The sequence below is a fragment of the Pangasianodon hypophthalmus genome, chromosome 15 (assembly GCF_027358585.1).
Source record: "Pangasianodon hypophthalmus isolate fPanHyp1 chromosome 15, fPanHyp1.pri, whole genome shotgun sequence".
In the NCBI taxonomy this organism is placed as follows: domain Eukaryota; kingdom Metazoa; phylum Chordata; class Actinopteri; order Siluriformes; family Pangasiidae; genus Pangasianodon; species Pangasianodon hypophthalmus.
The window spans coordinates 24,026,521-24,296,520 of NC_069724.1; the positions used below are offsets into that span (position 1 = coordinate 24,026,521).

General features: G+C 38.7%; 3 protein-coding genes across 5 annotated transcripts; 2 read left to right on the forward strand and 1 right to left on the reverse strand.

The window, feature by feature from the left end:
• Positions 1 to 19,819: 19,819 nt before the first annotated feature.
• On the reverse strand, positions 19,820 to 132,661 carry LOC113535403 (potassium/sodium hyperpolarization-activated cyclic nucleotide-gated channel 1). Of its 3 annotated transcripts, XM_026928670.3 has the most exons (10): positions 132,061 to 132,661; positions 116,895 to 117,318; positions 79,241 to 79,402; positions 55,443 to 55,661; positions 44,467 to 44,613; positions 40,979 to 41,219; positions 33,780 to 33,944; positions 30,949 to 30,996; positions 28,980 to 29,043; positions 21,155 to 21,471 (listed from the first exon to the last, which is right to left on the reverse strand). In XM_026928670.3, exons 1-10 carry the CDS (start codon positions 132,465 to 132,467, stop codon positions 21,285 to 21,287), a joined length of 2,064 nt encoding a protein of 687 aa, XP_026784471.2. In that variant the 5' UTR covers positions 132,468 to 132,661; the 3' UTR covers positions 21,155 to 21,284. The 3 variants fall into 3 exon arrangements, with proteins under 3 accessions (XP_026784470.2, XP_026784471.2, XP_026784472.2); XM_026928671.3 differs by lacking the exon at positions 30,949 to 30,996; XM_026928669.3 differs by lacking the exons at positions 28,980 to 29,043; positions 30,949 to 30,996 and having other exon boundaries at positions 19,820 to 21,471.
• A 34,582-nt stretch (positions 132,662 to 167,243) lies between these two features.
• ccbe1 (collagen and calcium binding EGF domains 1) lies at positions 167,244 to 244,485 on the forward strand. The gene is made up of 11 exons (XM_026929306.3): positions 167,244 to 167,449; positions 167,541 to 167,621; positions 226,292 to 226,344; positions 228,376 to 228,510; positions 229,002 to 229,139; positions 233,377 to 233,483; positions 236,433 to 236,541; positions 237,397 to 237,536; positions 239,402 to 239,437; positions 241,053 to 241,088; positions 244,098 to 244,485. The coding sequence occupies exons 1-11, from the start codon at positions 167,343 to 167,345 to the stop codon at positions 244,323 to 244,325; spliced, it is 1,170 nt and encodes a 389-aa protein (XP_026785107.2). The 5' UTR covers positions 167,244 to 167,342; the 3' UTR covers positions 244,326 to 244,485.
• A 12,360-nt stretch (positions 244,486 to 256,845) lies between these two features.
• Positions 256,846 to 268,705, forward strand: lman1 (lectin, mannose-binding, 1). The gene is made up of 13 exons (XM_034311525.2): positions 256,846 to 257,085; positions 259,377 to 259,531; positions 259,650 to 259,757; positions 260,005 to 260,066; positions 260,299 to 260,398; positions 260,645 to 260,768; positions 261,526 to 261,584; positions 261,857 to 261,989; positions 263,775 to 263,962; positions 264,053 to 264,123; positions 266,660 to 266,816; positions 267,384 to 267,505; positions 267,914 to 268,705. The coding sequence occupies exons 1-13, from the start codon at positions 256,890 to 256,892 to the stop codon at positions 267,948 to 267,950; spliced, it is 1,512 nt and encodes a 503-aa protein (XP_034167416.1). The 5' UTR covers positions 256,846 to 256,889; the 3' UTR covers positions 267,951 to 268,705.
• The last annotated feature ends 1,295 nt before the right edge of the window (positions 268,706 to 270,000 follow it).

A 270,000-nucleotide genomic window follows, 5' to 3' on the forward strand; every position in this document is an offset into this window, starting at 1 on the left:
TACTCCGAGAACAGAGGATGCTAACGGAGGAGTGTGAGCCATGCTAGCAGCCTTCACGAAGCACGAAAGGTTATTGCTAGCTAACTAAATTATCTCAACCTGGAAACGTCACTCGCTAATATCAACAACTGCTGTAATCATGATACTCACCCTGAACATCCTTTCATCACACTTCTTACTGTTTAACATTATAATATATATACCTGAGAGAGTAATTATTTATAATCTCACTATTAGGGCTGTGCAATACGGCGATATAACATCAATATCGTGATAAAAATATATTGTGACATCATTTATTTAAATTTTTAACAACATATGATACTTTTTTGGAATTTCCGGGATATGATATATGGGATATGTAGGACAGTAAAGGATATGTAGAAGCTCGAACACGTAATAAATCCACGTCATGAATAAACTGTCACAATACACTGTAATATCGTGGATTATTGTGATATCTTTTTATAATTTACATTTTTTCTCCATTTCTTTACACTCACTGGAAGCAGCTGATATTAAATGTGATAATGTGATATTTGTACTTAATCTTTAAAATATTAAATTGAATTCAGATTGAATTCCTTCTTTTTTACTCAATATATGAACAAACCATTTTTGTTGGTATACCGATCCTGGGTATTGAATCGTGACACCTCTACATAAAACATATGAATAGAATATAAAATAATATATATATTGTTTGTTTATTTATTTATTTTCTGTCTAATGAAAATGTGCACTCGTCTGCTATGGTTACAGTCAGTGTGCGTCATTATTTTATCATCATTCAAATTCACTCCTTGTGAGAAAAGCGCGATTAAAAAATTACAAATTACACAAAAATATAATTTTCCAGAAACAGAAACGTATTTCCGTCACAGGTAAAAATAGCAAATAAAGTCAATAACGGTTCATTATGAAAAATAAGAGTGCAGTAAATGTTAATTATATGCTACATTAAAGAGACAGAGAGGGCCTGATGAATATCGAGCCGTAATGAGTTCCAGATCTATGGAGTGTTAAAACACAAGGCCACGGCGACAATGAAATCATGTCCCAGTCAGATTTAAATGACAGAGCTAGGCGGTGTAGCGATACCAACACACATACAATTCCTTCCCTTTCCTTCTTTTATTTTGATTTTGAAACATTGTTCTGGAAAGCTAATAATTTTGCTCAATTCAGTTTTTCCTATTTACAGTGCACATGGCATTTTGTGAACTGATTTAATGACTGACGTAAAAACCTGATTTCTTTCTCCAATTTTTCAAGAATCAGATTTTTAAACTGAGAAAATAATTTCACTTTTACTACTTTTTAGATTATTTAATACAAAAACATAGTATTATTTAAGATTATTTAAGTAAGAATAATAATATTTAAGACTAACTTGTCTTAATATTTAAGACGAGTCACTCGCAGTATTATGTAGATGGCTAAGCATACGAGCTTTTCTCGACTGCAAATAATTCAGCAGTAGACCCCATCGAATAGAAATGACTTTAATACAAACACCAAACAAATCAAAACAACTCATCAGCCATAAATTCAGTCCTGAAAACAGCAGAAAGTTGAGAGCTGTCATTTAAAATTCAGTGCTGCATAAATCAACACACTCCGAAGGCATCAAAACAAATGCTACAGATAACACGGCTAACGTTACGCTTGATTTACTTACATCGTTTGACATTCGCAGGGTTGAAACTAGCATATGCTCGTTACGCGTCTTGTTTGAGCTACATGTTCTAGCATTTGAGACAAAATGGCTGCTGATATGGATTTGCTATATTCTCTTAGTTAATGCTGATAATTACAATCTACCAAATTTTGCCATCTTCAGATAGATATAACAGATAAATATTGTGTGTAAAGTGAGAGAATTGCTTTACTTTCACACCTTATCAGCGCACGTACACCTGATCTGTTTCACAGAGAGAGATCAGGAGCTGCTTCAGGGTCTCTGACGTTAATCTGCAAGTGGCACAATGAGCTGGTGCGAGAACGCACACATGATTACAGACACAAACATAAATCAGCACAAAAAAAAAAGAGCTGGAGAAGAAAGCATACTGCATTGTTCCCTGAAAATCCTTTTCTTACGAATACAACAACCGAACAAAAAGCTCTCTGAAGAGCAGACAATGGAACCCACTTTAGACATTTCTGGCCTGCAATTAGATCCCTGTGACCTGCTGATTGTGGTTTGACCTTGGGAAATTTTGGGCGCTGTCACAGACAGAGAAAAGCCATTTATTTCATTCTTTTTCTCTTTCACTTGGGCAAATTGTAGAGACTTAAGGGGTAATCAGAGACAATCTACCTGGCTGTGCGGCCTCAGAAATAAACGTTGCTATGCGAGTTAATATGAACTAAAATAGCAGCTCTAACAGCTGTAAGTGAATGTAAATACTAGCAGAGTATCTCAGGAAGCTGAAAACACAGAGGTCTGGAGCCACTAATGCTATTTATACAACAAAGTGATGCATAAAATGTCTTGACTAATTGCACCATGTTCATTTCATTGTGCAGCTTATATGTGCAGTAGCTGTTTATAAAGCCAATTACAGGCATTAAACACTGTTCTATACACCATCACATCTCCTTCTACCTTGTCTATCGCTAATCTCAAAGTTACGGATTTTCCGACTTCTCTTACTGCCAGGAAGATCACGCCGTGTGTTCGGCTGGATAACCTTGGCAGCCACACGTCCATCCCGAGCCACTAATGCTATTTTGGTCTCATAGCGGAGGAGATAATGCCCTATAATCTAACCGTGGCCAGACCCAGAGTAACGTCTCGACTGACTGACGCTCACGATGGGAATGCACCTCTCTCTCTCTCTCTCTCTCTGTCTGTCTGTCTGGAGGATAAAGGGCGTGTTTATGACGAAACCGAAGATCCCATGGCTAAGTGAAAATGTTAAATGAGTAACCGTATTTCTGCATTGTTTCGATAAATGACTGAAGGTCAGAAGTGATCCTCCTAACAAGTCTGTTTAAAAGACTGACGGTGGTAGTCTGTTTATTTTAATCTGACACTGTGATGTGCTGAAATCTGTCAGGTTTAGTTAAACGATTATCCATAGTATCAATTTATCCTCTTTTTTCCATAACTATTCTCAGATTCACTCTGACACACTGGGAGACTTTCTACATCAACAATGCGTAAACAAATAGACGGAAAATGTCCATCAAATATGAAAATGTCCAACAAACAAACAAACCAACAATGTCCAAACTGACAGTGTCCAACAAACAAACATCAACACTGTCACTGTTTATTGAACATTGATGGACACTGACAATGTCCAAAAAAATAAACTAGATAATGTCTATCAAACAATGTCCAAAGAAACACTGATGCTCAACAGACAGACAGACAGACAGACAATGACCAGATATCAACAATGTCCAAACAATTATTATTTTTTTTTTAATCAACAATGCCCACACAAATAAAACACAAGAAAAAAAGCAATGTCCTTCAGTCCTTGATAATGTCTAGTGGTTTTTTGTCATTCCCCTATATACGCTATATGGCCAAAAGTATGTGCACCCCTGACCATCATACCCATATGTGGTTCTTCCCTAAACTGTTACCGTAAAGTTAGAAGCACACAATTGTATAGAACATCTCTGTGTGCTGTAGCATTACAGTTTCCCTTCACTGGAACTGAGAGGCCCAAACCTGTTCCAGCATGACAATGCCCCTGTGCACAAAGCGAGCTCCATGAAGACATGGTGTGTGAAGGTTGGAGTGGAAGAACTCGAGTGTCCTGCACAGAGCCCTGACCTCAACCCCACTGAACACCTTTGGGATGAACTGGAACACCGACTGAACCCCAGACCTCCTCGACATCCCAACATCAGCGCCTGACCTCACTAATGCTCTTGTAGCTGAATGAACACAAATCCCCACAGCCACGCTCCAACATCTAGTGGAAAGCTTCCCAGAAGAGTGGAGCTTATTATAACAGTAAAGGGGGAATAAATCTGGAATGTGATGTTCAACAAGGACATAAAGCTGTGATGGTCAAGTGTCCACAAACTTTTGGCCATATAGTGTAGCTTGTATACATTGAAAAGAAATGTCATTTCTGATTTCTGACATAACTTTCCAAAGACTACGTAAAGTGCAGATAATGCAACAGTGTGAAGCGAGTGCAGGATAATAAATACACAACAATAAATACACAGAACATGGAACGTAAACTATTGTGTAGTGTAGCAGGAAATTTTATACTGCAGTCAGACAAATGACTAAAAACACAGGTCAGGTTTCACACAACTCACATCACAGTGTAACTCAGTCCTGACATTGCTCTGGCACACACACACACACACACACACACACACACACACACACAGGTATGTAGCGTTACTGGACATGCACCTAGTAAACAGGAATACAAGACGAGCTTCCAGAGAAACACACTTTCAGTGTGCAATCTGGCACTGCAGAAGCTCGGCGTGTTTATTTTCGGGGTCGAGGAGGCGTCCTGAGGGAGCGCCAAGGCAGAAATAGCATTCATTAACCTTTCATTGAGTTGCCATTGCACCCTGGATACTTAATTTCACTAATGGAGCTTCAAAAAGAGCTGAGTAAGCATATGAATATGAAAAACACCAGGAGCTTGAGGTTAAGTCACACATTGTTCCAGTGCCAATTGGTTTTACAGAAAAGGTGAGCTCAGGTTTGCAAAGCAGGACCAATACAATGCTATATGCTTCATTTTCTAAACTATAAAGACCTATTTGGATGGGATAAGATTTCTGGACATACATCTGACCCACAGCTGATCATCTCATTCCATGTAAAGTCACATTCGTCCAAAAGATGAGCAACCTACTGATATTGTATAATGAGGCTCTGCTATTGCTAATAATAATTAGCTTAAAGAATTAATGTGAAAGAAATGCGTGTTTTATTATATTTTATATTTATATTATATTGGTCAGAAGGTGCTGATTAATTTTCTATAACAGCACCTCTGACAGTAGTACAGTTGCAAATGACAGGTTTATATTAATGCACTCATTTTAATACGTTATCGTTTCTATAGCAACAGCTCATTCACAAAGACGTGTACACATCCATCCATCCATCCATCCATCCTCTGTACTGCTTATCCTACACAGGGTCGCAGGAAGCTTGGCAGAGATGCCAGAAGCAGAGCGGAGGCAGGAATCAAACCCCCAACCTCAGAGGTGTAGCGCAAACGTGCCAACCACAACTTGCTATCATATAAGAGGAACAAAAAACTTAATATATGTTGTTATAGGAAAATAATAAATTCAGGATGCAACAGTAACTCAGTTACTTCTCTAATGTCTTATTTCTTACTTTTAGTTGAAATGTGACTAGGACAGTAAACTGTGAGAATATTAACATCATTAAAGCTGAGGTATGATTATTGTATCTGAAATCTGGCCTGCTGTTCGCTCGGTCCAGCTCTCCGCATCGAGTCGTGGTCTGCTGGTTTATATTTAATTACAGCATGAATCTGTGAGGTGCAATTCCATCTGCAGAGGTGACTTTGCTTTTTAATTGAGTTTCCTCGGCGTGCACACCAATCACCGATATTGCCTCCGTTACGAAATAACACAATTAGATAAGTCACCTGATCACCGGAGACACACAAGGTCAGCTGTCAAAACCATGCTTCATCTCTCGCTCACGGACTTCATTTACACAAAACATATCAGCCATCAGCTGAGCTTATCGACGTGTGTGTGTGTGTGTGTGTGTGTGTCATGCATGTATCAACACAGATGTAAACAGCACATTTCAGTGCAGAGGAAGTGGAGGTACTATAAATGATTACTCGACTGGATCAGTGGTGGAAAAATCAGTACTCTGGATGCCACAGTTTATGTGTAGTGTCCTGATTTATCAGTAGGTTCAACAACCTGAAAAAAACCAACACCTTTATTGCCTTTTACAACATCTTCTGGTATGTAGTTATGTTCTAACGTAACATGCTTCATGGTCACACTTCGATGAGACATAAGGCATGAAACAGAATTTCGTTGTCTCAAATATCATGATACAAAATACTGGCTAGAAGAATTTTGCATCTCTGAGGTGTATCGTGATATTTCTGTTTAATATTCATCATATTTATATTCATTCAGCAGAGGTAGTAGCATACACAGCATGAGTGGGAACATAACTGACTCAAAGCATGCTTAATTAATAGTCCAAAAGATGGCGCCGGTGAGGTCGGGTGCCGTCACAACTGCTCTGTTTTGTTTTTTTTTTTTCATATATAAATCCCTTCATATATTTTTTATGTATATATTTTTCTTATATTTAATATTTTTCTTTATATAAATTTTTGTATGCATATATTTTTCTTTATATTTAATATTTTTCTATATTTTCTTTTTATGTTGGAACAATTGCACAAAGCATTTCACTTCAAGTCGTACGGCGTATGGTTATGCACGTGACTAATAAAATTTGAATTTGATTTGATTTGAAAAAGTGAAGCTAATCAGAAGGCTACGCCACCTGTAGGGCAGTTGCCGTAAAACCACTGAATACGAGCACTCCGGTTTCCACTGCGGCTGGCTTTAAAATCAACACCTATGTGCTGTGCTTGATGTAAGTCACACTCGCATCTAAAAACAACTCAGAAGCACGCTGTGTGTTGTGCTGGCAGTGGTGTAGAAATTAATTTCAGCGGAATAAGGAAATATACAATCTAAAATCACGACTGTTTTCCCGATCTGAACAATTTCTCCCTATGCTCGGAAGATCGCCAGATCACCTGACGACGCCACAGCCATCTGTGGCCAGAAGTCAAAGACAGTAAAACTGGCCATGCTGTCTGGGTGGGCGGGACATACTCTCTCCCCTGTCAATCAAAGTGACACCAGCCAATTGTAGGCATCTGTGAGCCTGTGAGGATGCCTCCACCGCCAACAAGTCTAGTCTTCTACTTACTAATTTGTTTGCCTTTAATTTGTTTAAACTATTCTTCAAACAGGAAAGAAGCTGTTGAAGTATAACTACTTTTGACCTTTTTTTAAAAAATTCCTCTTACTTATTTTATTTTCTTGGGCTAATCTTGTAAAAATAAACCACAGTAGAACAACTGTTTCCATTTTAAAACATGTTTAAAATCAGTCTGAATTGTTCATATACATCCAGTTATATAGAACTATCATATATATATATATATATATATATATATATATATATATATATATATATATATATATATATATATATATATATATATATATATATATATATATATATATATATATATATATATAAAAAAATATAAAATGTATGAACTGTTCATATATATCCATTCAGTTTTTCACAGTCATTCTTGAGTATCACAGCACACATCACTTAACAGGAAATGGTTTTTCCTAAATCACTTTTTGCCTTTCAATCAAACATTCATTAACCCTTAGCTAGTTGATTAGAAGAAAATCAACATTATTTCATAATCAACATGTGCTGGTTGAATTTGTGTATACATTATACGTGCCAGCTTCATTTGGCGAGCGTTTAAACCCCGGCGCCATCTGTTCTCCGTCTCGTGTTGATTTGATGATAAACCTGACGACCCGTTACACAAACACACCACTCATTATCACGCACAGAGATGTCAGGAGAGATTTGTCATGCTGTGTTTTATGAAAAATAGCTCAGCGCTGGTGTCATTTTAGCTTTACTGGGACGAATAAGTAAATTCAAACATCTACATAATTTTAGATTAAAGCTAGGATTTTTTATATATATAAAACTGGAATCATGACTGAATAAGGGGAAGAAAAAAAAAAAACACTGGAGTCATGATGACAGTCTTGTAATAATAATTCACAGTTGGGTTTCGAATGGGTGGGAAATTTATACACATAAATCATATGCCAGCTCAGATGTGTCAAACATCATCACACCCTAAAATCAGGCACGAAAGAAGTCCGACTACACGGTGACTGGCAGGAGCTGCAGCCAATCAGGAGAGAGAGAAGAGCATGAGAGAGTGTAAAAACACCAAAAAGCAGTGATCTTTAAAGCACTATAAAAGGAAAAAAAGACATTTGGTGGTTTCTAATTTGGTAGAAAGCAAGTGTTTCGCTGTATATTTTTATTTCAGTCTCGATTATATCGCGTGAGAGGGAGTCATCCAGGATGTCGGCTCACCTGTTCTGTCAATTTACCTTCTAGTGTGGGTTTTAGATGTTGTGCTAACATTACCAGGTTTGAACGACTAGAGTACAAAATACACAGATTAACTGAAACACACAGTAAACCAGCAGAAATGAGCAGGTGTTTGGTTTCTGTAACTCTAGCTAGCTGTGTGAGAATTCAAAGCTGAAACCAATCATCGAGGTACACAAGTCAACTACAAGTACTGAAACATTCTCTGCCCTGCGAACAGCTGCATTCATCTTTGCCTTGTTAAGTAAAAAATTTCAATGCGTGTACAGATTCATCTAAAGTATTTCTTTGTATACATGAACGATTCCAGGACGATGACTGCAGGGAACGTAGAACCAAACGTGTGTGTGTAATGACTTCTCTGAGCCTGCTGGGACACGCCTCAATCCTACAGAAAGCTCATGAGATTATATCGAAGACTGAAATAGTCACCACAAGCGCATCATCATTGAGACCCTGTTGGAACCATAATGGTGGAATCACACACACAGCTTTAAAAATCACAGCACTGTAATGTGATGTCATGTAATGCCATGTGATGCGATGTAATTTAAAGTGATGTAATGTGATGTAAAGTGATGTAATGCCATGTGATGTAATTTAAAGCGATGTAATTTGATGTTATGTAATGTAATGTCATGTGATGTGATGTGATGTGATGTAAACTCTGGCACGGCGGCCGTGAGCAAATAACAGCAAACCACTCGGGTTACTCACTCATCTGATCGCCATTCCACGGGTTTCCTTCCGCAAACAGATGCATTTAAAATACACTACAACAAAACACAACAATAAATCATAAATTACAGCCGTGAGTGAAATCTTTAGTATGTAGGGCTGAGCAATATGACGATATAATACGGATATCGTGATAATTTATATCACAATACACTTATCTGAGATGTTGCAGGTATTACGATCTTTTTATTACATTTTGAAAAAAATAATCACACATTTAAAAAATACATTTTTTAATCAATCATTTTTTTCACTGCCATTAAAATATTTGTTTGTTTGTTTACTGCACATTAAATACATTTTCAGCAATATCAGTTTTACACAGGTTCTTGTTTTAATGCAACACTACTGTTTTGTTTGATAGCAAACCCAGATTACTTTATGCATGTGATGTATCATAGAAAAGTACCGCGGTATTTCTGTGATCATATCGCCCAGCCCTGTTAGCAAGTGTAGTAAAGATAGCAAGCCGTTACATTAGCTCAATGAGTAACACTAATTTATCACTTACCAGGCACAAGTCATTGTGTTTTTATCTTTACTGTCTGAGCTTCAGTTTCTTCTCTTTCCTCTCTTCTCTCTCTTCTCTTCCCTCTCTCTTCTCTTCCCTCTCTCTTCTCTTCCTAACCGGAAGTCACACTCATTCTCTCACCACCTCCTCTTAATCACTGCAGGTAAACAAAGCGACGCGACTAATTGGGCCGCCAATCAGCGACTTCCAAAACCACGTGACTAAATTAGCTGCATCCTATTGGATCTACTGACTTCCCAGCTCTCTACAGCAGAAAGCACAGGAACTGTGTGGTCTTTCATTACAGACCTGCTAATAAACCTGGATAATTATGTTGCACATATCACATAAGATCATGTTCAGGATAATTAGATTGGCCAATTAGCGAAATCACGTGATCAGATTAGCGACATCCTATTGGACAAAAATCAGGAAAATTATGGATTACGTTTGAAATTCCACAATATGAGCACAAAATAATAAAGTATATCACTGGGAGAAGTGTTTCAGCTGAATGTAGTTGTAAAATATTTGGTATAATAAATCGTAAAAGTAACTTTATTTGTACCGAAGGTTTTTTTTTTTTTTTGGTCCAAATTCTGACGTCATATGTTTTTTTAAGTAATACATGTTTAGTCCTATAACATGCTTTTAATCACCAACATCTGACGTGGTTTTGTGAATAATTAAGTAGCCTGTGGGTCTGACAACTCAGTAGTGAACTTACTGTAATAGTGAACTCAGTAGTGAACTCAGTAGTGAACTTACTGTAATAGTGAACTCAGTAGTGAACTCAGTAGTGAACTTACTGTAATAGTGCACTCAGTAGTGAACTCAGTAGTGAACTCAGTAGTGAACTTAATAGTGAACTCAGTAGTGAACTTACTGTAATAGTGAACTCAGTAGTGAACTTACTGTAATAGTGCACTCAGTAGTGCACTCAGTAGTGAACTTAATAGTGAACTTAATAGTGAACTCAGTAGTGAACTCAGTAGTGCACTCAGTAGTGAACTTACTGTAATAGTGCACTCAGTAGTGAACTTAATAGTGAACTTAATAGTGAACTCAGTAGTGCATCAGTAGTGCATCAGTAGTGCATCAGTGGTGAGCAAAACAAAGCTCCAGTTGCGACTCTTCCATCAGGCCTGTGTCGAACCCGACAGCATCTCATTTGTGATGATTAATGTGAATTTTTAAAATATTCAGAAGCTGTAGCCATGTTATCTGCCGGATATCGATTTAGGCGACGGTATCATGTGAGGCGTTTATTTAATAGCCCCGTCTCACTCGTGTGTGCTGAAATATTTATCGCTCGAGTCTACTGTTACACTTGCTGTATAAATCTGATGGGCAGCAGCAATACATCCATAATGAGAAACACAGCAACTGGCTCGTATTTCATTATAGAGCTGCTCATAAACGGGATAATCATGTGGCAATTCTTTCGACTCTTTCAGCTCCCAAATGACTCCTTGACAGTTTTTTTTTTTAAATGCATTACGCAAAATTTCAATGAGCTTGGCTCGATGTTCATACACGTGTTGTATGTTCATACTTTTGTTGTAGGCTACTATAGCCGGTTAGCCTAGCATCTACAACAAACTCGCGTACTAGCCTAACGCTGCAGTGGATAATGGAATTGACTCTTGAGTGTATTTTGACTTTAATGATTCAGTGAGTGAGTCAAGTGAGTCACGTTCAACTCGGCGACTTAATCAATGAATCTCTGCACATTTACTCGTAGGTTCTTAAGTTCCTTTAGTCAAATATAGCGATAACATGATAATATGATCAGTTCAGTCGTGTCCTTTATGAGTTCATCCTCCATTGGGATCATTTCTATATTTCGCTATTCTGGGTTTTATTTGGTGTATTTCATGAAGTGATAAAAAAGAATCACTTCAAAAGAATGATTCATTCACGATTCAGACATCACTACCAAAATCCTTCTAGTAAATTCTGTAAATTCTATGAGGAGACTCATAAAACAGAATTGGATCGATAAGAATGGAAATGGATGTTACAAATGGAGCAGAGTGTCAATTCTGTGCAAGAATTATAAAAACAACATGGCGACTGGCTCTTTTTTTTTTTGAGTATCAGTCCTTATGTAATACAGCCGCCATTTTGAGTGTTATGTTCATATTTCACCCAGGGACCTCTCTCTATACTCTATACTATACTGTCTCTGTCATGACCCGCAATGTTAGCAATATTAGCTTCGTAGCAAACACCATGCACGTCCTGGCTGAATGATTTTGTGTTCGTTTTGTTTTCTGGTCATATTTTATATTATATTATATTATATTATATTATATAATATATTAAACTACATCATGATCTTAAGGTATTTATAATCCATTCCTGCTCTAAAGCGATTCTGTCAGTAAGACATCAAAATGACAACACAGCGCTGGGAATGTAACACCGGCACAACATGTTCGCCAACACTCCCATCTGTCTCATTGTGAAGAGCAAAGGATCTGTCTTAACATATTAATAATTAATGACTGATCTGTATCGAGGGGTTAATGAATGGAGATCCTCGCTGTCCCTGCGCGGCCATTTTTCATATTCTGCTGATGGTCTTTCCTTTTATATATGTGTGTGTGTGTGTGTGTGTGTGTGTGCACTTTGTCTTCATTTCTTTATGGGAACAGAATGTCCATACAGTGCAGAGAACACACAGAAATGCTGACATCGTGATGGCATTCACATGGTACACAAGCTAAATATTTCTTTTTGTATATTAATGTTAATTAATGAATGACACAGAAATACAGAATACTTATTTATGTAAATTTGTGTCTCCTTTCTTTGTGTATTGTGCTATTTAAGCTTGTTTCAGGCCTGAAATATTACAAACACACCAAACAGACATAACTCCATACAAAGCTAGCATTACAGAAGCTAGCATTAGAGAAGCTAGCGTCCAAGTAGTGCTAATCACAAGGAGCTGAGAAACAAAAGAAAAAAGTTATGAGAGGGAAAAATATAGATAGATTTTTTTTTGTTGTTGCTAAAGTTTTGCTAAGTTTTCCCAAACAAGGGTTCGCAAACAATGGGTTTAGCTAATATGGCGAGTGCAAGCTAATTTTAGCTAACATTAGTTAACCTCTAGCACATTAACAGTCATGTACACACGCTTACAGCTAGCTAGGTATCTGGCTAATATTTGGGAAACAATACTGAATATTCCAGATGATAGCTAACATGTTAAGTTTATTAGCAAGCTAAAAATTTTATTATAAGAAAAAAGAAGAAGAAAAAAACAGACACATTGGTAAATGACAATATTTCTTTTATTTTTCTCTCTCCCTCTAGATTTTAAAGGTTTATTATTTACAAACAAACAAAAAACAGAAAAAAGAATTTGTCTGCATAAAGTTGTAAGAAAGTATACATTTTATCATTCATCTTTCCAGATCAAATAACCCAGTTTCTTTCTTTCTTTTTTTTTTTTTTTTTAATTATATATTCTTTTTTTCTAACGCACACAATGAGCACAATGAAAAGATGAGCTGGCTTCGTAGCGTTTTCCCTCGCCTCGTTTTTCATCATGCAGGAAATGAAATGATAATCTCACGTGCATCCAGGAGACTTTGGGTTTTATGCCCTTGTTTATTTGCAGCACGGTCTCTCTTTTGTTCTCTTTAGTTTTCATCTTCACACACACACACACACACACAGACAAAGACAAAGGGATGGAAAGAAACGATAGGAATCTACGTGCTGGTTTCTCGAATGCCTCCATACTGAATGACTGATGTTTATTTGTTTTTAGTGTAGCTGTGCACGTGTGTGTGTTAATAACGTGAGCCGAACGCCGATGTTAAAAGCAGGAAGCATTTTTCTTCTAAAGGCAAAGTCAGTATCAAAAAAATAGCTGCAGCTGACCGTCGCTAACTCTACGCTAGATTAGAGGTGTGCATCAGGACTGGGATCTCACAGAAACTAACACGAAAGTCGGATTTTACTTACAAGCTGGCATGACAAAGAAAGGCCATGTTTATTAACATTAACACATTTGATTAATGTTTATTAACTTCACTAAATGCTATATCCTGGTCAGGGTCTCACTACATTCACGCAACAAACGACAAAGCGACAGATGCCCGTTCATTTTCTACGTACATGTGCGAAACAGAACAACGATTTCAGCGACAGGTAACAAGCAACAGGCAACAGGTGTATGACTCTGTAAAGTGATAAATGCGAGCGATCGGCTCAAATTATCCCTCAGAGCAATCCTACAGCTCATGTGGTCCGACGTTTCTTCAGTTCCCCACTCACAACTTTACTGTTTGATGTTCAGAAATGGATGAAAAACCTATAACCTTATAATGGTTTCCTTTTATCCTGTCGCATACGTACATTTAATGGATATGGAGACGTTAAGAAGAAAAAGAAAGCTCGGAAGGAAGCAGCAAAAATCGTCTGTGCCTCTGGTGAGTGTACCTAGCTAGTACAGTTAGCTTGTTTTGCTAATCGACTCTGAAAATGATACTAGCACTAAGCCGAGCACGTAATATATGTCAATTTTCACACTGTGTTTAACTAGTTAGCTTAAATATACAGTATAGCTACTACCGTTTATCACAGAAAAAAAAAAAAGCTGGACAGGCCACGCCCACAAGCGACAGCAGTAGCAATCAGGACACGCCCACAAGAGACAAACTACGAGTGATACAAGCTACACTGATAGTGAGAACGTCACACTGGGTCACGTGATTTAAATGACTAGTTTGTTTATATTTATGGAAACGAATTTGGTTAAAAATATTGCAGAGAGGTACAAATAAGAACAATAACTGCAAGACTGACATTAAAAACACAACAGTCCCTCGCACACCTCTGCGCTACACTACACCGTATACACTACGGCATAGAGAGACGTGACATCTCACTTTATCATTAAAACATCTCAAATCAAACCAAATGTAATGTATTGCGAGTTTCATACCGAAACGTTCCGTGATCGGAAAGTGCAATTTCGAAGAATTTTACACTTTGGCCAGTTTTGCTCCACACACTCCAATGAGTCCAAACCAAACAGCGCTAGAAATGATTTATAAATAATTTTCTAAATGAATTAAATTCATTTTCACAAGTGATCTGGAACTTTCTACGTACGTTCATTTGCATCCCAGACCTACGCGAAATGTGTTAGTTGATATCTCTTGGACTATACAATCTTTTTTTGTTATTATTAGCTGTTGTGTTTTACGCAGAAAATCAACCTGCATGTTATAATGTTAGAATTAGCTTAATTGTGTCCGTTTAGTGTTTTTACAATAAATGAGCAGATTTTTGAGTTGTTCAGTAACATGCATAAAAAAATTTGATCAAAATCACAGCTGCCAAACAAAAACGGCAAACTGTAATCACCAAACTGTCGCCAAATTAAAGCCCGGATTCTCAGCGTGGCTGGGTTTTGCTAACTGATATGCTAGCATCTTTACCAAAAGATTCACTGTAAAGTTGCACGCTACTGATAAATAAAACGCCACACAGATGCAGGTTATAGGAGTCATATGCCTGCATGCCTGTATTCCTGCATATTAATCTACAGTACTTATTAATTATAACTATTAATACAATTATAGTTAGTAATTATTAAACCACTGCTGTTAGCTGAAATTAGCTTTATCATAGCAGGAGTGGACTGAAAAACCGAGAAGCTAGAGAGGAGCTGAATTACATGATTTTAGCATGAGGCCTTTAGCGTGGCGTGTCAGATTTGCCAGGAAAGTACGCTAAAGATGAACAGATATGCACGGTCCTTTTGCTGCCTTCAAGTCCTTCTCACAAGATCCTACTTTTTTTTTTACGAGTTTGAAGAACAGCATGATGTGAGCACAAAAGTTTCTGGAGGAAAATAAAATGCGTGGCCTGGAGAAATTTTGTTACGTTAAGGCTTCTTCACACTGTATGATTTTTATCAGTTATCCTAAAAATTCCTTAAAAATTGTGAAAGAACAAATTCCTCAGTCGTTAGTTCTAAAATTGGACCTCTATTCGGACAGGATTGGGTTCTCGGGTGTTTTTAAACATCTTCTTCATGATGATAAAACTCTTACATCTGGACAGCAGCTATGTTAAAGCAGGAGGACGAGTTTCTGCATCGCACATGGTCATGTGATCACGCTTATTTATTTAGCAGCAAATAAATAAACATTGGATAATTACAGAACTGACAGCGATATAACCGCTCAATCGTTTGTTTCTAGAAAACTAGAAATTACGGCATAGTGGCGTGTTTGTGCGTAACATCTCGTAATTACGATATTTCCAACAGGACTTGAAGGCAACACACATTTTCTACGCCTGCGTTTTAGAGATTCCCCCTGATTTTGTACATTTGGCCATCTTTCTATGATGTTTTTAGAAGACGTTGAACGGATACACACTCGTCCGTGCGTGCACACAACAGGAACGATCAGACGGGTGAAGTATGGCTATAGTTTAGGCACAAATACTTAAGAACGTGCTTTTGGTGAAGATTCTTCTGATACGCTTCGGTTACACATACACACAATAATCATTTCCAGGCAGACAGAAAAAGAAAATAAAAACTTCTCACAATACATTTAAACGTCAACTGTTTTAAATAGTATCTTCTGTAAGTATTTGTGATGGTGCATGCGGTAACGTGGAGATGCCTGGAGTTGGGGTCACTGCAGTACGCCGAGGTTCTGTGAGTCCTGTAAGTCTGAAGCGTGTTGTAAATGAGGCTTGAAACTCGAGGAAGGCTTATATCTCTGACGCTTTACTGCCGTCTTATTTAACCCTCATGTTCTGTTCACTGTTTAGATTGTATAGTAAACTAGTATCCATTTGTAAGTCCTCAGTAAATCGTATCTTTATCTCAGTGAAGATATGGAGACAAGAAATTTTCTGCAAAACATAATATGAGATTTCATGAGATTTAAGTTCTAGAGAAAAAGATCCTATGGAAAATTTTTCAATTCAATTCTATTCTTTATTAGCTGCAATAAAAATAAAACCCTTAAAATATGAAAATGCAATATCGTGTTAAGATATGCACTGAAACGCTGGAAATTCCCAACTCTGACTAAAACAGCCTGAATGAGATTCACTGAGTTCAGTGACTCAACAAAGGAGCCAATCTCTGTCATGACCAAATGATTCACTGATTCACACACTGACCTGAATGAGAGAGGATCGAGTCTCTGTCATTACCAAATGATTCACTGATTCACACACTGACCTGAATGAGAGAGGATCGAGTCTCTGTCACTGATTCACACACTGACCTCAGTGAGAGAGGATTGAGTCTCTGTCATTACCAAATGATTCACTGATTCACACACTGACCTGAACGAGAGAGGATCGAGTCTCTGTCATTACCAAATGATTCACTGATTCATACACTGACCTGAATGAGAAAGCAGCAAATCTCGGTCATGATTAAATGAGTCAGTGACTCACACACTGACCTGAATGAGAGAGGATCGAGTCTCTGTCACTGATTCACACACTGACCTGAACGAGAGAGGATCGAGTCTCTGTCACTGATTCACACACTGACCTCAGTGAGAGAGGATTGAGTCTCTGTCATTACCAAATGATTCACTGATTCACACACTGACCTGAATGAGAGAGGATCGAGTCTCTGTCATTACCAAATGATTCACTGATTCACACACTGACCTGAACGAGAGAGGATCGAGTCTCTGTCATTACCAAATGATTCACTGATTCACACACTGACCTGAACGAGAGAGGATCGAGTCTCTGTCATTACCAAATGATTCACTGATTCACACACTGACCTGAATGAGAAAGCAGCAAATCTCGGTCATGATTAAATGAGTCAGTGATTCACACACTGACCTGAAATAGAGAGCAGCGAATCTCGGTCTTGATTAAAAGATTCAGTGATTCACACGCTTACCTGAATGAGAGAGAAATGAATCTCAGTCATGATCCAAAGATTTGCTGATTCACATTCTGAGTCGAATGAGAGAAGAGTGAATCTTAGTTATGATCAAAAGATTCACTGATTCACAGAAAAAAGATAAGGTAATAGAGTACCTAATGAGAGAAAGTACTGACGTCAAGGACACGTGAGCTTCCTACGAGGAATCTGATAAAATTTTGCTTATGATGTGAAAAAAAAAACAAACATAACCCTTCAGGTTCATTTCATCGATATGTTGTATGTAGAGTGAACAGAATATAAGGGTTATAATTCAGCACGACAGACCTGATCTACCTGAGCCCCAAGCCTCATGGAGGATGCTCACACACACACACACACACACACACACACGCACACACACGCACACACGAGAGAAACCTTAATGCAACACAGCTTCAGCTTTAGTTTGCTTCTTAGATATGCCTGAACTGAAACAAATATTTTCTTCTCATCTTTGCTACCGTTTACAGACAGACTGCGACACAGAAAACAAATCCTTATTCAATAACAGCAATGAAAAGCCGTGTACAGTGCAAATCAGATTCATTCTGACATTTCATTCTGCGCATCAGTGATGCAGCCGAGATGGACTTATTTGCTCGCATACTCCCTCCCTCTCTCTCTCTCTCTCACTCTCTCTTAAAAAAAGAGTTGTGCAATGATCATGCAAACCACAGTTTGGTTAGCGGTGCTTGTTATGAAGTGTACAGAGATGAATAATTGACCGCTCCTAAGCCCCAGCTATGCGTTGTTCCTGTTGCTATCTGGGTTGAATTTCTGAAAAATGGATTAAACTTTATTTACCTCAAGACAGAAATAAATCAGTTAAAAGCCAACAACAGGGCGTTTAAAAAGAAAATGGAGGCTACGGCTTTTTGCCTGAGCTGAGCTAGATAAATTAGTTTGTTTTACTATAGCTATAAAGTTACTGCACAGCTAATTTGGGAAAATCAGTAAGAACATTAGCATTAAGATTAGATTATAGTTGCTTTTAACAATGCATATGAGTACGCAAAATGGCTGCCACATTCTCAGAAATTAATGCTGCGTGACGCAATACCAGCGTAAATACAAGGGGCAGTATAGCACCATGTGACTCAGTGTCCACAACTGACATTGCATTGTGTCACAAATTGCATCCTGATGCACAATTCTAGACGCTTATGTGAATTTTTATGTCACAGCGCTGTTAAATTCTTGATTCTGATCAGGTCAGAAGGTGTCGATGAATTTATCATTTCTATAATAACGACCCACACAGGGATTTGTACAGAATACGCTCCAGATAAACAGGTTAAATTGCATGTGTAATCATTGATATGAGTTTTTTTTTATGGTTTAAATTTTCGGTAAAGGAGATTTTCATCATTTATGGAAGGAGTCTCCAGTGTCAGTGCTTTGTGACAGTGTAACAGCTTTCCGACATCTTCAGGACAGAGGAGTTTACGCTTTGCGGTTTCTCGGAAACATGACAATCTGCAGGTTTTCTGTCTTTTTAACTATGATGTGTATGATGTGTTATTCTTTAATTAATAAAAATGTAATTGCTGGGATATAAGAGGAATAACACACTTACATAATTAATTTCAGGGTGGTAACGGTAACCGCGCATTGAGACAGGGCTTGGGATCGGTCAGTTACGTAAAAGACGTTGTACTGAAAGATGTGACGTGAAACTGTGAATGTGAATTGCTTACGAAGAAAAACGATAAATTTAAGCAACTGCATAGCGATTATAGAGAGTAATGTTGATTGCTTAAGCATAATACTGACGTAAACATAAAACAGAAATAGACGGAGTCAGTGCACTGTTCAGATTACAGTAATGATAAGGTTCTTATCGTTCATGTTTATTGATGTTCGATAAATACGGGGCCCATTTAGAAATGACGTCCTGAAATAAGTGTGCTTTTAGACTACAAAAAGCTTTTTGTCCCATCATTGATCTCTCCACGCTGCTGTTCTCTGGTCTCTAAAGATCACTATAAATGCTCGCACCGGCTTTTATAGCGATATATAAATCCCGTATCGACTAAGCGATCACGCCATCGTTTGCATTAAGGTTTGCATGTCTCTAATGATAATGATAACTCGTGATTGGTGTCACTTTTGTACATATGCATATATATATATATATATGTGTGTGATATCCAGGCTTCAGACTGGTAAGACATTGCCATGTTCGAGAATGCACCACACGTTATTCTGCAAGGACTAGCTCTACAAAACTATTTACAACACACATATAGTTTTGTCTTTATATCACAGTCTATTGCATAATGGTGATAATCTTTAGTTTATAAATATTATAAATGTACACAGTCCGACATTTCATCATGTCCATCTCAGAAACCAGGGGTAGAAAATAATCCACCTGCAACCCTAATCCCTCTTTACAAATTATAAACAGGAGAAAAGCATAAAATAAATAAAGAAATGAAAAGAAAAAAAATCAGCAACTTTTATTCCCTTTGATCCCGTAACACTGCCTCGGTCTTAACACTACACTTCAGTTACTGGACTGTTGTATTGCAGAGTAGAAACTCAGAGCCGCGTTTACCCGCTCTTTCCTCCTCGTAATCTCCATCTTCCTGACAAATATCCAGATTGATGAATGTGCTTTTTTTTTTTTTTTTTTGAGCGCCAGTATTGGTTTTGCGTGTAGGTTTTCCACAGTGATGCCAAAAAAGCTGCTGAATGCTGAACTTGTATTTGGACATCGCCTCGAAAAAAAAAATTAAGGAATCAATTCCAGAAAAACAAAACAGCTTGCCAGCTATCATGTTTCATTCCAGTTACAAAAACGAAGACAAACAAACAGGGAAAAAAAAAACAAAAAGGAAAAAAATCCAACGTCCATCATATATACATATCAGAAAGGAAGACTTGCATTTATACTAGTGTTTTCCCGCCTTTTTTTCATATAGGCAGTGCCAAATATTCTAGATTTACACGTATATATTTGTATAATATACATTCTTACGTTGAAGGGGAAAGGTTTCTAAAATAGAATATAATACAAGGGTAAGTCTGTACAGGATATCTACGAGGTTGGTTGGAGGAAGAAACAAAAATACTCGTCTCTTTTTTTTCGCATCTCCATAAAAATGAAGCAAAATCATTTTTTAAAAAAAAAATCAATCAATAAATAAATGAGGAAGAACAACAAAAAGAAAAATCATAAATTCGACGCAAACCGCATCTTGTCTTGTTCAGTCTCAGTGCCGCTGCTTAAGACGGCCGACTCTCTCCGGGATCCCATGGGATCTCTGTGCTGGACCGTAGAGGGTGCCGCTCGCACTGGTGGTAGCGCGCCTGATGACATTTGTCGGAAAAGCGCCACCCTCGGAGGGACCGTGGCGCGAATGGTGCCCTGCTGTGGGGCAGAGCCAGGGGCCTGTGGGGAGGGGCTTGCTGCGGGCTGGATAGATGCCAAAGATTCTCCAGAGGATGGATGTTGCCTAATGGCTAGTGAGGTTTCATGAGGCAGCGAGGGCTGAGAGGCCGAAAGATGGCGCACGTCCCTGCTAAGACTGCTATGAACCTCGTTTCTTTGCGGGGACGCCTGCTGCGGCTGCGACGACTGCTGCTGTTGCTGCTGCTGTGTTGTCACGGCTGACAGCTGGGGCACGAGGGACAGCTGTGAAGCCGTGGGCGATCCATACTGGAAGGTTCGCCCTGCCGTGAACGAGCAGGGCGACATGACGCCTCCGGCCATTGGCTGCTGCTGTAGGGGCGTGGCTGGGTTGCCTGGCGACGAGAAGGCCACGCTCCCAGCTAGGCGAGCCGCAGGGAGGATGGACGCCGAGGTGCTGTAGCTCATGGGAGGCATAGGGGTCATGGGTGAGGATTGTGGTTGCTGCTGGAACTGGCTGTTGGCGAAAGGAGGCTGAGCCGGAGAGTTAATGATGGAATTTCCGGACATGGGGGTCGAATTCGCACCTGTGACCGACTGCTTCCTCTCCACCATCATCACCATCTCCCGGTCCTGTCGGATAATCTGCTTCAGAAGCTCGTTCTCCTGTGTATTGAACACGCCAGCATTCAGGTCCTTCTGGAACTTCTGAAGCAGGAGGGAGTTCTTCTTCCCTGGAAAGAACAAAATGTTAGCTAGCTACGATGACCATCATGCAGCATATGAAATATTACAGCATATGAGGTGGAAAACAGTGAAGATGTAATGGAGACACAGGGACAACATGAAGGGAAGACTGATAGCTAGCAAAAACACAGTGCTAAATAAATTTGACGTGCCTAAAAACACTTGATGTAACTAAATCCTATGAAGAACTTTGTTCTAATACATTATCAAGATCACATACACAACACACACCTTAGCATTATCTATTGACTTATCCATGAGAAGACATGGTGCAATGGCAAAGTGTTGCTGTCGGTAGACTTCATTTGGAGTTCCTTGCTTAATTAACCAACTAGACTGACTTTATTTCAATCAGAGATGGAATGATTTTAACATTTAATGTCTAGAGCATTGACTAAACTGTCCATACAGATCCAAGAGCGGCCCTTTTAGGTCCATTAAGACTGAGATCATTTGAAGTCCGTGACATGCGACCATTAACCGAATATTAGATCTCGACTGCAATAAAGACAAACAACACACCAACCGTTTCGATCAGGTCTTTATGTATGTAGTTCAATACCCCGACTCGATGCAGGAATGCTAAATGACTCTTATAATGGTAGGAATGTCTTTTAAACATAACTCTACCAAGTAAAGATAATTACAGAGTCTGTCAGAGGTGGAATTACATTTACACTCTCCTGAGATGCAGAACCTTCTTCAGTGCGAGGAACTGTCAGAAACAAGGCACTCGAGAAATCAATTTCGGTGACAAGCATCGATTAGATACTGTGTGTAAGGAGGTGTGAGGTGTAGACAATACGATTGGTTATGTAGGGTTATTTGACACACAGTGTGTCACAGTGTATGATTTGAGGTTGATGGTGTGGGGGTTTGATTTTATAGCACAAAACTAGCGCTTTGTCTTATAGATTTATTTCTTGGCGAAAGCTTCCAGAAATCATCGATTTTCTCCCCAGGTTTAACTATATCCAGTTCCCACCCACTCTCTGGATCTCCCTGTCACATAACAGCTGCCAACCCCAGCAGGGTGAAGGCCGGGACATCTTTCCAAACTGCTGCTCACGCCAGAGCTGCGTGTTCTTGGATGAAGACACCAACTACCCTATTCTGTATACATGAACTAACTTCGGTGTCCTTGTCATACAGAGAGCAGGGACAATTACACCTGCTTGGACTTTTGGCCACCAATGGCTGTGGTGTCTCCAGGATTCCAACCTGCAATTTATGTCTTTTTCATAACGAACATTCTTCTCATCTAGAGATCAGGGACAATTATTCATGCTTGGACCCCCAACCACAAATGGCTCTGGCATTGTCAGGATTCAAACAAAAGGTGGAAAGCTGGTAGTCCTTGAGAATATAATCAGATTTTTATTGAAATTTTGCTGAAATCTTTACCACTTCATTTTTTCTTATTTTATTTTTTATTGCTGTGGAACTAAAAACATTAGACTGAAGATCAAGCAGAATTCTTGTCATGTCATGGTGGATTATTTCCATCCATCATCACGCAAAAAAATGGTGTGAAAGACCGGCCATGCCACAAATTCCATGCTGTCGTTTGAGCATCACTGCTTCTCAATTCGATTTGCAGAGTTATATTTCTGCAAAAGTAGAAAATTTGCAAGAATTTTTTGGACTTCTCAGATCGAGAAAAATCAGATTATTGTGTCCTGTTCAGACAAAAGCAGCAGTAGTGACTGGGATTTATTTCTTTCGATTTGACCTCTCGTCTTTTTCGGTTTACTGAACAGCCTGCATCCAAGCAGAACTCTTCAATCAGTGGAACTGAAGGCGTAAAAGCCATTAACAATCAATCTCTCAGCTACGGCCTTGAATGTGGAGGTGGCGTCCTTTCTTGCAGCTTTCACCATTCAGCTTGTGCGCCTGCAGGAATCTTCTGATACGTCTTGCTCCTTCACCATTACTGGCTAAATATCTGCAGCTAGAGCTAATCTTCTGTATGGACTTTCAGGCGCAATTCTCCAGGCACAGATAAAACCTGGTTTTGAGATAAATTACACTGTGGGTTGGGATTCTTTCATAAGAGTAACAAAAACAACATTCAGACTCTTGTGCAATCACGCCTGGGTTAATCTGGGTGCCGAAATCTGGACCGCACAAGCGTAGACAGTGAAATATATTCTGTGCAAGGGCTAATGCCTCAGCTGGGGAGCAGAAATGGGGAATGTGATTGGAAAATGAATTTGCCGTGTTCCAGCATGTTATAAGGGCTAAGCAATCAGACTCTGGAGAGACCTTTTTCTTACAGCTTCTCTGTTGAGAATGAGGAAGTATCTTCTGCTGATCAGAGGTAATTTGGATGGTAAATTATAGTTAGATATATAGTACTGCGCAAAAGTCTTTCTTTACACATACAAAAGTTTGTTTGTGACATTTATTTGCTGAGAAAATAAATGTTTGGAAACCTAATGCAGAAGAAATCTAATAAATATCTAAGACAAAAATTTGCACAGTAATAGGGATGTATGTATATTTATACCACACCTCTGTTGAATTCTTGTGTCAGATTTAATTTTCTATAACAGCGGCTCTGACGACAGTGTAGATGTAAATCCCTATTTATGTATCGTTTCTATAGCAACAGCTTATTTACAGGGAATTTTATGGTGGATGCTCACTTAATTTTAGACTTATGATAAAAATGTGCTGTTATTTAACAACTGCAATAACTTCTTATCCTTGATATGGTGAAGTTTTCTTATATAAATATAAAAAACAGAAAACTTCCAGAAAAAATGATAAATTATATCACATATTTTATGTTTTAAATAAATGTATTGGTTTTATTTACTTTTCATTATATATTTAAATGTGCTTTATTTAATCTTATCGGATCTGGATTATATTAATCATTAGCACTTCTCTGACTAACGTTCTGCTGTCAGTTCTGTTTCTGTTTCTTGCTTATTAGTTTCTATTACCCTGTGGTCAATGTGCAGGACCCATCTGAACATGAGACGCGAGTCCCAGTAAGGCTTTCCTGCTTGATAAATTAAAAAAATATAAATTAAAAAAAGGAACAAAGAGCTTATGACAGCAGGAGCCACTGATTAATCCGATACTGCTGTAACTGAGCAAGCAAAGTTCTCCATCTCACTGCAGTACGGATGAATCACTGCAATTTCCAGAAGCACAAACACAAAATCCATTTGGCACCCAAGTGTATATCAAACTAAACTAAATCGAAGCAGTTGCGATATCTAGTATCCTTAGCGTTATCTATTTTGATCGAGCAGATGAAAACGTGTCAATAGGAAGAGAAACATATTTGCACCAGGTTCTGACAGGGACGTTTATCCGGTGTGACAGGAATTAACGCGAGCCGGTTCTCGAGGACGACGGGGCGTCCCCGGGGACAACGGCGCAGGTTTGAGAAGCTAGACATGTCCTTGCATATCCAAACACACACAATGTCACTGTCGGTTCTTTATATTTGCCATCATGGCAGGATAAACACAACCAGCTGAACTTTGTTAGGTTGTGGGGTTGATATTTGCTTTAGAGACAGAAGGACTGGCAATTGATTCCACCGTGAGACCACGTTTATTTATTTATTTATTCTGAACAGGCAATGACCATGATGTGTAAAGGCTTCAGTATACTTAATGCGAGGGTTATGTGAAGAAGAAACTACCTTCACGAGCTTACAAGCTTGCATAATGTCTGCGATTCCGTATTGGATGTTGCGTGCGAGAGCTCCAGTGCTGCAGGTGGCGCTGTTAAAATTTCATGACAATTTCCACGAATATGCGAAGAAGACTGCTGCTCCTAAAAGTCATCCATCTTGAAATGAATCGGCTTGGTCATGTGACGTTTGAAACGAGCCATCACCCACGACATCCGCAGTCATGTCATATTGTTTGTAGGAGAGACACAAATGTCTCCGCATGAAGCATGCTGAGGTTTTCAGGCTACTTCTACACTGTTTTATTCGCAACAGGTTTTACATGTAATCCTACGGGAAGCGGCCACAAGTTGTAAGTAATTTGATTTCTAAAAGTGATATCATATACCTTTTCTTTTGTCGAACAAAAATGTAAACTTTTCAGAAAAGTACCGAGCGACATCAAACACTTTTTACCTCCAACATGGAGGACAGAAAATAAGAAAAGAAGAAGTCTGGTTAGTGAGCAAATATGTGGATATTTACTGCATATTCTATTTGAGATATTTTAATGTTGCAACGTAACTTGACATAACAAAAATGTTAGTTTTAGTGCAATTTGATTACACTGAGAAAGTGATTCGACTCTGAAGCGACTCCACTGCAGGAAGTGAATCAAACATGAAATGTGTTCTGGGTTTTTGTAAATGCGAGCTGCTAAACTGATCCAACGGACAGAGATCCAAAGGACCGATGAAATAAACATTTCATAAAGGGATTTGTGAGGACATTTTCAGCCTTGTGAAAAGTTGCGCAGTGTGAACCTGAAACAAACCAAACATCAAACCAAAAGTATAAATTTCACTCTGATTTGGACTCAGCAGGTGAAAAAGCATCCTTCGCCTCCTCATGGTTTGTTTCATGCTACTCTAATTGGACCATGTCTACCAGCATGATGAGAAATAGGACCGGGGACAGCACTGGACAGAAAATTAGACAAGCTTTCATTGAACATTTAGAACAGAGAAATTGAAGCTAGCTACAGCTGAAATTTGCTGATCTACACACTTCTCCAAAACACAGGCCACTACTTACTACTGCTAAGAGAAACTCCACAGACTTACATGATGTAGGAAAATAATTTTGGAGGAAGCGTGAACTCTGTGAATGAGGAGTTAGACAGAAACATGTTATTGATGTGGAACATGAGCGAGTGTGTAATGTGAGTCAGCCAGCATCCAATTTCCTGTAGTATGTAGCATTTTATCCCGTTTAGCGTCCGCTGACATTTTCAATTACTGCACTTGCTGCGTGTAAGAATTGTGCAGGTTTAAGAGAGCACTTAATGTTTTCATACCATGAATACATCACCGGCCACAGACACTAACTAGAAACATGATTTCTGTTTTGTGTGTGTGTGTGTTTTTGCTCTCTGACTCAGGTGTGTTAAATTAAGAGTTAATGAACAAACAGCATGAAGACTTTCCCCTTATAATCAGTCAGACACTGATACTGGTGTCAGGGTTACCATTTCCTTTTACTCGCAAAAATGCGCCGATGCCAAGAGACGTCGATACGTGACATAAGCCTCGTGTAGGTCGCTGCACTAAAGAAACAGACGACATGAAATGACAGCGACCTGGACATGTTTCATGATGAATGATGGCAATCAACGCAAAGCAGACTGCAAACTGTGTTCTGTGAAAATATCGAGAGGAGGAACTAGTGCATTCTCCTACAAATCGACTGACCTGATAAAACTGCGTCTTTAATAGAGACATGCATTTGGTCTCCTTACAGAAAACTTCATCATATCAATGACGACACACTTCTTTTTTTGTGTTACTATAGAAATGATAACAAATTATAACAAGTGCATGTTATAGAAAATGAATAAACATCTTCTGAGCAAAAAAAAACAAAAAACAAAACACAACAATTACTACCAGTGTTAATTACTCTGCGACTATTACTTCTGGTTTATTCATGTTCACACATTTTTAATAATTGTAACTGTTAAATAAAGTCAGTTTAAACATTATCAGTAACAATTAATCTTTATAGGAGGCTTTAAACAAATCCTGAAATTGTTCATTATTCTCAATCATACTACTTGACTCCAATGCTTCACTGTCTGCTTGTTGTTCTTTCTCTGCTACTCTCTCAGGGCTCATTGGCGATGATTAGTTTCATGCCTCTAGCTCTCGTCTCATTCCCACGACCCACTTGCTGAAGTTTTTGTCTGTCAGCTTTAAATTAAACTTTGTGAGGCGTGTTACAGCATCCCATTAAGCTCGAGCACTTAGCCAGGTGCTTTCTTCTCTACACCTCTACAAACCGAGCAGTAAGCATTAATAATAATAATAATAATAATAAGAAGAAGAAGAAGAAGAAGAAGTCAATGATGCACTGTACGAAACTATGGCGAGTAAAGAATTCCTGACCTTTTTTTTGGCATGTTCATGTTGATGTGTTAGATGTTGCATTGGGAAGCAATGATAAAACCATGATAAACAAGATGCAGCATTATACACACATACACAGAGAAGTAGCATCATGCCGATTGCTGCTAGCAGGAATGATTTATTAATTAAAGCTTTGATAACATTAGGTTAAATTATCAGTCAAAATATTATAGTAAGCATGCATTGACAGTGGATTTGTGTACTGTATATAGGCTGTGTTCCTTCTGAAATAAGGCAATGGTCAAGTCAAAATGGTTGTTTTTTCTGCTTTCTATTCAAGCCATTTGGGATAAAGATATAAAAAATGAATATCTGCTAATCTTTTATTTGTGAGTATTTCTGGGCTTTGGCATTACAACCGTTCTTCTCAGATTTCTCTGATTACCAACCTGGCCGCGTATCCAGGGGACCATGACGAGCACAGATCTGAAGTGAATTAAAAACGTTACTGATATGTGGGTCTGAGTTTGTAACCAGTGTGTGGTTTAGTTAGGTCCCATCTATGTATGTATAACAAAGTGTCAAATCTAACACTTAAACCAAATAACGTTAATGGTAGAGAAAATTCAAACGTGATTAAATACGCTGTTTTTTTTTTGTTTTTTTTTGCTCATCGCTCAGACGCATCCAAACACTTCGGGCAGCAGATCGACAGTGAAAATGTCAGCCATGTGGACGTTAAACAACCAATTTGCAAAAGCGTTATATTGTAAATGTATTATGTTTTTTTCTTACTGTTTATTCAAAAAAAAAAAAAAAAAAATCACCTAAAAAATCCACCATCCAACTGAGTTTTTGTGGTTCCCGTTCCCGACTGCTAACACTGTTACGCCTTCATGTCTTGTCCTTAAACGTGAAATGGTGGAAATGCTCGTTTTTTCAGTTTTATTTTTTGTGTTTGTTCTAGATGATTAAATCATTAATCAAGATTTTTGTTAAAGGCAAATCAAGAACATGGAAAAAATCAATATCGCACAAGTCTACTGCGTGGGTTCCTGCTTGGCTTCCATCCCTGATTTTTCTACAAATCCTACAAATTCAGAATATCAGAATATGCCCCAAAAGTACTCCAAAATAAAAATGGAGTTATTCATTTTTATGTTTAAATGAATTAACTTTTGATTCAGAAAAAAAGAACACTTTTGACTTGACTGTTTCTATACCCTTCCTCTATAAAAACCACCGTTTATGAACCATGACCAAAAGTAAAACGGGCCTAACATAAATCCTTGCCTTCTTCAGTAACATGCATTTACCCCAAACAGAAAAAAACACACTGCCGTCTTGAGTGCGTAACACTCCGGGTTCTAAGCGTCTGTATTGTAGAACTTTCCCATGATGCTTTTAGTTTGTGGAGCTATTTCTTTGAGATGTGGGATTGTATCGAGGAATTTACCTGCTGCCTAATCTTCGGCCAGGACACTCTTGAAAACGAGATGAGCTCATCTCAAGAGGGACTCCTGGTTGAATAATTTTTAGATAAAGATACATACATTGTGATCAATCGTGAAACATGGCATTCTGGTCAATGCATGATTAACTTTTGACTTTTATATCAATTTTCTCTTGCGTAGGATGAAACAAGCATTTGCAGTCCAAAAAAAAGAAGAAAAGAAAAATAAATAAAAGCACAACGAGCACAGATCATGACCCGGTCTGCATTTTTTTTTCCTTTGTATGAGACAAAACCCCTTGATTTATTTTTTTATTTTTTTGGGTTAGACTTATCCCAATCAGAGCATCGTGGTTGTGTTTGCGCTGGGCTGAGCGTGTTGTAACCGGCTAAAGGGAAAGGAACGTACTTCCACACGATGCAGGAATTAAATCAGGAATTCCATCAGCAACATGACACATCACATCATCTCCGGGATTAGTTTTTAGATTTGACTGGCCTGATCACATCAGTGCTTATCTGCTATTGATTGCTTTTGACTCGGACGTCACGATGATGCAAAAGCAAGCCAGTGTGAACATGCCTGAGTTTCCAAACATACAGAAAAAAAAACAGAAAAACTAAAATCACAAGCAGTAGTGGCCGTGCCTTGGGAAAGATTTGATTACAATACCTTCAGAAACAAAAATAATATGCTGGACCAACAGTTATACTCATACTCAAGCGGCCGTATTCAGAGTTGAGTTAGACCTCAGACATAAGTCCAGATTTAAGTGCTATTCATAAGTCACATTAGCATTATTTTTAATTCGACAAATCAGCATAGCGAATTAACAGCATGATACAATAAGCTATATTTCACGCACACATTACAATTTCATTACAACATCATCTCGTGGCTTTGTTATGTCGTGTAACTGTCAGTGTACGATAAAAAAAATAATGTGCAAAACAATAGTCTGTGCTGGATCAAGTGCTATTTTATAAGCTTCTTTTATCTTTTTATAAGAGTGAGGAAGCAATTTTGTTAAATGAAACCAGATGCTGCAGTGATTATTGTGATAATTACAACTAGGACTTATCATGCAGCAAATGTTCTGGCAATAGACTAGACTCCTGTAGGATTTATTTCAATGCTCACCATATTCTCATTCAGATATCATCATAATCATTTTTTTATTTCTTTGTTTTTAAATTGTCTCTTGTTTTTATGTTTATATTGCATCATGTTACAGTTGACAGCAGTGTTACAGTTCTTCAGTCTGCATTTTCAGGGTTTAAAGCCAGGCGCTTTGTGTTTAAAGGCAGTGGTCTAAAAAGGCGGACGCTTCTTCTCAAGAAAACCCTCCGAGGCGTGAAATACACACAGCTAATTTTTATAATTTGACTGTGGAACTCAGAAAATCGACTCACGCTGCCTTCAAGTCCTATCAGAAATATCGTAATAAATGGCACCACAATGGCGTAATTACAACTCAGGAACTCGTATGTTTCTGTGAGCCCTGATTTTCCGAGTTGTGGGCGTGTCAATAAGGAAAAGTCATGACGGCTGCCAGTATAAGTGTGACGTCTACAGCAGACTGTAGGATTTAAGCTGTAATAATGCATGTGGACTACTCAAGTCTTCATTTTCTTTCAGTACAACTAACTAAACTTCTTGTCATTGATGCTATATAAAAATAAATAAAAACAAAAGAAGCTTTCTCTTGGCCAAACTCACTCGAACACACACCACGTCGCCTCTGAACTTCCGAGGAAGACTCGAAGGCAGCGTGAATCATCTGCTGAGCCGATCTGTGAATACGCTTAAACTCTCACATAAATACTCTCATGTATCTTGGACTGACTCTGAATACGGCCCTTGAAGCTGTTTTTGCAGGCATTAATGTAATTATAACGTATATGATAGGTGCATGCTATGTTAGTAATAAATTCACATTCTTCTCATATGCTTAGAGGAAAAACGGTATACTTCGCGTTGACTGGTCACAGTGAACCTGCTGATCATTTGTCATAGCTGCTGCAAAATTAAAAAGTATTCGTAATTATTACATGCGGCATGCAGTTTGTCAACATCTGAGGAAACTTTTGTATATATTACTCATAGATATACGCTTGAAATCTGAAATTTGATCGTGAAATTACAGGTTTTAATTGAAGACATTTGGATATTTATATTTATTGGAAGGTCTAACTGAAATACCCCAGTAATTTACCACATTTTCTGGACCTTAAGTTGTAATTTTGTCATTAATTTAACTGTAATCCTGATTATTAGTGTATTTATGGTAGACATGCTACTCCAGGAGTTAAGGTAGTTTCCTTATGCTTTTATTACTAAATGCTAATACAAATTATACAATAATGCAACAGATATGTGTTTTTTTTCTATAAGAAGACCAAATTCATGTATTAAATTTACACTCCGGAGTGAATGATCGTCCAGAAAATATGATAAACTAGCAATAAAAAACAATAATCTCCTGCAATGTTTAATCATGTAGACTTATTCATACTTACTGTTTTTTTTTTAAATAAATTAAAAGGTCAGAAAGGTCATAGTGACCTAAATCTTTACTATTTAAACCATTAGGTGATGGAGAATATCAAGCCAAAGTCCCTCTAATGTTCACAGTATAACTGCAAGATTTAATGTAATGTAAGCTTAAGATAAAATTACTTTTAGAAATGTGACATTTTCTGTTATATATCAATCTCAAATTACTGATTTTACTAAACATCCAGAATTACTTTTAGTGCAACTGAAATAAAGCGTTGTATCTTCAACACGTTTCAGTATTATAAAGCTAAGTGTTAAGTTATATTTGGGCTTACTGTAACGTAGCATTGCACTGAGTTGAAATTATTTTTAAAAACAAGTACAAGTGAAAAAAGTATCTCTAATTTTACCTCTAACTTGAAGTTGTGACTTTATTTTGTTCCGTATTCTTGGTGTAAATGTCCAGACACGATCGGTATCACATGCTTTAATTTAAAAGCAAAATGTAGCAAATTTCTCACCTTTAAATTTTTTTTCACACGTTTTAAACAAATCTAAATAGCTTTTTGAAATTTCTAGGCATAAAAACTCATGATGTATATTAATAAATACTAGTATAATTAAGTTTCAAAATGAATGAATGAAAATGTATTTAAAAAATGTAGAAAAAAATAGAAAAAGTAGCACATTTCCATTATTGCATAAATAAAAATAAACTAAAATATATATTAAGGTAAAAGGAAAAAGGTTAAAATCAAAGTCTAAAGTGACTATGCAAATCAAATATGGATAAATCCTAATCGATCTGAATCTCTGAATGTTTTATTTTCTTTCTACCGTATTTTCCAGACTATAAAGCTCATTTTCTTGACCTTTAGGTTATAAGTTTGCCATAAAATTAGTATTAGTGTATTTACGGTAGGTGTGCTATTCCAGAATGATGGTAATGTTATGGGAAAGAAAAGTACTGCCAGTTAGCAAAACACTAAAAATCTAACAACTAGCATGATCACAGCATTAAATATTGCTATAATTTTTTAGCAGTAATGAATAAATATATATATATATATATATATATATATATATATATATATATATATATATATATATATATATATATATTTATAATATATACATAACATAACAAAACACTGTATACAGTAAAACCCCTGTATCTGCTGTTTCAGTTACTGCGGTTTCCAGAAATACGGTAAACATTCATAATTTAAATTGCGCACAGTTCTGAGTAATATGCTGAAATCTCGTGGACATAGCTCTAACATTAAACATCCCTTTGTCCAGAGTATCTACGCTGTATACGCTACCCAGCCCTTAGTCAATTAGTATCCGTCTCGGTTATCAGATCAGCTCTCATGGTATTGCAGTGCATGTGCTTGAGTAACCCTTATTTTGCTTAATAATGGCCCCAAAGCACAAGAGTAATGATGCTGGCAAATCGGATGTGCCAAAGAGAAGTTGTAAAGTGCTTCATTTAACTGAAAAAGGTGACAATTCTCGATTTAATAGGGAAAGAAAAACAATTATATGCTGAGGTTGCTAGGATGTACGGTAAGAACGAATCTTCTATCCGTGACATTATGAAAAAATAAATTTTTAAACTATATTATATATAGTGTTTGCTACTATCAGCAGTTTCAGACACCACTGGGGGTTTGATCCCCCGCGGATACGGGGGTCCTACTGTATTTTATTTTTTATCGAAGCAGAGAAAATTTCAGCATGTATCCGAATGATTGTCTGGAAAATACGGTAATGTCTGAAGAACTGGCCCGGAGCTAAAGCTATTTAAGAACTTTAAGGACCTTTTTCTTGTCAGTACTTAAACTCCCTAACACAAGAGGGCGCTGTAGGCAGCTGTGAGTGGACGCTGTGGTTGGAGGGAGAGATTTCGGGGTGGTGCTCATACCCAGGATAGGAACGTGGATCGGAGGCTCATGCAGGTGAGAACCTGCCTCCGTCCGCTCACTGTATTTCCACTCGGGTTTGACATTAGACCAAAATATCAGCAGGACAACCAAACCTTGGCCAGGATGTTCACATGCACCTCCTCCCTCCCTCACACACACACACACACACACACACACACAGGCAGTTACAGCTAATAACACTTTTTTTAACTATACTTTAGCTCATTTAATCTGTCGGATTCACAGATAAGAGGAAATAGACAGGAGGATAGACAGGCATACGCAGGAGGCATGCAGCATGATGGCAGACGAGTGTGATGAGGGAACACTGAACGGACGAAGACGAGGTCGAGGAAAGTGTGTGTGCGGTCTTACCGATGCGGTCAAGGCGGTCGATGGCGACGGTCTCGAAGGCGCGTCGCATCATTGGGTATTCCTCCAGCACTTCATTAAAATGATCGACGGAGAGAGAGAAGAGGCGGCAGTACGTGTCGGCGCGGACGCTAGCCGTGCGACGTCCTTTCGTCAGGAGGCAGATTTCTGCAGGAAACAGGAAGAAACCATCCACCTTTAAGTTTTATATACACAAACTGGTTAAACACAACACAAAGTTTTAATCAGTTATTACGGACGGAGGAGAAACACTTCAGTGTAACGTTAGAGCACAAAATTCACAGCCAAATAACGAGCAGTTATATAAATAAATCGTTAAAAATGTAGGAACAGATTGATGCCATTTTTTCTCAAACTCGTCAGTTTTTCAGTACTCGTCAATACTGATACTGATACTTAATATTAATAACTCAGTGACATCATGGAACATTTCATTTAGCTCTGTTTGTCTTTCCTCGGGTTAAACTGTGGCAATAAAAAGCTCACACAAATACACTTCTGTTTTCACTCCATCTGAATCCCTCGCTGTCGATGACCGATAACTCATCAAGATTAATGTTAAGATTTATCATCAGATTTATGTTAAGATTTATCATCAGATTTATGTTAAGATGTTACAGTCATTAGCGCAACACACAGTGTCACCTGCTATCGGATGTTCGTATCAAACCGATACCCGATACTATTATCAGTATCGATTTATCCCTATAAAAAAGATGTATACTTTCCTGCCATGGCAACAGAGCTGATTAAAAATTACATATCAATAATTCTCGTTTCTCTAACGTAGATCTGGTCAAAAATGTAGTCACAGTTAGTAAACATTAACGGTTTGCTGTTGTGCAAACAAACAAAAATAAGGAAGCGAAATAGATTTTATAGGCTAGAAAGTGTCAAAATATAGTTAATTAATTAGTTAATTAATTAGTTAATTAGATTATAACCTGAAACATACAGTAACTAACCTTGGATGCCTGTAACAATCTGTAACAATACCCCGGTGTTAATTAAAATAAATCAATAAATAAAACACAAATAGTGCAGGACCATGTTCTTAGAGACGTAAACATAGGAACAACTGTACAATATGAGCTTGTTGATAAGAGGACTTTCTCGAATATTAGCTAGTCTGCTTGCTTCATATCATTTAATGATATAAGTCACTGAGTTCCTCAGTCACAACCTGAGAGGCTCATCGTCATCGCAGGAAAGCGCTCTTAACAAAGTGCCCAGGCGTGAACGGTAGACGGATTAGCTGTGAAATAAAGCGTGTGTGTGGAGAGAGATGAAATCTGTAGCGTACATACATCTATAAATAAAGGTTCTTTATCAGAACGGAATATCAGATTGGCTCCTTCACGCCTGCGGCGCCATTTATCATTCTGTCCATAAGTTAATGACTCTGAAAGCTAAAGGCTGCTGCTGCTGTTGAACAGCTGCACGATGCAGCGGCACACGACGCCACGGCTTATTTAAAGCAACCAGACATTTGTGTTCTTATTGCTTCGCTTTTCTGACGTTTAAAAATACCACAGACATGTCGACACGATGGTTTCAAAGTTTCCTGAAGTTTCTATATGTAACATACGTATACTACTGGGTAGAGCCGAGTCAACTGTAACTTCTTTACGCACATATACTGTACACGTGCGTCATTTCTCCATGTCTGTTTGAAAACAAACAAACAAACAAACAAACAAATGAACAGCAGGATTCGTCCATTCTAATTGGAGACATTTGTGAAAAATCGACAGTTAAAAAAAAAAAGAAAGAAAGGAACCAGAAGAATTTTTCTAATATTTCTAGTTTGATTTTTCTACCATTATTTTTCCTTACCTCTGTGAAATCTGTCTAGTTGTGTACATTTATCTCTATGGTTTTCAGAGTTTGTTTGTGAGAAGCATGGGCGTGGCCTGCAGTACACCTGTAACACCTCTTATAACTGCACAGGATCTTGCTCCAGAGCGTTAAGAGCAGCGGAAGGTGGCAGCACTGAGACCGAAAAGACGTACACCATTTTTACACCAAAAGATTTTCATTCGCTTTACCTCATGAACAGGACACACACCTTTTCATTTTGCATCGATGTTCAGTTTAGTTTCTGCTCTTCCCGGAGTCACGCCACGGCTATCAATATCAAAGAGCACATGCAAAACCCTTTCATTTACATACTGTTTTCTATCCTTACTTTGCATCTAACGTAATCCATGCAACTATTCATTGTAAATCGGTCAGGCAACACGCCTATGCAAATTAGCAGAGTCGTAAATCTTGGCTTTAGTGGCATGACTATTTCTTTAGCAAGAGAATATCCATACTATTTTGTTTTTTTTCCCAAAATGGTTTAAAATTCATACTTCTCCAGGTCTAACACTGAGTGAGTTGAAATAGATAAAATAGATGAAATAGATAAAAAATAAAAATAGAGATAAAAATCTCTTTTTTCAAGCGAACCCTGGCCAAGAAGGCAGTGCAGGACACTGCTACCGACATTCTGACACAGAACATAACAAATAACGCTTAAAATAGTGCTTCAATACCATTAAAAACAAGAGAGTGCACACCGAAATGATTCCTTTATAAATAGCTTCAAAACTGATAATAGAAATAAATCCATACACTATATGGCCAAAAGTATGTGGACCCCTGACCATCACACCCATATGTTAGAAGCACAAAATTGTATAGAATTACAATTTCCCTTCACTGGAACTAAGAAGCTCAAACCTGTTCCAGCATGACAATGCCCCTGTGCACAAAGCGAGCTCCATGAAGACATGGTGTGTGAAGGTTGGAGTGGAAGAACTCGAGTGTCCTGCACAGAGCCCTGACCTCAACCCCACTGAACACCTTTGGGATGAACTGGAACACCGACTGAACCCCAGACCTCCTCAACATCCCAACATCAGCGCCTGACCTCACTAATGCTCTTGTAGCTGAATGAACACAAATCCCCACAGCCACGCTCCAACATCTAGTGGAAAGCTTCCCAGAAGAGTGGAGCTTATTATAACAGCAATAAAGGGGGGAATAAATCTGGAATGAGAAGTTCAGCAAGCACACCTGTGTGTCATGGTCAGGGGTGCACATACTTTTGGTCATTTAGTGTACGAAGAAAGTAGAGATCACAATGATGAGTATTGCTTCTAGCGTTGTTTTATGAACCTTAAAGCTGAATGATTTCAATGCTGTTTGTGCACATACAAAATATCACCATAATCTAAAACCGGTTAAAAGCTGGCATTTTGAACATGTTGGGCAAAACGAGTACTATTCCGAAAATAAAAACCCAGTTTTAACTTTTTTTTGGTTATTTGTTCTGTGTGAAGATTAAATTCATTCAATTAAATGTTTTTCCAGACTTTCCAGACTTACACAAGAGCCTAGTTTGAGGAGGTTTATCTTTTTTGGCACTGTTTGAAAAAATCTAAGATTTTAGAAGAAGATGGAGCAACACTACGAATGAATTTTACAACACGAAACAAAGCTCAACTTCTCCAATCAATCATTTTCAATTCTGAGATCATTTTGAGTGCCAAAAAATATGAAATGTTTGTTACTATTTTAAAGTAGTTTAAAAGTTCATTACAAAGTCTAAAAGCATGGCTTTGGGGCAAACGGGACACAACATGACACAGTTATTTTCACACAGCTCTTTTTTTCCTCCTCTGAGTGAACTTTTCGCCCCTGAAGTCTGACTCAGAGGTCAGAGGTCTTATATTACAGACTCAAGGGCGTTTAAACATCAAGTGGAAATGGGCTTGTGCGCTGCTTGGGGATTGGAGCACAGCCATTTTTGTGAGTGCAGGACCGGTCTGGAGATCATACCCAGTCATGCGTGAGAGTACGAGTGTGCACGCCTCGGCTGGAGCTCAGAGTTACGAGAGCGCCGGATAAGATGTTTCATGTTACCTTGAAAAGGCATGTCTGAGGACAACACACTCCTTCCAACATACACACCATGTGACTAGTCTGTGTGTGTGTGTGTGTGTGTGTGTGTGTGTGTTTCTATCCGCACTCTCCAGCTGAGAGCGAGAACACGGTGTACGAGCGTTTTAATATGGACGCAGTGTTTCTCCCGATGACTCCGGCAAATAACCGTTCCCTCTCTAATTGGTTCATTAGCCTTGAATCCCACTTTCGCAGAAATGATAGTGAAGAAATGTGGAGATGGAGTGGAGCGGAGAAGCACCGCTGCGATAAAAAACATTCTGACGAGGTTCCATCTGCGGCTGTAATCGGCTTGTTGTCTACAGCAGACCTTATAACACAGCATATCCAGCAATATCTAACCTGTCTGAGTCATCATGAAGCCAAAACGTACCACAAATTTAATTAAAATATCTTCACTGCCCAGGAGGACTGTCAACACAAGAGCTGACCCTCACTCTCAAGCTTTACGCTGAGGAATAAAACACTCCGTGTCATGCTGTTACAGGAAAATAATCAACTACGGTGTGGTGTGATAAAGTGGTGTCACTGTTACCAAGCCAAAGTTGATTATTTTCCTAAAACAGCACGTCCTGAAGTGTTTTATTTCTCTTACACCACAGCAGTTTACCAATGATTACAATGCTTAATTTATTACGTAATGACAAGTCATATTTTTTATCCGATTATGATTACAAAACAATTTAGTTCCTGCTGTCGTTCCCTCACCAGCCTCTCTTTTTTATCTCTCTCGTGAAGTTTTTTTTGTAACATTTTGAAAATTCACAAAGTGTAAACTCTGTCCTGAAGATGTCTTGAAGCTCTGACACTGGAGACTCCTTCCATAAATTTTACAGAAAACTTAGCCATGTAAATTGCTATTATTATTATTATTTTTAATTTGTCTTTGATTATGCAATGCGTCCTTCCATACACGTCCCTACAAGTGAATTATTTTTATCAAAATAAATTTACTCGAATTTCTCTCATTTTTCCCAAGGGTGCCAATAATTTTGGAACAGACCGTAAGTTTTAAGGGACCCACCTCAATTCTGGCTGTAAACACCAGACATGAAACACCTGAAAACAGCACAAGAGTTTTGAGAGTCACGGAGGAACAAATGATATGTTTTCATACCCAACACTGACTCCGCCTCCATCTGCATCACTCCTCACTTTAAACCTCTGTATGTAATCTTAGATAAAAACTGCGGTTGTCAAATCTTACCATGTTTGTGTGTCAGAATCCACATGTAGAGTGTGTGTGCGTGTGTGTGTGTGTGTGTGTGTGTGTGGTATAACACAAAGGTCAGTAAGTGCATGATGGCCTTCTATAAGAATGAAGAAGAGATTGCCTCCTGACATATCCGTCTGTTTTAACACACACACTCACACACACACACACACACACACACACACAGGGGTAAAAATACCAGGAGCAGATGGACGTTTCGCTGAAGCAGGTGGCCAGCATCGTAACACACTGCGCCGAAGCCGAACACAACCTTCGTGTCACGTAACACGAGCATCAAAAGGCATTCTGTTTTGCTCCATCCGGCCCGGATTACATAAAGGATACGAAACGAAGCGAGGCGGTTTGTGTGTGTGTGTGTGTGTGTGTGTGTGTGTGTGTGTGATATAACAGGTCAATAGCGAGGGCAGGATGTGATTATACCACACTACAATTAAATGAACAACACATTACACACCTGATTATTAATAAAAGCCTCTTGGTTTTGAGTATGAAAATACCGTGAATGAGTCACAGCGTGATGATGTCACAGTTTTCAGAGCTTCATTAGTAACTCAGACAGACTTGCTGATGAGGTGATGAGGTTTCCGACGCTGTGTGACACACTGTTGGACAAACCGAGCTAAAAACAGCTGTAGTTCCAAACTAAACCTCAGTCACTCCACACTGGTGTCAGACTCAGGGGGCGTGGCTTAAAGTCTGATGTCAGAGTTCTACATTAGAAGTGATTTGGACATTCATCTATCCAGATATTTAATAAAAATGAGACTATTTACACTTATACTACATAAGGTATAACATAACCACACCACTGTAGACCCCATGAAGTATGAACTACATTTACACTGGAATTATATTTAAATTTAAAGAGTTAAAGAGTTCACATAAAACATTTAAGTCCATTTCAGTCTAAGTGAAATGTCTCGTCTCTCATAGAAACAGGAAATGAGGAGCAGACAGATGAACGTTATATAACTTTATATAACAACATGAGTAACAAGCTGAATTGCACCTCAATGAGAGACAGAGAGAGAGAGAGAGAGAGAGAGAGAGAGAGAGAGTGTGTGTGTGTGTGTGTGTGTGTGTGTGTCAGTGTTTCCTGATGTATCTAAATTTAACAAATTAGAAAACGTCATTATATGAGAGTAAAAAATAAATGTGGTCATTGGTAAATTGCTGTGGTATAAGAAAAATAAAACGTTAGGGACGTGCTGTTATGGGAAAATAATCAACTTCAGGGTGGTAACAGTGACTCCGCTTCATCACACCACCCTGAAGTTGATTCTTTTTTTATAACAGCACAACATGGAGTGTTTGATCCTCTTATACCCCAGCAATTTTGCCAACAATTACAATTTATTTTTTATTAAAGAATGACGCATCATACTTTTTATCCATTTTATCCAACTTAATTTCTGTTCTCACTTACATTAGAGCAGCTATAAACAGTCGTTCCCTCACCAGCCTCTCTTTTTACTCTCTCTTGAAGTTAATAAGACAAAAAAAAAAAAAAAATGCAGCTTGTCATGTTACTGAGAAACCGCAAAGTGTAAACTTCTCCGTCCTGAAGATGTCAGAAAACGTAAAGTTACAACTTTACCTCCGACTGTTACAAAGCACTGACACTGGAGACTCCTTCCATCAGTGTTAAACAAACGTCTCTTTACAGAAAATTTCACCATATCAGTGATTACACATATTTTTAAATCTGTTTATTATTAGTTTATTAGCGTTATTTTATTATTAATTATTAGCTTCTGCCATACACGTCCTTATGAATGAGCTGTTACTATGGAAACGATAACGTTTTAGAATGAGCGCATTAATATGAACCTGTGATTTGAACAAGAAATGAGTGATGTGATCACATGAGTGATCCCTGAAGGTATTAATGCAGCACTGTAGGAGTTTATTCAGCAAGGTCAGAGGATTATGAAGGACAAAATATCCCTTTCTTAAAAAGAACAAAATTTACAGCAGGCAGGAGTTTTCCACTGACCTCCAAAGTACGATCCGTCTGTCAGCTTCATCTCCTTGTTGTGCTTGGTGATGACACTCGCGACGCCGTGCTGGATGAAGTACATCTTCTTCCCCACGGTGCCCTCGCGGATGATGTAATCGTTGGGCTGGAAGACCTCGAACTTCAGCTTGCTCAGCATTCCGGTGACGAAGTTGGGATCGGCGTTGGCGAACAGAGGCATGGTGGCTACCAGTTTCCTGCAGTTAAAGTTAACGATCTCCTGCAAAAGGCATGAACAGAAAAAAACAAATCAGGGCCCAGCGTTCCAAAAGCACCGCAGCACTAAGCTCAGCGTTAACTGGTAAAGCGAGCATCACACTGAACTCTCTCTCTCTTCCAGTTGATTATTAGCAATATGCTTGGTATAAATGTAGTGCCGTCCGATCACGTCTGATCACAGAGTGTCGTCTGATCACAGAGTGTCGTCTGATCACGTGCTTCAATTAAAGAGACAAGACTCAAAGAATATCTTAGAATTTGTACAGAGGAGTTAACATCATCAATATCACAAATTTAAATAAAAAACTTCAATAGTGACCTAGAAATAGTACGAAATCCTAAACATTAAATACTCAAGACGTCATTTTCAAAACTCTTAATCTTTCTGTTTATTTCAATTATGTGGGAAAAAATTCCCCAGATTTTCATTGTGGTCTCAGACTTTATCACCTAACTGTGAAAATCACAGCCAAAAAATAGCATATCATTATCTGTGAAAGTTTTTTTCTGCTGCTTGCTGTCAAATCTTTGTCTTTTTCTGTCTCTCTGATGTCGAGTCCATCACCACGAGCCCAAAATTTACCCATCACTCCTCTCACAGCAGGGTTCTGTTTCCATGACGTGAAAAGCTTTTTTTTTTTTGTACAACAGGAGTGTTAAGACACAATTTCCTCACCCAATGTGTAACACACACACACACATAGTTCTCTTAGGCAAGAGCGTGACCGCAATCACGAAGGAGGAATAATGAGTTTGACAGCAACATCCAGTCCTGGACCTCCACGAGGGGAAAACGGCTAGAGACTTCGCCTATTTAAAGCAGGTTTGTCACACGGCAGAGCGTTTAAAAATAGAGGAGAAGACAGAGAGAAGAAAAGAGACAGAGAGAGAGAGGGAGGGAGCGAGGGGAAAATGGTGTTGCAGAAATAAAGCAGTAAATATTCTGTTGCCTTGCTGCGTCATCGTGTTCGCTCGTTCTGCCTGCAGTGTTACACTCAACTTTTATGCTGTATAAGGAAAGCTACGACAGTTCCAGTGCTAACGCTAGACTGGTGTAAACAACGCCGTTACACAAATATCTACAGTATACACAAATATTCTTTATTTCAGGTGAAAATCAAGGCTAATGATACACAAATTAACCAGCTCATTTATTCCACTACAGAAATGCCATGTTAGCTAGCGTTCAGTAAAATCAGTAAAAATCATGAACATATTTTATTTATTTATTTATTTAAAATGTCTCTGTTTCCTTTTTACTGCTGTTTTATTCTCCCTCTCTCGAGTGGCTTTATTAGCCCAAAAAAAACAACATAACTTTATATATTACTAACAAAATGTAAAAGAAAGAAAAAGAAAAAAGCGGAAGTTAAAAAACAAACACAATTTTTAAAAATCAATACAACATTGAAACATTTTGTTTAGTTTTTACTTTTTTCTTGAATGATTCTCTCAACACAACGGTTCGATATCTTACACACGCACCACTGCGTGAGATGGTCCAGGCGTTTCTGTTGCCAGGTTTAAGAAATATTTTCTCGCTAATAAATCGTGCGATCCGTCCAATTTTTCACACACTGCTTTAGATGATAGTTCACATTATTCATGCTTTAAAAAAAAGCATTTAAAGATGCAGTAAACCTCTAGCGTTTGCGCTTTATTACTTTTAACGATTAATACACAATACAGCATCATGAAGAAGTAAACTGAGAAGACTTAGGTCTGTATTTCAATTTGTTTATTCTTAGTTTATCCTTTTTCAGTTATGATCTCCAGTCAGTGAAGGACATTTCCTACACTTCATATCCGTAACACTATAATCTCTTCAATAATGTATATAACAAGCATCAACTACACCTTCGTCCAGATATCTTTTATACTACTTATTACATCAAAATTCACTTTTGATGCTTCGTTTAAAAACGACGAAACGTTCGGCGTGATGTCAAACCTGTGACCTCTGTTCCATAAACTGCTGTACATCTGTAAGATTAACGTACAGAATGTACAGGAAGTGCACTTTCCATTTGCTGTCTAATTTCCAAAGCTGAGCTAAGAGCAACACTTTCAGCTGTATTAGGAAGGAAAGAAAAAGCACCGCTACTCCTTTCCCGGCTGATGCGTTTCGGCCTCGTGTGCGTCAGTACATGTTTTTAAAGAACAGAACACACACTCTTCAGAAGGATGTGATTTTTTTTCTTTTTGTATTTTAACTAAATCCTCTCACAGCGTTATCATGACTGCAATCTTCATGCTGTTTATTATTTCTGGGAACGAATGTGAGACGAGTGAGGTTCTGCAAACCTGAGTATCCGTGCCATATATTGTCTTATGATATTATTTATATATTTAATTTAAATGAGCTGTATGCCATGATATTCTCTGCAATGTACATATGAAATGAGGCTTTATGTTTGTAGCTGTCATTCTAACACCTCGTTTAATCCTGTGCTAGGAACTCAATACCTCCCATAACACCATCGGAAGCGTCACTGACACGACACGTCCTTTTAAACATCCTGTCATACTGTTTACCGTCCTGAGTTTTAAACTCAGACTTGGTGTTGTTTTGATTTCAGCAGAAGACAGAAGAAAAGAGCGAGTGATATACTGTATATTACCTTATTTCTGTATCTACAGGTCTTTGTATTGCTGGTAAAAGACAGCATAATCTTTCCATATGCAGGAACGCAGAGTCCGTAAAAATATGTGATGGACACTACAGATTCGCACGGGATTAAAATCCCAGAGGTACTTCGCTCATAATTACATTACCCAGCTCCGCTACGTGTAAAACTAATCCCATCCGAGTAGGGCTAAAGACAACTCCATACATCAGGAATCGCAGGGACGTCTATCTGGATGAAATATTCACTGCACCTTATGCTTCATGAATCGTGGTGGATATTTTGATCAGGAATTTTCTTAAAGGTAAAGGTAGGGAAAATATCTGCTGAGATCTTGATCTCATGTAGGAGTCCTAAAATGTCTTTTTAACGTCTTTTTCAGAATTTTTTTTGCCCCAAATTTGATCCGATTATTCCCAATAATCACATCCACTCGTCCTAAAATATACCTGTGGTCTGTGTGTTAGCTGGTCACTTGCATGAAAAGCATAGCTAGCTGTTACGCTACGTCGATTACGTGATTATGACAACATGAGAGGGCAAAAATATATTTGATTTTTCTCCAGTTTGATCTTCGAACATGCAAGACAGTGTCAGGTAGGTGTTATACGTGCTTTATACCTCTTTCAGAGGGTCGTTGAGCTCGTTCAGGATGTTGTCCTCGTCGAAGATCTTGCCCTGGTAGCGATGCTCGTAGTAGTCGTGGATCTTCTGGCGCATGTCGGCCGGGAGCTTGTGGAACGACATGTACTGCTCCACTTGCTTATACTGAAGAAGGGATAGAGAGATTACATGAGAGAGAGAAAGTAGTCGGTGGGTTAGGAGCAGGTAGCAGGTGTATCGGAAGAATGGCTGCAGGCTCGATGAGAGTGTGTGTGCGTAAGTTCGGCTCTAGTAATGTTGGAGAAGGGAATGTCTCATACACCTGCTCACTGCTCCCGTACACACCTATACACACTTATACACACACCTATACACACTTATACACACCTATACACACCTATACACACCTATACACACTTATACACACCTATACACACTTATACACACCTATACACACCTATACACACTTATACACACCTATACACACTTATACACACCTATACACACCTATACACACTTATACACACTTATACACACACCTATACACACTTATACACACTTATACACACCTATACACACTTATACACACCTATACACACTTATACACACACCTATACACACCTATACACACTTATACACACACCTATACACACTTATACACACCTATACACACTTATACACACTTATACACACCTATACACACTTATACACACCTATACACACTTATACACACTTATACACACCTATACACACTTATACACACCTATACACACTTATACACACACCTATACACACTTATACACACTTATACACACCTATACACACTTATACACACCTATACACACTTATACACACACCTATACACACTTATACACACTTATACACACCTATACACACTTATACACACCTATACACACTTATACACACCTATACACACCTATACACACTTATACACACCTATACACACTTATACACACTTATACACACCTATACACACCTATACACACCTATACACACTTATACACACCTATACACACTTATACACACCTATACACACACCTATACACACTTATACACACTTATACACACCTATACACACTTATACACACACCTATACACACCTATACACACTTATACACACTTATACACACTTATACACACGTATACACACCTATACACACCTATACACACCTATGCACACCTATGCACACCTATACACACTTATACACACTTATACACACCTATACACACCTATACACACCTATACACACTTATACACACCTATACACACCTATACACACTTATACAACACTCACATCGTGTACTGTTCTGCTCATTAACTGGCAGCTTTTTTTTTTTTTTTTTACATCAGGCCGTGATAATGACTCAGATTTTGGATGCATTCTTTCTTTAAAGATCTGAATATTTAGGAATGCTCCGGAAAGACAAAGCTTTGGCGTTAATGCGAGTGCACTTAGTAACCTAACAGTGCTCAATAATTAGTCCTGCGTCTCTTACAATTCCACTGCCACGGGCAATTAGTCAGACGGACGCAGACAGACAGGAAGACAGATTGTCTCCGACACTCAGAGTGAAGCTTAGAAAGACAGAGAGGATGAAGAGGGATTTAAAGTGTCAGCATGAGGACAAACTGATCCTGGATCAGACCTCGCTGTGTGGCTCAACATGCTGATTCAGAAAGTTAATGAATGAGGATTTAATACTGAAATTGTGCATATCGGTATTCTAAAGCAGAAGTTACACAAGAGGTGTGTCTCAGTTACTCATAATTCTGACCTTGAACCTGATTTGATTTTTCTTTGTGTATTATCGAGTGAGTGTCTGACAGCTTGATGTAACCACAATATATCACACTGAAATTTATGTTCTGAGCTGTAAATACACTCACATAAACTATGGAATTTCATTCGAGGACAATATTAAATACATAAATAAAGACTCTATTAATTCCTTCATAATATCGACCCTTTAAATCCTCTTTGCTAATCTCGAGGGGTGATAAAATTCTGAATGAACTGTAAGTGTATTAATAAGAATAGTATTATATTTGTAAGTGAGCTGTAACTGTAGCAGATGAGTGCTCGGTCAGCTTATTCTTCAAACCGCCGGCGCTTTTTCTTTACACATCGACTGAACAAAAACATTATTTTATAAATTCGACAATTCAAGCCAGGGATTTAAAAATGTGATAAAATCACCAACGTCCCACACGCATTACAATTTTATGAGCTTGATTTAGTCTTCATTAAGTCTTCATTAAGTTGTGTGCACAAGGAAGTGTGAGAGCATGATAGATATAAAAAAATAATAAAATGCTAAATAACAGGATGTGCAGGATCCAGTGATATTTTACAAGCTGATGAATAATGAGTGTGGAAGCCATTTTGTTAAATTAAACCAGTGATTAATGCGATAATTACAGCTAGGACTATTCATGCAGCAATGTATTGGCTAAATACTAGACTCCTATTAGGTTTATTTCAACGCTCGCCATCTTCTCCTTCATACATCATCATATAGAATTTCATATATCATCCCGGATTTTTTTTCCAGCGGTTTCAGCAGTCCAGCAGTTCAGAACATTAAGCAAAATCAACAAAAGAACGGCTTTGTCATGACCTTCTCTGTCTCCAGATAACAAATCTCTCTCTATAAATGGCTTGGTAATGTTCGTTTAAAATTTTGAGAGCATTTCAAACCGAAACTCGAGCCTGATTAGTTATAAGACTGAGACTGAAATGCTAGAGACACTTATTCTAGGCTGAAGCTGGACCAGTAGCTCGCTAAATACAGCTTGCTAACAGGGAAACTCTGACAAACCTACAGATTGAGAAAAATACAGAACAGTGTAGGTGATCAGATATCACGGACATCATGTTGTGGAGGAAATGAATAGCAAAAGCAAAAACTGAAAGTAAAACGGCTAAATTTCTAGCAGAGTGCAAAAGTTTGCATACCCCAAGTACCATAATGGATCATTTGTATTTTCTAATAATTTGTCCCAAGACATTTAGTACAAGTTTCACAGATGTTCATCTCTATATTAAGATGTTAATATTTGCTTTTTGATATCCTCGATATTTCTTCTTTCTTCATACGGAAAAACAAATCAGATAACTTTAGGCTGATGAAAGGATTATTACACATTAGTACTTTTTGTTGCTTTAAGTCGCAGCAGCAGTTTCCTGGTCAGGACGGCGAAAGTAAGTTCTGAAAAGAAGGTAACCGAGTGAACGACGCTATATAAAGATATAAAATAATAGGGCTAATTATTTTTATGATGATTATTATAAACATGTGAAATGGCTGAGAGCACCAGAGGAGTAGACTGAGAAGCTCTTATGTCCTTGACTTGCCCGAATTAAATGAAGTGTGTTTCAATAAATAAGATACAAAAATAACCAGGGGCTAAATAAATACTAAATAAATAAATAAAGTGGGATCATAGCCGTGGGAACATACTGGAAAAATCTCAATAATGCAGACTAAAAAAAGAAATCAACATAGAAAAAACAAATGAATAAATGAAGGAGTGATTAAATGAACAAACAGACAAACAAACAGGGGCTAAATAAATGCTTGATGAATTTATTTACTGATTTATTGATGATTAAATCAATAAATAAAAAGTAAATGCACAAAATACATAAATAAATGTATTGATGACTGAATGAATAAATGACTAGATAAATAAATAAATAAACACATAAATAAATGAGATATCACATAAACCATAATGTGGTTCTTTTAGCAGGAATTTTTTTTTAGACAATTTTAAACTTATTAACACACACACACACACACACACACACACCCAAATACACACTTTAACGGATTGTCACGACCCAAAAAAGATGACAACTGTGAACAAACCGAGTCACGCTGACCGTCCCTGTGACACATGAACGTGGGCCTTCATTTCCCCCCTGCTGTTAGATTCATCACAACAGAAGCAGAGAGAGAGAGAGAGAGAGAGAGAGAGAGAGAGAGAGAGGAAAAATAGCTGAAAAACCCCAGCATCATGCTCTGCTCTGTATCGACCCCGCTGCAGCTGTGTGAAGGTGATAAGACTCAGGTTTGTTTAGGGCTAATTGATTTGTGCCGAGCCTGAGATAAAGTTCAACACGGCCGGTGCTGTGACGGAGAACTCGACTCGTGGTTCACGCCGTCTTCACTGACCACCGTAATTTCCGGAATATAAGGCGGAATTCCTGGAATATAAGGCAGGGGATTTCCAGAGTATAAGACAGGGAATCCCTGCAGCAATGTTCAGGACAAGATGCTGCATTCAGCTAAAGTCATAACTCATCATTTCTGAACTCCAGCTAGGAAAAACCAAAGAAAACGCCTCCTCAACTCGGAATTCCTACTCAGGAACTCAGGACAGTTTCCTCAAGCCCGAGTTCAGCAGGTAGCGTCAATTCAACATGGCTGCTCCCAGCATCAGCAGTAAAAAAGAAGCACTTACTGATTATTAATCGAGTTATATTTACAATTCGCTGTTTTGCGGCGTCTTGTTTTTTCCCCACTTTGTAGCTCAAACACACAGAGGTCGAAGATAACGTAATTCTGCATTCCAACTTTATATAATAAACAACAGAGTGGTGTGATGAAGCAGAGCTACGGTTATCACCGTGACGTAATTTGACAATGATTACAATTTTTATTAATTAAATCATGAAACTTCTTACATTTTATTCATTTACATGCACATTTAATGTTGTGGAATGTCCACGAAAAAAGTTAGTTCCTGTACTCACTTACGTTACAGCAGCTATAACCAGCCTGTCTTTTTAAGTTAATAAGACGCAAAAAAAAACAACAACAACAACAAAAAAAAAAAACGCAGTTTGTCACATTACTGAGAAACCACGAAGAGTTTTACCTCTGACTCTAACACTGGAGACTCCTTCCGTTCTCCTGTCTTTAATGGAGTGTTTTATTTATTCCTTACGTAGCCAATGCAAAAATGTGTTATCTATCTATCTGTAACTAACAACAAATAGTCGTTACGCCTTTTTTCTTTTCTCAGATTTGAAGAGGAATCGCTTCAAATCTTCATGAGCTTTTTTTGTCTTCCATTCGAGAGATATCTGCACTAGTTTTCGAGTCAGTGATTATATAAAATAAAACCCACTCCTGCTTCTGAGAAAGGCACAACTGCTTTAAAACAGCCATCAGTGCTGAATGTCTGGAGGCTTTTCTCCAACAACTGCTCTTATCTCTTTTTCTCGGTTGGTGCCAGAGCACAAATGCTGCAGTAATGAGAATTTGTTTACTGTCTTTTCTTCTTCTTCTTTCTCTTTCTGACTGTCCGCTTCCTACTAACCGTTTAGCGAGCAGTGGCAGGGTTATATTAGGAGTCAGAAGCAATCAGCCTGGCCAGTTGCCTTCTCTCCAGAGATCGCTCTCTCTCTCTCTCTCTCTCTCTCCTCTCTCTCTCTCTCTCTCTCTCTCTTTTCTCCTTCATCTATTTTCCTGCTGCCGAAACATAAAACATAACCCTCGTGCTGCGAGGTACTTTGCTTCTACACAGTTTCACAATCCCTCACTCAGGTGGAAACGATGGAAAGCTGCTCGTTCCTGGCAGCAAGAAAAAAAAAGGGAAATATTAGCTCTCCTAATTTGCCATGAACGAACATGAAACCAAGCGGAGAAATAAAAGGTCATGATATCGTGTTTGTCCTTTCGGAAATCAGACGCCAGGTTATGGGTTTGAGGAATTCAATTACACTTTCATCAGGGAGTCAGGAAGGTTCTGTGCATCTTGTTCAGTGTGTTAAAGGAAAACTAAACCCACAAACACATGAAATATCTTTATATTAAAGTGTTTGTGACGGGATTAAGAATGCTGATACTAATTTGTTGGTTGGTGCTGTATTTTTGTTATTTCTGTGAGAAGTTAGCTTTCTTTCACCCAAGCCCCATCTGTTTCTTCTGAGTCGGCTCAGCTAAAAGAGTCGGTTCAAAGAGTCGACTCCTTTGTGAATGACACATCATTAGTGATCAGATCGTCAAGCACCACTAATTAAAGCGATCTGAACTGAATATCTTCTGATTTTATTTTTGTAATTCTGTCTGAGCTAATTTTGTTTCTTGTGAGTCGGCTCTTGGTGTCCACCTAAAAGAGTCGACTCCTTTGTGAACGACACATCACTAGCGATCAGATCGCTAAGCACCATTAACTGAAGTGATGTGAAATGAATGTAGTTTGATTTTATTTTCCTAATTCCGTCCAAGCTCCTTTTGTTTGTCGCGAGTCTTCTCCCGATGTTCACCTCAAAGAGTCGGCTCAAAGAGTCGGCTCAAAGAGTCGAATCTTTTGCAAACGACACATCGCTAGTGTTTAGCTCGCCAAGCACTGGTGATCTGAAGTGAATTTAAACTGATTTTATTTTCCTAATTTTGGCTGAGATTCTTTGTTTCTTTTGAGTCGGCTCCTGACGTTCATCAGTGAGAGTCGGCTCAATGAGATCGACGTGACGTGATGTAATTTGACATGATCGTCCTCAGGCCTCATGTGCCGATCTGATCTTTATCTGATCTCTGATTCATGTTTGATCTGGACATCTAGAGGTTTGAAGTGAATATCTGATTCGATCTGAGCGCTTTGTGCTGATTTGATCTGAATGTTTTATAGATTTCTATAGACCTTGACTAAAATGCACTCAGGCTCCACATGCAGATCTGATCTCCGTCTGATTTTAAGGCCCTTGTTTGGTCTGATCCGGGTTGATCTGAACAGGGATTTGCCATTTTACATGTCACTTGTAGTTTGTCTCTTGTGGGTGTGTAGTGACCAGTACAATTGGTGCTTGTGGGCGTGGCCTGTCCAGGGTGTTTTTTTTGTTGTTTTTTTTTTAGTTCCAGTGAGAAACGATAATAGCTATACACACCTTCTAAAGCTAAATAGTTAAGCACAAATTAAATTACGCACTAATCAGCGTGATAAATCCATCACGTGAGTTACATGTTATGCTCTTCTCAATGTCTCTGTACACATTTAATGACAGGCCGTGTATAACGGGATAAAAATAAAACCATTATAAGGTTATAGGATTTTCTTTCATTTCTGCACAAACAGTAAACTGGAACTAACTGCAGGTAGGAACTAAAGTTGTGAGTGGGGAACTGAAGAAACGTCGCACCAGGAGCAGCACAGATTTGGTCCGAGGAATCATTCGAGCTAAACGTTTGGATTTGTTGCTTTACCACATCATATCCTAATTTGCATGGAATTGAGAAAATTAAAACGCTGCTTGCCGCTGAAATTGCGGCTCCGTGTCGGCCACGTTTGTAGAAAATGAAGGGCTGCTTATTGTTTTGTCACTTGCTATTGTGAAAGTAAGGTAATGATCTCTCTCTCTCTCTCTTTCTCTTTCTCTTTCTCTCATTACATCTAATGTCTCCGTGATCAGACGTCGTCTAATATCCATTCACTCTCTCTGACACGTCAGCGAGCAGGAAACGGTAACGGTGACATTGTGAGCGCTAATGAAAGTGCAGTCTGTGTGTGTGTGTGTGTGTGTGTGTGTACACACTGTTCACTTGTATTGACCACACTCTGTTCCTACAACACCAGGACATTGTATTTAAAGCCCAAGATAAAAGCTAATGCAGGATCCGGTGGACAAGATGTAAATTAATAAAAAGCCTGCCTCGTCATTGTCAAGGTGACCCGAGTGATATGTGTGTGTGTGTGTGTGTGTGTGTGTGTGTGTGTCAGATAAGACGCTGTGCCAAGAACGACAGGTAAATTGATGGCGTTTCGCATGGAGCTTCCCGCCTTAAGGATGAGAGAATCTCATTAGTCTGAGGAACTCGGCGCTCAGCGGGTCTAAAAAGCTTTTCCTAGTGTATAATGTATAAAGCTTTAAATGTATAAATCCTTCATGGCTAATTATTGTCTCGCTGTGTATTAGCAGTGGAGCCTGATCCGAAGGACCATCATCAATGTTAATCGTCATGGATGTTTAGTGGACTTTCGGACAGTAATGTAAAGCTGGGCCTTGTGGACATGCGGAAACAATATAAAATCCTCGGGAAGATCATCTTTTAGCTCAGATACGCTGGTGGGAAAGACTCCGAGGAAAGACTCAGTATGACTACGATTACACTGTACTTACACGTAGCATCGACTGTAAACCAAACTTCCACGGGTTCCGCCATATTGGTGAGGCTGAAGTTATAAAAACCAGAAGAATCGACTGTTCAACACACAGACATGATTTAAACCTGTGATTTAATTTTTGTCCTGATGTAAGACTCTAACAAGGAATCAGCAACAAGTGTTTTCATCACGTAAGTAAGGAATAAACCACTGTGTGTGGTGCTGATAAAGGAAAATAATCAACTATAACAGCACATCCCCAGTGTTTCATTCCTTCTTACACCACAGCATCCTGCCAACAATTTTCTTATCTATTAAAGAATGACATGTGATACTTTTTTATCTATTTATAGTTACATTTAATGTTAATAATGAGTAACTGTTCTCGCTTATACTACAGCAGCAATAGATAATCGTTCCTTCACCAGCCTCTCTTTCTTCTATCTCTTTTCTTAGATTCCTTTTTTTTATTTATTTGTACAAATATAAAGCCAAAGAAATGCAGTAAGTACTCATGAAGTTAATAAGATAAAAAAAAAAAAAAAAAAAAGACGGTAGATCATGTCATGTTACCAAGAAACCGCAAAGCGTGAACTCCTTTGTCCTGAAGATGTCCAAAACTTAAAGTTACAAAGCGCTGACACTGGAGACTCCTTCCATAAATGTTCTATAAACATCTCCTTATAGAAAACATTTTAAAATTATGATTACGTGGACATAATGAACGTCCCCCCATGAATGAGCTGTTACTATAGAAACAATAACGTATTAAAACGCGTGCGTTAATATAAAGCTGTGATTTGCAGCTGCACTACTGTCAGAGCTGCGGTTATAGGAAATTAATCAACACCTTCTGACCAATCAGAATAGAGAATTCAAGAGCGCTGTGGTGAACTTTTGATACTGAACTGTTTTGAACTCTTTTGTTAGGCGGCTGGGCTAAATAGGGAATACGTCCACTTGATATCCTTCCATTTGCGTGTAATGATATTAACCGTGGGACGCGCTGCTTGATGCTGTAATGATCCGTGTACATTAAACCCGAACCCCAACAAACCCCACAGAGAGTCTGACGTGTTAAGCCTCTGCACCTCTGGGACAAATGAGCCTGATCTCCCAGAGCCCGTGAGCGCGGGGGTTTATTAAAAGCCTTCCAAGAAAAAAAAAAAAAAGCGTATATAAAATGACGCAAGAGCACAAGACGACGCTGAGAGAAGAGATAATCTACCAGTCCCTATGCACTTTCTCTTCCTCTCTATTGTTTTCTGCTACGTTGCTGTCAAATCTCCTTTCTCTCGCTTTCTCTAAGGGTTTCTCTTATATGCACAGACGACAGCTCATTTACTGGAGATAAATTCAGTGCACTTAAGTACACAGAGCAATCACGGTAAGAGTATTACAGCCACGATTCGGCTTGGAAATGAACAGCTTAGAGAAGAACGATGAGCACACCATGTGAAGAAAGCCGCGGCGCGGACGAGTCTTTACGGAAAATTAGCCTTACTTTGTAATATTAATTCACAGGCAGAGATGATGGATCTGGACAGAATTTTTTCCTTCGTCAAAGATATGTCAGAAAAAAGGTGTAAGGAAAAAGGTCACATAATATAAACACACACACCAAAAGCAACCAGGTGTGTGTCTTCTCCTTCACCCTGTGTTTAAGCTAGCTACTTACTGTTAGCAGTGTAGCTGGTACGCAACCATCACTGAGCCGAATACAAAGCACTGCGGAAATTCATCTGTCGGTATTTCAGAGGACCGAATCGAGTACTTGAAAAAAAATACTGTAATCAAGCCGCTAAGCGTATGTTCAGCAAGCCTAGTTTGAGTGTTTAGCCTCCCACTGTTTCTTGTCTTTCAGATGTCTGGTTTCTTTACGTGTTTAATGAAGCTATTAAACACTCTGCTTTATCCGTTACCATGACAACAGGTCTCTGATACATTCTATACGTTCTGTCCACTCATCACTGACACGTCCTGTCTTCCAGAGTCTGTCTGTCTGTCTGTATATCTGCCTGTCTGTCTGAACAGTGCTGAGCTGAGGCTACAGAAAACATGTTACTGTACAGATTTCTACAGACACATGACAGACAGACAGACAGAAAAATACAGACAGACAGACAGACAGATAGTTAGTTATTTAGAAAAACAGACAGATAAAAAATACAGACAGACAGTTAGACAGGCAGTGAAGGAGACTTAATAAAGGACACTTATTCAGAAAAAGAGACAAACAGACAGACAGAAAGACAGACAGACAGACAGATAGACAAAAAGGTCAGAGAAACAGACAGATACACAGGAAGAGACAGACAGATAAAAAGAAAAACAGCTAAACAGAAAAATAAAAGTGAGGCAGAGAGACAGACGGAGAGACAGAAAGAAGCACAAAGACAGATAAGGAGACTGAAAAACAGTCAGACAGACAGATAGAGATATAGAGACAGAAAGAGACTGAGACACAGATAGAGAGACAGAAAAAGACACACAGATAACAGAAAAGGAGACAGAGCCATGACATACAGGAAGACAGACAGACAGACAAAAAGGAGACAGACGAGAAGGAAGACAGATAGATGGACAAAGACAGATAGATAAATAGAAAAGACAGACACAAAAAGAGACAGAATGAGAGACAGAAAAGAAACCGACAGACAGACAGACAGACAGAAGTAAGCACGCAGACAGACAGACAGACAGACAGAAGGATAGAGAGATGATGCAGGTTTTGTGGCTCTGTTTCCCTCAGCATATGAAGTTGAAGGTATTTTAAAATAACTATTTTATTATTACTAAGTAATAAAAGATGGGCATGAGGAGAACACCGAGTGGAAGTGAGAAGCAGAGAAAGTTTTCCTACCTTCTCCTGGTACTGTCTGCGTGAGGAGTCGAGCGACTGGATGAGCGCCGTAGCGTGACCCACGAACATGGCGTAACACGTCGCTCCCACGATCATGCTGAGCATCGTGATCCACAGATCGGACATGCTGACCGGCGCTCGGGCTCCGTAACCGATACACAGCATGTGACTCATGGCCTTGAAGAGAGCGTACGAGTACTGCTTCCCCCAGGAGTCGTTCTGAGAGAGAGAGAGAGAGAGAGAGAGAGGGAGAGAGAGAGAGAGACGCAGGAAAAAGGAGATGGGAATGAATGGTAGTTAGAAAAAGGAGTGGAAGGAGATGAGACACAAGCAATTAGATAGGTAGATAGACAGATAGATAGATAATAAATGAGGAAAATCATAGAGACAAGGGATGAAGAGGAACAAAGGATATAGAAAGAGACAGATAAATATGGGGAAATGGCAGGGAGAGAAGACATGGAAGGAAGAATGAAAAGGTGGTAGAAGTATTGTGGAATGGCACAAAGGGACAGAGAGAAGAGAAAAAAGATGAAGAAAATGAAAAATGGGTGTACAGTAAGAGAAAAGATGGTGAATAGAGAGAGAGAGGGGGGGGGGAGACGGGTGGAGAGGAGTTATTGGGCACTAGCTTGCAGTCATAGTGGTGATGAACGACTGATTCTCCATAAAGCATACTGCTGATGTGCCCTTCATGCCTGAAATCCTCTCTATAGCTCTTTCTCTTTATCTCTTTCCTTACTGCTTCCATCTTTCTTTCATCTCTTTCTTTTTCATCTTCCATTTGTCACACTTTTTCTGCTGGTGAAACAGTTCAGCCTTTTATCTTCATCTTACACTCTTTCAATTCAGTTCATCTCCAGATATCTCTATGGATGTGACTATATCAATCTACACAGTTACCAAAGCGGTTAAATCTGTCTAATAAATAAGAATTTAAGACGACTAAATACATTCACACATTGGACAAACACCCGTAATATTCAAATATCCGTATTTGCCCTCAACCACCAGTATTTGCCATCGAACACCAGCATTCACCATCAAATACCAATAATCGCCATCAAACACCAGCATTCACCATCAAACACCAATAATCGCCATCAAACACCAGCATTCACCATCAACCACCAATAATCGCCATCGAACACCAGCATTCACCATCAAATAACAACAATCGCCATCAAACTCCAACATTCACAAACACCAATAATCGCCATCAAACACCAGCATTCACCATCAAACACCAATAATCGCCATCAAACACCAGCATTCACCATCAAACACCAATAATCGCCATCAAACACCAGCATTCACCATCAAATACCAACAATCGCCATCAAACTCCAACATTCACCATCAAATACCAACATTCACCATCAAATACCAACAATCGCCATCAAACTCCAACATTCACCATCAAATACCAACATTCACCATCAAACAGCAACAATCGCCATCAAACTCCAACATTCACCATCAAACTCCAACATTCACCATCAAACACCAACATTCACCATCAAACACCAACAATCGCCATCAAACACCAGAATTCACTATCAAACAACAACACTCAGTGTCAAACACCAATATTGATCATCAAATTCAAACAGTGACCATCAAACAATCAATTTCACCATCAAACACCAACTTTTACCAACAAATACCCACAGTCGCCATCAAACACCATAATTTACGTCAAATACTAAAATTTATCCTTCAAACGAACACAAAAATTTCCATCAAATCCCAACATTCACCATCGAAAACACCAACAATCCCAGATACTGGGTGGGTTTGTTGTGCCTATGAGTTTCTACGAGGTTCTTCTAGAACTGCTCTTTCGGCATATCGGTTCTTATACATGATTAGAATACACCCCTTGGTGTGGGTTGGAGGATGTTGGTGTTTGTTGGCTTTTGAGGGAATCCTTGCTTGTGTTTAAGGTGCTATAAAACCTTGGTTAATGTTAAAGATTTGTTTTTTTGAATTTTGGATTTTGATGGTGGAACTTGGTGTTTGATGGAGAATAGTTGTGTTTGAGTATGTTGGTGTTTAATAATAAATGGTGTTTGTTTGATGGAGAATAGTTGTGTTTGAGTATGTTGGTGTTTAATAATAAATGGTGTTTGATGGAGAATAGTTGTGTTTGAGTATGTTGGTGTTTAATAATAAATGGTGTTTGTTTGATGGAGAATAGTTGTGTTTGAGTATGTTGGTGTTTAATAATAAATGGTGTTTGTTTGATGGAGAATAGTTGTGTTTGAGTATGTTGGTGTTTAATAATAAATGGTGTTTGTTTGATGGAGAATAGTTGTGTTTGAGTATGTTGGTGTTTAATAATAAATGGTGTTTGTTTGATGGAATAGTTGTGTTTGAGTATGTTGGTGTTTAATAATAAATGGTGTTTGTTTGATGGAATAGTTGTGTTTGAGTATGTTGGTGTTTAATAATAAATGGTGTTTGTTTGATGGAGAATAGTTGTGTTTGAGTATGTTGGTGTTTAATAATAAATGGTGTTTGTTTGATGGAGAATAGTTGTGTTTGAGTATGTTGGTGTTTAATAATAAATGGTGTTTGTTTGATGGAGAATAGTTGTGTTTGAGTATGCTGGTGTTTAATAATAAATGGTGTTTGATGGTGAAGGTTGGTGTTTCTTGGTGAAGGTTGGTGTTTTGATGAAGAATGCTGGTGTTTAATAGAAAGTTTTAGGTTCTCATTAGAGTGTTTAATGCCTGTTGATACATTTTGGCATTGCTGTTGGTGTTTGTTAGTGAATACTGGTGTTTGATTGTCATTGCTGGTGTTTAATAGTGAATTCTGCTGCATGTCACTGAATATTGATGCTTGATGGCGAATTCTCTCATATGTAAGTGAATGTTGGTGTTTCTTGGTGTCTGATGGAGAATTCTGGCCTAGACTGGTGTTTGTTGGTGACTATTCATGTTTGTCAGTATATATGGGACATGGTACAGCAGGCTTTAGGCTTTCCTTCCATACATTAGCAGATTTTCACTTTGGGAAAACATCTATAAATCTGCTGAAAATATTTTCCAACCTTCCACTGTGTTTTTTTTTGTACTTTGCGATTACTTAGCATTGCTGATGGGAAGCGAATTCCACCTGGACGACTACTAGTGCACTTCACTCAGGAACACGGCGCTGACAAACTAAAAGAAGCGTCAAATTATTTCTGGATGGCCCCAATTCCCTGCTCTCTCTCTCTCTGTGTGTGTGTGTGTGTGTGTGTGTGTTCTCATCAGACTGTTCTCAGCAGACGGATGTGATAACTCTTCGGTAATGTACCAGCTCTGTAGTTGGTCCCGAGTTGCTGACTGCTCACATTTCATTCTGTTCCCTCTGAGATGCCGAAGTGCTGAGAAGAAAACTCGGCTCCAAAAATCTTAAATCCTCACGGCACGTCTAGCGCAACACTGCGGATACCGTGACCCCTCCCCTGCTTCCGGCGTGTGGGCGTGTCCACCTGTGGCCTTTTTACGCCCGTTTTTACAGCTAAATGTTCTAATCTCCAGGATCTAATCTCCAGGATCTAATCTCCATGTTGATTTTATGAGACAGATTTAAAGAATGATGTGTTAATTGCTCCACAGCAGAAAGATCGCATTTGAATTACATGAACAGCTGGGCACATTATTCTCACTTTGTCCTACCTGTAAATAAAAATCAGTGTGTTATGCATCATCTGGAAATACATTGTGTTTTTGTTTGTTTGTTTGTTATGCCTGAATTGTTCTTTGAACCCAAACACAACCCTGCAATGCCATCTTTTAGCTTCCCCACTTTACCATAATGCTCCACACACACACACACACACACACACACACACACATACACACACACACACACAAATTTTTCCTGTATCTGCAACACTGTTTGTGATTAATAACAGATCGGATTTCAATTATTGCATGTCTGTGCGCGCCGGAGAGCTTCGTCTGAACAAAACACACACCTCAGTAATTAGCGGAGAAAAGCCGCGGCCCGGGCCCAGAGGAAAACACTGCAGGTCTTCCTATCGACAGCCTGGTGTCGAATAGTTTAGTAATAATGTGTTATTGGCCCACAGAGGTAGCAGAAACACTCCTAGCCAGCTGTTCAGGTGTGTGTGATAGTGTGTGTGACACGTCTTGAAGGTGGAAGTCAATTTTAACAGGGATGATGGATTACTACAGCAACAGGAATGACTTATCAGATGAGAATTTCCTTTTCTTTTTGAATTTATTGCTGCTTAGTGACATACAGCCAGATATCTGAGCCAACATGCACTGAAATGTCTGGGGAAAAAAACAAAAACAAGAAACCGCAAGCAGAGCTGAAATACATCCGGGAGCATCCTCGTGATTTTCATGCCATTTTAACTAGAGAAGATAATCTCTAAACTCCTTCCAATTTCATTCAGTTTTAATTCAAAAATGTAATATTTATGCATTTTGGGCCGTATTTAGAGTTGGCGAATTATGTCCAATTGTTACATTAATATTTATGAAGGGAAAGTTTCTTGTATTCAGAGTCGGGTTATGCAGCTGTTTAACTCCGAATTCAGATTATTAAAATCACCTGTGTGTAGGTTCACACCTGAGACTGAGGTTTTTTCAATAATGTGTGTGAGGGAAAAAAAAGTGCACCCAGGATGGGATGCCAGTCCATTGTGTTTGGACGTGCAGAAGGACATTTAGAGGTAAGAAGTAAGGAAGGATGTTTGGAGGAAGGAAGGAAGTTTGAAGGAAGGAAGTTCAGAAGTCTAAAAGTTTGGAAAGAAAGAATGATGTTTAGAAAAAAGAAAGAACAGAAGTGTGGAGGAAGAAATATTGGAAGCTTGGAGGAAGGAAGTTTAGATGTTTAGAAGGATGTTTGAAAGGAAGTGATTTTGAGAGTTTGCAAGGATGGGAGGTTTGGAAGGAAGTTTGGAAGTTTGGAAGGAAGGATGTTTGGATGGATAGAAGGAAACAAGGAAGGAAAGTCCTAAAAGAGCGAACACATCACTACCTCACATGTATCAGTAATATCAGAGTACCAGCTTTGTGTAGCTGTCCATTTCAGTAGGTCTTGATGTTAGAACAGTGTTCAATATTCATACAGAGTTTGTTTACACATTTAGGGCGAGTGCCAGAGAAACTCACTTAAACCACCATTTGATATATTTGGGCAAAAACACAAGTCATGATTTCTGAGGCTCAGAGTTACAGCGCTGCGCTGCAGAAGATAACACTAATTATCTGCTGCAATGCTCCTGTAAATCAAAGTCTTCAATGGTTAATGCATGTTTCTATCTTCCATGACTAATAGAAAAACATAAAATCATACACACACACACACACACACACACACACACACACAAGTTTTTTGTGCTGTAATTAGCCGTAATGTGTTAGCATGTTTCTTCAAATAGCTTTACACACACAAGTGTGTCCTGCTTTATTATCACTAATGCTCCACGTGCACATCATCATCTAACTGACATTCACCTACACAGAGCCTGAATTCTGACTCTCACACACACACACACACACACACACACACACACACACACACACACACACACACACACACACACACCTGCACTCGGACACCACTGAGCTAATCAACACGCTTGTCAAGTGCAGTCCGCTAATCACGGCGAATCACTCGAGCACACACGGCCACCGAAGTCGTACGTCTGATTGCGGAGGAGGAAAAAAAACGCTTGTTATTTTTTAGATTTATTGACGTCTGGCTTGGAGATTAACAGAGAGAGCAGCTGATGCAAGGCCGGGTCCTAAACAAGACCAGGTGATAACGTTCCTCCTACTCCCTTACGCCTGGATTATTAGGTTTAGCTCAGTGCAGGAGGCGCTGATTCGACGTGACTGTACAGCACAGGGATGCGGCTGAGACACAAACCGGTTACAACGATTAGATTTAATGTATAAAGAGTTTTTTCTGGACCTGTAGAGGCGTTGGCGGTGGGAAAAGGGTGAACCGGGGAGAGGTGTTAAAGAATCCCTGATGTAATCTGGTGTTAAGTGCAGTGTGTGGTTTTTACTGAGAAGCTGCAGATGTCAGATTCAGGCTGTTTCTGTAATCCTCAACACGCGACCGAGCTACAGAGAAGCATTCTGCACTCAGGAGTGCCACAAAATCAAACACCTGCCCTCTACAACTTCACATAACAGTTCTAATACATTTTATAAGCCTTATCAACGGGAAGGAATGAAGGAAAGAAGGAAGGAATAAGAAAGATAGACTCTGCCTACAAACAAACATCTACAAAGAAAGAAAGAAAGAAAGAAAGAAAGAAAGAGACTCACTTTGCCTACACCTACAATGAATGAAAGAAAGAAAGAAAGAAAGAAAGAAAGAAGGTGTTTATTAGTAGTTTGGTGTTTATTAGTAAATTGGTGTTTGGTGTTTATTAGTAAATTGGTATTTGTTTTTTTTTTTTTTAGTAAATTGGTGTTTGGTGTTTATTAGTAAATTGGTGTTTGGTGTTTATTAGTAAATTGGTGTTTGGTGTTTATTAGTAATTTGGTGTTTGGTGTTTATTAGTAAATTGGTGTTTATTAGTAAATTGGTGTTTATTAGTAAATTGGTGTTTGGTGTTTATTAGTAATTTGGTGTTTGGTGTTTATTAGTAATTTGGTGTTTGGTGTTTATTAGTAATTTGGTGTATGGAGTGAGAACACACTGAGGCGCTCTAACTGTTTTTGCTTCAGTTCAGGGATTAAAATGGAGTAAGACGATGACAGAACAAAACAAACAAAAAAAACACACACTGAGAACCACGCAGTGTTTTAAGAACAGAACCCGGTATTAACTCGACAGGGTTTTTTCTCCGAGTGTTCAGCCAGTTGGAATCTGCAGTTTTATCATTCACACTCAGTGTGATGTGTTAGTGCCAGTAAAATAACACATTCAGTGTATAATGAGTGTTCACGCTCTCGGTGTGAGAATAGGGGAACAGTGCTGTACTCCAGCCCTGCGTTCATGCTAGCAAGCTACAAGTCGCTCATGTCACCGCTACAGCTGGCACTTGTGGGCGTGGCTTCTCCCCAATGAAATGTGTTTTATAGGTTTATAACATTGTGTGTCCAAAAGCACAATACACCGATATAGTGGGGCACTAGGACCTGGGGAAGGCTGCTGCTCCTCTGAAGAACTGAGTCAATTGGAAAAGGTGTGACATGAAATTAGCTAAAGAAATCCAAGTAAAGAGACCTAGCTACAACATGAATCGGAGGCAAATTATGATCAATACAGCTAGCTATCGACATTTAACAGGTTATTACCTTTAAGTTTTTTAGGCGAGTTAAAGAAAAAGTGGATAAGCTATAGAGTATAACACTAACAATAGCTAGCTGATGTTTCTGTTGCTACTTCTTATCCATTTATAGTTATGCTTAATGCTGTGGAGCGTCTGCAAAACAAGTTAGTTCCTGTTCTCACTTACGTTATAGCAGCTATTAACAGTCGTTCCCTAACCAGCCTCTCTTTATTCTTTTTCTTTTGAAGTTAATAAAACAAAAACAAAAAAAAATGCAGCTTGTCACGTTACTGAGAAACCGCAAAGTGTAAAAAGTCCTAAAGATGTCAAAAAACTTAAAGTTACAGCTTTAACTCTGTTTTGACAGTTACAAAGAAAGAAAGAAAGAAAGAAAGAAAGAAAGAAAAATACTAACTTTGTCTATACCTACAAAGAAAGAAAGAAAAAGCCTTGACGCATGATGATGCTACTTAGCTAGCTAGCTAAAGTATTTTATATCTGCTGAAGTAAATAAGAAAGTTACTCAGTTACTAAAATGTTAAATAAACATCTTTACAGAAATATCAACAATTACACATTTTTTTAATCTGTTTATGTGAAACGTCCGCCATCCAAGTCGCTGCTGTTATAGAAAATGAATCAACACCGTCTGACCAATCAGAACCGCGAATTCAGCACCAACTTTAGTGCAACGCATGATTTCAAAACATTTAAAACCTGAAGCTTTAACAAATTGGACATTCTTTGAGTACATTTTCCATTTCTCACTCTTTCTGTCTTTTTTTTTTTTCAGGTCGGATGATGTCTGAAATAACCGGGGTTGACATCTGAGATAAAGGAAGAGGCAATTAGAAGCCCTTTTAAGAACTGAGTAAATTTACTTTGTCTAGCAGATCGCAATCTAAGATCCCAGTTTCAGCCGTTAACAGCCACTTTCATTAGGCCTGGAGCTGAATTATTAATACGCCGAGGTGTACTCTACTGCTGAAGTAGAAAAGGAATGAGTGAGCGCATGGAAACACGCAGATCTCACACAGACGTGGTGTTATCATGGCTAAATCCTGATAATCCCGCGGTGGGAAACAGTGGACCCAGAAAATCACGAGCCTGGACTAATCAGGTTTTTTCTGACAATTCTGTGATTTTAAGATATCGATCCTCAAAAAGGTCAAAGCAGATACTTTACTTTCTTACTTTTATGCAATATTTTGATGTGAAACTTCTCAGAATATATTCAGCGGCATGTCAGAGATATATTTTTAGCAACAACAAACTTATTCTTGCCAAAAAGAAGTCTGATAAAACCTTATAATTCTAAGGTTTCGAGTAATTTTATTAGGTCCAACCCCTCCCAAACTTTTTTCCATTTATCCACTGTAAAGTAATACACAATCCACATAAGTAAGGAATAAAACGCTCAGTGTTGTGCATTTCTAGGAAAATAATCAATGCTGGAGCGGCGTGATGAAGCTGAGTTACTGTTACCACCCCAGAGCTGATTATTTTCCTCTAACAGCATCCTGATGTCTTTTATTCCTCTTATACACAGCAACTTGCCCACAATTACAATTTTTTAACTTATTAAAGAATCCACAATTACAATTTGTTTCTTATAAAGAATATCACAATTGTGTTCTCGCTTACGTTACAGCAGCTATAAACAGTCGTTCCTTCACCAGTCTCTCACTTTTTTCTCTCTCTTGAAGTTAATAAGACAAAAAAACACAGTGAGAAACCATAAAGCTGCTTTCTGTAGTTCACCTTCGTTATTATTCAGAGACATAAAACATGTTTAGCAGTTTAAATCTCTGGCTCATGTTACAGCCGAGTTAATAAACCCAATATTATAAAAGGTCTCTGAGGTTCAAAGTCTGTGATATTAAAGTTCCTGAAATAAACATGTGTCTTGTTCTTGATTAACAACACTGTAACAACACGCTGCGTTGCTGTTGTTGTTTTTTTAAACAAATCGCTGAGTTACTTGTTTTATTATTGGGTTATTTCTGTAACTACATGTTAGATATTCCAGTCTTGTGATGACAAGTCACTTATTTGACATCCGTCCTGCTGCTTTCCTTAAAAACAGAGTTATATACTGTAACTCCCGTGAGGTTGACTGACTTCAGGTCATTAATGTTCATAAATAAATAAACTCATCCTAGTTGGTTACATTAAATTATAATGGCTGTTATTTTTGTTCGCTTATTAGCAATGTTACTGTTGCACTTCTACCAAAATAACCTGGCAGTTGTTACTCACACACCCTACAGTGTTTATATATGTCCAAAAGTGGTAAATCAATTTTGGACACTTTTGCTGTGCAGTTATCAGATTTAAATCAAATTTAAAATGAACGTATTTCACGATAATATCTTTTCTGTTAGTCGCCATTAATCACCGCTAAGACATGATGCTATTCACGACAGAACACATTGGTAGTGTTAGGCTAGCTCCACTCTGTGTGCATCACACACCCCAACACACACCCCAACACACACACCAACACGCACTCCAACACGCACTCCAACACGCACTCCAACACGCACTCCAACACACTCCAACACACTCCAACACGCACCCCAACACGCACCCCAACACACCCCAACACGCACCCCAACACACACCCCAACACGCACTCCAACACGCACTCCAACACGCACTCCAACACGCACTCCAACACGCACCCCAACACGCACTCCAACACGCACCCCAACACGCACCCCAACACGCACTCCAACACGCACTCCAACACACCCCAACACGCACCCCAACACGCACCCCAACACGCACTCCAACACGCACCCCAACACGCACTCCAACACGCACCCCAACACGCACCCCAACACGCACTCCAACACGCACTCCAACACGCACTCCAACACACACCAACACGCACTCCAACACGCACTCCAACACGCACCCCAACACACACTCCAACACGCACCCCAACACGCACTCCAACACGCACTCCAACACGCACCCCAACACGCACTCCAACACGCACTCCTACACACTCCAACACGCATTCCAACACGCACTCCAACACGCACTCCAACACACCCCAACACGCACTCCTACACACTCCAACACGCACTCCAACACACACTCCTACACACTCCAACACACACTCCAACACGCACTCCTACACACTCCAACACACACCCCAACACACTCCCCAACACACACCCCAATACGCACTCCAACACACCCCAACACGCACTCCAACACGCACTCCAACACGCACTCCAACACACACCCCAACATGCACTCCAACACACCCCAACACGCACTCCAACACACTCCAACACGCACTCCAACACACCCCAACACACACCCCAACACACCCCAACACGCACTCCTACACGCCCCAACACGCACTCCAACACACCCCAACACACACCTCAACACACCCCAACACGCACTCCAACACACCCAAACACACACCCCAACACGCACTCCAACACACTCCAACACACCCCAACACGCACTCCAACACACACCCCAACACGCACTCCAACACACTCCAACACACCCCAACACGCACTCCAACACGCACCCCAACACGCACTCCAACACACCCCAACACACACCCCAACACGCACTCCAACACACACCCCAACACGCACTCCAACACACTCCAACACACACCCCAACACGCACTCCAACACACTCCAACACACACCCCAACACGCACTCCAACACACTCCAACACACACCCCAACACGCACCCCAACATGCACTCCTACACACTCCAACACGCACTCCAACACGCACTCCTACACACTCCAACACACACCCCAACACACACTCCAACACACTCCCCAACACGCACTCCAACACGCACTCCAACACACCCCAACACACACCCCAACACGCACTCCAACACACTCCAACACACACCCCAACACGCACCCCAACACACACCTCAACACACACCCCAACACGCACTCCAACACACTCCAACACACACCCCAACACGCACCCCAACACACACCCCAACACGCACTCCAACACGCACTCCAACACACAGCCCACATATATTTTCTCATTTTAAGTATTATTGTTTTAATCAATGCAATCTTTTATTCCTATTTTGTTTAAAATTGTTTTAATGTTTTTTAAATTGTATTGTTTTTAATGTACAATTTTTTTTCAATATTAAAATAATTTTCAATATTTTTTTGATCATCATATTATTTTATTTTATTTCAATAATTCATAATAATTAGAGACGTTTTATTATTTTTTATTCGTTGTCCTCTTTAATTCTAATTACTTTTAATGGACTTTCTTGTTTTTTGCTAATTTTTATTTTCCTTATAACTTTTTAATTTATGTGCTTCTAATATATTCTCTATTCTTTTATATTCTATAAAAGCTAGATCTACTACTATTATTATTATTATTATTATTATTATTATTTATTTATTTATTTATTTACTTATTTTTTATTAATCTGATCATTTACTTCAACTCAGTACAGATTTAAAACATGACTATAAAAACAGAGAAAACAGAAAGCAGTGCATCCTGAACCTTTGACCTGGCATGTCATGTCACGTTTTATCAGCACACACACACACACACACACACACACACACACACACACACAAACAGACACTCGCTCTGTGCTTCAGGCTGCATACAGAGCAACTTTCAAACCCTTATACATAATCACACTTGTTCTCTCTCTCTCTCTCTCTCTCTCTCTCTCTCTCTCACACACACACGGAGCACTATGGTGCTGTAAAAGAGAAAGAAGTGACAGAACTGTATTTCACACCTGCTTTACTCTGTATGGTTTTTATTTTAGAGACTGATCGATATAATCACTGATGATAAAATCACACGTGGTGCATTTCTGTGTTTGTGCTTCAAAGGAAAATAAGAAATAAATATGTTTATATTTTTTCTTCTTTTTAATTACTTCCTCTGATGTGTTCCTTCTTGTTTTGCTGTCAGATTGTGTTTTGTTTTTGATGTGTTATATATTTATTTATTTAATCATTTATCTTCCTCTTTTCCTTATATTTCTCAGTTTTTGGTTTAATTTTTTCTCTCTTCCTTTTTTCTCTCCCCTTCTTTCACTTTCCAGACTTTATATTTGGATTTACTTGATATTACAAAGGCTGCATTCAAGCTAAATGATTTTTTTTTTTCAGTAAGAGCCTTGGTAGTTTTTTCTAAACATTTTGCTAATAAGAGCCACTGAAATAAATTGTATTTGAATTAATTTTCCCAGAAAAAAATTGACCAAACAAACAAACAATGTGCTTGAGGACCTTCATATGACTGTCATGAAAGTGTATGAAATAAATAAATTATTATAAAGAATTATTGTATCATTTTTGTGATTCAGCTCTTTTATATTTATAATTTTTATAATTTTTTCTTGTGTATGATCATGAAGAGGGTAAAAGACATGATTCAGCACTATCAGAAAGATCTTTTGGTGTATTTGAGCAATAAATATATATATATTTAACGTGCATCCTTTCTGATAAAAAAAAAAAAAAAGACGATTTTATACTGAATACATATAAACCTGCTGCACGTATTGGGGTATTAAAGCCAATAAAGCTGATTAGTTATTCATTTCAGTGTGTGTATTTTAGACCACTTTTCTTCATCTGGATTATAAACGCTTTTAATACCTGATAAAATGAATGTACTGGACAGATAACAGATGTAAATTTCACTACAACTAAAGAAATTCATCAAATTCTGTGGTTATATCATTTTATTTCATAATACATGAGCCCGAGGGCGCTATGGGATTTAGGGACCATCAAAAAATACTGGAATGTACAAAGACCAGCACTGGCCGTGTGAAATACAATATTATGCACGTTGGATATGATCATAGTGCGCTCACTGTACATGCGGGGAATTTCGCGACAGTCCCGAGCTCTGCAGCAGGAGCACGTACTGTGTTTTGGGTTGATCTTCATCAGGTACTCGTGAAGGCGGATAAGACCCTGATTATAAATAAAGGCGGATTAATAAATAAACGGATTTAAAGCTCGTTTTCTTCATTAATCTGTCCAAGGAAAGATGTTTGCAGTAAGAATTACATGGAAAGCTGAACATCTGAGTCTGCAACATGGCATCTTCCAGTTTACTAAATATTTAACACTCATATGATAACAGAACTTTTTAATACTTTACACATAGTCCGTCTATTTAATATGTTTATCAGATGGTTGAATAAATAAAATAAAATAAGAGACAGCGAGTAAACAAGCAAAATGCTGTGCAGTAAAACTTTCAGAAAATCAGATGAATAATTCTGGGTAAAGGTATAGACCTTTTTGTATAAACACTTTTCTCTGAGTTTGATTAAAACTGCAGTGAGATTCTATAACTATAAGGGAATAAAACCCCCTGTGTCATGCTGTTATAGGAAAATAATCAACAACGGGTTGATTCTGGTGTGATGAAGCAGACTTAGCCTACTGTTGCCACCCTGGGGTGTTTTATTCTTCTTTTACCACAGCAATTTGCAAACGATTACAATTTTTATTTAATAATAATGATAAAACGTTATAATTTTTTTAGCCGTTTATAGTTACACTTTTAATGTCTGCAGCAAGTTCCACAGACTTATAACAGACATTATAGCTGCTATGAACAACTGTTCTCTTGCCACAAAGAAGCGTAAACTCCTCTGTCCTGATGTCATTAAACTTTACCTCTGACCATTAGAAAGCGCTGACACTGGAGACTCCTTCCATAAATGTTAAATAAGCATCTCCTTACAGAGAACGTAACCATATCAACGATTATATGTTCATCTTTGTTAAATAACAAGGTATGTTTTTTATTATTAGGATTTGATTATGTAGTGCGTCCGCTGTACACGTCCTTGTGCAAGTTGTTTCTATAGAAACGATAACGTATTAGAACGAGCTGTTCTGCAGCTGCACTACTGTCAGAGCTGCTGTTAAGAGATATAGATACTATACTATATATTATATACTATATACACTATATACTGGGTACTCGCACATACATATGGTATCACATAGGAAGAAGAGCAAAAAAAAATAGGTCTTAATATCATATTTAAATAAATTGTTAACTACTTTTCAATCACATGATCCACATCTGTCCTTGTTCACGATTGCGCCACTTGTGCACCAGTTATCAGAGCTGATCTGAAGTCCACAAAATGAGTGGTATGTGCCTTTGACTGTGTGTGACTTGTTCAACACTATTGGCCTCCTAACTGACCAGACCTCAATACTGGTGGAATCTTTACCTGACTGGATTGGCGCTGTTATTAAGGCAAGAGGAGGCGTAAACAAGCGTTGGGAAAGAAATGACACATGCGACTATTTTGGTGTTACACTAACTGACAAATTGAAGACTTGTGGTCTTGGCAATCCAGTGACTGAGCTCCAGTCAAAGAATCACAGTGTTGCATCATGCTTGTTAAACAAGTCGCACACTGGAAACAGTGAGAAAACCTCCTCTGAATGATGGGAACTCTTCACATTACACCGTGCTGTCGATCTCATGATGTAACTAGCGTTTTCATGTGAGTAATATTTCCATTTCTAATCATTCAAACCTGACTGAACCATGCTTATTAACTCAATGTACTGAGTTCTCCTACCTTATCCAGTTTTCTATGTGTCGCACATTTATGGTCATATTTCGATCTTTCCTGCCCAATCAGAAAATATTATCAGGTGTTACTTTGGCCAAAAAGTCAGTAGTTTGTATGACAACTCAGTGGTTTGAAAATGAATGATTAGTTTACGGGATAAACGTTTTCTCATTTCAAAACTCATGTCATGAATCGTGTTTATTATGCAGTGTTGGGCATCAAGTAGCAAAGCTATTTTAATCATTTGTAAGTAATTAAACAAATTTTTAGCCAATAAATGTTACATTGTTTAATTTTCTTAGCATACACAATATATATTTTTAATCATGTCATGTCCAGTCATCAAATTGCCGTCTTGCTTTCCGTTCACATCGAAGTCGAGCCCGAAAAGAGTCAATTCACTGATTCCAGGATTGAAAACTAAATCAACTCTAAAGCTTTGGAGTCGATTCCACACACCGGAAATGATTTGCCTCGTGCACACACGTGACAAGAAAAATGAATTTCACATCAGTTTTGGAGTTAGCAAGAAAACCAGCAGATATGTAGATAAGACATATATTAGCATAAAATGTGTGCAGAATAAGTTAAAAAAAAGGTACAGAACACAGTCACCTTTTGTTGGTTGATGTGTCTCATTTGTTTGCCATCAGCACTAATATTCTCATTTTGTGACAGATTATCTGATAAACATCAGTAACACTGTTAGCAATCTGCTGTGTAATTAAACCTAGGTAAGAGTTCTATAGTTGATTGAAATGCTGCAAACATTTTTTTTTAATTAATGGGTTTGGTATTACATATATTTTTAAAAAATAATCCAACTAATTGATTAATCTTAATAATAATCAGTTAGATTAAATGATCATAATAATAATGCTTAGCTGCAGCCATAGGCATGACTATTTTATTTTTTAAATCAGTATTTGTAAAATGCATTTACCAACATATCTGGACTTGCTGTTTCCATTGTTTATTTATATTTTTTTCAGGAAGGAAGACCCAGACATTCCTATTGAACACCATTCCACAACACCACCATCAGCAGCAACTCCTGTGGCTTCACTTCCTTTAATCATTCATGTCACCTCACTTTATCCCACATGTGACACAACATCCTCTAAGGCCACTAACACCTGTGGCCAGCCCTCTCAGACAGATTTACACTCTCCTGATGTTAGCCAGAAAAGGGAAATGCACGGATCCAGTGAAAGGACAACTCCATTTGTGATGGGATCCAGTGGTATGATGACTAGAGCTAAGATGAGATCCAGTGAGAGGATAACTCCATTTGTGATGGGATCCAGTGGGAGACCAACTCCAGCTAAGAAGATATCTAGTGACATGACACCTCAAGATAAAAAAGGGGGATCCAGTTAGATGATGACTCGAGTGGAGAAGAGATCCAGTGACATGACAGCTCCAGCTACAGAGGGATACAGTTAGATGACGACTCCAGCTAAAGAGGGATCCAGTGGGATGGCAACTCCAGCAATGAAGACATCCTGTGAGAGGAGAACATCAGCCAAGAAGAGATCCAGTGAGGAGGGATTCAATGGAATATTGACTCCAGCTAAAAAGCGATTCAGTGAGAGGGCAACTCCAGCCGAAGAGAAATCCAGTGTGAACACAACGTCAACTGAAGAGGGATTCTGTGGCTTAACGGATCCAACTGAGGAGGGATCCAGGAGGATGACTCAAGCACAGTAAGAGATCAAGTGAGAAATTCAAAACTCAAAACTCAAGCAAAGCAGAGATCAAGTGAGAGGTCAGCCTCATCCAGGAAGAGATCCAGTTAAGAAGAGATCCAGTGAGCAGATAATTCCAGATGAGTTATCAACTGCAGGTCAGGGGGGATCTAGTTGCACAGCCACTCCCGCTGAAGAGGGATCCTGTGGGATGCCAACTCAAGCAAAAAAGAGATCCACTGAGAGGTCGGTTTCAGCCATGGAGACATCCAGCAAGTGGACACTGTGAATGAGCTGTTACTACAGATATGATAATGGAGAAAATACACTATATGGGCACAAGTTTGTGCACTCCTGGCCATCCTGTCCAAAAGAATGCTAGACAGGCCACGTCCACCTGAATCAAGTTTCCTGTGCAAGGTCATAAAGGTCGCCTCATAAAACCGTTAGTCGTGTCAAGACTCATGACTTACAGCCATCAGTTCAAAGCTCTATGAACATTCAACCAATTTTGAAGTGAAAACGGTTCCAGCAGTCTGCATGACCAGCAGAATCTCATTTCACGTCTTGGCGCTTTTTGCTCTCATTATGCCGCTAATCTGCATTATGTGTAAAGTCAGCGACCTGACTGAACTCCTGTTTCACCTTGTGCCTCATTACTGGCCCCCTGACGACCCATTAAAGACCTCACACCATCTTACACAGGCAAATTGTGGATTATCCCTCAGCAGGACCACAACCCCCCCACCCGGTCCTGCAATAAAAGCCACGCTCAGCTTATTCTGCACTTATTCATCTGTATAGATTTTATTTTTTCAGGGCAAAACATCTAAGCATGCAGGGCTGCCATTGATCTGGCCGTCGGAGAGGAAAACACTCCACCAGCCACCTGTAAAGACAAATGAGTATTGGGGACAAGAACGCAGATTATTTTCGTCCCTTTTGCTCCGTTGTTGCCTTGTTTATCAGGAATTTTTTTTGGATTGTGGTATTTGCTTAAACAAATCCTAAGAGGATTTGCAGCAAAGAGCAGCACAAGTGATTCTGCTCTACTGGGTCGAGAGGAAGAAGAGGAGCTGAACGCTCTGAACGCTCATTCAGAAACCGCTCTCTTATTGAGACTTCAGTTTAAAAAAACACCTTTTCACTGCTTTGGGATGGGTGCTGGCGCTTGCGTATCTATTAAGCACACTTTTCAAACCACTGAACATCTGTACTAAATGACATTGTTTTATTTCATATTCAAAACGATATGCTAATTTAGAATACACAGTAGCTAATATGTATTTAAAATACAATACAACCAAACCAACTAGCCAAAAACGTTTCCAGGTAACATCATCCTCAAATAATTTTGCTCATCAGACGTGATGGATGAAACATGAACTATGTATTAGACTAACATTTTTTTCTCAACTATTCGTAAATGTTGACTCAACTGTTGTACATAATTAATAAACTAGTGCATGATAAATATATGGGTGATAAAATTGGTCAATATTCTGGTTAGGACGTCTCCTCGTTGGTGGAATTCTCACTAATAAAGCGGAGAAACTGTCCCTTCAATTCTATTAATTTGAAAGTTTTCATTAATGTAATGCTGTTTTGATTAAAAACCAAACCCACCCACCGTAGGGCGTTTAATTATTTGGGAATTGAGACAGCTGCATTCTTACAGCTTGCATTTTTTTTATTGTCCTGCAGTCATTTCAAGCAGCACATCACACCATCTCCAGCTCTTTTATAATAGTCTCCAGGAAGCTGCGATGTTGTTGATTTCAAGCCTTACACTGAGAGAGAGAAAGAAAGCCAGGCAGAATTAAAACTGCACCCTGAGGAATCCTAATACTGGACACATGCCAGGAAAGGTAATGAAATCCCTTTTACCTTTCTTACAGTGAGAGTGTCAGGAATTTCTAAAATGTCTCATAATATACGCTGGTAGAAGGTTTAATAAATTGCTTTGTGGCAGCTCATGTGCAGATCGATATTCAACATACAGCACACAACTTAAATACGTAGTGGTGTCAGAGAAGTTTATTAACCAAAGAAATTAACCAGAAAGGATGTGGACAACACACTCCATATCATCATCAAGGGGGTCTGATAACCTCAACAAATCTGTCTATAATTTCTGTGTAAGATTTCAAGGGAAGATTTAGAAGACATTTTGACTCCAAAACTGCCAGACAGAACTGTAGTGAGTTAGGTTCTCTTTCTAATCCTATCCCGGAAATACTGGGTGCAAGATGCGTAATACACCCTGCATGGGACGACAGTCTGCCGCAGGGCACCATGCACACACACATTCACACCTAGGGGCAATATAACATAGGCAATCCACCTGCTGGTGTGTTTCTGGGAATTGGAAGGAAACCAGAGAACCCGAGGAGAACATGCAAAACTCCACACAGGCAGCTACCTGAGATCAGGATCGAACCAGGAACTCTGGAGCTGTGAAGCTGCAATGCCAGTCAACGTCACGGCGACTAGAGCTCTTTCACTTCCTAAAAACTCTTTCATGTCTCAAAAAAAAATTAACGTTTTGCACTAAACTGAAATGACAGAAGACCAGGCAATATCTCATGTCACTGAACCTGGGTATTGATAGCACTCTCACCAAATTTTCCAGCATGAACGCTACTAGCACTAACAATAAGTAACCTGCAAAATAAGTAACCTGTTTGCGAAATAGCTGAAGACGTGGTAAAGAGGTGTGTTAGGCTGAGCACCTACTTATATAGGCAACGTCCCAATATAGTGTGTTGGTTGGCGGTGTGGCAATCGGCTAATAGGCTTGGCAGACATTACAGTATACGGCCAGCACAACAGTATCAGCTCTTTCATTTATTCATCTTCAGTAACCACTTTATCCTGCTCAGGGTAGGGGTGGATCCAGAGCCTGTCCCTTGATTGCTGGGAGCGAGGTGTGAATACAACTTGGGCTTTGATCCAAAGCAATTCAGCAATTGTCATGAAACAGTCCATGCTACAACAAGCTGACATTTCATTTTTTTGTACTAATCTGCAGAAAACCCACATGGACATGAGAAGAACATGTGAAATTCCTCAGGATCGTACCAGGGACCCTGAACTCTCTGTAGAATTACGATCTTTCACAACAGTTGATGGTTAGGATGATGGTGGTTGCATGTGTCGTGTCTAATCCGGACCCAGATTTGCTGGAAAGCTCTGAACCGAGGCCTCATGAATCCAGCCTGAGACTCTAAACCCAGTATTCAAACACAACTACTGAGAAAGTGGCTCGTTTCACCACCTGTAATCCATCACGATTAACCTGAAACGAGACAGTGCATTTTAACGCTTATAAACACTAATGAGGTTTTAATTACGTCAGGGAGCAAACAGAGTAAAGCACGCGTTCATTTCCAGATGTAACTGCGTTAACTCTGACGATTCCAGCAGAGCTGCAGAGAGTGTCGGCACACACCGATCAGAATGCAGTTTGCGCCGGTTCTCCTGGTGAACTGGCTCTTTCTGCACGCACACATTGGTCTTGTACAACATTTTCTTTTTTCTTGTGCTGTGTATGTTGGAGTTTCTATGTAGAACCTTATAACAAAGTGTTTTTCTATCAGAAAGAGTTCCAAGCAGAACACTTTTTTGGAAGCTCAGAACCCTTAATTAGCCAATGCACCCTTAAGATCATTTTTTTCCTAAGAGTGTACACGTATTAAATGGGTAGGTGTGCAGAACAATCACTAAATTATGGGTAATTATTTTCTTCTTAATGGCTAGAACGTGTGAAGAATTTTAAAATTCAGCTAGACTGTCTTGGTACTTGGTACATCCTTTGAAAACACAAGTTCTTTAAGGATTCTTCAAGGGTTCATTGGATAACTAAGTTTGCTTAGCTTCCTAAAAGGCTTCTTAGTTTCATACTTTCAGGTACAAAAACACGGTTTTAGGGTTCCACATAGAACCTTTATTGGTTCCTCTAGAAAGACACTCAAAGTTTCTAAGAGTTAACTAATTCTAAGAGGTAACTAGCAGAACTAAAAAGCCTAATTAGCGCTGAATTAGAGAACCTGAATCACTTAATGGTCACCAAGATATTGTTAAAAACATAAAGATCTAGCTAGCAATTCCTATATATCTAGCTAGCGATCTAGCTACATCTAGTTATCAAGCCCTCTACATCAAGCTAGCAATCCCATTAAATCTAAATAACAATCCCTTTACATCTAGCTAGCAATCCTGCTATATCTAGCTAGCAATCCCTTTAAATCTCCTTTTAATCTGGCTAGTGATCCCTTAAATTTACCCAACAATCTCTCCAACTGTAGCTAGCAATCCCTCTACATCTAGTTGGGAATCCCTGTACATCTAGCTAATCATCATTCTCAATCTAGCTTGTGATCCTTCTACATTTAGCTAGCGATCCTTCTACAGAGAATTAGCAAACACTGAACAAAACTAGCTAGCTTTTCAACAAACAGCATTGTGCCAAATCACACCAGAACCACCAATAACAAATCACAAATAATTGTTTATTGAAAAATTCTGGTGTAATCCATATTTGCTAATTTGCTAATCCAGTAGGAGGGATTTAGCCCGTGAGTAAACAGTTGAACTAGCAATCCAAAACAGCTACATTAGCACTGAATCTTGGCGAAAAGCTGAATGCTGAATTCATGAAGCAGAATGAGATCATTTTCATTTTTAGTGTTCGGTGATTCTTACTGCTGCCATATTAGCATAAGCTTTGCGCTATGGTGCTTGAAATGAGACCCTGGTGTCTAAAAGGCTTTTCTCCACTTCACCGTTTTCCCAAAATCCTTCACCAGAGACAGAGAGCACGGAGAGAGAGAGAGAGAGAGAGGAAGAGAGAGAAAGAGAGAGAGAGAGGAAGAAAACCCGAACTGAACGTGTTGCCTGTACGGTGAACGCCCTAGTGCACTAGCGGACTGATCTGACCTTGAAGATGATGAGCTGAATAATGGAGCTGAGAGGAACTATAAAGGAGCCTAGCTCGGCTTTTTTAATCAGCCGCCGCCTCTTTTTTTTTTCCCCGATGTGATGTGTAATGAGAAATCCCGAACAGCCATCTGCTAGCTCTGCTGCACTTCCCGTTCTATTAAAGGTCAAATTACAAATGTTACATTCAGCTCACATTTTCAAATCCGACATGTTTTTAACCCTGAAATGCCTCAAATATTTGCCAATCATTATGATCGGATCAGATCGGATCAGAACGGATACGCTTTATAGATTTACACTTATGTGTGTGGCAGCCTGGGAAAACTCATCTCATGGCGAAATATTGATATGTTTAGAGTTTCAAGAAATATAAAGAAAAGAAAAATAAATGTATAAAATAAAGTCATCCCTCATTTTAACACACGAATGTTGCCCTGGTGTGTACCATTTTGTCACAGTATTATGACTTTATTCTTGAAATATATCATCAGATATCAGATATTATGACTTTGTACTTGATATATTATGATTTTTTATCTTGAAATATTAATTTTTTTTCTCAAACTCTTGTATATTTATTTTCTATACAGCGTCTCTAAAATGCTGTCGTACTGAGTAAACTGGCACAGGAGAATTGTGGATATTCTGACTGCTGGAATTGATTAGGATTATGTCTATTTATAATCCAAAAATTTGACCAAATTGTGAGAAAAGTGCACCTTTAGGCAGACTGATATTTCTCCCCATTTTCTCCCCAATTTGGTCACCTTTCAGTTCCCACCCACCAGCCAGCTCTCGCCTCTCACACAACAGCTACCAACAGAGGAGGGTGAAGGTTAACACGTGTTTCCTCCAAAACACATGAACTGCTGCTCCTGCTGCATCACAGTGTAGTGTAACACACACGGAGAAATGCACTATCTGCCCTCTTCTGAATACATGAGCTCACAGACACCCATGATTGGCTAGTGTCATGAAAGGATGCCCCTCCCATCCAGAGAGCATGGCCAATATTTTTTGCTCTCTTGACTCCTGGTCACGGATGAATGTGACATCATAGGGATCCGAACTCGCGATCTTCCAACGATAGGGTGAAAACTTTTTCTGTTGTGCATAACCAAGACAAGATTAGAAATTTAATTTAACATTTTCTAACTGCTTTGTTTAAATATATTTATAGTTTATTAAAGTTAAGACGTCAAAGTATGTTGCAGGCAGAAAACCTCAATATTGGGTTCTGATGTTTTTTTGCCAGAATTCAGACACAGCAACATCTGACAGCTTTTCCCAGGCCACCATACTGTATATCCGTACATAAAAATCATACAGAAGGAGTTGTTTAATTCTCTATAAACAGCAGCTCAGTGCAGTGCAGCTGCAAATCACGCCTGATGATGCTCAACAACGTTCAGAGTAACTAGAAATGGATTCTTTAATTAATAAACATGGTTAGCGTAGGCACAAGGCTGCATCACATCACATGTCTGTTGATCATTTTCCTATACCATCGTGCCTTGTCGTGTTATTTCTCACTAACCTAATGGTCGTGACTGGGAAGGCAGGTGGTGATTCTCTGAAAAGGCGCTTTATTGTCTGTACGTTTCGCTGTGGAAAGTTAAACACTCGTCTACTGGGATGTGTGTTTACTTTCTTAATTGTTTGTGTGGTCAAAACATGACAGCCACGCAACCTAGCAAGACTGGAAACTGAAACAATAGTCTCAATCCCAAACAACTTCCTACGGCATAGATATTCTACCTACAGTAGTCACTCACTCATCTTCAGGAAGCAATTTATCCTCGTCAGGGTCACATGATCCGGAGTCTATCCTGGGAACTCTGAGTGCAAGGTCGGAACGCACCAATCCATCTCAGGACACACACTCTCACACACTCACTCGATTTACCACCTCTCAGCATGATTTTTGGGTGGCAGAATGAAGCCAGAGAACCCGGAGGAAACACACACACACACACACACACACACGGGAAACTCCACACACAAGTCTACAGTTACTTTTCTTATTTAAAGGATAAGTAGATGTAAATAAAATGTAAACATTTGGGAAATTCTAGCCTATTTTTCCATTTCCAAAATATCATCTGTCGAGCATTAGACAGCGCCGATTTTTTTGTTACATCATCCCATCACCCAGGACTACTGCTGACGAGGTATGAAACATTAGCAGAACAATATTATCAGCTGTTTTACCATAGCTTCGCTATACACTGTCCCGGAAAACACAGCGGCGATCAAAACAACAAATAAAAGACATAAAAAAGGGTCGAATACTTACAACCATACCGTTTAGCGACACCCAGCAATCCGGAGGAAAGTCTTGGAGCAGAGGGACCAGGAACTGCAGACATCCATCCCAGTGACACAGCAAGAGCATCATCCCAATCAGGTTAAAGATTCTTACCACTGCGCTCGCCAGGTCGTACGTCATGTGGAAAATCTGAGAGAGAAAAAAAAATATATGACTAGGTCAGTCATTTTATCAAAGAACATCATAGCGAAGGGTTTCACCTGCTCGATCATTCCAGGATAACATACAATATCTATTTAGTTTTTGTCCTGTTAGTGTTACTGTATTTCAGTAATTTATCTAACATAAAGCTACAGTCCTGAACGTTGTTCCTTTACCAAAACTAGTCCTGTCACTCCAATAATGCTAATTCCCGCCAGAGCCCCTACGTGATTGTGAAACTACCATAAATGCTTGAGTAGCACATCTACCGTAAATCCACTAACAAATGAGGCTATTACAATATACGTAGTTAGCAACGTTATAACATATACATCATTTTGCTATATAACCTGCAGCGCCTACTAGACGCAAGAGACATCTTACAGTCCAGAAAATATTATAATATTGAATTTACATTTAAATACTCTATAATATTGGATTTTCTCCAATCATGCATCAGGTCAGTTGAACAATTTTATTAAAATTTATTTGCATTTAAATCTTTTGATGTTGTGAAACTTATCGACGTCTCATGACAGTAGTTAATATGAAGCTCTTGGTACTGCTTGGTAGATGCTAAATAGTGGAAAAGGGTCATTTTTAATAATAGGATAAATTATATTAGTGCCAGTTTGTATTATTGAGAATAACTAGTTACTAATTTGGTTATACATCTGTGTTATATTAGCTAGCTACTGTAACGTTAATAAATATACGATGTAAAAAGCAGGTTATTCCTACGCGATAACTAATAGTAGTACATCCAGACAACATAATGAGGTGTTTTCACCAGTTATCAAGGACAATTTCATATAAATTCATGTGAAAAAAGTTCGGATGTGTTCAACCACTCCCACGTTTTTGCTGTAGTAGAAAACATGTCTGTTATCCTGAAGCCATATGATAACAGAAAGGACATGTTGCAAGCTAGCAAGGAAAATAAGCTACGTAATAAGTTACATAGTTGATTCATATGTTGTCGAAATCAGACAGAATCATGCTATATGTTCAGATTAATGTTAAGGACAATGTTAAGGAATTGCTTCATTAACAACAAAAATAAAGGAGTGTTTTGTTTTTTTTTCCTCCATCCATTTGACCTTTTTGTGCTGACTAACTCACTTTCCAAGCACATCGTAGGAGGAAAGTGTTTCTGAGAAACATGACACAGCATGTGTGGAGGCTGAAGTCTTACTGCACACATCAGTCACCACCAACAGCATCAACATATATCTAATTTACATATAATACACCGTGAATATGTCAAATATTCAAGAGGAAAACACACCGGAGAACACCGAACGCTCTGACGGCTGTTAGTGACTCGCTACACGAGCAGGTTAGCAGGATTTTCATCTCATTGATCGCAGCTCAAGACTTTGTTTTCCAGGTGACGCTGTTTGTTTGGAAATCCAGTCTGAGGTGTATTAGCTTAGCTCAAGACTCACACTAGACCACTATCACACACTCTCTCTCTCACACACACACACACACACACACACACACACACACAGCTTTACAGTTCAGTCAGAAATGGAGCAACACTGAAAACAAGTCCATCCTTACGATGAGGGTTAATTCTTTTTTTTAATAAAAATGTTTCAGTCTCAGGAGTGCATTTGTTTCATTCTTGCTCATTTTCTGACCAATGATTTGTTGTTAAGACCATTAATTTACCATTTTTTTTGCCCAGGGGTGTATATATATATATTTGTAAACACTGAATAAATCATGGAGCAGTTTTTTAGTTTTTTTTTTTAAATGCAACTGCAGTTTGTGAAATTCAAAAGGAAATTCATGAACATAGAGAATTAAATCACAGCTCTGACAGCATTTCATGGGAACTTCACTTTCCGCTCCTGACATATTACCATATTCTTGACTTGATCAGATGGCACTGGATTTGAGCAAATCTGAGTGAGAATCAGGTTTAACGTGACGTGAAGTGGTCTGAGGCGTGAGGCGCGGACAGCGAGGCCGTGCTGATGAAGCCGTTTAATCAGAGCGTGTCGCTTCTTCATTGAAATGAAGTGTGTGGCGTCAGTGAGTCAGGGATGATCTCTTCACCTCCACACCTCCACGGCCATCTGCGCTAATTCACACGTCTGTGCCTCGTTTGCATTAGGAAATCTATTCACTTCCTTTTCCTATTAATTTCCCCCCGAGGGCGATTATTTCGTTACGCAGTCTTACTCAGAGCAGCTCCGTAATCTCCTGAAAACAGAGCAAATATACGTTTTCCACCCCTCAGTCCTGGTTCTGCACGATAAACCCAGTCTGCCGAGGTAGGCCGAGAAGTAAAGCCTGAGGTGATGGTTATCTATTTTTAAGATGAAGAGGGACGTTTCTTTTTTTCTTCTCCACAGTCACGATTGTGTAATTTTAATTGCATTTTAAAAGCTGATTATGATGCGCATGAGGTGAGAAATGAAAGAGTTAATTTCATGCTTAACAAAACGTTTTAGACGTTGAGTAATGGTGACCTTTTGTTTCCTGACGCTAATGCAGAAATAGTGCACAGATTGTGGGAATCAAAGTCTTTTTATTATTATAATTATTATCGTTGTATTATCCATCATCATCTGCAGCAGCCTCTGAAAGTCGGAGTCAAAAACCAAGAACTCTTCTTAGTTCAGCAGTTATTAAAAACACGGATATAAAACATTACTCAGCTGACGCTTGTATCAGATACAGATATACTGTATGTAGTTTTATAGAATATTTAACCCGTTCCTGTCTCTGCAGGAGGTTTAGCTGTTTGTCTCCGTGCAGTAACACCTCTGATAAATGCAACACGTCTGGCTGAACATGCTGCGCTAAGCGAAAACTGGAAAGATGAATTTAAGCGTAAAAGCGTTAAAGCCAGGAACTTACAAAGGGCTTACAAATCCAGCTCAGCATTACGGTATGAGGTCACGTAGAAATAGTACTCCTTCTCTTCACACACACACAGGAGCTGACGAGGTTCAGATCCTCATTTAATTTTTTTTATTCACAACAACAAAAAAAATCAGCCGAGATCAGGTAACGGTCTAAAAAATCCTTTCCTTATTCAAATCTCTCTCTCTGTCTCTCACTCCCTCTTTCTCCCTTTCATTCTATCTCTGGGTCTCTCTTGCTCTCTCTCTCTCTCTCTCTCTCTATATATATATATATATATATATATATATATATATACACATACATATGCATACACTATATACCTCTCTCTGTCTCCATCGCTCTCCTGTCCCTCTCTGCCCCCCCCCTCTCTCTCTCTCGCTTCATCTCTCTGTCTCTCTGTCTCTCTCTCTGTCCTGTGAGCTGCAGGGTTTCAGCAGAAGTCTCTGGAATGTGTTTAATCTTCCCAAGAGAGAGATACTGTACCGTCATACTGTACAGGAGGATAAAATTAGCAGCCAGTCACATAGCGGCCTGTCCACTTCTCTATCCTATAGCTCACACACACACACACTCCTGCGGGACAGAGGAAAAGAAGCATGAATAGATGGATGAATAGGAAGGAGCAAGCTGTTTGAATTGCTAATGTTTCGCGCAGATAACCTGACGTCCGGAAAAGCACAGAAATCACGACAAAATGGAGGAAAATCTTCAGAAATACAGAGAGAGAGAAAGAGGGAGAGAGGGAGAGAAAGTGTGGTGTTTTCTATCCAGCACTTTTATGCAAATTTTGAAAATGTGAATTACAGATTTTAATGTAAAAAGCCCAAAATTTGGTGCAACAGAAAAGCGTTTGTCCTATGTGGGAGATCACGAGGTCGAATCCCGATGATGCCACAAGTCAAGAGAGCAAAACTGGGTGGGAGGGGCATACTCTCTCTCCCCTGTCAATCACAGCAACACTAGCCAATCCTGTGCAACTGTGAGCTCATGTATGTGGAAGTAGGCGGATAGCGCTTTGCTCCGAGTGTGTTACGCCGCTTTGTGACGCAGCTTGAGGAATTTTTCAGGACCTAATTAGGCAGAACATGGGGGAAAATATCCTGATATTCAAACCTATGTCTAAATATCACTAAATTTTTTACATTTCCCTGAGGTGGAAAGAGTTGTTTAAAAAAAAGTGTGATAGAAAGAGGTTTATTGAATAAATGATGAGTATCTAGATGTTTCGAATCGTAAACATGGCCACAGAGGAACTCGTACACTTTAAATGCATGAAACTAAAGTTTCTGTCAATTTAGTGAAGGAAGCTACATCAGTGGCACCGTGACCCTGACCAGGATAAAGCGGTTACAAGAGCTCGAGACGTTTCTCTATTGAATTGTCTCTCATTTACTGCTATTTGTAGCTGGACTTTTTTCAGTCTTGGGTGTTGATTTTGCAAAATACGGCTTTTGTCTCAACCTTGAGTTGAGACCGGTTGAAGTGAAGGCTCGGCCTCAGAAAGCATTTGAAGGTTTTCTGACTTGATTTCACTTCGGATTTCATTTGGACTCGACCTTGACTTGGTCTTGAGCTCAGCTAGTCCTGGTCTTGGACTTGTCTTGAACGTTAAATCTCTCCATTACGCTGCCATTTTCTTCTTTCCTTCCCGTACACAGGCAGTAGTTTGGGTATTTTAGTTTTTTTCCCTCCTTAATCACTTTAATGTCATTTTCACATAATCTTAGTTGACGGAAATACAGATTTATTCACATTTTCTTTTGCTAACGTCTTTAAAAATTCATTTAAGATGGAAAGATGTTTGAATGGCAATGCATCTAGTGAAATAAACAGTGGTTGCTCGAGCTTTGGATTACATCTGTTGTAACACTGTCATATCTGTGATGATGGCAATGTGATCCTGTTATCAGCAGTCCTATTGATTGATTGATTGATTGATTTGGAGGATGAGCTGGATAGTGAAGTTAAACTGTAGCTAAACTTAAATGAATTTTTTAAATGAAGATAAAGAATGGAATTGGATTTGGAAAGGAAATTTATTTTTGGAACTGGAAATATTTACAAATAATGAGACTTGAGGGTTTTTTCTTTTGTTAGGATTGATTTTGTTATATTTACACTTTATTTATATTTATTATATTTAAATGTAAGTGATTTTTGTGTGAAAGAGTTTAACTGTGAAGTGCTTCAGTTTAAAAAAAAACATTTTAAAGCTTAGGTTTTGATATCAGTATCAGAAAAGAAAAAAGTTTCCTCATAAATTTAACAATCTTTGCTAGCTACGCTTACAACACGACTGTTTAAATGTAGTTATCACCGTCCGAACACTGTGTTGTTTGGACCCGTGTTTCTCTGACCGTAACCTATTTTACTTTATTGATACTGGTGGCAGTTCTGAGAAACATGGCGCTGAGAAATCGAGTTTTTCATGGTTGTGTGTGTTATCTAAGGTAAAAACATGACAGCGGTGAAATGATTGTGTTGTACCATCTGACACGTTCTCATCGCTCCCTCAGGCAGGAGCTGATCTACAGCTGAAGGTGTAAATAGATGTGAAGGCGAGAGAGGGCAGAGATTTCTCCCAAACAGACTTGTGTACAAACTGCAGCTAATCCTCATTAAAAAGTCAGTCAGCTACTGAGAAACAGCTCCGGGGAAAAGGGGTTTTACAGAATTAACCAGATCTTTAAGAAGCTTCTACACTGAGGGCCGGATGTAGGCGTGACTCGATGCAGCCAGAAAATACGCTCAAAACATATCAATAATGTTTAGCTCATCAAGCAGAATGGGCTTGGGACACGCCTACTGCAAACTTACTACACGCCTACTACGTGCCTACTACACACCTATTACACATTTACTACTACACACCTATTACACATTTACTACTACACGCCTACTACACACCTATTACACATTTACTACTACACGCCTACTACACACCTGTTACACATTTACTACTACACACCTATTACACATTTACTACTACACACCTATTACACGTTTACTACTACACGCCTACTACACACCTATTACACGTTTACTACTACGCACCTGTTACACATTTACTACTACACACCTATTACATGTCAATTACACGCCTACTTCATGCCTACTACACACTTACTCCTACACGCTTACTAAACACCTATTCCACGTCTATTACACGCCTACTGCACTAAACATTTACTACGTGCCTACTAAACACCTATTCAACATCTACTGCACGCCTACTAAACACTTACTACACGCCTACCACACGTCTATTACACACTTACTACTACACACCTAGTTAATACCTATTACATGTCAATTACATGTCTACTACATGCCTACTAAACACCTATTCCACGTCTATTACATGCCTAAGGCACTAAACACTTACTACGTGCCTACTAAACACCTATTCCATGCCTACTGCATGCCTAGTAAACACTTACTACACGCCTACGACACGTCTATTACACACTTACTACTACATGGCTACTAAACACCTATTCCACGTCGATTACACGCCTACTGCACTAAACACTTACTACATGCCTACTAAACATCTATTCAACATCATCTGCACGCCTACTTAACACTTACTACACGCCTACGACACGTCTATTACACATTTACTACTACATGGCTACTACACGCTTTCTATACGCTTACTGTGATAGGAAAATAATCATCTTCAGGGAGGTGTGAGGAAATGGTTACTGTCACCACCCCATAGCTGCTTATTTTATACCAGCATGTTATCAGAAAACTTAAAGACACAGCTTTACTTCTGACTGTTCCAGAGCACTGACACTGGAGACTCCTTCCAGAAATGTTAAATAAACGTCCTTACAGAAAACAATTTCTTTAGTGATAAGAGTCAGTTTCTTTTTCTCTCCTTGTGAATGAGCTCTAGTGAGATTTAGAGCTATTTGGTGAGAGTTATCTGCATCAGGACCACTCACGCACCACAGAACCGAATCCTCTGCCACCTCTGAATCAGGCACGGTGCTGCATGACCTCCATTACACCTCCTGAGGGATAAACAGGAGACTAATTTACTGGAATTAATAATCTACCTCTGCATTTCTTTTTTTTATCAGCGGAGGAGGACAAGCACTTTCCAGGAACATAACCACAGCTCGGAATCTTCCACAAAAATCCGCTGATGCGCTTTTCCTGGTATTTTCCTGATGAAGGTAATAACGTCTTAATAAAAGACTTATAATAATAATACTAATAATAAGGAGAAGAAGAACAACAACAAAAAGAATAATAATGAAAATGTAGCTGAGTGCTTTACATTATATGTGAATATATAAAACCACATGACTTGTATTTTTTTATCACATCATACTTTTTATCCATTTATAGTTACATTTAATGTCCTGTGCAACTTACTGAGAAACCGCAAAGCGTAAACTCCTCTGTCCTGAAAACTTAAACTTACAGCTTTAGCTCTGACTGTTACAAAGGGCTGACACTGGAGACTCCTTCCATTAATGTTAAATAAACACAATTGCAGAAAACTTCACCATAACAACGATTATATGTTTTTATACCCACTTATGTGGATACAAGTCTGGTATAGAAAATTTATCAACACCTTCTGACCAATCAGAATCCGGTCTTCAACAGCGCTGTGATATAAAGGCTTAATATCGTGTGATGAATGTGTTCATAGTTCATTCTATAATACTGTATGACCTTGATAGAAAGTGCTATCAAACATTCCTTATGTTCATGATGTTTCCACTTTGAACACGTAAATCGAGTCATCTGGAGGCGAGCACGAGGGTTTGAGACGCTCGGAGACTCTCTGAGACTCTGTGAGGCTCCAGATGGAGATGATTGGCACTCAGGAGATGTGAGTTCACTCTTTCACTCAGTGAAAAAAGGAGGTGAATATTCACAGCCGTGACGGAAATGACACCGCTGTGTGTCTGTGTTCCTGTGAGATTTAAAACCCAGAGCTGCGGCCATTAAACCATCCAATTCGGCCCATTAGAGAAACGTTAAACTCATCCGCTTCTCACACTCGCCTGGAAAGAGGCGGCGCAGGTTGCCCTTTTTGCTTTTTTGGGCTCTGTGATGTCAACATTATGAGGGTTGAAATAAAATTAGCAGAGTTGAAATATAAGCTAATCTTATAGACCAGCTCTGGTTCTCAGTTTATCGTTTTTTTTCTTTCTTTATAGATTTTCTTCTCATACCTGAAAATACCTCTGCATTACTGCTGTGGTTCAAATGTTTCTGGCTACAATATCTCCTTTTAACAATCTTTTACCCCAGTTCTCTAGAAAACCATAACAGACAGAACCATGCAGTTTAATGTTAGAAAAGCAATATTCAGTGCAACGATTCCCCATACATACTCCACATGGCCAAAAGTATGTGGACACCTGACCTCACTAATGCTCTTGGAGCTGAATGAACACAAATCCCCACAGCCACACTCCAAAATCTAGTGGAAAGCTTCCCAGAAGAGTGGAGCTCATTATAACAGCAAAGGGGGAATAAATCTGGAATGAGATGCTCAACAAGCACATATGAGTGTGATGTTCAAGCGTCCACATGCTGTTATAGTAAAATAATCAACAACAGGGTGGTGTGATGGAGCGGAGTTACTGTTACACACCAGAGTGGATTGTTTCCCGTAACAGCATGTCCCTAAGTGTTTTATTCCTCGTACACCACGGCAATTACAATATTTTATTTATAAAAGGAATGACATGTATCGTTACATTCAATGTTATGGAACATCAGTGAAAAAAGAAAATTAATCAACACCTCCTGACCAATCAGATTCCAGCATTCAACAGCGCTGTGTTATAATATGTATTTTCAACAAAGTCATATTATATTTTGAGACATTTTTGTCTTATTAACTTTGAGAGAGAGAATAAAGAGAGCGAGTCTGGTGAGGGAAAGACTGTTTATAGCTGCTATAACACAAGTGAGAACAGGAACTAACTTGTTTCATGGATGTTCCACAACATTTAATTTAACTATAAATGGATAAATGGAAAAAAGTATAACGGATTTTTATTGAATAAATAAAAAATTGTGATCCTGGGCAAACTGCTGTGGTATAATAGGAATAAAACACTTGGGGATGTGCTGTTAATCAACAAGAGGAAAATAATCGACTTTGGTGTGTAACAGTAATTCTGCTTCATCACACCACCCTGCTGTTGATTATTTTACTTCAGGGTTTTAACAGTAACTCCGCATCATAACACCAACCCATTTTTTCCCTATGACTTTTTTCTGCTGATTATTTTCCATATTTTTCTTGTTTGTAAGTATTTGTGTGTCTGCTTTTTGTCCTTTTTGTCGCATGGATTTCAGTGAAATTTCACCAGAGTTTCATCAGGGGTTCACATGTGGGGTATTTTAGAGTCCATTTTGTGTGAGTTCTGCAGCTCTTTCAGGAAGCACAGAGAGTTTTTTGTCACCAGGATGGTAGCAGTGGCACGACACAGCAGATATAGCACTGCATCAGCGTAATGTGAAGGAAAAAAAACTGGAAAAGGAGAAAGAGGAAGTGATGACTCACTGTGAATTTTCTTCAGCTGCTCACGCATTCAGTCTGAAATCAGTGCCGTGGGGACCGTCTGCACCAAAGTGTGGCAAAATAAATTCATTAGGGATCGACTTACTCTCGAACCAATCAGAACGTCGAGGAACGTTTCACGTCATGCCTGCGGGGTGTGTAGCAGCGCCAGAGTGTGTTTAGCATGACGGAAGCGTGCCGAGAACCGAAGGAAGGAGATGAAACAAGAAGGGAAAGAAAAACAAATGAGCAAAAAGGAGAGATGAAGAGAGAGTGCAGAAGAACTCGAGGCACTATGTGGTGAAAACACGTTACACCAGCTAAGCGGCTAAACAGCTACCGTCTCCAGCTAACTGGAAAATCAATCACAAGCTCTGGTTCCTTCTGAAACGATCAAACACTCCAACCCTCAAACTGGCCTCAATTATTTCACATATTGAATTGATTATGGAACCGTTAGCGCTTTTTTATTAGCCTGAGAACCAGTCTTCGAATTAATTCTGCTATCGATTTCTGTTCTTGGAACTTCTTTGTGGTTCCTGAGAGCAAAAATGAGACAAAAAATGAGAATGTTCTATCAGAGAGCTAGAGAATGGCTCAGAGATTAGCTCAAGCCCAAAACAATGATGTGTCAAAAAACTGTGAAGGAAAAAAAAAACTTTGCGTAATGTTGCTAATCTTATGGGTGCTGTTTAGCTTAGCTGTATAAAACCTTAACCTTGTAGCAAGCACAAATATTAGCTTTAGCCGTTAATAAGTACTTTAGCTGTTAGAAAATACTAACATTAGCTTAAATCATTCTCGACTTACTTTTAGCAAGCACTGATATTAGCTGAAACTGCTGGTAAAATAGTGTTAGCAGCTACTTGTTTTAGCTTAAGCTATCCCTAAAATATTATTAGCAAGTACTGAATGTTAGCTGAAACAATTCCTAAAATATTGCCAGAAATTACTAATAAAATTAAAATTATTCTAGATGTATACTAGAAAGTGCCAATATAACATTCTTAAAATATTAGCTTAAATCCGTCTTAAAATAGCAAGTACTGATAATAGCTTAAGTGATTATTACAAATCCCGTCCTGAGTATGAATGTTAGCGCAAACCGTTCTTAAAATATCATAAACAAGTACTGATACATAATTTCAAAAACACTTTGACTAACAATTTGGCCAATGGATCTGTTGGATAGTTCTGTTGAAATTTTTCTGGCCCTGAAATTAGCTCCGCCTCCAGTACAAACACACCTGCTCAGGCAGGTCTGCCTTAGTTTCTTCCTTAAGTTTCAGCATTAGGAGGTGGGGTTTATTTGGGCAGAGGGGAGCAAAATATATAACGTCAATATTTTATTACAACTGCAGTTCACCTCACAGCCTGTGGAGGGCTCTAAAAATGACAAACCGCCCCTTTAAGTGGACCCACTATAAGTGGTTACTTAGTCGTGTATTCAGTTGCGTGTGCATGATTTACAGTCACTTCCTGTCTTCGCTAAACGAAGCCGCAGCCAATGACCTTGCAGTCTAATCAAGGATGTTTTTTCTCCTCTAATGAACTAACACAGTAATTTAATGACTAGTGGCATCAATAATTAAAGCCAAGGTGGCGATCGATCGACAGCAAACACCCTGTCGGTGGTTCCTCTGAGAGCACATACGCATCTCTTTCACCCACACACCAAATCACACGGATGATGCTCTCAGGCAAACGGATTTTTTTCCCAGATTTTAAAAAGGAAAGAGAAACGACCTTTGCTAGAAAGGTCGAGGTGTTATGCTTGCTATGCTTTCTGAGAGCAGAAAATGTTGCTTTAAAAACATGAAAAGGGGTCTGGAAATGTTCAAGCCGATGACTGCGATCAGAGTTTTAATGTTCCGCTCGATAAAACCCGGGAGCACAGGAGCGCCGCTGCTGAATGCTAATAAAGGAAAGAAGGAGAGAGGCTGAAATAAAACCGAGGATTTTAATGCGTATATTGGCCGTATATTACAGAAAACATTATCAGATGGAAACCAGAGAGAAAATTAAAACATTATTTAATAATAGAGAAGGAAACAAATCCCATTCCTACAGGATATATATATACACACACACACATACACTATATGGCCAAAAGTATGTGCACCCCTCCTAATGATTGAGTTCAAGTGTTTCAGCCACACCCATTGCTAACAGGTAAATAATCCAGCACACAGTCATGCAGTCTCCATACACACTGGAAATGTCTTCTCTGTAGTGACGAGTCACGCTTCACCATCTGTCAGTCTGATGGACGGGCGAATGGAGTTTGGCGAATGCCAGGAGAACGCTACCTACCGGAACGCACAGTGCCAACACTAAAGCTTGGTGGAGGAGGGATAATGGTCTGGGGCTGTTTTTCAGGGTTTGGGTATGTTTGTGGTAACAGTTTGTGGAAGGTCCAAACCTGCTCCAGCATGACGATGCCCCTGTGCACAAAGCGAGCTCCATGAAGACATGGTGTGTGAAGGTTGGAGTGGAAGAACTCGAGTGTCCTGCACAGAGCCCTGACCTCAACCCCACTGAACACCTTTGGGATGAACTGGAACACCGACTGAACCCCAGACCTCCTCGACATCCCAACATCAGCGCCTGACCTCACTAATGCTCTTGTAGCTGAATGAACACAAATCCCCACAGCCACGCTCCAACATCTAGTGGAAAGCCTTCGCAGAAGAGTGGAGGCTGCGGCGGGTGAGTCCATATTAATGCGCATGGTTGTGGAATGGGATGTCCAACAAGCTCAGACAGGTGTGATGGTCAGGTGTCCACATACGCTTGTCTAACATACTTTCATTACATCTGTTTATTCATAATAGTAGCTCCAATTTCCCCTGCAACTCATAATTTTTCTTTTCTGTTACTCTTTACTTACACGTAATCACGCTGAAATGCCAAGACAATGTTTTTTTTTGTTTGTATAACAAAATCTCACAATGTTATAAAAATACGACAAAATTACAAACTCCGAGTACCCCTAAGGGTGCGCATCCTTCCACACTGCTCCAGAACAGAAACCGATTTCCTCGTCATTATTTTTCAGCATGAATGCAAAGAGCTGTTCTTCTGAATTTCTCTGAGACTGCATTACAGTTTCTGTGCATTGTCTCCTTCGTGTTATAAATCCTGTAAACCATCCTCAGTCTGTTCAAACATTATTAAATCCTGTGTGTCAACTCATTTTTATAATTAGCTTCCTTCTTCCTTCTATAAACTATTGCTGCTGTGCTGAATTTGCCACCAACTGCTCCAGGAAGGACATTGTTGTTGTTTTTTCATTTCTGTTTCTGTTTCTGTTACAAGTGACACATTAGTGCTACCGGAGCTTACGTCAATCCTCTTTTTTTCCCAACAACAGGAACTAAAGTCACTTCTTTCCTGCTGTCTCAGCCTTTTTGTGTCTGAGAGACCGGGAGCGAAACTGCACCTAGTTACAACAGTAACAGTAGTGTGTGTGGCAATGAGAAGTAGTTATAGCTCGCATCTTATATTTTACACAATGAAAAGAATGAGAATTAGCAAGTAGCGTCACTACGACTGAGATAATCATAATGTACACTTAGTTCTATAAAAAAAAAGAAAAAAAGAAAGTAGGACTTTTTTTTTAAAATCAAATTATCACTAGTTTAAAAAAGCCAAGAAAACGCTTTTCATGTCTGTATAATAAAACCTCAAGACATTATAAATGAAAAAAGTTGTTTTTCCCGATCTTGCCAAGCTTCACCAGCAAAACCGTCAGAAACAAACTGACCCAGGATCAGCAGATCAGTGCACACATATCTGCTTAACTTCAAGTGGCTGAAAAAGATCTTAAGCAATATTTTTATTACTTTATTCCAATAAATAATAAAAATGAGACTCTATAAATGTGTGTTGTGCTTTTATCTGGTACTATAGTTATACTGTAGTTCTCTTTTTCTCTAATTAAAATGCAGAAGAAAAGCAAACTTTTTGAGAAGCAGTATGAAGTGTTCATCTGCACACGCTGGAGAAAATAAAACACGTCTAGAGTTCGGCCATCGTGATGACATCATACATCGCAACAAACTGCTACTGAAAGCAATGTGAGCAACCTGTTTCTTTTTGCTTTCTACTCCTTCTCTCTCTCTCTCTCTCTCTCTCTCTCTTCTCTCTTTGTTTCATTACTCAGAAGGGAAATCGAATCTCATGGGATTTAAAACACATGCTCGGCTCGCCGCTGTCTCTCTCGGTGTCGCTGAAGCGAGGGACGTTCATGTGTGAATCTCTGGCATCCTTCAGTTCCTCTCTCCGGCATCGAGACGTCCCAGGCTGGACTCGGCTCAGGCTATTTTGGTCCCCACACACACACACACACACACACACACACACACACTTCTGCTCTGTGCCATCCAGAGGACACGCAGTTCTGCATGAGGAGCTGAACAGCATCACACACTCCCTCACACACACACACACACATTCGCCTTTTCACACAAACGTCAGCGTTATCACTAACACCCAGAGGTCATCCGAGGTTGACGAGCCTTTTTTTCTTTCTTTCAGTCTTCTTTTCTTTTCATTCTGACAAAAACTTTAGTAAAGAATGTACAGTCTGTATGTAGTCCAGAATTATTGGCACCCTTGGTAAAGCTTAGCAAAACAAGGCTACAAAAATGTTTTCTGTTATTTTTATTTTTTTAAATAAAGAATAAAACTTTTTTTTAAAACATTTTTTGCTAAGGATGCTGTTTTGAAAGCTCTGTATCTGCAGTACAAGCATCTTTTTACTACAGATGCCTTGCTAGCTTAGCATCCTTGTTATCACTGAAGGACGAATGGAGAAAAAAAAATCTGCTTGACCACCTAGTGCCAAGGTTGCCAGGTCAGCATTTTTTCCACTGCTGCTGCGGGTTGATTTTATATCCGACAGCTAGACATTCGACTTAGTAAGAAATAAAACACTCAGTGCTGTACTCTTATAGGAATATAATCAATGATGGGGTGGTGTGATGAAACAGAGTCACTGCTAACAACCTGAAGTTGATTATTTTCCTATAACAGCACAACCCGACGTGTTTCCTCTTTAATACTACCGTAATTTGCCACGATTGCAAAAGAACAAAACTTTTTATCCGTTTGTAGCTACAGGTAATGTTGTAGAACATCCGCAAAATAGGTTCTCACTTACGTTGTACCCGCTACAGTCATTTCAGCCCCTCGTTTCTCTTTTGACATTAATGAAAAAAAAATTACAACAAAAATAACAAAAAAAAAAAAACAATAATAACAATGTGCTGTATTTTCTGGATAAAAAATAAACCTTTCAATAACATATGCTATAATGCTAACATCTGTTTTTTGATGCTAGTAGTGTACCTATAACCTTACTGTTAATGTTGTAGTAGAAGGGCTACCGTAAAAGCACTAACAAATGGATATGTTACGTGTTAGAACAAATTGGACATTTATAAATAACATATAAATAACTCAAGCGCCCTCGTCACCAACGCACTAGCCCATCTGCTTGTGTTACACTGCGAGTGAAGGTTGTACATTATTTTAATGGAAGTCTCTTTTCTCTTTTCTGGAAGTCTCCCAGTGAGCCTCGGATTTCAAAGTTAAACTGACTTTATTTATGGCCCTGGCTGGATGCTGTAGTCCATCGATTGGCGTAACGTGAGCGCCAATGTACACGAAACAGCAGCGCTCGCCCAACAGTCGTGTACGTTGGCGCTGTTCCTTATTAGCTGTGTGTAAAGCTGTGTGTGGATAACAGAAGGATTGTCCTTACAAAGGTGCCCTTACACACTGCTGCTCTCTGCTTACTCGCACGCCGGTGGTCTATTAATCATGCCGACCCACATTCGCTCCGAAAACCCTGCAGGCTGTGAATTGTTGATTTTTTTTTTTTCTTTGCTTTTTTTGGGGTTGGGTGACTTTATGTAATTCTATCCTGTTCAAGAGGTCTGTCTTTATTGATGACGCACAGCACGGTGTGTCCTCAAAAAAGGCACATGACTGGAAAAGATGGTTACGGGAAAGCAGGAGTGATGAAAATCAATGTTTACACAATATTCCAATTTATCCCAAATGTACTCGATCAGTAAAGAGCTTCGGTTTAACCTGAGCTACGATGCTAATGTTTCACCCAAATTCTTTTCTGTAAATCTCTACCTCAAAGCACATCCAGGTCTGCTGTGATATCACACACGCTGACGAGTTTTAGACCCCAGTGTGTTCACCATAATCACATAGAGTCAGAAACTTCAGTTCAAATGTGACATTAATATTTATTTAAGGAAAGTTCTGCGTGTTCAGAGTCGGGTTACGCACATACTTAATTTGATCAGGTTACGCCAGACTCAATATTGTTTGTTGCTCGAGGTGATATAATGCAAGAAATATGTGCTTAAGTTAAAGGTCAGGATTAGAAGTAACAACTCTGTTTCCAGCAAACTCCGCCCCATGTACATAATTCTAGCATAACTTCCGATAAGCTTTTACTTCCAAGGTCTGAAAACTGATGTGTTCAATTTCAGTATTAACTCCTCTCTAAGCACACATAACTCAACTCTGATTACAGCCCAGTGTGACTTAATGTCATCTATAAACATAACTAACACTCAACGGTATAGAGGCGGCCATCTTGGACAACTAGGAAATCACCTTTTTTTTCGTAGTGCATCATTTCATTTAAGCCTCTCCTCCCAAAGTTTGAAGGTGGAATTGTATCAGATGAAATGATAGCACCATTGTAAACTATTTTACAGACATTTTTTTAAAATATATGATTGCATGGATTAATGCTGGTTGATTATAACTGGTTTAATTGCAGTTATATTTTTGTCTGAAACAGACAAACCTCCATTACTTCTTAGCTACAGTAGCCCTGTAGCGGCGGTGATAAACGAAAGAAGGAAACATCAGACACTGATCATTTCTTTGCTACATTTATGAAATACATTTGGAGTAAGAGGAAAATTTGATGGGGAAGTAAATCTGCAAAGACTGTCTGTAAGAACATAAAAATGTAGATAAGAAAGTTATGGAGGCGGCCATCTTGGTGTCGCATGAATCAAGCATACCATCACTGCACTTTGCTTCTGAGCTCGTGTGCCAAGCAGACGTGACTTTCTCACGGTCATCTTTACCTAAAAAGGACATCCATATGCAGAGGTCGAGGAATGACACAAAGGGCGCACAAAGACAGATAGCGGAGAGATGAGGAGAGACCGAGTGGGAGGGGCTTACAGACAGAAGAAGGCCTCGGATGCCTGATACGGTAATCCAGTACGAAGCTGCTGAGAAGCCATTCACCATTCCTAATTATAGAGTCAGAAATTACCAGCGCTAAATTATTGATCAAGGCCACAGTTAATGGTTGTCAGCGGGCTGATTGCTCATGATTCAACTGTCAAACTTCTGATTGCGCATGCCATCACTGACTCGAACAATTCTCTCATCACTCTGCAACCATCAGGGGGAAATCGTCGAGTAATGACATGCATCCAAGACTCAAGTATTAATGTCTGTATGCAGCTTGGTGAACTTAGCATTGACCACCCAGTACTGATATTTAGCAAGAGTATTTAAGCTAGCCAGCTACCTAAACACAGCACTACAAAGTTAATTATTTTACTATGCGACAGTACTGTAGGATGATCAGAAGGGGTTGATTCATTTTCTATAACAGCAGCTCTGACAGTAGTGCACCTGCAAATCACAGGTTTATTAATATTTATTAATGCGCTCGTTCTAATACGTTATCGTTTCTATAGCAACAGCTCATTCACAGGGACTCTGGGAAACGCATTAAAAACAACCTGCGTAATCACTGACATTGTGAAGTTTTCTGTAACGAGATCTTTATTTAACATTTACGGAAAGATTCTCTGGTGTCAGCTGTAGCTTTAAGTTTTCCGACATCTTCAGGACAGAAGAGTTTACGCTTAGTAACATGACAAGCTGCATTTTTTTTTTGTCTTATTAATGTCAAGAGAGAGAGAAAAAAACAGAGGCTGGTGAGGGAACGACTGTTTATAGCTGCCATAACATAAGTGAGAACAGGAACTAACTTGTTTTGCTGATATCCCACAACATTAAATGTAACCATAAACAGATAAAAAGTATGATATATCGTTCTTTAATGAATTAAAAATTGTAATTAGTTACAAGTTTCTCTGGTATAAGTAGAATAATACAATTATGGACGTGCTGTCTTTAGAAAATAATCAACTCTGGAGTGGTTACAGTACCTCTGCTTCATCACACCACACTGTTGTTGATTACCTTCCCACAACAGCACAACATGGAGTGCTGTAACTTACGTTAAAATGTGCTATTAGAAAATGCACGAACACAACACGCAACATTTATCAGTTAACGATTCGGGCGTAAAAACGAAAGTGCTGTGGAATTTTTGTTGTCGTTCCTAGACGCTTTTCTAGCGCCAACACTTCGCCAGTTTACGCTGCCTCAGAAATAGTGCTGTCAATCATTATGCAATCTGACACGCCCACGCAGGTCTGATCCAACTGAAAGGAGGAGCTTTTATAGCTTTTAAGATAGTTATTATTTCATCATAATTAAATTGTAATAGTTAGTGATGTATATTTCTTAAACCTATCACTGGTAAAGGCTTATTTAATGATAGATATTAATATCACAAACATTTTTAGCATCTGTAATCATGTCGTTTTAAAGTCACCTTTCTGTTTCACATTTACAGAAAGTTTGTATTTAAAAAAATAAAAATAAAATTGTTATTTCACCTTATTGCACCTTATTACTTTCAAGATCCTGATCCTGCCCATGAAAGGACTTTTTCTCTGTTGTTGTTGTTGTTGTTAAATTTAGACCTGATCACACAAGAGACGAAGGGTTTCTACTCTCCACTTAGATGGGATTGATGGCGGCGTCTAACAAAACAAGTGCTTTGATAAGATAGGGAGGAAGAGTGAAAAAGAAAAGCGATTGAAGGGAAAAAGAAGAAAAATCTGACAGGGTTTGGTGGCAGTGAAAAGGGCAAGTCTGCTCCCATCAGCCTTAGCTGAAAAGAGAGAGAGAGAGAGAGAGAGAGAGATGGAGAAAAAGAGGGATTGGACTGCACTGTTGTATTTGTACAGCAGTAAAAAGACTCCAGATCACATGGACAATGCTGCTTTATCCACTAACTCTGACATAAAACCTTTTATTAAACCAAAGTTCACCAGAAATGCAGATACTGAATAAATGCATCACATGTAATTCAAGCCATTTATAATTACACAAGAAGCTGCAATGAGTGTCGATGTTAGCATAAAAATCCTAGCATCTGCAACTTGTAACTAGCTCAACATGATAGCCAAGTCTTAAATTACATCACTCTTATTTTTAACAAGTCTTTATGATGTTGAAAGCTTAAGTTTTGCTGTGATAAGAATGAGTAAACAGGCCCTGGGCAAATCAGAGCTACGCCAATGTCGCTAAAAAGAATTTATTCCCAACATCGTCCTGCTGCGAAATATAAGCTAGCTGCTCCTCATATTCTTTCATTTTTGTTTCATACATCTAGTAACTGCTGTGAAAATTCTCACAAGATCAGTTTCTCATATGTAAATGTGTAAGCTTTCGTCCGGGACCTTGACTGCGTCCCAGAAATGTAGCCTAGAAGCTTCCTGAGGTAAACTAGCTAGCGACTAGCACAGGTATTAGCTAGCTAGTTTAAACACAAACTACACTTTCCAGGAGATTTTACAATCTTTAAAGTAATGCTGAAATAATGCTGTGTATGTACACAAAATATATATTTAATACATAAACTTAGCATAACAAGAAGCATTGGCTTCTTCTTGACGAACATCTTAGCCGTGTTAGCAGTGATGCAATTCGTGATGCAGCTAGCTAGCTTTAGCTAATTTTGAAATAGCATATCCACAAGAAATGTCTTTTTCACACAAGATTAGTCCTAAATGTACACAAACTGTGGATTTACAGTCAGCTCCAAAATTATTGGCACCCTTGGTAAAGGGAATAAAAATTGTCTTTAATGGTTGATTACCTTTTTTGGTCGTGTTAGTTCCTCTCTCACTCACACACATATGTTTAAATGTATTCACTCCCACACTCACACTTATTAAGTGCCTCTGAAATCAAAATTGGTGCTTCAACATTATATAGTTTATACAGTATATAATTTTATAGTTACTGTTATGTTTGTGCGATGTATCTCTCTCGAACGATACGTCAACACGCCATCACTCTGACTTCCTGTTTCAAAATGAAATACATCAACATACGGCACCAAATCACGGCTCTCCGGCCATTTCATAGGGACTTTATTTATACGTTTATACCAGAAGTGAAGTCTCTGATTGTATTCGGAAGAAACGAGCTTCATCTGCAGTGACGGAATAATTTAACACTGCAGTTTTCCCTCATTCCCACTCACGAGGATCACACACCAGCTTTAATCATGCACTAGAAACACACACACACACACACACACACACACACAGAAAGATGGTTAAAGAGCTTAATTTCCCGTGTGAGAGACACAGAAAGCAGTTTTATGTTTCTCTCTGTTTCTTTCTCTCTCTCTCTGCATCTCTGACTTATTTTTTTACTTTTCTGACTGTCAACTAGCATTTATCAAACACACACACACACACACACACACCTACACTCGAGGCTAATTTAACACTTTTTCACAGAATTCTCGAGTTTCAGCTACATTTCATCACCATCAGCGCAGTCACTCGTACATTGAGACGTGTTACTTTTCTTCAGATTTGGCATGAACGCTGCAGGTGTTAATTCAATACTCGGGATAAAAAAATGACTAGTTTTTTTTTTATAATGGTACTTAAAATGACCAGAAGTTCTTTATTTCATGCATTTTAAATGTTATATATCCTAAAAACATTGTTAACGTTTGCACTGCACTAAGATCAAACATGAAATGTACTTTAATATTTTTTAAAAAGTCCATGGTTGTGTATTTTATTATTTTTTCCCCACATGCTTTGTTTACTCATGTTGTTATGCTGTAATTATGCCTCTACAGAAGATTAGCATCTATTTAATTCTATCAAGAAACAAGGATTAGCTTTACTTAAATTAAAGCTAATTATTGCTTTGGCTAACCCACAATTAGCCGCGGTTCAGCATACACTTGTTTTTAAATATCCGCTTAGGCCGTAGTGTGAAAGCAGCATGCTGACTGGTGAACTCAGTACACTGCTAATCGTGCTAAATAAATGCTAACACTCTTTATTTTCAACAGCAGGAGGATAAAGGCAGGTTAATGGTTAAAGACGGCGCTGAGTGGTTGCTTTGCGTTCAGAGTTACATGGTATAGGACATAATCTGTAATCATAATTATAATAACGATTATAATATCTAAAAGTCTCATGGGTATTGTTGTATTGTTGTATTGTTCTTCCGGTTCAATACGAGCTGCTTTTCTTGAATATATCCCAAAATATAATGTTTACAGTCAAAAAAGTGTGGAAAAGAATTATAGTTGAATCGTTGCATTAAACGTTAAATGTTCATCTCTTAATTCGTTAATAATTTGATGCAGTATTGTAAAAGTGTTTATGGTAGTGACATCACATCACAAGGAATTCAAAATTGAAAATAAAAAATGTAAATCCAGCTTAATTTCCATATATTGTGTGGTAACAATATGGTTTAAAAAATGGAACAATGTTTAGATGTTTTATCTGTTTATAGTTACATAGTTACAGCATGTCTCCAAGTGTTTTATTCCTCTTATACCACATCAGTTTTCCCACGATTACTTTTTTTATTGATTAAGCAACGATATATCATACACTTTATCCATTTACAGTTACATTTAATGTTGTGAACGTCCATGAAACAATTCAGTTCCTGTTCTCACTTACGTTATAGCAGCTATAAACAGCCGTTCCCTCACCAGCCTTGCTTTTTTATCTCTCTTGAAGTTAAAATGACAAAAAGCACAGCTTGTCATGTTACCGAGAAACCGTAACAAAACGTAAACACCTTTATCCTGACGATACTGAAAATTTTGAAAAAAAAAAAGTTACAAAATGCTGACACTGGAGACTCCTTCCATAAATGTTAAAAAAGTCTCCTTACAGATCAACAATTACACACGTTTTTTAATCTGTTTATTATTAGCGGAGCAACCACCGTACGAGTCGCCGTGAAGTGAATGAGCTGTTACTATAGAAACGATAACGTATTAGAACGAGCGCATTAGTATAAATAATCCTGTGATTTAAAGCTGCATTACTGTCAGAGCTGCTGTTACAGAAAACTAATCAGCACCTTCTATGGTATGTATTGGCATACTCACAAGAGTGGGTGTACAAGTGTGTGATGGACCCGTGTGTGTGTGTGTGTGTGTCTACACTGACCTGTGTGGGTGTATGAGAGCTTCGACTGCTGTGTGTGTGTGTGTGTGTGTGTGTGTGTGTTTGCGAGTCCTCCTTTCAGGCATGGTAACATCTCTATTTACCTCACCGGTAATCAAGAAGGTCAGAAAAAGAAAGAAAGTCCCACCAGTGCTGTGTGCCATCAGACCTCACACTCGTCAACCTGAACACACTCCATACCTACACAATCCATACCTTCAGCCGGGGCTGCAGATCTGACGCACGGCCACCGGGGGCAGCGGTACGACAGCGCCGACGCAGTGCAGTCATGACTCAGCTCCTCGGCTCAATCTGTCACTGTACTGTCTGACTTTTAGTTTCACAAGCGCAATCTAAAATATGCTGCAAAAAAAATAAATCCCACTTTATACTGTCACAGGAAGCCAAACTGCATATTAATATAACCGGATCAATAATCGCTGGAAGTTCTCAAAGGAACCTTGAGTGAAAATATCCGAGCTTGTTTCTTACAGAGATGGCAAAATACTGCTTCAGTTCCAAGAGGTGATTAAAAAAAGAGCTTTTATTGTCTTATTAACTTCAAGAGAGAGAGTAATGATTATGATGTCTTTCATAAATAAAATATTGTAATCTTTGGCAATTCGCTGTGGCACAAGAGGAATAAAACGCTTTGGAATGTGCTCTTATAGTAAAATAATCAACTTTGCGGTGGTAACAGTGACTCCGCTTCATCACACCACCCCATCGCTGATTATTTTCCTACAACAGCATGACATGGAGAGGTGAAGCGAGAGAGCAAGCAAACCAAACAATTGCAGTGAAACTCGACTCTCTTCTTTTGCAATACGAAGAGGTGACCATGTGTGTGCTAGCAATTTGTGAATTAGCCCGTATGTGTGCTAAGTGTGTGCTAGCAATTTGTGAATTAGCCCGTGTGTGTGCTAGCAATTCATGAGTTAGCGAATGCCTAGCTAACAAAATAACCATCACCAGCCATCGCGACACGCAGAAAATGACAAGAAAAGGATGGCAAAAATTCTCATCACAGTCTTCAACAAAGTATTTTTAACACAAGAAAACAATACAGCGCTGAAGTACAGTAACACTAATGGGACAAAAACTAATCTTTTTTTTAAACGTCATATTTAATAGCTAACAAACAACCAAAGTCTTTCGGCTACACGCTTTCCTTCATCACGAACCCGTTACAGTATAACAGCACCACAGATTTTAGAAAATGCACTTTTTAGTGACATCATCGACTCCCAGCATCCTCTGCTCCTAATGGTGTGTTCACAGGGCGCCCGCCTGAAGAACTGAGCGTTCCTGTTGATCCCATCGTGGCCAGCACACACACACACACACACACACACACACACAGATTGCTTGTGGGACGATGGATGTCTAATTGAGAGGAAGTGAAGGGAAATTGCATTAGCATGCCTGGACAAAGTGAGCCACTAGTGAGATCTAATGAAGGTTAGAAACATGGAGAAAAAGTTCTTCAGGCGTGCTAACACATACGCTCTCTGATGACTGTGCAGGAACGAGGTCATAACACACTCATAAGGCTTTCACACGGACACGAAGCTGGGAATCGTGCCAGAGAGGTTCTGTATATTAGTCAGGGCACAATAATGTCAGTAAAACTTAAATTCTAATTTATTTGTAAAAATAGATTTTTTTACGCAGATGTCTTAATAATTTATGAACACATCTAAGGGAAATGTTGTCATTCCCAACAATTTCATCTCACTCCACTGCCTCTGTATACTAATATAAGTCTTAACTGCTTTAGCCTAGCTAGCTAACTCAGATCAGACATTAGCTAGTTTACAACTGGCGGCCATATTTCCCAGTTGCCTAGCAACAGTGCTTTCATGACTTTAAGTACTTTCAAAGGCCGCTCTTATTTCCACATATGGCCGCAATGATGCCTGGGTTTCAATTATTTGAACTCAATGACACACCTTTTGCAGACATTTTGCATGAAATTTAATAAATAATCCAAAAGTATATAGTCCATAAAATCAGCTCGAAGCTAAAAGTTTTGATATCGATCGGATAAAATGCCATTTGGCTTCTCTCAGGTCACTAATGCCTACTTCCTGCTGCAGAGGAACAGATACACACGCTCACTTAGCACACATTCCGCGTGAGGCGAGCTTTAGGGTCGATCTGGGACACACACACACACACACACATACACACACAGCCCTGAGAGAGGATCTTCTTCGGCTCAAGAGGTTTCTCTGAGCAGTCGTCTGTGGAACAGCAACAATCCCTCAGCCAATCAGGTTAGCCGCTTTCACAGCAAATTTGCATATCAGCAATCCTGGGTCCCGGGTGACACCGCCCATTTCTCCTCTCTCTCTCTCTCTCTCTCTCTCTCTCTCTCACACACATCCATCCTCTCTCCCTATGTCTCTGCACTTCCTTCTTCCTCTCTGTCCTTCCCTCTCTTCCTTTCTCAATCTCTCTCATCCACCATAACATTACCTCTTTCCCTCTTTTTCTCTACCTGTCTTTCTTTCTGTCTTTCACATTCTCACTCTCTTATTCACCCTCTTTCTCTCTCTTGTTCTTTCTCCCTCTCCCTTTCTCTCTCATTCTGTCATTTCTTTTCTTTCTCACTCTCTATACCACCCTCTCTTTACCTCTTTATCTCTGTCTTTCCTTCTTTCTCTGTCGTTCTCGTTCACTGGCCTTCCCATCCCTGTTCTGTCTCTTTCTCTCTTTATTTCCTCTTTCTTTCTCCCTCTCTCTTCCTCTTTCCCTCTGTCTTTTCCTTCCTTTCAGTTTCTCACTCTGATCCATCCTCTCACTCTCTCTGTCACAACCTTTTCACCTTTCTTTCTTTCCTTCCCTATCTTTCTCATCCACCCTCTCTGTGTGTGTGTGTGTCTCTCCGTCTTTCTCTCTCTCTTTCCCCCTCAGTCTTTTCATGTTCTTATCAATCTTAGCCCTCTCTTGCCCTATCTCTCTCTGTCTCTCATTCTTTCTCCCGTCTTCCACTTTATTCCTCCCTCTATCCCATCCTCTTTCTTACTTCCTGTCTTTCTCTGTATGTGCCTTGTTCTCCTGTGCTCTCTCTCTCTGTCTGCCTCTTTCTGTTTCTTTCACTCTTTCCATTATTCCACTCTCTCTTTCTCTCTCTCTCTCTCTCTCTCTTAGTCTTTCCCTCTCACTATATCTCTATAAATCTCTAGGTGTTTTAAAAACATACTGTGATAAGTTTTAATTTCTCAAAATCTCTTAAAATACTGAACTTATCATACAGATAATATATAATATATATATAATTGAATTCAGGGACTTCACTGTCTGATTAAAATCTAAACTGAAAGTGCACCTGTTTCAATGAGCGAGGTTTAATAAAAAACGCAGCATTAATCCCACACCGTGATTAGTATCAGCCAGGTGCAGAGAGAAAATGTGATTATGAAAATTTCCCCACTTCCCCTGCTGTTAGCCCGAATGCAAACGAGGCGGCCCTGAAATGGCTGACGCACCGGCGCGATGGAAACTCTGCGGCCGTCGCCGGGGCAACATGACTCAGCGCCAGGGGGCGTGGCCAGGAGCTGGAGCTGGAGCTGTCAGTCACGTGCCTCAGCAGCAGGTGGACGCGTGTAAATCCCTGGCAGTGACGATGACACCGTGCCCTGCTGAGCCACACACACACACACACACTCTCCTGTCTCACTATACCTGCGCTCACCTGGACCTGGGGGGGCGGGGCACCTGCACGGCGCAGGAAAAGAGAGAGCAATGGAGGAACGACGAGTCATCTGATGTGTCCGCCTCAAAGGGTGCACAGGTGCCTGGTATGAAAACATGCAGGTGGAGAACAAAGGACTATGGCACACACACACACACACACACACACACAAATATCATTTCAGTCCAAATGTGACAGAGCGAGTGCAGCCACAGGATTCAGAGGCTTGGATGTGGAGCAGAAAAATAAAATAAAAATGGAAATGCTGCTGGATCTGTCACGAATCCCTTCCTTCTTCCTTTTTTCTTTTTCTCCATTTCAGGAGTCACGCTTTCCCTCGTTCGGTACCTACATTAACCCCTTCTAGCTCAAAACAACCCATTTTCGTTATTTCCTCAAAATTAAAGTCATATTTCTGTTACAGCGACGATGTTCAGGCATTTAATACACAAAAGTGATAAATCTATGCGCATACTTTAACAAACATTTTACCACATAAGAACAATGGAAAGAAAATATATAATTTATAATATATAGATATTAAAAAATGGAGAGCACAATAATGCGACTGTTTATAGCTGCTATAACGTAAGTGAGAACAGGAACTCAGTTGTTTCATGGACGTTCCACAACGTCAAGCGTAACTATAAATGGATAAAAAGCATGTACTGTACTTTCATAAATAAAAAACTGCAGTTGTTGGTAAATTGCTGTGGTGTAAGAGGAATAAAACACCGGGAGACGTGCTGTTATTATATAGGAAAATAATCAATGTTGAGGTGGCAGCAGTAACTCCGCTTCATCACACCATCCCATCGTTGATTATTTTCACATAACAACATGACAAGTTACTTTATCTTTATATTTTACACTTAAAAAATGTGTTCTACAGTGACGAGTTAAAAAAAAAAAGGAAAATAAGGTGCTTGTAGAAGTATTCAGAAAAATACTTTCAGTTAATGATGTCAATATTTTTGAACGGGAGTCGAAAACAACAATTTTCCATATTTTTTATTTATTTTTTGTCTCTTTTTTCCTTTTTCTCTTTCTCCATTTCAGATGTCACGCTGTCTCTCTTTCTGCTTTCCTCTCATTTCATTCTGTCTTTTAGGCTCAAAATATCTCATTTTAAAACGTACAACAAAACTAGAAATTATTTTTTGCTTGGCTCGATTTCTCTAATAATCCAGAAACATTACTCTTTTCCCACAAAACAGGAACAACAGGAAACAAAAGTCCCTTATTTTCCAGAGAAGGACGTCTGTAGCTCATCATTATTTTAGTAATATCATTCAGATTGCGCTAAAGATAATAAATGTGGGGATTTTACATAAATGGTGCACTTTTATTGCTGTAAACAGATCATGGCTAATCAGGTTTAATCTCCTTCTATCAAAGCCCACATTCAAACTTTCCTCTTCTTATATTTCTATTTGCATATTAATGAGAAAGCTCGCAGCTCGCAGCAGGACATTTCACTCACATTACTCCGTGATTGCTGAAAGGGAGCTTTACTTTACATATTCGGCTAATTTTAGTGTCATGTCAATTAGCTTAACTTCCGTAAGAGCGTTAGTTACTTGTAATGTTTAGAAATGAAAAGTGTAGAGAGTGAAGCAGGTTTTATTGAGTACAGGTATCACACTCAGGTGATGCTACTGCATTCATGCTCAGTGTGTTATCTGGAGCTCTTCTTCAATCCACTGAACTCAAAACTCGGAAAGTCCCAAGTCGATTTTTCCCCAATTCCGGTCTAAAAGCTCTCAAGTGCTTCGGCTCGGAATAACACGGACGTCCAGAGCAAGATCATATGTACGGCTAGTCTCTGACTTTGATAAACATACAGTATGTATTAAGAAGATCAACATGAATTATTTCTGTGTGATTAACGATAAGAAACAACATATAAGACAAAGGGTTTGGTCATCTTTGCTCATAAAAGTTATCAGTTAGAATGTTTTTACTGCGTTAGTAAAACTGGAATTATGGAATTATGTTAGAAACATAAACTTACAAAGCTTTAAAAAACAGAAAAGCTACATATCAAAGTTAAAAAGTAGAAAATAATGCAAAGGGAAATGTGTTTACTGTTGACAGTGTGTGTGTGTGTGTGTGTCTGAGTGTGTGTGTGTGCGTGTGTGTGTGCGTGTGTGTGTGTGCGCTGCTGTATTGTTCTGACGTCAGGGACCTCAGGCTAGCCGGATGTTGCCCGAGGTCCTGAATGATGTCCGTTCCACTTTGCCGTGCCTGAGGTCGGATTTTTCCGAGTACAGCTGACTGCAGCTTTAGTTAGAACATGAACATGATTAAATTTATGTAGATGTAGTTTCTGATTAATATGCAAAAGGAAAAATCTCAAAAGAATATTTGTGCACTCCTATAACAACCTCGCAACAGAAATCCTTACAAAAGTGACCAATCAGCACTATCTGAATGTTTATCAGGACCCAGATTACAGGTCCTGTTTAAAATCCTCGAAGGACGTAACCTTTAAAATGCTGCCGTGGTCTGAAAGCCGTCAGACGACAGTGCTGACCTCACACACTCGCTGATCTGTTTACACACTTCACGGCTGTTAAACAGGACCCTGAGCGCCTCTCGCACGCCGCACCGTGACCCTGCGCTGGAGGTCGAGCGGCTCACGTTTCCTCCTCTCAGATCACTTTACCTGACGCTAGACGCAGGACTGATGAATCATTCCGTCTGAGAGACTCTTAAAGCTGCAGCGCTGGAAGTGGTTCAGCCATTAAAACACTCGTACAACGGTCACATGACTTATTAATCGGTAATTAACACACACGTATCCTCGTGTATCCTCGTGGCTTTTCGGTATTTTAACGTTTGCATTCGTTGTGTTTTTTCAGTAATAAAGCAAGCGTTAATACACTATGACATCACAGCGCTGATGAATTCTGGATTCTGATTGGTCAAAAGTTGCACATTCACATTTATATTAATGCGCTCCGTCTAATACCTCATCGTTTCTATAGCAACAGCACATTCACATGGACTCATACGGTGGACACATAACCGGATTAAAAAACACGTGTAATCTATATTTTTGTAAAGAGACATTTATTCAACATTTATGGAAGGAGACTCCAGTTTCAGGATTTTTGACACAAGTGAAATTAATGAGCAATTATAAATTATTTCTGAGAGGAATCTTGTGTCATTTTCATAAATGTTTACAATATTCACTGCTAAAGAAAGCCAGGTGACACGAGCACACGTGTAAAATGCACGAATGAATGAATGAATGAAGATTTAGTCCCATTTTTTTGTTGTTTTTTTCCCCCTACAGTACGTCTGAAAAATTTTAAATGTTTATAATATAGTGTAAGTCAAGAATATATATTTTTTATTTTGATATATTTCATTGTGATGTAAGAAAATGAATGAATAAACAAACAAAAAAACAAACAGAACAATTAATATAGTTCCATTAGGACTTTCTGTTTTTTTTTTTTTTTTTTTGAGGATTTCTGAAAAGATTTGTAAATGTTTATAACAGCGTATGACTCGGCGCGGCTCATTTATCGAGCGTGGTTTACGTTGTCACGGTGTGCGATTGACGTTTGACACCAAAACTGTGCCAAATTCATTCAGCGTAAAACCGACATGAGCTAAACGTCCTGCTGTGAACATCTTCACCAATACGCAAATGTGAAATATGCAGATCAAGCCACTAACCAATCCGGTGTTACTGCGATCCTGTCAGGACTCGGACGTGGACCTGTGGTTGTGGAAGAATCACAATAAAATAAATTCAGGTGTGTAACTGTAACATCAGTTACAAATATAAATATAATTCTAATTAAAAGAATGATTGTTTGTCTGTATTGTGTAGCTTTAGTGTTTGTGTTGTTGACTGTAGTGAAGATGAGCAGCTGTGTTGTCGTTTAGGAACCTGCCCTGACACACACACACACACACACACACACACACCAGCAAGGCTCCACAGAGAGGATGGTGTGTTATGAGCTCTGATGTGCAGACAGATGTGTCTCATAATCATGGGGATTGAAAAACAACCAACTAACATGTCTCTCTTTCTCTCTCTCTCTCTCTCTCTCTGTGTTTCTCTCTCTCTCTCTCTCTGTCTCTGTGTGTTTCTCTCTCTGTCTCTCTCAGTCTCTCTATCACTCTCTCTCATCATCTCGTTCTCTCCTAATGCTGACTAAGCATTTCATATTCCATTAACCATTTTATTCATTCTTTCTCTCCTTTTTTTAATTTTTTCTCTTTCTTTTCTCAGAATAATGTGAAATTGAAAAAACACTCCAGAATGAATGAACTATGATTTTACATTAATCTAAAAACAGATACAAATACAAATAATAAAAATCGATTTATCGTTTCTATAGTAACAGCTCATTCACAGGGACTTGTACGGCGGACGCTGCGCAAAAACAAACTCAAATAATCGTTGATCTGGTGAAGTTTTAACATTTATGGAAGGAGTCTCCAGTGTCAGCGCTGTGGACCAGTCAGAGGTAAAGCTGTAACTCTGTCTTCAGGACAGAGGAGTTTAAGCTTCTTTGCGGTTTCTCGTTCTTTAATAAATAAAAAATTATAATCGATGGCAAATCCCTGTGATATAAGAGGGAAAACCCACCTCAGGACATGCTGTTATGGGAAAATAATCAACTCCAGGGTGGTGACAGTAACTCGGCTTCATCACACCAGCCTGTCGTGAATTAGTTTCCTATAACAGCACCACACGCATGTTTTATTCCTTACATAACAATCCATTTTAGCTTTTAATGATTTATCAGAACAATGCAGGAATCGTGTTTTCTTTCCTTTTCATGTCTTTATAAAGCAGCTCACGGTGTTTTAAATCGTCTTCTAGTACATTTTAAGTAAACGCGCTTGTCAGGTTTCAGGTATCGTCAGGTTTCGTCAGGTTTCAGGTATTAGCATTAAGAACATTTTCTTCACAGAAACAGAAAGTGTGTCTTAAAAATCCGGCACCTTTACATCCCTTTTATAATCTCATACAACAAACCATGACACACGGTGTGCTGGGGGAGAGAGAGAGAGAGAGAGAGAGAGAGACAAAGACAGAGACAGAGAGAGAGAGAGAGAGAGAGAGAGACAGCGGCAGAGAGAGAGAGAGAGAGAGAGAGAGACAGCGGCAGAGAGAGAGAGAGAGAGAGAGAGAGAGACAGCGGCAGAGAGAGAGAGAGAGAGAGAGAGACAGCGGCAGAGAGAGAGAGAGAGAGAGACAGCGGCAGAGAGAGAGAGAGAGAGAGAGAGAGAGAAAGAGAGAGACAAAGACAGAGAGAGAGAGAGAAAGAGAGAGACAGCGGCAGAGAGAGAGAGAGAGAGAGAGAGAGACAGCGGCAGAGAGAGAGAGAGAGAGACAGTGGCAGAGAGAGAGAGAGAGAGAGAGAGAGAGAGAAAGAGAGAGACAAAGACAGAGAGAGAGAGAGAGAGAGAGACAGCGGCAGAGAGAGAGAGAGAGAGAGAGACAGCGGCAGAGAGAGAGAGAGAGAGACAGCGGCAGAGAGAGAGAGAGAGAGAGAGAGAGAGAGACAGCGGCAGAGAGAGAGAGAGAGAGAGAGAGAGAGAGAGAGAGACAGCGGCAGAGAGAGAGAGAGAGAGAGAGAGAGAGAGAGAGAGACTTCCTCGCTTTCTATCGTCTCTGCAGGGGAGGACACGACTGATCTGGCAGTCTGGCAGCGGCAGGAATTTTGCTCGGAGACGTCCCTCAGGCAGAGACAACAATCCTCCAAATCCACAAGCATGTTTAAGCCTTGTTTTGTTAAGATTGCATTTAACTCCCTCACCGCTGTGTGCAAAAAAAGAACAACGATTATAATCATTATAACCATGACAAGAAGAAAATCAAGAATTTGCGTATTAAGATTTTTTTTTTTCATTTTCCTTCCAAAATCCCAGCACAGAGAAAACAATTAGTGCCATAATGTCCATTTTTTTTTTCTGCCAGATTAGTCATGCTTGTTACAGGAAGCAGCAAAATTTATAAATGACTATAAAACTGTGAAATACGATGTTTCATGCATTTAATCTGTAAAAGATCACTCAGCAGCCACACTGGCTACCGGTTACAGCCTGCATCCTGCTCTAAATCATTACCATCACGTATAAATCACTTCATGAATTCACCCGTTCTTACCTCTCTGAACTTCTCCTCACCTTCACACCACTTACATCTGTGCAGCACAGCTCAGCAAATTACCCACAATCCTCTACATAGTACCCGTACTGAATCTGGTTACCTTTCCCACTCAGGTACTAAGCATGCCGAGCCAGGACGTGTGGGCGGAGCTACAAATAGTGCCGATCACTGATTGGTCGAACAGTCACACAGATGTTTTGATCGACGTCTCTGACCGGAATCACTCGTCTCACGTCTCTTTTCTAGCAGATTTAAAATGCAGTATCACAATCTTAAACGGCGATGCATGTTTCTGATGATTTATTTTCCCACAATAACCTTTTCTTTACATTTTATAGCGTAATCTTACATTTCTTTCAGGGACTGTAGCTGGGGCAAATCCAAAATGGCTTCCTGAAACCAGGTATTGCAATTTATATCGTAAAAATGTCATCTCAGGATTACACCTGAGCACAGAGCAGCTATCACAGTGCAGCTTTCACTACAAACCGTCATTTTAACCCTGAGCCGTAAAACACACACACACACACACACACACACACACACACACATAGACACACACACACATAGACACAGAGACACACACACACACATAGACACAGAGACACATGGTTTCAGCTGCATTCAGCTGCCATGGTCTGATCAGACAGTAAATCCAGAGAAGCATTTTATTTATGGTGTTGCAGTGTGTGTGTGTGTGTGTGTGTGTGTGTGTGTGTGTGTGTGTGTGAAAGCAGAATTGAAGGTAAGCCCCATTGCCAAGTCTTCCAGAGCTGCCAGACCCTGGCAACAGCAAAACACACACAGCCTGGGAATACGTGTACAAGTAGCTTCCCGACCAGGGAATACACACACACACACACACACACACACACACACACACACACACACACACATGTCTGCATAGGCCACACAAACACCCATGCTTTCCTGCTGCTCTAACACACATACACACACACACACACACTCACATCCGTTTCTTCCTATCCTGGGAATAAACACATACACACACGCACACACACACGCACACACACACACACACACACTTGACTCTTTGACAATCAAAACATCTCTCTCAATGGCAAGCAGACATACTGAGAGGAAGCGGATGTTTTGTTATAATGTATGTATTATTATTATGTTATAATAATAATAATAATAATAATAATAATAATAAATTATATAATAAAAGAACATTGTAGAATAAAATTTCTTAAACGGTTTTAATGGAAAAAGAAAAAAAACAACAGCAGTTTATATTTAATGCATGTCCCGTAAGTGTAATATATTATTTTTCTGTTATATTTGTGGTAAAAAAAAATCAATTGCACAGAATAACGAAGTGTTTGGAATACTGAACTGTTCGGAATACTGAGGTGTACGGAATAATGAAGTGTTCGGAAAACCGCGCTCTATTAAATAGAAAGGTTTTATGTAACCATTTTAAAGAACACAACATAGTATTACTAATTGAGATATCCAAGAAATATTAAAATTAAATTTTGCTTAACGCTGTCCCAATTACACAGAGACACGCAACATATGGAATAATGAAGTGTACGGAATAATGAAGTGTACGGAACATTGAAGTGTACGGAATACTGAAATGTACAAAACATGTTAAATAGAATGGCTTTACACTGAAAACACAAATGAAAATATTATATTATTATTATTATTACTATTATTATTATATAAATATTAAAATGTAATTTCACTTCATGTTGTCCTAACTGCACAGAGCTATGCAATGTACGGAATACCGAAGTCCATGGAATGCTGATGTGTACGGAATGCTGAGGTGTATGGAAAACCACAGTCCAATGTTAAATAGAACGGTTTTACTTCACAAACACAATGTAGTGTTATTAACTGAGATATCTTAAGAAATATTCATACGTATATTCATATTTCACTTAACGCTGTTGTGCAAAGAAACGCACTGTACGGAATGCTGATGCTTTCACGGCCTGTATGAAAGTGTGGATTTGTGTAATCTCCACTAAAAGGAGATTACTGGAATACCGTGCTGAAACGTTAGCTAGCCTTGGGTCAGAGCATCACGGTATTTACCCAGATGTTTAGCTTTGAGGGTTTGGAAACAACTAGACGTTCACTGCCACTTTAAGAATAAATTGATATGCATCCACCTCTGATTTTCCACCATGTTATTTTCCACTTGGCTACTACGATGGATGATGGAAGTAACCGGTGCTGAGTATGGAATGAATCATGGGAAAATTCAGAGATGGATAGAGCTATAGAGAGTCTCTAATGTTTTCTAGTGGTAGTGTATTTATCTTTAACTTACCTGAGTAGCAAACCTGGTGAAAAAGATCTAACAATTAAATATATTAGAATTATTCAGAAACAAAAATGCTAATGTTTGCTAACACAGGTAGTGGGGAAAAATGCTTCTTACAGTCCAGAAGACCGAGCTCTCCTGCGTTCATATGTGTGAAAAAGCCAGTTTACTGGATATTTACCTGATCAGGTGAATAAAACATTAATTAGATTTAAAAACTAGGGTTGTTGTGGTGTTACGGTTTCACGGTTAGTCACAGTGTATTGATGTCAGATGGCTGTTTAATTTTACGTAACACTGAATAAAATGTATTTCCAACTTATTTTTTTTTCCCGATCAAGTAGTGATTCTGACAATCACAAGCTGCAGCAACCTCCGTTTCTCAGCGCAGGGACGTGACATCACTGAAACGCTTTGAGTCTGTTACTGCTGTAAACACGTTACACTCCTGCCTCTGCTGTCACTCCTAGCGTGTTCCTAACTTTATCATACACAACAGCTATGAAAGAACATATCGCACAGAAGAACACAGCACTGTTGACCACAACTCAATTAAACAACGTTCTGCTTTTTTAGCTAAGCAGCACCGCACACTTGCCTCAGTGCCGCCTTTCCTCACAGCTCTCTCTTTCAGATTAGACCAACGACGTGATAAATACTGACAGTGAGAGTCAGTAAAAGATTTCATGGCAAAGTCGTACTCAAAAAAAGGATCTTTCTAAGAAATAGAAATGAAGGATTTGATCGTATATAAAAGTTAGTGCCATTTCATAATAAAGTTTTCCTTTCACCTTCGCGGCTGCCGTGTGAGTTTTGAAACAGTCGAATAAAACGGTTTGTGATAGTGTGAAACTGTGATATTTTTAGACATTTTTACCTAGTCATAAAAATAGATCATACAGAGAGTGTAGATGCAGGTGAAGATGCTGTGTCACTCCTTTTACACACCCACATGTGCCTCCAGTCCGTCTTTAAATTGGTGCTCTGACCTGGATTAGCCCTGGCCGCTCACCATTTGTTTGTATTAGTCACCCAGAGAGAGAGAGAGAGAGAGAGAGAGAGAGAGAGAGAGAGACAAATGTATCCTTGTTTAAATTAGGGCCAGTCACAAAGTGCTGACTCCACCGGCCTCTGTTTGGGACGCTGCCAAAGAAACACAACCTGAACGATCAGAGGCTGGAGGCCAAACCTACTTCAGGGACACTAAGCCACTTCACACACACTTCTGTCTCGGGCCGTTTTGCTGTGTTTACGATCCAACAGTTTCTGTTAAGAGATATGAAGCTGCTAGCAGCCCATCAGAAGAAGACATAAGAAATTTAAAGAGGACTCTAGTGCTTGAATTTTGGGGTATTATATAATTTTAATCAGCGCACAAGACATCAAACTAAATACGGAGCAAAAAAAAAAAAAAAGAGATGTTTATTTTAGGGCCAAATCAAAGCTGATAAGAGATCTCAGAAACCATGGGCCAGGTTTTCACTACACTCTGAGAAGGTAATTAGTTTAAAAAAAGGAGTAGTTATTAAAAAGAAAACATATTTATATGTATACATATTTCAAGATCAAAATCCCAAATCAATTCAAACGATTTCTTTTATTTTTTAACTTTTCTGTTTTCCTTTTGTTTTGCGTTTTTAATTATTATTCTCTATTCTTTTCCTTTTTACATTTTACCATCCCAGTAAGAAAGAAGAAAAGAAATGAGAAAAGTAAAAAGCAAAGCAAGAAGTGAACTGAAGTCTAAAAAACAGAAATCGTAAATAGAAAAAAAAAATGTTTATAAAATAATAACGTGTGAGTGAATTTAATGATTATCAAATTAATTTATGACTTAGATCATTAATTGCTTTTTCATTGATTTGCTTGTGAATTGATTTATACTTTCTTTTTCAAACAAATTTTTTATTTTGTTATTTTGTAATTGTTTGAATGATTTCTTGATCCTTTTTTCTGGGACTCCTTCAAAGTTCAGAGTAAAAAAAAAAAATCTTATAATAACTACATAGAGATTGCACTCAAAAAAAAAAAAAAAACCCTCAGTAAAGTAGTGAAGTGAACCGGATTTTTCGGACACACACCCATAAGCTTTTATTCACACCGCACGCAGACTGCTGTGTGTGAACAGCATTTAATCAGCCGCGTGTTTGAAGCTTTTCCTCTCCGTCCTCATCGCTCACCTTCTGAGACGAGGTGAACGTGGGTGAGTTTGAGTTTTGCACCGACACGCTTGTGTTACGTTCAGAATATTAATCTCTCTGAGCTTGTAGTTCTTTTTAATCTCACTGTCGTTTCTCTGAAGGATTTCTTTTCTCCTGCTAATCCCTTATACGGATGCAGGCGTCTACACAACGTCTGGAGTTCGGACAAATTTGCAGTCTATCCTGAAAGGAATGATCCAAAGAGAGGACTGCAACAAATATTCCACAAAATCACACACTTAATCGTTAAATCAACTTGAAAATGGTTACATAAGTACGAAATAAAAGTTATCATCTCCAAGTTGATTATTTAACTAGCCAAGGTAAATTAATGTAAAACTACCTGCTGACTAGCTGACTAGCATCCAGACAACTCGACTATTGGCTAGTAAGCTAAGAAAAATTTGCTAGTCAACAATCTACCATTAGCTAAAGACTAAATATTAGCTAGTCTTTTTGCAGAGAAAAAAAAAAAAACAGTCAAATGATGGCCAGTCCAAAATGCTGACTAGCCAAGTTAGCCCCAAAGACAACTTGACAGAATAAGAAATTTACTTATATTTATTAATATTAAACTAACTCTAGCTATGCATTAGTTATGTGCGTATTTTATTCTAAAAAGTTAATCAGTGGCCAAAATTTTTTCTTGGTAATGAAAATTTTGCTAGCCAACAAACCACCATTAGCTAAACACTAAATACTTACTAGTCTTTTTGTAAAAAGTCAAATGATCCAAAATGCTGACTAGTCAAGTACACCAAAAGGCAACTCAACTGTATTGGAAATGTACTTCACTAGTAAGCTAACATTAACTAAACGCTAGTTATGTGCAGATTTCCTTCTAAAAAGTTGTTCTTGGACTTGAACATCTTCAAAAAACTTTCTAAAATGGCAAATGTCTAATCCAAACATGCTGATTAGCCAAATTAACCCAAGAGACAACTAGAGAGTGTTGGAAATTTACTTTGGTAGTTTTACCTATATGCTAGTTATGTGTGCATATTATTGTGCATAAAGTTTACTTATTGTTTGCTTTGTAGAAATCCAATAATTTCTACAATTTCTACAATTTCTAATCCAAAAATAAACCAAGACATTAGCCTGAAATTAGCCTAATATGAGGCAAAACTTCAATTTGGATATTTCATTTAAAACTCTTATTCGTGTAAATTCTTCTCAACAATTAATCGGTCGTAAATTAGTAATTATCAACCTTACATAAAGTTACTTTATACAAGTTATACGTTTATTGTTACTGTGAAGTCGATTTCTGGTGTATGCTAATTATTTTTGGAATAAAGAGTTCTGATTGGACGGATACACATGGCAATGTGTCTTACCTCCTCCCATTGGTGGATGTATCGGATGAGGCGTGAGAGGCGGAGCAAACGCAGCAGGCTGAGGATCTTGGTGAAGCGGACGATGCGCAGCGCCCGCGCCGTCTTGTACACCTCCGAGTCGAAGCCCTTCTCCACGATCAGAAAGATATAATCCACGGGAATGGAGGAGAGAAAATCCACCACGAACCAGCTCTTCAGGTAGTTCATCTTAATCACCTTGGGGTCCAGGATGATCTCCGAGCTCTCCTCGTTGACGATTCCCGTGCGGAAGTTCATGAAAAGGTCCACCAGGAAGATGGTGTCCGAGGCCACGTTGAACACCAGCCAGGTGGTCGTGGTCTGCTCGGAAAAGAACGTTATTCCTACAGGAATGATGATTAGGTTCCCCATCATCATGATGAGCATGATCAAGTCCCAGTAGAACCTGCAGGGAGGATGAAAATAGCAGCTGGTCAGAGATTCGGTTCACACACACACACACACACACATACACACACGCTCGCCAAGCATGCTAATCACGATTTCCAAGCTCTTTAATGAAAAGAAACTTGGGATAGGGAGGTTAATGAGGGTATGCAAATGTTCTCAGCTTTTCACACACCTCATGTTTGCATTTTCTTTACGCTTAACATGCACCAGCTGCTAAAGGGCTTGAGAAATACACGACGAGTTGAGAAAGCTATGCACGTGCCCATGATTAGCATTGAAAGTCAGGTATATAAAAGTTCCCGGATCTAGAATTCCACACATTCCTGCTTATCTTACCCTGCGTTCACACTAGAAAGCAAAGAGTCACTTGTTCGCTTGTGGGCGTGGCCTTTGCAGCATTGTTTTTTTTTTTTTTTTTTTTTTTTTTAGTTCAGATGAGAAACAGTACTAGCTATTTAAAACATCTAAAGCTAACTATTTAAACACAAATTAAACAACACACTGTGAAAATCGTTTGATTTAAATGCTACATGCTAGGCTTCTTGGTGGCTTCATTTTCAGATTAAATTAGCAAAGCAAGTTAACTGTACTAGCTAACTAGATAACTACCACTGTACTACAAACTATCTCGTTTTCTCTTTCTTACTAGGTTTCACAAATTTTACAATATTTTCTAATAACAATTAAGCTAATTCTCACACTTAGTCTATTTGTAACATGCCTATTTGTTATTATTCTTACAGTAGACATAGTGCTCCAAAAAATTACAGTTAGATACACCACCATTACCTTGAGACTTTCTAAATATTTAAATTAGCATTTGAAATAACTAGCAGAGATTCGTTAGCGGAAATTAGCATGATAATGATAAAGAACTGCTCCTTATAAAGTGAATTATGAGATTTTGGAATTAAACATTTCTAGATAATAAAGGGGTTTTGATATCAGCTTTACATAAATCAGCCAATATTGTTTTATAAAATATTTATGCAGTTACTATGAACAAAAATTTCCATGAACAACAACTCGGGATCGCCGCTAAATATGCTGTTAAAGCTAGCTAGCTAGTTTGGTCATTTAGCTTGCTAATAATAAAGTGTCCCTGAAATCAAAATGAGTGTTTTTGCACAGGGAGTTTGCCACTGTGGATGCAAATAACCAGCATATATTTAAACATGACAAACATGTGCTTTGTAGATATTCTTATTTTAATTTTACAGTTTAGCATTTTTGGGGAAAAAAACAGAAAAAATTTTGACGAGTCATCCTGTACTCATCCGAACTGCATCCAATCAAATGCTCTCTAGAATGCACTATGTCCTGAAGCGACTGCAGCAAGCAGCTAGTTAGCATCGAACTAGCCGAGTCATTTGCGGAGTTTTGCTCATATAATGTTTGTTAACGTAAACCAAAAGCGTATTTGTTGTACAGAACAGGTCTGCGTTTCCGAGTCGAGCTCTTCCTGTGAGTGGCAGTTCTATAAAAAAAACCACCTCATCTCTCCCTGTTTCTCGTCTCTCGCCCTCTCCGAATCCTGACAGCCAGACCCGAGCCGTCAATCAAAACACAAAATGTCCGACAGCCTCCATTTTCACCCGCTGCTCTTTTATTAACCTTCGCTCGCACCTGGGACGAGCTGAGCACCCTGGATTCCTGCGTCAACGGCAGCATCCGGAAAATTCCACTCAACACTAACATCCGACAAGCCGAGCTGCACTTCACTCTGAAGTTTCAAAGGTTTAATGCGTATATATGACAAGAGGCTGTAAAAAAAAAAAAAAACATTAAAACAGCAATCTATATGTCATGGACACTTAGGTAGCTAAATGACCAAACTAGCTAGCTAGCTATCTATAGCAGCATATTTTTAAAAATTGGTTGTCCATAGAAATTTCTGTGACACCTTACCTGAAGAGGACTTACACAAGCATTGCGTAAATATTTTATGAAGCAATACTAGAGGAGTTATGTAAGGCTGATGTTACGAGAAGACCCATGCTGAAGAATCTCAATAGCTAGCTAGTTCTCAATCGTCCAAGCGGGACTGTCATGGCTGCCACACTGTTTTTTAATGCTGTACTGCATATACATATACATATATATGTATATATATATACATATGGAGCTTTAATAAAGTCTCTGTTTTACAGTACAAGATATTCTTACCATCTTTTCGGGACTAACATATAGGGTTTTTTCCCCTTAAGCAGCTGCCTATGCCTGGTTCACATTTCATCAGATGTGCTTCTGTAACCCTTTATTCACACTATCAAGTGACAAAGCAACGTTTTTTACAGACGTGCGCGACACGGAGCGACGATCTCAGTGACAAGCGATTTGAATGAAATTTTCTCAGGTATTTGCAGATTACATACTTGTACAGCAGACACTCCAGATAAACGTGTGTAATCACTGATATGGTGAAGTTTTCTATAAGAAGACGTTTATGCAACATCTATGGAAGGAGTCTCCAGTGTCAGTAAAAGGTAAAATAGGTGAAATACTGTATAGTATAAGGGAACGACTGTTTATAGCTGCTGTAATGTAAGTGAGAAATCTGAGAATGTAACTTGTTCATCACTAAAGTGTCAAATCCAAACGATTGGCTAGAGAAAGTCGTTTCCAGTCGCAAGAATGGAAGAAAAATGTACAACCGTGGTTTCATGTTATCCTGTCATTTACATTTCCAAGAAAAATAAAGCATTAATGACACACACACACACACACACACACACACACACACACACTTGTATAAACAATATATACATATATACATTTTTTGTTGTTAATTACAGGAAGTTATGGAAGTCCATAGATGGTGAAAGGAGGATGAAACACGACTCCAGTTGTACAGTATACACAAGGATAAACACACACACACACACACACACACACGGAGCAGTCAGCTATGCAAAGTACACCTTACACACTCCCTTGCACTCCTAAATGACACACAAACTCAGAAAACATGCAGCTATGCAAATGAATATTGATTTTTTAACCTCCTATTTTTTAACTCTTCTGCATTCTCAGTCTTGTTTTTTTTTATACACATGCACTCAATAGCTGTGCTAATGTGACAGGCTAAAGCTAGCAGGCGCAGGGAAATGTCCCAGTCACTGATAACAGCATTCATCTATACAAAAATAGATGCTTTCAAGAATCGTATCTCATGCTGAAAACCCCATCAGTGCCTCCGTAACAGATCCGCTTTGAGTAACTGAAGCGTCACGGCCTTGCTTTATAAATATCTCCAGATCATGTTTCTGATAATTGTGCGTCCTTCGCCCTAAACCGGGCATCCTGCTGCTTAATAATATCCACGTCAGGTACTTTTATGCCTGTTAGCGGTGTGTTATGCTCAGGAGCTCGGCTCGAGTTACATGTCAGCCTCGCTGAAGCGTGTAAAAGAACATGCACTCCACTATAATAGAGCTCCAGAAACTAAAGCCGTGATGATGGTGTAATTGACAGCTGGTAGTTTTCAGAGGTGGGACGGAGGCCATGTTTGGGACCATCTGTCCCATCAGCGAGGTCCAGGGAGCAGCGAAGGTCACGGGAGCCGACGCAGACATCTCATGTGACCCCGTGTCTCTCATCGTCCCTGTTGTGTCTCCGTATTTAACATCGACACGTGAAACATAAACACAGCAACCAGGTTCAGGTTCAGGTTCATCTTTGTTGCTATATGTATAACAGATATAGAATAAGAGACTCATGCTGCTGAGACTCTCATACTCTCATCGGATTAACATGAACTTACCATGAGGTCAGAAGAAGAAGAAGAAGAAGAAGAAGTAAATGACAATGTGGCATTCTTGGTATAAAAGAAATAACCCACATTGGGACATACTGTTATTGGAAAATAATCAACCTCAGGGTGGTAACAGTAACAGTGTTCATCACACCAACCCGTCGTTGATTATTTTCCTATAAAAGCACAACACAGAGTGTTTTATTGCTCTTATACCACAATATTAAAGGCAACAATAAACAGATAAATTGTATGATGTGTCAGTTTTTAATAATTAAAAGTTGCTGTAGTATAAGAAGAATAAAACACTTCATGTCACGCTGTTCTAGGAAAATAATCAACAACAGGGTGGTGTGATGAAGCGGAGTTACTGTTACCACCCCCATGTTAATTTTTTTTTCTGTAACAACATGTCCTGAAGTGTATTATTGCTTTTATAACACAGTAATCTGTCAATGCTTACAATGTTTATTTGTAGAACAACGACACGTCATACTTTTTATCCATTTATCCATTTATATTTGTAGAACAACGACACGTCATACTTTTTATCCATTTATATCCATTATAGTGCAACATCAGCATAACAAAATAAAAACACAGCTTGTCATGTTACCCAAAACCCGCAAAGTGTAAACTCCTCTGTTTCGAAGATGACAGAAAACTTAAGTTACAGCTTTAACTCTGACTGTTATAGAGAATTAATCAAGACCTTGCGACCAATCACAATCCAGAATTCAACTGCGCTGTGTGATAATTATTTATACAACATCAAGAGACTCATACAAGCAGCTCGTAAAACACCAATTTGGATTTTTGGTGCATTAGCATTCATTTTGTGTCCATCTGATTGGCCTCACGGTGCGTTCGCTGTCCCCTAACATCACCTCGCGTTGCTGAATTTAGGCCAATGCGCTGCTCTGCAGGTGGAAAAACACAGCTAGACTAATTAAAGAGCACCAGAGGGCATCATTTTGGAAAAAGTGAGATGCATTCAACAAGGACCTTCATCAGACTTTAGGACACGTCTCCGAAGCTGGATGGAAAAAAAGAGAGGGAGCGAGAGAGCGATAGAGAGGGAAAGAGCGAGCTAGACCAAAAAGCATCAATAATGCAAGGAGAAGTTGCAGCCCCCTAAAAATAGACGTTAAACTCAGTTTAGAAATCGAATGTTGTTTGACGCTGAGAAAGAGGAGGAGGAGAAGGAGGAGTTCGAATACAAATCCTCCTTCTCTTTTTTTCCTGTAAACAGCGTCATTAATTTATGAGCCCGAGACTCTATCTGATAAATCCATACGATAATGAACGAGACAAAATCTCCAACAGGTTTAGTTTCTCATGAACCTGAAAGTTTCCATCACATTTATAATTCATATATCTCTTTATTTATAAAACCTTAGACGTTTCATAAGAATTGTGCCAAATACAAACACAACATGATATACAACGTTATACACAAAAATCCCCAAATTTCACCCCAAACACAGCAGAGATGTTCGGTGGGCTTCAACGAGCTACGATGCTAATGTAGCTAACAAGTAAAATCTCATAACCGTCCTTTCATCCTGTTTATCCTGTAATATACGACCTGTCACTGTGTATGGAGACGTTATGAAGAAACATAGCGTGGAAGGAAGGAGCAGAGATCGTTGGTGCCTATGGTGAGTGTATGTCGCTAGTACAGTTAGCTCGCTTTGCTAATCCAATCTGAAATCGAAGGACGTAACATGTAAATCAAAAACAAATGTCACATGTATTAAGCTTATAGTTATATATTTTGGTTACTACTGCAATTTGGACAAACGGAAAGATAAATAGAGCATGAGATGCAGGTAGGAGACGTGGCCAATTTAATTTTATTTTAATACATAATAATTTTGCGATGGTGTTACTGATGTCCTTTGGGGCAAGTCTGTGATGATTTAGACATGCTAAATCATCATTAGCTATTAGTGTTGCTTACATGTGAGCTCCTCCATTAATGGAGGGCGTTTTGGACTGGAATTTTCTCACAGGTGGAACAAACGGATAAAACACCCTCATCGCCATTTCCTTCCATCTGGATGGGAATATAATCACAGAGTATCGCCTGTAAAGGACAGAAACACAACACTAGCTACCCTTGAAAAGGGTAAAGTCACCCTCAAACGCAGAGGAATTTACGCCGTTAAATAATGACATGTCAGAATTCCTCAGTATCAGCTTCTCTGTCTCTGCATTATAAATTACAGCCTGCGTTTTACCCGAGGAAGAATCGACAGCTGAAACGCATCACGCCAGAGACAGAAATATGACAGAATTTCAAACTGGCTGATTTTCTGCAGGCGATGAATAATGAATAATGAAACAGAGGAGTTTACGCTCTGCAGTTTCTCGGTAATATGACAAGCTGCGTTTTAGATTTTTGTCTTATTAACTTCAAGAGAGAGAAAAGAAAAGCTGAGGGAAAGACTGTTTATAGCTGCTATAATTTCAGGAACTTATCACCTGGATATTAAAACATTCCACATCATAAAAAGTAACTGTAAATGGATAAATAGTAAATAACAAATAAATAACAAATTGTAATTGTCTGCATTTTGCTGTGCTATAAGAGGAATAAAACACTTCAGGGCATGCTGATATAGAAAAACAATCAACTGCATGGTAGTAACAGTAACTCCGCTTCATCCCATCACCCTGTTGTTGATTATTTTCCTATAACAGCACAACACAAACACCAGTGATGGAGGTACGTTAGAGTTAAAGGCTGCCGATGCAGCAGTACTGATACACCAGGGAGCAACAACACGGCATAAAAAACTGAAACTATTGTTAGCAGAAGAACTTTATGGTGTTTTGGCTGGCATACAAGGCATATAAATATCACAGTTTGATGGAAAGCCTTCTGGAATTGCTTTCCAAAGAACATAAAGCTTGATAAAAATAATGCTGAGGTTGTGTTTATGCATGCTTTAAAACCTGAAACTGGAGAGTTTTTTGGCCCAGTTTCAGACCGAAGTCTTTTCGTGTGTGAGATGCCACCACAGTAGCTTCCAGGTGCTTCAGGTTCTCTGCTCTCCCATCCTCAGAACATGTTCTGCATCGCCCATGATTTGTTTCATAATATCTCATGATATTAAATTCCTCATTTACAGCAACAGTCTCTTGACATACGAGGCGCACGCATTTGCTAGGTCTCTAGATGAAAACGTGTTCTTGTTTCCAGCTCTTCTGAAATCTCTCCATCTCACTGGAAACTTTGCCCTTTTTATCTGTAGCCATGGCTAAATATCATTCAGTCAATTAATTTGCAGGTGTGGTCAGAGACGAAAAGGCTCTGGCATTTTAGCTAACGGTGTTAATACAGTCTGCTGCCACTATCAGGTGAAAGAACAAAATTGCAGCGTGTTGGCCATCGGGCCACCAATCATACATTCTGAAAGAGAAGCCGAGGGCCAATTAACATCTGTTCATGGGCCACATTTGGCCCCGGGGCTGGACTTTGGTGACACCCCTATAACATATGACTATAAATAGGCAAACTACTGTAACGTCTGGAAGAGCAAATCGAACATAAAAACAACAAACGCACAAACTACCATAAATGCTGGAGTATCCAGTCAACTGTAAAAACACAGGCAAACTGCCATAGTTTTTGGAATAGCACTCCTAACATAAAAATGGTATCGAGTGTGCTAACTACCATCACTGCTGGAGTAACGCACCTTCCATCAAACTATTAAATACGCAAACTACCATAATTTCAAAATAAAACCAAACTACCACAAATGCTGCAGTAGCACACCTACTGCAAAAACGCTAAAATACAGACAAACAACTGCAATTTCTGAAGTAACACACCTAACATAAGAACGTTAACAAATACGCAAACTTTCCTAACTACTGCAGTAGCATGCCTACTGTAAAAACGCTAAATATGTGCTAACAAATATGCAAACTATCGCAAATCTACAGTAAAACCACTAAGACACAGAAAAACTACAGTAATATCACACCTAACATAAAACATTAACAACTGCGCAAACTACCGTAACTGCTGGAATAACACGCTTCTCATAAGAACACTAAGAAATAGACCAACTACCGTAATTTCTGTAGTATCTCACCTAACATAAAACATTAACAACTGCGCAAACTACCGTAACTGATGAATTATCCTGTCTACCATAAAAGAATTTACAGATAGCTGTAGACAAAAGTATTCCAACTCCTTACACTCATAACACTTACATAATTTATTTATAACTGTTTTTGTGCTAGGCACACTTTTATGCTAGTATATTAGATGTATATTAGACGTGCTACTACATAACTTACGGTAGTTTGCTTATTTTTTTGTGTTTATAAAGTAGGCATGCCATTCCAGCAGCTACAATATTTTGCACACATGGTTTTACGTTACTCCAGAAATAAAAGTAGTTTGCCTGTTTATTAGTGTTTTTACGGTAGGTGAGCCTCTCCAGTAGTTATTGTTACTTCTGGAGTAAAACATTTATCACAGAAACACAAATAAATGCTTATAATGAGGTTGATTAGTGGTATAAAATACTAATGATATGTTGTATCATCGCATCACCCAGCCCTGAGGTCCACCAACCATACAGATCATTTTGTAGGCCATCTGTTGCTCTGCACAAAGTATTTGCCCCCCTCTACCCCAGGCATTAACAGTGCAGTGTGAATGGCTTGGCGTCATTACGTAATGATGAGGTCATGCTAATTAAGTTCGTCTGCACTACGAGCTCTGCAGTGTACAGCGGCGGTGTAGAATAGCATCGTGATAGCGGCGTGTTGGCTGGCAGCTCTGGTGATGACAGCATTGTTAGCTCCCTCGCTGCGTCTCCGTCTCTCTTTTGTTGTTAAGCTCATTTGTAGGTGTGATGAAATCATGTGTTGAAAGCACGAGTGAAACAGAGTCACCTGAGAAGGAACGATGTAAAGGCATTACAAACCCTCGTCTCATTTAGTAAAGCACACGATGAAACCTGTGGCGCTTTAAATAAACACACGACGACACAGCAATATTCTGTTACACATAAAGAGAATAATGTGTGTAGTTTGTTTATTTAAGACAGTGTAAAATGTGTACAATACAAAATACTAAATAATTTATCACTAAATATTCCTATCACATGGGAGAATTCAGAAGGACGGGAAAAACGTCCTATTATTCTAAATCTAAAGGCTTTTGTGCAGTTGTACCGTAACCGCTGTAACATAAAAAACATAAAATATAAACATAAAAATATTAACAAATGTGTAAACCACCGCAACTGCTGGAGCGGCATGCTGACCGTACAAATACTAAGACGTGCACACACTACCGTAATTTCTGTAGTAGCACTCTTCTTATAAAAACACAAACACGTGCGAACTATTGCAACTGCTGATGTAGCATGACTACCATAAAACCTAAGTTATTATCTCTGTGTCCATAAGACATAAATAACAAGCTGATACACAAACAAAGCATCACTAAGCAGGATTGTGATATGTGTATCATAGGAAGGTTGTGTTACATCATGGCGTTAGCATCGGCGTTAAGCTCATGCTGTCTCAGGTTATATCACTAATCCGAGCTCACCTTGTCTCAGAGGGCTTGACACTGTACAGCCCACCGTACGCACGCGCACACACACACACACACACACACACACGCACGCACGCACGCGCGGAAGTGAGCGATGCTACAGCTAACACTTGATGCTTTTGCTACAAAGTTTATGCCATTACGCAAAATCTAACACTGAAATGCACTGGAGAATTTTGCGTAATCACTGTACATTGTAACATCTATTCTGTTCTACGTATAAATACCCGATTTAACTCGTCAGCTCATGACCACGCCCATCCTGAAGAAGAGAAACACTGCAGGGAGAAACTGATAGAGGAAGGACACACTATAATATATTAAACACACTAATTTCATCACCATGCGTTAATGTGCTGCGGTGTTGAGCAGAAAGTAGTTGTGCTGCTGAGATCAAGGATTCAACACAAAGTTAATTCAACACCGAGGTTTTAAAAATGCACTGATAACCCTTCAACATTGAGCTTTAACTCATCAAACACAGATTCATCGCTGAAGTGTTAATTCTACACTTCAGCAGTGAGCTTTAATTCAAAAGCGTAAACACTGATCCAACACCGAAGTGCTAATTCTACACCTTTAATGTTAACACTTTAACCCTGAGATTTAATTCCAGAGTAAACGCTGATTCAACACCGAAGTGCTAATTCTACACCATTAATGTTAACACTTCAACACCGAGCTTTAATTCCAAAGAGTAAACGCTGATTCAACACCGAAGTGCTAATTCTACACCATTAATGTTAACACTTTAACACTGAGCTTTAACTCATCAAACAGAGATTCAATGCTGAAGTGTTAATTCTACACCATTAATGTTAACAATTCAACACCAAGCTTTAATTCCAAAGAGTAAACGCTGATTCAACACTGAAGTTTTAATTCTACACTTCAGCAGTGAGCTTTAATTCAAAAGATTAAACACTGAGCCAACACCGAAGTGTTAATTCTACACCATTAATGTTAACACTTCAAACTGAGCTTTATCTCATCAAACACAGATTCAACACTTAAGTGTTAATTCTACACCATTAATGTTAACACTTTAACCCTGAGATTTAACTCATTAATCACTGATTCAACGCTGAAGTGTTAATTCTACACCATTAATGTTAACACTTCAAACTGAGCTTTAACTCATCAAACAGAGATTCAATGCTGAAGTGTTAATTCTCCACCTCAGCAGTGAGCTTTAATTCAAAAGAGTAAACACTGATCCAACGCCGAAGTGTTAATTCTACACCATTAATGTTAACACTTCAACACCAAGCTTTAATTCCAAAAAGTAAACGCTGATTCAACACTCTACACAGCACTTCAACATTGAGCTTTAGTTCAACACAGTGAACACTGATTCTACTCTCAATACTTTTAACTTGCGTGTTAGTTCAATATTACAAACACTAATTCAACACTACCAGATAAATAAACATGAGGGGTTTGTTTATTTAAGACTGCAAGCATTCATTTAACACTCAAGTGTTTATTAAATACTGTGGCAGTTAAATCAACACCTTCAATGTTCACAAACACTGGATGTGTTAATTCAGTGCTAGTGTACTAACACTGAAGAAAGTAAACTAACACCAAAGCGGTAATACTACAGGCATTGTTTCAATACTGAGGTTATTAAAACTAGAGTTTAAACGAATTCAACACTAAAGTGTTAATTCTGCACTGTTAAACTTTCAACTTTACAAGCATTAATTCAACACTAATGGTTAAGTAAACACAGGGCAGGGTGGGGGTGGAGTAATTTAAGACTGCAAGCATGAATTGAACACTGTGGGTGTTAATTTAGCATTGGGAGCAATAATTCAACACCGTAGGTGTCAACTCAATACTGTGTGTGCTAACACACACAACACACAGTACAACACAGCAGCGGTTAAATCAACACCTTCAAAATTCACAAACACTGTGTTTGCTAAATCAGCACAGTCTGTACTAACACTGTAGGAGTGAATTTAACACCACAGTGGTAAGTTAACACTGAGCTTCAATACTGTTGGCAATAATTCAACACTGAGGTTAGTAACATGAGACTTTAAACCTTAAGAATGAATTAAACACAAAAGTATTCATTCTTCACTGTAAGGCTTTAAACCTTGTCAGTGTTAGTTAACATTAATTAGTGATAATTTAACACTTACAGTTAAATAAACACTAGGGGAGTTAATTTAATACTGCATGTGCTAACTCACAATAATGTTATTTAAACATGGAAGTGTTAATTCTGCATGGAGGAGAGTTAAAACTAAGAGTTCATTCAATACTGTAGCAGTTAAACCAATAATGTAATAGTTAATTTAACACTGAAGTGTTAATTATGCACTCTTAATTCAACACTGTAAACACTGATTAACTCTTAAGTATTAATTCAATGCTAAAGTGTTAATTCTGCACTTGGTGGGGGGCATTATTTAAAACTACATCGTTAATTTAACACTGTGGGTGTTGATTTTATTCAACACTGAAATGTTAATTCTGTTAAGAGTGAACACTAAGAGCTGATTTAATGTGTTAACACTGAGTGTTAATTCAAAACACTACAAGCTTCAATATTTTTAAGACAGCAAGGCAACAGTTAAATGACATACAGTGCATTTCTCAACACTAAAGTGTTAATTCTGCACTGTAACATTTTCAACCGAGTGTGTGTTAGTTCACACATTAGCGTTAATTCAACACTGAACACATAAACACTAAATAAACACTGGGGAGTGTTAATTTAATGCTCTGTGTGCTAACTCAACACTAAGTTAATACTTCAAAATGTACATGTTTATTTATTATGCACTCTTAACACTTAAACACTGAGCTTTAATTCAACACTGATTAAATGTTAAGTACGAATTCAACACCAAAGTATTAATTCTGCACTGTACCAGTGTAACTTTGTGGGTGTTAGTTCAACATCACAAACATTAATTCAACAGATAAATTAAATGTTGGACTGCAGGTGTAAATTTAACACTGTAGTGTTAATGTAACATTATGGGTGTTCATTTAACACTGTATGAGCAGTGTTTGTTAAGAATTAACACTTAATTTCTGTAGCATTAACATAGATATTATTGTAATAGTTAATTCAATACACTGGGTGTTAATTCACTACTGTAACCCAACACTGTTAGTAATTCAACACTACGTTACCTCAACACTATAAGCAATAAGTGTACACTTGGCACTCATGGTGTTCATCCTGCCTTGAAGTGTTAAGTATCAAATACTAATAATTCAAATATTGAAGTTGTTTTGAAACGCAAAATCCAATCTTTCCTTAAGAATAATAAAAAACATCACATTCCACCTTTAACTGAACACTGTAAGAGCTAAACACTGCAGGTGTTAATTCAACACATTAAGCATTAGTGTTGATTGTACATTGTTTTAATTGTGAAGGCTGCGTTCTTTACAATCACGTGTCATTTTAGGTCCTAGAGCTATGTGGAATTCCAACCTCCGCCAACCCCCAACACACACACACACACACACACACCAATCACCTGGCTTAACGGGATTAGCATTAACTACTTGAGGCTCAGAACAATGGACTGCGTCGACGTTAACTAGCATGCTTCAGGTCACAGTGTTACCCTCGGCTCAGGGACACTTCCAGAATTAACACTTACACATGTTAAATTAAAGGGGTATTTCGAGCTAAAAATGAAACGTACACAATGTTCCTGTTACCCCAAACATTAGTGTTGCCCCTGAGCCTCTGACATTAACATCTGTTACTTAGCAACAATATCATAACAATATTTCTCTCACAAAATGTTTTCCTTTGACAACACTGATATGATAGCAGCGGCTAACATGAAAAGATTCTCAGTGACACAGATGTCTATTACATGCTAACAGAATTAGCCTTGTAGCTCACCTATTATTTGTTAGCATCTTTAGCCTAGCTTAAATTACTTATGTTCACGCTAGCAGATCATGTGATCATGTGTAGTTTGTCTCTTGTGGTCTAGGTTTTTTAAAGCTCTGATAAGAAACAGTAGTAGCTGTATACAGCTTTTAATGCTAACTAGTGAAACACAAATTAAAAATGCTTAAAACTAGCTGTTTACCTACGTTACATGCTAGAATGCAGACTTGCATCGTTCCCAGATTAGATTAGCAAAGTATTAGCAAAACTGAACTAGCTATGTACACTCACTAAAGGCACCAACGATCTCTGCTACTTCCTTCCAAGCTTTATTTTTCTTCTTAACATCTCTGTACACATTTTATATAATGACAGGATAAGATGAAACCATTTTAACGTTATAGGTTTTTCTTCCGTTTTGTGCGTCAAACAGTATACGCACAAAAAAACACAAAAAAGTGACTTCAGGTAGGAAGTAAAGTTGTGAGTGGGGAAGTGAAGAAACGTCGGACCACACACGTGAAAAGATCGGCTGAAGGAATCGTCTGAGTTGATTGTTTGGATTTGTAGCTTCTGTACTGCGTCGTATTTAATGTGCATAGAATTGAGAAAAGCTCAGTTCAAATGTCGCTTGAATGTTGTAGAAAATGGTCGCCTGTCATTGACGTGTTAGCTACATCAGCCTTGCTGCTCCAGAGGAAATCTAGGCTAAAGAAGCAGACGCTCAAGACGTCATGCCTTATTTATATTTGGTGTAATGCGAATGCAAACAGGCTGAAGTACACCTTTAATACACACAGTGCTGTGTTCAGGTGAGCTATAATCACTTAACACTCTGTATGTGTAACTCTATGCACTGTAGGTGTTTATTCAATACTGTAGGTGTTCATTCATCACTGCATGTGTCAGTGTCACACGGAGGAGGGGTGTGTGTGTGTGTGTGTGTGTGTGTGTGTGTGTGTGTGTGTGTGGGGCGGGGGATAACACGCTTTTTGCTGCACGGCTGAGTGCTCGCGAGCTCTTTCCTCCGGTGTGGTGGTGTAAGTGTTTCATCACGTTTCCCTCCCTCTCTCCGTTTGGTTTGGTTTGGTTTGGGCTCACTGCAGGCTAAGATGAGCTGAGCTCGCGCTTCGTCCAAAATAATAATAATAATAATAATAATAATAATAATAATAAAAAGCAAAGCATGCACGGTTTCACCTGCTCACGGTCGCGCGCGCGCGCGCTGAGTTCACCTTCACGGCAAGGGCATCGCTGAGTCTGAACCCAGTGCGCACTGCATGGATGATGCGCATAGAGGAGGGTTTGCGCGCGCGCTTGCGTGTGTGCGTGCATGCGTGCGTGTGCGTGAGTGTTTACGATCGTGTGCATGCGTGTGTGTGTTGGCAACGACACACAGCATGTATGTATCTGTGTATGTGTATGTATATGTGCACGTGCCTGCATGAAAGCAATAAAGCAAAGGTGACTTTGGTGAGCGTGGAAGCACCTCCCACCTCCACCTTTCTCTCACCTGAAGTCGCTGTACGGGTGGATGATCCAGTACCCGGCGGTCTGCACGCGCTCCTGCTCCTTCTCCACGGCTTTCTGGCTGCCGAACATGCGCAGCGAGAACTTGTTCACTCCGGGCTGCAGCATCGCGCCGATCTGCCGCTGCATGAAGCCGTACTGCTGCTGTCGGCTCTCGGTCTCGTCGCACAGCCCCACCGCAGCCTCCTCCCGGTCCCGGTCCGTCCTCGCGCTCGCGCTCGCGCTCACCGAGTTGCCGAGCTCTTTGGACGCGCTGGGACTCGCACCACCACCACCTCCTCCTCCTCCTACTCCTCCTCCTCCTCCACCGCTTTTCTTCGCCGAGTCTCGCCTCTGCACCGAATTCCCCGCGTCCGCTCTCTCGTCCCTCGAGCTCGTCTTGTCCTCCATGACGTCTTGAACCGGATGTGTGCTGATTAGTTTGTTAATTTGTTTTCTGTAATCACGGAGAGGAGGAGCGCGCGCGGAAAGGAGCCCCGCCGGAAGCTCCCTCTCGGCTCATTTGATGTGCTTCAGCTCGCGCGGCTCCTTTTGCCGATCGAGCAGCACGCGCACTGACACACCGCGCTGCTGCTGAAACCGGGCAGAGGATCTCTCTCTCTCTCTCTCTCTCTCTCTCTCTCTCTCTGTCTGTCTCTCTCTCTCTGTGGCGCCCTCTAACGGAAATCACGTCATTATTTCAATTCACCTGCAACGACAAATAATTAAGAAAAATCAAACAGCAAAAAAATAATAATTAATTAAAAAATAAACAAATAGCACCCCCAGCAGCACCGAGCGATCTCCAACTGATGAGAAATCCAACCAGAAGTGGAGCATCAGGATGGATCAGGCAGGTCCAGAGAGCAGAATGGGTTCAGGATCACTGATATCTCAGGAGTATCATGTGTAGCTCGACAGAGAGAGAGAGAGAGAGAGAGAGAGAGACAGAGAGAGAGAGATTGTTAGGTGAGCTTTTCTCCCGTAATGTTTAAGGACAATGTACTTTGCGTGCAGAGTGAAAGCAGGGATTCTGGCAGTACTAGCTGTGACAGCGTAACTAAAAGGGAGAGCCAGAAGGTAACACAGACATGAGGGCATCCTGGGACATAAAATGGCCCCAAACCCTAACTGGAAGCCTGTTCCATAACTGTGGGGATCTGCTCCTTTACCTAAGAAAAAACTATTCACTAAAGGATTGACTAAACAAATATGTTTTCAGCCTAGACTTAAACACTGAGACTGTGTCTGAGCCCCGAAAACTAACTGAAGTCTGTTCCATAACTGTGGGGCTTTGTAAGAGAAAGCTCTACCCCCTGCTGCAGCCTTCACTATTCAAGGTACCAACAAAGAGCCTGCACCTTGTGATCTGAGTAGGCGTGGCGGATCATAAAAGACTAAAAGTTCAATCAGGTACTGTGGCACGAGACCATTCAGTGCTTTAAGGGTCAATAGTAGTATTTTATAATCAATACGAAATTTGATTGGGAGCCAATGCAGTGTGAATAAGGTAGGGGTGATGTGGTCGTATCTTCTGGCTCTAGTAAGGATTCTCACTGCTGCATTCTGGACTAACTGGAGCTTGTTTATGCATCTACTGGAACATCCAGTGAGAAATTATCTATGCAATAATCTAATCTAGAGGTAACAACAGCATGAACTAGTTTTTATGCATCATGTAGTGACAATATATTTCTTATTTTAGCAATATTTCTGAGATGAAAGAAGGCTATCCTAGTGATATTATCTACATGAGCTTCAAATGAAAGACTGGAGTCAATAATCACACCAAGGTCTTTTACTGCTGCACATGATGAAACAGGAAGGCCATCCAGGAGAGGGCCGTTCCCTTAACACCAACATCCTCTAGTCTCTCAAGGAGTAAATGAATAAATGAACACATTCAAACCTAAAGTGAGCAAGAATATTAGTAAATAAAATAAATAAACTGTTTATTTTTTATTTATTATGGAAATCGAAATTCAGAAATTCAAAAAAACGTTTAATGGAAATGTGACACATATAGTATGTATGTTACAATAAATTTAATAATAAAAGAATTAATAAATTAATAAATAAAAATAAACAATTTATTTATGCATGTCTTTGTTTGTTTGTTTGTTTGTTTTTTATGATAGAGATTGAAACTTTAATTTTCTGAATAAAGATTAATGGACATGCAAAATATGTGTATACAAATGTACTTAAGTTAAAGTATATATAAGTTACAATATTCTAATATAATGAATATATTCAAAATTAGAATTACAATATGTGAATAAGTAAATTAAATAAACAAATAAACTGTTTATTTTTATTTATCATTGAAATTGAAACCCAAATTTCTGATAAAGTTTCGATTTCTAGGACAAATAAATAAATCACCTAACAAAATAAACATCTTATTTATTTGATTTGTTTACGTCTGTGACTGTATTTATTTCATTTCCGACAAGTTTATTCAGCGCGTATATATTTAGAATTTTTGCAATTGTGTTTTATTAATTAATTAATTGTTTGTTTGACAGAAATGCTGAAGCACTTGACGTACAGTGATTCATCATGTTCGTCGTATCAGCGGGCGTATTGAAGACTGAAGTGAATTAGTGGCAGTGTAATCGGATTAGGGAGAGATAATAATCTCCAGCTCACACATCGGGTTCTTCGTGTTCTGGAAAGTGATCTACTTAATAACGCATACGTTTACTGCATATAGTTATTAGATTTCAGATTAAAAGGCTGCTAACTAACATCATGCATGATTACAATCAGAGCTTTATTTCAAAAACACTTTCTTCTTCATCACTATTTGCAGATGATATTGTTTTAATTCACAGTCTGTTCAGAAGCAGGAGGCCTTTCTGCTCTTCTGTCTCACATTCTCCTGCTGTGATTGGACACTTAAACATCTGCACTTCCCAAAAACACAGTTTATTCCCAAATCTCACTCTTGCGTCTCACCTGGGTTTCTGCAGATTTGTACCTACTGCTGTAATCTTAAAGACCGTCTTGTAGCTCATCCCAGGATTCTTATGAACATCCTTTAAACACACTCAGTACTGTTTGTCTTTAACCTTCTATATCTGTCATGATTTATAATCCCAATCCCAATCCCAGTGCCTAGGTGAGTTTTTCCTTGCCACTTGTAAAGCTGCTTTGTGACGCCTAAAATTAAATCGATCCCAGGGGAAAAGCTCCACGGTGCAGATGCAGGAGTTGTTCCTGGTAAGCTGGTGATGGAGAAGGCCAGATATTCAGGTACATTTTTACATAATGCCTTGAAGTTTTTTTTTATTTAAGCTGAACACAGAGCCAATCATAAAAAAAAAAAAAAAAAAAAACACCAACAGTAATATTTTCTAACAGAATGAAATTCTTTCTCACTCACTCACACTCAGTAAGCACTTTATCCTGATCAAGGTCGTGGTGGATCCGGAGTCAAATCCCGGGAACACTGGGTGTGAGACGAGAATAACAGCACAGGGCACCATGCAGACGCATACACACCTAGTGGCAAGTTATCTTCATCAGTAAAATTAGCAGGTTGTTGGGAGGAAACCGGAGAACCCGGAATAAACCAACACAGACTTCAGGAGAACATGTGAAGGACAGGAACCTGAGCTCGGGATCAAACCTGGGACCCTGGAGCTGTGAGGAAGCAACACTTCCTGCTACCAGGAATTTCACAATCACCGCACATTTTTTTATTAATTATATTTACAAGTTTGCTCTAAAATAATTCTTATCCTCCTCAGAATCTTAATTTAGGATTAATTTAATGATGATTCTTAATTTCTCTATTTCTGTCTCCACCTACACTTTCAGATCTGACAGGTTTAATTATCAAAATTTTTTTAGCATTTGTTATCATGTTGTGTTTTAAAATAAGGACAAAACTACATCTATTCAGCACAACATGTGTTCAGTCAGAATCCAATCACGTTCCAGAATACCAGTGATGTCACTGGCAAGCCATTGGCTCATTCTCACATCATTATTACATTTTTTTCTGTTGTTTTAAGTTTTTGGTTGTTTGTTTGTTTGTTCGTTTGTTTTTGAGTGACAGGGTGAGAGCGCTGGTTGCTTTTGTTCTTCATTCTCCATGCGTTTTGTTTACATTATGATCACATGCCTTTGTTTTGGTTCCAGTCCAGTCTCCACCCCTGTCTTGTCATCAGCTTGTTTCTCTAATGTGTGCATCTGTTCTGTGTTTGTTTGGTTATTTGTGCCCTGTTGTTTCCATTCCTCTTTTGTGAAGTCTTGCCAATCATGTCACACATTTCTGAGCATAATTTCTTGTCTACCGTTGTCTGGTTTTCCGGCTCGTGTCTGTGTTATCAGTTTTGAGTATGGACTTCTCTTCTTTGTTGTTCCCCACCTGTGGTTTGGACTATGATTTGGACTATGACAATTTCGGAATGTGCTCTAATAAAACACACACTGACTTTACACATTTGCATCCTGCCTCACGGGATTAGATAAAGATCGCACTGCAAACTAGCTTTTGCTATGAGTTTATACTTTAAGATGGTCACAGTTACTGGATATAGGGGTCCAAGCACCAAAGACAGTAGAATTTATTTTACAGTTAAAGGAGTCCCTGGCTACAAAACGTTGAGATCCGCTGCTTTAAGAGACTCTTAAAAAGTTTTTTTTTTGAAAACTGTGTGTCCAAAGACAATTTTGATCCTCCATAGATGGTTCTGCCCTGGAACCATGGTCTGATTCACATTTATGGCATTTGGCAGAAGCCCTTATCCAGAGCGACTTACAATTAACTCATTTATACAACTGAGCAGTTGAGGGTTAAGGGCCTTGCTCAAGGGCCCAGCAGTGGCAGCCTGGTGGTGCTGGGATTTGAACTCTCAACCTTCCTATCAGGAGGCCAACGTCTTAACCGCTGAGCTACCACTGGTCTATAACTGGCTTCTGTAAAGAGCAGCGGGAAAAAGGCTACATTTTTAAGTCAAATATGTTGAATTTGCTTCTTTCTCAACCTTCATTTCAGCTTTTTATTCAAATGAGCTGAACATTTTTGGCCACTTTTCTCTTTGTGTGATTTTTCTAAAGTATCTTTCCTCCTCTCACAACATCATCTAGCAAGGCTCAGGGAAAATGGGGAGATGTGTGATATCTCATCCCATTATAAGTTCAGTAAGTAATGCACAGATCTATCTGTCTTTTGGAAAAGTTGTAATTATTATAGCTCTGTTAATGATCTGATCATCAGCATTAAACCCACTTCATAATTACTGGAAGAAAAGAAAATCCATCTGAGCAATTAGGTGTTGCATTTATATTGTGAACTATAATACTGAATCTGCTTTAATGGCTCAAAATCGCTCTGAGTCAGCAGTTTAATGTAGTTACATAGCCTGTGGGGTAAATAATGTATTTTCTGGAATGTAAGCTCATATCACACCTTCTTAAACCAGGTCGTCTTAAAGAAAAGAATTATATATATATGTATATATATGTAGGTAAGGAATAAAACACTCCATGTCATGCTGTTAAAGGAAAATAATCAATAACAGGATGGTGTGATGAAGCGAAGGTACTGTTACCATCCCGAAGTTGATTATTTTCCTTTAACAGCATGACATGGAGTGTTTTATTCCTCTTATACCACAGCAATTTGTCCACATTTTCTGCTAGCAATCAACAGCAATTTGCTAACAATTTTTTATTTATGAAAGAACGACACATCACATCATACTTTTATCCATTTATAGTTACAGTTACTACTTGTTCATGAAACAAGTTAGTTCCTGTTCTCTCTTACGTTATAGCAGCGTTCCCTCACCAGCCTCAAAGAGAAAAAAAACACAGCTTGTCATGCTACTGATAAACCTCTTTTCTCAATAGGGTGAAGTTTTCTGTAAGGAGATGTTTATTCAACGTTTATGGAAGGAGTCTCCAGTGTCAGCGCTTTGTAGCAGTCAGAGGTAAAGCTGTAACTTTAAGTTTTCTGACATCTTCAGGACAGAGGAGTTTATGCTTTTACACTCAGTAACATGACATGCTGTGTTTTTTAAGGACAAAAAGACAGACTGGTGTCTATTAGAGTTGATTATTTTCCTGTAATAGCACAACACTGAGTGTTTTATTCCCTACACACTTAAAGTCATCATGATTACAGTTTCTCTATTCAAATGTACATGTATAGTGACACCAAAAGAGTCAAAAACTGAAGAGAGTTTATGAATTTCCATATTTGCTGTAAACCTATTTCCTACTTGACTGAACAGAAGATGGCTGATATGCCGGCTCGTGTGAAGCAGCTGGACCGGCTCTTGTTTTTCAGGAGAACCGATTAGCGAAGTCACATGGCGTATGAGCAGGATGGGCAGCGGTGTGCCAACGGTGGGCAAAGAGGAGAAGCGGTGGCGCAGATTACCTACTGATGAAATCCACACCAGTCCACCTGCTCCCTACATCCAAACCTCTGTGTGTGTGTGTGTGTGTGTGTGTGTGTGATCCCTGAATGTCCTCAGCTCATCACAATCTTCACCCTGCTTTGTTAAACTAAATTCAGCTTTTGTGAAATCAGAAATGGAGGCAATTCAGCGGCACCTGAATGAACTACACACTGTCCTTTTTTTTTTTTTTTTCGCCGCATCCCATTTATTTGTCTCATTTCTGACAACCAGTAAAGAGACATATGTGAACATAAAGAGGTATTAAAAGTGAGTGTATTGAAATAGGACAGCAGTGTTAAAGGAACTCTCCACCCTGAAACATTAAACATGCTTGCACTGAAATGTTTGTCATGGTACCTAGCTAGCTCAGCGACTCTTGGTCTCAGGTTAGTGCGCTCTCAGTCCTGGTCCTGGTCCCTTCCTGCGTCAGGAAGGGCATCCGGTGTAAAACCTGCGCCCACTCAACATGCAGAAGATGGAAGGTGATCCTCTGTGGCGACACCTAACAGGGAAAATAATCAGCTTCGGGATGGTAACAGAACAAACAACAGAGGACAAATCAAGTACAATGATTTTGTTTCAAAGCCAGAAATAAACGTATGGATGTTGGAACCACGCCCCCACGAGTCAACAACAGCAGTTATGATACGTTCATTAAAGAAGCCTGGTGTGGTGTTAGTGGCCTGTTTGTAATATACATTATTCTAAACATCACAAATGCTAAAGATGAGATTTTGATGAAATGAAAAATGAAAATGACTTTGGAACAGCACATACTCTGACCACAGACACGACCAGATTTCTCCCCGAATCACTCACAGCACCCACGCCATGGCATTAGAGCCGATAAGGCAGATCTCTCAGGCATTATATAAGCCGTGTTATCATAAATGAAGCAGATGTCCTTTTATTTCTGTTTTTATTTTGGGATGGATTAGTCCGTCTGCCAACTGTTCCCCAGTTGTGTAACTTCGGTTTCAGTAGAGAGAACATTGGACACGAAGTCATAAGCCGAGGGTACATGACTCTTTTTTTTTTATTTTCACCCTTACATCACGTGTGAGCTGAACAGAAAGACCAAGGACGTGACCTCAGCACGACGTGGGCGACTTTAGTCCAGGTTTACTGTGTGTCCTTGAAGAACCTGCAATGCGTTTCTTTTTATTCTTCCTCCTTGTGGTGTGAAGAACCAAAGCAGGAATATTATTTTAAAATAATTAAGTAATTAATTAACGAATAAAATGACTATTTTTCATTGATATCTCTCTATTCTCCATAATATCTCCTTATTTTTAATGTTATTTACTTCTCAAAGATACTATATCCCTAAATTCAGTTTGCTTTTTTAGCTTTTCATTGGGAGAAAGAACTCAAAACATGAAGATGAAGGTGCATTTATACATGGTACATCAAATAAACACGTGAATTATATGTGATCCGGTGTTTCCAGGGTCATAGCGGCAGGAAAAACAACTTCCTGTTTAGGCCACACCCACTTCACTTCTGAATCCGGATACAGATATGGATAGTTGAAGCGCTAAACAGATATAGATATAGCATCATTGTGTTATACAACTATACTAAACAATAATAAATTCTCTAATAAAGCACAGGACCATGTTTTAGTCGTGTAACTGCTTCCAATCTTCTTATTTCGTGAACAATCATTCTGAATCATCGTAATGTTGGAATGTGTATTTTTTGCTACAGGACACACCAACATTTCATTTCTAACACTTCTCAATTCCATTTTGATTGTTAAAATGTTAAACAATGTTTTTCATTCCATTGTTTAAAGCAAAAATCATAAGAAACCCAACAGTACGATGATGTTCTTCAGCGCTCCATCTGCTGTGAAATCCTTTGTTTCTTTGTGACACTCAGACGAGCCTGAGAGAAAAGATCACGTTACGGTGGAGAAGCTCCTCTTTCGCCGAACTCTTCAGCTCAGTATGAAATATCGCATGGCTGTATATGCCACTGTAAAGCCACAAATAGAATCGGTGCGGAATAAAAGCATCGTCTTTCTGCAAAGTCACTCAACATATCAATCAACTTCTGATTCATTTATCAAAAATTAATGTAAAAAATACACACACAGGCAAATAAAACTGTTTCAGAAACATAACACAGTGCAAAATAATATATGTAACGTATATTATTTACATTTTACTCAAATCCTGCATCATAAGATTGACATTAACACGTCAAGATGTCAAACACATTCACTGTGTCGTGTAACCATCACTGGAAACTGTCACAATAAATGCTAATGCATCACGACAATTCAGTGCATTTAACTGCATCTTATGTGCATTTATTTATTTATTTATTTATTATGTAAATTGCATTAAATGTTTTATTTTATTTTAATTCCATTTTAAGTTTTTTTTTCTGAGCTACAATACCCTGATTTATCCTTCTTTATTACTGTTTAATCTTAAATACATTCAAATACATTTATTTATTTAATGGTTGCTTTATTGTTTGTTTGTTTTTTTACAATTATTTCTTTTTAGATTTAATATTTTCTCTGAGAAAAACAGAGAGAGACACAGAGAAAGAGAGAAAGAGAGAGAAAGAAGAACAGAGAGAGACAATGACAAAGACAGACAGAGATGCAAAGAGAGAGACATAGAGAAAGACAGAGAGAGGGAGAGAGAGAGAGACAATGACAAAGACAGACAGAGATGCAAAGAGAGAGACATAGAGAAAGACAGAGAGAGAGAGAGAGAGAGAGAGAGAGACAGACATAGAGACAGAGATGGAAACAGAGAGAAAGAATGAATCACATAATTTGGGAAAAAATCAATAAAAGATAAAGCTCAGCTCTCAGACAGATAACAAGGACGTTTTTCTATCCTGAACTCCTGGGGCTTGTGATGTGAATGACAAACACACACTTCTTCCACTAAAAAAGAAAAAGATAGTATATCTATAAAAATGAAGCAATTTTGAACGTTTTGTGATTTGTGGGACGTTTTAACGTCTCGAGGAAGAAGAGCACTCAGGCGTAAAGACACAGCAGTAAAAATGTCCTTCCATGAGGCTTGGTCAGAAGAGGGCCAAAGGAAACACTCGGGACACACAGGAGCAGCTGCGATCATATTTAAGGTAGAAAGGTTAAAATAGAAAATAATACATCACGGATAAGTGGGGACTTCAGAACTAGTGCAGGGAAAAAACATTTACGCCATATTCAGGTTTTTATTTAATATTTTATTCACAACAATCAACCAACTATAAGCGCAAAATGAAAGAATGGACAATAAACTTGCAGGTTTTAATGGATATTGTTTAAGTGTTATTTTTGTCTGAATTATTACTTTAATTCACGCCATGAAAGGAAATGTTGTTATTGCAGAAGAATGAATATGTTATTCGGTTTGAACAGATAATGCGTTCTAAATGGATACAAATACAGATATGAATATGAGGGGACTAATTTGTTTCTAGGAAAGTTTGCCAGAAAGGTTCACAGGACATCTAGTTGAGAGTAGAGGTGTGGATCAGGACTAGGACTCTGTGGGATGCAAGAAAAACAAGCATGAGCAGGAGGGTTTTACTTTCATGTGGGCGTGAGCGAGCGGTGAGATATGAAGCTCACCGGACAAACAAAGACCACGTTCATTAGCATTAGCATTAGCATTAGCATTAATGTGTGGTGCTGCGTGAACGCTGTGATTTACAGCATTCATTCATTCATCCTTAGTACTTGCCTGGTCAGGGCCACAGTGGTTTAAATCAGGCCACTAGCTGATACTAGTTGATTTCATATTTTGGGAAATAAATTTGTTAGAAAATATCGTGGGGAGCTACAGAAAAAAAAACTGTGTGAGCTGGATTAAAAAAAAAAGACACTCCCATCTCTAGTTGGGATCAGTTATGAAGTGGGGTGATGTAGCTGAGGCGGAGGAACTGTCAGAGCCAGAATACACACACCATGCTGACACTACTGACGTTTCTACATCTGGGGTTCTTCCGGATATAAATAACCCACGTCCAGATTAGGCCACACCTACTTCAGGTTTAATCTGAATACAGATAATCTGATACAGGTTTAATACAGATACAGATACAGATATTAGCTTTGTGTTATACCTCTATTCAGCAGCCATGCAGTAGTTAAATTAAAAAGTCCATAAATAAACATATTTTTTTAGATTAAAAAAATTATTTATTGAATTTACTGCAACTGCACCATGGACTACAGAGCAATTTATTTTTATTGCTGTGTTGCTTTAAACCGCACAGTGCCAGACGTTCCCCTCTGAGCAATAGGTCAACTATAGAAACACAGACGTGGAGAAAGAGACTGAGGCAAAGAGAGAGAGAGAGGGAGAGGGAGGACGTTCTTCAGGGATGGCCGCAGATGTAAAGCCTAACGAAACATTTTTACGCTCTCTTTCCCCAAACGAGACTCGACACCACATCCTGTTCTCTCACAGAGTGTTAATGCGCACTGAGTAAGAAATAAAACACTGCGTGTCGTGCCGTCTTAGGAAAATAATCAGTGCCGGGATGGTGTGATGAAGCAGAGTGACTGTTACCACCCTGTCTGAAGTTGATTATTTGTCCGTAACTGCACGAGCAGAAGTGTTTTATTCTTCTTCTTCCACAGCAATTTTTCAGCGTTACATTCTTAACATTTTTTTAAATATACTTTTTATCCATTTACAGCTGTGACTTGCCTTGCAGCTGGAACTACTTTCAGTGCTGCTGATATAGAAAATTAATCAACACCTTCTGACCAATCAGTGGTGTATTATAATACAGCTGTTGCATGGTGTCTTCCTCATTCTGCCAGCTGTTACCTCTGGTGCTGAGTACGCAGATCTGAAGCTGAAATCCAGCCAGATGTTGGTCTGAAAGATTTTTCTGCTCACAGGGGCCGATGGGAAATCGTTTCAAGACAATAAAAATTCAGACTTGCACGCAAAAGATGGAGGTGGGTGCGTGTGTGTGTGTGCGTGTGTGTGTGTGCGTGTGTGTGTGCGTGTGTGTGTGCGTGTGTGTGTGCGTGTGTGATTTTAAACAGTTCACTACAGACTATAATGTGGTCTTATTAAATTATAAAATCATGTCATGCATTTTTTTTCTCTCTCTCCCACTTTTACCTTCTATTTATTTTCCTTTCTATTTTTGCCTTCCTCTCTCTCTCTCTCCTTCCATCTCTCTCTTTCTGTCTCTCTCTCTTTCTATATCTCTTTCTGTCTCTCTCTCCATCTCTCTCTCTCTCTCCCTCTGTTTCTCTCTGTCTCTGCCACTCTCTCTCTCTCTCTCTCTCTCTCTCCCTCTCTTTCAGGTTCTCTCTGCCTCTCTCCCCTTCCATCTCTCTCTGTTTCTCTCTCTCTCTCTCTGTTTCTCTCTGTCTCTCTCTCTCTCTCCTTCCATCACTCTGCCTCTGTTTCTCTCTTTCTCTGCCGCACACTCTCTCTCTCTCTCTCTCTCTCTCTCTCTCTCTCCCTCCCAGGGCGATGGAGTGCTGCCTCAGCACAGCTGAAAGGTTGAATATGAGAATAAATCAGGACACTTGCCGCTGTAGCGCTCGCTATCACACAAGTTGCCCTTTTACTTTTACACACACACACACACACACACACACACACATTACACTTGATCATAAGTTTCACACTGAGTTCAGACAGACTGCTGAGAGGTTGATTACGTGTCTCAGGCAGAAAGGCACAGTTACTGTATTTTCTTCTGAAGTGTAATAGCAGCGGTACACAGTTACTAAACAAATCAAATCAAATCAAATCAAATGAATAGAATCAGAGGTGTTAAATCCAGTTTATTAATAATAAGTAAATTACTAAAAACTAGTTTATTACTGGTAATTGATAAATAGTCATATTATAATTAGGCTAATGCAAAGAGTCCTTTAGTTTGTCTTTCTTGGTTCGTCCCTCAGGGGGAACCCTTAAAGGTTCTCCGTAGAACCCTACAATAGTGGATTTCCCTTTTAGAAAATGGTTCCAAGTGGTTTTCCTAGTTCTCCTATACTGTCTTATTTCCTGGTTCCATGTTTTAAGTTTCCTTGTTCACCCGATCATGAAAAAAAAACAACAAAAAACAGGTTAAATCTAGACCCCTAAAGAATTATCTGATGTATTCCTCTGGAGAACTCGTAAAGATCCTTCCTAGAACCTACAACAGACTGGTTTCCTATCAGAAAACTCCTCAAAGATGCTAAAACAACATCAAAACAACAAATAACTGAACAATCCACAAATCAAATCTCAAAATAGAGATCACATGAAGAATTGTCACTCAAAACTGAGACACAGCGAAAGAAATTCTGGTCTGAAGCTAAAATCTACAATCTAAAATCTGTCTAAATATTCGGAATATTTTTTCAGGTTTTGATTTCGCCATGCTCGATGTTCTTCTGTATGAAGTATTTAAATGATGGCTGAAAACATACAGTTCACAATAATACATATGCAGAGGGAGAACAGGAGAGAAAAGCAATAGAAAAGCACTTTTCTGTCTGTTCTCTAAGTTCTACGAAGAATCTTTTCCAGAAGAACACACCAAATAATTCTTTAGGGTTGTAGATTTAAGCTTTCCTTTTCTGAGAGTGTATCTGATCTAGTGAACAAGGAAACAGAACCAGGAAATAGGTAGGAGAAGTAGGAAAAGCTCTTGGAACTGCTTTCTGAAAGGGAAATCTCCTATAGTAGGGTTCTGCAGAGAACCTTTAAGGGTTCTCACAAAGGGACAAAGAAAAACAAAGACAAACGCAAGAACTTAGGGACAAATTAAATGATGAAATATGACTAGTTATCAGTTACCAGTAATAAACGAACGAATGAACCAGTTTTTAGCTATTTACGTATTATTAATAAAGATAGTTTAATGCATCTGATTTTTTTCCCTGCTTGTTATTTAAATCTGATCCGATCTGTGACTGATTTGGACGCTCACCTTCTAAACTCAGCCCTCAAACGTGTTAAATTTTTCAGCTCTGCCTCCTGACCTCCGTAAGACAATATCGGTCATTACTTTTAATTGCTGAGGAATTATTTATCTAACTGTATGCTTGGTTTTATTCTGTAGGACACAGGAATCAGCTGAACTCCGATTTAAGTTCATTTATCACTGTACAAATAATCTTATTATTCAATCATATAATTCTCTGGTCTGATTGGATGCAGCTGCAAATCACAATGCTCTCGTTCTGTATTAATACACTATCGTTTCCACGGTAACAACACAGGGACTTGTACGGCGAACGTTTAAAAAAAACGTGTATCCGTTGATATGGTGAAGTTTTCTGTAAGGACACATTTAATTAATTTTAATTAATTTATTTAGTTATGGAAGGAGTCTCCAGTGTCAGCGCTTTGTAGCAGACAGAGGTAAAGCTAAAAGAGGAGTTTACGTTTCTTTGTGGTTTCTCGGTAACGTGACAAGCTGCATTTTTTTTTGTCTTATTAACTTCAAGAGGGAGAAAAAAGAGAGGCTGGTGAGGGAATGATATCACTGATATAAAAACAATGAGAACAACATTAATTGTAACTATATATGAATAAAATGTATGTTTATAAAATGTAATCATTGTCTAATTGCTGTGGTATAAGAGGAATAAAACACTTCAGGATGATAACAGTAACTCTGCTGCATTGATTATTTTCCTATAACAGCACCACACAGAGTGTTTATATATTTATTTATTTATTTAATTTGAGTCTAATTATGTTTCAGTTAGCGTGACTCAGGATCAGTCTAATTTTATTTCATATTTATACTTAAGAAGGAAAGGAGAATCGCAACTTTTTGATCTCGCTATTTTTAAAGGAATTCATTTAAAAAAGAAATTCAGCTTTCATTTTATTTTAGCATTTCACTTTTTATTTTCTGTAAACATTTATGATCAATTCTTTATCTTCTTCATTTTATTTAATTTTGTATAAAATGATAATTAACTAATTTTGTTTTCATTTTTGTTCTTCTCAGGTACAATTCATTATAATTCATTATTCCTGTTCCTTTATTATTAGTGTTTTGGACTGAAATACTACAAATAAATACTAATAATAATACATTTTATTTATTTGTGGAACTTCAGTTACATTTATATTTACTGCTATTTTCTGCTTCTTCTCTTAAGCTGGTGTTTTTTTTTGATGTCTGATCAAATCAGTAGCAGCGATGTGACGTGAGGCTTCAGGCAAACTGTCACCCATCACTGAGATCATCTTCTGAGATACGTTTCAGTCCAAAAACAGGACTCCAACAAGTCGCTGAAATATTTAGTAACTGACCTGGAGATTCTAATCTTTTCTCTCTCTCTGCACTGACACCTGATAAATATTGCATTTGGCTTGGTGACTAGTTCAGGTGCAAGTCTTAAGTAATGTTGCTTGCCTACGTTGTCAGCTTGGAAGCTGACATTTTGTATATGTATGAATTTTATATATTTGAATTATAAACATGTCACATTAAATAAAAATTCTTTTTTCGTGGTGTATTTAATACATTTATACCACCACCATTTTTTCAGCTGTTTTTTCTTTGTTTTGAACTTGCTAGGGCTAACATTTGACTTTAAACCCAAACATATAATTTGAAATTACAGGTTACAGATTACAGATTAAAAAAAAAAAAAAATCAGAACCCTAAATACAAATCTTAAAAATGCAGATTTTAGGAAATAAGGTCACATGTTAAGCATCTGGTATTCCCAGGGAAAAGGAAAATACTTTTTTGTTCATATTTAGTTTATACTTTATATACAGTAAGTCTAATGTCAGAAGACATTATGAGTGTAAATTTTGAAGTGGATATATGCACTGAAAGATTTTGTTATTAAATATCAAAAGCAAAAGTGTCTGAATAGTTATTTCCTCTCTCGTATATGGTGGCCTGGGGATGGTATGGTCTTGATACCATAGAGCTGGAGTAATGAAATGGGTGAGCAGTGAAACACAAGTACTGACGTTGCTCATTCGCTGTCTGGTTTCACCTGGCACTGTGTAAAGCACGGAGAAACGCTCATACTGGAATGTTTGCTAGTGATAATTAGACTAGTGTCATGACTTGCGATGATTCTGCTTTGTTTGCTTTAATGATTCCATCCAAAAACGTTTGAGACGCAGACACGCCAATGACACACCAGGAAGCGTGTTCTTATTTACAGTCAATTCTTACACCTGATATCCACATATTCTGGTATTTATTATTATTTTTCATCTTTAAACTTTAAAGAGTTTTTTTTTGTACACAAGACAGCCAGTGTGTCAGAATGGAATGCGTAAGCGTAACGTGAAGTTGAAGCGGTGAAATCTCAACCCTATTACTCATTCATAGTGTGTGTAACGTAACGCTGCTTATCTCCGGTTTAAGTGCAGTGAGACGGACAGAGGTGTCTTGGTCATGTCCTCGTAAACTGAAGTGGGGAGAAACTCTGGCACACGATCACACACTCACCTGTCAGTGGAGCTACGCCTACGTCATGATGAGGTTCGCTCAGAAGAGCTCAGGTGAACTCTAAATTGCCACTAGCTATAAATAAGCGTGTGTCATGCCATGAAATAGACAAGTGCCGCATCACAGGTGTTTTCCTGCCTTACCCCGAGCTCCCGGGATCAAACATAACCCTGACCAGGATAAAGCTTTAATCCACTACACATTGCTATTAGCTATTCCTGTTCTACACAGGCTCAATGGGAGCCAATAACACATGTGTAATATACTGAATTACTGTTATTGTTATCATTGTTCAATAAATTGTAGAATTATTACCATCACCATCATCATCATCACCATCATCACCATCATCACCATCACCATCATCATCATCACCATCATCATCATCATCATCACCATCATCATCATTACCATCACCATCACCACCATCATCATCATCATCATCATCACCATCATCATCATTACCATCACCATCATCATCATCATCATCATCATTACCATCACCATCATCATCATCATCATCATCATCATCACCATCATCATCATTACCATCACCATCATCATCATCATCATCATCATTACCATCACCATCATCATCATCATCATCATCACCATCATCACCATCACCATCATCATCATTACCATCATCATCATCATCATCACCATCATCATCATTACCATCACCATCATCATCATCATCATTACCATCACCATCATCATCATTACCACCATCATCATCATTATCATCACCATCATCATCATCATCATTACCATCATCATCATCACCATCATCATCATCACCACCATCACCATCATCATCATCACCACCATCATCATCATTACCATCACCATCATCATCATCATCATCATCATCACCATCACCATCATCATCATCACCATCATCACCATCATCATCATCATCATTACCATCACCATCATCATCATCACCACCATCATCATCATCACCATCACCATCATCATCATCATCATCATCATCATCATCACCATCATCACCATCACCATCATCATCATCATCATCATCATCATCATCACCATCATCATCATCATTCACTAGATTTCTGGAATTTTCTTTATTCACCAAAAAATTCTGGTATTCTCTAGTTATTTGTTCATGAATATTCTAAGTTTATTATTGTTAATATTATAATTTTCATTGTAATTAGAGTCTCAAACCTCGAGTTCTTCAATTTGCTCTGGTTCCAAGCTTCTTCACAAGATTTCTTTATTTTTGTATTTAAGCAATATTGCAAGAGCAAGAGTGCAGTTCTCCTATACATCCTACACTATATATTTCACATATCTACTATATATTTATCGTAGCTGCCTATATTCAGTGTAACTGCATTATTGCTTATTGTGATATCATGTTTATACAACAGATTTATCAATAAAAAATTAGTCATGTAACTGACATGTCGGACACAATATGGCCAAATAATTTGTTTATTTTTGCGCTTGTTTAAGGTGCTTCCGGTGAAATTGGCTTCCCTTCTTCCTTTTCATCTTCATCTGAAGAGCTTTCATGTTTTAAGTCAGAAGTTATATTCATGATGATGATGTCGCTAACTCTACTGCAGTAACCGTTTCAGTGTGACTGTTGCTACAGTTGGAAATTTATACAGACACACAATAACTCCTTTTATAGGGTGCCATTACTTTTTTCTAACTGAATGTCTAATCTTATTTGTCCGAAATTATAGATTTGTTTTGGATTGCTTTCTTTCAGGTCATTGTTATGAAACGTAAAATTCTTATTGAAACAACTTGACAGCATAATCCGTATTAAAAAAATCGCAGCAACTCATCACCGATCATTCGAGCTTCACAAATTGACACAAACTCAGGAGCGAAATGTAGGATTTTAACATTTTTCCGAACTAACTGGAATTTCAGGAGCAACACATTTCTTGTTTATATTGTCCTGTAAATGATTTACGAATCAATTTGCACGTATCCAGAGCGATTAATGAGGCTCAGTGGTTTCCAAATATTATTTATTGAATCGGAGTGTTTTGTTTAAACATGCAGTAGTTTAGTCCTTTTTCTGCTTCCATATAGACTAAGCCTTTGCTAATGTGCTAGATAAACTGCAATATTTTGATGAACGCCAGCCACAAGCCCAGCATGAGAGATGGATCTGTAGTTATCTCCATGGGAAAAAATGTAATGCAGGGCATTTTTCTTAATTCGGCTCTCCTGCAGGCGCTTTTCCCTCCGTCCTCAGTGATATTGGGTAAACATTGTAAACACGAGACAGTAATGATACACATGAATCTCTGTCAATGCAACTATCATGGCTGACTCCAGAGAATCCCACCTCACAGGTAATGCTAATTCTCACATGGAAATGTGCTGATGCTAAAGGACAAACTCAGAGAGGGGGGACATGGCAGTCCCTGTCTGTTCTGTCTCACACTCACACACACACACACACACACACTGATAGCACTTTAAATAATGGGAGCTCATCAGCATTTAATTCATTAGTGTAGTGCAATTATAGTCGGAAGCCCATTTCTTTCTGCGTAGGCAGGGTTTGATGGTGTGACGGAGGCCCTGGAGTGTAGCGAGCCTCACTGTATTTATCATACATGACTGTAATTGTCTGTAATTATCTATCGGTAATTGTTTGGGGGAAATGGATGACATCTCCTCTCTGGGATTCACCTTCACACTGGTGACTCTGAACACTTCAAACATACCTTTGGGCTTGCTTCATTTTCTTCCAGCAGGAAGTGCTTATATCTCTTGGTTGTAGTTACATTCCCTGGGAACTTAAGGGCTAAGGTAGGAATGTAGGACTCGAGTTTGTTCTTGGATTCCATATTGACTTTTGTACTTGGACTTGCGCATTGCACAAATGAAGACAACTCGTTGAAGTCTTGTTTTCATTTGGACTCCACCTTAACTTTGTCATTGACCCCTTTAAGACCCACTCTGGACTCGGTTAGTCCTGGTCTTGGACTTGACAATGACAGTCTTGATAATACTCGCTTCTAACTACGTGCAGATGTATGCAAGATGGCTGCTGCACATATCCTGAGGTCTTTTGGAGCATTGCTTTTATCAGAAAAGCAGAAAGTTTTGAAGGGAGGCTAGTAGAGCTCGTCCACGGTTGCCTATATCGGCACAAAGTCCCTTTGCCACTTCACAGAGACAAACTTGCCAGAACACAATGTACACTGGTGACCTGCCACCGTTTCTGCCATCTTTTCAAAATAAAGTCACCTCTTCCACTGTCACATGTTTATTACTGACATACAAAACTGGAGGAAGTAGTCAAGGAAGATAACCAAGTGCCGGCTAGGGACGGATCAGACTTTCTCTAAAGCTGGTTTTACACTGTACAGTTTACATTTTATGTTGGTGGCGGGTTGAAATCAGTGGCTTTACAACGCATAATGTGACCTGCTCATATTCTCAGCAGCTGTTTTAGTGCAACTGCGACCAAAGACAGATGACAACAAAGTTTTGTATGTGTGAGAAAAATCCCAAAAGTATAAGTACTGCTACAATGCTCGTCTAAAAGCCACCAATAGGAGGATGACATAGCGAAACACAAAACAGCTACAAATACAATAGTGGCGAAAACCAAACATGCTAATGGGCAGATAAAAATGTCCTTATTATCTCAAGCTCATTTTCATGAAAGTGTGTAGTTATGCAAACCTGTTTTCTGCATCTGACTTTAAGGAGATAGTATTAATTTTCTTTAGGTCTATCATTAGAGGATCTTCATCATACAATGGCTTTTCCACCAAGTGAATTTTATTCCCATTTATTCAGGTGTCTTCCATATTGCTGTAGCAAGGAATAAAAAAAGTCACAAATCCTACAGCTAAACCTCTGCTTATGGGTTTGCTCTTAGAAGACAATGTTCTTCCAGGGTATGCAAATTTTGGTGTTGAGAAACAGCCAGAACGTCCACCAATCAAAGCCCAAGTTGCACTTCCTCTTTTAGTTCCCACCCATACAAAATATATGAGGTTCTTGGTGTACCTTCTTGGCCTTTTCCACCCTCTTCTAACTTCCTCTCTTTCTTACCTGGTATCTGGAGTTTCTTCTTTCCTGAGGGAAATGTAGACCTGACATCTTTCTCCTTATATAACTCTGACAAGCTCCTTATCGGCTGTCCCCTCTCGCCACGTCTCTCTCTCTGGGAGGCCTGACAGATACAAGAGACTCTCTCTCGCTCTATCCGCAGTGCGGAACAGAGGCTGGAAAGGAGGATGGATGGATAAATGGGTGGATGGATGGACGGATGGATGACATTCACCTCCGTATTCTTGTCGCAGGATGTTGGTCTCCTGCAGTGTTAGAAAATTGAGAGCTGACTTCTGATACCCTCTTCTTCTGCTTCTGTTCACTACTTAGGCCCTGTTCACACCTGGCATTAACATGTGTCCCGGGACATCGGATCGTAAGTGGCCAGCACTAAGTACAGGTGTGAAAGGGGTCCAATGAGCCTCGCTGAAGCAATGCAATCTGATCACTCAAACCACATTCGGAGGCGAACTGGGATCATTATGGCCACATCACATTTGATGCGTCTCGGACAGCTACGAAGAACCAACTAACTGACTGCGTCATTGCACTAGCTGGACAATACGTAACCATTGCAAGACTGTTGGATAATGGATAAAGATGACACTATAAGAGCAGAGAGGTACATCATAGCTTCATTCGTCATCTCATCTCTCATTCACTTATTCACAGATTCGTTAGCAGACCACGCGATTAAAACATTTGAAACAGTCCGTAAAGGTGCATGAAGTATAACTGGTGGGATATTTCTACCTGAAAATAAAAGCAGCAGAAGACTGATGTAATAAATGTGTGTGACAGCCTTCCTCCAGTGGAAATGATGTATGAAGTCTGATCACAAGTGGTCACTGGAGACGCATTCATAATGCCAGGTGTGAACAGCTAGGCATCTCGGCTGTGGTCCAAACACCCAGGACGCATTTTAATGCCAGGTGTGAACAGGGCCTTAGTGACATCCTGCAATTTGAGCCTCTATTTAGATTTTATAGCAGTAAAAAATATGAAATATCTAATTAGGGGTATAACATGATGACAGTATCTGTACATGTGTCTTTATAGTGGCCCAAATATCCACATCTGTATTAGATTTAAACCTATTACACCTGATAAAGTCCTTAGCCTGGACTTATTCACCGTAAACCACAGCAATTTGCCAAAGCTACCAATTTATCATTCATTAAACAACGCTTTTTATCCATTTCTAGTTATGTTTTATGTTGTGGAAAGTCTGAAGTCGCTGCTAATGTAACCATCATGTGACGTCTTTTCACAGATGACCTCACAGAAGTGATCATCTGTCAGTTTTGTTCGCTGCTAGCTTGGCCGGAAATCGTTTTTCCTGTCTCCGATCATCAAGAACTTAATATCCGTAAATCCTTGTTTTTTTTTTGTTTCCTTGTTGCTGGTTTTTATGTTTTTGGATTTTGACCCCAGCTTGTGTGTTTGAACTATAGTGAGGGATTTACCCCTGATTACAGTATCTGTGTGTAATTACACCTCTATTATGCCCCTCTGTGTTATACAGCTCAAAAGATACAGCTTCCCTACATGTTTTCTTGAATAATCTAATGAGCAGAGACATCAAACACACACACACACGCACACACACACACACACAGACAAATCTCCATGGCTTTAACAGAATCAGGCCTGGGAAGCTGTAGTGAGATGTCTGGCATTTTGAGCGATAATTAGTTCCTTTGTGTGTGTTTAAGACATTGATTACACATTGAATTTCATGTGTCAGTGCTGATTCAACTCGACACCTCGGACGTATAGAAAAGGAGGTGAAATAAACACCCAGTTACTGTGTAGCTCGAGCCAGGTGTGTGTTCTGTGGGTAAAGTCCAACACATACGCGTATGTTGGTTTACAAATGAGGACCAAATTAAAATAGTAAATATGTTATAATTGTAGAGTCAATCCCTGTTAATTTATTACAATCATTCCTTTTTGAACTATAAATAAACACGTTTTTAATAATGTACGTGTGTGTGTGTGTGTGTGTGTGTGTGTGTGTGTGTGTGTGTGTTTGGAGTGTAAGTAAGCTTCGCATGCTGGTCGGGTTACACTCGACTTAACATCCGACACTCCACTGAAATACAACACACACCACCAGCACATCTCTCAGAAACACACATGTGGATTCATACTGTACAGTACACACATACACACACACATACACACACACACACACACACACACTTGCCACACTTGAGTTGCAACAACTCAGATAATAATTATATGATGTGAAATTATGGAAAAACTTTTATATCTATAGTATTTTTTATATAGTATATATATATATATATATATATATATATATAAGATAAAGATAAAGATATGTTTTAAGATAAAGCACCACAAATAGAAAAATATGTATAATAATATTAATAATTATACCACCATAAAATATAACAGTATGATGTATAGCTTTGGAGTGCTATATTCTAAATATATATTTATATATTTAAATTTTCTGAACGAATCTCACACAGCTCACCTGCATATTTTCACACACGGGAATTTGTTTCTTTAACGACGACGTTCTCGAATTTGAAGCTCTAGTACAAATTTTGCTAAATGACACACACAGCAATCAAAGAGGATAAATCTGTGTGTGTGTGTGTGTGTGTGTTTATGTGACAAACACTCAATGACCAGTAATAAGGTTTGATTACATGAGACCGTCTCACCAATTAACAACCACACACACATCTAAATCAAACAAATCATCTACCATCATAATCATGACACACGCAGTTACCATGGAGACAGGGATGAACTCCTTAGAGTCTGATGAAAGAGGGGACAGAGACAGTAAGTGTGTGTGTGTGTGTGTGTGAGAGAGAGTGAATGTGTTGCCAGGAAAGACTCTGTGAATGGAATTAGGACATAGTGTGTGTATGTGTGTGTGTGTGTCTGGCTAAGTTTGTTTTGTTGAGTGTGCAGATTTAGCGATTACGCACATGCGAGACAATGACATCACCTGATTAATGATGCTGTTAGCGAAGCGGCGGCAGATCCATCACGGCAGTGTGGTCCCCGGAGCGGAGATATATTATTAATGAAATGGAAAAAATATATAGGTTGTCAGATACAAATGATACGAAAAATGTGCGAGAAACTTGTGGAACTACGAAGTCTGAGGTGTGGATGAGATTTCTGTGTGTTATTCACCGTGTCCTCTTGTATGTTCTTGTTCTTGTGTTCACGTCATATTCTTTTAAATATCCAGGACACTTTGGATGGAAACTTGCTAATGAGAGCAAATCAGAAGCTCCATAACTCATGGTGGCAGCACGGCGATGGAGGACGACGCAGCTCTTACGTGTTCAGGGTTCAGTTTCATCCCAGGAATTACAGCGCAAAATGTTTTAAAAGTTTCTATGAACCCAAAACATCCAGCAACATTTGCTAGCTAGAAATCTTTTCTGCTCGAACCCCAGCAGAACTCGCTGATCAGAACCATCTGAGAATTTCTGGAAGACGACATTAAATCAGCGACACATCGTTGCTGATAAAACCTTGATGAGCAAAATAAGCCCCACCCACTTCACACTGAAATGTGATTCACGAATCAAACATGGAATTTAAGGGCAATTGTTGAATATTTGTTTAATTTAAAAAAAAAAAAATTTATTTAATTTTTCATTAAAATTTCTATTTAATGAAAAAAATTATAAAACACTAACAGATTCTTCAGTCAGAGGTGTTTCTGCTAGTGTGCTACCTTAATTCTGTGCACATGTGGTCTCTCTCTCTCTCTCTCTCTCTCCATCTTCCTTTCTGTCTCGATCTGTCTCTCTCTTTATTCTTTTTCTCTATCTACCTATGTCTTTCTATCTTTCTCTCTGCCTCTCACTGTCTCTCACTCTGTCTCTCTCTCTAACTCTCTGTCTTCAGTTTTCCTCTCTCTCTCCTCCTCTTCTTTCTTCCTCCCTATCTCTCTCTCTGTCTCTCACTCTGTGTCTCTCTCTTTCTGCCTCCCTCTGTCTGCATCTCTCTTTTCATTCTTTCCCACTGTCTCTCTCTATCTTCATTATTCATCTCTGTCTATACATCTCTCTCTCTCTCTGTCTTGCTCCTCCTCCCTTTCTCTCTCTCTCTCTCTCTCTCTCTGTCTCTCTCTCTGTCTCTCTCTCTGTCTCTTGCTGTGTAAAGTGGAGCAGAAGTGCAGAGAGCCAGCAGAGACAGAAAGAGAGAGAGATAGAGAGAGAGAGAGACACAGGCAGAAGGAGAAGAGAAGAATGAGTTCGTCCTGGTTCTGTGAGAGTAAATTACAGTAAACGTGCGCATTAAGCAGAAAATCAGCAGCACAGAGAGACAGAGAGAGATTTCTGTTCTTGTTCTAATTACAGATTTTGCCTCTCTCTGTCTCTGTCTCTCTCTCGCTCTCTCTCTCTCTCTCTCTGTCTGTCTCTGCTGTCTCTCTGAAGAGAAAAAGAGGAAAGAGAGAGACAGTTTGAGATAGAGAGGAAGACAGGGAGAGAGAGAGAGAGAGAGAGAGAGAGGAGTTGAACTTCATGCAAATGAAAAGTGATGCACCGTGGTGACTCCTGGTGAGAGTGAGGGGCGGAGCTTTATTATACCGACTTATTTATGTACTGTACGACCATATTCAAGTGCGTAAAAATAAAAACATTAAAAAAGTTCTCTCCATTGCTCTCTCTTTGAATAATCACAGATACACACGGGGCACAGACTACACAAATCTGACAGCATGCAATGAAAATCAGACAAGCACAAAACCCCAAACAAACAGGAACAAGACAAACAGCGCAAATGCAAAACCTTTTTTTTACGAATGCAAAACACAGCCTTAAAGCTGCAGTACGTAACTTTTATGAATCTGGAGAAATCTTCTGAAGAAATACCAATAACAACCAAAAAGTTATGTATTGCAGCTTTAAAAAGCTGATAAAGCAAAATAAAAAAATAAAATAACAGTAATATCTATACAATGCTGCCAGTAAACTAAATTAAATGAATGGAATAAAGCTGAAAAACGTCTATGATTATGTCCTCGGACGTGTGCTTTTGACTCTGCTGTTTCATTTTTTGATTTGTTGACTTGTTTTTATTCTTTACTTCTTTATAATTCTTTTTCATTCTTTGTGCTCTTTCTATGCATTGAGTGCAAAATAAAAATTTACATCTTTCAATCATCTACCAGGATGAAAGGAGAGAGAGAGAGAGAGAGAGAGAGAGAGAGAGACGTCCAACTGGCAGAGCTTCTCTGAGGAACGAGTGGACAAACTGTGTGTTCAGAAGTTCCTTGCAAAAGTCTTGGCACACATACAGTTTTATAAGGAAATTAGCTGGTAACTTTTTCCTGCTTCTTGAACCTGCCACAGGATATTTTTTGGTCGTATCACTATTAAATATATTTAACTGACATTAGCTATGTACTCATCTAATGTTAGCTAAGTCAAACCTATCTTAATAGAAATTATTTCACATTAAAGAACTCAAAACATTCTCTGTTTTTTTTTGAGATTGCTCTTTTGGCATATTTTTGAGTGATAACTCGTAGTAGCGTAGTCCGAGGTTAAAATTGCGTAACGGTTGATACGACTAATTAGGAGTCTAGGAGAAACACTACAAATATTTTAATTTAATTTAACCAAATTTCCTTTGGTTACTTTGATTAAGGTTAGGGTGAGACTTAAGTGTAGCATAGCATTAATTAGCTGCATTAATAATTGTGTCAATAGGAGGAACTCATGAGGACCTTAAAACAAACCTGGGTGTGGGTTCAGGTATCTATGAGCGTCCCTCCTTAAATGACACCACAAACCGCTACCTTTAATATGATAGCTTTAATATGACGTATAATCTGGATGAAATGGATAATCCGCAGGTCAAACACACACCGGAGGGCAGCTGGAAGTGACCAGATGTTCATTATTGCTAAGAATACAAAAATAAATCCGGATTTCAGTATCATTAGTTTAAAAGAGATACTTTTTATTTATTTATTTCTGTTCGGGACAGACACAGTAAAGCCAACATTAAATCCAGTCAGTTTTTGGCTATTTTCATTTAATCACAGATGATTAGATGAAGGAGTTTTGAACATCTGGAGTTTATCAACCCTGCTAAAAAAAAAAAAAAAAAAAAAGACAATCTGACAGGAAAATCTCTAATGGTTTCCATCAGATTCCTGAAGGAGTCCATGTGGTAACCATAACTAGCAACTTAACTGCTGGAGAGATAACATTAACGCTAGTGAAGCTAAATAATTAGCTGGCTAATGTTTGCACAGTGTTGCGTGTATGTAGCGCATGTTGTGTAATTAAAATAGTGTGTAATTACTCAGTATTTCATGCTAACAATGAAGCGAGAATAAACACTTGCAGCCACGTTATATGGTTAATATGGAGATAGTGTGGAGTGTGTCCAGTGCTCAGAGCATGGATATGGTTGTTCTCCGTGTGTGTGTGTGTGTGTGTGTGTGTGTAGTAAAGGTAATAATGATGGATGGTGCACTATGTTTGGATTATATCATGCTGGGATGTTCATGCATGTTCTGGAGGTTTAATGAATAGAAAGTTTATTCCCACTTTTTTTTTCTTCTCTTTATCTTTTTTATGGGTGTGTTTACGGTACAGATAATCGATCAGATGTAGATGTTGCATGACCTGAATTATTAATTAATAAGGCTGTAAACCAGTCCTGGATCAATAAGACATGTTCAGCTCTCATGGTGTGGTTAATAATTCAGAAGTGTGGGTGTTGTGGAGTTTTTACGGGTCAGTGATGTGTCAAACCGCTCGACTGAAGAGTGGCAGGAAATCACTCTCATTTCTCAAGCACTTAAAAAATGTCTCTCTCTTAATGACTTTTAATCCTGAGGCAATAACCACACTGGCAGAAAGGGGTGCGAAAACTTACGTTGCATTCCTGACAGCTACAAACTAGAAAAAGTGCAACAAAATGTTTTTTTTTAACTCGAAAGATGATGAAAAATGACATCACGCTTTCCATCATGGCAGCAGGCAGTGAGAATACTGCATTCGACTCGAAAAGCTCGGAGGTTCTGACCTCTGACTAGAAAAAACAGAAATAAGTCGGAAATTCCTACTCACGGAACATCAGGAAGGTCTCAGGTGTCCCAAAGACAAAGATAGCAGGGAAACTTGGTAAAAGCTCCTCGGAGACCCATCAGGAATGCCACCATGTTGAAGTTTCAGATGACCTCCCAGCCGTCCTCATCATATTTCATGGCATCCTGCAATGTCTTGAAGCTGTTGGAATCCTCTCTGAGGTCAGAAACAAGCAGCATATTCTGAAATTTACGTTTTTTTTCTGACTTTATGTGAACGAAAAGATGTAACTTGGCCCATTTTCTCAATGTAAATAGGTCAAATCAAAATACCAACGTCTTTTGAAGCGATTAACAGCCATTTTCTACACTCTTGTGGTATAAGCAATTGGCAAATAATACTTACTATCCAAGAACACATAAAATAAAATAAAAATTTGTTCCATAGAGTTATTAAACACTTCATATAATGCCTTTATAAATAATCAAATAACTAAAGTTATAAAAGAAACAGAATAACAGAAATGTCCAATATAAGCTATTGCCCTTACATCTGACCTGTGAGTTTTGATTCAGGTCTGAACAATGGATTCATTTTGCTCGATTGAATCATTAGTGATGGGACTTCTGGCTTTTCTCAGCTCAGCAATAAGAGCTGAAGATTCCCAAAAGATAAATAATAAAATCTTACTCTACCCTCTGATTAACACAATAACACTGCACTTTGCACATTATCATAGTTATAAAGTATATTTAAATAAATGTAAATCCAGCAAAATTTGCTTTTTCAAATGCCATTTAATATTATTGTGCTGCTGATGATTCGTTGTGTTGTTAAATAGAGCAGGTAAGATGAGCTGCAGGTGTGTGTGTGTGTGTGTGTGTTTTAATGAGAAAATCAGCTAGATTTTGGCTGAGGGAGCCCTCTGGTGGACAGGAGGAACATTGCAGAAGGTTTTTTTTTTTCTTCTAGCAATATCTTCTGCAATATCTTAGAGCTTTTTCAGAAATTTATGTTAATATTTATTAGAAATGACAGTGAATTTGACATAATATTAAAGTCCATATAATATATTCAGTCCATGTCAGGAACAAACCATTTATTTTGTTTACTTATTCAACCTTAAAGAATATTTCTTTATTTTTTCTTGCAACTCTCAGTTTTCTGGTTTCATATTAAAGAACAACAGAGTAGAGATCTTACCTTTAATAAATCATCTATTTGATCTAGATTGTGTTCATTATTTTGTGCATTATAGCTTATTTATGTAAAAATGGACTGTTCTTGTTGAAATGTAGATCCTATTCTGGGACAGATGTTATGTACAGTAATGTATAATAAAGTCTGAAAATGGAAACTTTTCTAGTGTCTACATTTTCACTAAAAACAGACAAGTGGCAGCTTTTTCCCCTCCAAGTTCCTGGCAGTTCAAATAAAACCCTGTACACACACACACACACACACACACACACACATACACACACACAAGACAAACCATCCAAAACCTTCTGAGACTACAGAGATCCAGATCTTTGTATACTCAAAGCTAGTTACACCCATGAATTTATGTAATTTATAAGCATATATCTATAAATTTGTATAATTTATAAGCACGCACCACCACACCAGTAGAGGGAGCTGAAGTGCACCGAGGTTTAGGTGCATTACCAGACATGCAATATAAATATAAAGTCTGCTACTTTCATGTAACTTACACAACAAAATGATGTGAATATGAATTATTTCTCTAAGCAGACATAATTTTTAACATTTAATTTCTTAATGCAATAAAAATAAATCATTTTTCAAGAATTTTTACAATTTTACATCAGCCTTTTCTCTTGGTCATTACAGGGAATCCATCATCACCAAACAACCTCTGAGACTGACATTTTAATTTGGACTGATGAACTTTTTATGCACACACACACACACACACACACACACAGATCCACAGCTTGTAGCCCCCCGAGGCTAATCACTTTCTCCGTAACATTAAGATGTGACATTTAAGGAAATGTGACACGCCATCAGGCATTAAAGCAGTCGTGACTGTGCCACACACACACACACACACACACACACACACACACACACACACACACACAGAGAGAGAGAGAGAGAGAGAGAGAGAGAGAGAGAGCTTATTTGCTTTGGCCTTAAAGTCAGAGCTGTAATAGATAGATAGATAGATAGATGGATAGATAGATAGGCATATAGTCACAGACAGATAAACAGACGACTAGACAGACAGAGACATAGATGTACAGACAGATAACAAACAGATGCATACAAAGATAGATAGATAGATAGATAGATAGATAGGAACAGATGTATAGAGAAACACACACAGGCAGACAGATAAACAAATGAATATACAGATAGACAGACAGACATGGACAGACAGATAGATGTACAGACAGACAAATAAACAAACAGATCCATACACAGGTAGATAGATAGATAGATAGATAGATAGATAGATAGATAGATAGATAGACAGACATATGAATAGACAAACAGATAGACATAAATAAGAACAGATGATAGATAGACTGGTAGACAGATAGAGACACACATATATATACTGTAATAAATACTGACAGACAGATAGATAGATAGATAGATAGATAGAGGAATGTAATTGGAGGAAGTGGGGCCAGTTGAGTTCCTGTAAGTAAGAATGTTTTTGGTTCATTTCCCTGAGTGACTGATTTTCTGTGGACGGATTGTTTTATTGTTTTATTGACCCCTGAAGGAGGAATGCTCCCGGTTCCTGCAGTGTGATGGAAACACAGAACAGGAACTCATTCGGGAACTGTGTAGTTCTCGTTCAGGAGAGGTCAGATCTTCAGCTCGCTCTTCTGTGTGTGTTCCTGCCAGCTGTCCCTGTGTGAATACACATTTCTCACAAAAAACAAAAACTTTAATTAAGCAGCGTGAAGCGTTCCAAACCGGATCACGCTGCATTTCCAGTACAGCAGTTTGGATTTCCTCAGCCAAGTCAACGGAATGGTTTATATTCCAACTCGCAGGGATTTATACGGAGCAAATTAATCATATCTGTCTTTTTCTTTTGTCCACGGGCTCAAGAGTCATTTAGTAAATGAGTTTTAGAGAAAAACATGTCGAATGTAGAAAATGTAGAACATATTTGTAGAGGAGGTGTTGGAGCTGATCCACTCGTACAAACACCACACACACACACACACACACACACACACATCACTGTGGCAGAGTTACTGCTGAATTGTTCATCATTAATAATATATTTACTGTAAACAGTTTACATTTGAGCAACACAGACAAGTTTCCATTGCGTTCCATTCACAATAAATACAGATATATAATACAGAAAAGAGTTAAAAGTCTTGAATATAGTCAAAAGTATCTCTCTCTCTCTATATATATATATATATATATGTATATATATATATATATATATATATATATATATATATATATATATATATATATATGTATATATATATATATTGCTTTTTTTTATACCACAGCACTGTCAAATTCACATATCTAATTTTCTATATCTGCACGACTATGATGCTAATACAAGCAGGGTTTATATCAACGCGCTCGTTCTAATACGTTATCGTTTCTATAGTAACAGCTCATTCACAGGGACTTCCAGTCCTTTACAGAGGACGCTCCACGTAAATTAACCCTAGCAGCGAAAAACTTACAAACATTGCTCTGGTGAAGTTTTCTGTAAGGAGATGTTTATTTATTTATGTTTATGGAAAGAGTCTCCAGTGTCAGTGCTTTGTAACAATCAGAGGTAAATCTGTAACTTGAAGTTTTCTGACATCTTCGGGACAGAGGAGTTTACGTTTTGCGGTTTCTCTGTAACATTTTTTTTCTTAATAATTTCAAAAGACAGAAGAAGAGAGACTGGAGAGGGAATGAAAGTTTACAGCTGCTATAACGTCAGTGAGAACAGGAGCTAACTTGTTTCGTGGATGTTCTGCAATGTTAAATGTAACTATAAATGGATAAAAGTTTGATGTGTTGTTCTTTAATAAATAATAATTTGTAGGGTTGGAAGAAACACTTCAGGACATGCTGTTATTGGAAAATAATCAGAGACTTTTATTACTCCAGGATTATTTTCCTATAACAGCATCTGTCCTGGACCGTTTCGTATATCTATCATTTGAGACAAGCTCTTAAACTTTATGTTGGAAAAAAATCAGAAATGGTTCCTTTGAAATTAAAAAAAGTTATTTTGGCTCAAAGTATTGTGAGAATGTTGAGAATATTAATTAGCTATTTAAAAAAGTCAAGTTATAATTCATTAAATTAAAAAAAGAGATTATTTAGGTCCTAATGTTATGTCTCTGGATTTTTACTATAACTGCAGGTGCAGAAAAGTTATTTTAATGTGAAAGTTATATAAATTTTTGTGACCTCAGTGCTTAGAGATGGAGATTATCAAAGATATGCACAGAGAATAATTATTTGTTTTCATTATGCTTCAATGAAATTCATCGAATCAGGAGTCCTGGTATGTAGCGAGCTAAAGGAACACCGCGAGGCTGATACACGCGACTGATCACGAGTCTCTCTGAGGTCAAACTCGGGTCAACAGTGTGTTGTGTATAAGCTCAACACGTTAATGATGACTTCTAGTAATGAAACCGTGGCCTTGTGGTCCATTTGAGTCAGGAGTAAATGTTTGTCCTGGCTGAAGTGGTCACACATTTACATCTAAACAAACACACACTTGTTTTTTCCGCATTTTCATGCTAAAGATTTCTTCGAGGTTTCTTCCTCGTGCTGTCTCCGTGAGTTTTCTGTGGAGCTGCTTTGTGACAAGGCAGCGTTAAAAACGATATACAAATAAAAGTTAATTGAATTAATGCAGCTAATGCAGTCTAGCTATCCCTGTCCGTGTGTATACAGATATTTTTGAAAACCTCATTCTGTTTAAAGAAACACAAAAATGCAAAATCAATTCGAAAACGCTCACATGAGCATGCCAGCCCAGCAGATGGAAAGCGAACGTCATAAACTATTACATCAAAACCCTCAAAAATGACGCAATTCGCATAAAACGGTAGAGAAAGCGAAATAGTTCCAGATGGAACCAACATCTCAGTTCACAGTGCGGTTCGTAGCACTGCAGCGGTGGATTCAGGAGCAGGACAACGCCGATCATATTCTGTCATATTCCGTAATAATAAAATAAAGCAAAATTGAGTTGCGAACAAATTTGCAATTTAACAAATTACAAAAATTGCAAAGCACAAATAACAACCTGGTCAGCAGCCATGATAAACAGAGTCTTAGCACATTTATAACACACGGAAAACACACGCAATTGGTGTGCGCATGTTCACACGGTTACGTTAGCGTTGTCAGAAAACATCAGCGTCCACACGAAAACAGTGACACTGGAGTCTCCAACTTTTGAAAAGCTTCATTTTCAGTGACCCAGAATGCTGTTTTCGTGGGGACACCTGAAAGCACACCTGAGATAAGCAGAATTATAGTTTAACTCTGAATTTAATATTCCTGCTGTTTTACAAAATCATTTATTTAAAATCAGTTAACACGAAATGTAATTTAAAGCAAGTACAAGAAAACTGGATGATGCGATGTACTCAGGAAGATTTTGGATGAGATTGACTTCCATTACGTGTTAGCTATAATAAGATTTAAGCTGTAGCGCAAAACTAACATCAAACACGTCTTGGCTAATTGACTACATTTGGTATAAAATGGGACGTGGTGTCAATCTGACTTTTAGCCAAACTTTTCCTTTAATCATGCATTTGCTGTCTGGAAAAAAGAAACACCTTCTACTCGACTACTTGAGATTTTCTGCAAAAAAAAAAAAAAAATGATGGATTCCAGAAGTCTTTCTCAAACTGACTGTGTTGCATGTATAAAGACATGAGGAAATCATTCGTCTGAAATGTAAGCTTTGAAATTGTACAGTTTGAACAGAGATAGAGAGAGATATTCATATTAATTCTCATTTCTTGAGCTTTGCCAAAATAAATAAATAATTAAAGAGCTAGGAAACAGAGTGAGCAGAATTTATTCTACATCTGTACCACATAAAAAGCTAGATGATAGCCTTGGCTGTTTTTCCAAATGCAACAGGACTCTCCTGTTCCAAAGAAGGTTACCACGAATACAAAAGGAGACCAAGGACGGGATTAGACACAGGATTAGACTCGGAGGTTTTGGCAGAAACTTTGGTGATGTCAGAGACGGATGCAAATTAGACATGTCAGAGCTACTCCTCTTTTTGGTAATCAGTCTGTTATTAATGTCGTAATACATGTTAATACACATGACTTCAAAAATCACTTAAAATAAAGGCTGCCATTTCATTTCTGGCCACCTGATGGCATTAAAATGGAGACGATGGGATTGGAAACGGCTCTGGGATCTCCATCAAGCCAAAGCGGAATGTCATGTGCTCCCAAAAATATGTGAGGAGAAAATAAATCAGAGGTAAACAGGTTGGACGCTAAGTAAACCTGTCAGTTTGATTACACCTCTGTCCTTTAAGGTCAGGGGTCAAATGGACAAGCTTAACTACTTAAATGACAGCCAGAGGTCAAGGTCTGAGGCCAGGGACAAGTGTCCTTAGGGAACGTTATCCTGGTGGTTTATTGCTTTTATTATTAGAGAAAGGAAAGAGTGAGCTGAAAAAGAAATGGAACTGAATGTACTGCACATTTAAAAGTTAATTACAAAATCTGAGTTATATAATAGTTACATAATTATATTTATACATAAAACTCACATATATTAAATACATGAACTATAGGATTTTATGCAGCTTAATGTAATAAAATGTAACAATGTAATAAAAAAACAAAACATAGTATGTGTCAGTAGAGGACTCTGAGCCATTTGGATCTGTTTTCATAAAGAAGAAGAAGAAGAAGATGATGATGATGATGATGATGATGATGATGATGAAGAAGAAGAAGGTGATGTTTACATGTACTCACCCTTTTACTTTCTATAAAGAGAACTATAGACCTGTATGATAAAGTCTCAAAATTTTATTCTACTTTTAGAAAAATAAAGCTCTTGAAGAATCCCTAAGGTCACCAAGAAAACAATCCTCAAATTCTCAACAAATTCCTCTCAGTCTGGGCTGACTCACCTCAATGACTTGATTCTTTAAAAAAAAAACAGCTTTAAGTGAATCATATCCAAGTTTAGATTCTGCTGACTCATTAATACAGAGGTCTAATCTCATATTCTACAGGTTTTCACCCCAAAAATGCAGAAACACAGCTGATTTTCGCTCATTCCCAGAGAAAGTCATTAACCGCTAAACCACTGAGAAATAAACTCTGTGTTTATTTAGAAACTCTATGTTAACAGAGTGTCATTAGCAAAAAAAAGCAGACTTAATGTTTCAAAAGTGTTCATCATTTAAAGTAATGTGTTTTTAAGCTACTTATCCTCCATGCTTTTTTGTTTTTTTAAACTATGGTGTCAGTATTAGCCTTCACACCTGTTTCACAGTGCCTGTTCTAGCGGATTAGCATGAGTTTGGTTCCTCTGTTCAACCAGAGAGATTAGCATGGTTAGCATCCTGAGTGCTGTATGTGTGAATTAGCCTATAAAACATAATAACACATTATTGTAGCTTAGAGAAAGATTTTATTGATCTTGGAAGCATTTCCAGGGACTAAAACATCTCAGAAAATGAAAGAAAATCAGTTCGTTAAAGACTAAAGTCGCCTGTGTAAATAAATCGTTTAGCAAGAGTCTGGTTTTGTAGATTTATTTGTATTCACAAATTTAATTTATGCAGAGATTTGACTTGAAATCCTGAAACTCTTTCACAGAGCTAAGAAAAATGACCTCAGAGGAATAACACAGACAGCAGCGACAAAAGTGACAAAAAAGTCATAACATTTTAATACAAGCTTATGGAAAAAATAATTCTGTATTAGTGATTGATGCTAATGAATCAGTCTGAGTAATATGAGCAGGAAATATGAATAAAGAAGATTTTTTAAATAAAAGCTTCGTTTTGATGTGTCTTTAAGCTCTTACAGGTCAAACAAGATGGAAATCATCGCAGGTTTTCGTTTAGGTTTGTATCAGTAACGTGCTTATTGAGCATTTTGTGTATTTATTTATTTATTGTTCGGATCCGCTGCTTGCGAATCGATTCTTCTGTTCGGCTCACACAGAGGAGTCGTTTAAAAAGAGTCATTCGCGAGACGAGTCGCGCATCAGCAGAGGCGCTTTGCGGGAGGTCGCGAGCGGAACTTCTCCCGTTATTACCGCAAATTAAAGCGGTATCAGCGCTTCGAGAAATGATGCCCCCGAGCAGATTCGGTGCTGCTACACTCCTGCTGCTGTTTGCATTCTTCTCACACGGATCTCAGTGGACTTTTCGCCAAGAGCAAGAAGATGCAAGCAGGTAAAGTGACCTTGAGCTTTTTTTGGAAAATTGCGCAAAAAAACAGTGCACTGCGTTTTCTCCAGCCTGTTGTATTATTTATTCATGGCAGAGAAGTGTGTTCAGAGAACAACATCGCCACCACTAAGTACCCGTGTGTGAAGTCCACAGGAGAGGTGACCACATGCTACAGGTGAGGAACACACACCGCGCGCGCAAAAGCGCGTCTTCACGTCCAGTTGCGCACAAACGCACAGTCTCACCTCAGCATTCCCACGTGACTTTAATGAACTCTGACATTCACAATCTCCTGCAGTCACCTTTTTAAAATCATGTAGTGTTTCTCTCTTCATTAATGCATTGCACTTTGAGTTAGAGGATCTACAGGAGGTGCCTTTAAACCTCATATATGGCACGTAGCTACTGTCTATACATTAAGGAAACAAATATGTAGCTTTTTATGACATTGTGGAGATATTTATAGTATATTATAATATTAATTCAAAACAAAATCCATCCCAGTCTCTAAATCAGGGTTTGTGCTGTGTGATTTTCAGATGTAGCTAGCACATAATGAAAGTCACCGAAAACTTTTTTTTTTCTTTTCAACATACAAGGTTGTGAAATTTGTGTACATTCATTTTATGCATTTTAGTTGATTATTTAGATGTTATTTTGTACAAACTTCCTTCCTTCCGACCAAAGACGGCTGACGTCAACGTTCTGTCATTGTCAGAAATTTCTGATTAAAATCTCAGAGTTGTACGTGTGCTACAGCGCTCATCTAAAATCCACCAATAGGATCATGCAGAACTGACGAGACAGCTGAAATATAAACAAAACATGCTAATGTACAAAAACTCTCCTTATTACTGCAAACTCACTTCTAATAATGTTTGTTTTTATGCACAAGCTACATGAGCTGATTTCTGGATTGTACGTAGAAATTTACTTTAGTCACAGATCTATCGTTAGAGGATCTTCATCGTATAATCAGACCAGAAGAAGACGAGATTTTATTCAGCAGAGATATTATTCTGGTCATGTGACGAGTAATAATGTTACGAGACTGCTGAAATCCCACAGTCTGTAACCAGGTTAAGTTGATCTCACTCATTTGTTCTCCACGCATAATGCAGTAGAATTAATTCACGATTAGCCTTTAGCTGAAACGCAGCTCCTGTGTGACTGAACAGCGTGTGTGTATGTGTGTGTGTGTGTGTGGGGGGGGGTTTAAAGAAGGTTTTTGTGGTTTCTGTGCTGAAAAGCTGTAATGTGTTGAGACACATAGGGGATCAAATGATTAACCGGTCACTAGCGGAGCATGGCAGCCTGCATCAACACGACATCCGTCAAAACCCACGGGGAATGCACCGTGACTCCCGCTGGACTCCGTAACGAACAATTATTAGCATAATTTCCTAGTTATGGGTATTTATTCATCAGGTGCATTATATATTAGCAATATTAGATATATTAGCAATATTAGATATGTTTATAACAGCATTACATAACTCACACTCTGTATAAAGGTATGTGTTTATACGTCTGACTATATGGAATTATGTAAAAGTACAATGTTATTACAATTATTACTACTAATATTAGTATAATAAAAACTTCTCAATTGTATAAATATGTGTGATTCATGAAAAAAAAAGTTTTTCTTCTTTTTTTTAAAAATACTGTAATACTGGGCATGCTCCAAAAGTATTTTTAGAATGTAATAATGTAATAATTAATAGATATATTTTCTCATTGTTTTTAAACATATAACTAGCTAAATAAAATGTGATTCTTTATTGCTTGGAAATGGCGGAAATTTGTACGGCTTCATCATACGGCAGCTCAGACACAACAAACGTGATCATTCTCCAACTTCAGGCATGAAGGAGGTGTGGCTACATGGTGACTGACAGCCAATCAGGAGAGAGAGAGAGAGAGAGAGAGAGAGAGAGTCAGGCTAATTAATAAACTTAGATTCAGGTGTGATGAAGTTTGAGATTTTTCTTGCTGAATAGATAAAGTTTTTATTTGTTCTCTAATCTGGTGAGACGTGAGTGAATGACAGTCATGTGTTTTGTCCTCATCGTGGAATTTGCATCATTAGCCAGTTGTATAAAGGTGTTGATGTAGATTATATTTATGCTGCGAAAAATCCAAAAAGAAGTGCTATAAAATCTCTTACTATTCTGGATCCTTTAGTAACTAAATATCAGCTCTAACTTAGCTAGCTAGCTAACACTGTGAGGTAGCATTACAGTCAGGACTGATTCTGGGCTCGTTTGTGGGCGGGGCTCAAAATCACAGGTTTGGTTTCACATAGAAGAATTCATTTTGAACTGCGGATCGAGTGCATACTTCCATCCGTCACTTTAGCGTGTGCAGATTTTCAAAATTGTAGGCACTATATTCATCGTTTTGTTGTTAATTAATTAGCTATCATCACTGAAGCAGTGAAGAACAGAACAGCACTTTTTGGATGCACGGCGTCTCCTCCTGCAAACACAGAGCCGTTCTCGTGTAAGAAGATTTTTATCCGTGCAGGCCGGAAGCAGACGTGTGTTTTTCACTCTAGTCCTGTGAAATTCTGGCTTTATATTTCAGTATGGCGTTCTGTCTCCTCTGCTGACCGTAACAGCCATTTCCACGCCATCACCAAACCTGAAACAGGAAGCAACTTGACAAGACGAATCAATCACGTTACTTGGCCGGCAGCACCGAGATCGTTTAGCTTCCACACACGATGTGGTCCGCACCAGGGTTCGGTGGAAGCGAGCCCCAGACCACCATGTTCCTGGTTTCAAAAGGACCGGGGATCAGTTCTCTGGATTGCTTCAGGGCTTTTAAATAGCTTTCATTCTTTAACAAACTCTCAGGGCAGACGGCCCAGAGTCTGGAAAAAACGCAAGTGTGAAGAAAAATTATTTACTATACTAAGCATTTGAGGCATCGCACAACTTGCTGAATAATCTGCCATAGAGATATGAACTGTGGTTAAAAAAAAAACTGGCAGTGAGACATTACTGATGACCGAGTGTCAGTCAGCAGGTTTTTACCCCAGCTGTGGCTCTAAAAGTGACTAAACCCCACAAATTGATGGAGAAATGTGACTTGTTGAAGGTTAAGGATTAAGGGCCTGGAAGTGTAATCTAGAGGACAAAGCGGATCCAGACGCTGCAGGAAGTTAAGCCGCCTCTGACAGCTGGACGTATTGTTACACACTCGGTCCAATGATTAGCGCCGGTCTGTAGTTCTGTGCAACATAACTGGATTTTTAAAAAAGAGTGAATTCGGAATTCTGCGTAAATCCAGACAGATGTTTTTTTTCTGTCTTTTAATCTTATTTAGCGATATCTAGCTAGCGTTAATTAGCTAGCATAGTTTCTGGATTGTCTGACAGATAATCGGTCTTTGGGCAAAACAAGGAATCTTTAACATCTAACTTATTTGGGCAGTTGTTTAAAATTGAGAAAAAAAAGAAAATTGTCTCCTTTTGGTTGCATTTTCTTTTTTCTTTCTTTTTTTTTTCGGTATTATGTCTTAGCCCAGACTCTTCTTAGTGTTCGTTACAACTATTGTTATTTTTTTTTCTAAGTCTGTGGAGGTCCATTTTTAACCACCTTACATCTACAACCCTAACTCATTTTGTTATCTCACTAAAATAGCTTTTTTTTATCTTAGGGACCAAAAAAAGAGAGAAATACGTCATAATTGCAAGATAATGAGTTAAATAAAAAATTCCATAGAATTCTGTTTTTTTTTATTTTCTGTATGTTTGTGGATTTTATAACAATGAACACAACACTGTTTTATCAGCGTTACGTTTACTGAATTTCCTTAATTTCTCGGTAACTGATTATACAGAAGGTTTTGACTTGAAGACATGTTTTCTGAAGATTTAGTGTCTATCTGGATTTGTTTTCTTTCAGCAGTGTTCCTCAGAAGTAAAACTCCAGACATAAACACAGTTCTTATCATAGATGCATTTCCGTTTCTGGAAATTTCCTTCTGGCAAACATTTGAAAGATCAAGACTATGAAATATTTCCTGGTGTGGTGTAGTTGTCATGTTTTGTCATCATTTCCAGGTGTAATCTGAGGGTTGCATCTTCAAACCTTTCAGTATCTACTGAGTTTTTAGTAAAATGTTATTCATTGAAATTAAAATGTTATAAAATAGGTTAATTTGGATATTTTATTGCATGTACTGTAGTAGTAGTGGCAGGATTGCTCTACTTTGGGAGTCTTTGGGATGCCAAGTGATGATGAGGAAGTTAAGATAATCTCAGCAAAGCATGCAATCATAAACCTGGGTCAAGTGTGTGGGCTGAATGCTGTCCTGCATGCACACACACACACACACACACACACACACACACACTTGTTTATAAGCTCTCTCTTCGGTGGTGAAGCTGTCGTCGCCGTCTGCTCTTTAATATATCACCATCATTCCAGATCCCTGCTCTGATAACCTGCACGCTCACTTTTCAGGACTGAAGAAAGATTATATTCACCGAACAGCAGACTGTGATGCTTTCAAATTCATAACAATTCACATAACTTTATAAAAAATGACTAAGGTTAAGCTTAGAGCTGGGCCTGTCCTGTCACAGTTTAACATTTTATTGTCCTTCTGTGTAATTATCCTTTAAAACCATTTATCATCACTGAACACATACTGTTTACCTTTTGGACTGTAAAAATACACAAATGCATCAGATATTTACGTCACAGTGCTGATGAATTCTCAATTCTGATTGGTCAGTAGTGCAGCTGCAAATCACAGGTTTATATTAATGCGCTCGTTCTAATACGTGATCGTTTCCATAGTAACAGCTCATTCACAGACGACTAAAAAACAGATTTTAAACAGATTTAAGAAATGTGTAATCGTGGTGAATTTTTCTCCAGGCATAAGAAGATAAAGCTGTAACTTGCTGTAAATGTAAATGTAACTTGCTGTAAATGTAAATGTAACTTGCTGTAAATGTTTTCCGACATCTTCGGGACAGAGGAGTTTACGCTTCTTTGCGGTTTCTTGGTAACAAAAAAAAAATACAAGCTGCATTTTTTTGTCTTGTTAACTTTAAGAAAGAGGAAAAAGAAAGGCTGGTGAGGGAACAACCGTTTAGAGCTGCTATAATGTAAGTGAAAACAGGAACAAACTTGTTTTGAGGATGTTCTACAACATTAAATGGATAAAAAGTATGACATACTTCCTTATTTAATAAAAAAATCGTAATCGTTGTCAAATTGCTGTGGTATGAGAGGAATAAAACACCTGCTTTGGGTATTGCCATGTAACAGCTTAACACAGAGAAGTTAATTTCTACGATTGCAAGAACGATACATCGTACTTCTTATCCATTTGTAGTTACATTTAATATTGTAGAGCGTTCGTGAAACAAGTTAGTACTTCACTTATGTTGCATGTTTTGTTTCGGTCTTTACTTGTTCGTTATTTTTTTCTGCTTGGACTTCTTTTCTCCCTGGAGTGTATTTGGAGTGTATAAAATTGAAGAGAGGCGATCTGCTACATTGCTAAGTGGTGAACACTACAGGAAAGTTAAGCAACAGGACTGTCGATGTTATCACACACTCATACCGCGTCATTCCCTGGACGAGACCCGGACAGATGAAAACAGCAGAAACTACAGGATGAGCTGCACTGAATTCTAAAGTAATATCGTCTTCAGATGGATGCCGATTTGTTGTAGTTTTTAAACAGCCGGATTTCTGGGATATGCAGTTCTAACTCTCACTAAAAGCCGTAACAAAGCAGGCTGGAAAGCGGCCTGACTCTGACCCTGACTGTCTGCCTCAGAAAAGCCTCAGGCATGTGTGTGTGAGCGCAGAAACACTTCCCCGGCTTTTCTCCTTGAAGTGTGTTATTTATGAGGCTCTATTTTGGCTTCTTCTGCATTTACGTTTAGTGTAGCGTAGTAAGACCTAAAGATTACCATGTGCCGTGGAGTTTTTTTATTGGAGGACGGTTTCACTGAGGAAATCTGTGTTTCTGAATGAACACTGAACCTCGGTTATAGTGATGCAGGAAGGAGTTTTATTTATTCTCTTAGGAAGCTTTCACACAGGTTTGTTGAGTCCGAATCAGAGATTTGGGATTTGGTTTGTCTTCTCACTGCATGCAATAAATTTGAGCCAAAACATTTAAAAAAAGCCTGAAACCTCGTCAAACTCTTTTATTCATTGATCAGAAATACGGTTATAGAAGAAAAGATAATGAAGCTTTAAGCCAAGTGTGTGTAGAAATCATGAAAATCACCGGAGCACAGAGATCCAGTAGCCAGCGCTAAATAAATGATTAATAATTATATATAGTACGTAGCTAGTTCAAAATTTTGTCGCATCCAGAGTTTATTTACTTTTTTGTTTGTTTTGTAGGTCCAGATCTCTCGCACTCATGGCAGAGCTACGGCTCTGTGCTTTGGCTCAGTTTTAGATAAAAGGCTTTAGTTTAATTCACTTCCTGCAGTTGAGTCGATTCAGATCTGAATCGCTTATTCACTGCAAACGAATCTCGCTAGAGTTTGACTGGAACAGTACGGAGAACACCTCACTCAGCTGGTCTTGGATCGCGAAAGTGCGATGTTCGTTTCAAAGAGATTAAACACTGCATGTGTGAAAGCGACCTTAAAGAAACTGTTTAGAGCTCTGAGTATCAGGCAGTATCCGATACCGATCCGATCCTGACATCATACTGACGTCCTCACAGAGTGACTGTGATGGAAAAAAAAGTCTGATGCGTGCTGGTGGCGTGATGTAAGTTGTGTCCTTCTCTCTAAAAAATAAACATGACCGAAAAGCAGATGTGAGAAAAGAACAGAGAACAATTACCTTATTACTGTATTTACATCTGTTTTTTTAAGTTCGCTTGAGTTTTGCTTTTATTTAATACTTTCGACTTTTACTTTCTACATTTTAAAAGGCAAATCTCTGCTTTCTACTTTACATTTTCAAACATTACTACATTTCTCTGTAATCAGATATTTACGTGTCATGGTTACGCCGACTTTGGCGCAGGACTACGATTCCCATCAGCCACTGCACCTCACCAGATCATATCCCACGACTGTTCGCATCTGATTCACACTTTGGTTTAATGAGCATTTGTATTTAAAGCTGCGTTCGCACCATGTCGTAATTACCACAGTTACCGCCGTAATTACAGAAAGCGTTCACATCCTCGTAGAACCCGTAATTACAACTTGTAAACTAGGAATTTTCTGAGAGCTCCGACTTGTACCACCTGCATGCGGAAACACTCAAAATGGCAGTGGCTTCAGCAGTAAAAGCTTTTGTCTAGCTTTTGTCTTACGTTGGCGTTATATGGTGTGTTATGTTCCTTAGTCTTAGTTTGTGAGTGTCTAAGTCTACAGTGTTTGGATTGTTTGTTTCCATTAAATGCAAATCTGCGCTTGTATCCGCCTTCACCTTCTTTACATGACACCATGAAATAGTAAGGTTGAGTTCACAACTGCGGTGCCCTATAGGTTTATATTAATGAGTTTATTCTAATAGGTTATGGTTTCTATAGTAACAGCTCAGTCACAGGGACTTGATGGCACAAACAGATTGTAAAAAATGTATTTAATGTTTATGGAAGGAGTCTCCAGTGTCAGTGCTTTGTAACAGTCAGAGCTGTAACTTTAAGTTTTCAGACGTCTTCAGGACAGAGGAGTTTACACGTCTTCATGGTTTCTCAGCTACTTTTTTTTTCATTATTAAATTCGAGAGAGAGAAAAGTGAATAAAACACACTTTGTAATTTTTTAATAGATAAAAAAGTTGTAATTGTTGGTAAATTGCTGTGGTATAAGAGGAATAAAACACATGCTGTCACAGGTAAATAATCAACAACGGGGTGGTGTGATGAAGCAGAGTTACTTTTACCACTCGTAGCTTGATTATTCTCCTATAACAGCACAATACTGACATTGCTGTTGGTGCCAAAAGCAATTGAAGAATCATTTCTACCATAAAAGTTTAGATTATATGGAAGATAATTTTTAGTTTGTCATGGCTCCAGTGAAAATGGTTGAGGAACTATCCATTTTGAAGTTGTTTAGGGAATTAAAAACAGTTGTTTTATGGCATTGCTTTAATGGAGCCTGTACTTGAGAGGCGAGGTGAGGGTGTGATGATTTAAACATGCGGTTTGTGTAATGCTAATCTGACAGCTAGAAGCTAATATTAGCCTTGCTGATTGACTACATTTAGGTTGAGTGGAACATTGTGTACATCATAAAAAAGTATGATGCGATCACATTCCCAATCGCTCATCGAAACCCTGTAGGAGCAGATCGTCTGCAGTGTTCTGGAACAATCCATCGTAATTGATATGTGGCGTGTGTAGTTGTTGCTTTGTTGTGTTTCCAAATATTTCTGGAGGCCTCTCGCAGTGCGTTTTGCCCCCACACACATTGAGCTGTCTTAGAGCTGAAGAATTATACCAGAAAGACAAGAACGCCCAGAGGAACAGCATCAGCAGCAGCTTCATGGATCTTCAGCATTTGTGCCCTGGATCCTCCCCGGGGAGAGAAGAACCTGCATGTGCACTTCATCTGACCGCGTATTTATCTCCCAGAGACGAGGTTCGGTTATCCTCTGAGACTTTAAACAAACAGCAGCCTGGTGCTTACTTTTATCCAAGTTCTCCTCTGTCCTGTAGATCACATTTCTAGAAGCTTCATCATTCCTCAGCCTAGTCATGCCCCAGTGCTCTTACACGCTGTTACAGTCAGATCGTCTTCCTTCGTGCAGTCGTGCAAATCACAGGTTTATATTAATGCACTCGTTCTAATATGATATCGTTTCTATAGCAACAGCTCCTTCACAGGGACTTAAGTATGACAAATGCTCCACATAAACGGATTAAAAAGGTGTAATCACTGATCCTGTGAGATGTTATTTAATATTTATGGAAGGAGTCTCCAGTCTCAGAGGTAAATCAGTAACATCTTCATGACAGAGGAGTTAACACTTTGCGGTTTTTTTTGTCTTATTAAGTTCAAGAGAGAGAAAAAAGAGAGGCAGTTTATAGCTGCTATAAAGTAAGCGAGACGGAAGTACAATTGTCCTACTGTCTTCTTGCTAACTAGCTAACTTTGTCCCAAAATTAAGAGCTTTTTGTAATATTTATTATTTTAAAGCTATTAAAAATATAATTTTATCTTTTATTATTTATTTGCATATATATATACATATATATTTTTTTCATTTTGGAATGAAAAATTATAGTTCACGGTATGCTTATATTCCCGATTTCATTGATTTCGTGTGATGACGCACATTTAAATAAGGATGTATCGAGAACGAGTGACCCTCGATCAACCCCGTGTCACGTACAGTGTACTGTCTCTCAGAGGCAGCGGTGGAATAAAGTCCAATTTGTAACAGCATGATAGAAAAATGCACCACAATGCAATCACCTAATTTGTGAAAATAATTCCTGCTATGACCAACGAAGTGTTTATTTTCCTCAAGCCACACTTGGAACGTCGGATTCGGAGTGTGTGTTGCAAATCACTTGGTTAAGGAGTTGTGATATTTACTGCACATCAGTCCTGAGGGAACTCTGTTTATTACGCTACAAGAGCCGCACGGAAATATTAGGCAACTTAATAATGATTAACATTCTTAAGTCCTAAGTCATCTCTTCCAGATGTTCTTCGTTAACCGAAGGGTTTGTCATTACACCACTGTGGAATTCTCCAGAACTGAGAGTTGAGAGTGGAGTGGTGGTGCTGCGATGGAGCTGACGTCTGTTCGGCTGCGTCACGGTGTGCAACAGGAAATGCTTGTGGATCAGACGACGCTGCAGGAGCTTTTGAAGATGCGTGATGCATCTGCTCTTCATCCGTGCAGTCGTTGCTTGGGTTTGGTTTTGTTTATAAGAATTCCGTTTGGGAATTGTGTCATTATGCTAATCGTCGCGTGACTGCCGGAGCGTGTGGTATACGGTGATGTGGAAACAGGCAGGCGTCCTTCAACTGCAGCTCAAGTTCCAGTGCGTGATTATCTTGTCCTCTCCACGGAGAAACTAATTACACTCCAGTTTTCAGTTTGCATCAGAGCTGAAAGATACGATATCACGAGCACGATAAATGAAATACATACGTTTATACAGTCTGATTCCCAGCGGCTCTTTTACTGGACATGTTCTCCGAGACTGTCTTTATTACTGCACTACAGCCTACTTCCCTCACATTAGTACTCGTTATATATATCATATCATACTCATAATCATAATGTATATCACACTCCACAGTCCAGTGCTATTCCCAGCTCCCAGTGTATAACACACTGTGTGCAGTATTGATGTTTACTGGAAGGAATGCAGAGGAAGAATTTCACTGTACAGTGTAACTGCCTGCTCACTGCGCACAGGACAATAAACTCTGCACTCTCTCAATCACTTTTCACAGACCGGCCTGTCTCTCTCTCATAGCTGTCTGTCTCTCTCATAACTGTCTGTCTCTCTCTCATAACTGTCTGTCTCTCTCTCATAACTGTCTGTCTCTCTCATAGCTGTCTGTCTCTCTCTCATAACTGTCTGTCTCTCTCATAGCTGTCTGTCTCTCTCTCATAACTGTCTGTCTCTCTCTCATAACTGTCTGTCTCTCTCATAGCTGTCTGTCTCTCTCTCATAACTGTCTGTCTCTCTCTCATAACTGTCTGTCTCTCTCTCATAGCTGTCTGTCTCTCTCTCATAACTGTCTGTCTATCTCTCATATCTGTCTGTCTCTCTCATAGCTCTCTGTCTCTCTCATAACTGTCTGTCTCTCTCTCATAACTGTCTGTCTCTCTCTCATAACTGTCTGTCTCTCTCATAACTGTCTGTCTATCTCTCATAACTGTCTGTCTCTCATAGCTGTCTGTCTCTCTCTCATAACTGACTGTCTCTCTCTCATAACTGTCTGAATCTCTCTCATAACTGTCTGTCTCTCTCTCATAACTGTCTGAATCTCTCTCATAACTGTCTGTCTCTCTCTCATAACTGTCTGTCTCTCTCATAACTGTCTGTCTCTCTCTCATAGCTGTCTGTCTCTCTCTCATAACTGTCTGTCTATCTCTCATATCTGTCTGTCTCTCTCATAGCTCTCTGTCTCTCTCATAACTGTCTGTCTCTCTCTCATAACTGTCTGTCTCTCTCTCATAACTGTCTGAATCTCTCATAACTGTCTGTCTCTCTCTCATAACTGTCTGAATCTCTCTCATAACTGTCTGTCTCTCTCTCATAACTGTCTGTCTCTCTCTCATAACTGTCTGAATCTCTCTCATAACTGTCTGTCTCTCTCATAACTGTCTGTCTCTCTCTCATAGCTGTCTGTCTCTCTCTCATAACTGTCTGTCTATCTCTCATATCTGTCTGTCTCTCTCATAGCTCTCTGTCTCTCTCATAACTGTCTGTCTCTCTCATAACTGCCTGTCTCTCTCATATCTGTCTGTCTCTCTCATAACTGTCTGTCTCTCTCTCATAGCTGTCTGTCTCTCTCATAACTGTCTGTCTATCTCTCATATCTGTCTGTCTCTCTCATAACTGTCTGTCTCTCTCATAACTGTCTGTCTATCTCTCATAACTGTCTGTCTCTCTCATAACTGTCTGTCTCTCTCATAACTGTCTGTCTATCTCTCATAACTGTCTGTCTCTTTCTCATAACTGTCTGTCTCTCTCTCATAGCTGTCTGTCTCTCTCTCATAACTGTCTGTCTCTCTCTCATAACTGTCTGTCTCTCTCTCATAACTGTCTGTCTCTCTCATAACTGTCTGTCTATCTCTCATAACTGTCTGTCTCTCATAGCTGTCTGTCTCTCTCTCATAACTGACTGTCTCTCTCTCATAACTGTCTGAATCTCTCTCATAACTGTCTGTCTCTCTCATAACTGTCTGTCTCTCTCTCATAACTGTCTGTCTCTCTCATAACTGTCTGTCTATCTCTCATAACTGTCTGTCTCTCATAGCTGTCTGTCTCTCTCTCATAACTGACTGTCTCTCTCTCATAACTGTCTGAATCTCTCTCATAACTGTCTGTCTCTCTCATAACTGTCTGTCTATCTCTCATATCTGTCTGTCTCTCTCATAGCTCTCTGTCTCTCTCATAACTGTCTGTCTCTCTCTCATAACTGTCTGTCTCTCTCTCATAACTGTCTGTCTCTCTCATAACTGTCTGTCTATCTCTCATAACTGCCTGTCTCTCTCATAGCTGTCTGTCTCTCTCTCATAACTGTCTGAATCTCTCATAACTGTCTGTCTCTCTCTCATAACTGTCTGTCTCTCTCATAACTGTCTGTCTATCTCTCATATCTGTCTGTCTCTCTCATAACTGTCTGTCTCTCTCTCATAACTGTCTGTCTCTCTCTCATAACTGTCTGAAATCTCTCATAACTGTCTGTCTCTCTCTCATAACTGTCTGTCTCTCTCATAACTGTCTGTCTATCTCTCATATCTGTCTGTCTCTCTCATAACTGTCTGTCTCTCTCATAACTGTCTGTCTCTCTCTCATAACTGTCTGTCTCTCTCTCATAACTGTCTGTCTATCTCTCATATCTGTCTGTCTCTCTCATAACTGTCTCTCTCTCTCATAGCTGTCTGTCTCTCTCTCATAACTGTCTGTCTCTCTCATAACTGTCTGTCTCTCTCTCATAACTGTCCGAATCTCTCATAACTGTCTGTCTCTCTCATAACTGTCTGTCTCTCTCTCATAACTGTCTGTCTCTCTCATATCTGTCTGTCTCTCTCATAACTGCCTGTCTCTCTCATATCTGTCTGTCTCTCTCATAACTGCCTGTCTCTCTCATATCTGTCTGTCTCTCTCATAACTGTCTGTCTCTCTCTCATAGCTGTCTGTCTCTCTCATAACTGTCTGTCTATCTCTCATATCTGTCTGTCTCTCTCATAACTGTCTGTCTCTCTCATAACTGTCTGTCTATCTCTCATAACTGTCTGTCTCTCTCATAACTGTCTGTCTCTCTCATAACTGTCTGTCTATCTCTCATAACTGTCTGTCTCTTTCTCATAACTGTCTGTCTCTCTCTCATAGCTGTCTGTCTCTCTCTCATAACTGTCTGTCTATCTCTCATATCTGTCTGTCTCTCTCATAACTGTCTGTCTCTCTCATAGCTGTCTGTCTCTCTCTCATAACTGTCTGTCTCTCTCATAGCTCTCTGTCTCTCTCATAACTGTCTGTCTCTCTCTCATAACTGTCTGTCTCTCTCTCATAACTGTCTGTCTCTCTCATAACTGTCTGTCTCTCTCTCATAACTGTCTGTCTCTCATAGCTGTCTGTCTCTCTCTCATAACTGTCTGTCTCTCTTTCATAACTGCCTGTCTCTCTCTCATAACTGTCTGTCTCTCATAGCTGTCTGTCTCTCTCTCATAACTGTCTGTCTCTCTCATAACTGTCTGTCTCTCTCTCATAACTGTCTGTCTCTCTCATAACTGTCTGTCTCTCTCATAGCTGTCTGTCTCTCTCTCATAACTGTCTGTCTCTCTCTCATAACTGTCTGTCTCTCTCATAACTGTCTGTCTATCTCTCATATCTGTCTGTCTCTCTCATAACTGTCTGTCTCTCTCATAGCTGTCTGTCTCTCTCTCATAACTGTCTGTCTCTCTCATAGCTGTCTGTCTCTCTCATAGCTGTCTGTCTCTCTCTCATAACTGCCTGTCTCTCTCTCATAACTGTCTGTCTCTCTCATAACTGTCTGTCTCTCTCTCATAACTGTCTGAATCTCTCTCATAGCTGTCTGTCTCTCTCATAACTGTCTGTCTCTCTCTCATATCTGTCTGTCTCTCTCATAACTGTCTGTCTCTCTCATAACTGTCTGTCTCTCTCATAGCTGTCTGTCTCTCTCTCATAACTGTCTGTCTCTCTCATAACTGTCTGTTTCTCTCATAACTGTCTGTCTCTCTCTCATAACTGTCTGTCTCTCTCATAACTGTCTGTCTATCTCTCATATCTGTCTGTCTCTCTCATAACTGTCTGTCTCTCTCATAACTGTCTGTCTCTCTCATAGCTGTCTGTCTCTCTCTCATAACTGTCTGTCTCTCTCATAACTGTCTGTCTCTCTCTCATAACTGTCTGTCTCTCTCTCATAACTGTCTGTCTCTCTCATAACTGTCTGTGTGTCTCTCTGTTGTTTAACTGTCTATTTTTTTACTGGTAAAAAATAACTGTACAAGAATGTCTGTCTGTCTCTCTGTCTGTCTGTCTGTCTATGATAATGGTCTCTGTATCTCCCTGTCTGATAACCGTTTGTTTGTCTCTTGGTCTGATAACTGTCTGTACCTCTCTGTCTGACAATTGTCTGCCTCTCTATCTGTCTGTTAACTGTCTCTCTCTCTCTCTGGTAATTAACTGTGTGTCTCTCTGTCTGATCACTGTCTGTCTGCCTGTCTCTCTGATAACTCTGTGTATCTCTCTATCTAATAACTGTCTGTCTGATAACCGTCTGTCTCTCTGTCTGATATCTGTCTGTGTGTCTCTCCCTGATACCTGTCTGACACTATCTGTCTGATAACTGTCTGTTTGTTTACTGTTTTTTTTTTTTTTAAAGCTCACCGGGTCTCATATCTGCCTGAATCCACAGTCAGTTAGCGTTCAATGCTAACAGTAATTACAGTGTAATTATATCAGTATGGTGTCTTTTTTTAGTAATTAACCAACACATCTGAGGAAAAGGTTGACATTTCTGACAATATTGTCTTTTTTCCATGGTCACTGTGTCTTTACGTCATGTGTATGACAGAAAAAGTGTAGCTAAATTGTTAGCGTTAGGCATTAGCTAGTGTCCACATTTCCAAGTTGCTTAGCAACAGTGTTCTCACAACTTCAGGATGAGAATAACATCTGTTTGCTTTTTCTGTTATTTAACTCGGATTGGATTTTTGCTAGCATGCTAGCATCTAAAATTTTTTTAAACTATGTTCTCTGAGTCAGCACCACCGAGTCGAGTTTAGAGTCTTCTTATCCTGCTGGTATTTATTACGTGGTTGCGTAATTGACTGCCTCCCTTTTTCGTCCTGTTTCCCCCAAAGATAATAGATAGCCACAAAAAAAACCCTCCTGAACTCCTCCACTCAGGGTTAGCGAGAGAGAGAGAGAGAGAGAGAGAGAGAGAGAGTGAATGACCATGTGAGCAACAAATCATCTTAGAAAAATCAGAAGCATGGAGAGAAGTCTGAAATCATTTCACAACCTCGGGTGGAGCTGAAGTGATGTGTAGCGAGAGTGCAGATGACTTGGCTGATAAGAAGCGATGAAAACGGTGCCAGTGATAAAACACACCTTGTGTTTCAGCACATTCCTGTCAGAACGCTCTCGAAAATACGTTAGAGCTCCAAGCTGCTGCCTGGAGGAGGATTTTTTTTTCTGTGGAAGAGCGGATGCAGGGCCTCAGTGGGGGCATGGAAAGCTGAAAAAAACTTTTTACCCCTCTTCTGTACAGAGCTGCAGTAAAGAAACCGAAAAATTCTGGGGCAGAGGGGTCAAAGGTCATAGTGGAGCAGGACTGGAATATCAGCAGACAGACAGAAAGTTATAGAATACAAGTGAACAATTACAGGTGGTGTGCACCAAGACAGTTAACTGTGGAAGACAGACAGATACAGAGACAGTTATCATACTGTGACAGACAGACAGTTATACAGAGAGACAGACAGTTATACAGAGGGACAGACAGTTATACAGAGGGACAGACAGTTATACAGAGGGACAGACAGAGACAGACAGTTATCATTCAGAGAGACAGACAGTTATACAGAGACATGCAGTTATACAGAAAGACAGACAGAGACAGGCAGTTATCATACAGAGGGACAGACAGAGACAGACAGTTATACAGAGGGACAGACAGTAATACAGAGGGACAGACAGAGACAGACAGTAATACAGAGGGACAGACAGAGACAGACAGTTATACAGAGGGACAGACAGAGACAGACAGTTATACAGAGGGACAGACAGAGACAGACAGTTATACAGAGGGACAGACAGTTATACAGAGGGACAGACAGAGACAGACAGTTATACAGAGAGACAGAGTGACAGACAGTTATACAGAGGGACAGACAGTTATACAGAGGGACAGACAGAGACAGACAGTTATCATGCAGAGAGACAGACAGAGAGACAGACAGTTATACAGAGAGACAGAAAGAGACAGACAGTTATCTTGCAGAGAGACAGACAGTTATTCAGAGACATGCAGTTATACAGAAAGTAAAGACAGAGACAGACAGTTGTCATACAGAGAGACAGACAGACAGTTATCATACAGAGAGACAGAGAGACAGACAGTTATACAGAGAGACTGACAGTTATACAGAGGGACAGACAGAGACAGACAGTTATACAGAGAGACTGACAGTTATACAGAGAGACAGACAGAGAGACAGACAGTTATACAGAGAGACAGAAAGAGACAGACAGTTATCTTGCAGAGAGACAGACAGTTATTCAGAGACATGCAGTTATACAGAAGGTAAAGACAGAGACAGACAGTTGTCATACAGAGAGACAGACAGGCAGTTATCATACAGAGAGACAGAGAGACAGACAGTTATACAGAGGGACAGACAGAGACAGACAGTTATACAGAGAGACAGAGAGACAGACAGTTATACAGAGGGACAGACAGAGACAGACAGTTATACAGAGAGACAGAGAGACAGACAGTTATACAGAGGGACAGACAGAGACAGACAGTTATACAGAGGGACAGACAGTTATACAGAGGGACAGACAGAGACAGACAGTTATCATGCAGAGAGACAGACACAGAGACAGACAGTTATACAGAGAGACAGAAAGAGACAGACAGTTATCTTGCAGAGAGACAGACAGTTATACAGAGACAGACAGTTGTCATACAGAGAGACAGAGAGAGAGACAGACAGTTATCATACAGAGAGACAGAGAGACAGACAGTTATACAGAGGGACGGACAGAGACAGACAGTTATACAGAGAGACAGACAGTTATACAGAGGGACAGACAGAGACAGACAGTTATACAGAGGGACAGACAGAGACAGACAGTTATCATGCAGAGAGACAGACAGAGAGACAGACAGTTATACAGAGAGACAGAAAGAGACAGACAGTTATCTTGCAGAGAGACAGACAGTTATTCAGAGACATGCAGTTATACAGAAAGACAGACAGAGACAGACAGTTGTCATACAGAGAGACAGACAGACAGTTATCATACAGAGAGACAGAGAGACAGACAGTTATACAGAGGGACAGACAGAGACAGACAGTTATCATTCAGAGAGACAGACAGTTATACAGAGACATGCAGTTATACAGAAAGACAGACAGAGACAGACAGTTGTCATACAGAGAGACAGACAGGCAGTTATCATACAGAGAGACAGAGAGACAGACAGTTATACAGAGGGACAGACAGAGACAGACAGTTATACAGAGGGACAGACAGTTATACAGAGAGACAGACAGTTATACAGAGGGACAGACAGAGACAGACAGTTATACAGAGGGACAGACAGAGACAGACAGTTATACAGAGAGACAGAGAGACAGACAGTTATACAGAGGGACAGACAGAGACAGACAGTTATACAGAGGGACAGACAGTTATACAGAGGGACAGACAGAGACAGACAGTTATACAGAGAGACAGAAAGAGACAGACAGTTATACAGAGGGACAGACAGAGACAGACAGTTATACAGAGGGACAGACAGTTATACAGAGGGACAGACAGTTATACAGAGGGACAGACAGAGACAGACAGTTATACAGAGGGACAGACAGTTATACAGAGGGACAGACAGAGACAGACAGTTATCATGCAGAGAGACAGACACAGAGACAGACAGTTATACAGAGAGACAGAAAGAGACAGACAGTTATCTTGCAGAGAGACAGACAGTTATACAGAGACATGCAGTTATACAGAAAGACAGACAGAGACAGACAGTTGTCATACAGAGAGACAGAGAGAGAGACAGACAGTTATCATACAGAGAGACAGAGAGAGACAGACAGTTATCATACAGAGACACAGACAGACAGTTATCATACAGAGAGACAGACAGTTATACAACACAGAGACAGAGAATTATCAGACTGAGAGACAGACGGAAAGCTATTACATAGCGAGATAAACAGATAAATATGAGACAGAGACAGACAGTTATCAGACAGAGACAAATAGCTAAACACATAGAATAGGAGATAGATAAAATATAGACAGACAGACAGAAAGACAGTTATCAGACAGAGAGATGGACAGAAAATTGTCAGACAGACAGTATGATTATTTCTTGATAGAAATTATAGAATTTTGTAAATATGTAAATAGTTTGTAACCAAAGACGACTTCTTCCTACAGATCTATAAGCTCAAATTCTGTTTTATTCTATTCTTCTTTTATTCTAGTCTTCAGGAAATCTTCCTTCTTTGTGTAACATGTTTTAATATGCAAATGATCATGCAGAATCAATTAATATGCAAATTAGTCTATGACATCATGCTTTTTTGAGCAGACTTGAGCTCCTTGCTCCTGTAAAGAGCTTGACCAGTCTGTTCTGGACGTCTTCTTCCCAAAAAACAGAGTTCCTCTGAACAGCTGTTAATGAACACAGTAATTGGCGTGCTCGGGGAAACAGCAGTCTGTTCTTTTTCAGCCAAACTGTAATGGCTGCCTGCGCTGTTCAGAGGTCAAAGGTCAACAGCTCAAAGAGTGGAGGCCTGAATCCAGTTCAGAGCACTGTGTCACTGTGTAACTCCAGCTCACATGCAGATAAACACTGCACTGCTCTCCTGAGGGGTTAGGACTTCGCTCGATATGTGCGTGAAATCCTTCACATTGGGATATTCTGATCTAAATGAAATTCTAAAATAATAATAATAATAATAATTTTTAACACATTTTTTCAACTGAAAACCTTCTAAGAAGTTGTGACATTTTTTTTAAATCTGTTTAAATACAATAAAGACAAAAATGTAGACTGTTATAACGGTAAGACTACTAAAATAAAATTAAATTAAAATAACAGTTATTTAAAAATTTTAAAAAATCATATACGGTTAGCTCCATAATTATTGGCACCCTAGGTAAAGATGGGTAAAAAAATATGATTATAACAATATATGAGAGATTTGCATAACTATATGATTTGTTGTTTGGTTTTAATGAAAGTTATGTAAGGGATAAAACACTAAGTGTTGTGCTGTTGTAGGAAAATAATCAATGATGCAGCAGAGTGTGATGAAGCTGAGTTACTGTTAGCAGCCTGAAGTTGATTATTGTCTTATAACAGTGTGCTCTGAAGTGTTTTATTCCTTTTATGCCACAGCAGTTTACCAACAATTATGATTTTTTTCAATTAAAGAACGAATCATTGTACTTTTTAATCTGTATGTATTTACTTTGAATGTTGTGAAACATCTACAGGGCAATTTAGTGACCTGTAATCAGTAGTCTTGTACTGAGAGACAACACAAAGGGCCTGCAGTTACAGTGAAATAAACACACACACACACACACACACACACCGCCTGGCTTCGAGACCCAAAAATAGGATGCTATATAAAATGCTGTATATAAATATTTTTTATTTTCACCCTAAGGACAGAAGAGAGAGTCAGAAACCGCAATGTTTTGTGTGTACAAAAGTACGAAGCCTAAAAGCATAAAGGGTCAGGAATGAAAAAAATCAATCCCAGCTTTCTTTAATTCATAGCAGAGCATTGCAACATATTACACAAAATTACGTTTAATAAACTCCTGATGGTACTTTTAATTTATTTCACTGGGTTTAAAATAGCAACACTGTCACTGTTATGTTATAAGACAGGGAAAGCAGCTGTGGTTTGGAAGACTGGATCTAATCTTATATGAAATTTTTCACTGTTTCGAAACACTAATGTGAAGCAAGACCAGTTGAAAAGCTAAATAAATGGACGTCTTCTCATGTCTCCCTGTTGCTGGATTTCATCTAAAGTTAACATGCTACGGGTGGACAATTTGACAAAAATATCATATTATGATACTTGAGGACATTTCTGTGATACATAATATGTATCATAATATGTAGGTTTGCTAACAAACTGCTAGTAAACAGCAGTAACAGTAAAAAAAAAGAAGTAAAAATAAAAAGCATCGTTGAGTTCAGTGATAATTTTATTTTATATGTAACAGTAAAATAAACACTGAAAAAATATTTTCTATATTTAATATAGTATACTTACCACACAGAAGGAGGAAATTCATTTTACAATTTACAATTTTGCCTAAATTACTTATTTATTTTATGATTACTTTATTATGTTTATGTTTATTTATTTTTAGAATTTTTTTTTCCAGAATTTATTTCCTCTATTTTTATAGCACCTATCATACATTACATTAAAATGCATCAAAGTCAAAGTGTTTTATAAAGAAAAAAGAAAAGAAGGAGCAGAAAATAATAATGACAATTTAAAAAATAACAATTCCTTATTATTCATTTATTTGAATAATAAGGAATTATTATTTTTTAAATTTAAAAAAAAATAAAGCAAATGAAAAACATCATAAAGGAAGAAGCTGAAAATAGAGAAAATTCTCAATTCTAAAAAGAAATTTTAACTAGTAAAACACTTTTTAAGTTATGAAAGGTGCTTTATAGATAAAGTTGATTATTTATTATGCACTCGCTGTGTCTTGCTCTTGACGAACACGCCATGTGACCGAGCCTCTGATTGGTCGTTACAAATGTGGCGTGGACTAAACTCATCATCCTCGTCCCTTGGTGTATTTAATGGTCTCACGTTCCCTCATGAGTCTTAAAACATAATAAGCATTTCTTCCTTTTCCGATAACTCACCATAGTTTATGCTGAAATCTTCCTCCTGTAGTCGTGGACGTTGTGGTTCATTTTGTGCAGCGCCACCTGCAGCACTGGAGGACTCGTACATGACGGCCTGCGCGACATCATTGAGCGATTGCGAGCTCGTAAGCTTGTATGCTGTGTGGCGATGAAGTTCTTTCCTAAAACAAAAATCCCAGACTCCTAGAACAGATAATTCGTGTCTGTATATTGTCACTTTCTTTCTTGATAAACTTGACAGAAGGTCAGACCCTTGTTTAGTGTTGTGTTTCCTCATCATCATTAGCTGGTGTTCCACAGAGAGAACCCCTCAAAGCTTGACTGATGAGCTTCTGACATTGAGAAGGTCACTGCACTGAAGAAAAGGCCAAACACTTCGGTTATCACTGCTTTTGTTGTTGTTGTTGTTGTTGTTGAAGCAGTTGTAGTAGGCCAAAGATGAATTTCTTCCACTTCCTGAGTGAGAGTTTGTGTTCCAGGGGGTCTGCCATGTTCGTGTGTGTGTGCGTGTGTGGGGGAGAGGATATATTGGATGTGTTGGATGTGGTGGATGAGTTGGATGTGTTTTGTTTTCTTCGAGCTGAATTCTTCAGTGATGGATGTGTACCATGATCTACCCTGGAGCTCTGAGTAACTCTGCAGCATTTCTTAGTCATTAAATCTCACCCAGTGACAGCAGTAAATATCCTGGTTTTAAAATGAGCCATTTTTTTGGCATCCTGGTTTTAAAATGAACAATGTGCTAACTTGTGAAAATGTTAGCTGAGAGTGGAAAAGTTAAATATTTATAAACCTGTGCAGCCGACACCATCATCAACACCATCAGCTGAGAGGTGAACACAAACCAACACCATCATAAACACCATCAGCTGAGAGGCGAACACAAACCAACACCATCTTCAACACCATCAGCTGAGAGGCGAACACAAACCAACACCATCATAAACACCATCAGCTGAGAGGCGAACACAAACCAACACCATCTTCAACACCATCAGCTGAGAGGCGAACACAAACCAACACCATCATAAACACCATCAGCTGAGAGGCGAACACAAACCAACACCATCATAAACACCATCAGCTGCAAGGCGAACACAAACCAACACCATCATAAACACCATCAGCTGAGAGGCGAACACAAACCAACACCATCTTCAACACCATCAGCTGCGAGGCGAACACAAACCAACACCATCTTCAACACCATCAGCTGAGAGGCGAACACAAACCAACACCATCTTCAACACCATCAGCTGCGAGGTGAACACAAACCAACACCATCATAAACATCATCAGCTGCGAGGCGAACACAAACCAACACCATCTTCAACACCATCAGCTGAGAGGCGAACACAAACCAACACCATCATAAACACCATCAGCTGAGAGGCGAACACAAACCAACACCATCATAAACACCATCAGCTGAGAGGCGAACACAAACCAACACCATCTTCAACACCATCAGCTGAGAGGCGAACACAAACCAACACCATCATAAACACCATCAGCTGAGAGGCGAACACAAACCAACACCATCATAAACACCATCAGCTGCAAGGCGAACACAAACCAACACCATCATAAACACCATCAGCTGAGAGGCGAACACAAACCAACACCATCTTCAACACCATCAGCTGCGAGGCGAACACAAACCAACACCATCTTCAACACCATCAGCTGAGAGGTGAACACAAACCAACACCATCTTCAACACCATCAGCTGCGAGGTGAACACAAACCAACACCATCATAAACATCATCAGCTGCGAGGCGAACACAAACCAACACCATCTTCAACACCATCAGCTGCGAGGCGAACACAAACCAACACCATCTTCAACACCATCAGCTGAGAGGTGAACACAAACCAACACCATCTTCAACACCATCAGCTGAGAGGTGAACACAAACCAACACCATCTTCAACACCATCAGCTGAGAGGTGAACACAAACCAACACCATCATAAACATCATCAGCTGCAAGGCGAACACAAACCAACACCATCTTCAACACCATCAGCTGCAAGGCGAACACAAACCAACACCATCTTCAACACCATCAGCTGCGAGGTGAACACAAACCAACACCATCATAAACATCATCAGCTGCGAGGCGAACACAAACCAACACCATCTTCAACACCATCAGCTGAGAGGCGAACACAAACCAACACCATCTTCAACACCATCAGCTGAGAGGTGAACACAAACCAACACCATCTTCAACACCATCAGCTGCAAGGCGAACACAAACCAACACCATCTTCAACACCATCAGCTGCGAGGTGAACACAAACCAACACCATCTTCAACACCATCAGCTGAGAGGTGAACACAAACCAACACCATCTTCAACACCATCAGCTGAGAGGCGAACACAAACCAACACCATCTTCAACACCATCAGCTGCAAGGCGAACACAAACCAACACCATCTTCAACACCATCAGCTGAGAGGTGAACACAAACCAACACCATCTTCAACACCATCAGCTGAGAGGCGAACACAAACCAACACCATCTTCAACACCATCAGCTGAGAGGCGAACACAAACCAACACCATCATCAACACCATCAGCTGAGAGGTGAACACAAACCAACACCATCTTCAACACCATCAGCTGCAAGGCGAACACAAACCAACACCATCTTCAACACCATCAGCTGCGAGGTGAACACAAACCAACACCATCTTCAACACCATCAGCTGAGAGGTGAACACAAACCAACACCATCTTCAACACCATCAGCTGAGAGGCGAACACAAACCAACACCATCTTCAACACCATCAGCTGCAAGGCGAACACAAACCAACACCATCTTCAACACCATCAGCTGAGAGGTGAACACAAACCAACACCATCTTCAACACCATCAGCTGAGAGGCGAACACAAGCCAACACCATCATCAACACCATCAGCTGAGAGGTGAACACAAACCAACACCATCTTCAACACCATCAGCTGCAAGGCAAACACAAACCAACACCATCTTCAACACCATCAGCTGCGAGGTGAACACAAACCAACACCATCTTCAACACCATCAGCTGAGAGGCGAACACAAACCAACACCATCTTCAACACCATCAGCTGAGAGGCGAACACAAACCAACACCATCATAAACACCATCAGCTGCGAGGCGAACACAAACCAACACCATCATAAACACCATCAGCTGAGAGGCGAACACAAACCAACACCATCTTCAACACCATCAGCTGAGAGGCGAACACAAACCAACACCATCTTCAACACCATCAGCTGCGAGGCGAACACAAACCAACACCATCTTCAACACCATCAGCTGCGAGGCGAGCACAAACCAACACCATCATAAACACCATCAGCTGAGAGGCGAACACAAACCAACACCATCTTCAACACCATCAGCTGCGAGGCGAGCACAAACCAACACCATCATAAACACCATCAGCTGAGAGGCGAGCACAAACCAACACCATCTTCAACACCAGCTCCTTCTTTGATGACTTAAACAAACACCATGTTCAACTCCATCCTCTTCATCATCCTCTTCAAGAGTTCAATGAACACTATCACAGAAACAAACACCATCTTAAAACATCATACTCTTAAATTAAAGTTAAACCAACACCATCTTCAACACCTTAAAACCTCAACACATGGATGGGTAAAGCCAACACCATCACACAAACCACCACCGTTAACACCATCAACATCATCAGATGAGTAAAACCAACACTAACACACAAATCAACACCATTAACACCATCAACAACAACAGATGAGTTAAACCAACACCATCATTAACACCATCCTCTTTTCAGATGAGTAAAACCAACATCACACAAACCAACACCATTATAAACACCACTAACACCATCAACATCATCGGCTGAGTTAAACCATCACCGTAATTAACACCATCCTCTTCTTTGATGAGTAAAACCAACACCATCACGCAAACCAACACCATTATCAACACCATTAACACCATCAACGTCATCGGTTGAGTGAAACCATCATCAGCACCATCGGATGAATTTAACCATCACAAATGGTTAACTCTGTCCTCTTCTCAGATGAGCAAAACCAACTCCATCACACAAACCAACACCATTCTCTATTTAGATGAGTTCAACCAACACCATCTTCAACATAATTATCTTCTCAGACCAGTTAAACCAACTCCATCACACAAACCAACACCATCATCAACACCAGCCTCTTTTCAGATGAGTAAACCCAACGCTGCCCTGCTCTGAAAGGAGAGCGCAAACCCACACCATCTTTTTTCAGAGACAAAGCCACATTTTTCTCTAACCACATTATTGCTGTACTGTAATTTCTCACTGTCTGTTAGCGTGATGTGGATTTTTATGTGTTGGATCTGGAACGTGTGCGCTCCATCACGGCCAGGTCTCCACTTTAAAGCAGATTAATATCTCCAGGGGCACTGGGCTGGTAAATAAAGGTTTACCATTTAACATCCATCACTGTAAGTTCAACCTCCCCATAGGACTAGCGCCGAATATTCAGAGAAAAACGTAGAAAAGGCTCCAGATACACAGAGAAATTCTTAATGAAAGCAAGATTGTCATAGATAAGACCATTTAATATTTGAAAAAAACATGAAATTATGTGTCTATGGGAGAAGCCAGAGTTTAATCATTTCCTTTTTTTTTTCATTTTGCAGCGTGCAGTAAAAGTGGGTTAAAGAGAAATGATGAACAGTTTTATGTAATGAGGGACAGAAATGAAATAGTTTTCTATTTCAGTAGTAAATATGGCCTGAACACTATCCAACAAAATGCAGAGAAAGATTTCAGTATTATTTACAGCCCTGATTTTTAAAAAAAAAAAAAATGGAGACGTTTATTATCCAGAAACGCAAATGACTTACAGAGTATAAAACCCGAATGCATTTCTCAGTTTGATCAAATGCAGATTGCTCAACGTTTTTTTAAACCATGATAAAAGGAAAAGTTGCACAAATGTAGTTTAGTGTCACGCTGTAATTTAGAGTTATGTTAGATATAGATAACCAGGAGTAAAATTTGAAGGCTCAGTGTGTCTGCTTCTTTTTGTTTTGGTTTTGCATTCAGTTCTCAAAGAAGAATGTTGCTTGAGGTTTGCATTTTGCTCTAAGATACACTATATGGCCAAAAGTACTATGTGTACACCTGAACATCACACTCATATGCACTTGTTGAAAACCTCATTCCAGATTTATTCCCCCTGTGTTTGCTGTTATAATGAGCTCCACTCTTCTGGGAAGCTTTCCACTAGATGTTGGAGCGTGGCTGTGGGGATTTGTGTTCATTCAGCTACAGGAGCATTAGTGAGGTCAGGCGCTGATGTTGGGATGTCGAGGAGGTCTGGGGTTCAGTCGGTGTTCCAGTTCATCCCAAAGGTGTTCAGTGGGGTTGAGGTCAGGGCTCTCGAGTGTCAACTTCAAGAGAGAAACAAAAGGGAATGACCATTTACAGCTGCTGTAAGTTAAGTGAGAACAGGAACTACATAGTAACTGCTGCGAAATGGCTGTGGTGTAAGAGGAATAAAACACATCAGGACGCAGTATTACAGTAGAGATAATAAACATCAGTGTATTAACAGTAACTCCTGCTGTTTATTATTTTTCTATAACGGCACAACACAGTGTGTTTTATTCCTAAAGCTGTAGAAGAAGCTTTATAAGATGGCAATAACTAAGCAAATGAATTATTGTTTTAAAGATTATAAGTGTGTGTGTGTGTGTGTGTGTGTGTGTGTGTGTGTGTGTGTGAGATTCCAGGTTGAAAATATATTTAATGAAAACTGCTGGTTTAGTAATGACACAGCCGGAGAACTTGTGGTGCACCGCAGCTCTGGCGAACGAACATAACAAATGTGCGTACATATCCGCGTAGTCAGACAGATCACTCGGAGGCTTTACTGTAAATCCTCCCGAGTGTTTAATGATGCCATGAAGTGAAAACAACTCCACGTTCCACGCTTTTATTTTTTTTAAATATCTGCTGCCCAAGTACAGCAATTCGACATCAACATGACAGCAAAATGGCATCGATTAGAAGCAGCTTTACAGTGTGCGGTTTCTTTACAATTCCTCGACCCCGCTGTTTTAAAAAGTCCTGGTGTGTAGCCATTTTTATACTTTCTATAACTCTGTGGTTTACTGGCATTTATGAGTGTACGGGTTTCGTGACTGTCTCTAAGTTGTATTGGCGTGGGAAAGACGCGAGGCTGACGGATTAAACGTTGCATTGACGTATTGCGCAATAACGTAACGACACACACGCAGTGCTGTTTTTGGTAACTGTTGCTAGTATTAAAGCTTTTCATTATTTTCCACAGTTCATATGTTCTTACAGAGTTCGTCTGCAGGTCTTTCGTCTTCTTGTCTTCCTGCCAGGAGAAAGTTGGCAGACTACAAGCAACGTGATAAAACATGATAAATATGTGTGTATAGGAAGTGGAGGTGCTTTATATAGTTTTTTTATTTATTTTTTTTTTACACACGATCAAATTGCGCCCACATTCTATATGTAAACTGAGCGACCCGTTTTAAAGAGGTTCATTTATATTCGTTAAGCGTTTATACTTTTTAAACTTAATTATATTTGAATACCTGGCAACCTCAGTTACTGTGTGGTCACTTAAGGGACTTTAATATGTTTATTTGATAAAGTGATTTAGGAATTCTCAGAGAAAGTTGATATATTTAATGAAAAACAGTTATGTGAAAGCAGAAAGCGCATAATATTTATTTGATTTTTCAAAAATTAGATACAAGGAACGGTAAAAAGCGTAGCAGTAAAAATAATCTTACTAACATTTAAAAGAAAATACATAGAAAAATTCAAATAACAAACAATTCATGTCCTGCAAATACACGTGAGATTTCTTAAAGTAACATTATTCAGAATATTTAAAAAATTAACATATTAAAGATGGTATAATTATATAATATTTTCTGTTAAATAGCATTACTTGAATACAATGGACAGTAAAAATAAATTCACAACCTAAATCAAATATAGGAACATGTGACATTTGCTATATTTATATCCTAAAAAAGGAAAGAAATTCTGAGAACTATGTAGAAAACAATGTAGAATAAAAAATAAAAATTAATATTTGTACATCTAAATGGTAGTTGTGTAAATTATTGAAAAAAAAACATTTTATTTGTTCACAGTTCTCTGTAGATAGTAATTTTAAAAATGTCCACTAACTAATAATATATTATAAATATTTTTTTAAAGAATTGACTCAAGAAGTAATCGATGTGGTTCAGGAAAGTACTTTCAGAAATCCATGACAGGAAGTGATGTAAATTCTTGTTAGTCCTTTGTACCGTTATATTCCTTCTCAATTTTTATAGAGACTAGCGCAACTTTAGGAGAAATGAGTTAGGTGAGGAATAAAACACTGTGACGCGCTGTTATAGGACAACAATCAACGACAGGGTGACGTCATGAAGTGTTACAGTTAACAAATAAACTTATACATTTATTAAATAAAAATGAAATTAATTAATACATTTAAAAAAAGCAGTCATTAGAGCTCTAATGCGTATATCAATAGATTAATACATAAAACATGCTAATTATTGCTATTGCTAGCTAATTTTGCCAATAAGCACAGCATTAAAGCAGGTTTTGTGTAAATTAAGCTCAGCCTGGTGCGGTTTTTACAGAAGCACAGTTAAGGAGTTGTTGCCTGTGCAGAAGCACAGTTAAGGAGTTAATTTTCAGAAGCACTTTGCTTTGTTTCATGCCAGATGGAGCGCTAGCTGTTTAGGCCTGTTAGCTTGGCCAGTGGAGCTGCGGTTTTAATCCGAGCGTTCAAGCAGCAGGTCAGGATACGAACAAACGTGTCTCTAGCTGCTGATAATGAACACTGTAATCCACCTCTTTCTGTTTTAAATATGAGCCTCAACAACAGGAGTTCCTGGTTATTGCTAATCACAGGAGTGATCTCGGATGCTCACGGCGCAGTCAGGGACTGTCTGTTCGTGCACTTTGGCAGCGATGCAGGATATTAGAAGCTGTTAGTGTGCTGTTTCATGTTTTCTGTGACCTTTTGTGCACTGTTTAGATAACAGCCACTAGATTCTGACTCAGGAGAAATGAACTGTGTGGTTTGGCGTGTAATCGACCGTTTTGCCTTAAAAACACACAACAGCCAAAAATTCTGGGTCTCAAAGTCTGATTCAAAATAACGAGACCAATAAAGAACTCCAGCAACAACTTTTCCAGACATGAGATGGAAAATGATCAGGAGTTTTTAGCTGTATGATAACACATTCACTCAATGCAATGAGTACCTGAAAAACACGTCATCTGCGCACGTCTAGAAGTGTTTAATTCCTCTTATACCTCAACAATTTGATGACAGGTTCATTCAGCTCCTGTTATTGTAATGTGCGGTGAGTAAAGACAGGAGGAAAGTGTGTAAACTCAGGCTACGTCCACATTAATCCAGATAGATCTGAAAACTGAATTTTTGTTTTAAAACGCTCTCCGTCTACACTGGCCTTTTCAAACGTTTTTCCAAAAATTGCTCGTCCACGCTGAAACATCTGAAAACGCTCACATCCCTGTACTGCGCATGCGTAAAAATGTAATTATTGCTATTGCCAGCTATTTTTGCCAATAAGCAGGAGCTAATCAGGAGCTAATTAATGGTGGAACAGGAAACAGGTGAGTGCAATCATGAGATAACATGGAGATAAACCAATGACAAGACAGGGGGTGGAGACAAGATTCAAATGACTTTACAAATGAAAAAAACGTAAAACGTAAAAGTAGGGCTGTTCACAACATTTTCAGGACAGAGGAGTTTACGTTTCTGGTTTCCGTGTGTTGTCTTATTGACTTCAAGGGAGAGGAAAAAGAGAGGCTGGTGAGGAAACGACTCTTTCTAGCTGCTATAACGTAAGTGAGAAGCGTGAGCGCTCCGAGCTGTTACGCTGAGTTGTTCGTCTTAATGTGTGTTCACACGAGGAGACAGGAGACCATTCGCAATAAAGCCACAAATCTAAACCACTGGCTCGAACGATTCCTCGGACCAATCATATGGTGGGTTTGGTACCACATGTATTCCTTCTCCTCTCACAACATTAGTTCCTACCTGCAATTAGTTCCCATTTACTGCTTGAGTCAAGAAAATGTAAGAAAAACCTAATAACTGTGGTTTTGTCTTTTCCTGTTATATATAAGACCTCTCATTAAATGTGTATAGAGATGAAGTTATGGTGAAAAATAAAGCTTGGAAGGAAGTAACAGAGATCATTAGTGGCTCTGGAGAGTGTTTTTTAGACAGTACAGTTAGCTTCTGCTGCTAATCTGTTACTAGCTAATACGAAGTCTGGCATGTAAATCAAACAGCCAATTTTCACACTGATTAGTGTGTTTTAAATTGTGTTAAGTAGTTAGAAGAAGAGTGTATAGGTGTATTTGGTGTCTCTGGTGAGCGTGTGTAGCTAGTGCAGTTAGCTCACACTTTCTTTCACTTTATTAAAATACTAGAATTCATTTTAAGACAAATAAATTGTATAGTGTAGTAAATCATGTGTTGTTAGCTGTACAGTTTAGCTACTACCCTTGATGGACAGACGCTCCACGCCCACAAGAGACAAACTACACGCGACACGAGTGACACATCACTTGTTAGTGTGAAAGCAGGGTTAGCACGCGGTGAGTGATCAACCTGAAACATACACGACAGCCAAAAACAACAAATCTGCATTCTGGGTCTCAAATAATAAAAGTCTGATTAAAAATAATGACACCAATAAAGAGCTCTTGCAATTAAGTTGTATAATAACACACTCTGTCATTACAGTGAGTACAAACTCCAGTTATTTTCTTTTTTCGCCTGAAAAACAGGCTTGTCACCCGCTCTCCATGTGCTCCTATTTTTAACTTTCGGTAAATAGCACGAGTTCTAACTCGCGCCTGGAGCGTGTTTTCGACGAAGCCTCTCGCGCTGAGTCGTTGCCAGTGGCAGTCCGAGGAATCTGGGCCTCGCTGAAGAGAAGCAGATGTCGCTGCCTTGGCTGAGTCTGTATCTAGACGCAGGTTGCAGACGGTTTTGGAGTGTAACCACATGCACCGTGTCTCCATGTCCACTACATCCAGGGTGTCAAAACAGAGCTGTAACAGAAGGGTGAGTGATGAACAGTGGGGTTGCAGAAAAAAAAAAAGTTTGTAAGGATTGTGTGAAGGGTTTCGAACTGACCCCAGAACACTGAGTTCTGGAGTTCTGTCAGAGACTGCTCCAGATTTCATGCTTCACTGCACAAGCCTGACAAATATAAAATGCCTTTAATGGTTCTCGGTTGTCGCTTTGCCATTTCACTCTTTCCACATGTCAGTTTTTTTTCACATCTTTGGCATTCTGCAGAGTGGCATAAAGTCAAAGAGTGTATTACGGAACGCTCTTTTCATTTCGTTCCAGTTGGACCGCGTTCAGCGCACAAGCATGTTCGGATTTCGAGTCCTTGCCCTGCGCTGTTGTTTTTAATCCATCTCCTGCTGGATTCCTGATAGACAGTGAAGGTGAAGAAAAGATCTGAGACCGTCTTTGTTGGACGTTGCACAACATTTAATGTAACTGTAAACGGATAAAATGCATCATGTGTCATTCTATAATTAAAAAAAGATTGTAGTTATTAGCAGATTGCTGTAGGATAAGAGGAATAAAACACTGTGTGTCATGCTGTTACAGGAAAATAATCAAGGACAGAGTGATGTGATGAAGCAGAGTTACTGTTAATACAACAAAGCTGATTATTTTCCTATAACAACTTGTGCTCACGTGTTTTATTCCTCTTATACCACAGCAACCTGTCAACAATTTAATTTTTTTTACTTACTAAAGAATGACACGTTGTACTTTTTATCCACTTTTAGTTACATTTATATACATGTTCTCACTTGCCTTATAGCAGCTATACAGTAAACTTTTCTTTCCTCTCCAGCCTCTCTTTTATCACCTGATGTTTTTAAGACAAAAACAAAGGAGACAAAAACACAGCTTATCTTGTTACCAAGAAACTGCAAATGTGTCATTTGGTCCAAAGATACAAGGATAAAGGTTTGCCAGATTATTCATATTTTTTATTTATTTCTCCCCTTTTATTGTTAAAGTGATTACCACAGAGGAAATATATTTTTTTCTTATCTTTCTTATTTTTAGATGGCCGTTATTTCCCTCTCGTTAAATTTAATGTTGGGTTTTTGATTCAGAATTCTTACTGACTGACGTTTATAGGATTATAAAGTCATGTGTAATCTGTTGGTAAATGTCAGAACCGTGGATCAGGGTTTTTAACACACATTGCAAGAATATATACATGTTTTTAACCCTTTATGTCCAAAGTTTAAACCTAAAAGTCAGCATTTGGTTATATCTTAGCTATATCTATCTATCTATCTATCTATCTATATATCTGTATATATATATTTTACTTGGTGATATATTGGAGTTTCATCAAGGAATCTCAGTTACTCAGTAGGAAAGATGAAAATAGTGTGCAAAAGAAAGATTTTTTTCTTTTTTTTACTTTTTTTCCAAGAAAATACAAAATTAAACAATTAAAAAACTGGATGAAAAAGTATTTTTCTACCAGTTGCCTGATTTGCTGAGCAATCCTAAATATCACTTCTGTTTTTCCATATTGCACCCCAAAACCTCTAAAGTGCTCCAAAAGTGTGTGAATTGTTACATAAATATATTCCTCTCGAGTGTGGATCTGTTTTCACCTCGCTGTGTTACATACTTCATGCTCACTTTAAGTGTTAATTTATTCCTCCATTAGGAAAACTCTGAGTAATTCATCAGTCCTGAGGGCCCTGAACTACAGCCAGAGGAAACGTTCTGCCTCGCCGTAAAAAGTTCTACACCAGCGAAATGCCTTCGGTTACTTTTGGATCTACTGGATTTGAGTTCTGTTTTCGGGGGTTTTTGTACCTCGGTTGACATGAAGCCAGCGCTGCAATCCTGCAACCGCTTTTTTAAAAATATTTTTGCCTGTCAGAGTCGGTTTGGCAAAATCGGGCCTCGTTGCGCTGATCTTTTCCGAAGGCCTGATCTCGGAGTGACCCGCACAGATTGTTTTCTTTTGTTTTCACTAGAAATCGCCAGGAAAAAGTTGGTCACCTGACACACTATGAGTCGTAAAATTTCTGGGAATAGTAGTTGAAAAATATAAATTGAACACGCTTAATCCGAACCGTAACCGAATCACATCGACAGGGTTGACAGGGAAAATTCGCTGTTACATGTTGACGTGACCTTGAAACTTTCCCTCACTGCTGTATCATTTCGCCCTGAACAACAAACTCTCGTGTTCAGGTAGCGTCGTGTTTCTGGAGGTCAGAAGGTCGGCTCCTGCGGGACGCGTCACGTCACAGCCGTGTTCAGCGGGATTAGAGCTGCATTGTATAGTGCAGACTTGCTTGTTTAGGGTGTGACATCACACCTGTGGTCTTGTGGTGTGAAAGCCTCAGTTTGTTGGATGAAATTAGAGATGTTGGGACGACGAGGGTTGCCTGTGATTTCATCCTGCAATTTTTTTGTAGAAAAAGTTAATAATTTATCCTGATACCTTGCTCACGTTATTATTTTGGGTATAGATAGAGTTTCAGTTTAATTGACAATCACGTGATGTACAGTCGAGATGAGATAAACCTCAGCAGCTCAGGGATAAGAACCCAGCCGTGGCAGCTTGCTGGGATTAGACCTCACACCCTACAGATTAGAAACTCAATCACTGAGTCACTGGATCCGGGTTATTAGTGACGATTTAAATCTCTCAGCTCTACTCGGAGCGTCTCGGGAAAACGGAGTGCCTTCTCTGGCTGGTTCCTGGTTCCAAGAGACCTTTCAATTAAATTCTGTTTTATTTATACAACACTTTTAACAATCGATGCTGTCACACAGCAGGTTTACAGAAATCCGGGTGTAGATTTAGATCCATACTGAACAAAACAAGGGCGACCGTGGCGAGAAAAAAATTACCAAACCTTTAGAGGAAGCAGATTCAGAATGGCACCGTCCTCTTCTGGGTGATGGATAGTGAGATTAAAAATCATTACAGTACGCAGGAGTAGAAGAGTAAAGTGAGACAGTACTGAGTGTGTTTACAGGGTGTTCAGTATGAGCAGAATGTGAATAAGAATCCTGGGATGAGCAACAGACAGTCTTTCTGATTACAGCAGCAGCTCTTAGCTGCAAATAAACTGTTTTGGGATTTGCAAATCTTCCATAATTCTTCCATCTCTCTTTATCGGTTAGAGTGAGTGCTTTCTCACTCTAAGGATGCTAGCTGTTGTGGATTCAGGAAAACTAGCTAGTAACTAGCTGGGAATTGCCTAAAAGTCTAATTTTGGGAGACTGTTTTTTGTTAAAACAAGGTATCAGCCGATCCTCACAGCTCTGATATTGGTATTATATCAAACATAATCCAATGAAATTGGTGTTAAAATGTCCAGAGGAGTAAATTTCTGCATGATTCAGCATTTCTTACTTTATGACTTCTTTCATGCAACATTGAACAGCATATAACCACATGAAGTGCGTAAAGATTGGACAGGCGACTTGTCATTTCTTTGATTTAAATACAGTAAATGCTCGTCTCAAGCTGTGTTGCAACGGATTGGTGAAAACTTTCCAAAAAACAGACCAAAAAAAATAATAAGTAACATTTGCAACAAGTCAGAGTGATAAAACATCAAATGGACATTTCCAGGGTCTTTATTTCATAATACATATAATATATATGCACCAGAGACCGGAAAGTTGTTAGTTTAAATCCCATATTTTTCTGGAATGCCAATGTTGGCCTGTTTTCCAAGACCATTAACTCTCAAATCCTCCAGAGATGCTGTATTATAGCTGATCCTACCACACTGCTAAACCAGCAATTATATTATTTCAGGGTTCTTTTGCAGGTTGGGAAAATTATGGATTTCAAAAGCATGGAGAAGTATGGAAATTTTGGAAACATTTAGAAAAATTTGAAGTGTTGGGAAAAGGTTTGGAATTTTTCTTGAGGAAAAGACGAGAACCTTGTATATACTGTATCACTACATGTTTAAAAAAAAATCTGCTAATGATTCAGATGTTTCATGAGAACGTTGGTAGCTTTGTGGTCAAGCTTCTGTGCTGGAGACCCAGAACTGATGGAGAACCGCTGTTGGGTTCTTGATTAAACCTCCTTAACTGGACTGGATTAGGTATGTCAGCGGAGGTATCATGTTATAAGGATGCTTTTCAACACCAGGGACTGGCAAACTGATTAGGAATGACGGGAAAAATGAACACTACACATTACAGAGAAATCCAAAAAAAAAAAAAACTGCAAGCTTCTGCCAAAAAGCTCAAACTGGGAAAGAGGTTTGTCTTTCAACAGAACAATTATCCTGAGAACACGGCTAAAGCAGCACTGCAGGGGAAACGGAAAATAGATGTCCTTGACTGAACCAGTCGGAGTCCTGACCTTATGAAACTGTGGCAGTTCTTCAGATTTCTTCACCGCTAATCCACAACTACCTGGACACGGCTTGAGGAATTTTTGGGAAAAATATCTCCATCATGGCATATAAAAGTTGTATAAAGAGACAATATGCTGTACTGCTGTCACAGTTGGTTCATATAAGTATTGCCCAAGGTGGTGAATATTTATGAATATTTCTGAAATGAAATAGCTTATCATTACCATATGACCTGTGCGTAAAGTTACCATCAAAATTCTGTATACTTATATAATAACGGATAAATAAAGCTGATTTGTTGTATACGTCACTAGAGGCGGGCGATTAAAAAAAAACATCACGATATTTGACAATGTTTCTACGATGCACTAAAAAGGAGGAAAATTAAACAATTTTCCAATTTTAGACATTCAACACTGAACTGAACATTGAATTCAACAACTGAACTGCAAAGTGCGAAAATATTTCAAACTAAGTTAAAATAATGACTTAGTGAGTAAAAAAATGACATACTAAGATAAAATAATTACAAATCAAAATAATGACAACCTTAATTACAACATATAAAAATTAAGTGAAAAACAATCAGAAACTTTTTAGGGAAAAAAGGAAAAATAAAAAACTTACAATAACCTGGTTGCGTAAGTATACGCACCCCTAAACTAATACATTGTTGAAGCAGCGCTTGATTTTATTACGTCTTTTTGGCTACGAGTCTATCAGCGTGGCACATCTGGACTTGGCGATATTTTCTCACTCTTTCTTGCAAAAATATTCTAGATCCATCAAATTGACTTATAACAAGATAATAATTCAAAGTAATGATTTAGTAAGTCAAAAACGAGATACTAGTAAGTCAAAATAATGACTTAGCAATTGAAAAAAAATGAACACCTTGCAGGTCCGTACAACACTTTACATACAAAACTTTACTTATTTTTTTTTAAACTTTAACATAAAATCAGCTGCTTCCAATCTGAGCGTGAAATTATTAATTAAATTTTTTTTTTAATGATGATTAATTAAAACAAGAAAAAGTTATACCTGCATTATCTCAGAAAAGTGTATTGTGACTATTTTGTGTAATTAATAACGATATCTATGTTACATCAACATATTTCCCATCACATTCCTACACTGAGTAGTGGTGTGGAGAATAATAGTTTGATTCATTGTAAGTTTCATTACATTGTTCAAGTTTGTTTGTACAAAACAAGTGTATATGAAACTAATTGTGCTGTTAAAGCACACAGCTCCCAGTAACCTACCAGAGTGTGTCTCTGTCTTTAGAGGAAAGAACAAATGAGCCAAAATTTTATTAGCTCGAGAATTTGAAATTTTGAAAATTGAAAGCATGAGTGAAGTAAATTATGAGAACGCATTATGATTTCATGACCCATTTTTTTCATTTCTGGGTTTGAACCCAAGACTTAAAAATGCCAGAATGTTACTTTTCATATATCTTCAGATCTTACACACCGTAACCAGCAGAAAGGGGATATCCTGGAGCCATGTTGCTGTAGCTAGTCATCATTCATCCAGATTCTGATCTCTCACTTTCCTTATAAAAAAAAACCTGATATAATGCGCAATCTGTTCAAATGGTTTGTAAACGGCTGGCAGGTCGCTTGCTTTGTGCCTTTCAGAAAATATTCCACATTAACAGACGTGTTTCCTGCTTGTCAGGGCTGCTTGTAGTAATTCTGCCACGGATTTGGCCCGAGGCTGGACGGGAACGTGGTTCGAGTTAGACTCAGAGAGGCGAAAAACACCCGGCTTCTATATAACAACTTATAGACTGGCATGTTGCGTGTAATTTCCGGGATTTGTCAGGATGACAGGCTTCGTGCGATCCGTGTTGTGATCTGAAGATGACCTGAACTTCCTCCTCGCGCTTGTTTATTGGACCCAGACGTCGCCAGAGCATCGTCTGGCTTATCGGTTTGTATCTCTGTCTCTTTCATGGTCTTGTATTTTTTGTGCACATCTTTTCTGAATTTGGCCTAATTAACATGCAGCCTCCAACGAGATAGCGCTCTGTATTTAGATGCTCCGATAAACAGAGAGAGTGATATTGGATTTGTTTTTTTTTTTTGTTGTTTTTTTTTTTGCTGCTCCTAACCACAACCAGATGCTCGTCCGCGATTGATATGGAAACTTCTAGACGTTAGAGCGACTGCAAATACCTCGGCTGTTTCGAAGTTCAATCCGTTATAATGGCAGGAAGATTTCTGTACGTGTCCCAGGTTGGGATTTGGGACCTTTGATGGGAAAAAAAAGACCAGACACAGCACATGCTCATAAATATTCTCAGTCTGCTGTCAAATATGAGTCAAGTAAAAGTTTTTTGGCATGTTCTCCTGATGAGGATGTGCATTCAGGGTTTTTGTAGAAGGTCAGAGATGATGGTTTGTCCCACAGGTCTGAGGTTGGAGCTTTGAGGGAAAAACAAGAGCACAGTGTTCTTGTCAGGGTCGTGGGCTCAGGTGACTGATCACGTGGGAAACTTTTGGGGGATCGATGTGAATTTGGAGTTTTGTTAGAGGTCAGGAGCGATGATGTGTCTTGTATTAGTGTACAGGACGTTCCTGTGGTGTTAATAATATATGAACAGTGCAGACTGATGTGTAAAAGGTTTGTGGACTTTCATTAAAAAAAAAGGATTTTTGAGAATTTTGAGACAAGCCAGAATTTTGAGACAAGTCTAAATCAGAATTTAAGATTTATAATTATGCTTAATTATTCAATTTAATTATGTTATTATGTTCAGTAACTGGCAGAATTTCAGTGTAGGTAAAAATTTGAAACTTAACAAGTCAACAAGTCATTACTTTGAGCTAAATCAATTTCAAAAATTTAAAAAAAGGCATTATATTGAGAAAAAAATCTAATTTACACTATTTCGCATGCATTAGTCTATCACACTAGGAGTTTAGCTAGTAAACTAACTGGTCTATGTAAGTTTGTTTTTCAGCTAACGGGAAGGACCTGGCTCGTTTAATTTTATTACCAAATCAAAAGGAGAACGTTTGTGATATGACAGGGCCTGAGTGTTTAACTTGACTGGAATAAAATCCTTCAGCTCGTCAGTGCGGAAAGAGCCGTGACCGTCAACACAGATCAATCAAACACCATCACAAATCAAAACTCCGCTAATGAATGTCTGGAAATGACGAGGGAAACGCTAAAGCACGCTCAGAGCGTTAATATTCCCGAGCCAAAAAGCTGTTCACATTTCAGAGATATTCAGGGAGAAGCACATGATGATCAAGGTTGTATTGTTGTTTAACATTTTAGCCGAGAAAAATTCACATCCAATAAAAGGCACTGGAAGTGAACGCACAGGGACGCGCTCTGTTAAAACAAAGTCGAGCTCTCGGGTGGTATTTCTTTGTGTCGATTGAGCCGTGTGTTTGCTTTGGACGGAGCCGAGTCTCTTTGCAGACCGTGGGGATTTTATTCCGCCGTCAGAACGTAGAGGTGTTGGGTTGAACTGGTCACAGAGCTAAAGCTAGACATCACTCGCAATTTTTATTTTAATCATAAAAAAACAGCTGACAGTGAGAGCGAGCTTTTCCAAATCCCTCGTATCCTGGAACCCAAGTGGTCTAATTTATTATAAGTGGTTTCGCTGGCTGAAAGCGAGCTATACGGTGAAATTACGTACCGGCCGAGCGCTTTCCCATCAGCCGTGGCACCTCTTTTTTTTTTTTTTGTCAGTGTGATGTCGTGCCGGACTCCAGAATGCAGCATTTGGATCGAATCTGACCGTAAAATAATCATGTGAGATTTTTTATTTCCACATAAAAATAACAGTCATTAGTTATAACACAGAAACATAGACTCTCTGGTTGCAAAAACATTTTGATTTGGTGTGTGTGTGTGTGTGTGTGTGTTTGTGTGTGTGTGTATGACTCAGTCATCAAACACAGGGTGGTCTTTTGATATTTCTTGGGTGTCCTTGTACGTGTTTGTGTGTGTTTGTGTGTGGTTGTGTGTGGTAGCTTTAACACAGTGTTATGCCACACACATGAGCTGATTAGCTTTTTGATTTTGATTTTTTTTTTCAAGTAAATCTTGTAGAAAAATCTGAAAGGTGAGGAATGAACTGATGTTAAAGTTGATAATACAGATTTATTAACCCTGTAAGCACATTTCTTTATGTCTTTATGTCTTTGTGTCTATTTTTCACTGTTATATTGTGGCATATTACACTGACATCAGCTGAATTTAGAACTAACACAGATTTTAGTTCTGATTTTAACTGAACACAAATCATCAATATAAAACATTAAAAATTAAAAAAAAAATTTACTGCCAAGACACAAGAACATTCAGGACAAAAAATGTGCATGAAAAAGAAAGAAAGAAAGAAAGAAAAGACTAACAAAAGAAATATAGAAAGGAAGGAAGACAGAAAGAAAGAAACAAACAAAAGAAAGTTTGTGATGAAGCGGAGTTACTGTTACAACACAGAAGTTGATTATTTTCCTATAAAAGTCTTTTATTCCTCTTATACCACAGCAATTTTCTCTGTTTTCTCACTCTTGAAGTTAATAAGACAAAAAAAACACATCAAGATACCACAAAGCGTAAACTTAACTTTACCTCTAACTGTTACAAATGCTGACACTGGAGACTCCTTCCATAAATGTTACATAAACACATTTCTCTTTATAGAAAACTTCACCTTATCAACAATTTCACAGGTTTTTAATTCGTTTATTATTAGCGTAGCCTGTGAATGAGCTGTTACTATAGAAACGATAACGTATTAGAACGAGCGCGTGAATATAAACCTGTGATTTGCAGCTGCACTACTGTCAGAGCTGCTGCTCTAGAAAAGTAATCAACACCTTCTGACCAATCAGAGTCCAGAATTGAGTGTATACATTTGATACAAGTTCCTACATTTAAGAGTTAAATAATCAATCACAGTTTAGCACAGATGTTGTTTTTACACGTTGTGTTCTGTAGGAAATACATCGTTAATGCAGTCGACACGGAAACCGGATCACGCCGGAGAATGTAAATAACACGCTCGCGTCTTCACGTGTTAACAAGACTCGAAGTCAAACCTCATTACTTTAAATCCCTGCAAATGTATTTATTTTACAATTACGTCAAGGCTTGATTTATGCGATTGTAAATTACTCCAAATGGTTTCTGGATGCTTTTTCGGATGACGTGTACGACTCAGGAATGTGACGTGTCCATTCAGAGTAATTCCATTACATGTGATTCGATTTACACCTCGGTGCTTTATAATCACGCGGCTCAGGTCCACAGTTTCACGTGGAATAATCAGCGTCTATAAAAACGGATCACGGCATGGACAGCGAGTCTTTACTGTAATATCCTCTTTCAAGACAAATGATCCTGGGTTCTGCCCAAAAAACATTCAAGCGCAATTAGGTTATAATTGGCAAGAAAAATACACCAAGGCTGAATTTTACTTAGGAAACCCGAGACCCGTCTAGGAAAGGGCTCCGAAGAAAAAGGGATCAAGTCACGTAACCTAAAGGAGAAATGACTGACGCATGTGTTAAATTTTCATTTTTTTATGCTACAGCCTCACATTTTTATTTGTTTTCATTCAACTGCAAAAATTGCTCCAAAATGAAAAAAAAAACAAAGCTTTTGTGAATGTATTCAAGTCCTGGTAAAACGCTTTCATTCGTTGGTCAGATGTACAGTGACACAATCTCGGAAATCACCCGGAGAATACGGAGACAGCACATGATCGATTCTCAGCATCCCTCAGCTGAAGAGACACTTTCGTTTTGTCCAGAGACATAATTTAATCATCCCGGAGTGTATTATTATTTTCACACAGCTGCACTGTCCGGAGTGTGTTATTCCACTTACACCACAGCAATTTGCCAATGATTGCAATGTTTCAGTTATTAATGAACAACATATCAAATATTTTAACAGTTTATAGTTAGATATAATGTTGTGGAACATCCAAGAGACGTGTTTGTTCCTGTCTCCTATCAAATAACTTCACCTAATCAAGGATTATACATTTTTCTTTGTTAAACAACTTTTTTTTTTTACGAGCTGTGTGGCTATACAACTGTGCTTCATGAGGACAGTTAGCGATTTGCAAAATACAAACCTCTTTTTTAAAATTTATTTATTTATATGATTCATAACAATGCTAGCTCAATCAGTTTGTTAGCTAATCAGGTTAGGCTACATGCTCCTTCGTTGTTTTGTGTATTGTGTATTATTATATGTTAATAACACGCTATGGAGCTATCATTAGGTTTTCGTATTATGTCTTGTTTATGTCCAGCACTGTAGTGTAGTTTTTTTATGTGTAAGTGTGTAAGTGTGCACTGTAGGATCACTATATCCATACTTGGCCAAAAAGCTTATTCTGATGACCATGATAAAGTGCATTATTAGCTGTTGTACTGATGGTGTATTACCATGTAATGTAGTTCAGAAACCAGCAGTTAAAAACTTTTAACCCTGGTTGTGATGGTTACTCAATCAGCCTCATGCACAACAGATGCAAGCAAAGCAAACATGTCAAACAAAAATTGATACCAGGACTCAGTGTAATTCTGGCAGAATGTTATCTGTTTTTTCTCGGCTCCAGTCTGCAGCTTTAATCATTCACGCATGATCCGATTCCAACTCCACCTCCACCTCCACACACGAGCGAGTCTCATTCAGACGTCAAAACTAAATCAAACTCTGTCTCATTCACAGCTGTGCTCATTTCTCTAAATATTATGGGACGTAATCCATTTCTGCGAGGCATTTTAACACACGTGCACTTTACACCGCTAACACACTCCATCTAACAGACGAGATAAGATGACTGACGCATGAGCTGCTGCGTTCATATAAATCCTGTTTTATCTAAACAAACCTCACAATGAGAGGATTTATAACCAAACCATGACATCTGCATGTCAAGACGTGTGTGTGTGTGTGTGTGTGTGTGTGCATGTGTGTGAAGATGATCAGGAATGTGTCAAAGTATCTTGTCAAAGTACAAGCCAAAAGCCAGCAGCGGAAACAATCAGTCTCCAAAACACAAAGCATTCTGGGAATAATGCTGCAGGAAGACATAAATCATGGACGGAGAGTTTTCTCAATAGAAATGCTTGGATACCTTTACATCTTTTTTAGATTCCTAATCTTTTTTTATGTTTGTTTTTGGAAGCACTCTCTGTCTTGCCTAAAAATATCCCTGCTAAGATGCAAAGTTGACAAAATGGGAAAAAAGAACATTTTAGACGATCTCAAATTGCATATCGTACCAGTACTAGCTAATGTTGGTTAACTAACTAGCCTAGCTTGCTCTCTAGATTGGATTTGGTATTCTGATGAATTAAATATCTGGTGATGAGGTTGTTTGTCTTCACTATAGCTTTGGATACAGAAAATCAAGAGTATTAACAATAATTTTTTTGTAAAATCTCCTCATATTCGTTAACTAACGAAAATATTTTTAAACTAGCATTTTGTCCTCCATTTTGTTTTTCTCGCTTACGCTGTGACCTGATTGGTTGGGAGGTAAAAGAGTGTTGCCAGGGGCGTAGCAGACCTTTTCCACCGGGGTGACAATCTCGAGTGGGGTAAGATACTAATCTGCATACATAGAATTTAATATTGGCTGCACAAACATGTCTCGTCTGATCTGAGGTTAAGAGACAATTGCGGTTTGTTCACAGCAGGTTCAGTGATTTGAACTGACAACCTTCACGCCCCAGGCACAGATTCTTAACCATTGAATACAGTTTAATTTCTTCATTCCATGTCTTTCTTTCCACAAGGTTATTTTCAGTTTATGTTTATAACTTTAGGCTATGAAAGTTGAAAGTAGGCTGTGAAAGTGGATTCATGTGTAAACTAATACAGCTGAAGGGCAGGTATTAAATGCAAACAGTTAAAAAAAAACAACAAAATAAATCCTCAGTTTTGGAGTAATAATAAGTTCTGGAATAAAACTGGATTTGTATTTAATATTCACAGCATGAACGTGTTAGACATGGAATATTTCTTGGCTGATTTGGGGTGAAGAGAAAATTATGGTTTGTTCGTAGCAGGTTAAGGGATTTGAACTCAAAACCTTCAGGTCGAAGGCATATATATATTTTTTTATTTTGTGTTTATATCTTATATAAAAACAGGGATGCTGCGTGACTCATTGTAACTTCACACTGTAGAAAAACACTCCAGATGGGACGGGTTACCACGTGGAACTGAAGATCGCAGCCCGACTGCTGCTGCTGTTTTTATTGCTTTTGGATCTTTAATTGTTTACAGGAAACAGCAACAGAGAGCAAAGAGAATGAAACAACACACATAATAAATACACAAAATAAAAGCAGTTAGGCTTTCTGACTCTCTGATGAGTCATGAGTCCACGCAGAACTCTGACCCCGAGGTCACGCTTACGGACTGACCCCTCTTGGCTTACTGTTTAGTATGATAGTATGTGATTTAGAGAGAGAGAGAGTGTTTGTGTGTGTGTGTCTGTGTGTTTGTCTGTGTCTATTACATTCTCCAGCTGCAGAAGCTCATGTTTAGGGAGTGAAAGCTAGGAGGAACTCGGCCAATCAGCCCAAGCAAAGACGGTTAATGAGTTTTCCTTGGTTGACCCCGCAGCTCTGACCTGCAGCCTCGTGTACTGTAGATTTTCACACAAACTGACGTTTAAACACACATCCATATCGAGGAGCTGATTTACTTAAAATGAAATGAAACACCTGCAAACGAACGTGTGCGCTGATTTTCTAGCAGGTTCTTCAGAGGATTGCATCTTTCACCTGCACAGAATAACACATTTTGTGATTGCCTTAATGAATATGCAACATAAGGGGGTGGGGTTTATGCAAATCAGTTTGTTTAGAACGTGTAGTGATTTACTGCAACCTGAAAGTCACTTCTGCGGGTGTATGTGTAAATTACTATGACTGAGTGGCAAGTATTAAATTAAACCATAGCATGTTATGAAGTGTATTATACCATAGAATCAATGACTACAATTATTTATTTATTAAAGAACGACAGGTTGTACTTTCTATCCATTTACAGTTACATTTATTTACAGTCACATTTATAAACAGTTGTTCCTTCACCAGCATCTCTTTTTTTTCTCTCTTGAAGGTAAAGGCAACTTGTCATGTTACCAAGAACCTGAAAATGTCAGAAATCTTAACGTTACAGCTTTACCTCTGACTGTTACAGAGCGCTGACACTGGAGACTCCTTCCTTAAATGTTAAATAAACGTCTCCTTCACTATATCAACGATTATACATGTTTTCAATCCATTTATGTGGCGCGTCTTGCTTGTGTTTCGAGGATCAGTTGGTCGTGCTAGAGGCTCGAAGGGAACGTGGCGTAGAGCGGGGATTGATGAGTGTTTTGATAAATGTTTTTGGTTTTGTAGGCGAACATCAGTGTTTTAAATGTGATGCAGCAGTTACAGGAAGTGAGTGGAGGGAATGCAGCAATGGGGAGATTAAAAACAAGTCGAGCAGATGTGGGGGTCTGAAGGCACGCAGGCAGAGACCTGCCAGGAAGGAGCTGGAGTACTCCGACCTTGAGATAACACTGGACCAAACAAGCACAAGAGCGTCCTCGGTGAAGAGAATGGTCGGATGGTCGGAAGAGGACATTGCATGTATTTCATTTTTGTCTGAATTATCTGAAAGCAATATTATGACAGCGTCAGATCGAGCCTACAGGCTGAACGCTACATTAAACATCCATTTGAAGCCAATTATGTATTTAATATAACCTGCATATGGAGGCGTTGACAGGTGTGTCTTTAACTTGGCAGAGAAGCTGGTGAGCCTGTCACCTCACAGACATATACACACACACACACACACATTTACGGCACTCATAAAAGATTGCTCAGGGGTATTCCGATACACAGAGAGAGAGAGTGAAAGAGAGCGTGTATGCGGGGGAGAACACATCTGCACTCAGTGTGCAGGAATGTAAAGTCTGTGTGTGTGTGTGTGTGTGCGTGTGTGTGTTCTGATCTGAAATGCATTATTAAGAACCTCCCTCAGAAGCACAGACAGAACAGACGTGTCTCTAATGAACTTTACTGAAGACCGCCCTGAACAAAGAGAGAGCGAGAAAGAGCGAGTGAGAGAGAGAGAGAGAGAGAGAGAGAGAGATTGTAGATTTTAGCTCATGTATGGTGGTTGGTCATCGAACTTCTGTCTGACAGCATGCAAACACACACACAGCATAATGTTCGTTCATTATACAGTGTTGTTATTGTACAGTGTGGCTGCGTCCCAAACTGCATATAGCCATGATAAATGATGTGTTAATACAGAACGTCACCATTTAGACACACAGACACACACACACACACACACACACAGAGGTTATCGAAACCTACAAAGAATACTACACAAAGTTTGCTGAAAAGCAGGAATTCTCAGCCCCTCATTCATCCATTTATTATAGGTACCTCATCTAAATACACACACACATATTTTCATATATTTTCATGTCTGTATTTATTTATTATCTGTGCTGTGTGTATTTTTTCCTCTTGCTGTTTCCCATCGAACATCTTTGTCATGAAATAATCCTTAAAAACATTCCCAAATATAAACAAAAAAACTTCCTAAAAAGCAATAGCATGATACAGACCTCCTCATTAAAGTAGCAGTATGTAACATTTCGTTAAAAATTAAAGTAGCAAAAAATATTTAGTGAGTGAAAAACAAATCCTTTTTTGAGAACATGAGGTTGCTACAAGCTGCACTGGAAAGTCTAAAATAAATCAGAGTCTGAGATTAGCTAATATTCATTATCTAGCTAGTTATACACCTTAGCTAGCTAGCTGAAGATGGTTGTAAACATAAGCTCCTGTTAAATCTACAAAATAAAATGTACACAATGTCTTCTTAACTCTATATGTAGTAAATGCTGTAAAGGTTTTTTTTAACTGGAGTTACGAAAGAAAAAAAAGAGCGATTTACGAATAAATTCGTTCGCATCCAGTTTGATTTTTAGTAGTGCACTATGTGTTGGCTTAGCATCACAGAAAACTAACAGACAAATTAATAAATAATGGTAAAAAACTTGATTTTGTATTTGTTTTCCTGACACGTCTTACGAGCTATCTTAACAAGATAAAAATTATTTAGAGTAATAAATCCGTGTTCTGTTAAACAAAAATAATTGGATGAAGCAGAGATACTGTTGCGACCATGAAGTTGATTATTTTTGTATAACAGTTCGTCTCTACAGTTTGTATTCCTCTGAAACCACAGCAATTTGCCAACAATTCTTTATTTATTAAACAATGATTCGTCATACTTTTTATCCTTAATTTCGTGGAATGTCTGTAAAACAAGTTATTTCCTGTTTTCACTTAGTAATAATAAACAGTCGTTCCCTCACCAGCCTCTTTCTATTTTTCTCTCTCGTGATGTTAATAAAACGTTCAACGCAGCTTGTCTTGTGACCGAGAAACCACCAAGCGTAAACTCCTCTGTCCTGAAGATGTCGGAAAAGTTACAGAAAACGTCACCACATCAACGTTTTTTAAAAATCCGTTTTATAGAAATTATAACGTATTAGAAAGAGTGCTGCTGTTATAGACAATTAATCAACACCTTCCTACCAATCAGAATCCAGAACAGAAAGGAGTGTAAGCGTTTGAGGTTATGATGTGTATAGTCGTCGCATTTCACACACACACACACACACACACGCCAGCTCAAAAAGCCTTACACAAACACACTCCTGATACCTCAACACTTTACATAAACACACACAGCTGATTTCTACGAGCTGTGACAGCGCTACACAATATACATGTTCACTTCTCTCGAAAGCGACAGACTTCAACTGAAAAATGTCCTGGTGGGACGGTTTAGTGTTCCCAGAGTGCAGATAATATTTATCTCGAAATGTGAAATAGACATATATATATTTTAAAAAAAAAAAAAGCCCAGACTGATGCACATGAACAGGAGCAGCTGATGTGACAGTGTATGTAAAGTGTAATATGTAATGATGTGTGTGTGTGTGTGTGTGTGTGGTGTTGAGAGGCAGGGAGGAGGTCCAGATGTGAACACTGTGCTCTCTTGACACTGCTGAAACAGATTAGCCGAGGTCACATAGCTCAAAGAGAAATAACCTTCTGGCTAACGAGTCGATTTTTTTTTCACGGGCTGCGTTCAAAATAGCAAAATAGCACACTTGCGTAGCGTGTATACTACATACTAAGCATTTTGTAGTAAACTGTGATGACCTGTCAATCAAAATTTGCTGCTTTAAAGCAGTCACCACTTTGTTAGCATTAATTTTACCACAGAATTGCAGTGTAAATACAGTAACTAGCATAACAAAGCTAACTACTAAAAGTATTTTCTCTGTCCCAGCCAGGTAGTAATTACAAAGCTTTTGATGAAAACCATGAATATTAAATATGTAAGGAATGAAACATTCATTGTTTTTTGCTTTTTTTTTTTTTTTACTCTTTACTGTTTTTGGTTTATCACAGATTTATTTAGAAATAAGTGGCAAAAATGTTAGCAGTAATTTCATGTGCTAAATTTAGTTTAGCTAGCAGCGATCTCCTGTGGTAACCTTATCTAGCTAGCAATAATCATTCACCTTATCTAGCTAGCATAAGACATTCATCTTGCTAGCATTAAATAGATGCAAAAACAAGCTAGCATTAACCTTGCTAACAAGCTACAAGCCAATAATCACTCACTGGCTAATTTACGGATCTGTTTTTAAAAATCTGTTTTACTAGCACAGATTTATTTAGGGAAAAATATCACAAAAATGCTAGCAGTGACCTACTGTGCTAACTCCAGCTAGCTAGCTAGCTAGCTGAGGTTAGCACAGTAGCTAGCTATCTAGCTAGCAGTATTATCCTTTGGTAACTTCAGCTAGCTAGCTAGCAATAATCTCCTGTGGTAACTTTGTGGCTACTTCAATCCTGCTAATGTTAAATAGACGTAAAACCAGGCTAGCTGTGGTAATGTATCCTGTGGTAACTTCAGCTAGCTTAAAAGTAATTTTAACACACTGTTTATTGTGTTAAATTTAGGAATAAAAGATCTAAAATGGTAAGCAGTTCTGATGCTTGTTAGGAGGAGGCTGCTGTTGGCTAAGTTTGATAGCAATAACCTGTAGTAAATTTAGCTAGAGTTAGTGGTATTTTCAGATTTTTTTTCCCCTTCTTGGTTCTAATGCTACATACATGCTACACACATTTACATCAATGTGTGTGTGTGTGTGTGTGTGTGTGTGTGTGTGTCTGTGTGGTAACCAAAGCGTTAAGACAAACATGGACAACTGAGGTCACACTAAATCTAAGACGGGTAACCTGATCCGCGTCATCATGGCTAATGAAATAAAGTGTGAAAGGAGGAAAGTGCAGGTGTTTTCATGCAAACAAAATGACTCCAGATTAGCATTTGTGTGAAATGAGAGAGAGTGTGAATGTGGATGAGCTCATTCTTCCCTAAAATAATAATAATGTTACTAGAACAGGTGGAAAGATGCAGTCTTGTTAGCAAGGTTAATACTAGCTAGTGTTTGTTGCTAGTTTATATTAGCAAGATAAATGTCCGTAAATGTTAAAATCACCTCAGGAGATTAGTATTATCTAGCTAATATTACCACAGAAAGTTACTCCTAAATAGCTAAACCTTATTCAGAAGATTACTGCTAGCTAATTTTACCAAAGAGAGTTGCTGCTAAATAGCTAAAGTTACCTCAGGAGGTTACTGCTAGCTAATTTTACCAAAGAGTGGTAAATTTGTGTTGATTTTTTTAGCTAATGTTTCACAAAATCTGTGCTTAGGTTTGCTACTCTAAAAGCAATTATAGATTTTCCTATCCATTTTAAAACTTGTAAATTAATCAATGAGTGATTAGCAGAACAGGCAGAAAGATGAAATCTTGTTAGCAAGGTTAACGCTAGCCAGTGTTTGTTGCTAGAAAATGCTAGCAAGATAAAAGTCAGTAATTGTAGCTAAAATCACCTCACTAGTTTACTGCTATCTAAGCTAAAGTTACCTCAAGAGATTACTGCTAGCTTTTTGGTGATCATTTTCGAGCTAATGTTACACATTTCAAAATAAATCTATGGTTAATCTGGTATGTATAGAGTGTCTTTTTAAAAGCTAGAAATTAGCCAATGAGTGATTAGCAGAACAGGCAGAAAGATGAAATCTTGTTAGCAAGGTTAACACTAGCCAGTGTTTGTTGCTAGTTAATGCTAGCCAGATAAACGTGAGTAAATGTAGCTGATTTTACCTCAGGAGATAAAAACAAACAAATAAAGATAAATGTAGTGTTTGATAGAGATCTGTTTTTGAGATGGTTTTTGTAAACGCCTCAATAACCACACATTTATATCTGGTAGATAAAACAGAGACAGAAACACGTGGCATGGACGCTGTTTGTGTGTGATGTGATGGGGATTAACAGCCTTTGATCAATTTCCAGAGATGCTTTGGATCAGCAGGAGTGTGTAGCGCACGTGGGTGTGTGTGTGTGCGCGTGTGTCAGGAGACATGAGTCAGGCCCTTGGTGACACGTTTATTTATCAAAAACACTCACGCAATCGCTCTGTAACGCAGATACACACCATAACAAAGAGACAAGATGGACACTAGAAATATATCAGTATATAAATCCAGCTCAGTCTACTTCAGCATTAAACAACGTCACGCTAATGCAGATTACCAGTTCCAGGAAATCAAGGTATCAAGCTTCCAATTTATCCAGAGCACATTTCTTCGGCTGAGGTTTATTCTGCTTGCCATTATTTGGACAGCGAAGCAGGCGACAGGAAGAAAGAAATAAACAAATGGCGGGGTGAAAGTCTCAGCAGACGCCGAAGAGCTGAACAACAATAAAAACATGACAATGACAGCCACTGACTTTTAAGCAAAACATGTTGACAACAAAAGTGTGTTTTCCTTATGGAAGCTGAAGAATTCTAGTCTTGTAGTTTTTTTGTTTGTATTTGGTTTGACTTTAGCATGTGTTCTGGATTTTTTTTTTTTAATTACCTCAGATGAACCTTTGTCCCTCGTGTTTTTGACCCAAGCTACAACTATGCACAAGTAAAGATAGTTTGTGAACATGTCAGTGTTAAACCGTGTTACTGTCGCTTTAGTTTTTCTCCTGTGGGTGTATAACGAGTGCAACTATCGCCGCTTGAGTTAGGGGCGTGGCCTGTTTTTATTTCTGTTGAATAGCTACATACAATATAACCTCTAAAGCTAGCTAGTTAAACCCAAATTAAATAACACTAATCAGTGTGAAAATCGAAAAAGATGTTTGACTTACATGTTACGTGCTCAGCTTATGTTAGCTTCGTTCTCAGTTTAGCGTAACAAAGCAAGCTAATTGCACTAGCTACATACTGTACATTCACCAGAGCCTTCAACAATCTCTGCTACTTCCTTTCAAGCTCTACTTTTCTTCGTAATGTCTCGATACTATATTTTATATGACAGGATAAGATGAAACTGCAGTTATAGTAAATGTAGAAGTAAAGTTATGAGTGGGAAACTGAAGAAGCGCCATAGGACTGGTCCGAGGAATTACTTCCTTAGGATTTGTCGCTTTACTTTGGATAGAATTAAGAAAATCTCAGTCCAAAAGTGACTTGTTGCACTTTTGCCTTCTTGCTTGTCTCCGTCGAGGCTATGATGGAGGCTAACGCTTCATCTTACTAGCTAGCTAGCATGCAGAACGAGAGAAGAAATGACACAAAACTGTCCGGAATATCAACATTTTCCTCAGATATGTTGGTAAATTAATAAGAAAAGATTCAGTTTGACAAAAAAAAACACTGTGATTACACTTAGCATTGACCAATAAACCGAACTTCCATGAGCTCTGCGATATGTTAACGTTGCGTAACTTTTCAGCTCGATCAGCAATTTTCAGAAAATATAGAACATTCTAGAAAACATGGGTGAATTCACAACCTAAGTTAAATACGCTAATAGTACAGTGTATAATTTTGAACAGACCTGTGTGTGTGTGCGTGTGTGTATGTGTGTGTGTGTATATATGTGTGTGCGTGTGTGTATGTGTGTGTGTGACTTGTTTTTCTCTTGTGCAGATTTACAGCTAGCTCACATCACTGCATGTGTATTGGATCTCTGATGCCTTCCATATTTATGTGTTTTCGATGGACGGGTTGTGACCTTCAGTCGTTCCAAGCCACTGTGTGTGTGTGTGTGTGTGTGTGTGTATCCATGTTCCCATGCTGTTTGCTTTTATTGTACTTTCTTTACATTCTTTAGATTAATGGAAGGTCAGATAAATATCTGTGGAATTCAGAAATTTGTGTGAGCACCTTTATTAACTGTGGCCTTGTGCACGTACACACACAAACACACACACACACACACACACACATACACACACACACAGACACATCCATCATCTACTCACACTTCTAAAGATTTGTGTCTCTCCTGAGCTCTTCACGTTCCTCACTCATTCCCCGTAGTAGCAATGTGTTACACTCTCTGGAGTCTCTGTGCTTCTGCTGTTGCTGTTGTTGTTAATATTTTTTTTATATTTTACATTTTTCTATACATACTGCTTTCTCTCCTGAATCCAAAATTAAAGAAAGTTAGAGCAAGCTGATTACAGTCCATAAAAAAAAATACAATAAAGATATTATTCATTGTTATCGCCAGTGTTTAACGCGCTCTTTCTAATACTTTATCGTTTCCGTAGCAACTTGAATGGCGGACGCTCAACGTAAACAGAGTACAAAAAGATGATACCAATGTTTATGTTTATTTAACATTTATGGAAGGAGTCTTCAGTGTCAGTGCTTTGTAACAGTCAGAGGTAAAGCTGTAACTTGAAGTTTTACGACATCTTTAGGACAGAGGAGTTTACGCTTCTTTGCGGTTTCTCTGTACCATGACAAGTTTTTTGTCTTATTAACTTCAAGAGAGGAAGAAAAGAGAGGCTGGTCATGGATGCAGTTCTACGTTTGGCGCTAATCAGGTTTACATTAGTTATCTGGCTAGCTAGCTTATTTAACAGCACGATAACATAGTCTTGCTAGCTTTAGCAAACAATTACCTAATGTATTATTGATTGACCACAATGATTTCCGCAATGTAAATTTACCCTAGCTAGTTGGTACTGTAACTAGTTAGCACGCTAGTTGGGTTGCTAGCTGATACAAGTCTACACAGTGTGTGAAGGAAACAAGGAAATTGTTTCAGACATCATTCTTCCTTCCTGTTAATAATCACAGACACGTCAGAGGAAAGTCGTGAAGAAACGATACAACTCAGGGATGATAATGATGAACATTTTTCCTCTGATGTGTTTCATAATGCCATCGTTATGATGCCATGTATCTCCTTATGTCTGTAATATAACGCAATACATTTTCAGTATACTGTGTTTAAAGAGGAAGGTGGATTAATGGTGGGTCAGTCCTGTGCTTCAGTCATGCCGTGTGGCGTATTTTAATAAAACCTTCCTCTTTTTACACACACACACACACACACACACACACACACACATACACACACACACACACACACATGCATTTGTTCTTCATTAGCGTTTACAGATGCTTCAGTGTGAAAGAGGTGAAATGTGTGTAATTAAACGCGAGTCCCACCTGCTTACTGATTTATTTTATGGATTCAGATTAAAAGCCTGGCCTTAAAAACGACGTCATTAACTAATGATCAGTGCGCTTTCATTTCCTCCAGCTGCTCTGTTCTGGATTATTAAACCCAAGTCTGTTTTTCCTCTGTGTGTGTGTGTGTGTGTGTGTGTGTGTCTATGTGTGTGTACATGTCTGTGAGCCAGCCTGTATGCCATATTATAATTATTATTGCTCTACTTGTAAACCAAGTTGTAGTTAAATAATACGTAGAAAAGTACTAAAATCGCACTGTGTGGTCGCGTTTCCTTTGTGCTCGTGTGTTTAAGTGTATTTATTTTATAGAAATATTTATATTATCTAATTATTTTCATATATACTGTATATATATATATTTTTTTTTATTGAAAGCTCTCCTTCCAAAATCAAACAGAAAACATTTGTATAATTATGATTAGCCTTAGTTTATAAGATTATTGCTGGATTTAATGTGAGTCCTCACAGGTGTTATACATTATAGTGTGTGTGCGTGTGTGTGTGTGTGTGTGTGTGTGTGTGTGTGTGTGTGAAAGTGAGAGAGACAGAGAGAGAGAGAGAGAGAGAGAGAGAGAGATGCTGACTCCTAGTGTATCTCTTCATCTCTTAGCACTTTTCCAGTTGTTGTTCCTGTTGCCATGTACCGTGTGAACTGTACCACGAATACCAAACAGGGAATTATAGGCGGGGCTAATAACAGTGCAGGCCTTTGATTGGTCAGTTTTTACACACTCGTCCTGATTGATGTCTGTGGTGAGAACCAGACAGTACAGCAGTAGTGCAGCTGCAAATCACAGGTTTATACTAATGCGCTCATTCAGGATCCATGTAAAAGTCTGCCATCTTTAACGAAGGCTGAATCCAAAATGGCTTCTTATTTACTATATTTGCTCCCTATATAAGATTCCTCTCTCTATGATTAAAGTATTGGCACCCTTGCGCAAAAGCATAATCTATTATAAACTTTTGTTTGTACTTGCGTAGATAAAATTAAGAGTCATGATCCATGTAAAAATGTCCGCCGTCTTCATCTGAGGCCGAATCCAGAATGGCTTCCAAAATGGTATAACATTATATCCAAGCACAACAGAACACCATTCAAGATCCAGCTGCAGAAAACGTGCAACTTTCTTTCCATTGTTGTTGTATTTTAGCATCATCTGAAAAAGTTTGCACTCAAATGTCTCTCTATTTTCAGTACAATTAAAGTATTGGCACCCTTGTGTGAACCTTTTATTTTTTTATCTACTTGTTATTTAGCTCAATTCTACATTTGATATGTTACTCAAAATTATCTTTAACTGAGGCCAAATCCAAAATGGCTTCCTGTTCACTGTGTTCATTATGTTGTTATAGACCCTGTGTAGGATCACAGACCTCCATCTGAGAAAATTAAACTTCTTTTTCTTGTTGTTGTATTTTAGCTTCATCAGAAAATGATTGTACTCAAAATCATCTCAATTTTCACTGTGATTAAAGTATTGGCACCCTCACAACACATCAGTGATTTATTATGCTCAGGTGCTCAGTGTGCATAGATGAAGCTTCCATGAATAATAAGAAAGAACTCTGTGTGTTTATAGTCTGTCTATAATCCTTCAATCTTTGCTGAGTGAATAATGAGGCTGTGAGCTTATCGTTGTACTAAAGTTTATCACTGTAACTGCTCGGGTTTTACATTCCAGCCAACACACACTTGATCTATACTGTGTGGTATCCTGCAACTGGTCACATGTCCGTGATTGATTTACTTCACCACGAGGCTCAGCGGATGTGTTGAAGGTTTGAAGGTCACTGACACACACACACACACCCACATACACACACACACACCCATACACACACACTCAGATGGCTAAAGTTAAACAGCATGTCACACACTTTCATTTCTCACACTGACAGGCTTCTGAACAGGAGGATCAGGTGGAACACAGATTTATAATGTTATGTGACACACCCTTTGTGTGTGTCTGTGTGTGTTTTATGACTTTTGAATTGCAGGAATGTCAGGACACATAAAACAGTCCCATAATTTTCCCCTTAAGTATCAGACCACCAAAGCAGTTACACTTTATATCATCTCGTAATACACGTTTAAAAACGAATCCACACACTGTGCAAGCTTTTTCAATGCAAACTTGTGCTTTCTTTGTTTGTTTGGTTTTAAGAATCAGGAGTCAAGCTTTTAAAAACAAGATTTGTACAATCGTAACCAATGACAAAAACATAACATTTGCACACTTCAAAACTTCACACACGGATAGATTACGCTCACAAATCCCGACCAATATTCGCGAGATCTCACAGAACCTCTCCTGAATAAATGTGACTGCAGCTCAAAACAAACATGGCAGATACCAGTTCTTTTCTGATTTGTTGAATTAATAAATAAATTAATAATTTATTCAGTAAAATAATGCAGATGTTTTTATTCATTAGATACTAAAGAAAACGGCCCATGGTTTGAAGGATAAGCTGACCGAGCACTCATCTGCTACGTTTCCAGCTCATTTTAAGTTTATTCATAATTTTATCCATAAAAATTCAGTTCTGTGTATGTGTCATATTCATGTATTTAAGATTGTCCTTGAATAACAACGCTAGAATAACTGAGACACTCCAACCACTGGTGGTTTACTCAAATGCCGCCCTACATGCGTAACAGTTGCATAACTTCTGAAGAGCGCTTAAGCCTGAGGTCTGTAATAAATCCTCAGTGTGTGCTTAACTCCGCTCTGTTTTTCTTTATGAGCACTTGCTGAGATGACCTGAATGTACTGGAGTCAGTAAATAAAAAGTCAACAAATTACTGTCTGAATTCCTTTCCTTGTAAGAATACAGACGATTGAAATGTGTAAGAATGTGCTTTTTTCGTAACATATTGGAGTCAGGAGAATGCAAAGTGATGTGTGTGCTTAAATATTTGTATAGATGAATTGTAACATGCCTATTGTTAGTGTGTTTACGGCACACGAGGTCTGAGAAGCATTTGGGTTTAAATGAGTTTCCGGGTCACATGATTAGTAGTAGTAGAAGTAGAAAAAAAATAAATTCAGCTAACAAACGAATTTCAAATACCCAAGTGTTTTTAAGTTAAAAACACAATCTATTAACACAATCTATGTTATGCAATCTATTTTTTTTATTTTATTTTTTTTTACATTTCTCTGACTCATTGGGTAATAATTTTTTTTTTTTTTATCAGTTTGTTCTAACTCTGTCCTCTTGGTTGCGTGTGAAGTCCAGATTTCGGCGCAGTGGAGATTTCTCCAGTTTGATTTATTATAAAATGACAGGCCAGATTGGCAGAACTGTTTATTCCAGTCTGTTATAATCATTACAGTTTGGGGGAATTCCTCAGACTGTAGCGTGAGATTCCTCTCAACTGTACACTGCATTCGGTTTACGGAAATCTGTCACTGTTCTCAAATGTGAGAGTTGCTGCTTTAGGCAGGTGGAAAAATGTATTTACTGGGTGAATAAAATACAACCAGTTGAGTTTGGTTGAGAACCTTTCTAATCCCTTAAGCCGACTCTGCACTTGGGCCCATTCTCCCGTCTCTCCTGCCTCCCCCCCGTTACACAAACTATAAACTGGAACTAACTGCAGGTAGGAACTAAAGCTGAAGAAATATCACACTTGGCATAGGATTGGTCAAAGGAAACAACTGAGGCAATTGTTTGGATTCACTGATTTGCTACATCATAAATAACGTGCATAAAATCTCAAATGCTGTGTGTTGCGCTGTTGCTGAAATTGCGCCTCCGTGTTGCGTACATACGTAGAGAATAAACGGGCGCCTGTCTCTTTGTCGCTTGCTAGTGCGAGGGTCAGAGGTGAGTGAAATTCTCATGTTGCAGAGCACCGACAATAAAGCAGTGAGTTCAGGTAATTATAAATAGTCGTAAGTCAGGGGACAAAATAAACTGAAATGCAAAAAAATATGTTGTGTACAAAAATAAGTAAGCAGCAGAAATGTATCTTACAATGCAATGTATATAAGAATTCTTTTATATAGCAGAAGTGATATTTAAAGACATTTGAACAGTTATGTAATATATGCAGAGTAAGATATTTACTGCATTAATAGTTATTAGTCTTAAACTCAGAGGAAGGCATGAACTTTATCTGTTTAAATATTGTGTATATATAATGTATGTATTTATTATAAGTAATGATATAAAGCGTATTACTACAGTAAGTAAAACATGGGAAACAAAATGGCTGCTACTGTGAAGTTTTATTTTGTTCTTGTTCTAATATGTTATTTTTTCTAGCGTTCACGACTGTTTATAGCTGCTATAATGTAAGTGAGAACAGGAATGTGTTTCGTGGACATTCCACAACATTAAATGTAACCATAAATGGATAAAAAAAAGTACAATGTTTTGTTCTTTAATAAAATTCAACAACTGTAATCATTGGCAAATTGCTGTGGAATTAAAGAGGAATAAACCACTTGAGGACATGCTGTTATTGGAAAATAATCAACTTCAGGGTGATAAGAGGATTTTCACTTCATCACACCACCCTGTTGTTGATTTTTTACCACAACAGCACAACACAGAGTGTTGTATTTCTTATATAATAATTCTACAACAAATATACGCTATATGTATATGATTTTTTTTCTAAGCAGACTGAATTTAGGAGATAATTTGTTATGAGAGAATTTTTATAAAACCCAGTGGAGTGTTAGAAAATGTTGGATCAGTGTTGCATTGTATGAAAGTGAGTCAGAACAGGCTCTGGCCAAGACACACACACACACACACTCACATCACATTAACACAGATTGGGAAAGAAACATAAAAATACTTCTGCTCACTTCAGGTCAAAATGTGAACACTCGAGTTTAAAAATGATCTTTTGTTTTACACAAGTGATGTTCAGCTCAACAACCTGAGAGGAGCAAGTGTTCTAAGTCAGGCGTAAACCACTCCGTATCATGCTGTGATAGGAAAATAATCAATGATGGGGTGCTGTGATGAAGCAGAGGCACTGAGACCACCCTGAAGTTGATTATTTTCCAATAACAGCAAGCCACAAAATTTTGTTATTCTTAAATTTTTTATCCATTTATGGTTACACTTAATGTTTTTCAATGGCTGTGAAACAAGTTAGTTCCTGTTCTCACTTGCATTATAGCAGCTATAAACACTCTTTCCATCACCAGCCTCTCTTTTTTCTCTGAAACCGCAAGATGACGGAAAACTTAGAGTTACAGCTTTACCTCTGACACTGGAGACTCCTTCCATAAATGTTAAATAAACATCTCCTTACAGAATCAACAATTACACACGCTCTTTTAATCCGTTTATGTGGAATGAGCTGTTACTGTAGAAACGATAATGTATTAGAACGAGCGTATTAATATAAAGTTGTGATTTGCAGCTGCACTACTGTCAGAGCTGCTGTTCTAGAAAATTAATCAACAGCTTCTGACCAATCAGAGTGCAGAATCCATCAGCGCTGTGGTGTATAAATATGTTTCACAAACGTTTCACAACTTTAAATGTAAATATATACAGAGGAAAAATATGACATGTAATTTTTTTAATAAAATGAAAAAGAAATCGTTGTAATCGTTGATGAATTGCTGTGGAATAAGAGGAATAAATCACACCATGTCACTGTTGATCACTTTCCTATAACAGCAGGACACGGAGAGTGTTATTCCTTACTTGTTGTCGAGTCTTTGGAGTGGTGTATATTTGTCATCACAGCGATAAGGAGGAGAGATAAGGAGGAGAGATAAGGAGGAGAGATAAGGTTAAAATAAATGTCACAGCTGTATTTGGTGTAACACAATTTTATTGCCTTTTTCCTGTGTTGTAGGAAGAAGTGTTGTGGAGGCTTTAAGTTCGTCCTGGGACAGTGTATTCCTGAAGGTACAGTACGAACTCTGTCACACTTTTCCTGTCTCTCTCTCTCTCTCTCTCTCTCTCTCTCTCTCTCTCTCTCTATGCTTTTTTTCCTTTTTCTCTCTTTTCTGTCTCACTCTCAGTCTCTCTGTCAGCACATCTTCCTTTCTCTCTGTGTCTCTCTCTTTTTCTTTCTCTCTCTAACTCATGCTTTCCTTCAGGTTTATTTCTTTCTTTCCCTTTTTCTCTTTCTGCCCCTCAGTCTTTTTTCCTCTCATCGCTTTAACTCTGTCACTTTCTCTCTTCCTTTCTTTCATTATATAGAATTAACGTCAGGTTTTGTTCAGTAATAAAAGGTCTATAAATGATCAGACACACAGAGAAACTTTCTTTTTAGATTCTGTTCGGAGGTTTTCGAGGTTGAAACCACTAACAGGATTTTAGTCATAAATTTCAGAGGGAAACCTCATCTTCTGGCACGCCAAGCCACACGATGAACAGTTTACCGTGTGTGTGTGTGTGTGTGTGTGTGTGTGTGTGTTGGTGGGGTGTTTTATGTGTCTGTATGAGGTAGTTTAGTGGTTATTTTCCGTGTGATTGAGCTGAGCTGATGTTTCCTCATCCGCTCTTACTGATGAGAAACACAGAACTTCAGGAACGTCTCGTCAGAACTAAACATCTAAATTTTCCCTCTTCCTTTTTCTCTTTGTAGAATAAATCAATAAAAATCTCTACAGCAACTGAAAACACCTTATTAAAACAAAATTAAAGTAGATCTGGATATCATTTTGTAACATTTAGTAATTGTATTTTTCTACAAACAGCTGTCTGTGTTTTGATAAACGAGAGTGAATCAGATGAAAACCTTATAAGGAATCCGGACACTCGTTAAGTGCTGGAACACGGGATCAAATGGAGATTATGTAAAAAAATGATGTTTTCTTGACACCTGTTTGCAATAAACAATGCAAAATAAATTTAAAAATGAAGGCTTTCATTTGACTCACCCTCATATTTAGATTTTAGCCTCAGACACTGACAGTTATTAAACTCCTGAGGTTTTTTTGGTTCGTATTACGGTTTAATTCACGGTTTCATTTATGGTTTCACATGCGGCTCTGCGGTCGCTATTAAAACCACATGTGAAAGAAATCCGTACAGAATGGCAGTTAAATAAGGAATAATATTAAAGAAGTGTTCCAGGGATGTGTGGGTGTGTAAATAATGATTTACTGAAGTCTGGTGCAGTAAAATTTAAAGCAGTTAAACATGCAGATAACAGACTACAGCCGTCTTAATATGCTGTATGATTTATTTGATGTTGTAGAAAAAGTTGCACATCTTAAAAGAATTCTTTGAGTTGACATCAGCTGTATTAGAACGCATAACGTGACCCTCAATTTAGTGCCTTCGCAACTAAAGATAGCAAAGATGGCCGACAACAAAGTTGTGTCAGTGTGAGAAGTTTCTAACTAAAATCCACCAATCGGAGGATGGCGAACTCACAGGACCGCCTCAAATACGGTAGTAGCTTTAGCAAAACATTGTAATGGATAGAAAAAATTCTCCTTATTATGGCAAGAATGTTATTTTGTTAATGTGAGCCCCGTTTTCTGCACGATCACGTTGATTGATGACGTAAATAAAAAGTAGTGATTTTCTTTAATCGTAGATCTACCGTCAGAGGATCTTCATCGTATAGTCTGACACGCAGAACGCACGTCATCACGCCATCTGTTATAGAAATCAACCTAGATTTTATTGAGATCATCTCCTACAGCGTGACGAGTAATAATCTTAAAATCTTCAAGATTCCAAATACTGAGCGCCAATTTGCACATGAAAAGGAGATAAATTGCAAGTAAAATGCAACAGGTGCAACTCATAACATATTTCCAGGCAAAAAGTTGTTCTAGCATATTATACCGTAGAATGTTATTACTATTAATTTTATTAATTAATTTTAGAATTAATTAAATCCTGTCTGATTAAAAACACATTTACACAGTGTTATTTTATAAAGCATTTGTATTTGTGTTTATTTTTGCGTGTGTGTAGATTACGACGTGTGCGCCGACGCCCCCTGTGAGCAGCAGTGCACGGATCATTTCGGCCGCGTCGTCTGCACGTGTTACCCCGGTTACCGCTACGACCGAGAACGCCATAGAAACCGGCAGAAACCCTACTGCTTAGGTGAGTCACGGAAACGCAAGTCGTGTATGTTAGCGTATTTTCTGAAGTATACGTTCCTTTTTTTGCCCTCATGCAGGTGCAGGTGCTGTGAACTTCTACAGCAAAGCCCCAGATACACTTTTGCATTGTGTTTGTTTACTTACGGTTTATTTACGGTAGACGTGCTACTCCAAAAATTATGGTAGAGTTACGAAAATGTGTTGCATTGGTACTAAAATAAAATCGACAGTCTTGTAGGTCTTTGTTACATGTTTATGACTCAAAATTTTAATTAAATTTTTTAATTAAATTTTAAATGAGAAAATTCCTAATAGCTAATGAATATACAGTATAAATAGTGAATATTTAAATATTTAAATAATCACTTCAAGCGCTATGATCATAATTATCATAACGATCAATATTTATCATAAGCATTTTATTAGCATTTTTTAAACTTACTATCTTTACTCCTTCCTGTGTTCTTGTGTTTCTTCTCTTCTTTCCTCCAGACATCGATGAGTGCAGCAGTAAAAACGAGACGGTTTGCTCTCAGATCTGCATCAACACTCCGGGCAGCTACAGGTGCGAATGTGAGACGGGTTTCTACCTGGAGGAGGACGGCAAGACATGCAGCAAAGGCCAAAGAGGTACACTTATACACACACACACACACACACACACACACACACACACACACACACACTTTATACACACACTCTACATACACCTTACACACTTCCTGACCTCTGTCGGTCTGTAACAGTGGGGTTTCCACAACTTACAGCCAGGAAGTCCTCCATTTTTATTAATTTAATAAGTTTTAATAATGTAAAGAAAAACAGGAACTCACTCCTGCAAAGTCGTAACAGTTTGTGTAAAAATGTCGGAGGTTTACGTTTCCTTTAGGGGCGGGGTTAAGGATTTTCCACTCACTATGCGACAAATTGCTCTCCACTTTCCATTTGAAAAAGTCAGAATTCTAGACTTTTTCTCCAACAGCTGATAAATTTGATTGGACAGGATTCTGTTAGCTACTATAAATCTGTAAACTCATAAAATTAATGCGTACTATGATAACGCTAACCCCCCACCAGTTCTAGTTCTGTTGGTACGTTCCCAATCAAACCTCACAGATTTTTTTTGTAAAAACGTCTTCATGGTTTCATCAGCTACTCTTCTGCTGAATCCTATAAAGCTGTTTATGATGACAGGACGACACGGGGCTGCTGTAAAATCTGCATGTTTATGCATATTCATAGACCCTGGTATTTTCATTGAGGGTGAAGGTGTAGAGATGTTATCTCTATCTAGCTGTCTATCTATCTATGTTTTCCTTTGTATATCATTCTATGTCTATCTAGCTATCCATCTATTGAGCTTTTCATTAAAGTACTCTACTCTTATTAGAAGTCTTTTAGAATCAAAACAGTTTAATAAAAATAATAATGATGATGATGATGATTATTATTATTAAAAACATGATTCTTATGTTTAGCATTTATAATGAAATCATTTCTTTTCACACTCTTTTTTCCCTGCACTTCTCACATGCACATTTTAAAATTCTCAGAACACAGGTGGAGGGAAACCCCACCACAGTCCCTCCATCTCTTCTTTTCCCCTCTCTCTTTCTCTGTTTTCTCATGTTCTCTCTCTCTCTCTCTCTCTCAGTTTTCTGCTACATTTCCACTGGTGCACAAACACGGCCGTCGCTGTGTACACCATCACATTAATAGAGCATCAACTGCTGAGTCGCGTCACCTGGTAATCATTAACCCTCTCCTTTCACTGCCTGTTTAAATAAACCCCCCTTTCCTCTGCTGCACTGGTCTGGTTCCCACACACACACACACACACACACACACACACAGGACGCAGCAGGTTTGCGCTTTTTAATGAAGCGGTGAGTTGCTGAAACGCTCTCTGGAGTTTATCATCTGTTCTTCTCTCTCGTCTACATCTCCGTGGGAGCGATGAAACACGTTCACACTCTGGTACATGACTGAAGATGATAAATCACTTTTTTAAATAAAAAAAAATAAGGTTTTGCACATCATTCTTTTTTTATGCAGTCCTTTAGGAATCTCCATAATGGCCCCTGAATGTGTCTTTAAGGACGCCACATGTCCAAAAAGTGTTTATATTTCATCAGCTATCAAAAGCTAATGAAACACTTTACATCAGTTAAGATTAATTACTCAGTATTTAAAAGTCCAGATTATGTTATTAAGTTGTGTTAAGTTCTTATTCTAGCTTCTTCTTATTGTCATGTTTATTCCATACGCTGTTTTGTAGTTAGTACGTAAGCCAGATGTTGCTTTAGTGGAAGTTATTCGAGATCTATGTTTTATGTTAAATATTAAGTCAAGAAAAAGATGAAGATGAAGAAGATGAAACAACGAGATAATATCTTCGAATTAATGAGATATTATATCAACGTTTTTATTAAAACTTGCGCTTCAGGGCGTTCATACAAGATGAGGTCTTACTGAAGGTCCTGTTCATACACCATTCATTTCCTTTTCATTTCTTTTTAATGTTATGCACAAAGGTGTAAAATATTTCATTAATTTTACTACATTAATATACTTGCGTGTTATTTTAGGGGAATTGTTTTAGGGGACTTTTCTGTCCATAATCGTAAATGAGTACTCTTAATCAATTACATTCCCACAAAAATAATTCGATAAATAAACTCGCTGGATTATTTTACCTTTATTTATTCCTCAGCACTGTTGAATTCTGGACTCTGATTGGTCAGAAGGTGTTGATTAATTTTCTATAATGGCAGCTCTGACAGTAGCGCAGCTGCAAATCACAGGTTTATATTATGGTTTCCATAGTAACAGCTCATTCACAGGGACTTGTACAGTGGACGCTCCACTAATAATAAACAGATTAAAAGAGCATGTGTGATCGTTGATTCTGTAAGGAGATGTGTATTTAACATTAATGGAAGGAGTCTCCAGTGTCAGGGCTTTGTAACAGACAGAGGTAAAGCTGTAACTTGAAGTTATCTTCAGGACAAAAGAGTTTACGTTTTGTGTTTTCTCGGTAATGACAAGCTGCAAGAGAGAGAGAAAAAAGCTAGGCTTGTAAAGAGTGGAAATAACTGTTTATAGCTGTTCACAGATGTTCCATAACATTAATATAACTATAAATGGATAAAAAAAGAAAAGTGTTGGTGTTAGCAAATAGTTTTCCTATAACAGTGCACCCAGTTTAATTTAATTATATACAGATTTGATCTAAGATTAAAATTGATATGAAAGATTTATGGTGCCTGAAACATTCTGCAAATTTTTATCCTAATTCATGAAGTGCTCTTGTGGTCCTGAGCGTCTTTTATAACTCAGAACTTCCTGTTTTCTTTCGAGATACTCACTGATCCATTACTCGGCTAATGACTAGCATGAACATTAACCAGCTTCTCGTGTTACTCCATCCGGCTGCTTCCTCTTTTCTGGGTCAGTTAGGGACACACACTGATGATGATGATGATGATGATGATGATGTGCAAGTGCCATCATCAGCGAACTTTCGAATTCCAGATGTGACATTCCAGACCACTGAGTTTATCAGGGAGTGAACGGATGTGTGTGTGCGTGTGTGTGTGTGTGTGTGTGTGTGTGTGTGTGTGTGTGTGGAGAGGGTTATCAGGTTGGTCACGTTTCCTCTGAACGGATGGGAGGATTGAGGATGTTCATTTTTAACAGTTTTTATAAACAGAGTAATTTCAGTATGTCTCTTGTGCATAATTATAATTTTTTTATTCTGTAGTTTACAGACAATCTTAAATAAACAAGTCACAATATTGACATTTGAAGAACAGAATCCTGTCTCTGTAACTGCTGTAAAACTCTTCACTTTATGTGCCTTACATTCTGGAAAATACGGCAATAAAATAATTAGGAATTCTGTGAATGCTGCATTCGACTTACCTCAGAAGTGGGAAGTCCGACCTCGGAATTACGTCATTTTCGACCTCCATGCATTCAAGCTAAATGAAAAAAAAATAAATCACGCACGTCTCCGTGTGTGTCTTTTGTTAGCAACAATCTAGCCAGCTAACTGATGGGTGATGTAACTCATTTAAAGACAAGTAGTGTTTACTGTTGATTCTCTGAGCGGCCATTTTGATTTGGAGTTAAGATCCCGAGCTCCCAAGTAGGAATTCTGAGCTGAGGGGTAAATCTCATGAGTTAGGACCTTTAGTCAACACTAGGTTGTGATTATTTTATTAATTCGACAAATCAAAACAATGAATTTAAAATGTAATAAAATCACATACATCCTGCACACACATTACGATTTAATGACCTCGATTTAGTATCTTGTGGCTTCTTTAAGCTGTGCATAAAATAAACAGTGGACTCAAGATATAAAAATAAATAAAATGCAAAATAACAAGATGAGCTGGATCAAGTGCTATTCTGTGCGCTGCTGAATAATGAGTGTGGAAGCCATATTGTTCAATCTACAGAATAATTCTAGTCATATACGAGCAATTTTTAGATTGTTTCTTACTTTTATGTTACATCGTTTTATATTTAATAGTGAAAAAAAAAACAAAAACACTGTATCTTTCTTTAGTCCGCATTTTCTATCCCTGATTTTTTCCCCCCGGATTTAGAGGAGAGTGGTTGTGTTTAAAGATGAAAATCTAGATGCTGTTGAAAAACCTCGTCTCGGATGCAAGAAAAATCTGGCAATTTTGGAAATGTGAACTACTTGCAGGTGATTTTAATATTCAGAATGACGAGCCCAGAAAATGGATTTAAGCAAATATGGATGGATTTAATGGATTTAAAATGGATTTAAATATGGTTTATATTATTATTTTAATTTTTTCCCTGTATTTTGTGTTTTTTTTTTTTTTTGCAGATCCTCTCTTTGAGAAGTCTGATAATGTGATGAAGGCAGGAACCTGCTCAGCCACGTGTGAAGACTTTCATCAGATCAAAATAAACGTTTTTCAGCTCAAACAGAAGGTATGTAACGTATCACACACGTCTGTTCTGTTCTCAAGCAAATGTTGAGACTTATTAAATGCTACTGTGCATTGTGTATTTAGAAAAGAGGGAAATCGGAGCACAAATGGTTTAAACATTGAGATCAAATTTTGTTGTGTGTTAAATTCTATACATTTCAGTGAAACGCTGCAGTTTATTTTACGTTATTAATACGTGGCTGTTTAAAGCTCAGTAAACGTGTTATAGGTTTTCATGAACAGGTACGTTATAGACCCTATACAGGACCTCAGGGAGGAACGGTGAATTTATAGGCTAATAAATCGTGATTGAAGTGACCTGTAGACACACACCCTGCCCTCCACGTGGCCTTCACGTGCCCTCTATGTGCCCTTTCCTCAGTGAGCAGCAACAGCCAGCTCGATCGTCATTCAGCTCAGCCTGCAGCAGCATGATGGATGGATTATTAATGTGATTCTGCTGAGAGAGAGAGAGAGAGAGAGAGCATGAGAGATGCAAGTGGTGGGGGAGACAGAGAGAGAAATCAAAGGAGAGAAAGATGGTGACCGATAGAACACCATCAGAAAGTGCAAGATGAAGAGAGACAATGAACAGCGAGACTAAGACAGAGAGGCAAAAAGACTAAAAAAAGTGAGAGACACTGAAAGGGAGAACGTGAAGGACCGAGAAGCAGAGATGCTGAAATACAGAGAGACCAAAAGAAAGATAGTAGTGAAACAGATTGAGACTGAGATACAGATAGAGAAGCAGAGAGACAGAGAGAGAAGCAGAGAGACAGAGAGAGTAAGAGACAGACAGAGAAACACAGAGAGAGACTTGAGATGTATAGTTCAAGAGACAAACAGACAGACAATGAGACAGAGAGGAGACAGACAGAGGGACTGAGAAACAGAGAGACTGAGAAATGGATGGACCAAGAGAGACAAATGAACCAAACACTGAGAGACAGAATCAGAACAACAGAGATGGAAAGAAAGAGAAGCAGATAGACTGAGAGACAGACAGACAGAAACAGAGAGACTGAGAGATAGAAAGAGAAACAGAGAGACTGAGAGACAGAAAGAGAAACAGAGAGACTGAGAGACAGAAACAGAGAGATTGAGAGACAGTCAGAGAAACAGAGAGACTGAGAGACTGAGAAATAGATGGACCAAGAGAGGCAAATGAACCAAAACACTGAGAGACAGAATCAGAAAGACAGAGACAGAAAGAAAGAGAGACTGAGAGACAGACAGAGAAACAGAGAGACTGAGAGACAGACAGAGAAGCAGAGAAACATACAGAGAGGCCTGAGATGTACAGCTCAAGAGATTAACAGAGAGACAATGAGACACTGAGAGGAGACAGATAGATGGACAGAGAAACAGACAGACAGATGGAGAGACTGAGGGACAGACAGAGAAACAGAGAAACATACAGAATGATTTGAGATGTATAGACCAAGAGACAAACAGAGAGACAATGAGACACTGAGAGGAGACAGATAGATGGACAGAGTGACAGATAGAGACTGAGAGCCAGATGGAGAGCTTGAAAATCATTACTGTGTAAACCCTGCTGAACTAATTGAAGATAAAATCGCAAAAGATCAAACTGTGGTGTGACCTTTAGCAAACAAACGAGTTGTGAAAACAGCCTGAGGGACAGAAAGACAAGGATTGTCATTTTTTCACCAAAAAAGGAGGTGAAACTAGAGGCCACACTCCTTCCTGATGAGGCTATATTAGCCTCGTAGCTTCAGTGCAATACTACAGACGCAAACTTTACACAGCAAACATGTCCTGGTTGATTGTGTGCATTTGCTGTAAAGTGGACATGTTGTGCGATTACTTCAGCTTGTCGGGAACTCATCTGGTGTTTTTCATTAGTCGTGAGCGATTTTGCTCAGAGAACACGCTGCACGTTTGACACGCGGATCGTGGGAAATACAGGAACTGAAATACATTCACCAGACTTCATTTCTACAAATCTGTAAAAACCCCAAAGCAAATTCCAAATGGCTTTTAAATTGCTCACGAATCCAGACGCTCGCAGATTTATGTAGGAAGCCCGAGGCTACGCGTGCCGTGTGTTCGCTAGCCGGTGTGCTCTCGAGGTCACGTGTGTGCGTGTGTGTCGCGCTGTCTGAGGCTCGGAGGTTCAGCAGGTAATGGATACTTCCCTCACGCTGAGAGCGAGGCTTTGAAGTGCAGCTCAGTGGAACACACCGCTCGTAAAACGAGTGTACTGATGTGTAGACATGGACGTGCATTACTCAGGGCGCTTGCACATGTTACAGCTTATGGATCTGATTACATGCTAAAGGTTAGCACACACTCACTTTCTTTCCCTCCATGACGCTTGCTATACTGTATTAGTCATGCTGTCCTGTCAGGACTGTGCCACATGACACGATTGCAGCATTTTGGCTTTTTATCCTCCTTGATTTATCTTTACTTTTGATGTCTCTCTTTGGGTTCGATGTCTTTGTTTCAGTGCCTCTGTGTGGGATGTTTGAAAATATATAAAACATTTACTTTTAGTTGAAACCTTCTATAAAAGTAACTTTCGTTTCTCCTGTTGCAACGATAATGCTAGTTTCAACTAGTACTGAAATAACTAGCTAGTTACAGGAAAAGCTACATTATGAAAACAGCTACTGCGACGCTACTAAATTGTAGTTAAGCTAGTAGCATTGGTACTTGTAATTAAGTATTTCCCAATACTGCATATCAGACACTGTGTGAGCCGCAGGTAGAAGGTTTGAGGCTGAGGCTAGGCTAATGGTAGCGCTGATTCACCACAAGGGGCAGCAGATTACCATAAGATATGGAATCTTGGGATATTTTCAAGAAATGCACCTGTTAAAGGACAAAATGATGGTATATTCTGGCAAATGTTTGTACCTTGAAGCGTTAGTGACTCCAGACTCCAGATCTAAAACAAATTATCCCTCTGTCCGCTACGCAGATGGCCATGCTAGTGAGCAGCACCGAGGTCAACAAGCAGATGACCAGTGAGAAGATGTTGACAGCACGTTCCTTTCTGCCTGGACCTCCAGGACAACCTGGACCTCCCGGTGAGCTTTAGCCCTCTGACACACTCTACATGTTTTTTACATTTTACTATTTTACATCATACGCATCTTTATGTTTAGCCTAAAGTGAGATATTGGATATGAGATAATGAGATAATTTTGTTCAATATCCAAAAAAAAAAAAAAAAATGGTGGAAGTTGGTTTTACCAGCACGTCTGAGGGAAATGTTGATATTCCTAAACACATTGTTAGCTAGATTTTCACTAAGAACAAGGAGCTTTAGAGCTTCCATGTTCGCTGTTTGCCAAATAAATGTTCTCCTGACCTCAACATCAAGCAAACTGCATGTTCTCCTTCCCATGTCGAATCTCAGATTCACAAGTTTCATGTTAGCGCACCATAAATCAGCGCTGTAGCACACAGCGCGTCTCTAGTTACCTGATGATTCGAGCCTTTGTCCTCACCAAGGTTTTCTCCTGTTTCCTCTTATAAGAAGAGAAATCTGGGAAATCTGACTGCGTCCTGTGTGCAGACCTCGGACCTCGAAATGGTGTATAATTTCATAGAAACCAAGAATTACAATTCAGGGCATAACGATTATGGCTGTAGTTCTCGACCTGTAATTTCAGTCAAACCCAGCCTCGCAAACTTCTGGAAATGATTTTATTACCATTTACGGCGATGTTAAATGTCTGTTGTGCTTTGACATCGAGATTCTGTTGAATGCTGTTATGCGCTCCTGTCGTTACAGTTTTTCCAGCTTGGTTTGTGTAAATACTACGGTTATGCTAGTCATATAATATTACAGTGCATTATTTTGAGGACTTGTTTCACCTGTCATATCTGTTATGCCATAGCTCACTCTCTCTCTCTCTCTCTCTCTCTCTCTCTCTCAGGAGTTCCTGGTCCTAAAGGTTCTCCTGGACCCCCGGGGAGATCCGGTGCTCCAGGTCTGCCTGGTCCTCGGGGCCCGATGGGGCCCATGGGTCCCTCCCCGGACCTCACGCACATCAAACAGGGCCGACGCGGACCAATGGTGAGACTCTACACACGATAAATTAAACAAAAAACGATAGCATGACAAACCGTGACATGACCTGGTCATCTAATCTGGTCATGTGTTGTTTTAATTTTAAAATAAATTTCAGAGATGAGATATGCTGTAGTAGAACCTTTAAAACGTCACTTAACAGCATTAAACAGGGAAACACTGATGAATAAGAACTAGTAATATAACCATAAGTTAATTAAACTGGATTAAAGAAAAATGAAGTAGCATATAATCATTTTAAGAAATCCAAAAGTCCGAGTCGAATTGCGAGTCTGTAAATTAGAGAGTCAAATAGCTCCTAAGCACAGTTACATATATATATATATATATATATATATATATATATATATATATATATATATATATATATATATATATACACTTTTATACACTTGTTATCATTTTTAATACTATTAAACTTTAGCTTTATACTTTAACTTCATGCTGGGAGCATTCACTTATCTTAGTACAAATACCTTCTGATAAAGCACTGACACTGGAGACTCCTTCCATAAATGTTTGTAAACGTCTCCTTACAGAAAACTTTTCCATATCAGTCTTTTGTTAATCTGTTTTTTATTATTAGTGTTTATGTGATTATGTGAGCAACAAGACTCTGTGATCAACCAATCAGAATCGAGAATTTTACAGCTCTGTGGTATAAATGATTTATATCTCTTTTTTTGAGGATACGTCACAGTAACCACTAAAGACGCACGTCAGTTTATTGTCTCAGCAGTCCTCCATTGCAGCGTCCCGCATTGAAGCGTCCGCTTTGTGAGCTCTGAAATCAAAGCCGGGTTTGTGAGAGCTGCAGGTGTCCAGCTCACGATCAGGTCGAGGTTACATCTCTGACCTGAACTGACCCTCTGGAGGGAAAACCGCTGCAGCTGCAGAAGAAAAACTGGAGCACAACCCACCACTTTCCCTCCTCAGTCCTGCTGCTTAGATTCAGTACAAGTTCACCGTGATCTGAATTCTGTGAATGAATGTGAAATGGCGTAATAAAACCATCAATACGGAGAAACGGAGTTTATACGCCAGCCTCGGGCTCTGAGCTGATAAATCATGATGGCAGTAACGTGTAATAACAAAATTTCAGGAAAAACAACACAACAGCCCTAGCACAGAGCATTAGCAAACAGAACAGCAGCGTTACAAACTTGTGTGCTAATGGTTAGCATACTAGCACGCTAGCTAACTACATAATTACTATTGTGTTTATAATTACAAACATTTTTCCTTTCACACCGAGACCTTAATCTAGGAAATTAATCGCTAATGTCTTATAGGGTCATAGTGACCTTTAACTCACACCAGTGTTAGAGGGAAAAAAGCTTATTTATGAATAATGAACACTGAAACGTTACACTGTCGACATCCCGCAGTTCAGAAAGTCACATGACCTCCGAGCGCCTCAACGCTGCTGGTTTATTTCTTTATTTTTTGGTTTTATCCGCTGATAAAAGAGTGAGTGTGCAGAGGAAACTGACTGCTGTTATGGGAAAGTTTACTGATCCAGAATCAGTCCAGTGTCCTCGAACTGTAACAGACATAATTACCGACGCAAGCTGGGTTTCGTTTCAAACGTTTCATAATTTTAAAACGAATTTGCAGAACGTCTGGAAAAAAAAATGCAAATGAATCTGTTTGTAAATGTGCTATTGTAATAATAATAATAATAATAATAATAATATTGGTTTTATTTATTTTTATTATTTGCAGTAGTAGTATTATTACTGTCATTTCCCAGTAATTATTTTTACTAATATTTTAATACTGTATGTTTCATAGAGGTGTGTTTTAATGCATTGTTAATGTTTTGTGTGTGTGTGTGTGTGTGTGTGCAGGGTCCTCCCGGTGCTCCAGGCAGAGATGGCATGAAGGTACTGTGTGTGTGTGTGTGTGTGTGTGTGTGTGTGTGTGTTTTCAGCTCCCCTGGAGTCCTATCAATAATGAAAAAAATCCTACACACATAATGAGAGAAGAATTGTGTGCGTGTGTGTGTGTGTGTGTGCGTGCGTGATTGATTAAAGTGTGAGATTCCAGCAACTGAAACTGAACGTTTTCACTTGCAAGCCAAATATTTGTCAAGTTTTATTCGAATGAGTCACATGCTCACACACAAAACAATGCTAATGTAGCGCAGATTTTATTACCTCAACTCACGAGTTTCAAAACAATCTGCTGTAAAATACTCGGAAGTGTCAAGAAAAATCCTGAAAAGCCTGAAAACACAACAACATTAACGCACAATATCACAAAATTTCAGAAAACAAATATTTTTACATGCACCCCAAGACATGATAGAAAATGCCTGTTTTTTTTCTGTTTTCTTGTGACTGCAATGACAAAATGGAGAAAACGTACACATTTTTAAATGTCTCTGTAAAGTTTTGGGGTGTGGTCACCCATCCATGGGGGGCGGAGTTAACATCATGTAACTGTTTCTCATGATCTGTAATTCCAATAAAGCTGATGTTAGACTACATTGTTGTCCTAAACTGTAGTTGTATTTCTAATGACGACTGGGTTACTGAACAAACATGGCCACCACCAGCCAATCAGCTTTCAGCAGGGATTTCACAGCACAGAGTTACCATCATGTCATCTATAGTCGCTTCCTTTTTTTATGTTACTTGGCAGGTCCTGGCCACTGTTTGAGAAAGGTGCTTGGGCCCCACAGATCGCTCCTTGTAGCTTTATTCACTATTATGCTAATAAGCGATCCATAACTAGGTTTCTTCACTGTATGATTTGTAGTTATTGTAGTTACTCGTAGTTACTTTTTTTTTTTTTTACTGAAAGGAACCTGAATTATGGTCGTGAATTATGTTATGTAACATCAGCTCCAAAACTACTGGCACCCTGGTTTTGTTTTAAAACATGTTCTAAGGCTTTTTTATCATTTCTTTGAATAAATTTATTTTAATTAAAGGTTTTATTTCTCATAATTTCAGCATGACGTGAACTAATTAACCACTAATTAGACTTTTCCCAAGAATGCAAAAAGACGAACGGCAGTTCAAGGTCAACTTTGCAACACGCGTGTGTGTGTGTGTGTGTTAGTGTAGGTGCACACACTCACCATTCAGACCTTGTTTGTAGGCAGAAGGTTGCTGTTATGTTGAATGGAGAACATCTGGCCGTGCTTACTGCCCCTGCGTGACCTCTCGACCTTCGCTAATCCCTTCACCGAGCTCGACCTTACCTAACATTCACGTCGTCATACCTCTACCCAAATGAGCTAGAGCCCGACTCCAAATGGAGCGAGTAACCAGCACTGCGATAACATTTACACACATTTACACACACTTTGTTGGCTTCCTCCTCAGCATTTGGTAATTGAGACAAAAAAAATTAAAGCAAATACTGAGGGAATTTAAGGTGTCAAGTTTAAAGCTTGTTTTTATTTCCCGTGTGATGGTGTAACAATAAGCCATACTGTACCACTTCTTCACTGTAATCTCACTAACGTAAATATTTTTTTGGATCCTCCAGGGGGAGAAAGGGGCTCCTGGACCTTCCGGACCTCCGGTAAGAACCTCCCATCATGCCACTTCTTCTCACCATTTCTCTCTCTGGTCACTTTTTCTTGTTATGGATATATATCTGTCTCTAGTACTGTTGACCTTTGACCTCTCGAACACACACCATGCCAGATCCTTACTTCCTGTTTCTGGTGTTCAAGCCCTTCAGGTCAGGTCATGTTTTTGTATCTGGTGCTTTTTCCTCATGTTGACTGTAGGACTGTACGCAGATTGCCGTCGAGCTGAAGAGGATTGTGGGAATTTATTTTGGCGCTCACACAGAGCAGGTTAGGACTCCGTGTGACCCCATCAGGATGAGGGTAAAAGACTCTGCTGGGAGTTGTCACGATCAAACCTTCTATCAGCGAGTCGTTAGAGTGTGAGCTACTGCTGTACTGAGCACTGGGGAAAGCTCTAGATGAACTCCTTAAGCAGTCGTTAGCTACGTTGCCAAACATCACAACATTTTTTAAGTGAATTTCTGAACAATCGCCAAAAGTAAACGCTGAGTAATGGCTACTGTTACATTATTCCGACACGATGACGTCATCAAAAGAGCGTCAGCCAAACAACGGCCATGGGCTGTCGAGATCATACGCCACTGTACATAGCATAGGATTTACTATGTTGTGATAATCGATGGAAAAAAAAAAAGATGGCCGACATGGTAATACGTTAACGTTTTCGCACGCGAAAATGGATGCTTTATTTATTTAATGGTTGGCAGGATAATTAAAGCCATCACCAAAATAAAAACACTTTCAGAATTTAGTGAAATGGTACGCAGTAAGTAAGGAATAAAACACACGATGTCATGCTGTTATGGAAAAATAATCAATGACAGGATGGTGAGATGAAGCAGAGTTGCTTGCTTTCCTGTAACAGTACATCTTTAAATGTTTTATTCCTCTTATACCACAGCAATTTGCCCACGATTACAATTTCACTTTCTTAAACAATGACATACTTTTTATCCGTTTATAGCTACATTTAATGTTGTTGAACGTCCACAAAACAAGTTACATCTTGTTCTCACTCACGTTACAGCAGCTATAGACAGTCATTCCCTCACTTTCTCTACTGAAGATAAGACAAAAAAAACGCAGCTCGGCATTGTTTGTTACCGAGAAACCGCAAAGCATTTGGAAAACTTAAAGTTGTATCTTTACCTCTGACACTGGAGACTCCTTCCATAAATGTTAAATAAACAGATCCTTACAGAATCAATCATTAAACAAGGTTTTAACCCTTTTATTATTAGTGGACTGACCTCCCTACAAGTCCCTGTGAATGTGCTGTTGCTATAGAAACGATAACCTATTAGAACAAGAGCATTAATTATAAATAAACCTGCGATTTGCAGCTGCACTACTGTCAGAGCTGCTGTTACGGAAAATGAATCAACACCTTCTGACCAATCAGAGTGGAGGATGTTGTTATGTGTTTAGGATGTCCAGCAGACAGACATTTTTTTCTCATTATATCCCTTGGAATGGAGTCACGTGTTACCAGTGCAGAAAGTAAGACGCGGTGGTGATTTGTAACAGTGTTCGTTCAAGAGGTCAAAGGTCAATGGACGTTTCCCTGACTACTACACTTCTAGCGTTTATTTATAGGGGATGAAGAAATATGGCTTAGGGAGGATTTATACTATACTGGTTTTTACATTGACTGTAAAATATAGCCTGTGTTGCGTGACACATATTTAATTATAATTATGATGGAAAATGGCTTGAAAAAATTTAAAACAGATGGGATTTTGGAGACATGCTGGAGTTTTGGAGTCTGTTCAGCAATACACAATCGTTATGTTTATAGTCTGAGCAAGTTAAAAGTGCATTAAATAATAAACTTTAATAATAATAAACTCACTAAATATTAACCTGTACAAACCGGATAACACCTAAAAAAAAAAACATGCACAATGATTCATTTAGTGGTTCAATGTTTGCCTCAATGAAATTAAGAAACAAAAAGACAACCGCTAGTAATAAAGTAATTGCTTTTCTATTAGATATTAGCCACACATTCGCACCTCTGAGGCCAACAGTATTTAAATAGCATCTGTGAAAAAATGTTTTCTTTCTCATTTACCTTAAAAACAGAACATACACATTTTGTATTTGTACTGTTTTTTTTGTACACCTTTTTTTAATCTTACTGACGTTATAATGGATGCATCATTATGAATTTTAGTTTCAGTTTTTCTCTTCTCAGAGTCTCTTTGAAATCTGAACTCCAGAACAAAAACTAAATGCAAAAACCTCCTCTTCTACTTTGCACATGATGTAATCCACACACTTTTTCTATGTAAATCACCCATAACCAGCAATTTTCCCAAATTTTCCCACAAATTAGTGCTTGTTATTTGGGATATTAGTAAATCAGGGCCTAAGTACCTAGAAGACACTATGCTTAGCAGTTACTTTTATTAAACCTAGTTGTTTTTTTTTTTTTACATTTTACTGTTCTTTATGGTACATTTTTAATATTTAGACATATTTCATTTCATTATTTTAATGTCATGAATCACTTAATATCAATAAAATTAGCTAACTTTGCTAGTTGGCTTGTTAACTGCTAACAAACTAGCTCGTATAAGACATTAGAGTGGGCAAATTAGTGCTTGTTATTTGGGATATTAGTAAATCAGGAACTACGTAGCTAGAAGACACCATCCTTAATGATCTCAGAATGTGACGTACATCTGTCAGCTAGCAAACAAAAATAAGAAGCCACTTATTTAGCTAGATTTTGGGAAGAAAAAAACACAAGTAAGTTAAGGGAGGTAACAGCGAGTCGCATTTGTAAACATTTTCTCTGTTGAGGGCAGAAACATGATACATATGTGTGTTTATGTAAAAAAAAAAAAAATCAAAACTAACAGCTGAGCATTATTAGCTATTATCAGCTAATATCACTTCCATGATTTTCCAAAGAATCTCCACTGCTCTGATTAAATCCCATGATGCACTGCAGTAACATCATGTCGTATCGGGTGTGTCATGTTGTTCAGGGACCTCCAGGATCGTTCGACTTCCTCTTACTGCTCATGGCTGACATCCGTAACGACATCGCAGAGCTGCAGCAGAAAGTGTTCGGAAAGCAGATTCCGTCCCCCGCCGAGGATTTCTGGAAGGACGGCGTGGACTTCGGCTCCGGAGAGGACTTCAAATCCAACGGTCCGTTAAGAAGGAAGCGGAAATCTCCTGACGCTTCTGCAGATCCTGACTGGAAGATCTGAGAAGTTTTTATGTTCAAACAAAGTCAAAAACTGATTTGTAAGAAGAGAGAACGGTGTAAATGATATTTTATTTAACTACATACTCTTTTAAATGAAGTCTGAATGTATTTCTTTGTATGAAATTCTATTTTTTTAACATAAAAGATGTACATATTTATCACTCTCGTAGTCTGAATGAATCCTTTGGAATACAGGTAACACAATGGATGGTGAACACTTGGGATTTGATTCATGATTCATCATAAATGATTCATTGATTTCCACACCCGTGGCAGTTATTTCTAAAACTTACATCGTACACATCAGTTTGTTAGATGCTACAGATTATTAGTCTGAACGAATCATTTGCTAGGCTACAAATAACATTATGGAAGGTGAACACTTGGGATTTGATTCATGATTCGTGATTCATCATGAACGATTCACTCATTTACACACCCACAGCAGTTATATCTACTCCTCACATCGAAGACATCTGTTCTTTAGATGCTAATAGTCCTGGTTACCATGGTTTCACATGATAGCACTTGGCTAATGAATTTCTAATAGCCAAATATCACTAACGTTAGCTTTACCAACTTAATAGCTAGCAAACTAGCGCACATTAGTCACATTCGAGATGGATTTCAGTACTGATTTTTCTTGCAGGTTTATTCATCATCAGCCAAATCTGACTAAATATACCGTTACCATGACAACAAAAACTATTTCATCAATCGCCAATCATCGATATTAGCCAAGTTAGCAAGCGCGCTTAGCACAGAGGTCCTGTGCTGTAATATAAACCTGCCTAATTTGTGCTGCTTAAACAAACCTACGTAACTTGCCTAAATTCCAGAAACTAGCTAGCTAATGCAAGATATGTAGGTCACGTTCTTCCTGATGAGTTGTCTATAATGGACATGTTTAGCTAACTGTGTTCAGCTAACAAATGAGTTTAGGGCGTCACGACGACGTCCTCGATGTTGTAATCCTAAAACATCTTGTGTTGAACATGTGCACAAACAACAAAGTTTTAGACATCAAGAAGCTGTACGGCTTCAGTTCATCTCCAGTATAAATGCTCAGAGATTCTATGATAATTGTGTGTGTGTGTGTGTGTGTGTGTGTGTCAGTGCCACTGACAAGACGCCAAGCCATAAGGACCTTCTTGAGTTACACCATCTTTTAAAAGTATTAGTTTATATAGCACACCCTGTCTTTTACTGCTAATCCATAATAATACATGGATAACATTTTAGCTAACGTTAATCCAATTCCTCAGTAAAATTCTTGATACATTCTTCAGTCAGATGAAAACCAGGTAACTAAAGGGGTCCAACTCAAAATGTGACCTTTATAAGAGCGCTATGATGGAAATCTACGGTACTTTCATTAAGAGTTCTTTCAGATAGTGTGGATGTAATATGAAAGAAGTAATATTCCAGTGGTCTGAGAGTGGAGTGTGATGGTGGTCTGACACACCTCTCTCTCTCTCACACACACACACACACTGTCCTATAATTCTCTCACTGGTCCTATATATGTATGTGTGTGTGTGTGTGTCTTATATTTATAAAAATAACATGCAACTGAAGATTATTTTATCATTTTTATTCATCAGCATCCTGAGAGTATTCACTCTAAAGTCGTAAATGAAATCCAGTCAGAACACACTCGGCTGATTTTCCCTCCCTGAAATAAACACCATTTATTTTCAACATGTAAAAGCACTCGTCCATTTTCTCCACATTTTTTTCTTCCTCCACATCATTTCACGCCCAGCTGATCTCGATCCCGCAGTAATGAGCCGTGAGTCTTGTTAAAACGCCGAATTCATCTAAAACTTTATTTTCCACTGAGACATGAATAACACGGCTGTGATTTCTGCATGAGTCGAAAAGGCAACATTTTCATTTCCATTGCACAAACATCAGAGTGATTAGGATGAAATAGAAAATGAACACTCTCAGGATGAAACCGGCGAAGAGAAAAATGTCATTCACATCAGTGATGAGTACACGTGTGTGAGTATTTAACACTTAATACTCAGTTTGGTGTAAAAGCCGCCTCAGCACTTACACCAAACATCCATAACATTAAAACCACCTTCCTAATATTGTGTAGGTCCCGTCTGTACCACCAAAACAGCTCTGACCCGTCGAGGCATGGACTCCACAAGACCTCAGAAGGTGTGTGTGGTCTCTGGCACCAAGACGTTAGCAGCAGATCCTTTAAGTCCTGTAAGTTGTGAGGTGGGTCCTCCATGGATCGGACTTGTTTGTCCAGCACGTCCCACAGATGCTCGATCGGATTGAGATCTGGGGAACTTGGAGGCCAAATCAACACCTTGAACTCTTTGTCATGTTCCTCAAACCATTCCTGAACAATTTTTGCAGTGTGGCAGGGAGCATTATCCTGCTGAAAGAGGCCACTGCCATTAGGGAACACCGTTGCCATGAAGGGGTGTAACCTGGTCTGCAACAATGTTTAGGTAGGTGGTACGTGTCAAAGTAACATGAATGCCAAGACCCAAAGTTTCCCAGCAGAACATTTCCCAGAGCATCACACTGCCTCCGCCGGCTTGCCTTCTTCCCATAGTGCATCCTGGTGCCGTCTCTTCCCCAGGTAAACGATGCACACACACCCGGCCGTCCACATGATGTAAAAGAAAATGTGGTTCATCAGACCAGACCACCTTCTTCCTTTGTTCCATGGTCCAGTTCTGATGCTCACATGTCCATTGTAGGAGCTTGTGGTGGTGGACAGGGTCAGCATGGGCTCTCTGACCGCTCTGCAGCTACGCAGCTCCATACGCAGCAAGCTGCACTGCACTGTGTGTTCTGACTCCTTTCTATCAGAGCAGCATTAACTTTTTCAGCAGTTTGTGCTACAGTAGCTCTTCTGTGGGATCGAATCAGACGGGTCTTCACTCCCCACGTGCATCAGTGAGCCTTGGGAGCTCATGACCCTGTCGCTAGTTCACCGGTTGTCCTTCCTTGGACCACTTTTGTTAGGTACTAACCACTGCACACCGGGAACACCCCACAACACCTGCTGTTTTAAAGATGCTCTGACCCAGTCGTCTAGCCATCACAATTTGGTCCTTGTCAAAGTCACTCAGATCCTTACACTTGCCCATTTTTCCTGCTTCCAACACATCAATTTTGAGAACTGAGTGTTCACTTGCTGCCTAATATATCCCACCCCTTGACAGGTGCCATTGTAACGAGATTTAAACCTGTCAGTGGTTTAAATGCTATGGCTGATCAGTGTACCGTGTCTAAGTCTACTTCAAGCTAAGAATTGCTCTGAGAAATTTTCTAACATTTTTTCAAGGATGGAAAAAGCACAAAGAAACATACTTAAGTAAAAGTACTGGTACTATAGAAGTAAAAAGTCGTTTAAACACACTCAAGTATTCAAGAGTAAAAGTTAATATATTTAACTGATAAAAAATTAACAGTTTAGACATGAATTTCTGTGCATGCATGTATTTAAATATTTATTTTATTAAATATTTATTTAATATTATTAACTCAAACAAATCTAGAATTCAGTCTGTTGGTGAGCTAATGTTTACTCAATGGTTAATAATATTAAAATTAACAATTTTTAGGTCATAAGCAAACCTTAAAACTATTTCTGAGAGTAATTTTCATAACTTTTAATCTTTTATGTATTACCTCTCGGCTCCAGTTGAATGAAGTAAAGAACTTTAACCGCTAGGTGGCAGCACTTACACATGATTTCCCTCATCATCCTGAAACAGGGAGAAGTTTGAGTTTTGACCACAAGGTGGCAGAAAAAAAAAAAATTAACCACAATTAACAACTGCTTTCATAACTAACTAACTAACTGGTAAGTATATAAAATAAAATAAATACATTATATAAATATACATTACATGGAGCCAATCTCACATTACAATTAAATTAAATAACTTTTAATAATAACATTGTTGGGAGAATTTTTTTTTTTTTGCTTTCTTATTTGTAATACCTTTCAAACTATTATATGATAAATTACATAAGGATAGAAGTTAGAAAACACTGAAATTAGTTGTTTAGTTGTCTTTTTTAAGGGAAGGCAAATTTAAATTATTTATACAACATTAAATTCATTTTTTAATTAATAAAAACATTGCAATTGTTGACAAATGGTGTAAGAGGAATATGTCATTTGGAAATATTATTTCCAACTATATATATTTAAAAAGAAGGTTGAAGAAGGTTAGTAGGCTGAAGAATATTTTTAAGGATAAAAAGGATAAAAGAAAAAATTTCTATGAATAACATCACAACCTCAGATGACATTTTCGTCTTATACCACAGCAATTTATCACCAACTGCAATGTTTTTATTCATTAAAAATGACATCATACTATTTATCCCAGTATAATTACGTCTAATATTGTGGAACGTCAATTTATTTCCTGTCCTCACTTACGTTATAGCAGCTATAAACAGTCGTTCCCTCACTAGCCTCTCTTTTTTCTCTCTCTTTAAGGTAATAACACAAAAAAAATGCAGTTTGTCATGTTACCGAGAAATTTCAAATTATAAACTCCTCTGTCCTGAAGATGCTGGAAAACATAAAGTTCCAGCTTTACCTCTGACTGTTACAAAGTGCTGACACAAAACTTTGTAAAAAAAACGTTTATGTGGCGCGTCTGCCGTACAAGTCCCTGTGAATGAGCCGTTACTATAGAAACTGTAACATATTAGAACAAGCACACTGATATTCTATTTGAATATAAGGAATTTTATTAGAGAATTAGAAGTGCAGTAATAAAGCTTGATGAAGATGAGCTTGGCAGAATGTGTTACACAAACCCTTTATCCAGGATTGAACACGCTCCTAATCTGGTGTTTTGAGCCTGTAATTAGCATGACTTGTCCGAGCCTGTAATTAGCGCTCTATGGAAATGAGACGAGGTTAATGTGGTGTGGAAAAGGGGCGCAGGATTAGCGTCTTTTAGCTCAATCGCTGCTTTCACTGTTCGAACACAAACACACGGTGTTGTAACACAAACAACGCAGGCCGGTCTTATCCCGGTCCCCACTGTTCAGCCACAGATTGACAGCTTCCTGAATGAAGGACTTGGGCTTTACGGCGGCCCTCGGGGGCGTCTCGCTCAGCGGGGTGGGCGAAGGGGGGGTGGGGGGCTGGGGGGGGTCAAGGGGGGCGAGGACACAAACACTCACTTTCAATCGCCCCTGCTGATCCAGGATAATGGCTAATGAGGGACACTCCAGAGAGAGTGTGTGGCCTCTGACCCCTGAGCTGAGGTCACCCGGCATCGACTGGCTGCGACTGGTCATCTAGAAGACTAAGATGAAATGTAGTGTGAACAAAATTATTGGCACCCTTCAATTATTGATACCCAACACCCACTAAAGAACCTGTGCTGTGGTCAGGAAAGCTAAGGTAACACGATTAACCACTCTTTACAACTGTGGTGAGCAGAAAAGCACCTCAGAACTAGAACAAAATTCTAACAGTAACTCCTAAAACCATGTGTCAAAATTATTGACACCCATCACCCTCTAAAGAACTTGTGCTGTGGTTAGGAAGGCTACTATAACTTGAATAACCACTGTTTACAATCGTGTTGAGCAGAAAAGCATCTCAGAATGCACAACACAGCAAATCTTTAAGTGGATGGGCTACAACAGCAGAAGACCACGTTGGGTTCCACTCCTGTCAGCCAAGAACAGGCATCTGAGGCTACAGTGGACACAGGCTCACTCGAAATTGGGGAAACTGTCAACTTTTCAACTGTCCAGATTCAGTCAATAATTTTCAGTGTTTAAAATGATTGTGTATGTATTCCTTCTACACAAGTCCCGTTGCCGTTTAGACACTGGGTTAATGAATGTTAATGTTTAGGATTTATAAATTATATAAATATATAATTCTCCTGTTAGCAACATGTTAGCTTTGACCTGAACTACTTTCCTTTTTCTTTCCGTTTACTTTCTTTTTGTTTTTATCAGGTATTCATTAAGAAGTTAAGTCTCACAGCGAGGAGGAAACGTGACATTTAAATGACAAAGGAGATGCAAATGGTCCCTTTCTGCTTGGACACAATGCACTCTGTTGAGAGCTAATGGATTACTTAGTGTGAGAATAACACTACAAATTAGCCAGGGCAAATATTTGGCCAGCCAATTATACGACCACAGACCGAGAGGAAGTGATAAAGCAAGAGGTGGATTTTCAGGAAAATGAGGTGGACAGGAGTGTAGCGTTACTCCTTACATGTGAAGGTTTTCTAGGTCTTAAAGGTGTTTGCTTTTTTTTCTTTTTTCTGATCTCATGGTGGGTTTGCAGAGGTTTAACCCCACGACGACATCTCTTCCTGTTCACAAATAGACAAAGCAACAGGCGTTTACACAAAACTACCAAATAACAACACGACACATGCGATAAACAAAGATCACACATGAGATAATTAGGTAACAGACAAGAAGCTTATAATAACAGTAAACTGATTCATTATGATTAAGCTAGAATTCATTCTTGAGTGAACACTTTAACGCTGGAATAATGGGAAGGTTTTCTATCCTTACAAATTCAAAAGCGTGTGTTTATCAATTTTATATTGTTCACTTTAACAGAGCTGAATAAATTTGCATTGATTCAACACAAAATATTTAAAAAGTTTAAATATATTCAATATAATTTAATCAGGCAAATAGGAAATGATTTGATGAAGCCATTCAACATGATTTAGTGATCTTATTTTAACATGATTTTGTTTTTTCGCTACTTATTTACATTGTGTTGGTGATACAGAATCATATTTTTGATTGGGAAAATCCTTCATGATTTTCCTTCATGATTATGTTACTTTAACAATATTACTTGTTTTTATCATGTTGGTAATATAAAATCATATAATTACGAGTCAACTGAAAACCTTAATTTTTTTAATTGGCAAAAATTTGATTCAGGTCTAATTTATGTCTCACTTGTAAGATTTTCTTTTGACTCACCCTCGTATAAATCATGTTATTATTTTTGTCATTAAGTGAATAAGCAACAATTCATCCATTAGCAAAAAAACTAGTATTGTCTGATAATTGTTGAAAACTAATATATTAATACTTGTTCTAAGTGAATTGTGGGTATTAAGTGAATTCAACAGATTGAAAAGGAAAACTACATGAATGGTAGCCAACACGAGCTTCAGTCATGAAGGTGCCAATATTTACGATTTTCTGAAGGAAATGTTAGAACATCTGATGTACTGTGTGTGTCATGTGTTCCTCTTCAACTCAATTTTATTTGTATAGCACACAAGTGTATACTGTAAAATGAAACAGTGTGTTGAAAGGGATGTTTTAGAAAAATGACGAGCCAGTAAACTCTCTGCGTCTGTAGCGGAGCCTCTGCTGTAATTTATCCAATTACATTCATTTATGTCTAACATTTAGCTGAAGGAAGCTCATCGACCAGAGTGTAGCTCCAGCAGAAAGAGCTAGAGACATTAGCTCACAGCCTTTTCATTTTATTTATCCTCTCTGGTCTGATTAGTGAACAGACAACATGGCTTCTTTAAATAAAAAAAAGTTGATGATGAAAGCAGAATGTTGGACAGAATGGACAGAGAAGTGTATGTTTATTCTTCGCAGATCGTAATCGAAGACAGACGTCTGATCTGTTCAGAGTTCATGGTGCTAAACAAAAGTGGTAATGGGAAGCACCACTATGAAACAAAACAACACAAACAAAACACACAAAACAAACTGTCATGTTTAAAGATTACGAAAGATTACATTTTTTCTTTGGTTGGATTTTTTCCCCATTTTTCTTCCCAATGTGAAGACTAACACGTGCTTCGTCATGTGAGACACGTGAAATCAGGCGACCGCATCTTTTTGAATGGTTGCTCATGCTGCATTACAGGGCAGCATAAGCCACTCGAAGAAAAGTGCTATCCGCCCTCTTCTGCATACATGAGCTCACAGACACACACGATTGGCTACTGTCAGTGTGATTGACAGGAGAGAGCGAGTCTGCCCCTCCCACCCAGACAGCACAGCCAATATTGCACGTTTGACTCCCAAGTCAGGATTCAAACTCACAATCTCTGAAAGTTTTTCTGTTGCACTACTTGGGAACCTATTAAAGTATTAATGTCATTCAGTCGTGCTAGTTGCTAATCTGGACCTTCACAAGAGAGGAATTTTATATAATTGGACCTTTAGGGTGTCAGAAGTTCAGAACCTCCAAGCAGAGTTTCTTATACGCCTTGCTTTACTTTATTTCAGTGTGGTCCTCTGTGTGTTTTAACCTAAAAATGTTACACACAAGGGACCTCCAGTGCGTGTGTGTGTATATGTGTGTTTGTGTGTGTGTGTGTGTGTGAGAGAGTGTGTGTATGTGTGAGAGACAAAGCCGTAGAGAGAGCACATGTATTCAAACATTACGCTGAAGTGGTCCAACACGGTCCTGTGTGAAGCCTTTTCTCACTATTCATCCTCACTAAAGTGCATTCAGGAGAGTGTGCTTCTCTCTCTCTCTTTCTCTCTCTCTCATTCACTCCTTATTTATAACCACGCCAAAAAAACGAAGGACCCCAAAAAACAATACAGAAAGGATTCCTTTATCTGGACGAGTGCTCACCTCTGTGCTCCCAACTCGCTTTTCAGATACCTGCACGCAAGAGAAAGGGGAAAGTTGAGAGAAAGCCAGAAACAAAAGGATATCCTCAACTTTCCTCCATCCCCCCGTCCTGCTGGAAGAGGACTCTTTTATTCATCCAAAGCCTCTCATTAACTTTGCTCATGCTGTCTTGCTCTATGGAGAAAAAAAAGCCACCAATTAGTCGCTCATCAGCTCCAATTAGAGAAGACAAAACGAAGGGGAAAAAAACTCGGCCCCTTACTGAAGCTGAAAGACTCTGGATGAATTCTCCTCTTTCCTCAAAACAGTTTAATGCTGAAACTTTGAAAAGATGATGAAACTTTACTTCTCAATGTGTAAAACTGTCCAAAACAGAAGCTAACACAACATATTTGAAGCATTGCTACTATATTCACTTAAGCAGCTTGTCATTATATCATATTTGTGTATATTTTACTCCTTAAAGTTTGCTAGCTGCTGCTAACAGGACATAAGATTAAAAGAGGTTGCTAACTTTTCTGTCACTTCTATTGACTAGCTGTTATTTTTGTAATTAGCAGGACATTACATACCTCAATCTCATTACACTACTTCTGCTAGTATGTATGTGAATTAAATTGAATTGAAAAGTGAATTGAGTTGTATGCCCTCAACTCAGTTCACCTTTATAGCCCAGGCTAGCTATTATGTGTGTGTGTTTGTGTGTGTGTATGTGTGTGTGTGTGTGTATGTATGTGTCTTTTTATGTCTTTTTAAACTAGAAGACCATGTGGATGGGTGGTTATGTGTGTGTGTGTGTGTACTATTGTGCAAGATCACACATTAATTAAAACCAGAGCAAGTTTTCACTTTTTTCTCTCTGTTAATCTGTTTGTCTGTCTGTCTTTCTGTATCACTGTTTGTCTCTCTCACTGTATGTCTATTTCTCTCTCTCACTGCCTGTATTTCTTCCTAACTGTCTTTCTTCTGCACTCTGTCTCTCTCTCTCTCTGTTCCTGTCACTGTCTGTCTGTCTGTCTGTCTGTCTGATACTGCCTGTCCCTCTCTGTATATCCCTCATTTCCACTGTCTGTCTGTCTGTTTGTTTCTTGCACTGTCTGTCTCTCTCACTATCTGTCTTTCCATCTCTCTCAGTGTAAACAAGTGGTTTTGCTCCTTATTAAAGTTGAATTTTCACTGTCTGTCTTTCCCACTGTCTGTCTCTGTATCACTCTCTCACTGTCTGTTTGTCTCTGTATCACTCTCTCACTGTCTGTCTTTCTCTCTGTCCTGTTTCTCAGTCTATCTCTGCCACAGTCTGTCACTGTCTGTCTGTTTCTCTCTCTGTCTGTCACCATCTGTCTCTGTCTTTTTGACCGTCTTTCTCTATCAGTCAGTCTCTCTGTGGCTGTGTGTCTCTGTCTTTCTTTCAGACTGTCTGTCTCTCTCTCTACTTGTCTGTCTATTTCTCTTACTGTCTATCTGTCTGTCTCACAGTTGGTCTGTACGTATTTCTCTTTCTGTCTCTCTCACGGTTTGTGTTTCTCTCTGCCTGTCTTTCTCTCATTATCTGTCTGTCTGTACAATCGAGTGTTTTTTCTCCTCATTAAATCTGAATTCTCACAGTCTGTCTGTCTCCCTCACCATCTGTCTCTCTCCCTCTCTCTCTCTCTCTCTCTCTCTCTCTCAGTATAATTCTCACTGTCCTGTAATTACACATGAGGAGTTACAATGTTTTTTTTTCCTCTCAGAGAGAGGTTTTTTTTGGGAGCGGTTAATTCGCCGCTTGCTCTTAATCCCTTTAAAGGTATTAATTAAGCCGAGTGAAACCCTAATTTCCTGGGGAGGGGCGGGGCTAGATGAGCCTCGCTAATAAAATTACCTCATTAATGTCTTTATTTGTTCACAGTAACTCATTGAGCATTAGTCTGATGCTGTTTGAGCGGAGAAGAGGGAAGGGGGGCGTCTGCTTTCACTCGTTTTGTTCCCTCCGTAGTGGGCAGGTCTAAATAATGAGGGCCACAGCCTGGGAGATAGAATTAGGAACGAGGGCCACTTCAACAAATATTTGAGCTCTTTTAAACCTGGCCCTTGTACACCAATCACTTGTCCATTAATTACTTCCAGATGGGATTTTGTAGAAATTTTCTTGCCAAACAGCACACACACACACACACACACACTCTTCACAACCTCTTCCTGTGATAAGGACAGGCTTCTTTTTCTTCTTTTGTCTGTTGTTTTTGTCATCGAACATTAATTACGACACCGCCCGGGTCAGCCTCAGCCTCCAGAGCAACGACGTTTAAATGGACATGTAAATAAGGTTGTTGCTGTCTGCATTCCTTTATTAATGTTGCTAGAAGAAGTCAAAAATTAAATGTACACGATGTCCCACTTACCCCAAACATAGTCGATCGGCTGACACATTTGGTGATTTGGTATACACCGTCTCCTTCTTTAGTTCTGCGCTGTAGCTTCAAGGTTAATGTAGCTAACACATCATTTTTATCATCATCTAAATCATCAGACGCAACTCAAATGACACCATTTGTACAAAAAGTTTTTAAAAATTGGCAGAAAAAAATCAGTAGCTACTGATTTTTAAATTGGTAGCTATAAAATCACTTCTAATGTGTAACCCCGCCTTCACATTTTAGGCCACACCTCCTACCTGATTTGAATTGATTCAGCTTTATATTATATTTATATTTTTTTTCCTTGCGTTAACTTTAATAGATAACATAAAGTTATGAAACTGATTTCAGTTTCATTCAAGAATTCCTAAACATCTGTCTCAGCTTTGCATTACATATCCTCAAGATAGGGAAATGTATAATATGTAAGGAATAAAACACTCAGAATCATGCTGTTATAGGAAAATAATCAACAACAGGGTAGTGTGATGAAGCAGAGTTACTGTTGCAACCCTGAAGTTGATTATTTTCCTATTACAGCACAGTCTCCAAATGTTTATTCGTCTCATACCACAGCGATTTGCCAACTTTTTATTAATTAAAGAGTAGCATGTCATATTTTTTATCCATTTAGAGTTACATTTAGGGTTGGGGAACATCCACGAAATAAGTTAGTTCTTGTTCTCACTTCTCTCCACGTAACCAACATCAATCCTGATTGGTTGATTAATTTTCTCTAACAGCAGCTCTGACAGTAGCGCAGCTGCAAATCACAGGTTTATATTAATGCGTTTGTTCTAATACGTTATCGTTTCTATAGCAACAGCTCATTCACAGCGGCGGAAGCTCCACTGATAATAAACAGATTAAAAAATCATTGATCTTGTAAGGCGATGTTTATGTCACATTTATGGAAGGAGTCTCCAGTGTCAGTGCTCTGTAACAGTCAGAGATGAAGCTGTAACTTTAACTTTCTTCAGGACAGAAGAGTTTCCGCTTTGCGGTTTTTGGGCAACGTGCAAGTTTCAGTTTTATTAACTTTAAGAGAGAGAAAAAAGAAAGAGAGGCTGGTGAAGGAAAGACCGTTTATAGCTGCTATAACATCACTAACTTGCTTCATGGACGTTCCACAGCATTAAATATAACTATAATAGAATAGTTGGCACATTGCTGTAGTATGAGAGGAATAAAACACTTCGGGATGTGCAGTTATGGGAAAATAATCAACTATAGGAGTTCCTTACATATTATATTATATTATATTATATTATATTATATTATATTATATATTCCATGGGATTGTCAAAAATATTTTAAAATGCCCCAAACACAAATAAAAAACAGCTTTTTTAAAATAGATAAATAAAATAATAATAACAATAATAATAATAATACTGATATTGGTATAATGATATGTACACGTAACCGTTCGGGTGAGTTGAATGCGCGCGCTCGCTTCCGACCAATCAGAGAGCGCCCTGTTGGCCCTTCGGGTGTTTCCCGTCATGCCGTGCGCGCGGCTGCGATTCGTCAGCAGCCAAACAGGTCCGAAAAGATGGCGGTGTCCATGGCGAAGCTCCTGCCTGCACAGCGATGTCTGCTCCTCGTTTCAGCGCTGTTTTACTGCTCGGTTCGGGGCGAAACAGCGACCGAGGAGCCGCCGCATCGCCGCTTCGAGTATAAATACAGCTTTAAAGGTCCTCACCTGACTCAGAGCGACGGAATGATCCCGTTTTGGGTTCACACTGGCAGTAAGTTCAGCTCTCCTGTTGGTTTAAGTTTATCATGGCTGCTCCTGAGGATGCTCTCTCACCAAACTATGCCTGTTTCTTCAAAAAATAGCACGGTACATGCTTCAAAAAACTCACCAAAACTTTCAGAATTGAGCTGAGAGTAGCTAAGGAGAGGATGCTGGGCAGTTGTTGGGACTGCGCATGCGCAGTAAGTTGAACAAAACTTGGGGGAAGTTCACAGTGACTTCTTTTTCTGCTTTATACTTTAGTTTAATTATAGATTTAATAGTTATCCCTCATCCTATCCACAAATACCTTTAGTTTGAATGCATTTTGCTGCTATTCTGGCAACAACTATAACAGGTTCAACTAAAAAAATAAATAAAAGTAAGCTTGAGATGATTATGAAGGAATGAATAATGAGTAATGAGCCTCTTTTTCCTGTCAGGCGTCACAAATTCCTAAAATGTTAACATCAGAGCACTTTAAAAGGGCTATCACAACACACACACACACACACACACACACACACACACACACACACACACACACACACACATTGAACATCTATAAACCCAATGAAGGATTTTTAATGACTTGAAACCAAAATCACAAAAAAAAGTGCACATTAAGGTGAATACACTGCATCATTACACATCTGTAAACCTTTTTATAATCTTTGGCAGATTGTAGCATTATTGATGACAATTTGTATTGAGATACTGCGTGTGTTATGACCTGATTGACACCCGTCTGTCATCTAAAGTCATTCATGTTGATCTTGTCTTTGTTTTGTTTGACTGATACAAAGCTCTGACACTGGAGACTCCTTCCATAAACGATAAACAAATGATTCGATTGCACACATATCCTTAAAAATCTGTTTATTAATAGTTCAACGTCCAGCGTACGAGTTCCTGTGAATGAGCTGTTACTATAGAAACCATAACAGTTTAATATAGAACGAGTGCATTGATATAAAACCTGTGATTTGCAGCTGCACTACTGTCAGAGCTGCTGTTATAGAAAATGAATCAACAGCTTCTGACCAATCAGAATCCAGAATTTAAAATTCAGCAGTGTTGTGGCATGTGCAGATCATGTGCAGATATAGTTATTGATGTCACATCACAAGAGCTTGATATTTTCCGGGAAACATGCCGATGACTTTCACTGATAGACAAATGATGCAACTTTAAAATAAAATAAAAAAATCTGTCATCAATATTTAATGTAGAAAATCTGGAAAAACTTCTGATCGCTTGCTGTGATTTCAGATATTCAACAGCAAATGCTTTCTGATGCATCTGTAATTGAAAAGTGATAGTGAAAGTGCCTTCAGTTAAATATTTCAGCTTCACAGCCATGAAGGATTTTAAAGCATGTTGAACAGCGAGTTCAGTCAGACGGTTAATGCACATATTATCACAAGCCTTGCTTATCAGAGCTTTGTCCACAGCTCAGGGTCAATATCTGAGCTACGAACATTAAACTGCTTCCTCTGGGTGTGTTTTTCCTTGAGTAAAGAGTTAAATCAGAGACAATGCTCCTGTGGGATAAAGGTCTCTGTTGCAACACGTCCCACGTTCTCACTAAAGCTGAGCTGAAATCTCAGAATCGCTGACTCGACTCGCCTCGACTCGCACTACGTGACTTTGTTTGGTGTTTGGTGTCGTAGTGTGTGTCCTCTACCTGATCGTTTGCAGATTGCAGATGAGGCACACACACTACATGATCATTGATTGCGGATGAACGAGACTGATCCCCAAATCCTGTGTTCTCACGAAAATAAACATGACAGCTGTCTGTCACATGACTCACTTGTTTTGTATGGAAACATGAAATAAGAGAAAATATGGAGGAAGGATTATTAGAGGAGATGTGGGTTGCAAGGATTGTCTGTTCTGCAAAGAGAATCGGAGGTATAGTGCAAAAAAACTGCGTCAGCAGAAATATAACGACCTTTTGGGTATGATAAACCAATCGCTTCTCGTAGAGAGTGATAAAATTGTGCTTACATTTTTTTCCTTGCTCTCCCACACAGATAGAGCGATGATAAACTAAATCCATGTCGCACACTTGTAGAAAAAGTGCAGGTGTGTGTGAACGTAGAGTTACTGACACTCAGAACAAGGAAAGCATCAAACCATATTTTTATTTTGTTCTAAGAATCTGATTGGTAGAATTTTTTTAAATAAAATGTAATTACTCATTTTTCTCAAGGTCTAAATCTATAGTTCGTGATCCCGACGATTTTCCTGAGCTTGTATGCCGCACTTATTTCAGCCCAACTTCTTCCTTGTTCCCAGATGCGATCCCAAGTGCCGATCAGATCCGGATCACACCGTCTCTGCGCAGTCAGAGGGGCTCGGTTTGGACCAAATCTCCGGTGAGCTTCGAGCACTGGGAGGCCGAGGTGGCGTTCCGTATATCCGGACGAGGGAGAACCGGAGCTGACGGACTGGTACATAAAAAAAAAAAAAAAAAAATGATACGCTGAGGGCAGGAATGATCGAATTTGAATTGTTGTGTGTGTTTTAAAGCTGTGTGTGTGTGTGTGTGTGTGTGTGTGTGTTGCGTAGGCCATATGGTACACGGAGAATCAGGGTCTGGAGGGTCCGGTGTACGGAGCTGCTGATCAGTGGAACGGCCTGGGAATATTCTTTGACTCCTTTGACAACGATGGAAAGGTCGGTCTGGACGCCATTTTGTATTTTAATCACACAATTAATCAATTTATTTGTAAAATGGAGGAAATGGATATTAATGAATTTAATGAACTCGTTCACATGAATCAGTGATGCTTTGATTCACTCGTATGAGATTGAAACGGTTGTTCCACAGCATTAAATGTATCTGTATCCCTGTTGTTGATTATTTTCCTGTAACAGCGCCACACGCAGTGTTTTATTCCTTCCTATTGTTCTGCCTTTTTAGAAAAATAATCCAGTCATCCTCGTCGTGGGAAACAACGGCAAACTTGTTTACGATCATCAGAAGTAAGTAAACACCAGAAGTGGTTTTATGGAGTGTTTAAGCACGTGTGTGTGTGTGTGTGTGTGTGAACACACCCTCCCAAAATCGGCCACGTTCTTAAGCAATGATTAAATATTTAACAATCTGTTTGAATAAAGTAATACAGAAGTCAAACAGATCTTGGTGGCTTGATTTCTGTGTTTGTTTAATAAATCACTTTTTTTTCTTTTTTTTTTTTCCTCTTTCCCCACACAGCGATGGTTCGACCCAAACCCTGGGCACCTGCCTCCGGGATTTCAGGAATAAACCGTATCCTATCCGAGCCAAAGTCATCTACTACAAGAAGACGTTAACGGTAACGAGTTTTTCACTTAAAAATGACTTCAGGTCCGAGGTTTTAAATTTAATCCTGTATTTACACTAGAAACGCTCTAGTGCCTCTTGTGGGCGTGGCCTATTCAGTATTTTGTTCTGATAAATGCTTGTAATGAGAAAAAAAGTTGTAATATTTGAACACATTTTGGTGACTGGAAAATGAACGCAGAAGTAAAATCTTATCGCATGGAAAATTGTTCTCTGTTCTCATAAATGTTTTTTCCAGGTTTTGATCAATAACGGATTCACGCCGGAAAAAGACGATTATGAATTCTGTACTAAAGTGGAAAACATGATCGTTCCATCCACAGGATATTTTGGCATTTCGGCTGCTACAGGAGGACTCGCAGGTCTGAGAACTAAAAGAGAAATTGCACAGAAAGTGTTTTTTTAAAAATATACATCTCTGTAAAAGCAATGAATTTATTTTTATAAATATTTGTTTTTAAAAGCATATCGCTTTATGCTGTAAGCTGTTCACTATAATTATTTTCTTTGTACTTCATACTAAAAAGGTTTATTTTTATTAATTACAATTTTCTTTTACAATTCTTTTTACTTCATTTTAATTTTTACTTTTATTTTATTAAAATTTATTATTTTATTTTATTTTTTACTCTTATTTTCTTTGCATTCCATATTAAAAATGTTCCTTTATTTTTATAAATTTTTCTTTTTACTTGACCTTTTATATTCTTATATAAAATTTATGTATTTCATATAAAAGATCTTTACTTCTATTTATTTTATTAATTTATTTTACTATTATTTTCTTTGTACATCATATTAACAGGCTTTATTTTTGTTTATTTTATTAATGAATTTTCAGCCCTTCTTTTCTTTTTTTTTTTTTATTAATTTTTTAAAATTCTATTAAGGCTTTTTTATTGTACTCTTATTTTCTTTGAACTTCATGTTAAAATACTTTAGTTTTATATATTTTATTAGTTTTTATTTTTCTATTTTATTAATTTTACCCTTCATTTCTTTTTACTTCGTATTAATGAAGTTTTTTTTTTTTTTGGTTAAATGTACCTGTGTTTTTTTTCACTTGCTGCTGCTCCAGTTGATTTATTTTTGGATATTTTGTTGTTTATATGTTTCCAGATGACCATGACGTCCTGTCGTTCCTGCTGTTCAGATTAACCGAGCCCGGACAAAACCTGGTACGCTTGTAGTTTTTCTCTCCACCACACACTGCTCAGTACTCGTCCACACACTTAAGCGACGTTAGAAAAAACCCTCAGTCCTTATTTCATAAGTGTTCACCAATTACTCCATTCTTTTGTGGGCCGTAATTGGAGTAGAAGTGTGTGTGTGTGTGTGTGTGTGTGTGTGTGTGTGTGTGTGTGTGTGCGCGTGTGGTGCGCTAGGCCTCCCGTGAACTCTGAATGTGTGTTTTGTTTCTTTCTTTTCTTTTCTTTTTTTTTTTGCGCAGCCTCCACCCGAACAAGAGATTCCCAAAGAGGAGCAGGACAAGTACCAGGAGGAATTTCAGAATTTCCAACAAGAGCTGGACAAAAAGAAAGAGGAGTTTCAGAAGGAGCACCCCGACGTCCATGGGCAGCCCTGTGAGAGACACACACACACACACACACACACACACACACTCTCATACTCATACACACTCCACCTCCAACATGAAGTCCTGCTTTTACAACAGAGCCCTCTCACTGAAGACGTGATGGACAAATTAGAGAAAAATTAGGAAAGTAAGCTTCAATAGTGGCACACAGCTCTTAAAGTTCAGGTCAACACACACACACACACACACATCATGCATTTGCTTTGTTTTCTCTTTTCTAATACGTCTTTAAGAGGTGCTGCCATTTAATTAATTTAACAATGACAAATTCGAGTTAACCCTGAACACTCGTCTTTATCGGCTGTATTTCTGTTTAAATGTCGCTTTTACCAAAAGGTTTTTAAACTTTACAGTAAGGACGAGACGCAAGAATGTACACCATGACAAGGGCAAAGCCATGTTACAAAAACTTAACTTATTTAAACTTATTTAGCAAAATTAAAAGTAAGAATGAAAGGATTCATCATACACATTATAAAATAACATCATAATTCTTTTTTCATGGCACTGATGGTAAGAAAACTAAATGTTATTGTAAAAACGATTATAGCTGTCCTGTATGTTTGTTTGTTTGTTTGTTCATCTATTTATTTGTCTATTTATTTGACTGGCTTACTTACGAAACTGGAAATATTATGACTATATTATGACTTGACAGCATGTCAAATCTCCAATTTTGGAAAATCACTCCAAAATACTCAGTACGTTCTTTTCCTTCCAGCCTTTTTTTTTTTTTTCTTTTCAAATGTGAGCCACAAAATTCACTTGAAATTGAGTTTGAAAAATGCAGCAAGATGTGAAAAAGAATTATGGAAACTGTTTTTTTTTTCCCCGATTAAATAACGTAAGAGACGTGAGTGGACAGATGAAGAAAGAATTTTTTTCTCAGTTTAATTAATTAAAAAAGTGACATCAATCCATGACCAGAATAAATCATTAATGTTAAATCTTTCCATTATGCTGCTGCTGTTTTGGAAATTTTCAAGATTTTCACACAAACGTAGTCGATAGAAACACAGGTTCAATTTTCAAGCAGATTCATCGCGTTTTCTTTTGCTAACTTTTCAGAAATTCGTTTTAAATGTGCGAAACGTTTCGATGGAAACGCGGCTAGTTGAGAAACAAAACTAGCTTCATTTGAGTTTTATTTATTTTTTTTTTTTTATTTCTGATGGTGTTATTCATTTTCAGATCATAAGAGGTTGTAACTTTAAGGAAGAATGTAGAGATTATGAAGTAAAAACACCCTGAAAAACCTTAAAAACAAAATGAAACCTCAGTTCGCTGTCTGTCTGTGTATTCACTTTGTTACAGTTTTACAAATGTTTTGTCATATTTTGAAAATCAGTTAGTTTTAATGTTTATCAGTACTTCAAAACTGTGACTAAATCCAAAGACACAACATCACACAAGCAAAACACGCAGCAGACAAAACAGGTTTTTTATTCAAGGTTAAATACTGAAAGATCAGCAGCATAATAAAGAAGAGAAGAGAAGACGAAACATTCCTCTGAATGCATTAAAGGTCTTAAAAGTCTAAAGGTCTTCATCTATATGTTTTTTTTAATGGACTTAACTGTAGTGAAGTGAACTGCTAGTTAGCGCTGGTTAACTAGTTAAAATGTCCATGCTAACAGTCCTGTAGATGCTTGTTATCATGATACATCACATCATGGCATGTTTGCAGTGCTGTCGCTTTTTAACAGTGTGTTAGATATTCTACTGTCTCTGCGTGCGATGTTCCAGTGATCTGAATTCTCCTCTTCCTCAGTGGAGGAACAGTACGAGAGCGTGAGCGACCGCGAGATCCGTCAGGTGTTCGAGGGTCAGAACCGAATCCACCTGGAGATTAAACAGCTGAACCGGCAGCTGGCCATGATCCTGGACGAGCAGCGCCGCTACGTCTCCGTCATCACTGAGGAGATCTCCAAACGCTCGGGACAGGCCCAGTCGGGGCAGGTAGGACCCGGTGGGGGGTGAAATGTCAGATGAATGAAATGATGACGAGTGAATAGTGGTGTAAAAATCATCGTGTTCATGTTTGTTCAGGGTCCGAGTCAGGAATTGGACACGATAATCACAAATCAACAGGAAGTCCTGCGCAATCTCAACGAGTTAAGGTGAGTTTAATGAAGCGTCCTGTCTCCAGCGTTACAATTCAACACACAACAACTACACAATACAAACACATGGTGAAAATAGTGCAGTAGTGCAAGACACGAACACACAATGCTTCATAAAAACATGTGAACGGATTAAAAACGTGTGCAATCGTTGATACTGTGACGTTTTCTAGAAGGAGTCTCCAGTGTCAGTGCTTTGTAACAGTCAGAGGTAAACCTGCTCTATAAACATGAAATAAACACGTGAACATCTGCAAAAAAAAAAAAAAAAAATCCTGAAATGAAATCCAGGGCAACGTCGCCGCCATAAATCTGCGTTAAACCCAATAGCTGAGGTGTCTGAGCTCAGTGAGTAATCCAGCGTTAATCACTTCCTCAAGTGAAATCCTCCTCCACACACACACACACACACACACACACAGCTATCTCCCCCACCTGCCCTGGATGATAAACCCCAGAGACCCCCAGCTGGGCAGCTGCAGTATCGGAGCTCGTCTCCCCCTCACACTCCCTTTTGTTTGCTTTGACCTGCTGTGTTTCACTCATGATAAGATGAAGATGGTGAAGATGATGATGATGTTGAAGATGATGAGGAGGAACCGTTCTCTTCTGTGACCGTTATGTTGTGAGTTCAATTCCCATAAAGGCTGTTGCATGTTTGCCTTTTAGTTAGTGACTCTTACCGTATGTTCACTTTAGCACTATACGACACGGAGTCACGATGTCACGGTTTCAGCGACGTTTACGTTGAGATTTTCTCATTTCTATGCAAATTAGCTATGATGCCGCAAAGCGACAGATCCAGACGGCTGTACGGAGTCCGACGTGATCCGAGGTTTCTTCATTTCCCCACTCATGACCTTAGTTCCTACCTGCAGTTAGTTCCTGTTTACTGTTTGACACACAAAATGGAGGAAAAACCTATAACGTTGTAATGAAAGAGTCAGGAATAAAAAAATGAAGCTTGGAATGAAGGTGAGTGTACGTAGCTAGTATAGTTAGCTTGATTTGTTAATCTAATCTGAGAACGTTGCTAGTATGAAGCTTAACGTGTAAATCAAACAAGTGTTTTTCACACTGTCTAGTGCGTTGTGTGTTGAACCACTCTCGCTGTTCACTACATAATGTATTATTGGTTAGTACTCAGTGTGAAGGTTTGCTCTTTTGGGTTAATCCACTTCATATTGTTTGAATTATGTTGCAGATTTTTCTCTGATCTTGTATAGATTAGTAAAATAATCCGTAAAGATAAGCTTCTAATGCTGAATTTATTAATCTATTGGCTCGAGTGTACATCTGATAAAATCACTCCGTGGAAATAAAAAGGCTTTTGCTTCATATGTAGGTCATTTAGAACAAATGTAGATTAGACGAAGGGTTTAATGTGTGTCTCGAGCGATCTAACGCTTGTCCGATCATCTGCGAAACAAATTCCTGTTCTCAGCTTGTTTAGTGTTACTGAGAAACCGCAAAGAAGCGTAAACTCCTCTGTCCTGAAGATGTCGGAAAACTTCAAGTTACAGCTTTACCTCTGACTGTTACAAAGCACTGACACTGGAGACTCCTTCCATAAACGTTAAATAAATGCTTTTATAATGTCTGCTGTACAAGTCCCTGTGGATGAGCTGTTACTATAGAAACGTATTAGAAGGAGCGTATTAATGTAAACCTGTGTTGTAAATTATTCAACAGCTTGTGACCAATCAGAATCCAGAATTCAGCTGGGCTTTTTTTAAGCAGCCAGATTTAACAATAAGAATCAGTGATTTCCTGAAGTTCATTAGTGACTATTCGTCTTTTTTTTTTTTTTTTTGCTTGTGTTTTAAATCTCGAAGAAACATTTCCGCTTTTCTTCACACCTCAATGAAGGTCTCGATCTGAAATACACAACCTGTTTCTGACCCTGTTCTGATTTGAATGACATTTTCTGTGAAATTAAACGATGCTAAATGAAAGCATGCCATCTCTTTATATCTAATTCTTTTTGTTGTAATTGTGTGCAATATGTTTAAGAAGGAGAACATGGGTTTTGGGGGGATTAATTTAGATGTGTAATTTAAAGGTGGATTCTGGGAATAATTTTGTGTGTGTGTGTGTGGGGAGTTTGAAGGATTAGGGGATTAGATCAGGGAAAACATGCTGTAATATTTGCATTTGATTTACGTTTAAGGAATTTCGCTTCACAGCGTATTAAGGTTTGAGTGTTGTGCTGCAGTGACAGTGTTTGGCCACTAGAGGCGCTGTGAAACCTTTCTTGTTGATTGATCAACTTTTAAAGCATAAAACCTTTCCTGAGTAACTTTTTTCCCACAAAAGGAAGTGCCTGGACTAAAATCCTGAAATAAATTTAAACATAAAATTATTAATAAACTGGTTTAGGAGCCTAAATATATATGTCGAGTTATTTTGGTGTTTATCTGTACATATTCTGTGATTGTGAATTTCCTGAGAAAGTGGATCTCTCTGTCATTTCTACACAAGATCAAAATGTAAACATATTAAATATTTTGTCGTGTGTGTGTGTGTTTAATAGAAACAGCTTTTCAGTGTCGGTGCAGCAGCTGAGTGCAGCGCAGCAGGGAAACGCCGGCGCGTTGGGCACGTACGAGGCAGTCCAACACTTTAACGACATCAAGGAGCATCTGCACGTCGTCAAGAGGAACGTCGAGCACATCATCCAGAGAAACGCGGTGAGCTCACGGTGCACAATATTTCATACACGAAGTGAAAATGATCAAGAAAAAATATTAATCCAGAATATTTAAGGGAAGGTCCTATTAGATTTGAGTATCTATCTATCTATCTGTTTACATATAAAAGAGTTTTAATGAAAAGAGCTTTGGAGCTGAGACTTGGTTCCAAATATACAATAATATTATAGAAATAGAAATGCATAAAATTTGCATGTAAATAAAAATAAGAATTTTGACACATTATAAACAAAAACTAGGGGTGGAAACTCTAAATTCTATCGAATGTAAACCTAATTAAACGCAAACTTATTCTCTGATTCTGTCGATATTTTTCCAAAGAATGTGCTGGTCCAAAATATTTGTATTTTTGTGGATTACTGAATCATAACTCATTCTCATAAAGTAGAGAAAACCTGAATGTGGCTTTTTTGCGTGCTTTTTTTTTAACCTCTTGATAAAGTGATATAAATGATGGTGATATTCGTGTGTGTGTGTGTGTGTGTGAGACGCCGCATGACGTCGCTGTGAGTAATTATTTTGCTGTGGTTAATTTTTCCTCCGCAGCCTCCAGCGGAGAAGCAGAAATGTCCCGAGCCGCCTCCTCCGCCACCCTGTCTCTCCACAGTGCACTTCGTGATCTTTATCGTCGTTCAGACGCTGCTGTTTTTCGGATACGTCATGTACAAGTGAGTTTCATCTGCCAACAAGATTTACGAAGAAAGACGTGCAGTGCGGCAAAATTCGTCAGCTCAGCGTAGACCAAAATCTCAAACGTACACGCTGACTGATTCAGTCTGCTTATTTTTCTTGTAGATAAACGAAATAAACTCCATAGAGTATTTTTTATTATTAATTTATTTCCTTAACATATTTATATGCTAAGGAAATTTCAGCTTGTTGTAATTATCCATACTGTATTCTCTCAATCCTAATGGATATGATGTGATTATTTTAATTTTTGGTCTGATTTCAGTCATTTTACTGTCACGTTTAATAAATATGAGAAGTAAATTCTGCTATTTTAGATCATTTTAATGCAGTTTATTAAATCTAATAAATACTTTAAAACTCTCTATCTCTCTTTCTCTCTTCAGAAGCCAACAGGAAGCAGCGGCGAAGAAATTCTTTTGATGAACTTTTGCCGAACGCAGCACAGTCGTCTAGCTTTGTTGGAAAAACAACATTGTTATAAGTTATTCTACTTGAAAGCCTGAAGTATTTTTTTAATTTGATCTGAATTGTACAGGGTGTAAATGAGTGAGTGTTCCTGTTTTGGTTTAAAGTCCCTTAAATTTCATGTAGTAATATATTGGGTTAGTGTTATGAATTTCTACTTCAGTGTGTATCGCTTCAGGAAACCAACCACTGTCCCTCTGAGATGCCACTCTACTGTAGAACCATGATCTTTTATATCACAAGTTGTTTAGAGGGGAAAATGCTGTCTATTCCTGAAGCCTTGTAGCCAAACTGCCAAAAAAAAAAAAAAAAAGAAACCTGGATTTTTTTTTTCTCAGAGCAATTTACATAAACAGATCACAAACCCACAGGAGTGGTCTCGTTATTTATCACTGACCTCTGTGACCTTCACACATCGTACAAAACGACATGTATATCTCTTACATTTTATACTATATTTTATATCTTTTACCAAAAACAACTTTATCAGTTTATTGAGATAGCCACAGCGCTGTTCATTTCTGGATTCTGATTGGTCAGATACTGACTGGTGTTGATTAATTCTCTATACCAGCAGATCTGTCAGTAGTGCAGCTGCAAATCCCGGGTTTATATTAACACACTCGTTATCGTTTCTATAGTAACGGCTCATTCACGGGGACGTGTACGGCGGACGCTCCACTGATAATAAACAGATTAAAAAAGAAAAATCATTGATGTGGTGAAGTTTTTTGTAAGGAGATGTTTATTCAACATTTATGGAAGGAGTCTCCAGTGTCAGCGCTTTGTCGCTTTGTATCAGTCAGACGTAAAGCTTTATGTTTTCCCAGAGGAGTTTACGCTTCTTTGCCATCGGAAACAAACAAACAAACAAAAAACAAGCTGCATGTTTTTTTTTTATTATTATTATTATTATTATTATTATTATTATTATTGAGTTCGAGAGAGAAAAGAAAAGAGAGAGGCTGGTGAGGGAACAATTATTTATAGCTGCTATAATGTAAGCAAGAACTTACGTTGTTTCAGAATATTAAATGTAACTACAAATGGATAAAAAGTGTGATGTACTTTAATGAATAACATTATAATAATTGGTAACTTGCTGTGGTATAAGAGGAATAAAACACTTTGGGACATTATGTTATAGAAAAATAATCAACTTTGAGGTGGTAACAGTAACGCCGCTTCATCACACCATCCTATCGTTGATTATTTTCCTGTTGCAGCGTGACAGAGTTTATTCCAGATGTTTCCCAGTTAGAAATGTTTTTGGATGATGTATATAAAACAAACCCCTTTACAAGCTTGTGTTATATATTTTTTTATTTTTTTTTAAATATTACATACTTAATTCACTGAAGTGACACCCTCAGTTGTGACTTACAATATTTTTAATGCTATATCATTTTATTATTAAAAAAAAAAACAAGCCAGCCAAAGCAATTTACTGCACAAACGAATGATAATGGGTTAATATAACATTTTACGCTACTTTAAACGCTACATTCTGGTGTTTCTGGGGGGAAAATGGTTGACTTTCTGGCAAAAAAAACCCTCAGTTGTAGCCTTTGTGAGAAGGGCACGTTATTCTTCCTGGTCATGAATGAAAAAGAGGTTCCTGGTGAGAGAGCTGTGTAAACGCTGATCATGTTCACACCCCCTCATTCCGCTTCATTCACTCTTCCTGTAACACATTGTGTAAATGTAAGGATTAAGAGACACTTTCGCTGCCTCAGTGACGCTCCTCTTCTCCTCGTCCTCATTAGCTGCGTACGGGATTCGCTTAATGATTAAAAACAGCAGAGGTGGAAACCCTCCCCGCAGGAGGCTCTACAAATACACACTGTAACTCTGCATTTATCCTGACTGTTTTTATACACAATATACAATCATTTCATCTGAATTTGGTCATTAAATATGTGACACTTTGTCATAAGTGGTGCATTTTTAAACAACAATTTGTCAAGAAAATAATTGTTTGGAAAAGAATTAAGTAGAAGATGAT

What these genes read in the sequence shown, in the direction of transcription:
- LOC113535403 (XM_026928669.3), bottom strand. Translation starts at nt 132,467, where the DNA reads ATGGAGGACAAGACGAGCTCGAGGGACGAGAGAGCGGACGCGGGGAAT. An exon ending in TCAACGACCCTCTGAAAGAG is followed by an intron (nt 41,220 to 44,466) that starts GTATAAAGCACG and finishes TGCCTTTTGCAG; the next exon opens with GAGATCGTTAACTTTAACTG. An exon ending in CGACCGCCTTGACCGCATCG is followed by an intron (nt 21,472 to 33,779) that starts GTAAGACCGCAC and finishes TGTTCTTTCCAG; the next exon opens with GGAAGAAGAACTCCCTCCTG.
- ccbe1 (XM_026929306.3), top strand. Translation starts at nt 167,343, where the DNA reads ATGATGCCCCCGAGCAGATTCGGTGCTGCTACACTCCTGCTGCTGTTT. An exon ending in GGGACAGTGTATTCCTGAAG is followed by an intron (nt 226,345 to 228,375) that starts GTACAGTACGAA and finishes GCGTGTGTGTAG; the next exon opens with ATTACGACGTGTGCGCCGAC. An exon ending in TTTTTCAGCTCAAACAGAAG is followed by an intron (nt 233,484 to 236,432) that starts GTATGTAACGTA and finishes TCCGCTACGCAG; the next exon opens with ATGGCCATGCTAGTGAGCAG.
- lman1 (XM_034311525.2), top strand. Translation starts at nt 256,890, where the DNA reads ATGGCGGTGTCCATGGCGAAGCTCCTGCCTGCACAGCGATGTCTGCTC. An exon ending in GACAGGCCCAGTCGGGGCAG is followed by an intron (nt 263,963 to 264,052) that starts GTAGGACCCGGT and finishes ATGTTTGTTCAG; the next exon opens with GGTCCGAGTCAGGAATTGGA. An exon ending in TTCGGATACGTCATGTACAA is followed by an intron (nt 267,506 to 267,913) that starts GTGAGTTTCATC and finishes TTCTCTCTTCAG; the next exon opens with AAGCCAACAGGAAGCAGCGG.